At 40.5% G+C, this 288,358-nt stretch overlaps 11 protein-coding genes and 1 long non-coding RNA gene across 25 annotated transcripts; 4 read left to right on the forward strand and 8 right to left on the reverse strand.

Moving 5' to 3' along the window:
- The first annotated feature begins 1,145 nt into the window (after positions 1 to 1,145).
- Positions 1,146 to 26,402, forward strand: vwa5b2 (von Willebrand factor A domain containing 5B2). 3 transcript variants are annotated; one of them, XM_061797516.1, is made up of 22 exons: positions 1,146 to 1,299; positions 5,751 to 5,913; positions 9,859 to 10,059; positions 11,486 to 11,708; positions 13,146 to 13,288; positions 13,436 to 13,567; positions 13,655 to 13,779; positions 13,857 to 14,033; positions 15,357 to 15,467; positions 15,942 to 16,144; positions 17,700 to 17,814; positions 17,913 to 18,098; positions 19,448 to 19,661; positions 19,836 to 20,149; positions 20,450 to 20,681; positions 21,864 to 22,202; positions 22,278 to 22,415; positions 22,594 to 22,722; positions 22,786 to 22,836; positions 23,029 to 23,128; positions 24,695 to 24,818; positions 25,349 to 26,402. In XM_061797516.1, exons 2-22 carry the CDS (start codon positions 5,775 to 5,777, stop codon positions 26,096 to 26,098), a joined length of 4,146 nt encoding a protein of 1,381 aa, XP_061653500.1. In that variant the 5' UTR covers positions 1,146 to 1,299; positions 5,751 to 5,774; the 3' UTR covers positions 26,099 to 26,402. The 3 variants fall into 3 exon arrangements, with proteins under 3 accessions (XP_061653500.1, XP_061653499.1, XP_061653501.1); XM_061797515.1 differs by having other exon boundaries at positions 13,146 to 13,306; positions 25,349 to 26,399; XM_061797517.1 differs by lacking the exon at positions 23,029 to 23,128 and having other exon boundaries at positions 13,146 to 13,306; positions 25,349 to 25,488.
- LOC133488954 (uncharacterized) lies at positions 22,022 to 23,226 on the reverse strand. The gene is made up of 5 exons (XR_009791777.1): positions 23,002 to 23,226; positions 22,805 to 22,901; positions 22,537 to 22,716; positions 22,262 to 22,445; positions 22,022 to 22,161 (listed from the first exon to the last, which is right to left on the reverse strand). It is a non-coding gene; the product is annotated as an uncharacterized LOC133488954 (long non-coding RNA).
- A 72-nt stretch (positions 26,403 to 26,474) lies between the features above and the next one.
- Positions 26,475 to 33,195, reverse strand: alg3 (ALG3 alpha-1,3- mannosyltransferase). The gene is made up of 9 exons (XM_061797519.1): positions 32,976 to 33,195; positions 31,259 to 31,358; positions 31,038 to 31,185; positions 29,901 to 30,061; positions 29,680 to 29,800; positions 29,407 to 29,612; positions 29,023 to 29,100; positions 27,497 to 27,640; positions 26,475 to 27,426 (listed from the first exon to the last, which is right to left on the reverse strand). Exons 1-9 carry the CDS (start codon positions 33,157 to 33,159, stop codon positions 27,255 to 27,257), a joined length of 1,314 nt encoding a protein of 437 aa, XP_061653503.1. The 5' UTR covers positions 33,160 to 33,195; the 3' UTR covers positions 26,475 to 27,254.
- Positions 33,196 to 39,802: 6,607 nt separating this feature from the next.
- Positions 39,803 to 64,052, forward strand: klhl24a (kelch-like family member 24a). The gene is made up of 8 exons (XM_061796911.1): positions 39,803 to 39,992; positions 44,881 to 44,995; positions 46,447 to 47,291; positions 50,907 to 51,091; positions 54,819 to 54,937; positions 58,944 to 59,132; positions 60,357 to 60,545; positions 60,671 to 64,052. The coding sequence occupies exons 2-8, from the start codon at positions 44,921 to 44,923 to the stop codon at positions 60,869 to 60,871; spliced, it is 1,803 nt and encodes a 600-aa protein (XP_061652895.1). The 5' UTR covers positions 39,803 to 39,992; positions 44,881 to 44,920; the 3' UTR covers positions 60,872 to 64,052.
- Positions 64,053 to 64,951: 899 nt separating this feature from the next.
- Positions 64,952 to 91,021, forward strand: yeats2 (YEATS domain containing 2). Of its 4 annotated transcripts, none has more exons than XM_061797831.1 (29): positions 64,952 to 65,119; positions 65,510 to 65,623; positions 65,727 to 65,824; positions 68,421 to 68,513; positions 68,585 to 68,815; positions 70,397 to 70,515; positions 71,972 to 72,133; positions 74,305 to 74,416; positions 74,511 to 74,555; positions 74,616 to 74,784; positions 74,902 to 75,144; positions 75,375 to 75,542; positions 76,222 to 76,313; positions 76,723 to 76,911; positions 77,101 to 77,329; positions 77,406 to 77,564; positions 78,753 to 78,880; positions 79,331 to 79,480; positions 80,323 to 80,505; positions 81,883 to 82,243; positions 82,311 to 82,445; positions 84,288 to 84,438; positions 84,581 to 84,657; positions 84,732 to 84,832; positions 85,664 to 85,868; positions 86,618 to 86,853; positions 87,561 to 87,635; positions 87,791 to 87,864; positions 88,352 to 91,021. In XM_061797831.1, the coding sequence occupies exons 2-29, from the start codon at positions 65,524 to 65,526 to the stop codon at positions 88,536 to 88,538; spliced, it is 4,272 nt and encodes a 1,423-aa protein (XP_061653815.1). In that variant the 5' UTR covers positions 64,952 to 65,119; positions 65,510 to 65,523; the 3' UTR covers positions 88,539 to 91,021. The 4 variants fall into 4 exon arrangements, with proteins under 4 accessions (XP_061653815.1, XP_061653817.1, XP_061653816.1 ...); XM_061797833.1 differs by having other exon boundaries at positions 88,430 to 91,021; XM_061797832.1 differs by having other exon boundaries at positions 84,753 to 84,832.
- Positions 91,022 to 92,215: 1,194 nt separating this feature from the next.
- map6d1 (MAP6 domain containing 1) lies at positions 92,216 to 104,506 on the reverse strand. 4 transcript variants are annotated; one of them, XM_061798026.1, is made up of 3 exons: positions 103,918 to 104,506; positions 100,640 to 100,905; positions 92,216 to 92,644 (listed from the first exon to the last, which is right to left on the reverse strand). In XM_061798026.1, exons 1-3 carry the CDS (start codon positions 104,322 to 104,324, stop codon positions 92,631 to 92,633), a joined length of 687 nt encoding a protein of 228 aa, XP_061654010.1. In that variant the 5' UTR covers positions 104,325 to 104,506; the 3' UTR covers positions 92,216 to 92,630. The 4 variants fall into 4 exon arrangements, with proteins under 4 accessions (XP_061654010.1, XP_061654009.1, XP_061654008.1 ...); XM_061798025.1 differs by having other exon boundaries at positions 92,216 to 92,683; XM_061798024.1 differs by having other exon boundaries at positions 100,635 to 100,905.
- A 2,112-nt stretch (positions 104,507 to 106,618) lies between these two features.
- On the forward strand, positions 106,619 to 183,374 carry ece2a (endothelin converting enzyme 2a). The gene is given in 3 exon segments (XM_061798027.1): positions 106,619 to 106,991; positions 141,500 to 141,777; positions 181,891 to 183,374. Coding segments are annotated over 2 exon segments (504 nt in total). The 5' UTR covers positions 106,619 to 106,991; positions 141,500 to 141,516; the 3' UTR covers positions 182,134 to 183,374.
- A 9,484-nt stretch (positions 183,375 to 192,858) lies between these two features.
- On the reverse strand, positions 192,859 to 197,413 carry camk2n1a (calcium/calmodulin-dependent protein kinase II inhibitor 1a). The gene is made up of 2 exons (XM_061798184.1): positions 196,997 to 197,413; positions 192,859 to 196,134 (listed from the first exon to the last, which is right to left on the reverse strand). Exons 1-2 carry the CDS (start codon positions 197,163 to 197,165, stop codon positions 196,064 to 196,066), a joined length of 240 nt encoding a protein of 79 aa, XP_061654168.1. The 5' UTR covers positions 197,166 to 197,413; the 3' UTR covers positions 192,859 to 196,063.
- A 6,293-nt stretch (positions 197,414 to 203,706) lies between these two features.
- Positions 203,707 to 207,963, reverse strand: LOC133489159 (probable G-protein coupled receptor 148). Its single transcript, XM_061797965.1, has 2 exons — positions 207,731 to 207,963; positions 203,707 to 206,393 (listed from the first exon to the last, which is right to left on the reverse strand). The coding sequence occupies exon 2, from the start codon at positions 206,343 to 206,345 to the stop codon at positions 205,392 to 205,394; it is 954 nt and encodes a 317-aa protein (XP_061653949.1). The 5' UTR covers positions 206,346 to 206,393; positions 207,731 to 207,963; the 3' UTR covers positions 203,707 to 205,391.
- Positions 207,964 to 209,714: 1,751 nt separating this feature from the next.
- On the reverse strand, positions 209,715 to 212,999 carry mterf4 (mitochondrial transcription termination factor 4). Its single transcript, XM_061798396.1, has 4 exons — positions 212,906 to 212,999; positions 212,295 to 212,706; positions 212,034 to 212,218; positions 209,715 to 210,334 (listed from the first exon to the last, which is right to left on the reverse strand). The coding sequence occupies exons 1-4, from the start codon at positions 212,930 to 212,932 to the stop codon at positions 209,954 to 209,956; spliced, it is 1,005 nt and encodes a 334-aa protein (XP_061654380.1). The 5' UTR covers positions 212,933 to 212,999; the 3' UTR covers positions 209,715 to 209,953.
- A 1,040-nt stretch (positions 213,000 to 214,039) lies between these two features.
- On the reverse strand, positions 214,040 to 227,211 carry pask (PAS domain containing serine/threonine kinase). 2 transcript variants are annotated; one of them, XM_061798443.1, is made up of 21 exons: positions 226,904 to 227,211; positions 226,570 to 226,794; positions 225,712 to 225,911; positions 224,884 to 225,054; positions 224,627 to 224,761; positions 224,069 to 224,203; positions 223,771 to 223,960; positions 223,241 to 223,422; positions 223,039 to 223,150; positions 222,028 to 222,205; positions 219,792 to 220,015; positions 219,550 to 219,679; positions 218,846 to 219,387; positions 218,078 to 218,220; positions 217,812 to 217,979; positions 217,354 to 217,479; positions 216,669 to 216,803; positions 216,392 to 216,591; positions 215,891 to 216,024; positions 214,484 to 214,633; positions 214,040 to 214,355 (listed from the first exon to the last, which is right to left on the reverse strand). In XM_061798443.1, exons 2-21 carry the CDS (start codon positions 226,772 to 226,774, stop codon positions 214,195 to 214,197), a joined length of 3,621 nt encoding a protein of 1,206 aa, XP_061654427.1. In that variant the 5' UTR covers positions 226,775 to 226,794; positions 226,904 to 227,211; the 3' UTR covers positions 214,040 to 214,194. The 2 variants fall into 2 exon arrangements, with proteins under 2 accessions (XP_061654427.1, XP_061654428.1); XM_061798444.1 differs by having other exon boundaries at positions 214,041 to 214,355; positions 219,792 to 220,000.
- A 904-nt stretch (positions 227,212 to 228,115) lies between these two features.
- Positions 228,116 to 281,229, reverse strand: kcnab1b (potassium voltage-gated channel subfamily A regulatory beta subunit 1b). Of its 5 annotated transcripts, XM_061797511.1 has the most exons (17): positions 281,056 to 281,229; positions 280,575 to 280,787; positions 270,525 to 270,766; positions 267,134 to 267,627; positions 254,043 to 254,086; positions 251,274 to 251,311; positions 249,107 to 249,186; positions 248,766 to 248,810; positions 247,371 to 247,415; positions 245,497 to 245,540; positions 239,308 to 239,394; positions 232,645 to 232,730; positions 231,111 to 231,231; positions 230,934 to 231,028; positions 230,688 to 230,808; positions 230,475 to 230,495; positions 228,116 to 229,061 (listed from the first exon to the last, which is right to left on the reverse strand). In XM_061797511.1, the coding sequence occupies exons 4-17, from the start codon at positions 267,346 to 267,348 to the stop codon at positions 228,874 to 228,876; spliced, it is 1,230 nt and encodes a 409-aa protein (XP_061653495.1). In that variant the 5' UTR covers positions 267,349 to 267,627; positions 270,525 to 270,766; positions 280,575 to 280,787; positions 281,056 to 281,229; the 3' UTR covers positions 228,116 to 228,873. The 5 variants fall into 5 exon arrangements, with proteins under 5 accessions (XP_061653495.1, XP_061653496.1, XP_061653497.1 ...); XM_061797512.1 differs by lacking the exon at positions 270,525 to 270,766; XM_061797513.1 differs by lacking the exons at positions 270,525 to 270,766; positions 280,575 to 280,787; positions 281,056 to 281,229 and adding an exon at positions 279,149 to 279,713.
- Positions 281,230 to 288,358: the final 7,129 nt, after the last annotated feature.

Here is a 288,358-nt window from a genome sequence, read left to right on the forward strand (position 1 = left end):
ATTGGATTGGCAAATCGGTGCTTTTTTCATCTCACAGCTGGTAAAGGTGAAACCTTTTCTTACATAGCAGAACTTTGAAACAGTAATTCATGCCTTTTACATCACATCTCAGCTGGATTACTGTAATGCACTTTACTTTGGAGTCAGCCAGTCCTCTCTGAAACGGCTCCAGTTGGTGTAAAATTCTGCTGCTCATCTTTTAACTTTTTGAGGTTCTGAATTCTAAACGGAAGATTAGAGAGGATTGAACTTTTTCTATTGCTGGTCCCAATTTATGGAATGACCTCGAGGTGCACATTAGACAAGCCCCCTCACTGTTTTAAAACCCACCTTTCATTTTTATTCCTTGGCTTTCAACACAGCTTGAGACTGTCCTTGTTTTAGTGTCTTATTTGTTAAATTTTTTTCTAACTTTGTTATTAATGTTTCTAAATTGTTATGTAAAATTGTCTCATGTTACATTTGTATTTATGTACAGCACTTCAGCTGAGGTTGTTCATAAAATGCTCTATAAAATTTTTTTGTTGAGATTTCATTGGTGATTTTTTTCAATGCATGGAAATATTGAAGAACATGAAATACTACCACAGTGACCATTTCTATTTTCATCTCTGTAAGGCACAACAGCACACTTTAATTTGGGTTCTGCAATAACAAAAAGTGTGATAAATGTAAAATAATTCCTTTAGAAACATGTGCTACCAAACAGTAGTTCTGTCATCTGTGGTAAAGTCACCTATGGTCCTCAAAATGATTGCCTTCTTCATGTGCTCTGCTGATTTGTTGATCGAGTAGTTGATGTGTTATGACAACGATACAATAGATGGCGATATCAGTCTTTTGTCTTACCCCAACTGGTAGCTTTACAAATATAAAGGCAAAGAACCTATTTCCCCTAAAATTCCCTTTTTAAAATGTGTACTATGGTGGTAAGTTAAATTTTTTTAAAATAGGTTTTCAAAACTTCACACAATGCTGAAAGATGAAAGTACAGTATAAATTAGTAGTACTGTCTGTTTTGCAGCGTCTTTGCTCACCTACAGTCGCCTGCAGCGTCTCCCTGACTGACTCCTACTCCACCCCTTACTCTCACTCTCCCTTTATGTCTCTCTCTCTCGCTCTCTCCCTCTCTGGCCAGGCCATTAGCCATGAATTATGGTACTGCTACCATCGCAGCCAATTGTCTGGATGAGAAGCAGGCTGTGCCTCACTTTGCGTTGTCGTGTCTTCGCCTCTGGCCAAGTAGTGGGCTCGTCGTCGAGCAGCTGCTAATCATCTCTGCAGTGTCGATGCGAGCAGGTAAGCAAAAAAATAAAATAAAAAATGTCATGCTGGACATTTATCACGGCAATTCATACATTGGATGAATGATGGTCGCATATCGTGAGAAGAGTCTGAAACTTTGATGTATGGCATGCCAGTCTTTTTTTTAATGTCTGTTTTATACTGTTTTGGTAAAGTTACAGTGGGGAAAAGGTGCTTTGAAAGCAGAGACAGTGCTATAAAGTCCTACACTTTGGGAAAGCCATAAGGAGATAAGTGGCAGGATACAGTGTTTAGACACAGCCGCCGCATATTGTCATATTCAGCACTGAACAGCACAGTGGGTATCCCTGGATTATTTATTGTGCGTATGTATTTATTTATTGTCGTATTGTTTTGCACTTTTGTTTTTTTTAATCACTTTTTATCTACTGTTCTAGAGCTGGGATGTTGACATTTATTTATATACCACACCACACTGTATATACAGTGATCCCTCGTTTTCCGAGGTTAATGGGGACCAGAACCCCCCGCGAAAGGTGAAAAACCACGAAGTAGGATTTGACCCCCCCCAGGAATTTTCGTTTATGTGGGTACCAGAATGTTTAAAATATGTAAACAGTATTAGTACTTTATATATTTGAGACAAAGATTACAACAGCACATGTATTTACTTAAATCTTTAATTATAAAACCTTATAGAGTAATTAACATTCATCAACATTGCCTTCTGAGCGAGGCGAAAGAGGCCTGCGTTGATGGCTGAGGAGAGGCTCTCACTTGACTCGTAGAGGCTTTAGGTTCACTCGGAGACTCTTGTGCTGGGGGCGCTGATGGTGTAGCTGGGGTTTTAACTTGGAGAAAAACATGGTGATGGGTAGTTGTTGTCTTTGTTTTTTCTTTTGCTTCAAAATTCCCCTGTACAAGGACATAACTCCGTCTCTTATTACCACACGTTTCGCTTCGTAAATGAACCAGTTTTGTGGATGTTTGCCTCCTCTTTCTTGATGTACCGCACTGTAGATCCATTCACGACACAATGGCGTGCCACAGATGCATAACTTCTGTCCTCTTTGATCATATCTAAAAGTTTCACTTTTTCGCTGATGGTCACCATCTTCTTCTTCCTCTTGGGCGCCCCGGAGGAAGATTTTGCAGGGGCACAGCGCTTAGGCGGCATTGTAAGGGCTTAACTAATCCCAAAAAGTTATCACGAACACAACACTAAGATACAGTATGTGAGACACTCAACAGCGTGGACGAGACTGGCGAGACACAACAAGGGAAGATGCTGGGTGAGGCTGCGATGATGCGCAGCCAATCAGCTCACGCGATAAATCCACTCGTGCTCTCATTGGTCAATGTCGCGCCGGGAACCAATCACGCGCCTTGTATGAGTGCCCGTGACATGTACAGTACAGTACAGTACAGGCATGTACAAAGCCTCTGAGTCAACTCATCTCTTTGTTTGGCATGCAGGGAAACCTTCTCTCTCTCGTGCATCAACATGAAACAACGCGTCTTTCCGCAATACGGCTGCTGATATGGCTGTTTTTTTTTTTTTTTTTTTTTTTTTTGATGAATTTAAAAAAAATAAAAAAAAATTTTGATGAATGTTTTGGGAAAACCCGCAAAGCACTGAAGCTGCAAAACGTGAAGCGCGAAGTGGCGAGGGAATACTGTACTGTATATGCTCAGTGATTCTCAAGTTGTGGTACAGGTACCACTACTAGTACGTGGGCTCCCTTTTGTGTTATGTGAAATAATCACTTCCTAAGTACAGTTCAGTTGTATTTAACTTTAAGTTAAATACATTAAAACTGTGTTTTTTAAATTTTCTGATATTAAGCGCTGTCTTTAAAGTTCAAACTGTGCATAATGTTACAGTGGCTTACAATAATATTGCATAAATACGTTACTTCCTGAGTTTTCATGTTCTTCCCGTGCCTGCATAGGTTTTCTCCGGGTACTCCGGTTTCCTCCCACATTCCAAAAACTTGCATGGTAGGTGAATTGAAGACCCTAAATTGCCCGTAACTGTTAATGCAGTGGCGGTTTCTGATATGGACAGTTATAAAGTTTCTGTGAGTGCAAATGGTTGTTTGTTTCTATGTGCCCTGCATTGGCTGGCGACCAGTTCAGGGTGTACCCCGCCTCTCGCCCAGAGTCAGCTGAGATAAGCGCCAGCACACACCCGCGAGACGAGTGAGAATAAGCAGTTCACAGAATGGATGGATGAATGAAGTTTTTCATAAACATTTAGGCCTTCTGTGCCATTATATTTTAGTACTGTCATGATGCTGGTTCTTGGAGTGCTAAATATTTTTTATGTGGTACTTGGTGTAAAAGGTTTAGAACCACTGCGCTATTTAATTTCTGCCTATGCACTTGTTGGATGCAATTTGCATTTTGTTGCCTTGTACTGGTGACACCTGTAATGACTAAGGTTGAATCTTATCTAACATACACAATTGCCCTTGCAATTGAGCATTATATACTGTGTATATTGTTCACAAATTGAATTTAAAATTACAAGTCATTAAAAATTGTGGCTTACAAATACAGCGGCACGGTGGATGACTGGTTAGCACATCTGCCTCACAGTTCTGAGGACTGGGGTTCAAATCCCAGCCCTGCCTGCGTGGGTTTTCTCCAGGTACTCCGGTTTCCTCCCTCATCCCAAAAACATGCATGGTAGGTTGTTGAAGACTCTAAATTGCCCGTAGGTATGAATGTGAGTGGCAATGGTTGTTTGTTTATATGTGCCCTGCGATTGGCTGGCGACCGGTTCAGGGTGTACCCCGCCTCTCCCCCGAAGATAGCTGGGATAGGCTCCAGCACGCCTGCGACCTTCGTGAGGATAAGCATGCAAATACAGTATTTGAGTATACAACCACAGTGGTGAGTTTTGAGATGATAGCTTTTGTTCGGACAATTTTTTTCGTTTGACTTCCCAAAAAATTGACCTAGCAAAGCTGTATGGTGGCAGTGAACTCAACTCACTTCACAGCAAGCAGCAGTTTGAAAGATAGTGAGCAATTCTTCAAAAAAGAGGCTGCAAGCTGGTTATTGCCACTCCCAGTTGAAGTTTACTGTCAAATAATGTTTACTGTCAAACTAAACATAAAAAAGTTACATACATATTACATATTAGTTACATATAAAAAAGTTAAAATTAAACAATACCCACAGAGTTATGTTCTTTATCCTCTGCAAAAAAAAAAGTACTAATAGCTTCCTGAGTCAATTCCAGCAACTGAATCACTCTTGTTTGTCGACATGACTGTATTTTACTGCCACCCGGGGGGCCAAGTCACACATACAAGAAGGAGCCACAATTAATTAATCGTGATGTGCAAACTGTAATTCTAGACAATATATTTGTTATTACTATATGTTTTATGGAGTACAATATTAAAGAGGGCTATTTTACTTATTAAAAACATTACAATTCCACATTTTGTGTGTGTGGGGGGGGGGGGGGGGGGCTTGATCCTATTTATGGAATTTCCGTTCCTTTCAAGTGTTTTGAGCATGGTCACATGTTAAATTTTTGTTTAGGGATTTTGTGGACAAAAATGCATGTACTATATGTTATAAGTGAAGATAAATTGAAATTTCAGTACAGATTTTCTGGCAAAATGAGAAGAACAAACCCATTTAGCCAAAGACAGGGAGTAGACGCACTTTATTTGTGATGCAGTGGGATGGATGTGGCCCCCGAGCCTTGAGTTTGACACTAGTTTTCTAGAACCGCATGCAAATTTGTACACAAGAAACCAGATTTCACTTTTTAAGACAGACAGATGTCGTATGGTTGCACTTTTCCAGTGTTTGCGTTTCAGTTTGCCTTGTTTTAACAAAGCCGGCATTTATTTGCCTGTTACGAAGTGAGAGAACAGTAGCCAGATGGAGGCTGTTGATCTTGTTCGAAAGGTAGATGTGAAAAGGCCATTACTTGGACCACGGCAAACACACACTCATAGCCCAATGTGTACACACACATTCACTTAAATTTGTGAAGTCGGGGCTGATGTACTAAAAGTCAGTTGGAATTATTACACGCACTTTTAGGTTGTTTGTTGACATGCTTCTGTCGTCATCTTCATGTAAGGTATGAGTGCCTCTGTGGCAGTGGATGCGCATACAGGTTACCCACCGTTATATGCGAGACATGATACATAGATTCGTGAGTGTTGACCTGCGGTGTTAATGATTGACAGAGCCTCTCACACAAAACCACTGGTTGCTAAGCGCCTGAGGAAAAGCAGTTGCATGTCTAAGAGCTGCTCTGTACATATAAAAACATGTTTTACATGCATATTGACTTCCAATGTCAAAACTATTGGCGCAAAAAAAATGTCAGCAAAAAGACATTGTTTGCTTTATTTTTAGTAATGCATGGTTAATTGATAATGCACACGGAATGAAAAAAGAAGCACTTAACATGCGCATATTAGCTCAAACACTGATTTGTGCTTTCCAAGCTGTTGGTGCACTGAGCTGAGACGATGGTGGGACTGAGGAACCGTTCCACATGGGATCCACTACTGCTCAAGTCGTCTTGCATCAAATCTTGTGCTGTTGGCTGCTCCTTGGGCATCACTGCGCACCTTACCTATGCCAATGCAGACAAAGAGCCCATTGAAGGTGAGTGATGGGGGCAAGTCAGTTACGTATTGTATTTGCATAAACCAATAGAAATCTTACTTGAGAGGCCCATGAGTCTGTGCTCATAACCACCTTTAAAATACTTGAAATATTGTCAAGTATTGTGGGATTCTCTCTGGGATTTTTTATTTTTTTTTTTGGTCAACTGGTAAAAAAAACGACATGGCGAAAAAAAATAAGCCTTACATTGAAGTTACAGAGATTGTCAGGTGTTAATGTGGAAAATGTTTATTATCCTGTGACATTATTTATGTTTATCCAAGGGGATTGATTAAACAAAATGACAATGCAAATAATTTGTAACATGTAGAAGATTAAAAGCAGAGCTTCACTATACACTAAATCCAGCATTTGCCTTTCCTTTTTCATTTGTATATACAGTGGTGCTTTGCCAGATAAGATAACAATACTCACAGACATGTATTCTGTATCCTCTGTGAAGAACAGCTATCACGGATGTGTTGACGTCTCCTCTGTCTCCACGTATATCTGTATATCTGTTTTATACTGGGCACGATGGACAACTGGTGAACACGTCTGCCTCACAGTTCTGAGAACCCGGGTTCAAATCCGGCCTCACCTGTGTGGAGTTTGCATGTTCTCCCCGTGCCTGTGTGGGTTTTCTCCTGGTACTCCGGTTTCCTTCCACATTCCAAAAACATGTATGGTAGGTTAATTGAAGATTCTAAATTGCCCATAAGTGTTTGTTTATATGTGCCCTGCGATTGGATGGCAACCAGTTCAGGGTGTACCTTGTCTCTCGCCCATAGTCAGTTGGAATAGGCTCCAGCATGCCCGCGACCCTAGTGAGGAGAAGCGGTACAGAAAATGGATCGATGGACATTGCATTTATTTTTATGTTTTGGGGTAGGGAGGCTGGAATGGATTAATGTAATTAATTTCAATGGGGAAATACAATTTGAGATAAAAGTGTTTTGATTTACAAGCATTTTAAATCTCAAACTACGACTCCACTTATTTATAATAATTAAAACATTATGTTTTGTAATGTTTTCCCCGGGTACTCCGGTTTCCTCCCACATCCCAAAAACATGGCATGGTAGGTTAATTGAAGACTCTAAATTGCCCGTAGGTATGAATGTGAGTGCAAATGGTTGTTTGTTTGTTTGTATGTGCCCTGCGATTGGCTGGCAACCAGTTCAGGGTGTACCGCCAACGACCCGTGAGGTGAAGCGGCTCAGAAAATGGATGGATGGATGGATGGATGGATGTTTTGTAATGGCATGGTATACGACTGGTTAGCACGTCTGCCTCACAGTTCTGTGGACCGGGGTTCAAATCCCAGCCCCGCCTGTGTGGAGTTTACATGTCCTCCCCGTGTCTGTGTGGGTTTTCTCCGGACACTCCGGTTTCCTCCCACATCCCAAAAACATGCATGGTAGTTTAATTGAAGACTCTAAATTGCCCTTAGGTGTGAACGTGTGTGTGAATGGTTGTTTGTTTATACAGTGGGTACGGAAAGTTTTCAGACCCTCTTAAATGTTTCACTCTTTGTTATATTGCAGCAATTTGTTAAAATCATTTAAGTTCATTTTTCCTCATAAATGTACACACAGCACCCCATATTGACAGAAAAAAAACATAATTGTTGACATTTTTCATAATTTATTAAAAAAGAAAAACTGAAATATCACAGAGCCATAAGTATTCAGACGCTTTGCTGTGACACTCATATATTTAACTCGGGTGCTGTCCATTTCTTCTGATCATCCATAAAATGGTTCTACACCTTCATTGGAGTCCAGCTGTGTTTGATTATACTGATTGGACTTGATTAGGAAAGCCACACCCCTGTCTATATAAGACCTTACAGCTCACAGTGCATGTCAGAGCAAATGAGAATCATGAGGTCAAAGGAACTTCCTGAAGAGCTCAGACACAGAATTGTTGCAAGACACAGATATGGCCAAGGTTACAAAAAAAATTATGCTGCACTTAAGGTTCCGAAGAGCGCAGTGGCCTCCATAATCCTGAAATGGAAGACGTTTGGGACGATCAGAACCCTTCCTAGAGCTGGCCGTCCCGCCAAACTGAGCAATTGGGGGAGAAGAGCCTTGGTGAGAGAGGTAAATAAGAACCCAAAGATCACTGTGGCCGAGTTCCAGAGATGCAGTCGGGAGATGGGAGAAAGTTCTAGAAAGTCAACCACCACTGCAGCCATCGACCAGTCGGGGCTTTATGGCGGAGTGGCCCGACGGAAGCCTCTCCTCAGTGCAAGACACATGAAAGCCCGCATGGATTTTGCTAAAAAACACCTGAAGGACTCCAAGATGGTGCGAAATATGATTCTCTGATCTCATGAGACCAAGATAGAAATTGTTGGCCTTAATTCTAACTGGCATGTGTGGAGAAAACCAATCATTGCTCATCACCTGTCCAATACAGTCCCAACAGTGAAGCATGGTGGTGGCAGCATCATGCTGTGGGGGTGTTTTTCAGCTGCAGGGACAGGGAGACTGGTTGCAATCGAAGAAAAGATGAATGCGGCTAAGTACAGCGATATCCTGGATGAAAACCTTCTCCAAAGTGCTCAGGAACTCAGACTGGGCCGAAGGTTCACCTTCCAACAAGACAATGACCCTAAGCACACAGCTAAAATACCAAAGGAGTGGCTTCAGAACAACTCCGTGATTGTTTTTGAATGGCCCAGCCAGAGCCCTGACTTATACCCAATTGAGCATCTTGGAAATACCTGCAAATGGCTGCCCACCAACCTACACCACCCAACCTGACAGAACTGGAGAGGATCTGCAAGGAGGAATGGCAGATGATCCCCAAATCCAGGTGTGAAAAACTTGTTGCATCATTCCCAAAAGACTCATGGCTGTATTAGCTCAAAAGGGTTCTTCTACTAAATACTGAGAAAAGGGTCTGACTACTTATGGCTGTGTGATATTTCAGCTTTTCTTTCTTAATAAATCAACAAAAATTTCAACAATTACGTTTTTCTTCTGTCAATATATGGGGTGCCGTGTGTACATTAATGTGGAAAAAATGTACTTAAATGATTTTAGCAAATGGCTGCAATATAAAAAAGAGTGAAAAATTTAAGGGGGTCTGGCTACTTTCCGTACCCACTGTATGTGCCCTGCGATTGGCTGACGACCAGTTCAGGGTGTACCCCGCCTCTCGCCTGAAGGTCCGTGACCCTTGTGAGGATAGAGCGGTACAGAAAATGGATGGATGGATGGATGGATGTTTTGTAATGGACTACTACAATTTTGCAATTTTCTGGTGTTAAAAATTTTAATTTCCAAATATTCCATGAGTGCCCGAAAAAGACATAACCATGAGTATTTTTGTTTGCAAACCCAAAGGAACACTTATTTAAAATAAAAAATAAAATAAAGAAAAACACAACCTCCATTAAATGGGTTTAGATCAGGATTATATTAAAAAGAAAACAATCTCAACGCTTTTTAAAGTATTGTAAATTAAGATGTAAATTGAGTTTGGAGTGTGATGGAACATTTATCTGTTCCTTATCAGCGGTGATGTTGGGAGCGAGTGGACTCGTATCCTTGTTGTTGCTGTCATCATGGGACTATTATTGTTGTTGATACGGCTGTTGTTGTTCCCATTGTACTCTGATTGCTCACCCCTTCTATCCTGTTTTTTGTCTCGATATACTCCCTGTCCCTCTACTCTGTCTGACTATATGAAACCAAACGGGTGAAGTAGACGAACACCCCACAGAGCCTGGGTTCTGTTCGAGGTTTCTTTCCTAGAGGTGCTTGCTATTGTGTAGTTCAGTTGGGTTTCTAATATACAGTACATATAATGTGTGATGAGTGTCATTCTTGACCTGCTCAGTGTGTAAAGTTCCTTGAGATAACTTTTATTGTGAATTGGCACAATATAAATAAAATGGACTTGACTAATGTCTTGTTCTATACTATGCAGGCGTGTTTGTGTACCCTCTTGGAGAAAAGGAGGTCGTGGTGGGCTTCGAGGCGGCCATTGCAGGACGTCTGATGGGGGTCGAGATTCAGAACCGAGGCAAGCTGAAAGACTGTTGCTTGGACTGCTGCCCCGGTCCTGGTGCTGAAGGCCGGGAATGGAACTGCTGCGGGAGCTCCAGCTTGGACATGCAGTGCATTAACGGTGAGCGCCAATTGGCTAAGGCTCACCGCAGACCGAATGATAGGGATGAAAGTGATTAACCTGGACAATCGCGAAAATATTACAGTCAGCAACTCTCCACCGCACAGTAGGCGATTGACCCTCACACATATAACCAGTTCGCTGCAACCCAAAAACTGTGACTCCTCGGATGTTTTGAGGCGCCACATACACTGTACTGTATTATTTTTTTCATTGGCTCAAACAAGATGGTGCCATTGTCAAAGAAGAAGCTGATTGCCCTGGGCACTGTAGCTAGATTAAAGTGTTGATATTTAAGAGGCTGTTGGTTCAATTCATTGACTGAAGTTGTGCATTTCCATGACAGAGACTCTCCAAGCTTCGCTTTTCCATCCACAAGTGTATATGAAAGTGTGTGAGACCGGATTTGAACCCACGACCTCAGAACTGTGAGGCATATGTTCTAAGCAGTCTCACACCATTCCGCCAAATTATGTATATAGTCCAGTATTATATTAAAATACAATAGTATATATACGGTTGTTTATACTGTATTATTATGGATTGGCGCCACTCTGGCGGCGGCCCGCTGGATGTTTTGTACTTGGAAACGTATTTTGTTGTGAAATCTCTCATGCATTTTGGCAACAGAGACTCTCCTCCACCCTTTTTCATCCAAAGCTACATTCTGTATGAAATGATAAATATCGTTAAGTATTCTCATAAAAACCCATTATACAAGCATATACTGTATTACGGTATACTTTATTGGTACAGCTTGGGAGTGGCTGGCTGAATCTAGTTTATATCTGGAAACATAATTTTGTTGGGAATGCACATGAATTTTTTATTGTCCATTACATCTGCGACGTTTAAATAACGCTGTTCACCGGTGAGTAAAACTCTGAATCGCAGCAAAGCTAGTCGCTGAACGTCGGCTACACGTGAAGACTAGTTGCTTAACCCGGCACACTGCATGACAGTCATTCGGTTGTGATTCAACCGCGTCGCTCGTTGTGCGGCAGGCCTAATGGACATCATTCATTTTATAAACATGACAATGTGACACATCTATATTTTTGTAGCATCAAAAGAATAGACTGCCGGATCCCAAATGATTCCAGCCACGGAGAAGAGTTGTCTACTGTTGTAATATTCTACTCTCAACATGAACAGAAATGTAATTTCAAAATGGACCCTCCTGTTTTAACCTCACTGAAGAAAACAAGGGCATACTACAGATTCCGAGAAATGTGGCTGCTGTCCAACTATCAAATCGGTGCTCCTGTGGTACAACCAGAAGTGTGTGCTATTTCATAATAAATTGTGAACACAAAATCATTTCTCAATTGCAGCCTCCCGCATCAATTGCTGTTTTTAAAATTCAAAAGTTTGATCAAACATTTTGTTCTGTTAAAGTTGTGACATCCTGTTTTTTCTCTCTCAGGGCATCTCATCCTAGATGAAGACCTGGAAAGAAACACCTTCATCGTGGGCACAGGGGTCATAGGTCCCATGGATATAGTGTCAATCGTCATGAAGACCACACTAGAACTGCCAACATTAGAAAATGGAGCAATCCACATTGTCTATCCAACATTACTGACACCCATTGTCACGCACATGACTGGAAGCAAGAGTGAAATTGGGGGGAAATCTGAAGAGACCGGGTACCTGAAATTGCCAAATTTCTATTTAATTGATCACTCATCAATTACAACTTTCAGTCCACAATTTCATGAGATAAGACAATTAATTTGCCACTCTCATGTACAGGAAGTCCTCGATTTACTAACGAGTTCCGTTCCTACGCTGGCGACGTAACACGATTTTCCGCGCAAGTCGGATTTCACCGTTAAAGTCAAAATGTATTTCGAAATACTTATGTTACTGGTATTGTCCCACATGATTGTGACAGCAAGCTCAGTGTGTGTGGGCGTGTGCATCGATGTGTGAGTGAGACGGGACTGCGAAGGAGGAAGGAGTGCGCGCCGGTGCGAGTGTGTACAGTGGCAAGTGTAGTGACGGCAACCGGGGAAAAGTAGCGATTAGCGGAGGACCCATTGACGTTGAATGTGCAGAGGAGCTAATAAAGCCATTAAAGCAGCAAATCGGTGCTTCGTGCCTTTATTGTTGCCGTCACCCAGCTCAGCTGTGCAACAAGAGAAGGGAGTTAACCCCGAGGAGGACAACCTCGGCACTGGAGAAGGCGTCTCCAGACCACGGTCAGGTGACCGTAGCAGGAAAGGTTAACGCTTCGTTTAAAGAAACTAAAATACATTAAAATAAAACAAAATAAGATGCTGTACTTACCATTACTGCTGAGAGTGTGAAAAAAGGAGGGTGAAAAAGGCAAAGATACTCCCGCCGCACAAACACAGACAAGCACTATGCACTAGCTAGCAGAAACACTATGGTGCTGGGACAAAATGGCGGATGAGGCACTGGCGTCGTAAAGTCGAAACGTTGTAAGTCGAGTGCGCCGTAACTCGAGGACTTCCTGTACTCAAATTATTAGAAATAGCTCTCTGTATGATGCAGTGCAGTTCGACAGCAATAGAAACTACAACCATTGTAATACATAGGAATTAAAAGTCTACACACCCATGTTCTGATATTACAAAAATGATAAACCATTTCAAAATATGTGTTCTGACTTCCATTTAACATGAGTTTGAATGTGATTAGTTAATTCTGATCACAACCTCATCACTGGTTATAAAAGGGTGTATACACTTGTACAACCACCTTATCTAAGTTGTTGTTTTTTTACTTCCCCTCTCAAAAAGTTTTCAGTTTTTTTCTATTGAGTTATACAGGTTATAGGTCACATTAATGGTGGAGAAAGTTTTTAAATGATTTATCTTTGTCTCATTTTTCTATATCCAACAACCTGGCGTTTGAACAGGGGTGCGTAGACTATTAATGTCCACTGTATATATGTTGTTACAGTGTCAATCAAAACGGAGCATGATCGTCAGAATTTGGGGTACAGGCATTCTATTGGATCTCATTAAATCGTGCAGGTGTATCTAGTATTTAATGTCTGTTGAGTATATATTTCATTAAGTTTTCTACTGTTTCCCCATGTGTGTATCCATCTTCAGACCAACCAGCTGTTTTAGTGCCACCTCAGGAAAACCGGACCGGGTACTTGATTCTGAACCGCAGTACTGTGCACATGCCATCTTCTCCAGTCCAGCTGCCAGTTTGGCTCCTTATGAACTCAACTTCCAACTGTTGGTTCGAGGTGCTTGTCTGCTGGCCGGTACATCCTTTCTCTCGTATTTTGCTTAATTAATTAAGTAATATATTCCTCATCTCATTACTTTTTTTTTGTTTTTCTAAGCCCTGTTTTTTTGCAGCAAATGTCTTTGTTTTTTCATCCTGAACTCAGGACTGGAGAGCCCCACCCACGCCCTGAGAGCGGATGCTGACCCCAGCGCCCAAAGTGCCTCCGCCACCTACATCACCTTAGCCCAGGAGCATCCCTATGACAGACACATAGAGATCATCTTGCACCTCAGTGGTGAGTATATAAAAGCTTCATTTATCTTCCACCGTAATTGCTGTTTTTTTTTTTTTTGTGAATGTTAAATGTGATTCCCCCCCACAGAACCACACAGCCCACTGGTCATAATAGAGAAAGGAAGGCTCTCCTTCAGCGAGTATGAACAGCACATCCTCTCTCGACGTGATTTCATTCGCTGCACCCGCAGAGATCCTGAACCTGAGAGGAAGGTTAGCGGAGCATGTATGTCATTTTTTCCATCCGTTACTCTGTTGAGCTAACTGCACTCAAATGAATGCGTGTGCAGATGGAGTTTGTGCGGAAGCGCTACCACAAGGACATCCTAAACAACCCGGTGTTGATGCTCAATTTCTGTCCCAATTTCTTGGGGGAACCTCTGGACCTGAACAAAGCTACCAGAGAAATATTGCTCCTTGTTGACTGGTGCAGCGCCATGAGTGGGACCAACATCCGTCGTGTGAAAGTGAGCTCCAGCCAAATATTACTGAAAAATAATTCAAGATTACCTCAAGCACACCACTGAAATTTGTTGCGCTCAAAACCACAAATGAAATGCTCTAATGTGCACTACTGAAATGCTATCATACATACTACTGAATGAGGATTTCAGTAGTGAATGTGGGTGAAAGAAGTCTGTACTATGTGAGAAAGTGTTTTAGCAGTGAATGTGAGTGAAATATTTAGTGTGTGCGTGTGAGAGAGAGTGCGTTTCAGTTGTGTTAATGAGAGCATTTCAGTCGTCTGTATGAGAGTGTTTCAGTAGTGTGAGAACATTTCAGGAGTGTGTTTGAGAGCATTTTAATCAGAATCAGAATCATCTTTATTTTGCCATGTCCAAAAAACACACAAGGAATTTGTCTCCTCCAAAAAACACACAAGGAATTTGTCTCTGGTAGTTGGAGCCACTCTAGTATGACAACAGACAGACAGACAATTGACAGAATTGTAATTAGTAATAGTGTACGTGCGAGCGTTTCAGTATTTCAGTAGCCATTTCAGTTAGGTGTGAGAGCATTTCAGCAGTGTGTGTGTGTGTGTGTTTATGTAGTGTGTATGAGAGCGTTTCAGTAGTGTGAAAAAGTTTCAATAGTGTGTGAGAGAGCATTTCAGTTGTATTAGTGTTTTAGTAGTGTGTATTAAAAACATTTCAGTCGTGTGTTAGAGAGTGTTTCAGTAGTATGTGTGAAAGTCTTTCAGTCATGTTTATAAGAGCGTTTCAGACTTAAGTAGTGTGTATGAGAACGTTTCAGTGGTGTGTTTGAGAGCATTTCAGAAGTGGGTGTGACAGCATTATAGTAGTGTGCATAAGTGTGTGTGTGTGTATGTGTGTATGAAAGCATTTCAGTAGTGTGAGAGAGCATTTTAATAGTGTGTGTGGGAGCTTTTCAGTTGTTTGTGAGCAAAAACAAAATCAGTAGTGGGTGTGAGAGCATTTCAGTGGAGTGTGTGAGAGTATTTCAGAAGGCTTTGTAAGAAGAAAAAAAACAGTGGTGTGGATGAGAGTGTTTCAGTAGTGTGTGAGAGCATTTCGGTGGGGTTGTGTATGGGAACGTTTCAGTTGTTTGTGAGCCAAAAAAAATAATAATTCATTAGTGGGTGTGAGAGTGTTGTAAGAGCCTTTCAGAAGTGTTTGTGAGCAAAAAGTTTTGTAGCGTGGATGAAAGTGTTTCGGTAGTGTGTGAGAGCATTGCAATTGCGTGCGTGATGAAAGTTAATCCTGAATTATTTCCCCAATTTTTCCTCCTAATTTGAACTCATGCTGCTGAATGTTGTCTTACGTCAACAGGAAGCCCTGGTGGTCGCCTTGAAGAGTCTCCCTTCGGGCACCCTGCTCAACATTGTCGGCTTCAGCACCCCCATGAAACCTCTGTTCACAGCCAGCAAGCTCTGCACGGATGTTAGTTTGAATTGTTTAAAAGGGAGATTCGTTGGGATCGTGTTTCCTGAAGGCAGATGTTTTTCAATCGTGCATGATGGTGCCTTTGACTGTCTGCTCTTTAATCTGGCAGTAGGTCAATTCTTTGGGTTGCCTTAGCAGCAGAGTATCAGCTTTCGTCAAGATGCGGACAAACAGTATTTTCACACTCAACTGACCATATGGTGACCTTTTATGTATTTTCACACGCCAGTAAGGTGTTCTTTCAAAACCTCCCATCAAGCCTGTTTGTCCACATTTTAACAGAAGTGCTAATCTGTGCATGTTTGCCTTCGCTTTATTACACAAGCTCTGATTCAATTACTTTGTACCCTGACTGTGTAATTGGGGCATCTAATATCAGACAGTCAATTTGTCTTGGAGGTGATGTTTGCCTAGGCTTCGTCATTGTTAGTTTTAGTTGCTTATGTAATTTTGAAAGCACTTGTGCTTCAGGTCACGCTGATGCAGGCCTATGAGTATGTCCAGAGGATGAGAGCGGACATGCGAGGCATCAACCTACTGGGGGCGCTGTCCTGGGTGTACCAGCAGCCTATGCAGCGCACATACCCTCGTCAGGTCTTCATCATCACGGACGGCTCCAAAAACAACGTGGCTAAAGTTTTGGAGCTGGTCCGCAGGAACACATGCGCTGGCAGGTATGGATTCATGATATTCTAGTGAAAATAAAAACAGGTAATTTACTACAACACATTGGAATTGTGTTTCTCTCCAGGTAATCCGGCTCCCTCACACATTCCAAAAACATGCATGTAGGGTAAATAGAAGACTAGCCAAACAACTGTCGCGTTATTATTACCGTGAGTCTGGCACTTGCGGCACCTTGCTAAGCGCTACCAAGGCTAGCGCATAGGGAAGCTATCACAAAGACAAAAAAAAGACTACAAAATGGCCACAAAGCAATGAAAAGACAAAAAAAGACTCCAAAAAAGACAACATAGGCCACTAAAAACTAAAAAGAAAAAAATTCAAAACACTTTAACGAGACACAAAAAAAACAAACAAAAAAACTAAAAATTAGTAAAGTCTACAACATTAAGACTATATGGGGGAAGAAAACAAAGACTACAAAAGACAAAATACTCCAAAGACTGAAAAAAGATGAAAAAGACAACAAAAAGACTCCAAAATTAAAAAAGACTACAAAAGACTAGTGTATGAATCTGAGTATTAATGGATGTTTGTCTAGATGTGCCCTGCAATTGACTGGCGACCAGTCCAGGGTGTACTGTATAGATATTAAGACGAGATATGCTAACGCACTTTCGCACCACAGCTAACCGACGTGCCTACATGGTGGCCATGTTGGCGGGGTCGATGTTCCCATCAAAGGCAATGCACGGACATTGAAATTAAGTCGTAACTTGCTCCTTTCTCAACCGATATTCACGAGGTTTACATTTTAGTCAACGTCAAAGTGTGTGCTATCAATACAGGACATTTGGGGGAAAAAACTAAAGCATTTCTACCTGTGAAAGTTTACTCCCAGTTCTCGTCGTAATTATACGTTGTTGCAACCATATGCAGCACGATGTAACCGGCATCCTTGGCCTTTTAGTTGTCATGCATTTTTTCATAAATTTAACGTCATTCAAAAGGAAACAGTTGCCAACCTCATTATTTGAACCAAATTGTTTCTGTGGTCTTATTTTTAGTTAAAACAGAGGTTATATAAAGATTGTATTGCTAACCTGCACTGATAATCAATCAAGCAATACTTTTTGCATATAGCAACTTTCATACTAACCACAAAGTGCTTCACAGAACAAGCACCACGACAGAAGAAAAGTCCTGGAATCCACAGGCATGAACTGGAAACTGTGTGCTGTATGAGACTAATACGCCACAGGGGGGAGAAAAAAGAGAAAGACTGGGCTGATGGAATATATTTCAGCCCCGCCTATTAATCTTGTTAAGTGCTCTCCTATGCAATAAAAGTGAAATTCCCCCAACAATCCATCTCCCTCAGTGATGTACAATAACTCCATTTATCCCTCATTAGTATTCTGCTCTTACACTGACTTTCCTCACTGAATCTGGATTGTTAAAATTTACTCTATGACCTTACCATTTTAAAAAAAATAATAATTTCTGTATACTTACACTTATACTTACGTATGTATAATGAAACGTTCATTTGGTAATGTTTTCCTTGTGTTGTGATGAGTCGCGTTCTACCCATTATCCCTGCAGATGCTTTGGTTTGGGCCTTGGTTCCAGAGCATGCAGGCGACTCCTGCAGGGCGTCGCCAAGCTGACAGGAGGTACTACAGAGTTTTTGGAAGATGAGGAAAGACTTCAGCCCAAGGTCTGCAGCACTGCCATTTAGTGTGGAAATACACTTTGCAGGTTTTAATTGACATGTTTCATTTGACTTGTGTTATATGACCTCAAATCCCTTATTAGCTCATAAAGTCTCTCAAAAAGGCCCTCGAGCCTGTGCTGACCGATGTGCGGATTGACTGGTACCTGCCTGAAAACATGGAGGCCCTTCTTTCACCCAATGAAATCCCTGCGCTCTACCCAGGGAATCGCCTTATTGGATATTGCACGCTGTATGACGTGACAACTTTTAAAGCCAAAAAGACTGAGGTAAACCATAGTCCTAAATGCTTTTATTGAATGAATACTGATGTGGCATATTTGGAGCATGTGGGTACATTGGAACTTGTAAAAACATTTTCTTATAGGAAATAATGGAAATAGAAGGACTGGAGGAGTGTTCCCCCACTATTCGTGAGGCATAGTACCCAATCCTGCCGTGTATGGCAAAAATCTGCACGTAATTGATGACCCACCCAAAAGTTTATAATTTCCTATAGATGCCACAAGTAGGCAGAAAAACAATACTTTTGTCTGAATGAAACTCCTCAGGTCACTTCAACATAGTTAATTGGCACCAAGATGCCACAAGATGATGGCAAAAACACCACTTTTGTCCAAAAACAAACTCCTCAACTCACTTCAGCATAGTTTCTTGCCGCATGATGGCAGCAAAACACTCCTCTTGTCTAAATGAAGCCCCACAACCCACTTTAACATAGTTAGTTGGCACCAAAATGCCACGTGGCACCAAAGCACTACTTCTGTCAAAATGAAGTTCCTGAGCTCACTTCAACATAGTTTCTTGGTGCCAAAATACCACAAGATGGCAGCGAAGTACTACCTTTGTTGTAATGAAGCTCCGCAACCCACTTCAACATAGTTCTTTGGCACCTGGAAATCCGGAAAATAGTGAGTTTTCCAACGAATAATGGAGAATAGGTTAAAAATAAACAAAACCCCTCACCCAGTCACGTCACATTTCTGTTTTTTGTTGAAAAACTTGGCTTTTTGCTTTTTTTCGTTTTTTTTGGGTGCTCTTTCTGTAATGGTGTAAGGTGCCTCACTGTCACCAAAGTCCTGGCTAATAGGAAAGTAGTAATTGTTGTCAATTAAGTATGTTGAAGTGATATACATCTCAACTGTTCCAAGATCTTTGTATGTCGGGGCAGAGCGAGGTTTATCCCAGGTTGTTACCAGAATTACAGAGAGTCTTTGCCCCATGTGTATGTTTTTGCTCTGGTTTCGTTATTGCTTGACAATTGCTATTTTTATGAGATGCAAAACAAAAATATACACACAAGTTCTGGATTTTTATTTTATTTTTTTAATCAAATATTTTTTAAGCCATTTCCTTTTAAGGTTAATGTAAGATGAGTTTGAAATGATAGTGTATTGGGGGTCATAGTTTGATGTTTATTTATGGTTGAAAATATGAATATAAGCATCAAAAAATATTTGTGACAGGGCTTGGTTAATGTAATATAATCTGTTCTAATCATAGAATCAAACTGTCACTATTATCTCTCACCATTCACACAAGGAATATATATACTGTATAATATATGAATGTTTATTTATTCCAACTTTCTCAAACAGTACACACACATATGTTTCAGTGTCAAGAGCGCGGCTGCAAAGGTGTACATAATACCTCCATGGGTTCTGTTCTTTGCCCGTCTAATGACGACATCTCACCTCCTACTTCTGAGCTCATGCCTGCGGTGACTTGTCCGGAAGGTAACGACCTGGAAGAGGCGCTGAGGGAAATCTCCAGAGAAATCTCATCAGAGTTCTCCTGCGCCAAAGACGCCGACCCAGACCCCAGCACAGGCCAGTTATAATAAATAATAGTGCATTGGTTCAAGGTTTGTAAAGGGGTGGAAATTTCCATAGGAAGTTAAGATGGGGACTTTTGTAAATATTTCAAATTGTAAACTTTACATGGGAATTATGGGAATTAAACCCTCAATACTGGTTAACAATTTCCCTATATGTGCACGGTAGGTGTGGAGGTAGACTGGTCCAGCGATGTGAGGACCAGGATCCGGGAGAGCTCCTACATCCAGGAGCAGTACGTCCTCACCCATTGCTCCCTCAGTAGCGAACGGAGTCTACCCACACACATACAGGCTTCATCTAGTTCTGACGCTACGAGCCAGGCCTGTCTGTCTGACCCAATGCCCTCTGCTCCGCTGCTGGGCACGGGATCTTTACCGCAAGGCCTTGAGAAGATACCTGGTCCAGAACAGCGGTCATCTTTGTCTCGCTGGGCTGACTCGAACCTCTCAGCTGAGACTCCTGACAACGGCAGGAAAAAAGTGAATACTTTCACAATTATTCATGATACGTGCATGTAGTGGACTCTTGGACCTTGAAGGGTTTGATGGAGTTTCTTAATATGGTCCTAAAGCCAGAGGTGACAAAAGTACTCACACTCTGTACTAAAGTAGAAGTACAGATACTGTATAAAAATAAAAAATAGAAATGCATTACCGTCTGTGTTTTTAAAACATTTGTGATACCCGCAATCATTAAGTTGCCGCTAGTTTAGGACATCCATCAGACTTTTTAAAAATCTTTAATTCCAACATATGAATTCCACTTCTCATTTAAACCAGAATGGACAATTAGGTTGTAGTGACGAAGCGGGCTGGAGACAAAAATCGTTGGCCCGTTCAACCATGGCAGCGAGAAGCTTCTCGTCACCGCAGGGTGAGCTGGAGATGCATCGCCTCAGGAGAGCCCTGGAGAGGGTCTCCTTCGACCAAACTCTGGGAGGAAGGCTGGATGAAAGTGACGGAGAGACAAAGCCACCAGAGACGTTGTCCCACAGAAGCCTCAATGACTCCAGTGAGTTACAAAAATCCTTCTTTTTGCCCATTTCAAGAACAGTGTCACCTTGACATACGGGATTTTCCAGTTATGAGCCGTCGCCCGGTAATTTATTAATTTTTTGTTTTGCTGTGAGCTGCCAACAAAAATGGTACTTAGCTTCAGCGGCTCCACCGTTAGATGGGCACTAGATGGCGGCAGCAAAATTCACAACATCCGACCGGCATCAGTTCATGTCTATTGTGTTTTGTGCTCATCCATCCATCCATTTTCTGTACTGCTTATCCACACTCGGGGTCGCGGGCGAGCTGGAGCCTATCCCACCTGACTGGGCGAGAGGCGGGGTACACCCTGAACTGGTCGCCAACAAACAAACAACCATTCGCACTCATATTCACACCTACGGACAATTTAGAGTTTTCAATTAACCTGTCGTGCATGTTTTTGGGGTGTGGGAGGAAACCGGAGGAAGCTCACGCAGGCACGGGGAAAACATGCAAACTCCACAGAGGCGAGGCTGGATTTGAATCCGGGTCCTCAGAACTGTGAGGCACATGTGCTAACCAGTCATCCAGTCAAGCTCGTATTTTAATTAATATTTGAGCAGGTATTTTGCCAAATTTCTTTTTTTTCTAAGCATGCGTCCTAAGAAGGTGAAAGTGAGCGAGGTGTGTGGTACTCCACTTGGCGAAACATTATGAGCTTAGTAATTCTCTGATATGTACCACACCACTATTCATGGGGGATAAGGACTGACCCCTGCCATGAGCAGTGAAAATCTGCAAATAATTGCCGCCACCCCTCCCCCCCACTAAAAAGGTTTTGTAATTAGGTATAGATGCCACAAGATGGTGGTAAAGCACTTAAAACAGTAAGGATCATAAAGCATCAATGCCATGCATCTAGAATGTACACAATCATGAGCTCATGTTACATAAACAACAGTAGTTAAATTATTCAACACAAACAAACCACCTTCACGTGAGGCTCATCAAGTATTAGTATTAGTTAGCGGGCAGGCTAAATAACATGGTAGCACAAACTGATGTGATATCACACATGGGCAAACAAACAAGTGCACTAGCACTTTACACAAATGGTCATTCAGATATTTTTTGGCATTGACACACAAAGTCATGAAACAAATTAATCTTATAAGTCAAAGCACCACTGTATTTATTTCTCCCTCTCACCCCACAGGTGGGCTTATTTTTCCTGCCTCTCCTCTGGACTGGGACAACTTCACAGACCCAGAGTGCCTATTCACCGCAGTTCCCCTGCAGGATCCCCCACCGGGTCAATGCCGCTCCCTCGTTCATGGGCTTCTGGGCGGCAGACTTGTGTCCTGGGAGGTCACTGTGAACCTGGACCACCTCTTGGTCCCTGAGGACCAGAGGGCGACAGTGGTGGAAGGTTGTAAAAGTAAACGAGGAGGAAGAGAAAGGGAATCTTGGGGGGAGATCATTCACCAGCTGACCGCTCGCTCTGTCATAAGAGACTTTGAGAAAATGGCCGAGAGGGAGAACCAAACAGAACATGGTTAAGTGTCAACTTAACTGTATCCATACTGTATAGTGTCCACTTGCTTCTGTACTCACAATATGTTGTCTTTAGGTTCAGCTAAACGGTACCGTGTGAAGGCCACCCAGACCAGTAAACATTGCAACATCGTCTGCATGTACACAGCCTTCACCCTAATTGACAGCAACCCTAACAAAGGCTGCCAGGATGACGTGGAGGTCCAAAATACAGGTGTGCCAACCATATGCTCACAGGTCACAGCTGCAAAATGAAACAAGTTCCAATTGAAGATGTTTCAATGTGGTTATAAAGATACTTTAGTTACGGTAAACCCTTGCAAATGCATACCTACCTAAATTAGTACTTGCTTTATGAATATGCTTATTCATTGAGTTCTGTGTTTCTTTAGGGATACTTTTGGGAAGCAGTCGCAGTTCCCACTCGGGTAGTCGCAAGCAGAAAACGTATTCTGCAGGTCTGGGCAGAAGGCCCACCAGTAGAGACTGTGAAGAGGGCGAGGATACATGGAACTCTACAGGTAGATGGAATGAATTCCTATTATTTTGTTCATCAAGACATCAACCATCTTTGTGTCTCTTAGACAGAGATGACACTCCTACCTCACCGTGTAGCCTTACTTCCTGGGACTCGAGTAAGTGCTGTCCATTTGCCTAAAACATGTTTGTTTACATGCCCCGTCACTAAGTCACTTAAAACCTAATTAGAAACAAGTTAGAACAGCCTTTAAATTGATCTCTCTTTAATCTGTGGTAAACGTATGCACCGTGTCAATGTGGGGAAACCACAACTATTTCACCTCATTTTATTCAAACTGCTGTCTCAGACGCCCTCAGTGCTGCTCCCTCGGTAACAACGGGCCCATCATCCACTCGTTCTCAACGATCTATAGAAAGCAAGTCAATGGAGAGCTTCTTTGGCACCAGGTAAATTCTCAAAGCTAAAAATGCAATAGAAATGTCATTATTTGAAAGGGAATAAGATCCCCAAATATGCAAGGTGTATAGTGGGTATGGAATGTATTCAGACCCCCTTAAATTTTTCACTCTTTGTTATATTGCAGCCATGTGCTAAAATAATTTAAGTTATTGAGAGAAAAAAACAGAATTGTTGAAATTTTTGCAGATTTATCAAAAAAGAAAAACTGAAATATCACACCCTTTGCTCATTATTTAGTAGAAGCACCCTTTTGAGCTAATACAGCCATGAGTCTTTTTGGGAATGATCACACCTGGATTTGGGGATCATCTGCCATTCCTCCTTGCAGATCCTCTCCAGTTCTGTCAGGTTGGATGGTGAATGTTGGTGGACAGCCATTTGCAGGTCTTTCCAGAGATGCTCAATTGGGTTTAAGTCAGGGCTCTGGCTGGGCCATTCAAAAACAATCACGGAGTTGTTCTGAAGCCACTCCTTTGGTATTTTAGCTGTGTGCTTAGGGTCATTGTCTTGTTGGAAGGTGAACCTTCGGCCCAGTCTGAGTTCTTGAGCACTTTGGAGAAGGTTTTCGTCCAGGATATCCCTGTACTTAGCCGCATTCATCTTTTCTTCGATTGCAACCAGTCTCCCTGTCCCTGCAGCTGAAAAACACCCCCACAGCATGATGCTGCCACCACCATGCTTCACTGTTGGGACTGTATTGGACAGGTGATGAGCAGTGCTTTGTTTTCTCCACACATGCTAGTTAGAATTAAGGCCAAGAATTTCTATCTTGGTCTCATCAGACCAGAGAATCTTATTTCGCACCATCTTGGAGTCCTTCAGGTGTTTCTTTAGCAAACTCCATGCGGGCCTTCATGTGTCTTGCACTGAGGAGAGGCTTCCATTTTAGGATTATGGAGGCCACTGTGCTCTTAGGAACCTTAAGTGCAGCAGAATTTTTTTTGTTAACCTTGGCCACACCTGTGCCTTGCCACAATTCTGTCTGAGCTCTTCAGGTAGTTCCTTTCACCTCATGATTCTAATTTGCTCTGACACGCACTGTGAGCTGTAAAGTCTTATGTAGACAGGGGTGTGGCTTTCCTAATCAACTCCACTCAGTATAATCAAACACAGCTGGACTCCAATGAAGGTATAGAACCATCTCAAGGGTGATCAGAAGAAATGGACAGCACCCGAGTTAAATATGAGTGTCACAGCAAAGGGTCTGAATACTTATGGCTGTGTGATATTTCAGTTTTTCTTTTTTTAATAAATCTGCAAAAATTTCAACAATTCCGTTTTTTCCCGTCAATACGGGGTGCTGTGTGTACATTGAGGGAAATAAATGAACTTAAATAATTTTAGCAAATGGCTGCAATATAACAAAGAGTGAAAAATTTAAGGGGGTCTGAATACTTTCCGTACCCACTGTATATTGTCTAGTGGATCTCATTAGATTATGGAGGTTGACCTAACATAACCATATTATCATTTTAACTTTGAAAGCAGGGCGTAGTTTTCTTGGTGTACACGAAACACTCAATAACTTGCAAAACTCATTGTAACTCTTCCAGGTTTCCCCTTAACAGACTCAGGTCCTCGATTTCTTCAGGACGACAGGTTCCTCTCAAGTCCCACTGCCTGTCTGCACAGACAGACAAACAACCTGAGAATGAAGCTCCAAATTACCTGCCCCTGGTGAGTTAATGTGAAGACACAGATAACAAATCTACAGTGGAGAATATATATTTTATTTATCTTGTGAATGTATTTATTAGTAAATAGTTTATTTATTGTAAATAACAAAATCGTAAAACATGCAACTTAACATAAGTTTAGTTTTTTTATTCATGTGAAATTAGAACAATTGTTGAACTTGGACTTCAACAATTGTCGGAAAGTATTGTTGTACAGTGATTCTCAAAGTGTGGTATGCGGGCTCCCTTGAGTAATACATGAATGAATTACTGAATTAAATGTTTATTTTGTGCATAATTTAATTTAATTTTCCAATAGTTGTTCATACTGTCACAGTGGCTTACAATAATATTAAATATACTTTTTAGGAATAAAACCTCTGCCTAATGTTTGATGAACTCTGCATTTTAATATTGGTCATTATAGTGTTACTTGCGAGCTAAGTATTTTTTTAAGGTGGTACTTGATGTAAAAAGTTTGAGAACCACAGAACTAATGAACATGTCGGCTTATCTGCTTTGCCGTCTTAGGTTCGCCTTCAACTGGCCTCAGGAGCGTTTCTGCTCACTGAGATGTACGCCGACTGTGTCCAGATCTCCTTGGACCGCCTGAAGAGGGCTTCCCCCTACACTCTGCATCGTCACAGCCTCAGCCCGCCTTTCCGCTGCGCGTCTCCCAGCGCTCCATCTTTGTCCTCCTCCGCCAAACCTCCCGGCCATCACCAGGTCACCTTTTCACCCTCCTGCTCCCTCGCCAGAACAACCGTGCCTCCCTTTCACCACACGCCAGATGACACCCCCTTGATGCTGGAACCGAGGCTTCGCCGAAGACACCTGTTGGACCGAGACCCCGACACCTTATGCCCGGATCTCCGCAGCTGTGAGGAAGGCTCCCTGGAGCTACTGGGCAGCAACTCCCAAGGTCACAGTCAGGGCCAGGCGGACAGCGGTCGCGGATCAGAGACAGATGTGTGCGAGGGGTCCTCACTGGAGCCCCCCTACCTCCATGTGAGTAGCCAGTTGGCTCAAGACGACCTGGAGGGCTCAAGCTGGGCGACTGCAGTGGCTCTGGCCTGGCTGGAGCACCGCTGTGCTGGATACTTCATGGAGTGGGAGCTGGTGGCGGCAAAAGCGGACTTCTGGCTGCGCGGCCTGGAGCTGCCCGAGGGGGTGGACCTGGCCGGGTTGAGGGGGGCCGCAAGACAGCTGTTCCTGCTGCTGCGCCACTGGAATGAGAACATCAAATTCAACATGCTGTGTTATAATCCCAATAATATGTGAGACAATTTCTTTCAGCGATGGCGAGATTTTCCTCTGTGGAAACTGAGCCAGACCCCTGCTTTTGCATTAGATTGTGATGGAAAATAACCGCGTGCCAAGTTCATCTTAAGTTGCACATGCATCTTATCAGGCATTTTTACACACACAAAAAAAGTGGCCTTTTAAGATTGCTGAATGCAAATCACAAAAATGCCTTGACTAAAAGAAATGACCTTTTGCAGCAAACATCTTACTTTGTAAAATCACCAACAGTGTCAAATAAAAGTTTGACAATAAAATTAAGCAAGGAAAACCAACTTTGGTTTGGAAAATAAACGTCAATATTAGAGCTTTACTGCTTGTTGTGGTGTCAACACAAAACGAGAAGAAACCGCACTTGTAAGTATTATTAATATTTAATACAAAATGTCACTTTTTTGTTTTTCAAAGCTCCTTGCGTGCTGATGAGTGCTGTTACCCATACATCACCAGATCATAAGAAGCTACGATTGTCTCCGGCCATATCTACAACTGATTCATGTACCATCACAAGTATAGAAAACAGACAACTACACATTTAGATAACACATAAAAAGCATGTTGCACTGATACAAAATGAGAATGACACACTGAATCTGACACATTTTTGACTCATAATGTTGAAGCATTTTTGGTTCATTGTATCATTGTGATTGCATGATTTAGATATTATAGCAACATTTCATCAGTGAATATATCCCTGATAGCTGAATCATAACAAATATGAGTTTTTCTTTATACAGTATTACATATTCTTTTGTCATACTGCAGAGTTCTTCTACTGGCCATTCTTTTTGTTTATCATAATTACTAATGAGGTTATCGTAATGGGGATAAAGGTTTGTGTCAAATTGTTTCAAAACAACACCCTCGTTCTATCATAAGTTGATGAATGAAATCCGAGGATCAATTTTTCCCATCTCTTTATACCTCCAAAGAACCACTACACGATATGGTACTGTGTAATTGTCTGAGCTTTAGCTTTCTTCACTTTCAGCACAAAGCTAAGAGGTAAATAATTGTTCCTTCAAAAAACAAAAACAAACCAGGAGTCTACCCCATCGCCATTCTCTGTGCGGGAGTCATGAGGCTCAGAGCGAGGATGCGTTGACACATACACCTCCAATTGTATTGCGCCTCATCGGCATTTGTCCTTAACGGGTGCTTTTGCTTGCGTTGCAGCTGGAGCTGAGGGAGCCAGCCACAGACAAAGGAGAATGATGAGGTGACACACGTGGAGGGCTATGGAGCTGCTGCATGTCGAGGGGTAGGTGTTCCATGAAAGCTCAATAAGACCCAGGATGAGGACTCTAAAAGCCAAACAGTACCGTGTTACTGTATATATTTTGTTTATGTGGAATGATTTTTGTTGCGTTTCACCTGAGCAGATGGGCCATCTTTTTAACTCCTCCACTCCACAGCAGATAGGGCAACGTGTGGAAGTACCACACGTAGAACTGGTAATGCAACGACCGACTGAAGCACATGCCTATGAAGTTGGAGGTAAACAGGATGAGCACGATCTGTGAGCGGCTGTTAAGGTTTCACCAAGCCATATAGGAACAGCGAAAATAAGGGTGTTGAAACTTTTGTGCTCAAAGGCCACAGTTGAAATTAACCAATTCAAAAATTTTACATAATTATACTGTATATGGGCGGGCGGTGGGGGGGAATTAATACAGTATGATAAATCAACCAATTATTTAATGATACATTTTTAAGAAGATAATGAATAAATAGAGTTAAAACCAATTTAAAGAAGGAAAAAAAAGCTAAATTAATGCAACAAATATAGTATGACTCCAATTTGACTTTTAAGAACGGAGCAGGCCATATGTGATGATTACTATTATTAATGTTATTATTTCTAACCGATTTTATTTGTTTTATCCAACCTCTATTACAACAGTTCTCAACTGATGGGTCGGGACCCAAAAGTGGCTCGCAGACTGGTCGTAAAAATTTGATAGCATAAACTGTTAGTTACTTTGGTCTTCAGCCTTCACCCAGTAAGATAGTGCTTCAGTTGCTTTCCTTTAGTGCTTTTAAATACCGTGTTATATGTGAGAGAAGGGTTTGGTGAGGAGAATTCCTTTGTGTCTATGTACAGTAAGCATCTCTTTTGTGTGTTTTCTTGCTTTTATTGTGTGAAGCACATTGTGCTACATTTTAATGTACAAAAAGTCCTCTAAAAATCATGTCTGATTGATGTAACCCACAGACCATAGTTTACCTATCCCTGACGTAGATTATTTAGCAGATTTACACTACATGGACGGCCTCTTCGAATTCTCATTTTTACTTGGGCAACTTTCCTATCTGTGCGAGATGGCTCGAGCCAAAGGTTATTCGGATTTTAAAAATGCTTCAAAAAGGTACCTCCTTACAACCTTTAACCCACCATCATCATAGTTTACTTCTGACCAATCTTTACGGAAGAACGTTACCCATAATACTTTAGGGCAGCAATATTTAAAACAGTCCACCGACCAAGTTTAGCAACTCTACAGAATGATGATCAAGAGAAGAAAAAAATACCCTGTGTGATTCTTAGTTGGCTGATTGAAATAAATGCAAGAACACATGGATCAAAGGAGCGCTTTTTGTAGTCCATCTGCGGAAAAAAGTAGTTTCACGCACAAGATTTGCTAGATCAGCAATACTTGCCGTCAGGTGATGACGTCAGTTGGGAAAAGTGGAGTCAAATTCATTTGAAACAGTACCGTCTTTTCGAATGTTCAAGGGGGAGCACCTTTTTATCTTGCCTTGACTCGAATACGTTTTCCATAAAGGTTAAGGAGGGGTGCTATAAATGGAGATTTGACTTTCCGAAAAGCCTTGGAGTGTGGATAACAGCTGACTTGTAGTTACAAACTGTTCACTCTTGCACATGTATGTGAAGGATATGGTTGATGTTTTTTTTCTGAGCTGGGAGTTTCCTCTTGCCAGGCTCCTTTAAGAGTTCCAGTGGGCTTTCTCCAGATCTTAAAAGAAACACAGCCCAATTATTTTCATAACACTTTTGATCACAAGTAGAGTGGTCCTCTGTTCACGACGTAACCCGAATTTGGACGCAAGTCAAAACATGCCATAGCAGTCACAAGTTATAAATTATAATTGCAGTAAATATTTGTATAAAAAACACTTCTAGGATATAAATATAAAACAACCAAATGAAAAACAGTAACCTAAATATATATTTTTTTCCTTTTTTTAAATCAATCATTTGACTGTTTATTTCCCCCCTTGTCATTTATTTGAACAATACGCTTGGCTTGAGTACGTCTCACCTCTTCCAGCGGCGGAGGGCGAAAAGCAGCAGACTCAGCAGATGAGCTGCCAGCAGGAGCAAGTGGAAGTAGCGGTTCAAAAAGAGCCACTCGGGCAGGAAGCGCCAGTTGACGGTCCACTTGAACATAAACTGACGCCCCAGGTCAAAAGCCCGACTCATGTAGCCGACGGGATTCACCGCAAGGAAAGGCAGACCCAACAAGAGCTAGAATCAGCACTGGTTAGAAATGGCGCCTGGCAATAGTAAGTGCAAGGTAATGTACATTGTTTACCTGTACGCTTGCACATAGACCAAGTTTTGGAATTGTCCTGATCAAACCAAACTCCGATAGCAGGAGGAAAAGTAGTCCTGGTGCAAATAGGAGCACGTTCATTTTCACAGACACTGCTAAACTGTCAGAAAGAGAAGAAGACTGAACTGTAAATTAAAAATACCCTCTAGTTAAAAGATGCACAATACACAAAGAAATGCATTTAAGGAGCCCACACTTGCCTGTAAATGCCACAGCCCAGAGACCAGTGTCCGTCGATGAAAAGGTTTACAGCCGCAAACAGCAGGGTCATGGCCACTGGATCATTGAACAAACGCAGGACGAAGATGGAGTGAATCCGATAAGAGGCACAGCACATGAAGAAAAACACATATGGAGGAACCTGGGAAAACAATAGAAAATTAAGAAACATTTTGGGGAAAAATGCTAATTATTGTCTTGATCTCAAATGATATAGCTTCTCTAGATGTGTGGCTTTTTGTAACTATTGACAGGATTCTCCAGAAAGTTTCTGCAACTGATGCAAAATGCTGCTGCTCGAGTACTGACAAGAATTGAGAGAAAAGAACATTTAATGCTGAAAAATTGACCTTGCTTTTGTGAACTCAAGGCTAGATTGCTGACACTCTCTATTGACAGGCCGCTTCAGCTTGTTTCTAAAGACTGCAGCTTGGACAAAATGCTGCTGCTCGAGTGCTGAAAAGAACTTGGAGAAGACAACATTCAATGCTAAACAACTTGTCCATGCTGTTCTTACCTCTTGGGTTGATTATTATCATTCTCTATTGGCAGACTGCTCCAGCAGGTCTCTAAGGAACCGCCAACCGGTCCAACATGCTACCGCTCGAGTGCTGACAAGAACTATGGGAACAGATCATTCGATACCAAACAACTGTTCCGTGCTTTTGTGACCTTTAGGCTGGATCATTGTAACTCTATAGCAAGAGACTATACCAACAAGTCTCCAGCTGGTCTAAAATGCTGCTGCTCAAGTGCGAACAAGAACTTGGAGAAGAGAACATTTGATGCTGAACGAGTCCATGCTTTTGTGACGTCTAGTCTGGATAACTAGCTCTTGACACGCTGCGACAGCAAGTGTCTGAAGAACTTCAAGATGTAGTGTTAAAGTTTCAACGTGAAATGGGAGAACATAACATTTGATACTGAAAAACTAGTCCATGGTTATGTAATTTCTAGTCTGTATTATTGTAACTCTATATTAAGAGACTGTTTCAACGAGTCTCCAAGCTGGTCCAAAATGCAGCCAGAGTGCCGAAGAGAACAAGAAGAAGAGACCAAATGATCCAAAATGATGATGATGCTGTTTACTAAATATAGAGCCTTTCACACAAACTCACCTTTTTAGTGCGGCAGTACATTCTGAAGACCAGAAGCAATGTGATAAGGTAGAACACAGCAAAAATGTATTGGCCCAGACGGATGTTCGTCCCACAGCTTGTGATGTAGTACAGAGCAGTGAAGATGTACACAAAACCGGCCGGATACCTGCAACAAAAATAAAGTACATGCGTGCGTTATTTTATACACGGATCACTCACAACAGCCCAGCAGGACTTACACCAAGGGGCCAGTGTCTCCTTTAAGCTGAGTGTAGTCATAGGTGCCATTGATGAATCCCTCCACTTCATCCATGTAAGCCTTCCAGTCAATCTCAGTGTCTGCAGGAAACGGTATAAACAAATCATTTGGCACATAATAAAATATCAATGCATGTCCACCAGTACAGGGTCTCCACAAAGTCTCTAGTCTTTATAATTTAAAAATACATACGAAAACAGTTCATGAGATATGTTAATCAAATTTGTTCTCAGTGGTTTAAGCTTCTAAATTACCGGTTACATTGCATTACACTGTGTATTGTGTTATCTGAGCCTCATTTTTAATAATTTACAGAGATGTGTAAATTCCTTTACTTTTGTAATAAATTTGCTAAATTGTAAATAAGAATTTACTTCAACTGTACTGGCTTAGCTGCGAGCATGTCTAAAAAACATAACAAAACTGACTTTTCATTGACTGTTGCAAGAAATTCCTTGGGATTCCCCACTAAAGACATATTTGGAAATCCCCAAACACCTCCAATTTTAATTTTTCAAATTAGTTGAGATTTATTTTTCACATTATAAAAAAATAAATCTCAGCACTAGAAGTACTTGAGATATTGATATGATGCAATATTTTTCAAGATAAAATGACTTATTCTTTGACATTTTAATGGGACTCGACCACGAAATAAACTGACCAGGCTCTCTCGGTTACTGTCACATGCAAACATCACTCAGTGAGTGAGTGTCTCATCGGCGCATGTTTGGAGATAAGGAAATACATCTAGGAATGACTCCAAACATCAAATCTTATAGTGTGCAATAAACACCTTGAGATGTGGGAATTATACTTTTACTGGAAAAAAAAAAATCATCATTGTGTCACCCAAGCTGGAAAATGTTAGAAATGGTTCATTAACTTTTTTTTTTTGGGTCAATTTCTGCTATAAAAAAGCTTGCAATTTCCTTATTACCCAAGATATCTATAATTTTTTTATGTCATTTTAAATGGTTTTCCCCAGCCCTTTCCAATGGAACATGATTTGTTGAAGTTGGAGCAAATTGAAAGCTTCTTCAGATACCTAATGTATATATTATCAACAACTTAATGGGTTCATTGTTTTAAGAAACATACTTTCCTATTTACCCAAAAATAGCAGGGGTGTGCTTGACATCTTGCAACCGAAAATGTTTAAACATTTACAACAAATAATATAGCTTTGTTCATCCATCTACATATATAGTGCGCGGGAGAACAATTACATGCTCTCCCACTCGATAGCAAAACGTACAATTAACCTGTCTAGCCACCCTGTTTACATTCATATGGAAAATAATGTTGTGTTCAACTAAACAGGCCCAGATTTTAAACTTCGTAAGTAAATTAAGCTTTTATTGCTGTATATATTTACTTTTAGGACATTTTTGTTCAGTCGTGTGCGTTGAGATTTGAAGTAAAATATGTGCCTCGGCTCAATAAAGGTTGGGAAACACTGGACTCTAAAGAAACATGACACTTTGTAAGCGGTAATAGATAAAGCATTTTAAACCGCTAACAAACATAATGTCCATATTTTAACTCGACAAGCGAGTATGCCATGCGTCGCCCGTAAATTCCATTTGACAGGTGGTTGTCTACATGTTGGTGCTACGGCTAGCCTTGTAGCATTCACACACGTCCGCAAAGACGGCACGGCGCCATATCATGCTAACTAGCCTCCAGCTACTTACATGCCACTTTCTGAATGACCCACACATTGATCCCGATTTCTAAGAGCCACAAGACTGACACCACTATAAAAGTGTACTCGGTCTTGAAGAGGACTAAATGTTTTTCCTGCCACAGCGTCTGAAGCGTCCTCCGCAGAGGAGACGCGGAGCCGGGAGTTTTTTTCCTCGGTGCTCCTCCAGCCATTGCTACACCAAAGAGAGAGGTTGGAACATGATGAGGCGCTGACTCTAACACAAATGCGCATGCGCAATCGAACTACGTCACTGGTACTTCAATGACGCGAGTAAACTATACACAGTGCAGGATGGAATGTTATTGATGCACAAGCGTGAGGTATTTTTTTCAATAATATATTTGCCTTTCTGAAGTTTAGAATATTAAGTTATATATCGCTCGTAACTCATATCAGTGATACTATATTGGAGCTTATTTTGCAGGTGATTGTAATAAGTCACAGATAGAAAGATAGCTAGATAGTGACTGATTGGTTGATCGATTGATACTTTGTTCATTCACAAGGGAAATTTACAGTTACAGCAGTATCCACAATAAAAACAAATATTAAACAACAGTCCCCTCCAAAAGTATTGGAACTGCAAGGTCAATTCCTTTGTTTTTGTTGTATACTGAAGACATTTGGGGTTCAGATAAAAAAATTAATATGAGACAAAAGTTCAGAATTCCAGCTTTTATTTTATGGCATTTACATCTAGATGTGTGAAACAACTCAGGACAGAGCACCTTTTGTTTGAAGCCACCCACTTTTCAAGTGGGCAAAAGTATTGGAACAGACATGATTAACGTGAATAACATTTAATACTTGGTGGCATAACCCTTGCAATAACTGCATCAACCCTGCGACCCATTGACTTCACCACACAGTTGCATTCTTCATTTGAAATGCTTTTCTGGGCCTTTACTGCAGCCTCCTTCAGTTCTTGTTTGTTTCTGGGGGTTTCTCCCTTCAGTCTCCTCTTCAGGAGGTAAAATTAAATCTCCATTGGGTTAAGGTCCAGTGATTGACTTGGCCAGTCTAAGACCTTCCACTTTTTCCCCCTGATGAAGTCCTTTGTTGTGTTGGCAGTGTGTTTTTGGTCATTGTCTTGTTGCATGATGAAGCTTCTCCCAGTTAGTTTGAATGCATTTTTCTGTAAATTGCCAGGCAAAATGGTTTTGTAGACTTCAGAATTCATTCTGCTGCTACCATACTGAGGTACATCATCAATAATGATCAATAATAGTGAGCCCCTTCCAGAAGCAGCCATGCAAGCCCAAGCCATGACCTTACCTCCACCATGCTTGACAGATGAGCTTGTGTGTTTATTATCATAAGCAGATCCTTTATTTCCCCATACTTTGGCATTTCCATCACTTTGGTAGAGGTTAATCTTGGTCTCATCAGTGCATAAAACCTTGTACCAAAACCTTTGTGGCTCATATCTGTACTTTGCAAAATCCAATCTGGCCTTCATTTTTGCTGATGAGTGGTTTGGATCTTGTGGTATGGGCTGTATATTTCTTCTCTCAAAGTCTTCTTCAAACAGTGTATGTATTGTGATACCTTCACCCCTGCCCTGGAGAGGTTGGCAGTGATGACACTGGCTGTTGTCTTTGGGTGTTTCTTTACAGCTCTCACAATGTTTCGGTCATCAACTGCTGTTGATACCCTTCGCCGACCTGTTCGATATCTGTGCTCAGTACACCAGTAGTTTCTTTCTTTTTCAGGACATTCCAAATTGTTGTATTGGCTATGCCCAATGTTTGTGCAATAGCTCTGAACAATTTTCCCGCTTTTCTCAGCTTCAAAATGGTTTGCTTTTCTCCCATAGACAGCTTTCTGGTCTTCATGTTTGCTTAACAGCAAATGCAGTTTTCACAGGTGAAACCCAAAGCCCAAAACAAGCACACTGTAATGTTTAAGCAATCAGTCTAAAAGGCAACACCTGAGCAACAAGAAACACCCATCAGTCACATGTACCAATACTTTTGCTCACTTAAAAAGTGGGTGGGTTCAAACAAAAGGTGCTCTCTCCTGATTTGTTTAACACATCTAGATGTAAATACCATGAAATAAAAGCTTGAATTCTGAACCTTTGTCTCATATTCATCTTTTGATCTGATGTCTTCAGTATACAAAAAAAACAAAGGAATTTACCTTTCTGTTCCAATACTTTTGGAGCGGCCTGGATATACAAGGTGCCTAAAGTAAATAGCAAAAGGAAATATTGCACTTAGAAATGTAGGGTGGCTTGATGTCATGAGTATAACTATCTCATTCCTCAGTCCCTTTTTTGACTCCTGTGTCTCCTTGTTCTCAGTGTTTTCCCCCTTGTTCCTGATCCACATCATTCCTGCCGCCAAGCCAGCCGCCTGCCAACCCACCTAGAACCACCGCCATTATCTTTCTGTTCATCATTTTACATCTGCCTCTGCCTGCTCTTGTGTCCAGCTACTCCCCCATACATGACAGAAATGGTCATACTATTTACTAGGGAGTTATAAATGTCATCACATTCTATTCAAAACCAGGAGTGCAATTGAGTGAAAGTATAAACGGCATCTATTGTGATAAAATTGTCAATTCCAATATCAACAGTAAAGAGTGCAGTGATATGGATATTTATCAAATAATATGAATACATGATGTCTATAATGAAAATGGAACTGTTGCACATTGAATGACCATGTCATATTAAACCAAACCATATTATGTTTAAATGCTTTTTCAAAACAAATGTTTTTTGTGTGTGTAGAAATCTTCCATGTAAAAAAAAATTGACTCTAACACAAGCAGCCATTGTTTCGTGGGCAGCGCATCTTAAACACCAACGCTCTATTCTCATTCTCAAACAACAATTCCCATCCCGGGCAGCATGCATTCTTTTGCCCCGTTAGTCTCTGTGTCCTGGTTTGTCAACATATCTGCATGTAGTACTGTGGATGTTTGTGGTCTGGGCAATTACTTGATCTTCAACGGCAGGAGTATTTTGGTGATGAAGTCTCTTTTCAACAAAAACAGCTGAAAGAATTCCAAATGTTTGACAATAACCACAATACTTGTGAAGATATGTACAAATGTATTCCTTGCAGAAATTTGAATGTGTCCCTAACGGTGTAATTGTTCACTTGTGTTACTTCTATGCAGGCAGCGTGGGTTCAGTTCCCACTCAGTGAGATGTGATTGTGAATAGTTCTCTGTCCCAGCTTGGATAGGCTTCAGATGAATGGGCGGTCTGAATAGCTTCTGTGCCTCAGGTGTGTCGCTAGTGCAACAACTGAACAGCAGAGGGACACCGTCTTCTGTCACATCCTGAAACTTGACACTGCTAAATGCATTTAAAAAGTCCCCTCGGCAGCTGTTAAAAATCCAGCTTGTGTTGGTCATTCAAATCATTTATTGAAGGTTATGATTCTGATTCTTGTTTTTGAAAACCGACTGATAGAATATAATATTGTAGAATAGGATAGAGTATAATTGAAGACACTTATTTTTTTAACAAAATTCGCATTTCACAGCAGCACAAAAATACTTGCTGTATGTACATACAGTGCCACGAGGAAGTATTCACACCCCTTCACGTTTTCCACATTTTGCTATGTTACAGACTTATTCTTAAGCTGATTTGAGTATAGTTTTCTTTAAAAAAAAAAAAAAAAAATCTATATACAATATCCCATAATGAGAAAGTACAAACATATTTTCAGACAGTTTTGTGCAAATTGAAAATGTAAACATAATAGGTACATAAGTATTCACACCCTTGGCTTAAGAGTTTTTTGAAGCACCTTTGGCAGCAATCACAGCCTTAAGTCTTCTTGGGTATGTCTCCATGAGCTTGGCACACATGTTTTGGGGCATTTTCTCCCATTCTTCTCGGCAGATCTTCTCAAGGTCAGTCAGGTTAGATGGGCAGCGTCGCTGGACAGCCATTTTTAGGTCTTTCCAGAGATGTTCGATCCAGGCTCTGGTTGGGCCACTCAAGGACATACACAGGCTGCTCCTGAAGCCACTTCTTTGTTATCTTGGCTGTGTGCTTTGAGTCATTGTCGCGTTGGTAGGTGAATCGACGCCATAGTCTAAATTACAGAGCACGTGCCTTTTAGTGAGAAGTGGCTTCCATCTGGCCACTCTACCATAAAGGCATGATTGGTGGAGTGCGTTAGCAATGGTTGACCTTCTGGATGGTTCTCCTATCTCCGCAAGGGAACACTGGAGCTCCGCCTTAGTGACCATAGGGTTCTTGTTCACCTCTTTGACCAATGCCCTTCTTCCCCGGTTACTCAGCTCGGTCGGACGGCCAGATCTAGGAAGGATCCCGGTGGTTCCAAACTTCTTCCATTTCCGAATAATAGAGACCACAGTGCTTTTGGGGACTTTCAATGCTGCTGAAATTTTTTTGTATCCTTTGCCAGATTTGTGCCTTGACACAATCTGGTCTCGGAGGTCTGCAGACAATTCCTTAGACTTCATTACTTGGTTTCTGCTCTGATATGCACTGCCAACTATGAGACCTTATATAGACAAGTGTGAGGCATTCCAAATGATGTTCAATCAATTGAATTTACCACAGGTGGACTCCATTCAAGTTGTAGCAGGATTTCAAGGATGATCAGTCGAAATCAGATGCACCTGATCTTAAGTTTGAGTGTCATAGCACAGGGGGTGAATACATATGTACCTATTATGTTTGAATGTTTACATTTTTTATAAATTTACACCAATGTCTGAAATCTATTTTTAGTTTGCCTTTATGGGATATTTTATGAACTATACTCAAATCAGCATTAGAGTACGTCTGTAACATAGCAAAATGTGGAAAACGTGAAGGGGTGTGAATACTTTTTGGTTACACTGTATTTACAACCCCAATTCCAATCAAGTTGGGACGTTGTGTGAAACAAATAAAAACAGAATACAATGATTTGAAAATCATGCTCAACCTATATTTAATTGAATACACTACACAGACAAGATATTTAATGTTCAAACTGATAAACTTTATTGTTTTTAGCAAATAATCATTAACTTGGAATTTTATGTCCAGGGTCTCCGTTGTCGTATTTTACGCTTCATAATGCGCCACACATTTTCAATGGGAGACAAGTCTGGACTGCAGGCAGGCCAGTCTAGTACCCGCACTCTTTTACTACGAAGCGACGTTGTTGTAACACGTGCAGAATGTGGTTTGGCATTGTCTTGCTGAAATAAACAGGGGCGTCCATGAAAAAGACGTTGCTTGGATGGCAGCATATGTTTCTCCAAAACCTGTATGTACCTTTCAGCATTACTGGAGACCCTGGACTGTTGAACAGTTGAAGCTGTACATCAAGCAAGAATGGGAAAGAACTCCACCTACAAAGCTTCAACAATTAGTGTCCTCAGTTCCCAAACGTTTATTGAATGTTGTTAAAAGAAAAGGTGATGTAACACAGTGGTCAACATGACCCTGTCCCAGCTTTTTTGGAACGTGTTGCAGTCATAAAATTCCAAGTTAATGATTATTTGCTAAAAACAATAAAGTTTATCAGTTTGAACATTAAATATATTGTCTTTGTACTGTATTCAATTAAATATAGGTTGAACATGATTTGCAAATCATTGTATTCTGTTTTTATTTCTGTTTAACACAACATCCCAACTTCATTGGAATCGGGGTTGTACAAAATGTGGTCAGTGGTTTGCAGGGAGCATTGGTTCAGTTCCCACTCAGTGAAAGCGTGAGTTTGAATGCTTGTCTCTTCTATGTGTGCCCCGTGATTGACTGACTAGTCCAGAGTGTAGTCTGACCTTCGCCTGAATTCAGCTGGGACAGGCTCCAGCTCACTTAGTATGTTGTAAATGGATGGATATTTCCAACACCAGGCAATGAGAATGAGCAGCAGAAGTGTATGTGGTGCCTGCAGCGCAGTCACATTCCAAGTCACATTCGTGTGCCATGTAAAATGATCCAATTTCACTTAATTGGTCCCAAAATGATTTATTTACACCAAATAATGTCTCATGGTTGGTTCATCTATCTATGCCAGTGACATATAGTGACAAGCAGATCAATTAAATGCTTTTCCACTCGATGTCATGCAGGTACAATTAACCTGTGTATTCATATTCATACAGTATACAGTACAGACTAAACAGTACATACTTTGGTGAGATTTTTGTTTGGTGGCGTGCCGTGAGATTTTTCTTATGTAAAATATGCGACTTGAGCAGTTTTTGTCAGTTGTGGTTGGTTCAAAACAACGTAAGTGGGGGGAGGGGGGAATGAAAACATGAGGCCATTCAGGGAACTCGGAGAGGAACTCTCAGAATTATTTTGCAACGGTCCAGGAAGTTGTGACATCTTTTATTTTTGTCAGGCTCGGCTCCTCCTACCCACCGTTACCTGAAAAATGGAAAATTTTTGTTTGTTTTATTAAGTTGCAACACATATCGCACGAAGCATATTTTACATTGTTCCGTGTTCCGTTTCGAAGTAGCCAAATTGTGTTTTTAAAATAAGGTTTCGATTGTTGACGTAGTTTTTCCCCCCACACGCTCATTCAAACAGCGACACTGAAAAAGCTTTATTGCTTATTTCTTGCTCATTTGTGCTTTATTCGCGTTGTGTTTCTCCTCGGAAAACCGAGTTTGTTTGCAAACAAAAGAAAGCCACGTGGAGAACCTTGCCTACCTGGGAATTGTAGTTTTTAAACAAGGTGAAGAAACGGCGACGGAGTCTAAAATAAACTACATTTCCGACAATGCACCGGTGACACCAGCTGAGTGAGCCCTATGGGGCAGGAACTTTTTTTTCGTGACCAGTATAAATAGCTTGTGTGTTTACAGTTAGCTAGATAGAGGTTTTTGTTTTCGCATCGCAGTGGTATAAAAATGTGCGGGCTGTGCAACAGCCTACTGACTGTCCCGTAATTCCACAAGGGGAGTTATTAAAAATATATTGACACCCTCTTTTTTTAAAGCCCTTTTGTGTTCACTTGGAACCGAGAAAGAAGCTTCATTTGGAAACCTGTTAAAGGTAATTGCTATTTTCTATAACTGAGGGGAATGTAATTTCAAATAACAGCGTGTATCTATGTTATATGTGAATATGTTGACAGCGCTCAGTGTAGGTAAATGAAAGCTTTTTTTTTTTTTTTCAAATGTGTTGTCGAATGCTGACGGTCAGCACGAGACATGTCCCCTTTGTTTACGACGTGCACACGTTTTCCTGGATTTCAATACACTCACCAGCATTTATTCAATATCTATTTTATGACACATTTAACATTTCAAGGCAATCCGTTAAATGCTTTCATATTACAACTGTTTGATTATTTCATTGTTTAATTTTTTTCACAGAACCCAATATCACAAGTGTTAATAAGTAAAGTCGATTTAATTGGCAACGTTAAATTGACAAAATGCTATTGTTTGTTTTGTGATGCATGTAAATTACAGTTTGCTTAATTCCAGAGATGGAAAAAGTACTCACAAGTAGTACAGAAGATGCTAGTGTAAAAAAGACTGGTTAGAGTAGAAGTAGTGATTTAATTCCTGTACTTGAATGAGGAAAGGAAAAAAGTAGGCTTTGAAATGTACTTAAGTATAAAAGTATAACAAATAATTTATACTGTGAATAATATACAACACCCTAACTAACTTGGCACAATGCAAAAAAAACACACAAAAAACACGCACATTTGTACCCAATGTAGTTTCCATCCATCCATTTTCCGAGCCGCTTATCCTCACCAGGGTCGCGGGCTGCTGGAGCCTATCCCAGCTATCTTTGGGCGGGAGGCGGGGTACACCCTGAACTTGTCCCCAGCCAATCGTAGGGCACGTAGAAACAAACAACCATTCTCACTCACATTCACACCTATGGGCAATTTAGAGTCCTCAATCAACCTACCACGCATGTTTTGGGGATGTGGGAGGAAACCGGAGTGCCCGGAGAAAACCCACCCAGGCACGGGGAGAACATGCAAACTCCACACAGGTGGGGCCGGGATTTGAACAGAACTGTGAGGCAGATTTTGATAACCAGTCGTCCAACGTGCCGGCCTATGTAATTTACGTAGTGGTTATACTAAGATGAACAACAACAACAACAAAAAAAGATGTTGCTAAGTAGCATTGGCTTGACTTTGATTCTACTTAAACGTGTTCCCATAGGATTGCTAATGTTGTGAAATGCGTAACAAAAAAAAAAGCTAAATAAGCGAATGATAACAACTTAAAAAACAACAACATATTTGTACGCATTTTTCCAGATTTAACCAAGACACAATCTTTCAATGACGACCTTTTCCTGGGAGTCGTCAAACTCACAAACACTTTTCTTAACTAAGGCCATGGCTGGGGAATAGCTTGCTTCTCCACATCTGTTGCCATCGTTAATATTCCCATGTTGCTGCTGTCCCTGTTTTTTTCCGCCTTTAAAACCCCAAGAGCTCAATCAATCAACACTGACCAGTCGCAGTTGACTTTTACCTCTCTCTCGTTACATCTTTTTTCTTTTATTTATTCATTTTTGTTTTACATCGTGTTGCCACCAGCAGAGGTTGAAAAAAGTAACAAGTCTGTTTAGAGAACATAAAGAGTAGAAAGTACAAATATCTGTTTTCAAATGTAAAAAGTAGTCCAGAAAAATAAATACTCTCTACTTTGGTATTTTCCACCACTGCCGTGGTCACAATGCATAGTCCATATTATTGGCAACTTTAAATTGATATAAAACAAGAATCTTCTATTTCTATTGAGTGTTATAAGGGATATTCCACTTAATTCAGGTGTTATGTGTCACCTGAATTAAGAGAGGAACATTGTGCCCCAACCAGTCCTCTGGTCTCCATGAGGCGCTTGCTTGCATGCTGCTGGCAGGTTTACTTATTTACCTCACACACGTGAAAAGAAGAGATTGACAGTGTTGAACGTGAGCCAAAGTGTAAAAATAACCTGCAATAAATGACCTCACTCCTTCAGCAGTCAATCAGCTGCTTTTTTTAATTTATTTTTTTAATTACGACAAATCATTGCAGGAACTTATATTCAGGTCAAACACAATTCTGACAATCGTGCGGAATTGATCGGTGATTAATTGTGGCTTGACTTGAGGTAAAATGGAGTTAACTACCAAAGCAACCAGCAGAGGTGCTATTAATTACGTAAGTCTTAACTACAGTGGCACCTTGATTTACAAGGTTATTGGTTCAGTGACCAAGATGAACAAGCTTGTAACTCAATTTACTAGTACGGCAAATCAATGTTTCTCATTGAAATGAATTGAAATGTCATTAATCTGTTCCAGAAATTTTACATATGAATACATCCATCCATCCATTTTCTGAGCCGCTTCTCTTCACTAGGGTCGCGGGCGCGCTGGAGCCTATCCCAGCTGTCATCGGGCAGGAGGCGGGATACAACCTGAACTGGTTGCCAGCCAATCGCAGGGCACATACAAACAAACAACCATTCGCACTCACATTCACACCTACGGGCAATTTAGAGTCTCCAATTAATGCATGTTTTTGGGATGTGGGAGGAAACCGGAGTGCCCGGAGAAAACCCACGCAGGCACGGGGAGAACATGCAAACTCCACACAGGCGGGACCGGAGATTGAACCCGTGTCCTCGGAACTGTGAGGCTGACGCTCTAACCAGTCGTCCACCGTGCCGCCCATATGAATACAATACATATTTATTTAATCTGCAGAACGTCCATCCATCCATTTTCTGAGCCGCTTCTCCTCACTAGGGTTTCGGGCGTGCTGGAGCCTATCCCAGCTATCATCGGGCAGGAGGCGGGTTACACCCTGAACCGGTTGCCAGCCAATCGCAGGGCACATACAAATAAACAACCATTTGGACTCACATTCACACCTATGGGCAATTTAGAGTCTCCAATGTATGCATGTTTTTGGGATGTGGGAGGAAACCAGAGTGCCTGGAGAAAACCCACGCAGGCACGGGGAGAACATGCAAACTCCACACAGGCGGGGCCGGGGATTGAACCCCGCACCTCAGAACTGTGAGGCTGACGCTCTAACCAGTCGTCCACCGTGCCGCCCTTCAGAACGTATTTTTTTCAAAAATTTATTTTGGTCCAATTTTCATTTAACTTGTGTGCAATACATCCAGACATCCATGCATCCATCCATTTTCTGAGCTGCTTATCCTCACAAGGGCCGCGGGAGTGCTGGAGCCTAGCTCAGCTATCAACGGGCAGGAGGCGGGGTACACCTGAACTGGTTGCCAGCCAATCGCAGTATCTAAACATTATATAAGTACATTTTTTATTCTTATATTTTAGTTGTGTTGATGTTGAAATAGTGCATAATGTTAAAGTGTACTACAATACGATACTTGAAGAGAGAAGTATTTTTTGAGGGGGTACTTGGTGCAAAAAGTTTGAGAACCACTGCTGTAGATGGAATCTTCAAGGATCAAAATGGACGCCTGTTTTTGACATTGTGCAGCGTCTTAATTGACAGTTAACCTTCTCATTCAAGTATAACCTTTTTTGAGTATCCAAGTTGTGCGCCTGTGTTTTTTCACTGTTAATGACGTGCCATCCTGGCGAGTCTCTGCCCCCGCTGTTTCAAAACAAACCTGACTGACATGTAGGTTGGTCCTTCCAACGGTTGCTCAACCTGTCTCCCGCCTCTTTTAGTCTTCCTCCTCACGGAGGCCATTGTGCTCCGGGGCACAACTGTTTAATGACAGTGATGAGCTCGAGGAAGTGTCAACACACTGATCTCTGTGCAGCTCACATATATTTTATACAGAACAGCCTTTCTTAAGAAAAAAAAAAAGATGATTTGAATATCACTTCACAGACTTGACTGTTTTTTCGGGGGTTTTTTTGGCCTCTGACGTGCGTTCTCTTTGGTTTTTGTCCTTGCGTGCTTTGTTTGCTTTTGGGGAGTGCTGTGTTTTTCTTTTGTTTTTGTTTTTTTACCACTTTGATTCAATCAGGTTGCTATGTACTCTGTATTTCATTAAGCTTAAACAATCATATGTAAACACACAAGAACATTATATGTGTCAGGTTATTCATGTCTTATTTAAATGGATAATGACTCCATGCAGCTATGTGGCTGGGGGCTGCTTCATTTGTGTAAATGTGAAAAATGCTAATTTCCATTGTGGCTTTCCACATTGTGGGTTAGCGTAAAGCAACGTGGTTGCCGTACTGTTGTTGCGTGGGGCCGTAGGCTCAATAAAATATGCCACAGTCTACCATAACGCAGTTGTTCGAGTTTTGTTCTTTCCACATGTTAATACTATATATATTTTAGAGGAGGGAGTAATAAACACCTTAAAGCAAGTACACTGTGTTGTTGGCTAGCTGTTGAACTGAAGTTCCAGTACTGAAAACAAAGTATCGTTTCATTGTTGACCGTAAGCTATCGCTGTAATTTTCAAGTACCGGCATACCATGCAATCCTATGCAGACAGTTTCATGTCTTTTTTCCATGAAAACACACCGTTGTGTATAAACACTTTTTTTTTTTTTATCTTAAGGAAAAGCTGTGTTTTTTACAGCATTAAAAAATTAGGAGATTTCTAAGTGACATCAAATGTGTAACACACATGACACTGATTTCACAAAAGTAGAAATAGACTCATTTAATTAAGAGATAGAAGTTAAAAAAGATTCACTCCTTTCCCAGGCAGCATGGTGGAACAATGGTTAGCATGTCGGCCTCACAGTTTCTAGATTTTGTCTTCCTCTTTCATAAAAAAATATGCATGTTGGGTTAAGTAAAGACTCTAAAATTGTTCATTGACGTGAATGATGGTGCCCTGTAATGGACTTGCAATGAGTCCAGGGTGTACCCCACCATGCGACATAGAAAATGGATGGACTTCTTTCCCACTATGTGAAATTGTGTGCTGTAATGATACATGTTTTTCTACAGGTCATCTTGAGGTACAGAAGTCCCCCTTGAAGGCTGAACCATGGTGTTGATTCTCGGCAGACGGATGAACAGGGAGGTCACTGGCATCAGAGACTCACCGGCTGTCAAACGCAAGGTGCGTTGAAAAGAGTACATGGTCTACATTGTGCACCATTTGTGCTTAGTAAGAAAAGGGCGCACCTTTCACATCAGAAGTTCTCGGGAGACACAAGGACCCCCTCATAATCGTAACTATATGTAGGCTACCCCTAAATGCCACAGGAATTGAAAAACGAGAGAGAGAAAAGTAATAACATTATGAGAATAAAGTCATATTTTTTCATGGAAAAAAAGTCGTAATCTTACAAGAACAAAGATTTATATTTCTATGATGAAGTCGTAATGGTATGATATCAAAGTCAAAGTCATATTTTTAAGTGAAATTCAGAAACACAACTATATTCGGGTAATATTAAGCCTTTTGTTCTGGAAAAAAAACACCTTTTATCTGTAAAAAATAGGACTATACTCCAAATAATATGGCTTTATCTATTCATTGAGGTACAATATGTCAGATTTATGTGATGGTACATCACAATCATTTCAGAGCGTTTAATTGGCCCAAAGCTAAGCTAGGGAGTAGGTGTTGAACGATTTTTTTTGTAGTCAAAGGAAATGTAATGAAAGTCGAGTGCAAGTCAATGAATCGATGACAGTCATTGATATTTTCCCACCACAGTACAGCGGTCCCCAACGTCTTTTTGCGCCACAGACTGGTATCGTTTAGTGTATGGTTTGGGAAAGCCATATTTCGCCGGACGGGTGTAGAAACAAATAAAAACAAATGATTAAAAGTACAAATGCCACTTTACAACACTTGACTTATTAGCATGTTGTAAGACTTCACATTTAAGGCGGGCTCCAAAAAATTAAGCATTTCTCTCCCATTATTTGTAGTTGACTTTTCCTTTTATTATATTTGAGGATAGACTTGATACCAGTCTCATTTTTAGTAAAATATTTTCACGCACTTGTGGCATCCATATGGCGGTGTAGTAAGGATATGGACATCAGTGTTGTAAAGCGACACAAGTGTCGCAATGTTGGTGTGTGTTGTAGCAAACAACTTATTTGGAGCTTCACTTTGCACCACTGCCCTCGTTCCTCACCACCAGTCCCGAGGTAACTCTGGTATGAATCTTTTTAGACTAGTGGTGATCTGAATAACTGAAACTAGCGAGGCTAACCGCTGTTCTCATCCACTATTTCGCTGCTACACAGAGCGTTATACTCTGGGGACGGCGGAAGATGGACGATTCTAAAGTCCTCTGTAAATTGGGGGATTGCAAGACGAGCTGCCAAAAATACATGATTAGCCATTAGACGACTTCAAGTTTTAAATGTTAATGCGGACTAATCAACTAATCAGTTGGCACATTGGTCCCCGCATGTAGCTTTTCACTTTTTAAAACATTAAATGACATCATTTATCACAAGTTATTCTGCTGAACCCCAAGTTACGGCTCTGTGACTCCAGTCTAAGAACCACTGTTTACAATTCTGAAACCAAAACTGTTGTTTCCCCAGGTGTTTGAGGTCGACTCCAAGACGTTACCCAGCCAGGAAGTGTTGGACTTCTGCTCCGGCTCCTCCCACGCTGAGGGCATCCTGCAGGTGTTCAATGAGTTCCGCGACTGCCGCCTGTTCACGGACGTGGTTATCAGCGTGCAGGGCCGAGAGTTCCCCTGCCACCGGGCCGTGCTCTCAGCGTGCTCCTCCTACTTCAGAGCCATGTTCTGTAATGATCACCGTGAGAGCCGCGAGATGCTGGTGGAGATCAATGGCATTCTGGCCGAAGCCATGGAATCCTTCCTCACTTACGTTTACACCGGCCGCGCCAAGATCACCACGGAGAACGTCCAGTTCCTCTTCGAGACCTCCAGTCTCTTCCAGATCGCCACATTACGTGATGCTTGTGCAAAGTTCCTGGAGGACCAGCTAGACCCGTGCAACTGCCTGGGCATCCATCGCTTCGCAGATGCTCACTCTCTCAAGCAGCTCGCCAGCCGCTGCCGCAGCTACGCTCTGGCCTATTTCTCCGAGGTGGCTCAGCACGAGGAGTTCCTCGACCTCCGGAGGGAAGAGCTAGAAGAGTACATCGACAGTGACGAGCTGTCCATCGGTAAAGAGGAGGTGGTGTTTGAGGCCGTGATGCGCTGGGTGTACCACAGTGTGGAGCAACGTAAACCAATGCTGAAGGCCCTGCTGCACCATGTGCGTCTACCGCTTTTGCACCCCAACTACTTTGTCCAGACAGTGGAGGGAGACCAGCTCATCCAGAATGCTCCAGAGTGCTACCATCTTCTCCACGAGGCAAGGCGCTACCACGTACTTGGAAACGAGATGATGTCACCCAGGACCAGGCCACGCAGGTAATGTTTGCCTTGCCGTTATTGCTTATGTGAGGTAAAACCGGTTTGCACAGGGAAACACAAGCTAGAGCAGACGTAGGGATTGGCATTTGACTAAATGGCCTTCATCAACTATAAGAAAAATAAACAGATCAATGAATGGATTTATTCTTTGTTTATATAGTGGCACAGTCGTGCTCACCATTATTGTCACCCATGAAGTTTAAGTACCGTAATTTGACCTCAAAATTCTGGAAAACCCTTCTACCTATGTATAATGCATTTTTACAATGCATGATTTTGCTTCTACCCATATGATCAAAACATGAAGTATTATATGTATTTTGTTAGTTTTTTTTCAAAGAATTATTCTGAAGTGAAGCACTTTATAATGGCCAGCAATAAGTCCTGCTCTCAGTCCCATTGAAAATCTTTGGGGGGAGCCGAAATCTGCCATTGGGGAAAAGAACCCTGCAAATGTTCAAGAGCTTGACCAAATTGCAAAGGAAGAGTGGGAGAAAATACCACCCGAGGAGTGCATAAAGCTTATAGATTTATACAAGAAATGTTTGGAGGCTGTCATCACTGCCAAAGGGTATGCAACCAAATATTAAGGAGGGGTGCCTATATTGCTGCACATGCCATTTTATGTTTTTATTTTTGTCTTTGATACAATATCTCAGTTTAAAATAAAAAATAAAAAACAATATTCTTTATTAAATGAATTTGGACCTCCAATTAAAAGATCCTGATGATATAGGTTTGGTACATTTCCATTTATTTCTGAAGATGTTATACAGGTTATGCAAAAAAAGAAGGTGTGCAAATAATGGTGAGCAGGGCTATACATCCCAGCCCCCCTTTCCTCTGGTGTTCCCCAAGGTTCTATCCCCCTGTCCCCTTTAGTTCATGATGTATCTCATCCCCCTTGTTCTAGTGCTATGTGAATGACACCCAGCTTTATGTACATTGTTCTAACGGAGCCTTTAAATAAAAATACAATATTAGTTTTAACAATCGATTAATTGATTATTTTTCCCACCCCTATTCAGAAATCATTCTAGTATGTGTCCTTAACAGAATACTAAACAGCTGATCAAAGTAGTACTTGTTTTTTTAAATCCTTTATTATTTTATGACTTTTACACACTCAGACATTGTTTGATGTCTCAAAAGTAAATAGTGGTTCCATTTTGTTCTTAAGAAGAAAGAAGAAAACGTGTTTTTTTGTAGCCAGAGATAATAACTTCAACATGGTGCTCCTGGCAGTGTGCTTGAACTTAATATACAGAATGTGCTTGTGTTGTTTTTTTTTGTGTGTGCTGTTTTTTTTGTGTGTGCAAGACAAAGTGACAGGGAGTGTTACTGTGCCAAGTACAGTATGTCTGTGTTTTGTAGCGTCTTTCCAAATAGAAATGGCTAAGAAAGAAGCAGGGCATGTTGGTACACAGAATCAGTAGCTGGAGGAAAACAAACGTGACGCAACAAACGACCAGAGAGAAATGTTGGGTCGTGTTTTCATACCTGCGGTAATATTAACCTTGCTTGATTGTGCCATATTTGTTTTTCATTTAAGTTTGTCTGATAGGACAAAGCCTGGTGCTGAGTGAAGTCTCATTAATGAAATTTAAAACGGAGCACATGGTGGGCACCTGTACAGCACGCAGCAGCTGTTCCATTGAGCTGGATGACCTGCTGTAACGGCTCATGTTTTGAAGTCGTTGAAGCTGCGTGGTGTGTATTTTAGCTGTATTATGTCCGTAACCAGGCAGGTTTGTTCTGAGCGGGAAGCCAAGCAAGCAATTGTTCCCCTTTTGCAGTTTGCCCTGGGGGGATCAATTCTCCTCTGCTCAAAATAGTTGATTGATTCTCTCCCTCTGCGGGTGCGCTCTTGGGCAGCTAACAGAACATGCAGAGAACATCACGTGAGCAAATTATTATTAATAACACCAACCATGTCTGGCCTAGACTGTCTCATACATGTATACAATACATGCACGGGGGAATCAACAGTAATCTGCCTGAGCTACCTTCTATCACATCACACACATTTATGGCAGTTCACAACAAAGAGAAACAGGATTTCTCCAACCAGCAATTTGGAATTATGTGATCATGGAAATGGAGCTCAACTCTTGTTCCAAGTTTTGTTTTTGTTGCGGCTGAGATTGATAGAAACCCTTGTAAATGAACTTTGCCTCGGAGATAAGTAAAGCTACTCTTGGACAAACATCACCTCTGTCTTTCCTGTCATAATCCCTCAAAATCTCTGTGTGAATGTGTGTGTGTTTACATATGATTGTTTTAAGCTTAAATCAGCTTTAAAACAGGATGACATTTTTCAAATTCCAATTCAATTGTTTATTAATGTAGGACATTCCTTCACTCGGCATCCACAAAATTAGGTACATCTGCGCAATCTTTACCAAGACCTGGATCAATATGTTGTTTAAAGTCCCTGTAAAGTGAAAATTATTGTCTTCTAAATTTCAGATGCCACAGAGAAGTGTTGTTAACAACCCTGCCAAATTTGAATGATGAAAAAATAATGGCAAGTATATAAAATGAGGCTTGGTGAAGAATCACACCCTGGCCTCTGCTCTCAAACGTGAAACCAGGTCCTGATGAAAAATGGATGCTACTTTGTTCAACATCTTTCTTATGCATACACATCGTTACATGTTTGAGCTGCGGAAATATATCTCCTTAAAGCCTCTGGTGACTGGAATATATCCCTCCACAACGTGTGAGGTGCTACCCACCAGCTAACTCACGCGCTAAAAGGCTTCCAGGGCTCCTCCGGGGCTCTTGTGGGGTGCTTCTCAGCAGATAGCCGGCCAGTGGTCTCATCCGTGGCGTCACTTACTCGCTTGGGAATTTAGATAAGACAACACCAAGCTGTTCTGTAAATTGTGGCATCCAAGGAAGACGTCTTTTACACGTAGCAAGCTCGCTAACTGCACACTGTAGTAGTGGACATGGGCCTGAAAACAATAGTTACCATTAAGTAACTCGCAATTGCGCCGGATAACCACTGATGCGAATGGAGGCATTCAAGTTCTTATATAATTGGGAAGAGAGCATCACCCAAGTGCGTTACTGGGCGCCATTTTAGCCACAGTCCAAAAAAATCAGGAAAACTGACATGGTTAATCTCCCCAACCTACACTGTTCTCATTCTTTGCACATGCTTTAACAATTATCTTCAAACATGTATCATGTATTTAGAAACCAATCTCTTTAAAATGCATTTTACTGGGTCTTTAAGACACAATATTTTTGTCCAAATCAGTCTTCCACACTATCCAGCTCACAATATCAACCTTGACTTCTTATAGCTTTGTTATAACCCCACTAGAGACTTGGCAGAGAGCCTTCATATCATTTTTCTTTATTCATGTAACAACATGAGTAAAATATTTGTTTTAAACTGTTCTTTGCCAGGAATCCTTTGTGTTGATATACGACCAGTCTTCCCACTTTGGCAAAGCTGTATGCTCTGCTGAGCGCCTGTCAAGTTATTTTTATAAGGGCAGAATTATTGATTCAGCTCTCTTATGGGTCCTATTAAATTGTCTTTATTATTTCAACTTATTTACCTTCCTGTATCCCGCAACCTCTGTGTCCTGTTTCTAGGTCGACTGGCTACTCTGAGGTGATTGTGGTGGTGGGTGGTTGTGAGAGAGTGGGGGGTTTCAACTTGCCCTACACCGAGTGCTACGATCCAGTGACGGGAGAGTGGAAGTCGCTGGCCAAGCTGCCCGAGTTCACCAAGTCAGAGTACGCCGTGTGTGCCCTTCGCAATGACATTCTAGTGTCAGGTAAGAGCCTGTTGCACTGAATCTTCTCTCGACAAGGGTGGAGTTGTAGGGGCGGTGTTCTTGGACCTCAGGAAAGCTTTTGATACAGTAAATCACTCTGTTCTTCTTACCAAGCTCTCAAAATTTAACTTCTCTCGCAAAGCTGTGAGCTGGATTGAATCATATCTGCATGACCGAACACAATCTGTATCAGTTAACAACTGCAGATCAGAGTCTCTTAGGCTAACCTCTGGCGTCCCTCAGGAATCAATATTGGGCCCCCTTTTATTTAGTCTTTATATCAACGATTTGCCCACTGTTTGCTCTGAAGCAGAGTGCATAATGTATGCAGACGACACAGTTTTCTTTGTTCATGGTCGCTCCAAAGATACTGTTGCTGCTAAACTCACTAATACAATGTCCTGTGTCACAACTTGGTTGCAGGAGTGCTGTCTACAGCTAAACGTTTCTAAAACTGTAGGCATGTATTTCACTAAAACAAATAGAGTATCACCTGACCCCGACATACTTGTTAATGGAGAAAAAATGCAAATTGTCAGCCAATATAAATATCTTGGGTTAATAATAGATTCACAGCTTTCCTTTAAAGCCCATATTGACAAATTGTGTAAAAATATCAAATTAAACCTCGCAAATTTTCGTGCAATTCGGAATAAAATGTCAACTGAAGCTGCAAAAATTTACCTGCATTCGATGATTCTTAGTCACTTTAACTATTGCATAACCAGTTGGTCCCAGGCTGGTCAGAATGCAAAAAAAACCATTGGAAGTTTTGTACAAACAAGTAATTAAAGTGATGGATAAAAAACCAAGGCACTATCATCACTGTGCAATTTAAAAAAATACAGTCTTTTAAACTGGGACCGTCTTCACATATTTGCAGATTTAAATTTGATTTATAAAGTACTGCATGATTTGGCCCCAGCTCCTCTGGCTGAGTTCATCAGCCAAAGAAACAGCTCTGAGCGTGTCACTCGAGGCCCTGTCAGAGGTGACTGTCTCATTCCTCTGCGCAGGAGCACTTTCAGTAAGTCAGCCTGGTCAGTGAGGAGCGCTGGTGAGTGGAACTCAGTACCTAAGGAGGTTAAACTGCTTACAACATACAAGGCCTTCACAAAAAAACTGAAAATGTGGCTAGTTAACACCTATAGCTGCCAACACTAAAAGACAAGTATGTTATGTTGTCTTTTTGTTATGATAAAAAAAATTATGGTTTTATTCTCTCTTAATAGTATAGTTTGATTATGTATCCTGTATTATATTGTCTTGTAGATGTATTTTACTGCTTTTTTACATCATGGCCAGGGGACTACAGATGAAAACTAGCCTTCTGGCTAATTCTGGCTTTTTTAACCATGTGTACTTCATTTGTTTTATGAAATTGCATTGTCCCCTTTCAAAAATAAACTGAAACTGAAACTGAAACCATCAAATTAGTGTCATAAAATATTTATATGAGTCTATGGGCACATATAGACAAACAACCAAAGAGGAGAAGCGGCAGTAAAACGGGCCAAAATCCAGATGTCAGAGGGTGAGGCAGGACAACAGGCAGTTGCAAACTTGCTGTGGTTTATCCAAATGGGAGAGTGTAGAAATAAGTCTTAAATTGAGATTTAAACATTTCTACAGAGGTAGCCCCTCTTAATTTCCGTGGGTAAGGCATTCCAGAGTACTGGAGCCTGAAAAAAAAAAAAAGAAACAAAAAATTATCCACCTACATTTTTCTTTTTATGTAGTATTTTTTAAATTATGGTTAAATATCATAGATCATTGTACAACTTAAAATGTAACCAAAATCATTATGGGCTTATGTTCCACATGAAAGAGTTACCACTTTGTCTCATAAAGGGACATCCTTTTACTTGTTTTTTCTTCCACAATATTTCATCATACTTCAACATAAATGAAATACTCTGGGTGTTCATTTTGTGCCGGTGAATCCTGCTTGCTCAGTGACAATGACTACCTTCTGTCCAAGCTTATTTTTATCCTCACAGCCCACTTGAATTGAAGGAAAATTTGAGCACAACATCTGCAGGCACACGCCACACTTTGGTCACTGGCCTGCTTCCTTCTCTCGTTGCCAGTCGGTCACCATCTTTCCCATCAGTCTGCTAGCTATCGGATGGCATCTGTATGATATTTGTATATATTTGATATCACTTACTGATTGAGTTTTATTTGCTGTGGATGTTGGGCTTTTGGATCCTCGCCTTGTAAAGAATGGTGACGCCTAGATCAGCTCATTACATCATTCATTTTTACTTTTAAGCCAAACTTTCAGTGTTTAAAGTTCAATGTTTTTCTAGTTCCGTGTTTTTAGACAGTGGCTATGGAGGTGAAAAGTTGTTTTCTTCCAGGAATAAGCTGTTTTAAATGTGCCTTGAAGCACGGGTTGTGCTGAAACATGCCCAGCCAGCATAAGCTGGAAACACATTGGACAAAAAACAGCAGCAGCAGTTGGGTGAGGAAAAAAAAGAAGGCGGGAGGAAAACATGGTCTTTTCTTTAGCCGAGTGTGTGTCGTGTTTAAGGTTTTTTTTTTTTAATTTATTTTTTTATTAGCTGACTGAGCCAAGTTCCTCACGCGTGCGCGATCTATCTACTCTCAAGAACCCGCCTGGAAAAGTCAACATACCCCTCCCCCTTTGTCCATCTAAAGGACACACATACATACACGCTTTCGTTGACCCATTTTCATCATTGTTTTCCAGCTTTGTTATTGTATTTCCAACTTCACTCAAGTTCCTACCCTCTTCCACTCTGCCTGTATGCCCCTTGGGGGGACTCCAGTTCATCCTGCACAGCTGCAGTAAGCTCTGGTCTTAAATAGAATGTGGCCCCAAATGTTTATCCAGAACCAGTCATACTTCGTGTTCCAGGACAACATTTCTTGACATCAACTGCCACACTTCAAACCCACCACCACCCTTAATCACCACTACACTTTATCAGACTTTATCAAGTGTGACCACATTAAATATTTGTCCGCTTTAATATACATTTGCATATCACCGTTGCATAGCTCACAGGTGGCCTTACACTTACCTCCTGAGGCAACAGGAATTGTCTGCATTCTGAACTAATAATATTTAGAGTAAAAGCTACAATAACTGTCTGTCAGAATTACTGTATATTTGAATATTTAAAGTAAAAGCTCCCATAACTGTCAGCGTTATAAATCATCACTCAAGGTTGCTGTGCAATAGTTAAGAGCAGCGATTACCAGCGGTGGTCCTCCCCATGAGAGTTGGCTGGATGACACCAAATGAATTTTTAATGAGGAAAAAGCACCATGCCGTGCCTACAGATTATAGCACTTTTTCAAAACAGTTTTCCAAGATTACAAGGTTGCCTTTGTGGTGGTACATCCTCCAATGGCCTCGTGACTTTTCTGCAAATTCCTGAAGCTTTCAGGGCAACAGACTGTCTGGATCTTTGACTTTGTTGCGACTTTCGGCTTGTTCCATCAAGGGGGCACAGCGGATACAGTAATTAAGCACAGATACATGTTCTGACTCGCTTCCTTTGCGAACTTCTGTGTCACCAAAAACATGTGTGAATGTGAATACGAATAGTTGTTTGTCCATATGTGTCCTGTGATTGCCTAGCTACCAATCCAGCGTGTACCCAGCCACTTGCCCAAAATAATTCCATAGCTCCAGCTCACCTGCGATTTACTTTATGGCCAATTTACTGTTGTCTGTATTTTGTCTCTGCTACAGGTGGTCGCATCAACAGCAGGGATGTGTGGATGTATAACTCGCAGCTCAACCTTTGGATCCGAGTGGCTTCATTAAATAAAGGCCGCTGGAGACACAAGATGGGTGTCCTGCTGGGCAAGGTGAGCTTGGCCATTTTGAGTCTTTAACGTGCTTGTGTTGTATTGACAAATTGGGATTATTTACCAATGTTAGTGTAATCCCTGTTTGTGGTGACTTTTTAGTGTGGAACTGTGTGTAATATCTGGTCCGAGCTTTGAGGTAACACACAAATAAAAGTCCAGTATTCACATAATGAATCATAGTTTCAAATGGAGTTATTGTTAACCCGAGCAAACAACCCTGCTGGTAAATTAATAAAAGATTCTCCAGGACTTTCAAACTACTTTTAAAGTCCCAGTCAGGCCCAAGAGACATCCTGTATATATGTGTTGCACATACTATCTTAACCTGCAGACATAAAAGAATTTGGTTTTTAACATACCGTTGTCTTGCCATGTGATTGACAGTAATGATCTTGTCATTGCTCTTCAACCGCAAAAAGGAAGTTACTCTAAATTCCGGTCACTTGTGTCAATAACCTGCATTTTGCTTATCAGTCATGTTGGACAATGAGGGCGTCTTGTCACAAGGAGCGACACTATGTCATCATTTAATTGTGTTTGTGTTCACCATTAATGTCCAGCTACACTTGCGATATTAAAAAGGAATTTACTCTAAAATTCTGCCACATAGAGCCACTGGTATTAAACCCAAAGTTAGAACATTTTACATGCTGTACCACTCACTACATAAGTGTGTTTGACTTGAAAATCCTTACACAAGACCGGCTTAATTTGCTTTAAGAAAAAAAAGTTCACTGTAGAAGTTATCAAACCCAAAAGTTACGAAGTCTAAAAGACGGCTTCCCTCAACCCATAGCTGAGATCAGCTCGATGTCCACTACATCAATGATTCCCGACCACTGGCACATTGTGGCACATGAGTGTATAATGTATATAATGTGTATAATATCCTTGTTTATCTATGGTAGTGTATCATGTAATGTATCCTTGTTTATCTATGGCAGTGATATATAGTGACAGGCAGAACAAGTAAATGCTTTTACATTTGATGGCAGATGGTGTATCCAACTGTTGTTATTCATACAAAAGAAAGATTTCATCCTGAATAAGTAAATTGAGACCATCTTTCTCAAAAGTAGATATATCTTTGGTGACACTTTTGTTTGGGGGTGCCACGGTGGACGACTGGTTAGCACATCCACCTCAGGGTTCTGAGCACGGGGTTCAAATCCGGCCTTGCCTGTGTGGAGTTTGCATGTTCTCCCCGTGCCTGCGTGGGTTTTCTCCGGGTACTCCGGTTCCCTCCCACATCCCAGAAACATGCACGGTAGGTTAAATGAAGACTCTTAATTGTCCCTATGTACGAATGTGAGTGCGACTGGTTGTTTGTTTATACTGTATGTGCCCTGCGATTGGCTGGAAAACAGTTCAGGGTCGACACCAAATTTTTATGCAAAGCAAGACTGGTCAAGAATTATGCATTATTATGAATCCTGTACCAAAAAAAATACTAAAAAATCTCATCAGGCATAGGTATTGGCAACTACAGTACATGTTCTCACTGATTTCAGTCTTACTTTAACTCATACAATAAGTGTAAAACATTTTGACTGAATCGTGACATGTGACCTGCTGCCCTGGTCACCCTCCTCTGCTCCAGCTCTGCTCGCTGCGCTATTTACAGTCTGTATTGCACGGCCAGGTGGACATTCCTGTTTAAGGGCACCACAAGTTTCTTGGATATGTGCCTGCAAGTTGCATTGTAGCTAGCCCCCTATCATGTGTCTGCATTTCGAGGTTTGCATACATATACATAATTGTAGCGCTTTACTTCAACCTAATAAAAGGAAATTAGAAACAACTTGGATGTCCTGTTGTGCCTTAAATTATTCTCGAACTGGCTACACAGCATTTGTGGTTGTAAAAAAGATAATGCAGAAAAAAATGGTTGGCCACTGGTATTGCAACTCATGAGAGGTTCTAATTATCTGGAAAAGAGAACAGCAATTGATCGGCATGGTTAAAACATGCAGAACTAAATAGAGGCTTGGATTCAGCCTTACACGTTTTGTGTTTGTCTCCCTAAGTATGTACAAGTTCACACACTTGTTTACTGCATAGACCAAGGTACCATTTTAAGGCCTTTGTTTTTTCCCTCCCCATATACAAAGACTTTGACATGGTTTTCATCTTTAGCCATTGTGCATTAATCCTTTTATTATTTTGGGGGCTGTCTCGTGCTAGTAAACAGTCCGGTAAACAGCTGATTGGTCACGTTGCTGTAAAAGTTAGTGATTAACTCAAAAGACGGTTGTGCTGATTTACAGAATATTTGATTGAGTGGTACTACCACCACGCAGTTGTTTACTCATTCTAAATAAATTTGTGTGCTAAAAGGGTGTACTAGCGCAGCCTGTCTTATTTACTTACACCAAACATGATACAGTGACACAGTTATAGTGTTCACATATACTAATACGCATGTAAATTTCTTGGAGACACATTCCTTTTACTCCCAGAGGAGGTTCATGTCTCTTGTCTACTTCCTGTGTCTGTCGTGCATGTGTTGCTTTTTGCATGAATTTTATTCTTTCCCCCCCCCCCTCTTTTTATGAGTGAAATCGTTTCTCTAAACATTTTTACACTGTACATTGCATCTTGTAATTCAAATGATCTTTAATCTTTCTGTCTTCAGTGCTATTTTGTTTGTGTGCAAGTTCATTTTCCTAACGTTTTTAACACTGCTGCTTGTAATATTTACTTCTGTTCATTTAAACAATTATACTTTTCTAAATGTTCAGTAATCTTTATGGTTGGTGGTTCCCAAATACAGTGTGATTCAGTTCCTTGTCAGTCATTTCCCCATTCTTGTTTCAATTTTCTTATGTAATTTCCCATTTGAGCTACAGCACAGATGCTCATGTAATATGAACAAGAAAATAAGTGTGTTGGAGACAACAAGCCTGTAAAATGCATTTTGAGGTCTTTTTAATGTTGTTGGAGAAATGCACTTTCCAGTCCAGTACAGAAGCTAGTATTATAATATTAATACAGACCTCACATTTACTGTATTTAACCCTTCTTCTCAACGGAAGTGCACTCACACACAAACACACCTCTGTCCTGTCCATGATCCCTTGTTAAGTTGCACAAAAATAGGTCTTGTCCCTGACACGTCAGTGCTCGGTGACAGCTGTTCTCATCTGTCACTGTCGATTCTTTTATGATACTCTATTTGTTTGTATCTGTCCCTCCATTCATCACACCTGCTACATTGCTATTTTCATAAACAAAAAAATAAAAACCACACAACAGGTTCTGTGATCATTTATGTCATTAGTCATGCTAGATCTCTTGTTCCAATTCATTTGGTATGCCTACACAATTCAATAAAAGATCTGTATGTAAATATCTACCACTTCTAAAATAATAATGCTTAGTTGACACTACCAGAGAAGGATTAGGTTGTTAACTAATTCACTGCCATGGACACTGTAATGACTGAAAGATCCCTGTAGATGAGGGAAATGCATTGCTTTCGATTTGAGATCAGCATAGCTATTGATTGGAAGTTAAAGATTAGGCAGTTAATCCCTGCTTGTCACGTCAATTATAAAGGAGTAAAATGCCAACAAGGTGGAAAGTGGACAGGCACGTCACACTTGGACAGAGCATGTCTATCGGTCATTTTGATATAATTTGATCAATAACGGTAAAGACACTTAAAAATATATATATATTTTTGCCATTTTTGTTTGCCGCCTTGGTTATACAGTATATGGTTAAATGCCTCCAATGCTGAATTACAAGGGTTAGTCAATAACAATAGCCTATGGGCCGGAGTTTACAGACGTCAGTCAGAGGTTATGTGTTTAGAAGCAGTACGTCATTTCTTTCCCTTCTCTGCACCAGATAGACTGGTTCTCTTTGTCCTGATGTACAATCACATGTTCACCTTTATAATTAGATGAGCTGTTTACCGTTTAATGTTGGAAAAAAACACGTATGCGCTGTCTCTAAAGCTTTTGGTACATAACTGATGATCTATCTGTGTGTATTACAGGTCTATGCTGTGGGTGGCTACGATGGCCAGAGCCGCCTGAGCAGTGTGGAGTGTTATGACTCCTTCTCAAACCGCTGGACAGAGGTGGCGCCCTTGAAGGAAGCGGTCAGCTCTCCAGCCGTCGCTAGCTGTGCCGGCAAGCTCTTTGTCATTGGAGGAGGGCCCGATGACAATACCTGTTCAGACAAGGTGGGAAACAGATGTCTTCCTGCCTCAAACACACACTCTTAGACAAATAGTGATGACAGCTGTGGTGCCTTTTTATCACAGCTATCCTATTTTGTAATTATATCTTTGAGAGCAGCAATGTGCTGGGTAGACTTGTAGTTGGTCCCCTGGACAGGAACTCTATACTGTAACTGAAAAAGATGATATTACTTGAAAGGTTCATATCTCTATTACTAGGCCCCAGTTTGGGGGTTCTGGTTCATTGATAAAGTGTTGAGTTCCACTGTGTGCAATTCTCAAATTTAACTAATCTAAGCAGTTATCATATATTTGTATCATATATCTGGTAAAGTAAATCATTTATTTAACAATAGTGGTGCCTTGAGATACAAGCTTAATTGGTTCCGTTACCATGCTGGTAACTCAAAGCACTTGTTTCTCAAACCATTTTTCCCCACTGAAATGAATGGAAATTCCATTCATCTGTTCCAACCTCCCCACTTAACCCAACAAAAATATGCATGGTGTTTTTCAATAAGAAAATATAACCCTATAATATTGTCCTTTATAAAAACATAAGTAATGACTATCAGTGCCAAAAACGTATTTATACGTCCATTACAATCCAAACGTTCACTGCCAAAGACAGATTTTTACGTCGTTTGTTATTTTCCCCAGAGGAATGGGTTGCAAAAAAATAATAAACATGTTGAGAATATAAATAAGAATAAGTTAGAATAAGATGTAGTAAAAGGAGTAAAACATGAGTGAAGGGCAGTTGGGGTCATAAGTATCAATTTGTGGTCAATTTGTGAGTTTAGCATCGCAATGGCATTTGGAAAAAAAATATTTTTTTAGAACTACCTTTACCCAGAGGAGCTCTGTAGTGCCTCCTGGACTGCAGAAGCTCAAACTGACAGGACAGAGGATGAGAGCTGTCTGCCAGGATTTTCTGAGCTTTCTGCCTCGTTCCGCCAATGCAAATGTGGGCCAGAGGTTTTGGGTTTTTTTCCCCCCACGATGTTACTTGCGATTTTAACAATTTTGCTTTGCTTGGCCTCACAGTTAGGACTCAAGTGACCAAACCGAGCATAGAGGTAAAATGTTAAAACACTTTCAAAATGTGTAGAATACACAAGCTCTAAAATTTGCAGACTGACACCAAGACAGTCAATACATTGTGCAGGTGTCCAGATTTGTTCATATTTTTTCCATCTAATACTGTATTTACATTGATTGTCCCAGGTCCAGTGCTATGATCCAGAGACAGACACTTGGTTGCTCCGAGCCAACATCCCCATCGCCAAGCGCTGCATCACCGCCGTGTCACTCAACAACCTTGTGTATGTGTGCGGCGGTCTAACCAGGTCCATCTTCTGCTACGACCCTGTGGAGGACTACTGGATGCATGTGGTGCACACATTTGCAAAGCAGGTAGGATGTTTTTTAGTTTAATTAGAGTTGCAAAAATGTTGTTTACCCTGAAGGCAGTTGCGGGCCGTGCATTTGCTGCCTGGGTCTCTCCTGCCTGTAGGTAATTGCTGTGTTTCTGCGTGTAGGAGAGCTGTGGCATGTCCGTGTGTAACGGTAAGATCTTCATCCTGGGCGGCCGGGGCGAAAACGGCGAAGCGACAGACACCATCATGTGTTACGACCCGGCGACGGGCATCATCACAGGGGTGGCTGCTATGCCACGGTGCATCTCCTACCACGGTTGCGTTACCGTACATCGCTTCAACGACAAGTACCACAGGCCATGACCAAAAACATGCATGCACTTACAGTGTATGAGCGCACAAACACAAACACACACTTCATTACATCATACGCGTCATTCAGTGTATTTATTTTCTCACAGTATCATGTAGCAGCACTCATTGCGGTGCTGTGAACATTTATCTTTCATAGTGGAAATGCTCTCTATTTGATCTGATTAATGGCACAACAGAACAAAGGCAAAGTAAAAAAAAAAAAAAAAAAAAAAAAAAAGTCAATATGTCGAATATGCATCATTTTGCCCATTTTAATAGCAGGTTTCCTAAAAAAAAAAGTCCAAAGAACATTCTTTAGGCAGGGATGTCCAAACTTTTTCCTCGAAGGGCCGCATACAGAAAAACGGAATGATGCAAGGGCCACTTTGAAATTCTTTATTAAACACGCTAAATCTGATCAATCAAGCAATTATATATTGTAGTTACTTTGAAAAACTGCTATCTCACAGCTTTCTATTAAAGTTAATGGGGAAAATAATTTGGGATTTTACAGGATTTGGGAGTTTTTGCCTCTGAAACAGAATTATCTGTAAAAATGTATAGAAATTTTGTTGCTATTGTTTTAGTTAACAATTTAATATTATTATTATTATTAGTAGTAGTAGTTGTTGCACCCATGGGGAATGTGGGTGTTGCAAGGTCCCCCACCCCCTTTTCTTTTTTTGAGGAAAAAAAAGTTTTGCAGTCGTTTTAAAAAATCTTTTTTAGTATATGCGGCGGGAAAAATGGCTCCTGGGCTGTAGTTTGGGCCCCTCTGTCCTAAGTAATGCCACCTCAATTTTTAATATACAGGGTGTCTCAAACTTTACTTGAGACTTCCTTTATTCTATTTAGCAGTAGTGCAATGTATGTGATCCATGGAAAGTTTCTCGAAGGGAATATGTTCTTGATAAACCACACAGAAAATGCTGAACTTTTAAAACAGGCGTTTGGGAAAAAACAAGAAAAGGGATGATGCTTTTACTGACCAACTTCAGGTTGTCGAGCATCTTCCACTTGGAGTCTTTGTTGATGCTGTGTTCTAGTGCAGACCTCCAGATAAACTTTCCTTGACTTTGCGCGAATACCTGCTCTAGAAGGTCAGTGTTTTCCATCAGTGGTGGTGGTATTAGCAGGCTAGCCACTGTGTATTTTATCAAGAACAGATCCTGTTTTGAGTCATTTGCCATGGATAGCATAAATTGTACTATACGTTGGAGCAGTGTGACCATGGCCAAAAAGCTCTTCAAACTAGCACTGAACTGCAGTTCAGCCAAAAACTTATTGCCAGGTGGTAATTTTTTCAACACTGCTCCAATATCAGTATGCTTACAAATACTACAAAGCATAAGCTGTCAAATGCTGATGGCCTCACATCTGTCCAAATGATTGCTGAATTTTTTTGTTTTTTTTTGACTGAGATAAGCAGCTATGTCAGACAATAATAATGGTAATTTTGTTTCGAATGCAGTTTTCATTTGAGAATCTCAAAGTGCTACAGAGTAAGACAAAACAAACAAAAAATGACCAAAGACAGTTAAGTAAAACAGACAGACACTTGATTAAAAATGAACACGATATGTATAATTTAGTAATGATAGAAAACAAAAACAGAATACATCAAATTACGGCTACACTATTAACTTCCCTTTTTTGATAATTATGTTAAGCACCTTCACTTCCTTTTTGTGCATTTCCCTTTGCCTCTTCCGTTTACATTCATATTTCTTTTTAAGCCTTATTTTCTTACATTATCATGCATATTATTCTCATTACTGGTATTTTTATTTTAAGAAATATAAGTTATAAGTGTGTGTGTGTTTTTAAATTACATTTTTTTTTTTTTACAAAGTTCTTATGTACACTTTTAGCAAAGTACATCTTTTTCATATCATTGTTTAATAGTGTTTCGGGCATGTGGGTATTTTTCATTTGTATTGAGAGGCATTTTTGGAGATCAGACTCACAGATCTAGAGTCTGCTTTGAATATGTGGTGTGCCTGTACAGATATGATCAATGTATGCATGACTTTTACGACGTAGTTTGGATGGTGTCAGCGACTGCATGGTCACTCAATGTTAGCTAATGCTGCTTGCACCTTTGATTTAAAAGACACCTGATGTAACTCGGGTTAACCGTAGATACCTCCGTGTGTGTGTGTATGTGGGCTTGCGAGTCGGGTGAGGAGGTGTTTGAAGCACTAGCCCTTAGTTAAAGTCAGTAAAATTTTTTTTTTTTTTTTTTTTTTTTTTTTACAATAGGTGTTGATAGACAAGATGTTGCTGTGAACTTTTATTTTAATTTTATTTTTTGTATTTAAATGTAACTTTTTTTTTCCTGTAACTGAGAGCCCCAATTGTGCACTTTGACAGAAACCTGTCAAGTAGGTAATAGTGGATGGAATTTTTCTTTTATTTTATTATTTTTTTTTTTTACTGTATCAGTAAATGTTACTTGCTTTCACGTGAAACATGGAGATTGCGTAGGGTGCCTCTATTTGGCCGCAGAATGCCACGGTTCAGATACGACAACAAAGACACAAGAGGGCAAAGTTCAGAGAGAGGACTTAAAAGTATGATAAAGATGTTAGAGCTATTTTTTTTTCTATTCAACAATCAGAAAACATAATCCATCAGTTTTTATCAAAAAGGGGCCTGAATCACACAGGCCAACAAGCCAGTCAGAAATCAGTAGAGAAGAAGAGGCTGGTAGTGAGAATAAGTGTATGTGTGTCTGGGATTTCACCAAGTATTTACTCAATAGGGATACATGTCCTCTAATGTTAATTTGTTTTCCATTTGAATTCTTTTCTATTTACAGACTTTGATACGTTTGCTTTAATAAGATAGAAGTTTATTTTGTGTTTGCATTTTGTTGTGGGATTGTCTGTTTTTTGACCCCATGTGCAAAAAGTATCAAGATTGAGCTTTTTAAAAAAAAAATGATTTCAGCATGAATGGAGGCAGAAATGAACTTGGGTTTGTGGATTTGATTCTGATGTCATCCTGTGTGTGACAATGTGCCTTTAAAAGAATAAACCAGCAGGGGAATATTGATTTTCTTTTTATATGAACCTTTACAAATGTATGTGTGATGTTATACTTTAAGATGCTGTTCATGAGGATGCAAGAAAATGTTTTTCTGTTCACTTGTGTACAATAAATAAAGTATTTTTCTTTCTGTACCAAATAGTCTACTTTCTTTTTACTGTTATTGTTACAAAAAAATACATCTTCTATGCCAACCTCAGTTGTCACTATCAAACACATTTGGATCTGAAGACATTCAACACCATTTCTATAGCGCTTGTCCTCATTAAGGTTGTACGTAAGTACAAATCCATAGAGCTCAAACATTAAGATATAACAAATTTGCAGATCTAATATATGCCCCCTGTGGTAAGCATCTTCACAAAACACTGAATATTAAAGACAAAATACTGCACAATAAAAATAAATGCATTCCCTGAAAGTAGTATAATAAATGAAGTTATTACCTGGTTAAACAAACAAATTGAATAATTAAAAAAAAAAAACAACTGACAAAATACCTTACAAAAGTGTATATGGGTGTGGAAGAAATACAAATAGAAGGCACAATACACAATATTATATGACAATTTGATAATAAATGTACAAAACATACATTCTGCTTTTAAAAATAGTACAATAACTCAAAATAATTTTTTATTTAATGTATGTATTGTAATGTATTTTGGCCAACTGACTGTGATCTGTGAGATGCAATTTCACCAACTGGATTAATAAGGAATCAATCAATAAATAAACCTATAAATCAAATACTAAATAAAAATAAACACTTCCTAGTAAAATGTATGTACAAATACAAATAAAAGGCACCATACAAATTACTACATGACAAAATAATAATAAAAATACATACATTCTCCTTAAAAATCATATATATAAAAATTTAAAAAATAAAAAATAAATGTAAAAAAAAATAATTCCTCTTGTCAATTTGTTGTATACGTTTAAAAAGAATGTTCGTAAAAATAGTCAAATAATACAGTACAGTATAGTATCTGTGTTAAATTGCGACTCCTAGTGGCGTTTATGGAGAACTTCACTGCTAGCTACCCGCAATTTAGCTTTCTTGTCCTCACCGAGATTTAGCAATTTTCCCCAAACACGAGTGTGCAAGATGCAAAGTGTAATCGTTAAACGTCCCCGCAGCCACTGAATTACAACTAATGCACCGCAAAGGAACGTTCCTCCACACTACAAGGCTTCCTAGTAAGTTTATATCGTAGCTTACAACGCGTTTGTGTCCTAAAACGCTGCGCTAGCGTTTGCTAGCCTGCTAGCACGGCGCTGCTAACACGCTGTAGCCACGACGAGAAACTTTTTGCCCAACTCTGAGGCAATGACACACGAAAAGCGTGTTTCACGTTAACGTTTTACTTTGTACGCTTCACTGTGGCATTTTATTCAAATCCGAGCAAAACGTGTGTAACCGTGACAGTTGTCAATCAGTGCCGCCACACTATTATTAGCAGCGTGCTTGTTAGCAACAAGCAATCGCTTAGTGCACCTCGTTCAATGCTAAATATCGACACTACTGTACTGTGAAGCGCCGGTATGATTTGTTTTAAATGAACACCTTGTGTTTTTTTGCGTCCTCAGGATAATAAAAAAAAATGTCGGGAATTAAACGGAAAATAGAAGATGGTGATCCCGACTATGAAGACATTGCACTCGTCCAAAATAGTAAACGAAACAAAGCTGCGGAGTTAAGTGGTAAGTCCAATAAAGCAATACATTGTACACCTGCCTTGTGTCATCTTAAGTAACATGGCTCTCGTTGCATTTAGTATAAAATTATTCTCTCTCCCTTGGAAAGCTCGAGATGCAACAGTTCAGAAGATAGAAGCCATCATCACTGAGCAGTTTTCTTTGGAGATGAAGAACAAAGAGCATGAAATAGATATTATTAGTCAGGTAAACACTCAGTCTATATATTCTATCTTCTTTTCCTTTCTGTATAACCCTATCCAGGGATCAAACCAGCGAACTGTCTCTCCCTGTCATCTGCACCTTCTGCTCTAACTCCAGCTGTCTTCCTTCAGCACTTCCATGAATCCCCTCTTTGCTCGTCTTCTTTGCCTCCTACCTGGAGGCTCCATTTCAGACATCCTTCTACCTAGAGCTGTGCGATATAACGATATGCATCGTAGATATAAGTATATATATATCATACGAAATAATCTATCGTTTATTGTATATCGTAAGATTTACTTTGCCGCGACTGAGGGAATGGTGTAATTTATTTTCCTCCGCTTAGTAATACTTTTACTGGATAAATGGTAGTCATACTTGAGTGTTACTTGAAGCACTGTGTTGTATTTATTGTAATTCTTTGCACTTTACTCCATTGCTTGAAAAGTGGTCTTACTACCAGATATTTGAATGGTATGTAATATTTATTTGGCCACAGGATGTTTTATTTTTTTATTATTTTATTCATTTAATTTGTAGAAAAGACTCATTTCATTTCATGTCATTTTAAGGAAAAATATATCAGGATATGTATCGTTATCGGGCTATAAAATTCTACTGATAAATCATTTCAGTCGTTTCAAACCTTTATTTAAATCTAGGGATGCACCAGTACCACTTTTTTTCAGACGGACCATGAGTACAATAACTTACATTTGAGTCCTCGCCGATATCAAGTACCAATAATTAAAAATCCCATTACGGCTCACAGTTATGATGGAAATGTGATTTGTTTTAATTAAATATTGTTTAAAAATACAAACTTCTTGAATATGGAATAAATTTCCCGTGAATACCACACTTTTTAGAGTAACAACTTTCAACATCCAACTACATGTTTTTCTAACAGTCTTGCCACAGATCATTTATATGTGGCCTGTAACACAAGACATTTTAATTGTGTTACTACTGTAGTTCTACTATTGGCAAGATCAACCAGGTAGACTCCAGGGCCCGCGGGGCAGAGTAGGGCCAGGCGAGCGAATGTGGTGGTGGCGTACGTGCCACTCCGCTGCGACGACAGAGCTTGAGAACCTCGGTGCTTTCCAGACGCTCCATCGCTGCAGAGCATAATTTGCAGACAGTTGAAAGTATTTGTTATCCATGTTTACCTTAAAGTATGGCTGACAAGGCTCCTTACCAGGAAGGTATATGTCTGGCTGGTGAAGTGGTATCGGTTTCGTAGTATTGGAGGCGGACCATTTTTATGAGTATGGGTACAGGGATACAAGCCCTCATTTTCAATGATTTCGAGAAGACATACAGGTGCATCTCAATAAATTAGAATTAGAAAACCTAGGTTTAAAAAAAAAAAATAGATTTACTATACAGAGTAAACTATTCCATGATTTTATTTCTTATTTTGATTATTTTAACTTATAGCTAACAAAAACCCATATTTTACGATCTCCAAGAAATGAGAATGTTACATATAGAAACTGTCAAAAATATTTTAATATGGAAATGAGGTTGGAATTGCCCTTCTAAAAAGTATTTTCTTGTGTTGAATGAATCTGTGCAGTTTCAGAGTTTCATTTTTGGAAATTCAAAGCTGAAATACAACGAACTCTCCAACAGTATTCTAATTTATCGAGCTGCACCTGTATGACAGAAACAGAACACACAATATTAAAAACTTTTACATCCATCCATCCATCCATCCATCCATCCATTTTCTTCTGGTTATCTGAGGTCGGGTCACGGGGGAAGTAGCTTAGCAGGGAAGTTAAATAGTTCTTGATCATGTTATTGAAATAGTTATATATAATAGTTCAGTCTTATTCCGGGGAACATTGAGCAGTAAACAGTCACGGGGGAAGTAGCTTAGCAGGGAAGTTAAATAGTTCTTGATCATGTTATTGAAATAGTTATATATAATAGTTCAGTCTTATTCCGGGGAACATTGAGCAGTAAACAGTCACTTGAGTGGTTATTATGAGACTAGATTACTATGGTGCTGATGTATGATGGCATGTTGCCTTTCAAGACTTTATAAATGAAGACAATCCAGTGCATATCTCATCATAGAAATAAAGGGGCCCATACCACCTTATATAAAGTACAGTGATAGATAGAGTAGTTGTTGCCAGTAATGAATCTTAAGTCCATCCATTTTCTGAGCCGTTTCTCCTCACTAGGGTCGCGGGCATGCTGGAGCCTATCACAGCTATCATCGGGCAGGAGGTGGGGTACACCCTGAACTGGTTGCCAGCCAATCGCAGTGAATCTTAAGTGCTGAGTGAAAAAACAGAGTATAGTGGTTTTAGTGTCGAGTACCATAATCCAAAGGTCCTGTCTTCTGGTCATTACCACCATCTCCAAAACATGCAACATGGCTGGTCTCACTACAGTCCTATAAAGCTTTCCTTGGTGCTTGTCTGTCACAGGTCATTCCTTGACACTTTCCTCCCCCTGCTCTATCCTCAGTGTACTCTCAACAATCTGTGTTGTGTAATGTTTAAAATTCCTACTTAAATTTGTGAAGATAAAAAAGCAAAAAAAAAAAAAAAAAAAACCTAAACTTCTTGTTATTTCTTAGCGACTCAATGAAGCCCGAAGAATGATGGACAAGTTGAGAGCGTGCATAGTGGCCAATTTCTATGCCAACGCTGGCATGACAAAGCTCCAGGAGGTAATTTTCTCAGTTTTCATAATACTGCAGTCAACTGTTTTTTATTCCAACATTACTGTGTATGCTTGCAGAGCTCTAAGAGTGACCCCGCAGTGCTCAACCATCCAGCCATCCGCAGATTCTTGGAGTCTCCGTCTCGTTCCTCCTCCCCTCTCAACCAGGGCTCAGAGACTCCTTCACTGGCCCAGTCTGAGTCAGAGTCCCTTTCGCAGCATGGAGATGCTACTGACAAGGATGCAGAGGGAGTGTGGAGAGAGGACAGCGGTCGGTCTGAACGGAGACCTGGTCGCAACACTGGGAAGGTGAGTCCACTTATTTGCATGACTTTTGTGTATTTCTATTGTTACCTGATGGGACGTGCCGAAAGTTGTAAAAACTTAAGCAGTGATTCCCAACCAGTGCACACAGTGTATCAAAGAGATCATTAAGTATGCCGCGGTAAATAATTCAATTACACTTACTGTAATTTCTAGTGTATAATGCGCATTTTCTTCCCCAAAAAACTGTGAAAAGTCAATAGTGCGCATTATACATAGATATAGGGGGAAATGGAAAAAACCTTCACATTTTATAAATGTATGCCGCCATCTAGAGGTTATGAAAAAGCTATACATTTTCATTCCAATATGCCACCCCCACCTAGAGGTTATGAGAAAGGTGTACACTTTCATTCTAATATGCCACCGCCACCTAGATGTTAAGGTGTAGCCTACACTTTTATTCCAATATGACAGGGGTACGTAGACTGCATATATGTACACTTCTGGTCATAAGTTTACATACCCTGGCAGAGTTTGTGAAATATAGTTTTTTTTAAATACGACTGAGGACTGAACAACAGCCATCATTAATTTCTTTATAGTTATGTTTTGTTTAATAAATCACATTAAAATGTTCTGAAATGCTTGACAGTTTACTTGGAATCCAATTAAAATAAAATTAAACATGTTTCGCCTGGCCCTTCATGTTTTCTTTCAAGAATTTTACCCATCTTACAAATTCTGCCTGGGTAATCAAACATATGAGCACAACTGTGTGTTTTCTCATTTACTAAATAAAAGTAGGGCTGTGAATTTCAAAATAAGAGCAAGTAAAAAAAAAAAAAAGTGTGTATTACGTGTTCAAATAAAGTGCGTAGCTTCAGAATAATTTAAAAAAAAAAAAAAATACAGTTAATACTGAAGCAAACGTATGTAAAAAAAAAAACAAATCATTATACATAGGTAGAAGGGTTTTACAGAATTTTGAGGTCAACTTTGGGGTTGCGTATTATACACAAGAAATTACAGTAATTGGTCTGAAAATTGTTTACTACAAATAATCTACAGTGGTGCCTTGAGATATGAGTATTTTTAGGTACAAACTGTCATCCGCCCTATTTGTTTATTTATTTATGGGCCTTGACCTGCAAGGGTAAACTTGAGATACAAGTACTTTTTGTCAGCAGTGAACTCACTCACTACACAATAAGCAGCAGTTTGGCAGATAGTGAACAATTCTTCAAAAAAGAGTCTTTAATCTGTTTATTGCGACTCTCTGAGGTTTACTATCAAACTAAACATAAAACAAAGAGAATTCCGTTTAGCTAACAAACACAAATATTTTTAGGAGACTGGAACGGATTGTCTTTTCAATTCATTGCAACAGGTAAACATGATTTTGAGCCTAGGGGTGTATTTAGTTACGAGCGTAGTCACAGTACCAAATAAACTTGTATCTCAAGGCACCACTGTTTTCCTCTTTGCAGGTTCAACTGTGGTATTACGTCAGCCGCTAAGCTATAATAACCAGGAATCTAACATTATCTGCCATTGTTGTTCGTAGGTGACTTCTCCACTAAATTTATCTTCTACATTTAACCTGTGTTGTACTATTGCTTGTAGGATACATTTGGTGTGCCAACGCTGCTTGGAAATGAGCAGAAGTTGACCTACAACACCACTGGAGATGAGGCATCCAGACTCTATGCAAAGAAGACGATCGTCGTGGGAAATGTTTCCAAGTACATGATTTACTGGATTAAACGAAACCTTGAGTTGCTCAATTATTCGATTAGCTCACAACTTTATTTTGATGGTCAGGTCTCCAACAATACCATGTTTTATTCTAACGGCTCCTCACATGCATCCTCAGCATTAGGGTTGGGCATCGTTTGAATTTGAGCGATTCCGGTTACGTTTCCGGTTCCTTATTTTGATTCCAATTCCAAACAATTCTCATTTCCGATTCTTTTAGGGGCTGGGCCAAAAAAGTTTGCATGGTTTAAATAAAGGGTGTCGAAATTAGGAACATCCATTTTCTGAGCAGCCCGCAGCATAGACTAAAATTAAACTGACATTTTTAAATTTGAACAATTCCAGGAGAACCGGAACATTAGTCCCTCTTCCAATCGTTTCTCGATTCTCATGCCCAACCCTACTCAGCATGCTGGTCGCATGGTGGAGACGTCATCAACACACCCACTCTTTCTAAATTGTTTTTTTCAATCAGTGACACACTAGTCACATACGCTGTATTACACGATCACAGTCAAAACTGAGCAGCTGTGAGAGGAAGTGTATCGATAGATGGGAAGCTCGAGTCCAGGTATTTATGAAGAAAAATTCTGGTTCGAAATGATGAATTTATTTATTAAGGGAAATAAAATCCAAACCAATCTGGCCCTGTGTGAAAATTTTAAATCATGAGTTAACTGTGATTGACAACAGTTTTTGAAAAGCTGAGTTCAATTTCACTGGCCACACCCAGGCTTCATTACTGCCATATTTGTTGAATTAAAAAAAAAAATCACCTAAGACAGACAAAATGTAGTTTGGTACAAGATCTAAAAAAGAAACGTATCATGCCACGATCCAAAGAAACTCAAGAACAAAGAGAAACAGTTATTTTGTCTGGAAAAGGTTGCGAAGCCATTTCCAAGGCTCAACAGTCAGAGCCATTACCCACAAATGGAGAAAACATGGAACAGTGATGAACCTTCGCACGAATGGTCTACCAACCAAACTAACTCCAAGAGTGCAATGACGATGTGATAACAGACCCCCTGGATTTTGTTTCCCCTCATCTTTTAGAAAATGGATTTTATATTTACTCAGGTTGTCTTTAAACAATACAATCCCTTTGATGCCGTGAACACTCTTTTTGAGTCATGGTTTTTGCGATAAGATGTGACAAAAAAATGTCTGGAAAGGCCTCCTAGAACGGCTGAACTTTATTTGGGGTTAATCAGAGGCACTTTAAGTGGTGACCGGTGTGTGCTGACCACCATTTAACAGGAGTGTGAATGTGATTGGTTAATTCTGAAATTTTTTTACATTACACTTGTGCAACCAGATTGTCTCAGTTGGTAATTTTTACTTCCCCTCTCGAAAATATTTTTCATGGAGATGCACAGGTTATAGATCACAATAATGGTGGAAAGTCTTGAAATTATTTTTGTGGTCTCCCTGTCCCCTTAGATACATTCCTCCCGATAAGCGGGAGGAGAACGACCAGTCGACTCACAAGTGGATGGTGTACGTCAGGGGCTCCAGGAAGGAGCCCAGCATCGACCACTTTGTCAAGAAAGTCTGGTTCTTCTTGCACCCTAGCTACAAACCTAATGACCTGGTGGAAGTCAGGTTAGTCCCAATCAGTGTTTGCTTGCTGTTTTCAAGTGGTTGCCTCGGGCAGATCGGAGCGAAAAACCTGTTCCAATTGCAGTCGCGTCACACTCTCGTGTGTCTGTGGGCAGCACTGTGTTTAGTTCCAACCCTTAATTATTATTCTAGGTCATTAGTTTGCCCCACCTCTTTCCTGAAATCCCCAGCTAAAATTAAGGAAGTACGAATACAAGCTGCTTGTTAAGAAATGTGACAGTCTGGTGTTCATTTCTGAATGACCTGCTGTGAAAAAATAAATTCATCAGGAGAAACATGCCATTTTATTAAAAGGTCCTTGATGATCTAATTTCTCCAGTTTCAAACCTTCATTAATACAGATAACTGTTGTTTCTTCACCAGCCTTTTTTCCCTTTTCCACCACAAACAAGAAAGTACACACTCGCTGTGGTGGGAGAGTGATGTCTCACAATGACTCAGCTCATTATGACTGAAAGTGGGCACACCTACTCACATACACGCCATGCAGTCCCCTAGAAGGATCATGTTTAGGGCAGATCTAAACTCAAAAAAGGTTTGTCGATCAGCAAAGTGAGCATCTAAAAGATGGACTCAGTGTTTTCTTTTTTCTTTTTTTGTGATAATTGTTAATGCCACCACAAAAGGGTACCTGTGATGGAAGAGGGGAAAGTGTGATGAAAACAGTGGAGTCAGAAATTTAACTTTTTGTGACATTCGAAAGGGTTGACATCTGTTACATACGCAGATACAGTACCATGTTGCGCAATCATTTCATAGGCAGCCACAAATTTGAGTTCTCATGCTGTGTGCCAACGAAAGAACAATTTATTGTCAGCATCAGCAATTTGCCTGTGAATATTCCCATTCATTTAGGTCATTGTTTTCAGGGCATTGAATCAATTGCAACTGGACTGTTCTAGTTGTCATATAAAACCTTTCGCCTTGCTTCCAAGCATGCTTCATCAGTTAATACACGTAGGCTAGATAGGACAGCTCTATCCTGAATGTGTCGACTACTGTAGTTGGCAGGCAGAGGCCTCTTCTATGTACAGTATCTTTACGACTGCCATTTTGCATCCCAAAAGAATCATACCATTCACGGTTGGGGTGTGGCTCTAACTTAGAGGATAAATACTTGAGTTTCCACGTTAACACTTAGGCTCGCGTTATACTAGGTTTCTAAGACAACCAGAACAATCCATCTGCGATCAATTCATCGACCTGAGGATGTCAGCAATACCAATACAATCCCCCGACACCATAAATTTAATTCACTTTAAATTGAATTGGAACAACTTGGAAGTCATCCAGTGCGACGGAACAGACTTTGACTTTGGAGGTTCTACTGTCTTTCTTTTTTATTTTGTATTTTTTAAAATAAAAATGTCATGTTTCACTTTATTTTGAAGCCTTCCCTCTATCAGAGCTCCTGAACTGATGTGAGTCACGAGTGTACAAACATAAAATAACCTCTCCCATTCACGTGTACTGTGTCTATACCCTGGAGGATCAAGCAGTTGGTAACAATGGCTGAAAGTTCCAAATGGAGAGCAATGAGTCATGCAAAAGAAAGCTTCAATTATTTTAGAAGACAAAAGATTACTGTAAAGCATCGTCATATTATACGTGAGCTCCTTTTTGCATGACGAGCACTCTGCAGGCTTTGCTGTGTGTCCTCCTCATCTGTTTTCGATAAACTAACCCAAACTTTGGAGTGCTTACAGCTTGTTTGTTGTGTGTCTTTTTCACATGCTGTATTGTGATTGACAGCTTGAGGACTTTTGAGATTGCATTTTTAATGTACAATATCTGCAAAATACATATAATACTATAATATAATACATGTTTTGATCATATGGATAGAAGCAAAATCATGCATTCTAAAAATGAATTGTACATACTGCAGGTAGAAGGGTTTTCCAGAATTTTTAGGTCAACTTTGGGGATGCTTATTAAACATGGGTGCACATTATATACGAGAAAGTACGGTACTTCAATATACACACTACAGCATGAATTTGCACATGCAGTACTGTATACATCCAGGTGTATTCAAAACTCAACTTTCAAATTGTAAGAATCCAGGTCGGGAGCTTAGTATGTTTCTCAGTGCCATTATGCAATTTGTACATTAAAACGACACAGAGGGGATTTCTTTCATCTATTTTCAGCGAGCCTCCATTTCATTTAACCCGTCGCGGATGGGGTGAGTTTCCTGTAAGGATCCAGATCCATTTTAAAGACCCTCGCAACAAACGTATCGACATCATCCATCAGCTGAAGGTCAGATCATATCATACTTGAATTCACACAATAGCTTTGACCCTCTTAATTGGGATGATTACCATGGAACAAATGTAGTTTTATCTTCCTGCAGCTTGACCGAACTTACACTGGGCTGCAAACACTGGGTGCAGAGACGGTAAGTTAAGCTTTTTTTGTTTGTTTGTTTAGTTTTCTTTACCGGCTATTTTTCCTCTAGGTGGTGGACGTGGAGCTTCAAAGGAATTCTCTTGGCGAGGAATACATCTTGCAGTCATCTTCTTCCAAGGTGACCCACAGAGCGAACAGCCCAATGACGGCCACCTCGACCTCGCAGCCTTGCGGTCACTCCAGTTTGCCCATCTCGTATGATTTCACTTTCGACAAAGGTAAACCTAAATTAACATTTATTCACTTTAATAAGTAATAATGTTCACATTTTCCCAAAGGCTTCTTATTGCCTTTACAAATATAAATATGATATTCTTTGTTTTAACTTTGTCCAGCTTTGATCAAAGCGGACACAGGTCGGTCAGCAGGAGGTCACGGCTCAGGCCTCACTGCGGGCGAACGCACACCGACACGACCCAAAGCCAGTGATAGGATCACTCTGGGTTCCCATGGAAACTCAGCCTTCCAGCCCATTACAGCAAGCTGCAAGATTGTTCCCCAAGGACAGCCGCCTAGCCCCGCTGAGTCTCCTGGGAAGTCGTTCCAACCAATAACAATGAGCTGCAAAATTGTCTCAGGTATCAGTCGTCACCTGGTGGTCATTTCCAAGTGTTTCTTCAAGATTTCTTCCTACAAGTGTCTTGACACAAATAAAAAAAAAAAATTCATACACGTTATAGCTACTCAATATTGTAGCCACAAATTTTATTTTGCCCCACGTCATGTCTATGGCTCTGTGATTAATAACACCTTTACTGAAAATGCTACATCCAAACAGCTAGGATCTTGTGCTCTCTTCTGCACACAGGTTCTCCCATCTCTACACCAAGCCACTCACCGCTGCCTCGCACACCAACCTCCACCACCCCTGTCCACAGCAAACACAGTTCATCCTCGGTGCTCAACAACCCTTACGTCATCGTGGACAAGCCGGGCCAAGTGACTGGTGTGGCGACCTCATCGGCCGCCTCCGCAGGTACACACTTAACTTCCCACTCACTGTGAAAAGCGGCGCTTCAAATTGGAAGTGAACCTGCAGAAGCGGTGTCTTAGTCGCCCACGTACAAAGTTAAAAATGGCTGTGTAATAATATACTTTAAAGCAGAACATATAATAGCCACCAACAACCAGTTTCCCTTTCTTCTTTTCATCCCTGTACTTCCTTTTTTTGTCCTTTTTTACCAACACAAATTGAGATCCGTGCACTCCCACCCTTCTCTTTTTTTCTGCCTTATTCGAACCATTGACATTTGAAAAGTGTGATGAGGCAGCAGGAAGGATGCTGGATGAGAGGTTGCCATGGTGACTAAGCTTATGTGCTCATTGTCATATTAAGACGTTGGAGAAAATTGGAAACATACCCAGCAGTCATCACCTACTGACAAGATGTGTAGTTTTTAGCAGATACTGTATATTGCCACCAGCACATCAACGTAGGTTTCACAGAACTTGAAAGATAGCTGTGTTTTTGCCCTTAATCCTATTAGGCTGGTGTGGGTGTTGCAAAGCAGTCGATGAGGATTAATAACCCAAACTCAAAGGTTCTGTGCCAAGAAAATACACTCTTGCTTAAAAGTCTTTGGAATGGATGTCAGGAACTGCAGCCTCTGTCATCTTTCCCATGACTTCTTGTTTGTGTGCACATTTCTCCACAGGAAGCCCCTCGGCAAAGCAGTCTACTGCTCAGGGAACCCGCTCTCCAGCCCCTAAAGTCCACACAGGAACATTCCTCTCATCTGGAATGAAAGTGAGTCGAATATTGATTGTTTTAAGAATGATATGACTTTAAATTCTCCCATTCAATTGTAAAACAGTCTTGCCGTAACTGTATCTTTGACAAAGAAATATGGTATTAATAGCTTGGTGATATATCCTCAGCATATGTGAGTGCCTTGGCAAGATTTTTATATAGAGCATCACGCTGAAGATGAGGTGGGGATTTTAATTTTAATTTTTTTTTTTTAGAGATAATTAAGCAATTTAAGCTAGTTTAAGCCTTTTATGTTTATATTTTCACAAGGCTTAGATTTGTTATATCTTAATATAGAATACAATAGGCAGGATCTTATTTTAGCAGGTATTTAATAAGAGGTTTAAAAATTGCAACGTCTATAATGGCTGCACTTAGATATTTCATTGATGTGTTTTGTTTACAGGTTATCATCAAGCAGGAGCCAGGTGAAGTTTCAACACAGCAGCAGCAGCAGATGTCTTCCACGGTAACCACCCAACAGCAATCAGCTGGTACAGCGTCACATCAGTTTGTCTCAGTCAAAGGAGGACACATGATCTCCATGTCAGCCCAGAAGCAGGGTGGAGGGGGCTCAGGAACCACAACAAACAAGGTGAGTCTGTTATATACAATAGAGGTAATTTGTCAATATACATTACTCACAAAAAGGTAGGGATATTGGGATTTTGGGTGAAATGTCAGGATGAACCTAAAATGCTCTATAACCTTGCATCATAATTTTGTGAGAAGTGTAACTACTCTGTGTTGTTAGAAGCTCATGTGGAACTCTTCCTCTTACTAGATGTTAGGTATTCCCGTGAGTTCAACGCTCCAGTCTGCTGTGAAACAGGTGGCCATCAGCAGCGGGCAGATCCTGGTCGCCAAAGGCAACGCCTCTGTCTCTAAGGTGGTGGGTGGAAAGCAGGTTTTGGCTCAGGGGGTAGCAAAAGCCATTGTCAGCGGAGCCAGCGGCATCTCGGGTCAGCAGGCGACAGCCAAGGCAGGTGGGGGTTCGAGTGGCAAAACTGGAGGTCAGTTCACTCGGTTGCAAAATTCACTCTTCAATTTTTCAGCTTGTGTGTGAATCATTGTTCTGTTTACATGTAGTGATGGCTACTCTTCAACTGCCTGCCAACAACCTGGCTAATCTGGCCAATTTGCCTCCGGGCACCAAGCTCTACCTGACCACCAACAGCAAGAATCCCTCAGGGAAGGGCAAGCTGCTTCTCATCCCACAGGGAGCCATCCTCAGAGCCTCTGGTGCAGGTGAGACATGTTTTGTCCTATTTTTACTTCTCTGAAATACAGACATTTACAACAGTAGGAGGGACATCGCCCTCAGTTGATTCTTTTTATTTCTGCGACGGCCAGGGAACACACTGACATTGTAATCCCTCTCTCTCTGATAATTTCTTTCTCAGCAAATCAAAAACTGAATCTGCTCCTGAAATGTTGTGCAAATAGTGCAAGTCCTCACTTTTACTCACTGGACACTTGATTAGATACACCTGTAATAAGGTTCAATACAAGAGCTTGATCAAAGATTTAACCTTTACGATGTTTCAATCAACATTTTTTTTCCAGTTGGATCATATTAGGTTCCTAATGTTCCCAATAATTTTAAACATGCTGAATAACGCTGATCCTTTCTATGTGGTTTCATCTTGTACATTGTAAAAGCTATATATATATATATATATATATATTTTTTTTTTGTGAACCTTTCAGGTGCAATTACAATTTTATTTATATAACGCCAGTTCACAAGGTCAATAACCACAGTTCTCATACATTATAAGGAAACCAACTTAACCCCCACATGAGCAAGCACTTGGCGACAGAGGCATTGGAAAACTCCCTCTAAGGAAGAATCCTTGAACAGAACCCAGGCTCTGTGGGGTGATGTCGGATGGAGATAGAAGATGGAGGAGAATAGAGTGACAGAGGGTAGATAGAGGGGTTGAGAAGCTGGGGAAGGGATGAGAGAACAATACTCACAACAACAGCCATATGAACAACAATAATAGTCCCATGATGACAGCAACGACGACCTCGTAAATCTGCTGAGTCAGTATCCAGGGGTTGCTTACGGGCCAGAAGCCTTTTGCCCTGACATTTCCTTCATCCCTCTCCTTGTATTAAATAAGTTACTGTTTGATAAATGATGGGCAATTATCCTGAAGGAACCAACTTCAGAAATGACTACCACCTCTGCAGGGCTTTTTGGTGGCAGTTACAAATTCAGATAGCTGTTCTTGTCCTCGGGACTTTGAGTCAATCGTTGTCATATGTCCCCCACCCCCCGCCTGGGTCAAGCTACAGGCTTTACTCTGCACATTCACTGTCAAGTTCTATTGAAATTGATTTGAAATGACTCAAATTATTGTTTTTGATGAAGTATAAGGGGACAATTCTTGATGAGCTCTATGCCTGGTGTGCTTTTGTCTAATTTAGGTCAGCAGTCTCAGAGCAGCTCATCAGCAGGCGCAGGGGGCACTCAAACTTCCTCCTCCTCCTCCTCATCCAGTAGTTTGCCTTCCAACCTCTCCTACACATCCTACATCCTTAAACAGACCCCACAGGTGGGTGGAATTGTTACTCAAACTTAGACATGTTGCATACTGTGCTTGGTTCTCACTGGAGGCAACAACCAACAGTCCTCCTAACCTGTCTCTATTTCATCAAAACTTGATGGGAAACTTTAATACTATGAACATCAGCTGTCTTTTACTTGTTGTAGAAAAGGGTCTGGTTTTTATCCAATGGAAGGACATGCAACCTTCATTTCTATCCTCTCAGATATTTTATTTGTCCATGGATGGAGACTTTATAAGTCCTTGAAGCAACACTGATCCAGTAGCCACTTTTAGAACACTAACCTTTGCATTGAGCCATCAAATCCACAGTTCAGAGCTCAGAACTGCTCTTCTTTTCATAGTCAGTGGGCTTAAGACAAATAAATGTATTACTTATTCTTGATTATAAAATGATTCTATGGCTTTGGTGGCTCTGCTTTCCATGTCTATTTTTAGGGCACGTTTCTTGTGGGCCAGCCATCACAGGGTTCAGGGAAGCAGGGGCATTCAGGTGTGGCAGCACATGCACATACGTCATCTCCAGCGACTGCTCCTCAGCAGGGCATCCGGGTCACAGCGGGACAGAAGGCTGCCATTTTGGCTCAGGTAGGAAACTCTTGTGTACTGTGGTGATTGTGGTCAAAACCTCTGTTTCCTTCACCCTGCTATCTTATTAAACTGATTGCGTTAAATACGCAGACAGTGTTCCCCCATTTATCGTGGGGCGTACGTTTCAGATCTACCCGCACTAGGAGAAAAGCTGCGATTTTTATTTTATTTTTTTCCTTCTGTGAAAATTTTTAAAAGTATTAAAACACACTTTTTAAAGTACTATTTCACTTTTTTGCGCGCAGTCTCTTAAATAAGAGGAAAAGCGTGCTTGCGTTGAGATGTTTTTGTCACTCCCAGTTGGTTACTGTAAAACTGACACATGACAAAAAGGAAGAATTAAGCATTGTAGATCAAGACACTAATACATTCAATCAAACTATATAATTTTTTTAAGGAAAATCTGCTATCTGTAATACTAACATATAATACGAAAAGCACTACACATGGACTAACAGAATTTAGCATAGACATTATGGTACAGTAATTACCTTCAAGCAACTGCTACTTCACCACACACAAACAGAGTGTACATCACTCACAGGCATATTTTGTCTTGCTCTGTGGGAACAACAACTATCTGTAACTCAGTTGGAGACCTTCTCTGCCTCTTCTTATTGTTCTTGATTACACAGTATCTCAATAAATACACTTCAGTGCTGCCTGGCATGTTGTGGTACAACATGGTACTTCACTGAAGGGAACTCTACATTCAGACTTGTTTACACTTTAAAAACTGACAAAGAACAATTACACACACACAAAAAATCTGCGATATAGCAGGGTAACACTTTCCTGTGGGAAAACATACTAAATGCCTGTCTTAATACAAATGTCAGATGGTTGGCGGCTCCCATGGGGCTCAAGTGAAGTTGTCAGATGGCTATGTGAAGACGGTGACAGCAGCAGGCCACGTTTCCAAGCCGGGGATGACCACATTGAGAATGACAGGCGGCGTCATCACTGCCGCAAGCTCCACCCCCAGCTCAGTCAGCGCTTTGGCAGCTGCCAACCAGCAGCAGGTTAGTTTCTCAAATCGTTTCCTTTATTTCGCCTGCATCAACAAGCGGCTTGCACAGTCAAAGTACAGATGTATAGAGCGACATGCTTATATTTAAAAAAAAAAAAAAAAAAAAAGTAATTGTAAAATATTGCTAGTCCAAAAATGGTTGACGTGTGAAAAGCTGTGTTGTGGTGATTCAATAAGATGCAATAGGCAGACTTCATTAACCTAAAATCTAAAGTCATCACAAGTCCCAGTGGCTTCTGCACAAAAGAAACACACTTTCTGAGACACAAAAAGATCACTCAGCAGCTTTTTCCTTTTGGAATAGTTATTTGAATTGTGTGGACTCTCTGTGAGAGGAATGAGAAAATTCTTTGTCTTTGTGGATTCCATAAAACCAATGATCTGCAAAGCTCCGTCACAGAGATGCACGGCACCAGGAAGCACAAGGAAAACGTGAATAAAAACAACTAACATGAACAGACTGAGGAGCAAACATTAATAGATTGCTTTCATCGCACTCCTACTGTCTCTCTTGAACTTCAGGGTGAAATTGTAAATATGGCCAACATGTCCGTGGACTATAAGCTTTACATTAGCCTCATACAATGAGAGCTGTAAACTACAGTAAGATGTTAGTCTTTTAAGCAATGCAGCGACATTGTAGTACTATCCATTTCAGGAATATTTTCCAAATTTTTTTGTATTGCTGTCTTTATGCAAATACAGTAAATAAAGGGGGTAGGGAATGAGTCCTGCCATGAATAGTAAAGGTCACAATTGACACCCCTCCAAATTTTTTACCTATTTTAATAGTTTAAACTGTAAATATACCATATTCATGATCCCAAAACACTTACCTGTTTCAAACTCATCTTACATTATTACCCTTAAAAATGAATGACTTGCAGATGCAGCCACTCAGCAGGGCAAGAGACTCTCCTTAACGTCTGCTAACAACCCCAGCCAAACTTAGCTCTTCCCCGACATACAAGATCTCTGTTGAGATGTATCACTTCAACATATTTCTTTGACACCAGTCCCTACTTTCTTACTCATCAGGGCTTTGGCACCATCTTGTGGCATCCTAGGACACACAACTGAAATTTTTGAGTTTTTTGGTGAATAGCTAAGGATAAGTTCCACACAAAAAACGCAAATAGGTAAATTCGTGAATAGCGAATAGTCGATGGTTCACTGTAATGCATTCATCTTAATAACAAAATACAAGTACATGTAGGAGGTTCAGTGTGTTGCTCTAAATTTGGATTGTTTGACCTGTATTCCCATACAGTGAAGAGTGTATAGGCAGCTATTTAGGTTGAATATGTATCTATTTGTTATTGTTTGGTTTTATATGCTAATTAACTGCCACATACTGTGTTCCGTGCAGGCTTCTGATGGTGGGAAGTCTGCCTCCCAGCACCACTCCCTCCTGATGGCAGCCAATCAAGCAGCAGTGATCAGTGCGGCTAAGAGCGCCAGCGCCGCAGGAGGTGGCGGCTTGTCGAAGACCGCCGTGGCCACCTTGGTCAAAGGTGCCGCAAACTCTGCTGCAATGACCAAAAGTGCTGCTGGTTCAGCCGGGGCTCCGGTAACCGTTGCCAAGGGTATAGCCAGCATGCCTGTTGTCAGCATGGCCAAGGGTGCGGGTGCTATGGTGTCCAAAAACGCTAGTACGTCATTGGTCACGGCAGCATCGCTGGTCAGTGGGATGGCGGCGGGAGGAGGAAAGACTGCTTCAACTCTTTCAGGTAGGCTGAAATGATCTCACTAAATATGCTCATGCTGAATTCATATAACATATTTCCAAAAAAACAGGCATGCTGAAAATCCACTCTGGCGGTGCCAACTCACAGCAGACAGTCTTGACTATCCCTGCTAACCAGTTAAAGCAGTTGGGGGTGACCAGTGGGTCAGCAGCGATGCAGACCATACTTATGCCTGTTGGTAAAGGTAAAATGGCTTCCAAAAGTGGCATTTGTTTCTCAAATGACGACTTCAATGATTTTAGACCTCTTGGGGCTTCTTGGGGCCTGATTTACTAAAGGTTTGTGTGTACAAAAATGGGTGCAGATTTGATTATATATATATATATATATATATATATATATATATATATATATAGATATAGATATACATATATATGTGTGTGTGTGTATGTATATATATATATATATATATATATATATATATATATATATATATATATAGGTATAGATATATATATATATACACACACACACTCTCTACAATAATAGTTAAATATACCAGTATTTGTAAATTCATATGTATACGTGGCTGGAAAAGTAAAGCGTGGAGAGTTCTTCATGTAAATACACAAATACAGTCAAGAGCCTCTCAAATATCCACACTTCCTCCTTTTATTTCTCTCCCGTCTCCCGTATTCTCATGTTATAGCTGTAGCGGCCAAGGTAATCCACTTCTTCCTTGACAGTCGTGACATTTTGTTTATAATTCAATAAAAAATAATACAGTAGTAGTAGGCCTTACACGATCGGGATTTTTGGGGCCAAGCACCGATCAGCAAAAAAAAAAAAAACGATCACTGATCCCATCACAAGATGGAGCAATGTGTCAATTTACATGACTTGTTCATTTTGTTTATATACTTGTATACTGTATCCATCCATCCATTTTCTGTACAGCTTATCCGCATAAGGGTTGCGGGTGTGCTGGAGCCCGTCCCAGCTCAAATTATTCTGAAGCATTTTAGACAAAAGTTAAAACACCAATGACCTGTGGGGGGCATTCAAGGATTGGCCACTGACATAAGTTTAGGTCAAATCAACATTACATGACAGAAATAATAGGTGCTAACTTACTGTAATTAAATTACTTTATTGCAATTAAATTACCGTATTTTCACGACCATAGGGCGCACCGTATTAAAAGACGCAGTCTCAGTTATGGGGTCTATTTCTGTATTTAACAAATACATAAGGCGCACCGTATTATTGGGCGCAGGCATGGTAAAACATACGGTATCTTAAAACATACGGTAGCATGCATGCATGCTAAAACAATGTTTTTAAAAAGGCAGCGGGAGCAAAACTGAGTTCGGTTGTACTTTATTGAAGTATTTAACAATGTACTCGTTATTTTTTGATCAATCACACCCCGGAAATGCTCCCAGTCAGTCAAGTGGTTAAAAAAAATAAAAATAAAATAAAATAAAAAAAACACCCCGGCGCTATATACCTACTGGGGGCGTGGCTTTAGCGTCCTACTTCACACACCCTTCCCATGTCCTCAGCCACGTCCGCTTTTCCTCTGTGTAAGCAGCGTGTCGGGAGGAAATACTAAAAAAAATAATAATAATACAACACCCCAGCGCTATATACCTACTGGGGGCATGGCTTTAGCGCCCTACTTCATGCACCCTTTCTTGGTTTCTTGTAGCCATAGCCATTTGCTATGTTTTAGTTTCTCTTATGATAAGCTTCCATAACTACTTAATGTGATTGGTTTTCTGAAGGATGCGCCACAGTTTTCGAGAAGGTGTAGGAGTTTCATTTTCTCCCTCCTCCGTTTACCTAAAGGGTGTTTGTTCCATTGGTTGTGTGCACAGTGGTGTCTAGAGGCTCCTGTTTTCAGTCCTTACTCAACACCACACATCATAACATTAATACAAATTTCAACGACAATAAAAAAAAACAACTGTGTGGGTATACCGCCAGCTATTAATATTTATATAAATGGCCTACTAGGTCCTGTATTAGCGACGGATCCAAATGCGTGTTGAATGAATGACCCTTGTTTTTCCCTTTACTCCAGTGAAGACGGAGCCATGTGCTGGCACAGCTGTCACAGCCGGTCCATCACCCCCGGCAACGGCCCCCGTCTCCACATCTGTCCACATTCCGTCTCCAAATACCACGGTCAAGCAGGAGCAAGGCACCGATCATTCTACGCATGACCTCATCAAGTATGGATGGCTTCTTCTGTTACACTCACAGAGAGGAAAAAAATGTTTTGTCTGCAGAAAGTTCTTGAGCAGTCTATTTTACATCAGAATGGAAAATGATTTTCTTTGCTAATGAGTGAATAATGAATTGCTCTTTCCTCAGCACGGAACACATAGAGACCATGATGCAGCTGATGACAGCTGTGGTGAAGAAGTTCCCTCTCATTGTGCCAGATAAGTGTTAGTGAGCGTTCCATTAGACCCGATACTAAAAATACAAACTGGAATGGCAGTCATTTCAGTTTACATTTAAGTCTTTGTTTCTACCCATTTAGCTGAAGACTCGCATCCATTCTGTGCCTCTTCAACAGAACAGTATTATTCCTGGAATATTGGAAAACGCAGGGCATCAGAGGTAGGTTGCTTCTATTTGCCTGGTCATATTTTCATTATTTTGCAATCCCTCACTATGCACCTACAGCTTAATAAATATTTTCTTTCTAGTAAAGATGCAATTTAAAACAGGATATAGTTTATGGTGATAGCACCTCTGTCGAAATTCTAGTTCTAATTTTTCAAGGTAATGGCCCTCAACACTAGTTATAATTTGCATAGTACTGTATACTTGTATATTTGTCTTTGTGCGCCACACTGCACACCCCGAGTCAGCTAGCTTTCTGCTTGCCTCATGTCTTCACATCTACTCAGATATGTATCCCTGCCTGGTCTCTCATCTCTTCTTAATTGTTTCATCAATCCCATGCTGTAGCACCCTGTGCCTCTAAAAATGCCTTTCAGATGAGCCCAGAAGAGAATATTTTATTGGCATTTACTCTTACGGTACTCAGAGCACATCATTATAAGGTCAAGGCGAGGTTGACTTGATGAAATTCTTGACTTTTTTTTCGCCACAAAAATATTTAAACAAGTAGTTTGCTTGTTAGATACAGAAAGATTTATGTATGATCCCTTAGATAAAAGATTTCCATTTCTTTCTGCAATTACGAAATAATTTTTACTGGCATAATGTAATTTCTTCTGATGTGATAAAGGATCTAAATCAAATTTTCCATGACATTCTACTATATAGAGATGGACCCGTATACTCTACAACAGCTATACAGTACTGGAAAAGCTTTAAAATTCATTAATTTGTATAAAATGAATCTCGTTAACGGTGTCAATCAAAGGATTTAAAGTGCAGTTTGAAATAAGTAACGTGGTGTACATGTGTGTCTGTATGTAGCTTCAGCGAGCAGTGGTCGTTAAGCGGACCATCCAGAACGTGTTGGATCACTCGCCTCGCCTCCAAGCTCTAACGCCCCCAAAGACCAGAGAGGTGGTGCAGTGGTGTCGGCAGAGGGGCTACACCCCTCCTGACCCAGAACCCCTGCACAAGAATGATGACGAGTCCATCGAGGACATCCTCACGCAGATTGACAGCGAGCCAGGTTTGTGTTCATGGAATGTATTTGTTGCCTGTATTTTTATTTATTTATTTCGACACCGGATACCATGTACAAACTCCAATTCCAATGAAATTGGGACATTGTTTAACACATGAATAAAAAAAGAATAGAATGATTTTAAAATCCTTTTCAACATATATTAAATTCAATACACTACAAAGGTAAGATATTCATGTTCAAACTGATAAACTTTGTTGTTTTGCAAATATCCACTCCTTTTGAATTTAATGCCTGCAACACGTTCCAAAAAAGCTGGGACGGGGCATGTTTACCACTATGTTTCATCATCTTTCCTATAAACAAAACTCAATAAGCATTTGGGAACTGAGGACACTAATTGTTGAAGCAAAGTGGTGAACCTCATCCCGTCCTTGCTCCTTTTACACCCAATCATGACACTCACCTGTTTCCCATTAACCTGGTCACCTGTGGAAGGTTTCGAAACAGGTGTTTTTTGACCATTCCGCAACTTTCTCAGTCTTTGTTGCCCCTGTCCCAACCTTTTTGGAACGTGTGGCAGGCATCAAATTAAAAATGAGAGAATATTGGCAACAACAAAAAAAACAATAACGTTCATCAGTTTGAAGATTAAATATAATGTACTTTGGAACCTCTAAATTTGAAAATCCATTGTCGGTGTTTTTTAAAAATATTAAATAATGTAAATTGGCATCTCTGACCGTTGTCACGAGTGAGATGATGTGACGGATTTACGAGGAATCTATTTGCAGAGTGTCCCACCACGCTGACCAGCAGTGACGAGCTGGTGCTACGGCTGGAGCAGATGCAAGATCTGCTGAAGACCGAACCGGAGGAGGCCGACGACGAGATCGTGGACATTATCACCGTGATGCCACCGTGCCAGAAACTCAAGGTCAAGGAGGAGGAACAAGAGGCCGACACTGAGCCCAAGTTCTTCTTGGTGCCTTGCATGGCGGCCCAGTTTGTCAGTGAAACAGCCGAGCAGGTCAGGAGCATTTTGTACTGACCATTGTTTAATTTTTCTGTTTGCATTAAATGCAGAACAAAATCAACACTTTTACAGTTAGTTCGTTACAAGTTTATTTTAAGCCAAACAATATACCAGCCAACAAAAAATTACGAAATCACAACAACAGCGCTTATTTCATATTATTGTAAGCCATGAGCCATTATTTTATTTTAATTTTGTTTTTCATTTTTTAATATATGTATTTATTTTATTATTGCTTTGATATATTAGTGATTTGAGTTACAAGCTCGATCACGGAATGAATTAAACTCATAAGTCAAGGAACAACTGTAATTCAAGTAAAATATATCACACAAAAAAAGTTCAATAAAAATTGTACCTAAATGTTTAAAAGGTAAGTTCTTGAAGCTTAAATACAAATGTATTGAACTTAAAAGTTAAAAACAACTGAACTCTACTCAGGCAGTAATGCTTTTGCAGACCACTAGAGAGAGCCCAAGTGCTACTAGTGGTACATTTACCATACTTTGAGAATCACTGAGCCAAATAAACCATTCCATGATTTTGTTTTTACCACACAAACAAAATATTCTTGCGGTTTGTTGTTGTATGTTGGGAATGTCTTAAATTCTATTTCTTTACGAACTCTCCCTCTTACAAAATAAAAGATTATTTTTTTTGCTTTTTAGATGATTTAGTTAGACCAAATTTGTCTCTCTCAGATTGGGATCACCTTCCAGCCTGCGGAGGTGGAGAAGAACCTTTTTGCTCCGGTGATTGAAGATATGATATTGAAGGTCAGTCACATTTTACTGCAGAGACTCCATTTTCCATTACCGTACTTGGACTGAAGAGATGAATTATACAGTATGCCCTCACAGTACTGCACATTTCACCACGTGCTGTGAGAGATGTTCTTTCTTCTCATGACTAAAGTGTGTGTACACTGCAGGCAACAGAGCAGTTGGCCAGCGACATCCTGAGAGAAGCTCTGGCTGCCGCCTTTGCCAAATCCCCTCAGAACAGGTCAGTTGAAGTTGCCTTTTAACACGCAACATACTCCATCCTCCATTTACACTACGTGTGTTATTCTGAATCTGTTTTTGATGAGTTAGGTTTTTTTTAAAGGAGACTAAATATGCATTTTTTTAAACAGTTGTAAGGTGTCTTAATAATGTGCCTGCAATATGGTTTTGTCAAAATACCCTAAGAATCAAGAAATACAGGAGAGTCAAACTCAAAGAGTAGAATAAGACAAAATTGTACTGAGTAAGAGTACTGTTTACTTCAGAATGACTCAGACCCACCTCTGGTTACACCACATTTTTTGAAGCCTCCCAGAATTTAGCAAGTTTTGAGGGGGTGGCACTGTCTTGATAAAATCCCTGCCCCATCTACTACAGAACCAATGTCAAGTATGGCGTTCGTAACCATGACAATGATAGTTGTGCTCAATCAGGATTATGATGGTGGGTCCTTTGTAAAATTTCTCCCCTCTCCCTGGATCCTAAAGGTTTGAGAACTCCCGCAGAAACACGTCGCCCCTTATGGATACGGTTGTTGTTGTTTTTTTCTCCTCCCCCACGCACAGGGCTCCAAGAGAGATCACGCCCATGAACGTTCACCAAGCCATTTGTAGCATCCCAACCTGTGACTTCCTCACCAACTCGCACATGGGTTACCTAATTAAGGACAACTGAAGCTGGACAAAGCTGACATGTACCTAACCTTGATGACGAGCTGGAAGTCTCCCGGATCTACATTCCCACCAGAAAGGTCCTCTCGCTTAATGATCTCATTGACTTGATCACTTAAAGGGCTCACCACCTTGCTGCTCCTAGACGCCACAGCAAGTGGCTCTTTTGTTTTGATTTCCACAGATAGTTGCACTCTCGCTTACCTCATAAGTAGATATTTCTTTTTATTTATTTTTTATTTTTGAACGAAAATGTTTCCTGTCACACAGCCTGCTAGTTAATCATAAAAAGGAAGCCTGGGCCAAATCAACCATAGACTGACACTTCTTTATGTATTCCAATTTTTCTTATTCAACTCTGTAGTTCATGCCCCACTTAAGCAAATCTACTGTTGCCATGGTAACTAAGGATCTGCCATGATGAGCATCCTTTCATGTAGTACTGTAGTACTGTGTTACCCTGCGGGTGTAATAATGGTCATGCGTTTGTGCAGGTTTTATTCACGTGCCGCGTTCAAAACCTTTTAATTCACACTATGATCGCATAAATTGGTAAAGGTTCATAATGTTGACATAATTTTTATTACAGTATGTGTTCTAGTCACCAGTCTCAGTATTTATATCTGTCAAGTTGAACAACTCATGTTATCATGTACACTCTTTATGTGATCAATGTGAAGTACAACCCCAATTCCAATGAAGTTGGGTCGTGTTAAACATAAATAAAAACAATACAATGATTTGCAAATCATGTTCAACCTATATTTACTTGAGTACACTACAAAGACAAGATATTTCATGTTCAAACTGATCAACTATATTGTTTTTAGCAAATAATAATGAACTTAGAATTTTATGGCTGCAACACGTTCCAAAAAAGCTGGGACAGGGTCATGTTTACCACTGTGTTACATCACCTTTTCTTTTAACAACATTCAATAAACGTTTGGGAACTGAGGACACTAATTGTTGAAGCTTTGTAGGTGGAATTATTTCCCATTCTTGCTTGATGTACAGCTTCAGCTGTTCAACATTCCGGGGTCTCCGTTGTCGTATTTTACGCTTCATAATGCGCCACACATTTTCAACGGGAGACAGGTCTGGACTGCAGGCAGGCCAGTCTAGTACCCGCACTCTTTTACTACGAAGCCATGCTTTTGTAATGTGCAGAATGTGGTTTGGCATTGCATTGCTGAAATAAGCAAGGGCGTCCATGAAAAAGACGTTGGCTGGATGGCAGCGTATGTTTTTCCCAAAACCTGTATGTAGCCGTGGCCCAATTGTTAAGATCGTCACCCGCCACCGTGGGGCACCTAGGTTCAAGACCCCGACTGGACCATCCGCCAACATAACCCCGGACTCAATGGTCTGGTGTCCTTGAGCAAGACACTGATACCCTGAAATGCTCCCCGGATGCTTCAGCTGCCCCCTGCTCCAGTGTGTTCCACTAACATGTGTATGTGTTCACTGTGATGGGTAAAATGCAGAGAAATAAAATTTTGTGTGCATGCATGCATGTTCATGACAATAAAAGGTGATTCTTCTTCTTCTTACTGACATTGGTTTTCTGAAGTGTTCCTGAGCCCATGTGGTGACATCCTTTACACATTGATGTCGGTTTTTGATGCAGCACCGCCTGAGGCATCGAAGGTCACAGGCATTCAATGTTGGTTTACTGCCTTTCCACTTACATGCAGTGATTTCTCCAGATTCTCTGAACCTTTTGATGATGATATGGACCGTAGATGATGAAATCCCTAAATTCCTTGCAATTGTACGTTGAGGAACATTCTCCTTAAACTGTTCGACTATTTTCTCACGCACTTGTTCACAAAGAGGTGAACCTCGCCCCATCTTTGCTTTTTCAGGCAATTCAGGGAAGCTCCTGTTTAGCCTGTTCACCTGTGGGATGTTCCAAACAGGTGTTTAATGAGCATTCATAAATTTTCTCAGTCTTTTTTGCCACCTGTCCCATCTTTTTTGGAACGTGTTGCAGCCGTAAAATTCAAAGTTAATGATTATTTGCTAAAAACAATCAAGTTTGTCAGTTTGAACATTAAATATCTTGTATTTGTAGTGTATTCAATTAAATATAGGTTGAACATGATTTGTAAATCATTGTATTCTGTTTTTATTTATGTTTAACACAACGTCCCAACTTCATTGGAAGTGGGGTTGTAGAAGCTGTTTGCAAGTCTGTTTTGTATTTTTATCCAAGATCATAACATGACAAAAGCGTGTTTGTGCGCCCGTCTGTAAGTGTGGTTTTTGGATGTGTAATCACCCGATACTGTGTTGGTAATGGCTTTTAGTGTACAACTTTTGCATTTTGTTTGTGTGTAATACTGACCAAGTGTTGGTCTGAGTGGATGTTGAGGCTATTGAACCAAACGAGTGTAGACAATACCCCCAACGTTGTATTTTCATGTTTCAGTGAAAACCAAAAATATTATCAATATTCTTGTAATAAACAACAAAAAAGCTCCAGTAAGTCTCTTGCTGTCACATACTCCAAAAATGGCCAACGTTGCATCTGATTTTAATACCAAAACACACATCTAATCTCAGGAAATTTTAGTAATGTATAGTGATTTCATTTTAATAAAATGAATGCAGTTGTCAGTCATATAAAGAAAATCAGAATGTTATAGCCATGCTAAATGTATTATAAATATTATAAGGGCATCCCTCCAATGTTTCAGAGGCAAACAAGTCTCTGAAACTGAAAAATAAAAATAGGTCAAATAAAACTATTTGCACCACCATTGGTAACACTGTAGAATAGTGGTTCTCAAACTTTTCACACCAAGTACACCTCAAAGAATGCTTAGTTTAAACTGTACTTCTAAAGTTACATACAACTGAACTGTACTTAAAAAGTGAAAATGTACTCTACTGGATTAAATTTTTTTTTAATTCAAACAGGCCATGTGCATATGCCTGCCTCACAGTTCTGAGGTTCGGGTTTTGAATTGCCATACTTGCATAATATTACTGTAGTAAAATATTTTTTCTAGAACAAAACGTCTGTTTTCTTGAGAATATAGTCGTTTTTTAGAGAATAAAGGTGTCTTTTTCATAATAAAAGGTGTAATATAAGATTGTCTTTTTGAAATTCACTTGTTAAAATTGACTTTCTTCCATTTGTAAACTTTGACTTTAATATCATGCATGATATGACTATCTTGGAAAAATACACCTTTTTTTCTCGTAAGATTCTGATTTTTTTTTTTTTTTTTTTAATACAGACAAGGTACGCCTTCTTGTAAAAATGAAAAAAAAATGCTTAGAAAAACAACAGAATCTCCCAAACACAAGTGGGGAAAAGCTGCTATGGTCCAGTGAAACCAAGTTTGAACCTTTTGACCATAATTTCAAAAGTTATGTTTAGCTAAAAAACAAAAGCAAAAAAACACCATACCTACATTGAAGCATGTGGGTGGCAGCATCATGTTTTGGGGCTGTTTTTCTTCAGCTGGACCTGGGACCTTAGTCAAGATGGGAGGAGTTGTGAAATAGTGTTAGCACAAAACCTTGAGGCTTCTGATTTGGAGTGTCCTAGACTTTTTATAGCCACATCTTTTTGGGAAGTTCAACTTTGCACTCTAAGTAACTCAATCAACTCACCATTAACTGTATATTTTTACAATGAGCAACTCTTAAAAAAACAGAGGAAAGGTACTCAGAAGAACCTAATCCTTTTTATTGCATTCACATTGTACTTAGATTTTAACAATAGATCTACAAAGTCATAGTTTTACAATAGGTTTCCAAACAAGGTAATTAAATAACTTTTTTTTTAACCTGCTAAAACTGAAGCAACATTAAGAGCATACAGACATTATATCAAGGAAACACACACAGATTCATTTTCGTGTGCAAGCTAGTCACTCACATGCATATTCAATTCCATAGCAACTGTAGCAGACTTTAAAGTGGGGAGGGGTCTCCAAGTGATATCATCTTAGCTCTGCAGGGGGGTCCCCCTCCTGACATGTTCTCTTGCATAGGTTTCTAGAGACATTCTCCTGTCAGATGTTAAAAGGCTCGTGAGCCGCTTTGAAAGACGGCAGAAGGATTTGGTGGCAGCTTGGTCCTAGCCAGATGTTCCTGCGGGAGAACACGCAGACATCCAGTGAGACAGTTTTGCTGCGAACACAGAGAAATTGGCCATATTTCCTCACTTCTGGCAATTATTAAATCTGTCATGGGCAAATTGGGTCAAAGTTATTTTAACTTCATTGCTGCAGTCTTTTTATGTGAGCATCAGAGAGCAAGTCTTTGTCGGCATGGTGGGCTAGCTGTCCCGGAAGCGCTTGGGTGGTTGGTGAGGGAAGGCATGTTACAAAGCAGTGTGTGTACATTGTACATGTGTGTAGTCACCCCCTACCACACATTCTCACGAACTCCCATCTTTTGTGCTTTACATGCAGCAGCTTGGTCTGCCTCTCCTGTAACTGCAACTGACATTATGCATTTAAATATAGGAACATAAAAACAAACTTAAATACTGATTGAATTAAAATGTATTGCACATAAGTTACATACAAATTTTACCTAAATGTTAAGAAACAATTCTTAAAGATTCAATGCTAATTTATTAAAATTAAAATTTAAATACAACTGAACTGTACTTCACAAATGTAGTGTACAGTGATGCCTTGAGATACAAGTTTAATGTGTTCTGTGACCGTGCTAATGACTCATAGCTCACTCATAGCTCATTGAAATTAATTGAAATGCCATTAATCTCTTCCAGCCCCCCCCCCCCACGAAAAAAACAACAAAAATTTAGTGTGTATTTTAACGAGGAAAATAGTATTGCATAATATCTTGTACTTTATAAAAACAAACAGTAATGACAAAATTAAAAAGAAACCAATTGTGTCATAATTAAATGCGGTTCCTTCTGGTGTGCAGTTACTGCAGTATAAGACAAACAGATGGTTCTTAGAGGTGTTATTATGAATCCCACTTTAGTTCTAGGAATTCCTTTTCCTCTTTGCAGCAGCCAATCTTATCAGTGTGTCCTGCCTAGAATGGAAGTGGGATTAATAATAAAATCTAACTACTCTCTGAGCTCATCAGTACGGCACTAACGTTAGTTGTTCTACACAAAGGACAAAGAGTATATGACTTTGAGTACTGTTATGTCTGTCAACATATTGCTGAATATGTGTTTAATCTGTTTAAACAGTTAAAGCACAGCAACATAGATGCTAAATAGCCTTAGCATTAAGCTAACTGGGCCTTTCTTTAGACAGTTATTTGGCTGTTTTAAATACATTGCATTCCTCTTTGTTTTATGTTTAGTTTGACAGTAAGCTTCCACTGGGCGTGGCATTAAACAGCTTGAAACCTCTTTTTGATTAACTGTTCACTATTTGCCAAACTGCTACTTATTATAAATTGTGTTCAGTTGAGTTCATTGCCACCATACAGCACTTGCGAAATGTAATATGTGAAGTGGCGGTACAAGAAATCTGCCGTTTAGCAAACTAAAATGCTAAATCTGTAGCTGTCAAACGGACGTGAGAGCAACAGATATGATATGATATGGCGGCGCCCGCGGAGACGTCATGATTTTGCTTGAGCAGCAAAAATTTCCTGTATTATATATAAATTTTGAACATTACATACAATATCATATTGGAAGGAAAGTACACCTTTTTCACAACTCCTAGGTAATGGTATATGCTTATACAATTTGAAAGATTAAAAAAAAAATGGTTCTTATACCTATGTATAATACGCTCTGACTTTTAATGAATTTTTTGGGAAAAAATGCACATTATACAGGGGAAATTATGGTCGTCATTCTTTGCAGATGATAAAGAATAAATGTCCGTATTGTTACCATATATTATCTATCTGCGTGTTGCTCCACTGTTTGTGTACAAATAACGATTGCTTAAACAATATGCCACCGATGCTATTCGTTAGTCTGTCTATGGCATTTCTCATTATGCGTTAGCATTAAGCTACCAACGTTTAAGCCAAAGTTATGTGGTTCTTTAAATACACATGTACAGTGGTGTGAAAGTGTTTGACCCCTTCCTGAATTCTTATTTTTTTGCATGTTTGTCACACTTAAATGTTTCCCATCATGAAACAAATTTGAATAATACTAAAATAATAATACTATTGCGATATTAGCCATTCGAACTGAGGACTCTGCATCTTTTTGCACAATTGTTGTTTGTTGTTGTTTTTTGTTAATGTCTTTATGTCTCCAAAGTGTTCTGTAAATTGACTGTCTGTTGTACTAGAGCGGCTCCAACTACCGGAGACAAATTCCTTGTGTGTTTTGGACATACTTGGCAAATAAAGATGATTCTGATTCTGATTCTGAAAGACAACACAAGTAAACACAAAGTGCAGTTTTAAAATGATTTTTTATTATTAAGGGAGAGAAAAAAAATCCAAACCTACGTGGTGCTGTATGGAAAAAAGTGATTGCAACCTAATAACTGGTTGCGCCACCCTTAGCAGCAACAAACTGCAATCAAATGTTTGTGATAACTTGCAATGAGTCTCTTACAGCGCTTCGGAGGAATTTTGGCCCACTCATGCTTGCAGAATTGTTGTAATTCAGCCGCATTGGAAGGTTTTCGAGCATGAACCGCCTTTGTAATGTCATGCCACAGCATTTCTTTAGGATTCAGGTCAGGACTTTGACTACGCTACTCCAAAGTCTTCATTTTGTTTTTCTTCAGCCATTCAGAGGTGAACTTGCTGGTGTGTTTTGGATAATTGTCCTGCTGCAGAACCCAAGTTGGTTTCTGCTTGAGGTCACGAACAGATGGCCGGACATTCTCCTTCAAGATTTTTTGGTAGATAGCAGAATTCATGGTTCCATTATCACAAGTCTTTCAGATCTTGAAGTAACAAAACAGCCCCAGATCATCACACTAACACCACCATATTTTACTGTTCGTATGATGTTCTTTTTCTGAAATGCTACTTTTTTTTTCATGTTACTTTTACACCAGCTGTGGTGGGACACACACCTTCCAAGAATCAAAATTTAACTCGGGTATGAGAAACAACAGTTATGTTTTAACAGGGGGTGCAATCACTTTTCCACACAGCACCATGTAGGTTTGGATTTTTTGTCTCCCTTAATAATGAAAACCATTTAAAAACTGCATTTTGTGTTTACTTGTATTGTATTTGACTAATATTTACACTTGTTTGACGATGGGAAACATTTAAGTGTGACAAACATGCAAAAAAAAAAAATGAAATCAGGAAGGGGGCAAACAAATTTTCACAACACTGTAATTCTCTTTGTTTTATGTTTAGTTTGACTGTAAACTTCAACAAGCTTTTTTTAGGTGATTGTTGACTATCTGCCAAACTGCGTCTTATTGTAAAGTGTGTTGAGTTCACTGCCACCATAATGCACTCGTATCTCAAGTATGTGTTCGCAAGTCAAAGCAAAACAAATCGTCCAAACACCGGCTCGTATCTCAGGGCACCACTGTAAATACTGGGGGTTCTTATGTTTTTTCATTGGATTTTTTTTTATATTTATGGCCTAAAAAAGGTTTTTCAAACAGATATATACTGCTATTTTGACTTCTCTACTATGCTAGTGTAGATTCGTGATCACAATTACAGAACATTCCGACTAACATACAAATTCGGGTTACATCGCCTGCGTAGGAATGGAACTGCGCTGAGGATCGTGTAGTGAGTTTTCACTTTTTTTGTACTTCAAACTCATCCGACCATGCTGTTAATGCTTTGTGCAATGTGGCATAGTCACGCTGAAAAAGAAATTAATCTTTCCCAAACTGTTCCCACAAAATTAGAAGGATAATGTCTTGATAACATGAAGAAGATACACCCAACGCCTATATTGAGTAAGCTGTTTTGTCCATACAGCAAACCTCTACACCTCATTACTTCATTCTAAACTTGCTGGCTTTACCCTCACTCTTATTTTGCATTTCCCCTTTGCCAAATTGGCACAGAATGCTCTTGTGTATTCACGGGCAGCGTGGGAAAGGGGAAGAGGTACAAGCCAGAGGAACAATGAGAGCGAAAGATAGAAAAAGAATGCAGAAAAATGGGTACAAATATAAAGAAAATACTGCATTGTCCCACAAGCTTTTTTTTTCTGAAGAATTTTGTACAATTGATTTTCTTCACAGTGCATAGGTGTCAGTTCTACTTTGGAAACCGGGCGACCGTGCGCTGTTTGCAATTGAAGCTGAGTTGTTCGTCACTGCATCCTACTTAAGTTCATTTGCAATTTTGCTTTGTCACGCTCACGTCTGACACGGATTACACAGTCTGTGCATACCCACATTTCTGCCTTGTGTTGTTGCACTCGACAGCAAGCGAACGCCATGACCGCACAGAGCTAATTTTCAAAGAATTCATGTTATGACTATTTCAGCTGACTTGGTGAAGCAGGTACTAATCACTACTTCTGCTTCTACTTCTATTTTATTTCAATAATTTTGATATTTCAGGCGGAACTCCTATCAATCCACCTGTATGATTCCCCTTTTCCTTAATTCACTTTTCTTGTTCTGTTGTCTTTCCAAGAAATTACTTTCTTCAGGCTTCTGATTTGCTGGAAAGCATTTACGGTCAGGGTAGAGGTGGGTTGAGTAGCCACAAATTGTAATCAAGTAGAAGTACTGTTACTTTACAATAATATGACTCAAGTAAAAGAAAAAGCAGTTCTTCAAATAAGTAAGAGTAAGTGGAAAGCCCCACGACGACCTGGTGGAATATATTCCAGCTTCTGAGTTTATAGTGTTATCAGCAGGTTACAACAGAGAGACTGGAAAAGTCTCAGAAAGACAGAAGTCGATGTCCTTGGAAATTTTGTGAATTTTGCCGTTCAGCTCCAGGAAGTTGTGCCAAAAGTACTAAAACATTGAAGAGTTGGACATTCAAAAGTTTGGAGAAGGTCAAATTAAGTTCACCTGTAAAGGTTGTAGTGCATTTTAGGTTCTTGCAAAATTTCACCTGCGAGCCAAACATGTAAAACTTTTTGTGAGTAGGGTATGTGTAGCATACCAACCTAAAATCTATCTGCAAGGTTTTAATCCGACATTGCTGTATTTTATAAACTGCAAATTGGGGTGTGGGACAGACACACACTTTGAAAAATGTATTTGATTATTCATTGCTGCCTAATGATTTATCACCAAGGTGAACTTTCAATTGCAGCCACTCATTTGAGACTTAATTGAAATCTGACACGTAAGAGGAAGCCTCATCTAATAACAGAGTTTGGGGAAGCTCCTTTTCTGCTCCAGCATGACTGTACCCCAGTTGGCCTGGAAGAACCTCATCAAAACACCTTTGCGATAAAGCCTAACGCAGATTACGAACCAGTGAGATTTGACCTCGTAAATGTTCAACCAATGATGAAGTGATGGATGTGGCCTCGTCTGCACCGCTTATCCTCGCTAACTGGGCCACTCCGGTTAATAGAGTGTGTGCCCAGCCCTTGACCTCCCTCACGTCCATTCCGTCAACCCCTCCCTGCAAAGCACTAATGTTTGATTGAACATCATAGAGAGAATTATGCAGATCACCAAAGGGTCAAACCTTTCCATCTTCTACTCTGGTATGACTTGCCGAATTACATTTTCTGCGACCCATTACCCTAATGGTGTAATTGTCCCACCAAAAAAATATACTTAGCTCTTCAACTAGCACCATCATGATTAACATTAAATATAGTGGAGTGTTGTATGCCTAAGTCTTATTATTCCTAAACAGTATACAGTGGTGCCTTGAGATACGAGTTTAATTTATTCTGTGAACACGCTCGAAACGCAAAACACTCATACAGTATCTCAAATCATCTTTTCCCATTGAAATGAATTGAAATGAGCATCACAAGGAAAGTGTAATGTGTATTAATCAGAAAAATCGCACTCTATAATATTGTACTTCATTTAAGAAAAAAAAATCAGTAAATACATAATTAAATAGAATGTAAAGAAATGTAAAGTTTCTTGACACATTTTTTGCTCCAATTCAATTGACAGTGTGCTGCTCCTTCTGGTGTGCACGCGCCCTGGCCACCTCGGGGCAGTATAAGACAGACATACGGATATGCTGTACATTGAGATGGTCTCAGCTCCTCAGTAAACCGCAGTAATATTAGTCTTTCTTTGCAGAAGGTAAAGAATGAATGCCTGTATTATTTGTTTACATTTGTTGCTCCACTGTTTGTGTTCAAATAACTGTTGCTTAAAGGTTCACATGATGTGTTAGCATTAAGCTAGCGAACTTTAAGGCAAAGTTGTGGTTGTTTTAAACGTAATTCTCTTTGTTTTACTGTATGTTTAGTGTGAACGTAAACTTCAGGAAGCCTCTGTTTTGAAGAATTGTTGACTATGTGCCAAACTGCTGCTTGTTGTTAAGTGAGTTGAGTTGAGTTGAGCTGTCACACAGCGCTTGCATCTTAAATTTTTGCTTGCGAGTCAAAGCAACAAAATCGGCCAAACAACTGCTCGTATCAGGTTACTCATATCTCAAGCCACCACTGTATTTAACATTATTGTCAGCCACTGTAACTTGCACCATTTGGACATTAACACTGCTTAAATATTGGAGAGGAAAACATTTGTAAAATTATTCAATTTAAATGTTAAATAAAAAATTTTACCAAAATAAAACTTTAAAAATAAAGTTTTTAAAGACTAGGTGCAAAGGTATTGTGCTGAAAAGTTAAATACAACTGAACTATACTGAGGCAGTGATTTTTTTTGTATACCACAAAAGGAGCATGCGTACCACGAGTGGTAATAGTACCACACTTTGAGAAACACTGGCCTAAAAGTCATTTTTAATTTACCACCACAGTATCAATAAACAACTGGAGCCAACTGGAAAAAAATATATTGGCAATTATGCTATTAGGCTACCAAAATATGAAAAAAAATCCTCAGTTTTGTGTCGCCACAAAAAGAAGACTGGTGTGACAGCAGCCATTCAGGGAGGGTGGGAGCTTTATCCCACTCTAATCTGGAACAATGTCCATGCACTAATGAGTTGCCAGATTTGTGCACAAATCCTGTCACCTTCTTATCCATTATTGTAGCTTTTTCTGGTGTTCAGATTTCAATTCGTGCATACACATCTGTCTCTTTAGGGCTTTCTCATTATGGCGGGAAGCTCCAAACCAGGTCAGAATGTATTATTTTCGCTCTGCAACATTGTCAGGAAGTACAGTATATGCTTTTCCCCAGATGTATTTTAATATTGTATTATATTGCAATTGTTTGGAGTGCATATCTGCATCACTGTGATGCCAAGTGTAGTATATCAACAATTACTGCACTGTGCTGTGTTACATGTTAGTGAATACTGCTTTAAGGCACACTCGAAGGAATAACCGCTTTCTTCCTGATCTTGTCTCAAAATGTGCGCTATTGAGGTCAACCAAACGTGTTACCTCATGGGGCCTGAGCTGGGTCACTTTGAGACACAGTACTGCCACGTCACTACTCTGGGGTTCCCCGCTCAGGAGATGAGTCAAGATGACTTTTAGCAAGCTAAGTGTAACGCATCAAAAACTGCATTAAAGACCCTGGAAGGTGAATTTAGAGATTTGTTTCTAAATACACTCATGGACAAAATTGTTGGTACCTCTCTGTTAATGGAAGAAAACCCCACAGGGGTCACAGAAATAACTTTAATCTGACAAAAGTAATAATATGGAAACATTTTATGAAAATTACCCAATGAAGATCAGACATTGCTTTTGAATTATTGTTCAACAGAATTATTTTTCTGAAAAAAGCAAACTCATGAAAAAAGGCCTTGACAAATATTTCAGAAACAATTTCCATGTCTGACACGTAGTTATGTGTAGGCATAACATGCTAGACGAATTAGCATAAGTAATAGTAGTGGTGTTTGTTTGACAGTTGAGTGTGGCGTGGTTTCAGCGTATTCAGTGGGCGCTTGATTTTTTTACGATTTTGAAGCCTCATTTTATATACTTGCTGATTATTTTTGTTTTTTAATCATTCAAATCTGGCAGGGTTGTTAAGAACACTCTTCTCTGTGGTGTGTCAAATTTACAAGACTTCTTTTTAAGGTACCTAAATATGCTCACCTGACCCTTTGTTGATGTGCTGAGCTCAGTCTTCTCATGCTGGATGCTGTGCAGTACGAGGGGGTTGTAGGAGGGGCCGGCTTGCGGGGTGCTGAGGACGGGCCGGCGGACCGAGGCGGGCTGTATGTTGGTGCTAGCAGAGGCGATGCCCCCCTGGTGTGGCCCTATAGACCGGTGGGCTTCACCGCTGTAGGCAGCCTGGTAGCTGGTCTCAGGTGATTCAGTTACTAGTTGTTTCCTGGTGCTTTTTCCCCATGGTCTGCACTCTTGTCTGGAGGAAGAGAGATCCAGAAGATGTTCTAGTAGGCTTTTCCTGACATTGTTTTTTGCTTTAGAGCAGAAGCCTGAATGTTTTGTGTTAACACTGACTGCTATTTTTAACTGTTTATAATTCCTTTCATCTTGACTAACGCTCCAATTCCAGCTGAAGAAAATCAGCCCCAAAGCATGATGCTGCCTCCACCATGTTTCATTTTAGGTATTGTGTTCTTTTAGTGATGAGCTGTGTTGTTTTTGCACCAAACATAACTTTATAAATTAAGGTCAAAAAGTTCAACCTTGGTTTTTTTGTCTGAGTTTGCTGTCACATTTCTGTCGGGCCAATTATATATTACTCGTGCACTCACTGTAGTAGTCTCGCCACGCTGCCCTATTTGCACATCTGTTGTTGACCAATACTGGCCACTCATGCCAGAGTAGCATCTGCCCCATTTGCACACTGACTGAGGAGTATCTGCAACATTTGCACAATCAACATTGTCCCAGATTATCGCACTACTCGTCACTTTAAACTGCATACACTCCTTGAAGTGTCAGCGCCCTTTGCACAATGGTCATTGCACCGGACTATTGCGAGATTAGTCATTCGAAGTGCTCTAAGTGCTTGAGGACTCTGCATCTTTTTTCACAATTGTCAAAAAAAATAAAATAATTTGTACCGGCATTACCATATAACTAGCAACCCTTTATTGCTCAGTGACAGTTTTTGTCAATGTCTTTATGTCTCAAAAGTATTCTCTGTCAATTGACTGTCTCTTGTCGTACGAGAGCAGCTCCAACTACCGGAGACAAATTCCTTGTGTGTTTTTTGGACATACTTGGCAAATAAAGATGATTCTGATTCATCAGACGATAGCAACATCTCCCAAACATGTAGGTAAAACTAATTAACTGTCTTCAATGACGCTAAAATGCATGTTTTTGGAATTTGGGAGAAAACCGGAGGACCTGGAGAAAATGCACACAAGCATGACAAGAACATGCAAACTCCACAGTAAGCCTGGAGCCCCAATTCAAACCCTCCACATAAAATGATGTGGGGGCCAGAATTGGCCCCTGTGCCTTGCGTTTGACACCTAATACAGATAATATAACAATAATCAAAGGCGTATATTCTTTATCCTCTATGAGACATTACTAATATTACAGCATCTATTCTTCGTCTGTGTCTGCATGACTGTCTTATAGTGCCCCCGGTGACCAAGGCGGGCACTTCAGAAGGAGCGGCACAATCAATTGAATTGCAACAAGTGCATGTTTTGTGTTGTGTTGGGGAGTAACTAATTACACATGGATACAATTGTTGGTATCCCTATGTTAAGGAAAGAAAAACCCACTGTGGTCACAGAAATAACTTGAATCTGACACAAGTAGTAATAAATACAAATTTAATAAAATTTAACCAATGAAAATCAGACATTGCTCATGGAACTCATGAACTCATGAAACAGGCCTGGGCAAAAAATTATGGTACCCCGAGAAAAGATTGAAAATAAGTTGACCATAGGGACATGTTCAAACAAGGTGTGTCCTCTAATTGGCATCACAGGTGTATTCACTTGTAATCACTCATTTGGCCTATTTAAAGGGTGACAAGTAATCACTGTGCTCTTTGGCGATATGGTGTGTACCACACTAAAGTAAAAGTGATAAGAAGTGTCCTTTTCATGGTTATTTTGGACAGTGCTTCTCTAATCCTGGGACCTGCATATTCTTTTGTTGCAAAGTTGCGAACCGCTTTTATAGAAGTTAAGAACAATAAAGAACGTTATGTTTATAAATAGCCTTGGACAACACATGTATAGTACAGTCCCCTCCAAAAGTATTGGAACAACAAGGTCAATTCGTTTTGTTGTATACTGAAGACATTTGGGTTTCAGAGAAAAAGATCAATATGAGACAAGTTCAGAATTACACCTTTCATTTCATGGTATTTACATCTAGATGTGTTAAACAACTCAGGACAAAGCACCTTTAGTTTGAAGCCACCCACTTGTTAAGTGAGCAAAAATATTGGAACAGACATTATTAAATTAACTTAAAGTGAATAACATTTACTTGCAATAACTGAATCAAGCCTGCGACCCATTGACTTCACCAGACTGTTGCATTCTTCATTTGAAATGCTTTTCCGGGCCTTTACTGCAGCCTCTTTCAGTTCTTGGTTGTTTCTAGGCTTTCTCCCTTAAGTCTCCTCTTCAGGAAGTAAAATGCATGCTCTATTGGGTTAAGGTCCTGTGATTGACTTGGCCATTCTGAGACCTTCCACTTTTTCTCCCTGATGAAGTCCTTTGTTGTGTTGGCAGTGTGTTTTGGGTCGTTATCTTGTTGCACGATGAAGCTTCTCCGAATTAGTTTAGATGCATTTTTCTGTAAACTGCCAGACTAACGTTAATTTAATCATGTCTGCTCCAGTACTTTTGCTCACTTGAAAAGTGGTTGGCTTCAAACAAAAGGTGCTCTGTCCTGAGTTTTTTATGACATGTAAATACCATTAAATAAAAGCTGGAATTCAGAACTTTTGTCTCATATTCACGTTTTGATCTGCAACTCAAATGTCTTCAGTATAAAACAAAAACAAAGGAATTGACCTTGCTCTTCCAAAACCTTTGGAGGGGACTTTATATGATATTTTCAAACGAGCTTGATATATACCACCAAAAGCACATTATATAATTCAACAAAAACATTTTTAGTATGTATTTTAAATTCATAATGTTTTGTAATTGTTAATATTTGTGTAAAGAAGTAATTGAAATGCAGTTAGTTGTATACTTTTAAGAAAGTAATTGAAATAGTTACACTAGTATTACCTTTGCAACAGAGTAACTTGTCATTTTAACCAAGTACATTTACAAAGTAATCTTCCCAGCACTGCTTTTGTGCATGGACCCCCCCCCCCCCCCCCCCCCCCCCACCCATAGAATGTAATGTAACAACATAAATCACATCACTTTGCATCTAAAGTGCTCATCACCCCAGATGAGAGTTGTGTACTCCCTACCTGTAGGAGCTGCTCCAATCCTCCTCTTTCACCTCGAGCCTCCCCCCCGGGCTGTCGCCATTACTTATCCAAGGGTAGTGGTCCTTCCTGGGAATGGGCCAGGGTTTGAAGTCCTGCTTGTACTGTGTGACGCTGGGGAAAGGCACATCCGGGGGTTGGTAGTCCTCCCGAGGCTTGTAGCTCGGCTCCCTGCGCGCCTTGAAGGACCCTCGGGTCGGGGAGCCGGCGGCACCTCGCGGTCCGGGGGCCGAGGACGCGGAGAACACCTGCTTGGTGACGGATCGCACCTCGTGCTCGGAGATATCCGAGTAGTTCTGGATGGTGAGCGGCACGGAAAGGTCCGATTTGTCGAATTGGTTCCAGAACCGAGCCAAGCAGCATACTCTGCTGATGCACGGCCAAGCCATAGCCACCCTTCCCCAACTCTTTATCACTTGTGCAGGGATGAAACAAAAACAAAAAAAGAAAACAAGCAGCCTTGCATTCAAAATGAGAGTGTTGCTCCTTCTCGGTCCGCTTGTGAGCTTCCGAGAGGGTCCATGAGACGCCAGGGATCAAGTGCTCCTCTGACGTGCTCAAATTCCAAATTTGTACCCCCCCCCCCCCCCCCCCCCCCCCCTTATCCACATGCACCAACCATTACTGTGTTGAAATCCACTCACAGATAGTCCCCCACCTGAAATTTTCTTCTGCATCTCCTCACGTTACATAATTGTGATGCTGCGTCTACTGTGCATGCAAAGCAGAAAACATTCACACCACTGCAAAATAGATCAGAAATGAATAAATACATAAATAAACAAACGGGATTTAAAAAAAACGAATAAAAAGTAATGAAATGTAGAATATACTACTTAGGAAAAAAATATCTTATCGCCTAGAACACAAACAATAAACGGAGATAGCCTGGACTTTTGTTTTTGTTTTAATAAAATGAGGAATATATTACTTAATTTAAACCAAAATATTTTTCCAGTAGAACAGACAAGTTTTATTTGGCCAGTAAATGTAAACAAATAAATATAGCTAGCCTAAAAGAAAACCTACAAAAATGTAATGAAATGAAGAAAATATTCCTTAATGTGAGCAAAAACATCTGCCCAGGGGACATTTATACTTGGCAAGTAAATTAAAACAAGTAGCCTCAACATTGCTAACCTAAAATAAGAAAAAAAGTAATAAAACGAGGTATATGTACTACTCAATTTAAGCAAAAATATCTGCCAATAGATCAGGGAAATTTTACTTGGCAAGTTAATGAAAACAAATAAACATAGCTTGCCTGAAAAAATACAAAAAAAAGTAATGATGAGGAATATATTAAGCAAATTGATTTGCCAATAATACAGGGAAATGTGTCTTGGTAAGATGTCTTAAAACAAGTGAACATGGTTTATTGAAGACGATTATCCACCCAGTGCAAATATCATCATTAATACTGGCTAGCATTACAGTATGTTAATGCAGAGGTTTAAACACTAAAACGTTTGTAGTGTGACACTACCACCTGCTGGACAGTTATGGCACTGCTACATCGTATAGTAAAGGTGATCCTCGGTTTACGATAGTTCCGTTCCTACTGAGGAGATGTAACTCGAATTTGTACGTACATTGAAATTACACTGGTATGCGAAGAACTTCCTTTTCACATGTATTTAGGTAGGATTTGTATGCGCAATACAGTCTAATTGAATTCCTATAAGCAGTTTTTATTTTATTTTATTCTTTTACCTGACATCAGCCAACTACACTCGTTCGCTGAGGTGTGTGAAGGCCAGGCCAAGTGGAGGCCTATCAAAACCACACACATTCAAAGTCACCGATACAACAGTGTAGAATGTGAGAATGGTGACCCCAAGTGGTAAAAATAACATCTGCATCAAATGGTGTCACAATACCCAAATTCGGAATTTGATTACGGAATTTTTACAGTACGGAATTTTTACAGTACGGTACCTGTACCTTGATACCAATACTGTAACAATACCATCAAAAAAACTAAAACATAAGTCAAAGCTCTGTACTGAAATTGTGTAGCGTTCCGAAGGATTTATAAAGTATACTACAGTGTGCTCGCGTGCTCGGCCGGCTTTCAATTTTTTTCCCCACATACAAATACCATACATGTTTTACAGGAGTACCAGCTTGAAGCAAGTATACTGTCCACTTATTGTACAGTTCTTCAAAAAAGAGGTAATCTGCCCAACTGTGTAGAAGTACCGGTATTTAAAATACGCGGTATCGTTCCATTTTTGATAGCGAGATATCGCTGTACTTTTCTAGTGTTGTTATACTTTGCAACCCTACCTGCACCTCACATGCACATTTTGTACTGGTATTGTTGTTTAATAACGCAAAATCCATCCATCCATCCATTTTCTGAGCCGCTTCTCCTCACTAGGGTCGCGGGCGTTCTGGAGCCTATCCCAGCTATCATCGGGCAGGAGGCGGGATACACCCTGAACTGGTTGCCAGCCAATCGCAGGGCACATAGAAACAAACAACCATTCGCACTCACAGTCATGCCTACGGGCAATTTAGAGTCTCCAATTAATGCATGTTTTTGGGGATGTGGGAGGAAACCCGGAGAAAACTAACGCAAAATCATTTAAAAAAATCCCATTTATCGATTGATAATCAGTAGAATACTCGATTCTAATAATCTAAGAATATTCGATAGCTGCAGCCCTAGTGCAATACATTTAAATTGAATCATTCACCAGTTTTTTTATTCCTATATTTGAGTGTGATTTGACAGAAAGTATTCGTTTTAGCGAGTGCTCCTGAAAGCACCACAACAGTGCGGAGGGGACACAGCTACGCCCACTCAAGACGAGAGCACTGGATCGCCAAAGAAACCTGTCACCCAAACACCTCCTCACAAAACATTTTGTGATTTTTAAGCTTTCCCATCACTAATCAAACCACTCAAGGGTGAGCCTACAATTCCCAGAAGCCCTCGCCAATCCGGCTCCAGTCGTTCGTTGCTAGCGTTGTCCATTTGAGAAGAGCGTACACGTCGATGTAAGGACTAGAGAGAAGTCGTGGAAACAGACGTTCTATCGACTTGACAAGTAAGCAGATAAGTTAAAGCCCCGATACAGGTCAAAATCTCAAATTAAGTGAATTTGTTGAACTGGCAGATGGATTTATAGAAGACTACAATACTGTACTGGACACCCGAGTCTACGTGCCAGTACTGCGCATGCGCTTGACAAGGATAATTACTTCCGGATTTTCGACCAGATACTGAGGTTTTTTTAATATTATTATTCTTATGAAATAAATTGTTCTCTCTGTATTGTAATTTATAGTTGTGTAAATAAAGTAATATAAAGAAAAAATCACACTGTAAACTGAGGTGACGATATAAGGGCTATGCGAAACCAATTTCCGTATTCGGCAAAGCAGGTCAAAGCGCTTCCTTCTGGTTTCGGTGACTGACCGGAGGCATTATTAGGATTCCCACATAGTTTCCAGGCAAGACACAACCTCACTGCAACATGATTGGCTCCTGCTACTCACATGTACCGAGATGACCATCCCAAACATGTATCATATTTGTACGAAATAAAAACAAAGAAGTTTGCTGTGGTTAGGTTTATGGATACGGTTGGGGTTTAAGGGGGTTTAGGATGGGTTAGGGTTAGTGGGAAACATTAACCCCGCCACGCTTAAGTCTCACCTTTTCCCGTCTGGAAGCAGTAGGCCGTGTTCTACCGGGATCCACAAGCCAATCATAGTGTAGGTTCGCGTGTTCTGGAACCAGTAATATTGGAGCAGGGCGTGTCCTATCTGCAAACTATGTGGGAATCCTCATAACGCCTGGCGGAGCCCTATGGAAGGAGACCGGGACGAAGCAACTGTAGAAATATTAAACCGTGACACTGTCTTTTTTTTTTCACAAGATGTCTTCAAGAGCAACCATAATGACCATATTCGATGTTTATGTTACATCTATTTAACATTTGCCCAAAGACACCAACCATAAAGAAAATAAAATTCCGCAAGTTCAGGTTCAAACCATCAAATCATCACCAGTTATTGCAGCATACACAGCAAATCCTGTTTTCCCGTGTTTGGTCACGTGATGAGTTTTTTTGTGTCTTTTTTTTTTTTTTTAAGAAACTAAACCCAACGTCCTAATTTGTCTTAATAATTTTATAATTCTATAGTGTATTAGGCTGTAATTATTTATGTTTTCAAGACATCCGAGCAGGCATTGGCAGTTTCCCACTAAGCAAGCCGACGTAGAAACAACGTCCTCTACGTGTAGCGTTCCGTTCTAGGGCCACATTTGATTTTTAAAAAAAGACGGACTGGCCAGATAATTCATATTGCGGTTAAAAAGTTCGATAGTTTTCATAATAAAATAATCCACTCTCATTTCCAATTTTATGATTTGTATTGAATTTATAATGAGCTAACCATTTTGAATGTAATGAAAAACATGTCGAATTGCATTTTTATTTTACTATCCTTCTCTAATTTCTTTTAACGTGAGCGTAAGTTAGCTTGCTAGTGCCCCAGCGATGTGGTTTGCGAGAGCTTCTATCCACTCGATTATAACTTTGAGCGTCGTAATGCTGCTGCCGCTTCACCACCTGTCATGACGCGGGGAGGGTCTCTGCTGAAAGAAGAGCAGGACGACAAGCGAAAAACGTCTTCCACGTCCGTGAAGCGACTCCTCCGCCCCCGCCACACACTGAGCCATTGCATATGTGGACGCGCGTTTGATGCTGCACAAATAGTATGCTGTACTTTATCACATTTATTAAACCATAAAAAGATACATTAATAGTTGGAAGAACTGGGTATAACTTTAATCAACCATTGTTAACACACAAAACAGATATCTTAGCTCTACTTGCCCAAAATGCAAGGGCAACACAGTAACTTAATTGTTCCATTTTTGTTTTCACTTCACTCAAGCGTATCTGAAACTCAGTCGTACCTCAAAATTTTGCTCACAATACAAAGCAAAAAAGGATCACGCAACAGCTCGTAACGCAAAAAAACTTGTACGTTCAGGCACTCCAGTCAAAGTGTCACTGCCCTTGCATAAAATCTGATTGTTTTTGCTAAAATAATTTCCCCCACTATATTTAAGTTACCTATTAAAAGGCAACCTCCATTTTTTTTTTTAATTTCTGGTCTATCCCCATACTGTAAATTATCATCAATTTCCATGGAACATTTCCAACTTTCAAATTCCAGGAATTTTACATCCCTGGTGGTTAGCACATCTGCCTCACAGTTGAGAGGTCACATGTTTGAATCTGGGTTGTGGCCTTTGTGTTTGTGACTTTCCTGTTCTCTGACTTCCTTCCACATTACAAAAACAAGTGTGGTTAGTTAATGGAAGAGTGTGAAAGGTTGTTTGTCTATATGTGCCCCGCGATTAGATGGCGACCAGTTCAAGGTGTACGCTGTCTCTCGTCCAAAGTCACCTGCAATCCTTTTTTTCTCATTTCTTTTTTCCTTTTTCATTTTGTTCTTTTTTTGTTTTCTACCTGCAATCTAATGAGCATAAGCGGAAGAATGAAATGAGGAAATTGAATACCTCCAATGTTCCTGCTCACTGAGCACAACTTTATCCACTACCCCAAGTCCTTTTTTTGGTATGTTGTTTTTTTTTTTCTTGTTTTGCAATTGCGTTTTTTTTTGTGTGTGTGCCTATCTGCTTATTGTCTTGTAAAATGTTCAAGAATGAGTTGTATCAATAGTTTGCCATTTTCATAACTACATAAACATAGTCATTAATCAACATTATATTAATAATAATAATACAGGTAAATTAATGGTTCATGGGAGAAAAATAATAAGAAAAAAACCAAAGACAAATATTCTATCAGAAAATAATTAAAAAAAGAACTTTTGTCAAACTATCCAGAAAATTTCTACTGGAGAAATGAGACGATTGAGAGAGAAAATGTTCACCCACAGCCACAAGGTGTCATTGTATCCCTAAAAAAAAAACAACTAGCCGCTCTCCAGCTCTGAAAAACAAGTCGCAAAAAGAAGAGTGTTTTGCCTGCTGAATTTAGCTTGGAATTGGAGCAAAATAGAATGGCTCTTGATTTGACAGTGGAGGGAGAGCTGATCAATGGTGTCGCTTAGTCCTTGGTGACCCTAAACATTCCCTTTGCGCTTCCATCCATTTCATTGGTGGAGTGTGTGCCGTTATGAACTCATTAAGAGCTGAATTTCACACATTTTTATTTTATCTAAAGATGAAATAATTCAATTTTTAAGCGTACTTACTGAAAAGTCTGCCTCTTCGCAATAAAAACAAATGTTGATGAAAACGTTTAACACTTGTTTCTATATTTTAAAAAGGCCTTTTTTCTTTATTAGACAGACCACACAATGCTTAAATAGTGCCTGTATGTAAAGTCCCTTGTTATTTGCCTGTCATACCTCCACACAAGCATAGAGGGCTGTGGTGCTCCATGATTTTGCTTTGCCGTAAGATACTTGTACTGTGGTGAAGGGAAAATGGGGGATTTGCCTGGTCCTCAGATGTCTCATGATGTCTGATTTGTGTAAGACATTTCGACTGCTTGGAAATGAGTGACCTCTGCCAAGCTCAGTTGGTTATTTAGCAGGTTTACACATAAACCACACAAACGATTTCCATGAAACTTTGTGTGAGGTCCTCCCATCAATCCAATACGCCAGTTCCCTTGCTGCCACGCAGGTACCGTGATACGTTCCAGAAGCACGTTGGAATGCGACGGCGAACACATGCACACACAAGGCCTGTAAATGTCCATTTCATGCTCATTTGCTTTTACAGGTCTCGAAGTTTACAGATTCCCGATTGCCCGGGGCAACTCAAAAATAGTCACGGGCGGCCTAGCAAAACATACAACATTCATGATCGGGCAAGCGTATGAAAAACATTATTGTCTTATGTAGGGATGTCACAATATTCACAATATCCCAAAATTAAAAGTGCACAGTAATAGATGATGTTAAGCTGTCGTTTTCCCAAAAACCTCTGGGGAAACGCACAGAAACTACTAAAGCCTATTCAGAAGGACTCGGCAAGCATGAAAACGAGAGGTTTTTCGGTATCCTTGCTTTCACCTCTTCGCCCCACCTGTACTGTCAACCTTCCTGTGCAATACCATGAGGTTTCCCACACTACTGCAATAATTATCGTACCATGAGATGAATACCGTGATAAAACCGAATCGTGACATATAGCAAACATTTGAGTGCACTTGACCAAACAGGGCAAGCTCAAGTTTGCCACGGGCAAGCGCAAATTTGAGCACTTTAGCACCTGAAGGGCAAGTGCCCTAAAAAGTTAACTTTGAGGTCTAATTAAAAGTTGTCCGCACATTATCTCAGTTGCCTATTTTTACCTCCTCTCTAAAAAAGTTTTTTAATTGAGTTGTGCAGGTTTCTAGATCACTTTGATGATGGACATTTTTGAAATGATTTTTCATTTTTTTTGGTCAAATTTATTTATATCACAAAAATGCTGCATTTGAACAAGGGTGTTTTCACTTTTTGTCTCCATAGTTTATCGCAGCTGTTTACCTATTACGGGTAGATTTGGATTATATTCCCCGTGTGAAACAGGGGTTCACGGCAGACCAGTTTTCTTTAAAATGCAAATGTAGAATTAGATCCAAGTGAGAACCCTGACAGCTCGATAGAGATTTGTTCATCAGAGACTCACCTACAGCAGAGGCGTGAGTAGGCTCAGACTCTGATATATGGACGACCTCATCTGCAATACACTGCGGCAGGCAACATCACATCACACCGCTCATTAGAATAAAGAAAGAGCCTTTATTTTCATCTCTTGAGAGCTCTCATCTCAGAGGGGAAATTGTGAAATCACGTGCTCCTGTCACCGGCACGTGTTTGCGGTCTCCTTCTCCGACACGTCCAGATCAGCAGCTATATGGGGAGGCCGACTGTAAAGATGTGCTCACGTGTCTGGCAAACATGAGGAGCTCTTAAACTGAACTCAAATATCATCACGCTAAATTGGACGAGTGCCGGCCCTGCTCGCATGCATTTCACGGCTAGTCTCGCTTGTCAAGGCTGTAAATCCAGAGAGACCATTGGGTCGTAGAAGATGACACAATAAATTAGTGTCACCAGCGGGGGGAACCACGATATGACTTGGCAGGGAGAAGGGAGACGAGGGCAAATGCATGCGTGTGTATGATGAGTGCAAACATTCAAGAGACATTTAAGGAAGGCAAATAGGCAATCAGATCTTTGCTCCCATCTGACATAGAGGTCGTTTTTTATTAGGATAATCTGGATAGTGACAGTATGAAAGAGTTCAGTGGGCTCCTCATACATTCATGTATGTACTTGTCTGGGACTGATAAAAGTGAAATAACACAATAACCCTGTTGGGCTTTATATTACAGGGGCCATTGGTTTCTGACGGTCCTGTCAAGTCACGCTCAGTTATTGCTGTACATAGTGTTATTTATGGACTAGAAGTGTTTTTCATACAGATATTTACTGTAACTCACTATATGAGGAATGTCACGTGATCAAACCCAGAAAACAGGTGAGCAGACCTCCTGTGTAAGCTACGTTAACAAGCATAATTAGGATTGATGCCATGATTTTCTGAAGCTGAACTTGCTAAAATTTTGTTTTCCTTATGGCTGGTGTGTTTGGACAGAAGATAAATACTGTAAATGTATGTCATTAATTTATACAAATATGATATGATATATCATGTAAACACGAACCGAAGCCTGACCATCAAATTTGTCATCTTTGGTGACTCCGTGGGGATGTCTTGTGTTAAACAGAATACATTGTAGACGTTTAACGTTCCTATGGGGGCTTTATCCTAGTCCCTTTTGACAGTCACCCGAGCCGGGAGGAAGTGCTTTGACCTGTTTTGCCGAATGCGGAAGTAGGTTGTACATCTACCGGCCTGTGACTTTACTGATATGTTAGCGTAGCGGACACCAACGGTGAGGGATTCCGTCAAGCTGAAGGAGTCCTATTGGGCTTTTTTGGCCTGTGGGACTCCTGAGGCAGCTGATGGGTACCGGCTGGCCAAGCGGAATGCAACTTTGGTGGTCGCTGAAGCAACAACTCTGGTATGGGAGGAGTTCGGTGAGGCCATGGAGAAAAACATCCGGATGGCTTCGAGGAAATTATGGTCCACCATCCGGCGTCTCAGGAGGGGGAAGCAGTGCACCATCAACACTGTATATAGTGGGGATTGGGCGCTGCTGACCTCGACTCTGGACGTTGTGAGTCGGTGGGGAGAATACTTCGAAGACCTCCTCAATTCCACCGACACGCCTTCCCATGAGGAAGCAGAGTCTGGGGTCTCTGAGGCGGGCTCTCCTATCTCTGGGTTTGAGGTCACAGAGGTGGTTAAAAAGCTCCTCAGTGGCAAGGCCCCGGAGGTGGATGAGATTCGCCCAGAGTTCCTAAAGGCTCTGGATGTTGTGGGGCTGTCCTGGCAGTATTTCTACTTTTACCTAGTCTTTTTTTTTCTTACACAAGAATCTGTACTTTTACTCTAGTACAGAGTATGAGTACTTTTGCCACCTCTGTGTATAGTTAACAAAAATACCACTGTGACAATGTTTTTCTCATTGCCTACTCTAAATAATAAAAACATAGCATCTTTTTAACGTAACAATGGTCCTTACTAGGTAGGCCAGCTGCATAGTAAGCCTGTGGATGTTTGTGTCACCACATCAAACGTTTCTGCGACCCTCCACCTAACCTGTGTGGGTGCGCGTCGGGGTTGTGTGTGTCTGTGTGTCTGTATGCGTAATGACACGCATATACAACCCTGTTGCTGCCTCCACCCAAACACAGCTCCTTTAAGATCTGATGTAATGACCTCCCACCACACATCATCTCGCAGTGGTCAGTGTTCAAGCCTTGCTCCCCGAGGCGGTGGCACATGATGTAATGGCTCTGCCGTCCACCACTGTTTGTATTCGTGTGGGTGGTGTCCTCCTGGATGTGTGTACGCTTGCCTACCATGTTCTAATTTTCTAATCGGTACACAGTGCATGATGCGTCAACACCAGGCAGAGCGCTTAGCTGCGCATGTGCACAAATGGTGTAAATATCTTGCTTCCTGTTTTAAGCTCAGTCTCTGACTTCTTTGGCCTGCCGCTTCTTCTTGGGTTCCTTCATGTCATGCGGGTGATGTAAGCAGTGTTTATTAGCCAAAGATCACACAGCCAGCTGCTGTAACCATGTCTATCTAGGTCTCTTGACTGCTGTGCATTTAATAAAGAACATTATCGGCAACCATTTAAGCCTTCGGAAATTCTTCCCATCTTTCGTCATTGTGTCCGTCCATAACCTCTCTGGAGGTTTTGGCTCCTTTTCTTTCCTAACAGCAACCCTCTTCTTGGTTTTGTCAGGACTTTGTATCGAAACCTACGTTTTGACCTTCAGTTAGCAGGAAATTTTAGTTCTTGAGACTATTGACTTTCAGGGCCTGATTTACTTTTGCTTCTGCAAAATGTGCTAAATTGCAGCACAGTTCACTTTGTGCATTGTGGGAGGAGTATATGCAAATGCATCAATTTAGCACATGCAATGTGATTGATCAAACTCAAGACGAATTGCGTTGGCTGACTTTAGCGAGTCTAAAAGGCAGCTGCAAAGCGGTGCCAGAAAATGAGAAGCAACGGGGAGAACATTTCCGCTCGTGTAAACATTTTTGAAAGAAAAAAAATAGATCACGTCATCTATTCAGCAATGCAATTAGGAAGCTTCTGAATGATTTAAGGGTCTGACTTGGAACCAGTCACAAGAAGGTGTCATGCCAAATCAAGAGTTGATCGATCGATTTAGTAATACAGTATGTTTGCTTGCTTCTTCCACTAACATTTCCAATTCCATCGCTCCAAACTTCATTTTGAGCTTGCGGTGCTCTCCCAAATGTTCCATGGTGACCAAAACTGAACTGAACTGTTGGGATGTTCCGTGTGCAAAACCACTACCACGGGGATGACAAGCCGGGCTGCAGTCCTCATCGCCTACAATTCTCTATTAAAGTGGCCTCATGGAAACAAACAGCTCAGTCAACCCAGGAGAACTCGCTGCTTGTCTAAAGCATTATACTGTATACACTTGAACTCACCACAAAAGGAGGGGGAAAAAATTAGAATGTTGTGCTCACGTAGTTTGCTAGGAAGAGTTCAACTTCTAATTCTTGTCCCTCATATCCACTGTTTGGTTTTGCACCCCTTTTTACACCTGTTACCATCAGTGTGCAAAATCCTTTAGTGAATGAGCACAGAATTTAGCACTTGCTGTTTGGGATCTTAGTAAATCACACGCAAGACATCTACCAACATCTATGTTGTTTTTTTGTTATGATCAAAAAAATTATGGTTTTATTCTCTCTTAATAGTATAGTTTGATTATGTATCCTGTATTATATTGTCTTGTAGATGTATTTTACTGCTTTTTTACATCATGGCCAGGGGACTACAGATGAAAACTAGCCTTCTGGCTAATTCTGGCTTTTTTAACTATGTGTACTTCATGTGTTTTATGAAATTGCATTGTCCCCTTTCAAAAATAAACTGATAAACTAAAAACAGTGCACGCAATCTGTTAGCGCAAACACGCAATTTAGTGCCTGCTATTTGAGATCTTAGTAAATCAGGCCTTCATTGTAAATTTCACTCAGCTGTGACAACAGTGCGCCAATGGCCAATCTGCCAGATATGGTGGTCTCTGGCAAATGCCAATTGGGTTGCACAGTGCCAGGTTGTGATTGCAGGCCCCACTAGTGGCCCTCACGCCACCCTCATGGAGTCTGTCTCTGACAGCCTGGTCGGAAACATGCACACACGTTGCCTGCTGGAGGTCAATATGTAGAGCTCTGACTGTGTTCCTCCTAGCAGATCCTCCAGAAGTTGCACTAGAAACTTCTTTGGGCTGCAGCTACTGCCTCATACTATTGCTACCACCAGTGGCAAAATGCAAAAGTAGGCAGGGATCTCCTTCCTTTCCAACTGTTGTCTGTGAAATTGATTTGCAATGGTTATTGCTTCCTAACTGGACAATTTGACACCCTGGAAGTATGACTGACAGTATTCTGATTATGTCTCCCATTTATTTATTTGGGGCAGTGTGGGTAACAACTGCCAACTTCTAGCCAGCTTCAGTTGCAGTAACTGGAGCAGAGGTGTTTATGACATTGTTTGGAGCGACTCTTTCCACAGCGGTTCAACTAGCTGCTGCTGGGCTTTAATGTTAAGCTCAATTAGAAATCTCACCAGAAGACATCTAATCTCTGTTTCATCGTCTGACATTTTTGATGTAGGAGCGTTACTTGGAGCCCTCTGTGTGTATTAGTTAACACTTAAGTGTTGTTCAGCTCAGTTTAGTATGCATTTAATTGCCTTTCAATTGTAACTGTTGATATGACAAAGGATATTCAAAAGAATGTTTTGGATAAGATTCAGAATGACAAGCAATCAAGTGACATGGACAACTACTGGCCGGGCATGCACATTACACATCTTTATGTGGAAACCTTTGAATGTCAACTTGATCGCTCTCTTGTATTCAGACCTTAAGTTCTTCATCTTGTTTGCTCCAATTGGCATCTGACTTACCGGTATTAACTTCACAGTGGATATAATTCTTTTCTGATGTGGCTGTGTTCAGAATTTACCAATCACATGTTGTGAAAAACAAAATCTCCCCAACACATTCCACCACAACACAAAATGTATTATGAGCCGATGAAACCGACGTTGAACATTTTGGTCATAATTCCAAAAGTTATGTTTGGCACAAACGCAACACTGCTCATCACCAAAGGAGCGCCATACCTACAGTGAATCATGGGGGTGGCAGCATCATGCTTTGGGGATGTTTTTCTTCAGCTGGACCTCAGGCCTTAGTCAAGGTGGAAGGAATTATGAACAGTTCCAAATAGCAGTCAGTGTTAGAACAAAACAGTCAGGCTTCTGCTAGAAAGCCTATTGTTGGTGGATCTGGAATGTAACATCCATGATGAATTGGAGATTATTATATGTGTTGCCACTGGCATACAAGCCTGTCTTTGACGTGCATATATGGTGCGCATGTATGCGATGGTGCTGGGATAATCGCGTGTCCGATCTGGAAGAAGCAGTCAATCATTTTCCAGTGGGTCGCTTTAACTCAAATGGAATTCATAACAATGATCGTGACGGTGTCACAGCACTCTCTCTCTCTCTCTGTTTCTCTCTCTCGTGCAGGAGGAGGAGATTGCAGTGGAAAAAAGGCGACTTTCAGCCATTAAAATATGCAGTCGCGCAGATGCGACAAGATGAAATTTTAATCGCACAAGCTGAAACAAGGGTTGCATATGCGACCAATTTGGTCGCAGTCTCGAGCACCGAGTCTCTATGTGTGTCAGGAAGAGGTTTACCAGTACACCCACAGTGGAGTGTTATGTTTACTGTCAATCTGAGCACAGAGCTGGAGCAATATGTAGGACGAGCCATGGGATTTTATTACAGCGCTAACATCTAACACGGTTCTTTGGTGAACACCCCTCCCCTATTCCCCTTATGTCCTCTCATGCTGTCTCACTGACACACTTGCACGTACGTGATCCTGATGAGATTTAAAAAAAAAAAAAAAAAAATCAGCGCAATCTAATAGGATATCCACTGTTAACATCTACCATCATAACTAAACTTTCCACTACACACCCTACTCGTCCCAGCCAACATGGCAACTATTTTATCTGCCCCACTGTAGTGCTTCCCCCCTCCATGTGCATCTTAAAGCATATGGAGTTTGCGACTAGACTCCAGGAACATTCCCTGGCATTTCACTCACACTTTAATTTATTGCAATCCTTCCCTCCTGTGGCGGTGCGAGGTAGACTATATCTGATCAGATATGTTTATGTTGTGGAGCCCCCACAAACTTTGCTTCCCTCCTGTCTTTGTTTGTGCTGGTAGCAACGATGCAAGATATTTCCACTGACAAACCTTTTCATCTCATGACCCAAATTTTATATCTCCCTGGTAGAACGACTTACAAAAATACTGGCTGTGTTCTCATAACATCATATGAATTAATGTTGGCAATGTACAACCCCAACTTTCAACCAGTAAATCCTGCAGATCAATGCCCGGCCATCACTTCATGCCCTCAAACTCAAGTGGGCCCGAAAATCTAAAATCAGGAAGAGGGCAAATATATATGTATAAATGAAGTCTCTAGATGTTATTTTGTAGTCTCTGTTCACACAATTGCCTCATATTCTCAATGTGCTGACAGAAACCACAACGCGGGAATGAAGCCTAGCTTGACCGAATGAATGACGGGAGTGGTGACGACCGAATGAATGAATAAAAGAATGAATGGAATAAAGGAGAGAGGTGGCAGAGTTTAGATTTGAGGCACATGGATTCCTATCACCCATTCTCTTTTCGCTACTCTCCCTCCCCAAATTCCAGTGCATCCTGATTGGCTGTTTTGGCTTTTCAGGGAGCCCTGTGTGCCGCAATCAGTCAGTACACAACTCAGTAGGGGCAACACCTCCCTACACCTCCTTCTTCGGCCGTCCCTACTTTTTTGCCGCTGTAAGTTGTGGTGGTGTTTGTGAATGAGCATGCAGGCTGCAGTATGTGAATGAAAAATTAGAGATGTATGGAGCGGGTGAGGTGCCGTTGGGAGAAAGGGGGCTGCTATGTAGGCTGCAATGAAATGCATCAAAGGATGGAGAAAATGAAGGGAGGAAGCTGAATGAAAATCAAACTGTCGGAAGGAGACGAAGTAGGGAAATTGAGAATTTGAAAGGCCACACCTTAATGGAATTGTCCCTTTTAGAGCTGTGTGTGTGAACGTGTACTTTGTCGATGAGCCAATGGGGAATCTCCCCTACCTGACTAACACAGACACACACACACATTTGGTTTCCTGTGCAAGCTCCGTGCTTTGAATAATAATGCGGTTACCCAGGCAACCACCCTCGGATGATGGATGGGCTCGGCCCTGATAAACAGAGCAAGGCGCGAAAGCGCCTGTGTGTGTGTTTGTGTGTGTGTCTGCGTGTCACTGGGTGTTTGATGTCGCAGTGGGAGTTTCTTTGTTCGGGGACAATTATTATCAAGCTTCTTCCGACCTGCATTGTTGTTTGCGTGTGTGCACGCGTTTGTGTGTGTCTGTTGTTTTGGTTTTGCCGAACAGGTGTTGTTTTCCAGCACATGGCTTGTCTCTCAATGACACTGAATGCCCTTGCTAAGAGGCCTGGTGAATGGTGGGTGCAACACACAAACACAAACTACGCACACACTACGCACACACCATCACTGACTCATTGGCTTACATTTATAATAAGGCTATTGGGAGGGAAGAGGTGGCGTGGCTGTTACTCACCTCCACGCAGCATGCAAATTAATAATGTAGCTACTTGATTTGATTAAATATGTGACTCATACTGTTCAATTTGAAGGTTTGCCTGTGCGTTGCTTGAAACACATAATAGCAGATGTTTAAGATGAGAAGGGGGGAAAAAGGAGAGAAATGACTCAATATGTTGACAGGCTCGTAAGAAAACATGTCTCAGTTGGTACACTCAATCTCAGTCTTGTATTGACTTACTGAGAATAAATGAAGGAGTTTTTAAAAAGAATATTTCAGCTGGCCACAACTAGAAGATGCGCTGTTGATTCAGTTTCACTTTAAGACCTACATGACAGGGCAGTTGGCAGACCTCCGACATGGCACAACTCTGCTGTGCGCAGTATATGGAAATTAAAGTTCAGAACATTAACAGAGCTATCCCCCCATCCCATTAAAGTAATATTTCAAATATAATAATTAGTCAATTGATGCATAGTTGATCATAGGAATTTAGGGGCTGTTTACATGATACAATGTTCCCCCACTATATCAAACCATGGCAAGTTTATGCCTTCTGAAAGGTTTTTCCGTCTGCAACTTCAGTTCAGCAGTAGTTTGAGAAGCTTTATGGCCGTTACACTGGTCCAACCTGTAGTGCAACTTACGCTATCCATGGCAAGTTTCTCGAAATAGGATCTGTTCTTGACAAACTCGGCAGCAGAAGGCCTTGTACCAATCACTACTGATGTAAACACCAAACTTCTAGAGCAGGCATTTGCGCAAAGCCAAGGAAAGTCTATCCGGAGAGCTGCACTGAAACTCCATAGAAGTTCAATACACTGGTTGCCCCAGAGATTAATAAAGATTTACCTGCATCGAATTCAGTTGAGCATCATAATTTTCTGCTTGAAGAATGAACAACATGAAGTTGTTATTGGTAAAGCTTTATCTTAATGCCTGATGTAGGAATTTGTTTATATCATATCTATTTGTGGATTGTAGCAGGCCTTCTGCGACATAGTTTGTCAAGAACAGATCTTGTTTCAAGAAACTTAAAAATTGTAGTACGAGTTGAAATAGTGTGACATCCCTAAAGTTTCTCAAACTGGCGCTGAACTGCAGTCGTGGACAGAAAAACATTTTGCCAGGTGGCAAATTTGCAGTATTGCTCCAATGTCAATTGGCGAGCCATGGGCAAGGGAATGCATGCTTACAAAAACTGCAAAGTCTAAGCTGTCAAATTCTGATTGCCTCTTGTCTGTCCAAATGATTAACATGACAAACAATATGGGAAATGTTAAAGTGAATAGGCTATCCGGAATAGACTGGCGCAATGACTTAACTACCACTGTAGCAAAGGCTATTGATAGACGCCGCATTCCTATTTACGTAAAAATTTGGGTTATATCACCGCTATAGGAACGAAATTCTGTCGTAAACCAAAGATGTCCTGTAGTTACACAATTTTGGTGTCCAAGAGAGTTACAAACCCTAAGAATATGAAAAACTGTCGCTACAGCTTATATCCGTTTCATATGTTTTGTCAGGCCTGTTGCCAAATCGGAATTTTTCGACTTGCTAAAAAAAACCTTTTAGGTCCAGGACTGCCTGCTTTCACTCACTCACTCACTCACTCACTCACTCACTCACTCACTCACTCACTCACTCACTCACTCACTCACAGACTCACTCACTCACTCACTCACTCATCACTCACACACACACACACACACATACTCCAGACTTAAAAATAACAATCAGCCAATCGAACACACAAGACACACAAGAAAGTTTAAGACAGTTATGGTCAGCTGAATGAGATTTTTAGTTCTCAGTTTTATCAATTCGGTGTTCTGTAACAATCCTTCCCATCCCTGCAGTATTAAATCATGTTGGAGCTGTTCGAGAGCATTGGGAGACGAACCAAAGCCGCTGATGCAGAGTCCAATCCTCTGCCTGTTGCCATGACTACCCTCCTCTCAAGACAATGTTCATTTAAAAACAGTTTTTTATGGGATTATTTTACTGTTAAAAAAATGGCAGCACTCTCGTCCTGTGTTGTGTGTGTCTGTACTGACTGAGAAAGCCTGTGAGATGCCACTTTGGTACCAGACAACAATACTGTAGGTCATTACTCAGAAGAAAAGCCCTGTCATAATAGGAAAGTAGTACAGTACAGTAATTGGTGTCAAGGAAATATACTGAAGTGATACTGTACATGTTGACTAAGAGATGAGTTTTGTATGTCGGGGAGGAGGTAGGTTTAGCCTGGGTTGTTAGTGGAAGTTATGGAGACTATTTACAGGTTAAACTATTAATATGGGCAATTCTAAAAAATGTTAGGGGGGAGTCAATTACTCGCATGTTTCCCGATTTGCAGCAGAGCTCGGTTATTTGCAGGCGATTACTGTAGTTACAGTTAGTATGTGGATCCCATCTCTTCTCCCGTGAAACAACTATTTGTGTACAAGCAATTAAAAAGTAATATTTCCATAAAATGTCTCCTTTAACTAATCAACAACCAACTATACTATTTCTATCATTGACAAAATCTCAATTTAAGATTGTATGTATTGATTCTCAACCCTAGTTCAGGGAGGTCTGTCAGTTTATCTGTTATTGGGTTCAGGTCCAGTGAGGATAAAAAGGCGGCATGGAAAAAGGAATGATTGCGAGCAAACAGTTTGAGTACAGATTTTCACAAATCCTGTTATTGGGAGTCTTTCCAGACCTCATGTTTCCATGCAGATTAAATCCTACACGCACACACACACACACACACACACACACACACACACACACACAAATCCTCACCATTTGAGAGTACTGCGGCGCTCCACGCAACGTCCTCTTAACAAGACATGCCTCTTAGCTCAAAGAGTCTCTGTCCCTTTTGACTGCTGTGCATCGTGTTTGGATGCGAAATGCACTTCCTGTCACAGTTTTGCCGCTGCATGAGTTCTTGCTCGAATAATTATTTGATGACATGAGATGCTGAGCCGTATGCTGGTATTTCAAATATGCATACCTGTACTAACATTTTTGACTGTCTGTCTGCATTGTGCTTATTTATGTAGCTTTCCCCCGCTACATCGCGGATCATCATTCGCGCTCCCACTATATTGTAGATTTTTAAGCACTTTTTTCCCCATTTGCTGACATTTTGATAATGCAAAATGAGTTTTTATCCGATCACTTGGTAGAATAATCGATTCTAAAAATATTCGATAGCTGCAGCACTACTTGTGAGCGTTTTTGTATGCTCACTTGGTATGTGTTACCTCTGTGTGTGTTTTCAAGTTGCAAAGCAGTTGTTTGAAGGTTATAATTACCATAACATGTATGCTAATTTCCCTGAGCTATGGTGTTTCACATTAGGTACTAATATTACGGTAGCTGACTTTCATTCGATCACATTATATGGGTTGGTTGAACATTCTGATGCTTAAATATACAATGTTTAATTCTCTTTCAGTAAACTTCAACTGGGAGTGACAAAAAAACAGCTTGAAGCAAGCACACTTGGCATCTTACGCGAAGCAATAAATTGAAAAGTGTTTTTTGAGAAGTTTAAGTGTGTTTTAAAGTTAAAGTTCAGTTTAAATGTGTAAATTGTGTGGGAGGGATAGATTTTTTTTTTAACATGGTCTCTACATTGCAGGGTGGGTCTGAATAGTATACCCCAGGATAAATGGGGTTCCACTGTAGTCTGATTGCTCCTTCGTCTTATTCTGTCCATCCATCTATTTTCCGTGCCGCTTATCCTCACTAGGGTTGCGGGCATGCTGGAACCTATCCCAATTGTCTTTGGGCGAGAGGCGTGGTACACCCTGAACTGGTCGGCAGCCAATTGCAGTCGTCTTACTCTGTTCTCTCTGTAATTCTTGTTTCTTTTACTTGGAAGTGTTAACATTTCAATTTGGACTCTTTACTGAGAGTGCCCTTTAAGTAGTGACCATAATAGTCAAGAGAGGCCAATAAAAAGGTCAGAAGACAGAGGACGTTGCATTGAAGTTGCATATCATGTCATGCCTTCTGAGCCAACTGTAAATACTTTTTCACCTCTTTTTCACTCTTCCCCTCCTTTCCAGAAGAGTGTGGTGCAAGTTACGCAAGCTACTGTACATAAGGGAGCTAAGAAAAATGGTGCTAGGAAGAGGAAACTTGTCTTCTCTCTGAGCAGTCGATGTGTGACATTACACAACCCTGGTGACTTATTGTCTTCAAAATGAACTTGCATGTGTATTTCATTCAATTACATACAGTAATATACCCCGTGTCTCGTTTACCCCCCCCCCCCCCCCCCCCCTTTCACGTTGCCTGTATGCAAGCATAAAAGCCTGCCAAGCTCATTTTCATTTTCAGGAGCAGACATCTGGACCGCACATCCCCTCCTCGTCCTTCCCCCACCCCCAACTTGATCATCTCTGTCATGATTACACTTTACTTTGTTGACCTGCGATGATGTAACCACTTTTTTGGCAGCAGACTCTCCCCTCGCCGAGCATTATATTCTTCATCTTTCTGAGATCTACACCCCCTCTCAGACTCTGCCATCCATATTAAAAGTCTTAATCTTGTTCCTAATGCTATTCCCAGCAGTAGCTCAATGGGACTAAATGGGTTGGGAGGATGGATTTTGGAATATTCCCAGATGAATTTGTGCTACAGCTATATGGCTTTAAATCAGCAGCAGCATTATGTTGAGTTACCCTGTCAAGCAATAAATGCAGATGGCTAGTGGCATTTAGCAGCCTCCAAGGTGGCACAACACTCTACTATCCATGCATCATTCATATGTCTTTAGGAACCTGTTTCATCTTCTGAGCCCAGCTTCAGAATTCTAGTCTTTTGAAAGCAGTTCTTTTTTGTTTTTGTTTTGTTTTTTTGTTTAAGTGTTGAAGTGGAGTTGTCCCAATCCAATTGCGTGATTGGAAATTTTGGCTAAAAAAGATTAGATTTGTTTAATTTTCTTAATCCTGAGGTGCAACGATATTGCAAAATTTAACAGTAGCTTAGTTTTGTGCGGCGCATCCCAAAAAGCCTCACATTTCACAGACTGTGTTCGTCGGGAGAAAGAAAGCAAACTTGTCCCCAATGATTGCATTTGACGGGGTAATTAATCAATAGTGTTGGTTGTAGATAAGCAGAGTAGAGCACTCATTCTTAATACAATGCAGAGGTATCTCATCGGCAGAAACTCCAAATCAAGTGGCTCAACTCAGACTCGGGTGCAAAAAAAAAAAAATAATGTCATGGGGATATACCGAGTTTTGAGTAGTGTTTGCCTTAATTAGGAGGAACCAGTGAAACATTTGAATTTCCCTTATATATTGTGGGAATGTGGACACATGCCATAGAAAGACATTTTAAAAGGAATATTGTAAGTTAATACATTCAAGGACAATATAGCAATCCCTAGATACCATGCCAAACAACTACCATGGGTGTCATTGCAGCAATTTGATTGGTCCTTTCCACTGCACTCAGTTCACCCCAGCTCTTCTAATGATTGCCACATTTCCATTGGCAAAACCAGGTACTGCCTGGTACTATTTCTTGGACCTTGGCATCCAGGGTTCCAAGCATGGAGACCAGATGGGTGACATTGACCTTTGTCAAATTTGACCATTTTAGGATACATAGCTAGCAATAACAACAATAAATGCTTGGTAATGTTTGTTTACCATGTTGCCCTGGACACTGTAGTATTACACAAGCCCTCACGCAATTCAGGAATAAAATTGGTCTCCTTATCAATGGCCACATACCGAAAGGTAAAAACAGGAGCTCATTGTTCTGCTCCATTGTTTGTTAGCATTTCTGATTAATATCTTCAATGGGGCGTGCTTTTTAAATGTTCTATTAGTATTCAGATACTATTTTGTAGTGGAAAACCAAGGAGAGTAGCGTTGGGCCGATCGGTACTGTGCACTGCGTCATCGTCATCATGATCTTGCATTTCATCTAGGTAAGAGGCATGAATCATAGCAAACTGCTATTATGCAAGGTTAAAACAAAAGCTTGGCCCACACAAAAATTACTTTACCAATGGGTGGAAGGTTTTAATTACAAAATGTCATTTCTTGCATTGATAGCTTCTGTGTTTGTTGTTCCTAATAGCGTGTGTTCCATGACGAAGATAGTTATCATGTGCCAGTGTTTGAGTCAAAATTTGAGGCTTTGTTGTCAGCCAATATTTGAATGACTGAAAGCCCCTCTTGAAACTGCCATGTGTTTCCATGTGTGAGTCATCCTATCGAAGCCGTCAGTGCAAGTCCAGCACCTTCGCTTCGCTTTGTATTCTGTGTGGTGACATTTTGGACCATTGCTTGCTCTCTCATCAAGTATGCAGCCAGAGTCAGCGCTGCAGTAGAACTGCCCTAATAGAGAAATCAGGAGCGAGTGTGAGGGAAAGACTCCAAAGACGTCATTGTGCAGGCTCACTTCCAGCCTCTTTGCACTCGCCAATTAACTTCCTTTCACTGCTTTTCTCTTGGATCCCACCTGCTAAATTCCTCCGCCCTTCCCTTCATTCATCGAGGCACCCGGTCACTCGCCACCAATTTGAATTCCATTCATACCGCTTTCTATTTCCCAGCAGCCGGCACCACTGAAAGAGTGGCGGCTCTCCTCAAATGACAGGTATTCTCAAAGAGCCTGACGTTTTATTACGGGAGTGTCCACAGGTTCTAATTCGGCGGCTATCCCTATAACCATTTGGTGAAAGGTCCCAAACATTTATTTTCCTTACGGGTAAAGATTAGATGGTGATGAGAGCGTAGCCTGGGTTTTCTCTCAACCTAAGGGACACTCTGTCGCCTGCCAAACACGAAGGAGTCTTGACTCAGTGAGAACAGACAGAATTGTTTTCTTCACCGTGCGGTTCCCCTCCATTTCACCCTCACCAGGCCAGTAAAAGCCTGCGAGGCAACCCTCCCATACCTATTGAAAGATGACAAAAACTAAATCACAAATGACAAAGAATTGTTTCCTCTGAAGTTACTAATAAGCCGCTGCAAGGTGGGATGACTCAAACTTGTCAAAGAAAGACAGAGAGTAGCGATAAGGGATTGGTAATATTGTTAGCGGAACCAACGGAGGGAATAAAGCATCCAACATTAATCACCGTCTTCATCCACCAGCCTGTCTCAGAGCCTGACTCACTCTTTGTTAGCAGCGCCACTGCTGTCAGCTGCTCACTGGCACAGGCTAAAAAACACAAAATCATGTCAGTACAGACTTCCTGTACTGTTTTGGACCACCTGTCGGTACTGCTACTTCCAACTGGACATTTGTGGATAAGTATTACATAAATCATTGCAACAAAGAGGTGTGTAGCAGGTTTTGACGCTATTTTGCGAAGGATAACAACATGCAGATTTGTGAACCAACACAAAAGATCATTCACAAAGGATTTTCTTAAGCCACGTGCCCACCGAGTGCAGTTCATTTCAGTACGCTGTGGCTTGCGACTGCAAAACCTGATCTGACCAAACCAGTGATTCCCAACCAGTGTTATCGTGGCACATTGATGTGCCATGATAAATTATCCAATTTCACCAAATCAATCTGAAAATGTACTCCAAATAATGTATCTTTGTGCATCTATCTATGCCAGCAACATATAGTGACAGGCAGAACAGATAAATGCTCTTCCACGAGATGGCGGAAGTTACATAATTTACCTGTGTATCCACTTTTTGTGTCATTTGACATGGGATCTTTCTAAGGTAAAATATGTTTGTTGGCTCAATAAAGGTTGAGAAACGTTCCTCTAAATGACTAATAAAAGCATGATTTACTTTGTTTTGTTTTTAATATTGGGCTGCTCCGGTACTCGCCGCTTTGTGTAAGTACCCAAATAGTTGTGGTTTGGTATTCACGTTCACGTTCGTTCACGTTCACGTTCACGGTTTCACCTATTCGCTGATTTTTGGGGGAGGAACCTTTCCCCCATTATTTAGAGAAAGGAAGGTATTTTCTTCCAGATCCCCCTCTTATTTACGTTTTTTTGACCCGATCCCCCATGTTCGATTTTTATTCTGGGATTTTTTTTTCAAATGTTTCTTTTTATGGCAATTATAAGAAATGTCAATTATTTTTCACCGGGGTCCACTGTAGGCCATTTTACTTTGTCGAAGACTTGCGACTGTGATGGTTATGAAAACTAGGTAACCATTTCTGGTATTAAAAGTATCTAGTAATTTTCATTTGTGCTGTGTTTTCTATGAAAGACAAATAATCTTTATTTCTTGCTACTGAAAAATCATTAACTGACAATATCAGCGTTTTCATCTCACTGTTCTCTTTTGAGAGAAAACTGTTTTGTTACATTTCTTTATTGTAAGCTTTTGATGCACTTTCCCGTTTCTAATGATTTCACCTCGCGCTGTATTTATTATTGCATAATCTCTTTATTGTAATATCATTCATATTTCAGCCAGAATACTGCAGTATCATCATATCATGAGGGACTCCCATCCCCAATCGAGTGTGAAAAAAAGCGTAACATCATAGCAGCAAGAGCTGCCAATCAATTAAACGAAGAACATAAACAAGCACTGTATGTATTTTTGCATACTGACACTATCCATTCAATAAGGTACACAAACTGTGAATTTTTTTTTTTTTTTGTTAAGTTTGGAAATGGAGGCTTATGTTTTCTTCCCATTTTATTGTTGGATGTCCTTTTAACATGGAAGTGACAGTTCTCTGTTGACTAATCAATTAATGTCCCTATTCAAGCTCGGCTTTTATTTATTCTTCAACCAGTGCCTTAATGAAAGTCGACTGAAAAGTGGAACAGTATGAACCAAAAAATGCATACCTTATCAAACCGAACCAAACCTTGCTGCTCGTGGAAACAGTGATTTTGAACTAAGCTTGAAAACACGATTAGGTTTTTTGAAGAGAAAGTCATCGCATGATTACCTTTGTCTGCATATGTCCACTTCGCTGTTATGTCATCCACTATTTATTTATTTATTTATTTTGACGAGCTGGCAGTTGCAAAGGCCGCTCACTGACTAACGAAAAGCAGCTCCCACGTCTGGTTCACATTGAGGTGGAGGTGAGTGCCAGTGGAATTAGTTTTGTCCTGATCCCAGTCATTATACATTTGCCCTGACTGCCGCATTACATAATAAGAGAAGTGAGGTGTTGTAAACAACTTTTTTAAAGTTTTGCTAAAGGAAAGCAGCTTATGAAACAAAACACTTGCAGAGAATTCTTTTGGGAGTGTTGGACTCTTTTAGGTTGTTTGAGCCTCAAATGTCTCGCCGGTTAAAGGCAAGCAGGGGCATGCCTTATAAGAACATGCTGCTCTCAAACCAGTTCCAGTACCCCTACCATATTACAAAGTGTAGAATCATATTTGAGCCATATAACTACTATCCAGACATTGATGGAGCTGTTTCAAAATGTGCTGTATCCCTCCAGTCACAAGACTACTGCAAATCACGCCACTACCAGTTCAAATAATGTTATATAATACATTTTTGTAATGTTGTTTCAATTTGGAAACCAGGAAATGCACTTTTGGGCCATTTTTGGCGGCCGTAAAAAAACAACAACCACATACCTGAAGAAGTACTGTTCATTTGTGTCTGCATGACTGTATTATACTGCCTCCTAGTGGCCAAAGATGGCACAACACAAGGAGCAGGACAATGAATTAGATTGCATGATTAAATCATGACGCAGAAACTGTTTAATGGCATTTCCATTTCTTTCAGTGGGGAAAGATGATTTGAGATATGAGTGTTTTGAGTGACGAGCATGGTCACTGAACAAATTAAACTTGTATCTCAAGGTACCACTGTATAGTAGTCCAGTGATCTGGTTTCTGAGGGGCTCAAAGCAATTAAGGTTTTGTCAGGGCAGCCAAACTTTGCTGCTTAACGGTGTTCAGGCTGTGACACAATGTCACTGCGGAGAGTCGGGATCTTTCCTTTTGTAGTGATCAATATGCTTGATCAGCCATAGCGCTCCCAGAGTGGAAACATCCCCATCCGTCAAACTGGATGATCACGCCAAGGTCAGACAGGAAAGCCATTGACGTACTGTAGTGGCTGGCGCCTTGAAGGCTGACCAGAATGAGTGTTAACTAATGCATGCATGTGTTTTTCTTGTGTCTGTGACATATTTTGGACTGCAGTATCTCGTCCATCGTGTTTATAGTAAAACTGTAGACCAAGTTGTAATTCAGTAACTTTAATTGGCTCCTTTAAGGCATTTCAAGTGTGTTACTCTGATACTGATGTGTGTCCTCATATAGTCCGTCATTGAAGCAAGAAGGCGATATTCCTAAATTATATAACCATTTTCTTGGAGCGGCGAGTGGAGGTGGCGCGGATTAATCACAGATTAAATGAAGGACACGTTGATACAATCAGTTTCTTGCTGATTCATGCCCTTGCTGGGCTGCTGCGCCATTGATTGACTGTCAGATGAAAACACTGCCACTCAAAGAAGCACGAGTTAGACAGGGCGTGTGGTGGCACACAGCCTTTGTTGGAGAAGGCCTGATGGAAAAACACAGAGAGGTAGCTCTGTCACTGACTCAGAGTGCCTGTAATTTAATATGACAGTGAGTCAAAGAGGAAGCTGTTGACACAACTGTGTAAGCAAACATCATTCATTGTACCTTGTGACCATAGTGTGACCCTAATTGACTTTGGGGATGAGCAAAATTTCCATGGTGACTGTGGGGAAATTCACAATCAAATTGAAACTATATTTTAACGGGAAGGGAGAACAAATTCAAGTTGGTTATACTCAAGCTTTTGTGGCGCATTTTGTCAACTCAAGCCATTCGTCCAGATGATGTCAAGTCAGGGGTGCCTGAACTTCATTGGTGCTTCTGTTTTCCCCCCCACTGCAGGAATGAGCAGAGACAGACTCTGGTTTTGGTTTTGTCAGTGATATTTGGTTTAGTGCTGCTACAAAAAAGGACAAACTCCGACTGCAACGGACAATCAAAACTGCTGAAAGGATTGTCGGTACCACCCTACCGACCCTTGAGGACTTGCACGCTGCCAGAACTAAGACAAGAGTCTGCAAAATCCTCTCGGACCTTCCACATCCCGGTGAGCGGCTCTTCCCTCAGGTAGGCGCTACCGATCAATGCAAACTAGAACTAGCAGACATTCCAATAGCTTCTTCCCTCGTGCAATCAACTTCTTAAACAGCTAACTTACAATTCCATTGCAACATGCTGCCAATTTCTTTTGTCTGAGTTTGTTGTGACATTACTGTCGGGCCAATTATATACTACTCGTGCACTCACTGGAGTAGTCTCGCCATGCTGCACTATTTGCATATCTGTTGTTGACCAATACTGGCCACACATGCCAGAGTACCATCTTCCCCATTTGCACACTGACTGAGGAGTATCTGCAACATTTGCACAATCAACATTGTCCCAGATTATCGCACTACTCGTCACTTTAAACTGCATACACTCCTTGAAGTCTCAGCGCCCTTTGCACAATGGTCATTGCACCGGACTATTGCGAGATTAGTCATTCGAACTGCTCTAAGTGCTCGAGGACTCTGCATCTTTTTGCACAATTGTAAAAAGAAAAAGAAAAATTATACCGGCATTACCAGATAACTAGCAACCTTTTATTGCTCAGTAACTGTTTTCCTCGATGTCTTTATGTCTCAAAAGGGTTCTGTCAATTGACTGTCTGTTGTCGTGCTAGAGCGACTCCAACTACCGGAGACAAATTCCTTGTGTGTTTTTTTTGGACATACTTGGCAAACAAAGATGATTCTGATACTTCAGCTACACTCAGCTAGAGCTGTATCATGCTCTATCTCGATTGCCCCTTGAAGGAGCCACGCACACACATAGCACAACGCATTACGCTAAATATACGGTAGTGGTAACAATGATTGAAATTTGAAACGGTAATACTAACTTTGACATTTTGATCACAGTATATTTATAAACATGGTGGTCTGTTGTTGTGTCTTGTTTAGAGATGTCCAGATCTAACATTTTCACTTCTGATCCGACACCGATATTGGAGCCTTGAGTTTTGCCCTATACTGATATCGGGCTGATCCGATATCAGCAATAATCATCCATACTTTACTTATTTTGTCGTATCGAATCTTAGAAAAGGCTTGATCAAGTAATATTACTCAAACAGAGAACAATAATCAGCAACAGTAGATTTGAGAAAAACTGACCCATTTATTATTAACCAATGGGTTACACAAAGTAACTTTAAACATACAAATGTTCTACAATTGAATAAAATAAATAAAAATTATAGAAAATTCTGAAAAATAACTTCAATATAACCAGTAAATACAAAAATATACATTTAAATTGCAACAGAACCACTGCTTAACTTAGACATAAGCATATTCTGCATTTGAATAGATTAAATAAAAAATAGATTAGAAAACCATGGAAAATAATCTCAAAAAAAATAATAAATACAAATTTTAATTTTAAAGTGCAAAATAACTAACTTTAATTCAACTGTGTACTAACAAGAAGTTCATTCATCATCTTTGTATGATACAACAGACACCAGCATTATGATACTTGGGTCACTTAAAACTTGCTTTACAATACAGACATCTGTGTACCAGTACGGCATACAGCCATATGTATGCTACAAGCGTGTGGAAATATTTTACTAAAAAGAAGACCAGTAGTATGTATTGTCACTTGCAAATTATGCAAGTCTGTCCTCAACTACAATAAAAGCACAAATGAAATAGAAACAGAAAAATGCTTACATTTTTATTTTTTTTTAGCTTGGCTACGATATGCCATCTTACAACATGCTACAACACTAAATGAGACCGGGGTGCTTGTGAGGTTTAGAAACATTTGCGGGGCAACTCTGTACTACATTTAGCATAATGATGAAATGAATTTTCAATACGTTTTTTTTATTTGTTTGTATTTCAGTCCATCAAAATATGTCTTTAAGTGAAACCGGTCTATGGTGCAAAAAAGTTTGGGGAGGGCTGGCTGTACTGAACTGAAAAAATATCAATGACGTCATCGATTCCATTACAATATAGTCGACTACAAAAAAATTCTTACAACCCCTAGTGTACACCTGAGCTTAGACAGTTCTATATTGTGGGGAAAAAAAGGCAGTTGACACTAAATCTAAAAAAATAATTATCTTAAGACCTTTTTAAAATTTACAACGACAATGAACTCATTATTTTGGTTTTAGATTGGCCTTCCCGACGGGGCATACTAAATCTCCTTTGGACTGGAAACCAACACGGCATTTGACTCCAGTATTGAGCCAGAACTCTGCCAGAAGCCTATTGATCGGAGCTGTGTGGATCTCAGCTTCTTTTTTATTTATTTATTTATTTATTTTAGCAGTGGCTTGACCTTGGTGAGGACAACAGATTTCACATCGGAGTGTTTTTGTTTGGAGGTGAATTGCCATTTACAGAAATAGGAGTAGCGCACAAATGGAAAAAAAAAAACACAAATAAAGAAGTGCTGCAAATAATCGGCTTTAAGTATTTCACAATTTTGCCGGACAAGGACGCATAAATCCGAATGCGGATAGGCTTTCAAAATCTTTTATTGCCGGCTAAAAACAGAACTATGGTTACCTTTTCTCATTGGCATTTATTAAGCCCTTGTCTGTGTGACCTGCTCTTTTTGGATCCAAAGGAAGCTTGAGGCACTACACAGAGGGTGATTCATACAGTGGAGTCCTTCCAAAAGTCCCCTCAAACACACACACAGTTGCTGTCACAGGGCACACTTAATTATTCAGTCCATGATTATCTTGCATACCTGGTTGTGTAACTGAGGGTGCTTTTTGAAGGGGCAGATGATTGGCAGAAATCCAGCCCAAGGATGATGCTTTTTGAGAGAATTTCATGTGGCCTCGTCGCTGATGCAACCTGTCTGGAGCATCTGAAGCACCTTGAAAAAGTTCAAAATGAGAGATTCAGGGATGTTTTTAGAGGATCAAACGCCCGTGCTAAAAGCAGACCGCAGCAAACTATCATTGGCATGTATGAGGTCAAAATGTAACAAGCAGACAATGTAATGAGAAGAAATTATATATGAATTCCCAGCATCATGAAAGTCAAGATGGGTAGTTTCCCCCTTCTTTTCTCCTGTACTTTTCTTCTTTTGTCTTTCAGTTATCGTTTTTGTCTTTTGTAAAAATCCATAATTGGTTTAGCTTGACATTGTTTTTCCTTTTTATCCTCATTTCGTTTTTTTTGACCACTTTGACCTTGACTCTTTTCTTTCATTGTTTTTCAGGAATCGTGTGTCCTTCCCTTGGTGAATCATAACTTTCCATTCTCTCTGCAATATCTTTCTTTTTTTAAAGAGAAAACTGGGGTGCTGCTTTCATTTCGAACAAAATATCCCATCATCCATCCATCCATCCATTTTCTATTGCGCTTCTCCTCATTATGACTAATCGCAGGCACATTTAAACAAACAACCATTCACATTCACACCTACGGACAATTTAGTCTTCAATTAACCAAGCGTGCATGTTTTGGCGAATGTGCGAAGAAGCCTGAGTACCCGAAAATAACCCACGTTCACACAGGAAGGCCCAAGCCAGGATACAAACCCAGGACCTCTCTACAGTGAGACAGAGGCGCTAACCACTTGTGCTAGGTACTGGAAATCCAAATATTTTTTTATAGGGTCGCAGTTAACCACTGTAAATTGTAAAAACAACAAAATACCAAGAGATGACGTGTATTGTGACGCTGGAATCTTGTTACTTTGAATGTGATTTTGCTCACTTACATGTATGATATGATATAAGTGTAAACATTATTGTATGTAAACTGACACAATTAAATAGATTATACTGGGATGTCAAGGTACAGATAAGATGTAATTTGTTTAAACAAAGTCCAATGTGATTCATAATTTCTGAGGTACACCCACACACACACACACACAGTTTTTACGTGATGCAGCAGATGGGCAATCCTATGCTCAAAAAAATTTCGTTTTTCATGACTGTGTTACTTGTTAACAGAAGGACCAAAACACCACATGACAACATAACCTTGTTGGCAGCGGAAGAAAACATGGTTTTGGCAAAAAAATAACTCAATTAAAACTTTTCTTTTTAAATACACAACATAGAATTCTCTGTTTTATTTTTAGTTTGACAGTAAACTTCAAGTGGGTGTTGCAACATACAGCTTGGAGCCTCTTTTTTGATTGATTGATTTCGGGTCACTCGCATCTCAAGGCACCACTTTTATAAGCCCTGATGGATAAATGGTGGAAACTCCAGCACCCCCGTGACCCTAGTGAGGATAAGCGGTAAAAAAAAATGGATGGATGGATGGGTTACATTCTTAACTTGCACTCACTAAAGTATATGTATAAAAAGCAAAAGGGTAGCATGTTATTGTTGACATTTGCAGTGGTTGCATCAGTTTATCTGAGGGGAAGCCCACACCCTGCAGTGTTGTTGCATGTGAACATCATCTTTCATCAGCTCTGGCCTCTCCCAGTCTACTATGTACCTAAACCAATCTTGGACAGGCATAAATACCGAGCATGCCTCTGACATCATGGAGTTTCCACTGCGGCTGGCTTGGCTGACTTTCGAGATAGCAGCTTTGATATCTCACACCGCTGCCTGGCTCGCAGGGGTTCCCCACCCGCCCACTGGCCATAAATGGGCTTTGGAGCTGCTGTTTGTGTGGCGGGACGCAACTTGATAGCTCATTGCACTCGTCTAACGCAGTTCATGGTCAGTGCAAGAGGCAAGAAAGTGACAGCAGAACTTTAAAGGGACGTTTGTTCATTTCAAGACCTTTCAATCCGCAGATTCACTTGCAACTAAAATTGTCTCTAACGCAGCGATCTCTGACCCAATAAACAACCGGACAGAAGATATGCTTGTTCACCGCTCTTAGTTGTTGCCTAAGTGGTGAGAGATATAACTTTTCACATTTTCCATCCCTTCACAGGGATGCGTGCTCACACGGAGATACGACACCTCTAACTTTAGTCTCTCACTCTATTCCACTTGCGCTAATCCTGTTATGATGCACTCTCGGTCTATCAAGAGAGCTTAGCTTCCACGCTCACATCGAAGAAGTTCAAGGCTTACGTGCGCATTTTACATACATTGGGGATGTTGCTTTAATCACATGCAAATTTTATTCAACTCTGTCTGCAATGAATTTGCACCAATGGAGGTCTATCAGGTTATCAGAGATGTTTGATGTGTTTTGGTTGCCTATAAGCTACATTAAGTGGGCAAAATATTAGTGTCATGAAATAAAACTGTATGCTACTGCAAATTACAACCACAATAGTAAACACCTTTTTATAGCAATACGTCTCTGACAGTGTCATTTTCTACATTTCTTGACAAATCTCTTTATTGGATGTCAAAAGATTGTGCAGGTGTACCTACTGAAGTGTCTGGTGAGTCATAGTTTGCGTGTGTGTTTGTGTGCAAGCTGAAAATACGCAGACAACCTGCCGGAATGAGCCTGAATGTGTGATTCCCCTTCCTCCCTGTAAAGCACAGGGGTAAAGAAAATGGCAAAATAACACACACACACACACACACACACACACACCTGTGTTGTCTGGGAAAACCCTTTGGAAACAATGGATGGGATTCTGTGACTACCACATATAGGATGAACCCAAACTCCCATTAGTGTCCTCATTAACTGAATAGATTAGTTGATGATAGCAAAGATTTTGCACATTATTTTAATTTTGCTGATGACTATTGTGCTGGATATACAATGGATATAAAAATTCTACACACCCCTGTTCAAATTTGGTTTTTACATATAAAAATGACACTAACAAAAATCCTTTTAAAACTTTAATGTGACATATAACCTGTACAACTCCACTGAAAAAAAATGATGTGGTTGCGCAAGTGTGCACACCTTCATAACTGGGAATGTGGTGGCTGTGTTCAGAATTAACCAATCACAGTCAAACTCAAGTTGGCTAGGCGTGACTCGGCCCACCTGCCACCATTTAAAGTGCCTCTGATTAACTCCAAATATTTTTCAGCTGTTCTAGGAAGCTTTTTTTTTTACCAGAAGTCTGAAGGTTTTGTGGTAACACTTACGTCGGCTATCTTTTGGAATTATAATTACTGTGAAAATAAAATGTCCGGTAAATCATTTTTTTTTTTTTTTTGGTCCTTTTCGGCTGTTAGGTCGAGCAGAATGAAAAATCTGTATCCCTTTCATGCCGGAACATGCCTAAATGCTCCCAACTTTAAACACTATTATTTAGCTAACCAATTACAATACCTCATCAAATGGTTGCACCACAGTGAGGAGTGTGATTCTTGGCTCGATTACTTGGCTCGATTACTATTTTTGAGATTTGACCGATCTATTAGGGGATTTAGCATTAATAATAATTGTAGAAGTGGCTGGCAAGTTTAACAAGTGTGAAAAGAGCATGTGAAAAACGGCTGGATCATCTTTATTTGGAGCGTATACATTGACAATTGTATAAAGCTTGTTAAATATTGTAGCATGTATAATTATATATCGGCCTTCTGGATCTGCTACTGTAGTATTTATTGTAAAATGTAGTCTTTTATGGACTAGTATTGAGACTCCTCTTTGTCTACAGTTATAAAAGGCCGAGATAACCTGAGTGAAATTAGAGTCAATGAGGCATTTTTCTTCTGACTTAGCAAGGTGGGTTTCTTGTAATAAGAGGAGGTCTGTTTTAAATTTAGTGGTATAATCCATAATCTTAATTCTCTTTGCCTGTGATCAAATGCCATTGACATTCCAAGACATGAATGTTAAGTGTGACATATAATGGGTGTGTGTATCATAATTTTAAATGGATTTGGTACGATGCATTCTTTGTTGTTGTGAGTTTTTTTTTTTTTTTTTGGTATTGTGTTGACGAATGTTATTTAGGGAGGGTGATAGAGATGCTATATTTGAGTACTGCAAAACCAGGGTACATAGAAAGGTAACGAGTAAACACTGAACACAGGAAACAAACAGTGACGAGGGGATAATATGGTGTGTGGTGGTGGTTTGTGGTGCGCAAAAAGAGTTTTGAGCGACTTGTGCATTTAGTGTGTGTGGAAGCAAGCAGAGCAGGAAAGCAGAGATAGGAGTGAGGATTCATGATGGTGGCATGCGAATGAAACAAAATACATTTGTGACAATTCATAACAACAACAGATGAAAATAAGTACTTGTCGAAAAGAGCCAGGGAGTGATGTTGGCATCACGATACAGTTGGCCATCGACATATAGCTTGTCGACAACTAACCACGCTCGTTTGCCTTTGTCACGGAAATTCTTCATCAACGGGTACAAAACTCTACGCCTCTCATGAATCATCTTGGGGAACTGGTCGTTCATTCCAAACGAAGTCCCTTTAAGCTCCCGATCTTTGGATTTTACAAACACTTTTTGCTGAAAGTGTTCAAACTTCACGGTGGCCGACTGGTTAGAGCGTCAGCCTCGGGTTCACAGACCCGGGTTCAATCCCCGGCCCCCCCTGTGTGGAGTTTGCATGTTCTCCCCGTGCCTGCGTGGGTTTTCTCCGGGCACTCCGGTTTCCTCCCACATCCCAAAAACATGCATTAATTGGAGACTCTAAATTGCCCGTAGGCATGACTGTGAGTGCGAATGGTTGTTTGTTTCTATGTGCCCTGCGATTGGCTGGCAACCAGTTCAGGGTGTACCCCGCCTCCTGCCCGATGACAGCTGGGATAGGCTCCAGCACGCCTGCGAGCCAAGTGAGGAGAAGCGGCTCAGAAAATAGATGGATGGATGGGTGTTCAAACTTTGCAATGATGGGACGTGGTCGGTTTCCTGGACGAGGGCCTCCCAATCGGTGGACGCGGTGAAAAGTAATCTTGTCGGCTGTATCTTAATTCTCACAAACTTTTTAATCTGCTCCTCGGGGTCTTCCGGAGCAGTATCTAATCTTAGCTCATTCACTTATTGTTGCGTGAATTCCAAGCTCTTTCTCAGTTCGGTGATCTCCTGGCGAAGCAAATCAAGTGCAATTGACAATTTCTTGTCGATTGAAAAGAGGACATTCGTCTGTATCTCTGTCGAATCAAGCAAATCCTTAGTTTAGGTGGAAGAATCAGCTTTTTTCCACTTCAGCGGCAGTTTGACGCGTTGGCTGGGATCCTCCACGTCGAGACGAGCTGAAGTTGACGTAGCTCCGCGGATAGCAAGTGGCTCTCTGTAAGTTACCGCTGCTCGCGAAGCTGGCGAAGGAAAAAAGAAAAGAACGAAGCGACCATCCGCCGTTGAAAAAGACTTGTGAAAAGAGAAATTTTTTTTCAAGACTGTGCAAAGGGCGCCGCCATGTTTTTCGTCTTCGGAAATCACGCAATCTCTCATGTTGTCACAGCATGCTCCCTCCTCTCACCCTACGGCTGCCTCTCCAGTAAATCTAAGTCTACTTTATACTGTACTGCAGACTGCCTACTGCCCTGTTCCTTTTTTTGTTGTATCCAACTCATACCTTGTTGAAATGTATCTCCAAATTGTGCTTCTCTCACACACCGACACACAAGCAGCCGGTCTCCAGTGTTGCCACAGTTACCTTGAAAAAGTCACTTAGTTACCTTAACAATTACTTGATCTTAAAAGTAACTTAGTTAGAAAAAGGGGACTTTTTAGTTACTTTCAGCAGCTGCCAAGTGGCAGGAATATCACTTATGCACAGTACAAAAAAGCATTAGTTTAACTGTACCCATTACTTTGTAATGTACGCCACACAAGTTACAGAATGATTTCATCAACATGAACCAATAACTTAAATATTAGTGTAGTTGAAGACACATTAAATCAGCAACTTAGTGCAGACTTGACATGCAAACACAATACAGTGAGTACCTAAATGTAAAGAAGCACACCATTCTCAGTACACTGTCGATTGTGGTTCATGAAGGCAAAAGTGTGTGTGTGTGCGTGTACGTAAACGTGAAAAGTAAGTGACACAAAGACACACACACGCACGCACACACACACACACACACACACACACACACACACACACCATTGCTCCCACCACAGTAATTTTGATGCGAAGAGCGAGAAAAGTTTTTTTTCTTACTACGTGACGGCAGCTGTGCAGCGCGTTAAACCAGCTCACAGTCCGGATTCCAGATGAAGTTGAGAGTTCTCACTTTTCCTTGTAAATATTGTTTAAGCTAAGTATTGTAACTCCTTCAGTGAGTCAGTCCTTACCCTCCGTGACCGATTTAAGACCGCACGCTTTAGTATGAATAATTAACCCACAATGCATTGTGCGTATAACACGACAGTAAAACTGTATTCTTAATGTGTAAATAAAAATGTAACAAGAATCAAATAGACTTTTTACTCAGGAAAATAACAAAAATAGTGTGGCGACAGTGAAATCGTGCATTTCTTTGCACTTTTATAGCAATGCACCATCACTGTGCATTGTGTAATAAACAAACACTTCCCCATCGCTTTCTTCTATTTGTGGAATAACAGAGTGGTCTATGTTTAATGCTTCTGCACAGCTGGACTGCTCTTTGTTTGACTCACAAGCTACAAATTAGTATTTGTATCAATGTCTCTCATTGATGATGCAAAAGTAACTATTGTTGGTTTGAAGAAGTAACTTTCATCTAATTACTTTCCTGGGAAAAGTAACGCGTTACTTTGCTCGTTACTCAAAAGGGTGTTTTTTTTGGGGGGGGAGTAACGCGTTACCGGCAACATTGCCGGTCTCATACCACTGTTGCTTTTATCCATGAGCGGAGGAATTATTATTTTTTTCCTGACTTTTAATGTCTACACTCAACTCCATCTCAACCAAACAGTTTCCGATTGTTGTCATATGTAAGCATTTAAGCTTTAAATTGTGTGTGTCTATGTGTGTGTATGTGTGTGTGACCCACTCTCATGCTCACATACTCACGCAATTAGTAGAGGCAGCAAGGTGATAACAAGCGCAGCCGCGTGTTAACAGCCGAAGTGTCAATGCCGATGGATGTCAGAGCAGCGCCTGTCTCACACTTATCCCCTTTCGTCTAAAAAAAACAGATGTTCGCAGTAGTAGGAGTAATTTACGAAAGAATATTATGACAGTATTTTGCCAGTGATAACAATAATATCATGAAACAGGAATAGGTGATGTTTTGGGAGAAAACATCAATAATACATCATAATCGCAAAGTAAGTAAAACTTCAGTTTTTTCTTGCATGCAGTTTTTCGGGGGAGAAATTAAATAACTACCGGTAAATACAAACATGTAAAATACACATTAATAGTATGCGTCTATTACATTGTCAGTTTTTTTTTAAATCCTAATAAGCACATCTTATGAAGTTTGGCATTTTACAGTGGTCCCACTTCGGAAACACTCGGGTAACATCGGCGCACACCTGCAAGTGTCTGCCTGTCTTTGATTTTTGTGAGATCATGTGTGATCACGCGAGATTTGGAGATCAGTGGGAGAACAGAATCTTTATGTGGGTGGGGCTCTGTGTTCAGACGATTGCATGACACCACACACAATACGACCAAAAGTGTTAAATGCCAGATTGTTTTATCTTCATGTGTGGGGTCTGTGTCAGATAAAAAAAAAATCTTTTAAGATTAGAAAAATCCTTACGTGTGTACCAGTCTTCACAGGATGTACATGGCACTGTTGTAAAATGAGTTTGAAATAATATTAAAGTGTTTTTGGCTTATCATTTGTGGTACAGTTGCTGTTTAAACTACTAATATAGGCAATTATAATACATTTCAGGGGGGCGTCAATTACATGCATTTTTATTTTATTTTTTTGCTGTTTGCGGTAGGGATCATTCCGATATAGAATATGAACACATCCAACCACATTTATAGCGTTAGTATTATGCATGCCCTCCTCCTCTTGCCCGTCGGCCTTTTCTTCCTCCTCCTCCTCCTCCTACTCCTCCTCCTCCCTCTCCTTCCTCCACCATCTGAGTCATCTGATCTTAAATGTGCGAGGCTTCATCATCTTCCTCGCCAAGGTACCTCTAAACCTCCTGACACCTTTTTCTACCTCCCAATATCGAGCAACTTGTTCCAACTACTCGCAACCATGGAGACTTAATCAAATCGTGCACCTTTCACATCAACCGCAGCATCCATCCATCATTGGTGCTCGCGAGGAGTTTTCATCACACGCCGCCGCTATTTTCATCACACCACACGTAAAAACATGCGTGATTTAAATCATCATCATGTGCTTTTTACCTGCAGGTTGTGGGAACAGCAGTATGAGCGGTGACAAGTACAACACCTGCTGCATCACCAACATCGACTACTCCTCAGTGTGCATCAGCACCATGAGCGCCAGGTACGCCGACTGTCCCGGAATGAGCTGGCGACAGATGGACGTGCGCCAGCTCGCCTTCCCCGATGCGTCCTAGAACGTTGTTTTAGAGAAGCCCACGCTGGATGCTATCATGGTAGAGGAGAAGAGCCCCTGGGAAGTGTCCACTCAGACTGCCCGTTTCATTCACAGGGCGCTCAGAGAGGTATTGTTAAAACATGCACTACATCTACATGTTGTCCTGCACAAACAAAAAATGGTAGAAGGATTTGCCCTCAAAGTATTTTCCCAAGTGTTCCATGAATCTGTATAACATATGAGTACTGGAAAAAATAGACTTTTCTACCATATTCTAATTTATTCAGATGCACCTGTACTTGATTGTTTAATTTCACACTTTATGGGTGGGCAAGGCCTCAAGACATTCAACATTTTGTATAAAAGCAATTAGTCAATTTTCCATACGACCCCTTTAAGAAAATACGACCGAGGCACATCAAAGTTTATTGACCGTATAGTTGATGTTTTAAGTAACATTTTTACATTTTACATTTTTACAAAAAAAAGTTAACCACCCAGACACAATAGAAACTCTGGATCTTAAATTTCATGTGAATTTAAATGGTCATAGTTGCATTTCACGCATTTTTAAAAGTCACAGAAGTGTGAAACAGAGCTTTTACTATAAGTGAAAGTTATATATATATATATATATATATATATATATATATATATATATATATATATATATTCCACTTCAACCACAACAGTTCCTGTTACAATTTTCTATTTATTCTCTTCCTCCCCTCAATGTGGACAATTGTGCTCTTAATGCTGCAATTGCTCTGGCATTCTAATTCCAGAGACGTAGAAACAATGTTTATGTATGCAGTCAAAAGCCAGGGGAGTCACACACTGATTTCACTGCAGCGCAGTGATAGAGTTGATGCGTCAATGGCTCTCAGCACCAAATCACTGTTAGTGGCACTTCACATCCACTCGGCCGACTTGCGTGATGCCCGCACCGCTAATCACTGCGGCAACCACAGCGTTTCCACCTTTTCCCACGCTTGACCTTGAAACGCTAACAGGGAACGCCGCCATCAGCTGAATCACGCTCGTCGACTCGTGCGCTCCGAATTGGCAGGAGCGACCCGCCGCTGCACTCGGCACGTCCGCTGTCTTAGTTTGCACTGCAAGTTTAAAGTTCACTTGCGTTTTGCTGACTGAAGTACGCAGACTGAATATATAATTTTGATAAAAGCAACAGTGCAAAAAAGGTCAAAAGGAAGTGAATCATTTTATTGGACGCTTCTACTGGGGAGATGTTCAACTAATATTTATGCAGAGTATATAAATCAGGAAGATGATGACCTTTTGGCGAGATATGATGAAAGTGTTGGGCATTTCGCTTGAATATTTTATAATGGTGCAACTTGATACAAAGTAAGTTAGTGCTATTGTTGTTGCTGGGCTTTTGTGTATATCCTGTAATTTCTTAAAGTAGACATGTATTTTTTTCATGATTTAAAACAGTTCCCAGCTGTCTTATTAACATTACATTAGAATTAAAAAAACACAATTTTTAAATTGATATTGTGGCAGTAAGTTAAAAATGACTTGGGCAATTATGCCATTTTGGCTAACAATTTCGTAGCCCTAGGATCATGAACTGTAGTACACTTTTCACCCTTTTAGTCGAACCTTGCTGAAAGCTTCTCTTTAATAAATGTGGGAATGAAATTGCACTAAAATGAGCAAAAGTAGTGAAATTGATCTTGCCTGGCCAGGAGCTCAGCACCCCTAAACCTCTGATCCTAGAATCGCCTCTGGTCACCCCAGGTTACCTGATTTTTCACCTTTGGGGGTTGGAAGAAGCGTCAGTCCAGGCATTAATATGTACATTATGTTTGTTTGCTTCCATCAGGTCGCTTCCAGATGTCCTTTTCATATTTATGATAAAATACAAGGCAAATAGAGGGCTACTAGCGGGAATAGTTTTTGATAATGGTACCAGTATACCCAGTATTGTACCTGAACGAGGTCAGTGAACGAAAGTTCATGAACTACTTTATATTTTGTGCGAACATGAATCGAACTTAGTTCATTTCTGCCTGATGAACGTTATTGAGAATGCGCTCATTCTGGGAGCCAAAGAACAGCTTTTGAACAAAAGTTCATTGTGATTCAAGAGTGCCAGGTGTTGCTAGGGACTTCCAGGACAAAGCCCATCTGGATACACTATATACAAGCCTTCATATGTCGGGGATGAATGCCGTATTTGGCAACCACTATTCATGTTTACATCCGGCAGCCACGTCGCAGCAGCCTGTGTGCGCGAGGTGCGTTCAAGGACATTGCATAAATGGGAGCAAATGTGTTCTTTGGTTGTTTTGTAATACAGTCCATCATTGTAAAAAATGGTAACTAAGAAAATTATTATTTGTATCAGAATGCTTTATTTAAAACACTGTGTGATCACACTGTCATCATGGAATTAGTTTTGTTTTGCAATATAGGACTAGAAGCAAGGAACGCAAAGTTATCAATGTCCTTTCAGCATCGTTCCTGTCATACTGTTTTGCATGTTTTGTTTGCACGTTAAGGCCAAAAGTCCTGATTTTGTTTTAATTTCTCATTTAAAAAAAGCCTACTCAAGTTTGTTCTCATGTTTTTGAGATTGTAGGGTGAAGGCTGCAGCTGCAGCTGGCTACTAGTGTGGGCTGAATGGGTGGCAAATGAAATACCAGTATTTTGAGGTCAATAGCCCATCAGCAACATTGAAAAAAAGGAACTCTGAACTACTTTGTTTTTGGACCAGTGAGCTTCGTTCAAAATTTCATGAACTATGAACTGAACTAGTTCATTTTTGGAGCGGTGATCTGAACTTTGAACTAGTTCGCATAGAAAATGAACTTTGCCAACACTGTATGTACCTGTGTGAAGTTGTTTATTTGTGGTTTGGAGGTGGGTGCATCTCTCTTGTTTGTAATGTTCAGTAAATGTAATTATAATGATCTCATATCAGGGCCACTTTAGAGTAGAAGTAAATAAAAAAAAAACAAAAAAAACGACACTGTACTGTATACCCAGCCTTAATTCCTTTCAAATGAGGCCTGAAAACGACATTGGAACGTTTTAACGGTGCAGCTTATTGATCCAAGAAGTAAACAGAAGCGTGAATGTGGAAATACATGGGTCACGTGTTTCCTGGACTCTCACGCACGCCGTGCTGTTCAGATGGAGGTTCAGTGGAGAATCACTGTGTTTGGGGGACAGATGGGAGGATTTGACTCGCCTTCAAACGACGTGAAGAAGACCCACAAAGATTTTGTCCAAGAGTCGACTTCCTCCTCGCTCGCCGTCACGTGCTTCTTTCCATCTTCTTCACTCCCCTTTTAAAATTCCTCATTTCCTCCTTTGTCTTCTCTCACCTGCTCAAGGCAATGAGATGTGTGATTGTGTTGATCTTGCCTGTTGGGAAAATGTCAAGCATCTTTTGGTTAGATGTAGGTCTGCTCTCTCTCACTGCAGCTCCTGTTTGTGCTCCGCAGTCACGATTCCAGGGTGCTTTTGGAGCAATGCTGAGGCTGGGTTCAAGCGTTTTTTGTGGGTTTTTTTTAATAAGTGGAACTGACACAGATAAGAAATAAGTAGGAGGAGGAGGAGGAGGACGAAACCAAACAAGGGAGGGGAAAACTCCCATAGTGGTGGAGGGAGTTGGGAGGAAAAAAGGAGGGAGTCTCATCATAAGGAAGAGGAGGGGATGAGGCGAGAGAAAGAGGAGAAAGAGCGTGACGGTGCAGAAAAGGAGAGAAAACGAAGGAGACAGCAGCCTAATGAGCAGCTCGTCCACGTGAGAGGGAAGTTAAGTGGGAGCTCACTTTAATTTAAAACCCGCTTTTAACATTTTTTGCTAACAGAAGCACTCTGGTCCATCACCAGATTTGCATCTCACACTGTAGGATAGATAAGCGCAACAGTCCGCATAGCACTCACTTTCCCGAGCTTGTCAAGGACAAACCCTCCCCACCAACTTGGATATAGCTTGGTCGCTACCATGTGCACAGGCAAATAAAGGCTCACTTTAGAGGTGATGGTGCGCCGAGGTGTGTCATTTATCTCACAGCCTGACTGTGAATCAGTCTTTTTGTTGCGATGGAAACTATCATTGGATATCATCAACACTTTTAATTGCTAACTTTTTGGGGGCGGGGAGTGCTTTAAAAGGACCAAAGATGAAACCTTGAGATCGCGCAGACTTTAATTGTCCTTAAAGGAGTCACTGGGCTTTGATGACGTTTGCTGAGATTTGGTCTCCCACATTGCTCAGAGTGCGCAGTGAGATAGATGATGGTAGACGCTCGGCTAGACTTCAGCAAGGATGCTGAATCATGCAAGGACGCGAGACCTCTTAATCATTCGATTAATGTCTTTCAATTCCCATTTGGCATTTAGCCGTTTGGCTCTGTGAACTTGAATTTCAAGGACTGGCCTAGGCCATTTAAGTCTTTGTCTCACCAAGACATTAAGGACAATTCTATACTTCCAACTTGGTGCACTTCAGTGGCGATTTACCCGACTTAATCCAAAAATGCAATGCAACAGCACACAACTGTGCCACGTACATCATCTGGAGCAGTTCAGAATCAATATTATTTCTGGAATAATCAACAATAATTCCCAAGGACACACTATAACATGTAGTTGAGAATTTTGTTACTCAGAAAGCGGTGAACCATTTCCTATGAATGTCATTTGTTTTGGAGTGATCAATCCTTTAGGTGTAACGTGTCCATGGTCCAATACTTTTCTCAAACACCAATAAAGGGTCAGTTTTGTCCTGTTAAGTGAAGTGTTGTCACTCGCAAGACATAATGGTGTCATGACATCATCTTGAGCTAGTGTAATGCAGAGAGTGAGAGAGAGAGGCGTCCATTGCCATTGATTGGTTGTCTCTGGCTCGTGCTGTGGACAGTCCTAGAAAGTTTGGACGTGGGCCCAGGGGAATGTTTCTATTACAAACACACACACGCAGACACACAATGTCAGGATGTGTCCGCTCATTTCCGAGGTCACCTTTGAGGGATCCTTGCGCCTGATACCTGTTGTTACAATCACAAAGCCTTAACTTACCCTAGAATCACAGATCGTTAACAACATACCTTTGTCGCCTGCTAACAAAGGTGAAGCAAAATGTGGGCCCCAGTGAACCTATATTCGGTATTCACAGTCACCTAATCATATGCTTTTTTCCTCTCTGGAACCTATCTTCACTTATTCACGGATTTCAGGCGACACTTTCTGCAAGCCCTAATATACCACAAGATGCTGTCAAAGACTTAATACTACGTAAGTAATAATTGGTGTCAAGAAAGTATGTTGAAATGCTACATCTTGACTGTTTAAAGGTCCCATATTTTGGCAATTTAGACCTCCACAGTGACTTTCTAACATGGACTTATAGTATAAAAGTGTCAATTTCATAAAAAAAAAAACCCCACCTTGGTTATGTCATACAAGTGTCCAGAAAAGGCCCCTCTGACAGCTACTCCTGTTTGACCCAGTTTTGTATTCGCTTTGACCAAATTTGGCTAAGACCGCCCCCCCTTCCTCCTGTTTGGTTGCGTCCGTGTAGAAGACCCACTTGTGAGAGCACACGTGTTTGTTATGTTGACAGCGCTTGCTCGGGAGTGGAAAGGGAAGCCGGAGATCGATAGGGACAGCGCTTGCTCGGGAGTGGAAAGGGAAGCCGGAGATCTTCGATAGGGACGTAGATAAGCTTGAGAAATTCGAATGACCTGATTTCAGGCCTCTTGGAAGAAAAATGTCTGGAACTCAGGAATGCGTGGATGATGTTAATTCATATTTCACATGTTTACTGAGGCACCATAGAGACAATATTATAGCTCAAATACTAGAAAAAAGTTAGTTTGGCAAAATTCTGAACCTTTAAGATCTTTGTGTGTTGGGGATCCGTTAAGTTTAGCCTGGGTTGTTACAGAAATTACGGAGAGTCTTCACCCCAAGTGTATGGCTTTGTGCTACTCTTTGGTTCCATCGTGACCAAAGCAGCAAAAACAGAATCTACAACCCCAATTCCAATGTAGTTGGGACGTTGTGTTAAACATAAATAAAAACAATACAATGATTTGCAAATCATGTTCAACCTATATTTAATTGAATACACTACAAAGACAAGATATTTAATGTTCAAACTGATAAGCTTTATTGTTTTTAGCAAATAATCATTAACTTAGAATTTTATGGCTGCAACACATTCCAAAAAAGCTGGGACAGGGTCATGTTTACCACTGTGTTACATCACCTTTTCATTCAATAAACGTTTGGGAACTGAGGACACTTAATTGTTGAAGCTTTGTCGGTGGAATTTTCCCCCATTCTTGCTTGATGTACAGCTTCAGCTTTACAACAGTCCGGGGTCTCCGTTGTTGTATTTTACGCTTCATATTGCGCCACACATTTTCAATGGGAGACAGGTCGGGACTGCAGGCAGGCCAGTCTAGTACCCCCACTCTTTTACTATGAAGCCACGCTATTGTAACACATGCAGAATGTGGTTTGGCATTGTCTTGCTGAAATAAGCAGGGGTATCCGTGAAAAAGCTTGGATGGCAGCGTATGTTTCTCCAAAACCTGTATGTACCTTTCAGCATTCATGGTGCCTTCACAGATGTGTAGGTTACCCATGCCATTGGCACTAACAAAGCCCCATACCATCACAGATGCTGGCTTTTGAACTTCGCGTCCATAACAGTCCGGATGCTTCTTTTCCTCTTTGGCCCGGAGGACACGACGTCCGCAATTTCCAAAAACAATTTCAAATGTGGACTCGTCGGACCGCAGAACACTTTTACACTTTGCATCAGTCCATCTTAGATGAGCTCGGGCCCAGAGGAGCCGGTGGCGTTTCTGGGTGTTGTTGATAAATAGGTTTTGCTTTGTATAGTTGAGTTTCAAGTTGCACTTACGGATGTAGCGCCGAACTGTATTCACTGACACTGGTTTTCTTCCTGAGCCCAGGTGGTGATATCCTTTACACATTGATGTCGGTTTTTGATGCAGTGCCGCCTGAGGGATCGAAGGTCACGGGCATTCAATGTTGGTTTTCGGCCTTGTCGCTTACATGCTGTGATTTCTCCAGATTCTCTGAACCTTTTGATGATATTATGGACCGTAGATGATGAAATCCCTAAATTCCTTGCAATTGTACGTTGAGGAACATTGTCCTTAAACTGTTCAACTATTTTCTCACACACTTGTTCACAAAGAGGTGAACCTCACCCCATCTTTGCTTGTGAATGACTGAGCAATTCAGGGAAGCTCCTTTTATACCCAATCATGGCACCCACCTGTTCCCAATTAGCCTGTTCACCTGTGGGATGTTCCAAAGAGGTGTTTGATGAGCGCATTGTGAGCAGCCACGGAGTTGTCCCGCCTTACCTCTCTTCTCTTCTCGCACACGGAACAAAGTAAACGCCGCAGGATCTTTTTGTAGAGGTCCTGGTTGACGTCTGGCCCACATTAGCGGGGAAAAAGGAAGGAAAAAAAACATGTTTTGTGAAACCTCTCCTGAAACTTCTCCGACACACGTATATCTGTCATTTTTCCACAATTGTTGTTTTTCTAAGGCTCCACATGCATAGATGGACAAGCTGCCCCTGTTTCATTGCTGTTTGAACCTTTTGTCCCAGGATAAAGTGGATTACCTCAATCCACTTAATTCTCTTTGTGTCTAGTTTCACACATTCACTTTCACGGTTTGACTCACACTGTACCTCTAAATGGTAGCTTGTAGTAATAATAAATAATAATTAAAAAAACATTTCTCACACTAAATATTATCTTCTTCTTTTCCTTTTGGTTTGTCCCGTTAGGGGTCGCCACAGCGCGTCATCCTTTTCCATGAGAGCCTATCTCCTGCATCCTCCTCTCGAACACCAACTGCCCTCACGACATCCATCAACCTTCTCTTTGGTCTTCCTCTAGCTCTCTTGCCTGGCAGCTCCATCCTCATCATCCTTCTACCAATATACTCACTCTCTCTCCTCTGGACGTGTCCAAACCATTGAAGTCTGCTCTCTCTAACTTTGTCTCCAAAACATCGAACCTTGGCTGTCCCTCTGATGAGCTCACTAAATATTATATATTAACTAAATATTTGTTTTTATACCTTACCTTTTTTGTACATACATTAAGCATGCTTGTAAATCTTTTGGTTGTTTGTTGCTACAAAGACAGTGTTTATGGATTTTGATACTAATTTGGTGCTGTGTAGGAAGAGAAAAGGGAGAAAGGAACAGTGCAGCAATCCCAGCAGCCCCTGGGGTGGAGTCTGTGAATCAGTTAAAGCATAATTAATATTAACAGCAAAAATCTATTTTTACATCAGTGCATTTGTACAGGTTTTTTTTTTTTGTTTGTTTTATTTACATGTGCGGCTGCTCATACACACATTGCGCATCTCCTGCCCTAGATGTGTGTACACTGTGGGCGCGTGCTTCAGTGTGTATTGTGTGTGTGTGCGTGTGTGTGTGTGTGTTCGTGTGAAAGAGAGATGTGGTGGGTGGGAGTTGGTCCAAGCAGCCCTCCCTCCCACAGCTCCATCGAGGGGAAAGTAGAGCAGTGGAGCACACGTGAGGCAGCGAGAGCGTGGATTATTAAACTTCTCTCTGCGCATGTGCACACATCCAAGGCAGGGATGAAACACTGCATGAGCAATATGTTCATACTGGCACAACATCTTATTATATATTTATATTGCATGGCGTCTCAAAAAATATGGATACACGCTTTGTAACAAATAATAAGACTGCGCTTATTAAAATACATTTCATTTTAAAAATGGTGATGGTAAGCAAATGGAATCATCATTACAAATCAAAAACGGTCTTTGTGCTCAATGTTTAGTCTGTCTGTTAATTATAATTACTTGAACCTGCAAAGAAAGAATGCGGCACGGTGGACGACTGGTTAGAGCGTCTGCCTCACAGTTCTGAAGACCGGGGTTCAATCCCCGGCCCCGCCTGTGTGGAGTTTGCATGTTCTCCCCGTGCCTGCGTGGGTTTTCTCCGGGCACTCCGGTTTCCTCCCACATCCCAAAAACATGCATTAATTGGAGACTCTAAATTGCCCGTAGGTGTGACTGTGAGTGTGAATGGTTGTTTGTTTGTATGTGCCCTGCGATTGGCTGGCAACCAGTTCAGGGTGTGCCCCGGCTCCTGCCCGATGATAGCTGGGCTCCAGTACGCCTGCGACCCTAGTGAGGAGAAAGCGGCTCAGAAAATGGATGGACGGATGGATGGATTAAAAACATTTTTGAGGGGGCTGGCACAGACTCTTTTGCGTTACGGAACAAATTCAACTGGTATCTCAAGGCACCACTGTAACAGAACTCTTTATAAAATAAATACTTGGTGGGCTGGATTAAAGAACGGAATGGGCCGTATGTGCCCCTACCCTCCCTGTACAAAAAGCCAAAGCAAAAGCAAGCTACATGCATTAATTATTGGTGCTTGCTGAAGTGTACGTTTCACTTTCTGCTTCACTGCCTCTCCACGTATACGCTTGTTAATCCAGCACTAAGGTTTGTCCCAGCTGTGAATAGGGAAGCCCCCTTGAGCCAGACATAATCCCCTCGTTCTATTTTCTGTGCACGTACTCGACTCCTCCTTCAGACTACCGCACACATTAACACACGCAAGGAGAAACACACCCTCACACACACAAGCACACACACAAACACACACACACCGTTCAAAGCATAAAAGCACATCCACCGGGATATAACGTGTCCAGTAATGCGCTGGCAGATGCAGCTACGTTTAACACGAGCTGTAGTTCCAGCTCATAAATGTGACCGCATGCTTTAATGCACGTCTCTTGCATTTATACACATTTTATGAACTCATGTTTACCGCACACTTGTTTCCCGCCACTTATGATGACTGTTGAGGTCAATTTGCATGCTCATAATGAATAATAATTAAACCTTTATTTACATGTATTTATACATGTAATAATGCAGTACATTTCTTTGGACAGATCCACGGAAACACAGACTTCAGATAAGCAAAGAATATCGCCCAACAATTTCATTACAGTTAGAGCTTTGAAAATCAATGACCATCACTAAATCTGTTGTTTTTGTAATACTTTGAAAATGTATGATATTAAACTATCTGAGGGGAAATTCACCTTACATGCTGCTGTATATTTTTGTTGCACACCACGCAGATAACCAGCCCACACACACGCATGCATTCCAGGAGAGAGTGATTTTTATTGTAATATAATACTATTATAATATCTGTATAGTAATTCTCAGTCACTTTATTAGACTACCATTACACAACAAATACAGTGGTACCTTGACTTATGAATGACCCAACCTATGAGTCTTTCAAGTTACAAGCCATCGCTTGGTCGATTTGAATTTTTAATTAAAAAAAATTTTTTTTTGTGGTTTTGTTTTTTGCTTCGTGAGCTAAAATTTGTAGTACAAGCAAGGATAAGAATACAACCGCACTCGAGAGAGGTGAAAAAAAACCCCGGCTAAAATGTAAATAAAATCTACATCTTGAAAACAAATGGAATGAAACCCTAATTATGTACCTGCAAAACAAGTGGCGGCCTACAACTTTTGCACTGTGCTCTATGTTAAGGGCATTAGGATTTAAAACTCCACAATATAAGGTTCTATACACGCACACCTCCTTGATGTCGTTTCACCAGTATTAGTGACGAGTATTAATATGGGGGCAACAGTGCTTGGAGATTTTCTTTTAACAACACATGCAACAAATGTGTTTACAGAGATTACAATATACTGTAGAAAGATTGTGTATTATAGTGCGCTTATGGCTGAAAGGAGCTTAAGACGGCAATAATTTGCACTGTGTAGGGAAGTGAAGTCAATAACTCAGCAGGCTGGTCCGATATTCTTTGAATACGTAACAAAAGAGCTGAAAATAGCTTGCGATATTCCTGTCAGAGCGTCATAAACACTGTACATAAATCTGATGCCTGTGTGAATTACAGACACGTAAAGCGGGTAAACAGTCACATATAATGCAAACGCATACACACAGTCTTGCTCAAAGTTGCCTAGACGACTGGTATTGACTGCAGAGCTCTGTTTCTATGGAAACGACCGATGCCTAAAGGGGAATAGCATTAATTAGATTAAGAGAGTATACAGGGGTGAGAGTGATGAGAACGAACTGGAGGATGAAGTTGGATTTAGTGGGTGACAAGCAAAGTGCGAATTCCATATTCAGAGAGGATGAGTGAATGTGTCACATGTGGAAGGTCATTTGCAAGAGGGGCATTTTCATGGCTCACAGTTTCTTTCTTCACTGCTAGGTTCAACAGAGTTGAGCACTTTCTGAACCTTTGAAAAGTGAATTCTGAGATTTTTTTTTTCTAACTAAGCTTTGAAACTAATTGCTGAAAACGTGCAAAGACTGACAAGTATGTAGTACTCCATTGTGGCGAATGTTTTTCACGATTTCAATATAGTGCCGTAGTTTCAGCGCTTCATTTGTAACAATTTTGAAGTGGTTTTTTTATATACTTTTAATCATTCAAATTAGGCAAGGGTGTTAACAGCATTCTTCTGTGATGTGTAAAATTCTGAATTTATTTTCATTTTATTAAATAACCTCTTGCTACTCATACACGGTTTGTTTTGGGAGCTTTTTTCACATATGCGCTTTTCCTCACTTTCTCCATTTTTGTTGGAGGATGCAAGATTTCTCTCTCAATAGGTCTCAACAGGGCGGTGCGGTGGTTGCTGGTTAGCACATCTGCCTCACAGTTCGGAGGACCCGGGTTCAAATCAGGCCTCGCCTGTGTGGAGTTTGCATGCTCTCCCTGTGCCTGTGTGGATTTTCTCCAGGGAATCCGGTGTCCTCTCACATTCCAAAAACATGCATGATAGGTTAAATGAAGACTCTAAATTGCCCGTGAGTGTGAATGTGAGTGCGAATGGTTGTTTGATCATATGTGCCCTGCGATTGGCTGGCGACCAGTAATTATCAGAAAATTTCAAGATATGATTTTTTTTTTTTTTTTTTTGTCAGTCATTCTAGAAAGGTAACCCAGAGATACCGACATCTGCAAAATCTGCTTAAAAATGAGGGGAAAAAATTAATGAAATGAGGAATATATCTTTTTTTAAGTAAGATCATCTGCCAATTGAACAGGAAATTTGACTAGGGAAGATTTCTTGAGACAACTAAACATAGCCAGCCTCAAAACCTCCACCGATGTCCACTAATATATTGAAACTACCAAAAGTGGCTATATAATGTCTACACACCCCTAGTCAAATGCCTTTATCTTGAGCTGTTTAGTAACCATTATCTGTCCAATTCCAAGCAAACTTAGTCTCAGTCAACTTGTCGATTTGCATCTGTGATAGTGGCTTAGAAGTAATCACACTTCATACCTGTCGGGGGAGCCCAGGAGCAAAATAAATCAATAATTCCTAACTTGCTTGAAGTGGATGTTGGCTGAGATTCAGACAACACAAAGCCGAATCCATATCAAGTGACCAAAATGACCTTCCCACTTGCAGTTAATGGGAGCCAGCCATGGTAACGGCAATTTGCTCCTTCAAGAAGTGGACGATGCAAGGAGAGGCTGCTGATTTGGACCCTGGAGGATTCACCCACTCGCCAGAAATAGACCTGTTTTCTGCAGGTACACATGGCTCATGTGACCTGTCCGTTGTTATTCCTCTTTGCTGCACAAAAATCAAGGTCAGGCAAATTGGATTTGTGAACGGGGTGAAACCAGTTTTACACCTCAGATTCCCTACTCAACTTTATACCTAGTTTTCATCTTGAACTGCAAACTGGAAGATTTATTTTAATATGGCCCATAATTGCACCGCCTCCCCGCACACATTCCCACGGCTGTATTAGAAATAGTAAGGCAAAGACGAGGCCCCGTGATCCTATTATTTTGACCTCCACTCCATCAAGGCCAAGCAGGAAAGCCGCCGATGTATTTTTATGTCTCCTGAATAGATTAACCTCCTTGAAAGTGCTCAATAATCTGCAATGAACCCTTTTCCGCCACAGAACATCCTGAAGGGTGTGCGTGCATCTCTCACAAGCAGCAAGCAGCTCATCCCCAGGTGTCTATTCATTTTTCATCTCGTTTATCAAGGATAAATCAATCATCTTTTGGTCTTCTCAGGCCTTCTGTCATCCGCCCCGCTCTCTTCTATAATCCTTACCCATTCGCCCTCTGCTCCTTGGCACATCCCGCCTGCTCCAGGCGAAAGTACACCGCCAGATGTGCAGGGATTCTGCTGCGGAACATCTGGGCCGCTGTGCTGCACATACATCAACAACAAATATGCTTCTTACAAGCACACAAGCACATGAATCAAATAAATAATAACAGATGTAAACGTGTGCCCTCGAGTGTCAAGACCCTATTACCTTCATGTCATTTATTTGACATTGATGACTCATCAGACATTTAAGTGGTCACCGCTTTCATTGATCCTCGGGATGTACTGATTTTGTTTTTGCGTTTTTGCAGCTGAGTCCAAGTCCACATCACTTGATTTTAAGTATCTGAGTCTTGATCTATACCTTGGCAATGCAGTAAAAAAAAAAAAAAAAAAAAGCATCAGAATTGTCTCAATTGTCCTTATTTTATAATTTGAATAAAAGTATCCCAACATTATACATCTTTTTATATGTCTATAAGTCAAGTATAGCAGTTTTTCAAAACAAGTAAGCAAATAACATCTGCATATTCCCCAGCATCCCAGCATATATTTTTTTAATAACAGTAAGTAGTCTATAAGAACCCATGAAAGGGTTTGCTATAAACAGCACATTTTCGCAACAGAGCAGGGGTTTCTGTGATAGACAAGTTGATACATTCCACAAAAAAGTGGGGCCGCGATAGGTGAATTGCCAAATAGCCTGGGAACACTCTGTTGATTTATTGTCCCATTATCCATATTATATTGAGCAACCAGGACAGAGTACTTTGCGCCAATTTCAACTCCTTGCTACTGCTATGTTCAAAGGGGTTCCCTTTTTAGTTTTGTGGTCAACAGAATTGTGGTTAAATGAACTGAGCTCTTGCAAGATACAGTCTGTGGGGGGCTTGTGTGACGTCATTTACGACAGCGGATAAAATTGCATGTTTTTACAGCTTCAGAGTCAGATTTTCTTAAAAATGTTGGAGTTCCGAGTTGTCCTTCAAGAGAATTCGATTGGTTCCCATGCTTTTCTGGTCTTCTGGTCCCGAAGCCAAGTCCTTAGATTGAATATAATATAATATAATATAATATAATATAATATAATATAATATAATATAATATAATATAATATAATATAATATAATATAATATAATATAATACAATACAATACAATACAATATAATATAATATAATATAATATAATATAATATAATATAATACAATACAATACAATATAATATAATATAATATAATATAATATAATATAGAAACTTAAACACACTAAAGTAAGTCGGTATGTAAGTAGCAGAATATGTTGAAATCAATTGCTATACAGGGGATCCTCACTGTTGCTAAGGTAGCTATGTCATAGTAGTCTAAATTTGGCCTACGGTATAGATTTGGACTCTAATGACTAATTGTAATAACGCTTGCAGGTGATATCATTAAATCTGCCTCAGTGTGAAAATGATTTGAAGCACATCTGACCGGCGCTGGAAGCTGCTAGCCTTGCGCGTGTCTACGTCAAACAGTCACCCATCTAGGCGCGAAGCTAGCTCACTCCGCACCAGCTACGAGCTGTGGCTGGCTCGGTAGCGCAGCGAAACACTGTCCTTACACGGTGCGGTCTTGCCTAGATCTTGCGCTGCGTGACGACGTATTCTAACCTCGAAATGCTGTATGTCAGGACCATCTTGGTCGGTTGAGGCCTTGGCTAATTTAGTTAAGTTTGTATGCTCCAAACGGACACAGTGATCTATAATTCTGTAGTAACGGACCAATGAAATCAGTACTAACCGTGGGTGGATCTTGATGACTAATGTTACCTGATCACAGAAATGGACTGTGAATGCAAAGTAAAGGGTTAAATAAGGCCTTACTATTTGTTCAGAGATTTGTTAATTCAGTGGGTCAGTCAGCTCGCCATCACAACAACTACTTGACAAGCTCCCGATGATTCGCCATTTATTTAAGTGACACCTCCCAACAGAGTAGCAGCTAGCAGCTGTCAGCAGCAGGCGTTGGCAGGCACTACAATTCACATACACACACACACACACACACACTTTGCTCTACATAAGGGAAAAGATGTTCGGTATGAATATGGAGCTTAAGTCCAAGAAAATTTGTAAAGTGTGCAGAGATGAGCAGCTTTTGCATCTTTGGTCATTAAAAACACTTTCTTATTAAGTGTTCAATGGGACCTCAAGGCTTCATTAGCTCTAAAAGTCGCATTCTGTTCTGATTCTGTCCTGGTGCAAATGTCTGGCCGACATTTTCACATTAGAAGATGACGGCAGTTGTATCGCCTTGCTGCTTTATGAAAATAACTTCTTTAGGATGTCGTGCTACTATGGATTGTAGCTGGGAATAGTCACAGCTTAGAGGTCAGGCAATTAATTTGAAGGTGTACAAAGACTTGTTGCCATACTTTGAAGTGCAAACATCCATGATGACAAATGCTGTGCTTTCTTCATTTTCTCAAATGGGGTCATACTTAAATGATCACAATCACTGATGAACTCATTCACTGCCAGACATTTTCAAAGTAGAATTCGCCATATTGCTATAGCTGCTTCTATTCTTTAGTAATCAGCAGTAGAACATGGGTTGGTTACACAATGTTGTTGTTATAAAATAACCACACTGAGAAAGGGCTTTTGATGGAAATGTATTTTCTTCCAGATATACAACTATGAAATGCACCATGAACTATGGTGACCCACCGCATGGCTCAAGCAGAATGTCAGTGAGCCTCATTAAGTTCATGATATGTTATTTTCTTCCGATCGCGACACTTTCTACTACCTACAGCGACACATACTCTGTTTATACCATACATAAACATATTCTGTTGTAGTGTGAGGTGCCTAAATCTATCTGATCTCCAATGTGTTGGCCTTTCGCTCCCTCACAGTCAACGTGAAAATCTTAAAATTTACCGCATAATCTGTGTCTTCTACTTAAAAGCGGTGCTGATCTCAAATCCAAAGAGATGCAGTGCCCCGATCGACAGGGATCTGTTAGCCATTATAGTGGGTTACAAACTCGAAGTTCACAGCCAAGCTGGGCGAGACCCTCTTCCACAGCTACCTGTTGAAAAACGTACTTGATGAATATATACATCGGTGGCAGTAAACGGTTAGATTCCAGTTGATGAATACAATAATAATAACTAGAGCTGGGAGCAGCTATAATCGGGCCCTCGCAACCCGGCCACGTTGGGGTACGGGCAGTTTGAAGTCCTGGCAGGTTGGGGTATTGGCACGATGAAGGGCCGCAAATTGCCCCCCGGGCCCTAGGTAGGACACCACGCTGTAGGACATATGCAAAGTTATGGCCCATATTGAGTAAATGTGGGCCACACAAAAATGGAGTATGACCCGCAAATCACCCCCAGGCCATAGGTTGACACCACTGCTGCAGGACAAGTGCAAAAGTATGACCCATGCAAATGTTGCAAAAAGGTCCGGCCACACAAAATGGGAGGACCGGCTGCAAATAGGTTGAACACCACTGTTGTCAGAAGCGCAAAGCCGTGTAAAAAGTTATATTGAGAAAATGCGGGCCATACAAAAATGGGGGATGTCCCCCAAATGGCCCCATAGGTAGGACACAACTCCTGTTGGACAAGTACAAATCAACACCTAAATGTGGGTGTTGAAAGAAGGTAATGAACTCTTAGGCCTCCTACACTACTGTATGTATTGTCAGTAATGATGGTCAGACTTTTAACTACTGTGAATGTTACATTTACATGGCCGTAGATCATTTTCTGTTGAGTTTAGGACATGGGTTATATTTACAATTTTGTTCGTGTGGGGGTGCTACACGCGTGTAGGAATTTTCAAAAGCGTAGGTGCAACTAGGTCTTTGATGAACTGTCACCATGTTCTGTTTTCGGTGACATCAGAAAAGCTACGGTTGAAGAGCTGCCACTAGTATATAGTATGTCGGAAAAAAAAAGCTTGGCCAAGAAGGCAGCAAGTTAAACCCCAGGTCCAAGTCAATCACATGCAAGAATATTTATTATTTTTATATATTATTTTCACCTCCTCTCTCACATAGATACAAAAATAAAACAGTTGTGTTGTACAAATTCCAGGTCACATCAATGTGGAAAAAGTTTAAAAATTATTTATATAGGTCAAAATTTACAAAAACCTGGCATTTCAACAGGGGTGTGTATAATTTTTATATCCACTGCAGCCTTGTTCCTGTTTTTGTAATCTGCTTGATGAGTCTACAGTGTTCAACAGGTGGAAACATATATTTCTTGTAGCTGAATTTGTTAGTTTGTTATTTTACAAATATTGTATTTATTATGTTTTAGACTAAATTATATTGTTCAGCAATATCTGAACTTACACATATTGTATGTAGTTATTTTTAGTTGATGTTCATGCTCTGATTTAAAAAATAAATAAATCAGAAGTTAGCAAAGCAAAGAAGTTATATTGAATCTAACGTCACACAGTGCCCGTAAATAAACACAGTAATACTGTTCAAAATGGAGAGTATTTCCTAAACAAGTGAGAGAGAAGTGAACCAACCAGCTCTGCGTAGCATGATGAGAGGCTGTAAAATGAAAACAGCACGCAATTGTTGACGTTGTGGCTCGTCCCCAAAGTTTGTCCATGTACTTTGCTATCCTTCTTGTACACATTTTCACTCTTTCTATGAGCGGAAACAGAATGCACATTCATTCAAGAGCCGCTACCGACTACAACTCACGGCCAGCCACGCCACACAGACTCCCTGACTTGAGTTTAAATGTTCATTTGGTCTGTCATCTGAAATGCTCCTGTCCTGTCCTCTTTCATCTTTGCTGACATCACAACAGGCAATCACCAGGCAAGAGCAACTCAACATCAAAAGACACCCATAATCTCAACGCTGAAAAAATGCGAAAATGTCACACTTTTTTCCTTCAAAAGGTCATAGGTCACTTCCTGTAGGAGTTACGACATCGCGCACACTGACTTTTTTGTGCGTCTGGGTCCCCTCTATATGCGTACCAATTTTCAGAGCCGTAAGTCATACGGATCACCGAGTTGTCCTTTGATGTACGTTCGGCATGGTTCTAAGGGGCGCTGGCGAGCCATTTTTTGAAAATCGTGCCCGAAAACGTGAAATTATCACATTTTTTATCAGGCCTGATGTGCGTGCACGTTTAGTGCATCAAAAATGGCTCCGTTTTTGATGACTAAAATAATAATAATTATTCACTCACTCTACAGTCACACCATGGTGCTGGTAAGCTACTTGTGTATCCACAACTGCAACTGTGGCAGCCATTCTGCGCCTACGGCCCCTCCGACCACCACCAAAAATCCAACCACATTCATTCATTCAAAGGCAATGTGGGTTTTGTGTCTTGCCCAGGATTCAGTGTGTTTTGTTGAATTAAATGTTTAAAGTGTAAGCGGGAAAAATATGTTTTTTTTATGTGGTCTCTCTATATCACAGATTTTCACCTAGCGGGTCTGGAACATATCCGCCGTGATAAACAAGGGTTCACTGTACTCAAACTATTCAAATCTTTAAAAAAAGAGAAAAAAATAACAAGGTTCAAATGTCTTTCTCCTAACAGATAAGATTCTCGCAGAGATGGAGGGCCAGGACAGACTAGAACACACACACACACACGCTTCTGAATGTTTGCTGTTAGGTCAGCCTTGGTGGTTGTTATGTAATGTTTGCTGTACATCGCCACCAGACGAGTGAGACGCATGCCAATGAGGCGACTCCCTCCTTCTCTCAAATGTTTAGGGAGCTTGTCCATCTACTTGCTTCCACACCCGTGGGACAGACAGGCCCTGCTTTAAGAGTACTCGACTGTAATATTTAATCAGACATAAAAGTAGGTTTATACGATTAAGGCATGAATGAGGCTTTGTTGGTTCCATTTTACTTGCCACACTCACCTTCTCCCTGCGCTTCTCCGGCAAAGCAAATCTCCGGCAGCCGACTCCCGAATCGCTTCCAGGCCCTGTTTCCATAGTAACGGGTTGCCATGGAAATGAGGTGACAGTGTATCCTGTCTTCTTAATCCAGACGGGAGGTGTTTAAGGAGGGAAAATTTCGTTTTTTAGTCGCTCTGTTTGCCGAAATGAAGACTAAATTACATTTTGTTTTGTGTATGTGGAACTTTATTGCATGTAATGAGGCAATTCATGATCATTTCATGCTTAAACAATGTCCTGTCTCATTTGAGACAACTTTAAGCTGCTAACATGTAGTTAAATAGTTTAAGCCTGGACAAAAAACATTTTCATTAATTTAATTAATGAATGTTATATAGCATGAATGTCGAACTCAAAGTCCAGGGGCCAGATCCGGCCCGCCACATACAGTGCTGTGAAATGGCCAAATGCAGTTCTCCCTTCTCAAATTATAATATTTTGCATAGTTTCCCCACTTTCATGTTTAAGATAATCAAACAAATGTAAATATCAGGCAATTATAGCAAAAGTGAGCTTAAAATGATGCTTTTAAATGGTGATTATTAAGGGGGAAAAAAACTATTCAAAGTTACCTCGCCCTGTGTGAAAAAGTAATTACCCCCTTGTTAAATCATAAATTAATCGTGGCTAATCACAATTTTTGGTTAATTTTCAATTATTACACCCAAGCCTGATTACCTCTAGACCTGTTCAATGAAGAAATCATTGAAACAGAATCTCACGGCACTGTTGTTTTTTTGTGGCCCACTAAAGGAAATTAAGTGTGTCTACTTAAATGTATTTTCGCTAAATCAGTTTATTCTTTTCGTTTTGGCAGAAAGTTTGAAAATTTCTTCCCCCATTACAGGTATTACAGTCGTCCCTTGCCATATTGTGGTTCACCTTTTGTGGTCAAGTTGTATTGTGGATTTTTAAATTGTACATATCTAATTTTAATTTGCAGATCTTTCGCTGTATCACAGTATTTTTTCCACAAGGACTAATGTTACTGCAGATTTAGATACCAAGAAGGCTAAACCAGGAAGAAAGTGTGAGTAAAAGACAGAGAATGTCCAAAGTTTGGGATCATTGCACACTTAAACAAAAAGAAGAGTGCAATGTGTCTAGAACTGGCTTACACAACTGCACCGCTACATTAAAATAAACATCATTAGCTAATTTACTATAGCCTCCACCCTAGGTTGTCAAGGATACACATAGCTGCCAGTGCACTTTTAATCATTTTATTGACCAAACATTAACAAAATAAACAATCTTACACTCAACATGAAGATTAGGTAACGAGTTAGCCAGTTAATAGCTAGCCACTAACCTGAGTCACCTCTACATTCTCATTTGCTGACTCCCGCGTCACTCAACAGTCCAGGCCCCACACATTTGAAGTCACAGATAATTACTTGTAGAATGTGAGGATGGCGACCCCGCGTGTCCAAAAATAATATCTGCACCTCACATGCTTGTTTTGTATTGGTATTATGCATACATCTCTTGCTACTAAGCAGATTTTCATCTGTAAATTTTTGGTAAAAATATATACAGTATAATAACGGTGAAATGCTGTAGCAATTGTGTATATGTAATAATATAATGAGAAGATTATACAATTACTGTATATAATTTTCACTGTCATAATGGCTCTTTAAGGGAAGCCATAACTACCATGTGGCCCGCATTGAAAATGAATTTGACACAGTTTGACAGTTTTATTTTTTCCAAAGCTGAAACTTTTTGTTCCTTTGGGCCACTGAGTTCTTCATTTAGCGTTCAAAACAACGGCACACAAAGATAAGGTCCTTTTTTTGTTGCCTTCAATATAGGAGCGGGGAAAAGATAAAGCTCACGTGCACCGCGAGGGAGAGAGTCCGACTTGTTCGCCGCGGTTAGAACTCAAGTACTCTAAGTGCTCCTGAGTGGATCCGAATCTGGGGCACATATTGAGAAAAACCCCTACACTTTGGTTGCCCCCATTTGCCCTGCAACACACTGTTGCATCGGAACATGATAAAAAAATAAAAAATAAAAAATGGCAGGTTGAATTTTCACAAAGCCATTCACATCTTATTTGAATCCAAGCGCTCCTCCTCCGCTCCTCGATGAGCTCAAGCGACTCAACACAAACAAGCAGAAGGTGCCAAACAGCTGCTGCTGCTGAGGTGCTACTAAAACGATTGATGCCACTGCTCAAATCATGTTTTTAAAAATCCATCTTAATGCATGATCACACCAATTATCTCTGTGTATCTTTTTGACAGGGGGGCAAAAGTGGCAAATGTACTCACACTTTGTACTTTAAATAGAAGCACAGCGGTGCCTTGAGAAACGAGTATATTTGGTTCCATGACCATGTTTGTAACTCAAAACACTTACATTATTTGTGCCCATTGAACTGAATGGAAATGCCATTAATTTGAAGAAAAATAGCACTCTATGATATTGTACAGACCCTTTCCAAAAAATTTGAATATCATGGAAAACTTTATTTATTTCCATAATTCCATTCTAAAAGTTAAACTTTCATAGATTATAGATTCAGGCCTCACCATTTAAACAAAATCAGCCTGTGGCATTGCCTGGGAGTTATGGAAGCCCAGATTTCCTTGATGCTTTCTATCAGTTCTTCTTTGTTTTTGGTTGTGGTGGCCCTCATTTTCCTCTGGATAATACTCCATAGAGTCTCAATGGGGTTTAGATCCAACGAGTTGGCTGGCCAGTCAAGCACTGTGATGGCATGGGCATCAAACCAGGTTTTGGTGCTTCTGGCGGTATGGGCAGGGGCCAGTTCCTGCTAGAAGATGACATCTCCATCTCCATACAGATCCTCAGCAGAAGGAATCATGAAGTCCTCTAAAACATTCTGGTAGACGGTTGCGGTGACCTTAGATTTAGGAAAGCAGAGTTTATCAACACCTGCACTGGATGTTGCACCCGAAATCATGACTGACTGTGAATATTTCACACTGGACCTCATGTATCTTGGGTTCTGTTCTTCACCCGTCTTCCTCCAAACCCTTGGACCTTGTTTCCCGAATGAAAGGCACACTTTAATTTCATTGGAAAACCTTGGACCACTGGCCAAAAGTGCAGTCCTTCTTCTCCTTGGCCCAGTTGAGACGCTTCCTATGTGGGCTCAGGCTCAGAAGCGGCTTGACCAGAGGAACCCGACAGTTGTAGCCCATCTCCCGGATGCGTCTAAATGTGGTGTTGTTTTAAGCTGTGACTCCCGCCGCATTCCACTCTTTCTGGATCTCTGCTAGATTCTTGAATCTTCTCTGTTTGATAATCCGCTGAAGCCCACGGTCATCTCTTTTTACTACATGTTTTGCTTCAATTCAATGCACATTGTGCTGACCCATCTGGTGTGTGCCTTGGCCACCTGGGGGCATTATAATGCAGACATTGGGACAGACATGAAGAAGAGTTTCTTAGCTGACTCATTAAACTGTAGTAATATTAGTCATTCTTCGCAAAGGATAAAGAATATATGCCTGTGAGTATTGTTATATTGTCTGTGTAAATATCTATTGCTTAAAGGGTTACAACACCGCAGCAAAGATGCTCAACGGTTTGCCTGGCTATTGCATTTTACATCATTTGTTAGCATTAAGCTAAGTAGACTATTAAGGCAAAACTAGGTGGTTGTTACATAAACAACATGTAATTCTCCTTTGTTTTATGTTTAGTTTGACAATATACTTCAACTTGGAGTGGCAATGAAAAGTTTGAAGCCTCTTGAAGAATTATTCACTCCATTTGCCAAACTACTGCTTATTGGTAAGTGTGGTTAAGGCCTTACCTGGTGAAACAAAGGACTTTTTATGCAACGCTCGTATCTAAAATTTTTGCTTGCAAGTCAAAGCAAGAAATCGGGGGAATGATGGCTCGTATCTCCCCAAACTTGTAGGTCACGTCATTCATATCTGAAAGCACCACTATATTGATACTAGTCTAAAGAAGACTATGGTTAGTAGAGGTTCCGATTCAACTCTTGTACTATATTTAAAAAGTAAAGCTTCTGAAACGTACTTGAGTACAAAAGTAAAAATACATTTTTACTGTCAGTTATATTTTTGATAACAATGTGTTTTGTTTTGCTTTTACTGTTTTTCATGCTTTTATCGAGAAGACTACTTAAGTAGAGTAACAAGGTATTTGTACTCCGTTACTTCCCAGAAGAGAGAGCCTTTTGTCCCAGGATACACAACTAGCTTTGTGGAAAAATAGCTCACAAGTAGCTCAGAAATGGCAGTTTGCTCATATTAAAACACAAGTGACGAAGCTATTGAGCGTCCGCTGAATTGCTTGTGACATTTCTGGGTTGGGCTACGCAGCTCACAGCAGTGGGTCTTTGATTCTTGACCATTGTGACGTCACTGGATGAGCCATAGATGAAAATACAATTACCTGTATGTAGATTTTGATTTCCCATTTTTTCAGATGCTGTGGTGTTTTTTTTTTAGGTTTTGTAATGGTTTGATGTGCAGTGCTCATCTCTCCGTCAGTGCTAGTTCCCTTGTGGGACTGGAGAAGTACTGTCAATGGTGCTTTTCCTTTCTCTTCATAGAAGTCTGACTTGCGTGTGAGTTTTGATGTCAACTGTGTGAAAAAAAGGTGATTGGTTTATGCTTTTAAAAGATTACTTACTTACAATAGAGGCTGATATCCCCTACTGTACAATATAATCTAGTTTAGTCAGTTCCCTCTGAATTTGTATTCTTCAGTTTACCATGCCATTTTGGACAATTCTGTGTTTCCAGCCTTTTGAGAACAATTTAGGAAAGTGCATCCCCTGTCCATAGGTCCACAAAGACATGCTGGGATGAGATTGGTATGGAGGAAGCCCTGACCTCAATCAATTTCACTATTCAGAAGCCTATCAACTAAAAGGACCGACTTTGTGTGACATATGCGAAAGTTCTACCCACTAGTCACAATGATGGTGCATTTTTACAAAGCCATAATGGAGTCTTTCCTCACCCCCTCTGTCACCATCTGCTGCACTGCAGCCAAGGACACGGGCAGACTCCAGCGTATAACTCACTCTGCAGTGAAGCTGATTGGATGCAATCTGCCACCATTTTTCCCCCTAAAATACAGGACCGCAACATCATGCGGTAAACATCAGCTGCTACACCTTAGACACTGCACTGTCAGAAAACGTTGTGCAGTCCATTCATATCCATAGAGGTACAGCTTTGACAACCTTCAGCTCGTGGTGAGGGGGAAGCTGTTGAGAGCAGACGGTGCACCTTCAAATTTGAGGTGATGGTTCTCAGTTGAAGGTGCACCAACCACATCTGCCTGATACATGTCGACTTGGGAACTAACATATTTGTATGTCATTGAGGAGCTAAGTTTAGCCCGGGATGTTAGTGGAAGTAGCAGAACATTTTACCCATATGTGCACTTCCGGGGCAGTTTTTCAAATTCAAATAATCAGTAAGCCGTTTATTTACAAGGATATTAATAAAAGAGGAGTTTGAAATGATATAAAATGTTGTGAGATTGTAGTTTGTGGTGTATTTATATTGGGGGTGTCAATTACTTGCTGTTTTTACCTACTACTGTAATACACTTTACTACAAGGTAACAGTAATTTAAAAATTCAACATGGAAATGTTCAAAGTTGAACTTCTTGGAAGGGGTGCAGCTGGTTACATCTGGTGTAAAAAATTAAATAAAAAGAACATCATGTCTACAATAAATCATGGTGGAGGCACTGTGATGGTCTGGGGCTGCTTAGGCACTTCAGGACCTGGACGACTTTCTTCTTCTTTGTAGCCATCCGCTTCTGCCTTGACAATCGCGCCATGTTTCTTTCACTAAATTAAAGAAACAGTTTTTTTGTATGTGGATCCTCAAAAGCATCATTCCTGCCAATCAGACGCTCTAATAGCAACATTCATTGTAACTGTGAGACATTAGACATAACTTCAAAAGGATCAGCATGATTACTGCCATGTTTGGATTTAAAATCTTTTAAGGGTTCAGTAGTCCCACCACCATTTTCTGCTTCCCTCATCACAGCTTCAGTCGCTCCTCCCTTCACAGGCTGTCGCTTGTTTCCCTGAGCTTGCAGTCAAACTGCCTGACACTCGCCCAGTTTTACTGTATGAGACAATAGCAGCATGCTTTTTATCCAATTTTCCTGCAATGAGTATTGATCTGTCTTTGTGTGAGGAGCTGCAAGTTGTGCGATAAAACAGACAGGAAACAGATGCACAGTTCAGAAATTATTTTGCTGAAAATAAATGTAATGAATATTTTATTGTCAGTCATAAACATTTATGCCTGGGGGGGGGGGCTGATTCAGTTTTTGTGACGAATCTGTTCCTGGAAGTCTGACTAAAATTGAATCCTACGAAATCCAATGACATATTTTCAATAGGAACTAATGTAAATCTAATTAATCTGTTCCAGGCACCCAAAAATATGAACCAGAAATAGATTTTACAGAGAGTAACTGTAGTTTACATACAAAAACAGTGGAAAAATAAATATGATTGACTAATGAAGTGGATAAATGAGCATTTAACATCACTTTTACTTTTATTGAAGATTTGATGGTGAAAACAACTGAGTAGAGGGAGGAAGGGAGGGGGGCCATTTTCCCAGAGTTCTTTCTTGAATTTTATAGTGTTTCTCACCTTCTTTATAAAATGGCTGGCACGGAACGTTCTGTCGTAGTGTGTAAAAAGGGTTCAACAAATGGCAAGGAGTACTCCACAATGCAAGCTTTTATTAACAACTCAAGGCAATAACAAGCCTCCGTCTGGTCGGCAACACTTTTATAAGTTGGGCAACATCAGCGTAATATTCTGTCAACAGTCACGCCTTCAATATAAAAGCACGCCAGTATCGTAACAGTTTCACCGCACTTTATTTGGCCCTTAGGTGGTTTATTTAGTAGTCACAGTCAAATGATTGTTTTGCTTTTGTATTAAGTCTGACTGTTAATTAAGCTACCATGTGGCCCAAGAAAAGTGGTAAAACTGTTATTATACTGAGTGATTTGATTTTGGCGGTCTGACTTTTGACAGAATGTGTTACGCAGATGTTGCCTGGGTGTTGCAGAGCAGACCGTGAGGATTATTGCCTTGAGTTGTTAATAAAAGCTTGCATTTTGGAATACGCCTCGCTGTCTGTTTAACCCTTTATGGACATCTTATGAAATGCTTCGGACAAACGTGCATCGATTCCAGGCAATGAATGGTTGAGTCATGTGTTTTTGCTACGACAACTGGGACAAAGGTTAGTTGAAATTTTTTTTCGAAAACCAAATAATTCAAAAACTAGGGCATACGAAAACTGAGGTCCCTGAATCGTCCTGTATTCTTCTATATTTTAAAAAGCTGTATTCACCATGATATACAGTAGTCCGTGCCTGACCTCTGCCATGTACTTGCCTTACACAACAGAGTGATGGTTACTGACTGTACTGAACCCTCGCTCAGCCCTAAATGACTGCAGTATGTGCTGTCCAGTAAAAAGATTGACACTAATTGGCCCTTCCTGTCCTTCATTGAGCACACACACACACACACACACACAAACGCACACACACACAAGCATGCAAAGTGATTCAGACAGACAAGTATTTAGAAGACGCTGTAGATGTGCGTTTTTTTTTAAACGTTTATCAATAGAGCGCAGATTGGAGCAGATTATTAAACCTTGGTGAGGGAGTTGTTGTTTTTTAACGTCTTTTTGCAGGTTGTTATGGAAACTGGTCTGTAGAAGTCCGAAGCATACTTGTGCTGTACACAAGTGTTTCTACTGCAGCTTATCTCCCAAGTGTAAAAGTACATTTGTGCTACACAACCAAAGTCACAACAAAAAAATTACATGAATTATATCCCTTTTCTACTGTCTTCCTAAATCAAGTGGCATTGGATTCAGATTTAGCGTAACCAAGGTGTTCCCCCACCCCTGGAATCCAAATCACATTCTGGATCCTCTAACGCTTGATATGAGCAAGTGAGCATAGTGTACATTAAGGATAGTAAGAGCGTAAAACACACAGAGTTAATCTTTTGATGCTTTGAGATCCAGTGTGACTCAATGCATGACTGCACTGCATGCAATATTTTTGCAATGTCAACGGTGTATTTTTGCAGAACAATTCTGAATTGTATTCCTTCAGGGGCTTTCGACGTCAAAGATTCCACATTAATTGCTATTCTGTCAATTTGAATGGTTTTCACTTTTTATTTTGGTTCAGTGGACATTTTCTTATCCTTTGTGTCAATGTCACACTGTTCAATGTTGCCCATGAGTCAGAGGAAAATTCTTGATTCTCAAGCCAAGCAAGCAAAGAAGTGTTGAAGGTCCAAAAGTTGGCAAACTAAAGGTGATATCCAAAATCATAAACTGTATGTGGTGAATTGAGAAAATGAAAAAGTCAACTGAATGAATTAGTATGATTGTATTGAATAATTAACTAAAATGGGAAAAAGAATAGGCGGCACGGTGGACGACTGGTTAGAGCGTCAGCCTCACAGTTCTGAGGACCTGGGTTCAATCCCCGGCCCCGCCTGTGTGGAGTTTGCATGTTCTCCCCGTGCCTGCGTGGGTTTTCTCCGGGTACTCCGGTTTCCTCCCACATCCCAAAAACATGCATTAATTGGAGACTCTAAATTGCCCGTAGGCATGACTGTGAGTGCGAATGGTTGTTTGTGTCTATGTGCCCTGCGATTGGCTGGCAACCAGTTCAGGGTGTACCCCGCCTCCTGCCCGATGACAGCTGGGATAGGCTCCAGCACGCCCGCGACCCTAGTGAGGAGAAGTGGCTTAGAAAATGGATGGATGGATGGATGGGAAAAAGAATAGCTAACAATAGACGAGCTTGATGCTCCTGGGAACGGGAAAATCCATAATTAAGCAGCAAGGGATAAGGCTCGGGGGAAATCTGGCAGCACATAGTCCGAAAATTACACTATTCCTTGCGGCTAGTCAAGCTTATCCTAAATGCTAAATCAAAAGTTATCGGTTCACGTTTTTGCTGCTGCCACACTTTCATGTCTCTCCTGTGCTACTGGCCCACTGAACAATTAGGATGTTGCCAGAGTGCTGCTGGAACCTCAGCTGGGCTGTCCTGTCGCCCTCTTTCCAACCCTGTGGGAGAACCTCTGAGCAGGCAGACACACTGGCCCATTTTCTTCTTTTCTGGCTCCTCCAGCTGCTGTCAGCATTCTGTGGCTCGCCATTAGAAAGTACACCAAATTAAGACTTTACTAAGTTACACTCTCCGTACATTTGGTACCCGGGTCTTCAGTGGGGACTAATCCACCTCTTAATACCACCACTGTTGGGTCATAATTATACAAACAATCAATACGAAAAGAAAAAAAAAAAAGACAAAATCCATGCAACTGTGCCACGTACATCATTTGGAGCACTTGGGAGTTGGTTAGGGTTTAGGGGGTTGAACCGTTTAGTCGACGAGTTGACTTTACGACTCCGCATTGACATTTAGAGCTTGAAGTTGACTAACCGCTAATCACGTGTTTTTGGCATCTTGTCTTCCAATCGGCCAACTTCTGTACATTTTCTTTACGTGAAACTAATGCGAAAAAGGTTGGAGACGGTTATACTGTGTTGAAAAAATATCAATGACGTCATCGATTAATCGATTTCGTCTCGGCTGTCATCATTTTATAGACGACTCCAAAAAATCTTTAGTCGGTCAATCCCTCTTGTCCACCACCTAGGTTAGTTTTTTAAGGCTGGCGTCTGGCTTGAAACCTCCCATGTCCAATATTTTTTCACATATCAGTATGATTGGTCAGTCCCCTTATGGGTATTTTATTTTGTCTAATTATTGACCAATATTTGTTTGCTCCCTTTGACGATGCAATGTTAATGGCTCTACAAAATGTTTTTTTTTTTTTGGGGGGGGGGGGGGGATGTGAGGTTTCCACCCGACCCCTGCATTATGTTAAATACTCATTGTTGTCTAATTATATTGTAGACAAGCTAATAGCTACAATAAGGTCATCACACAATGTTGACTCTACCCATTAAGAACTTAATAGATAATTATGTATTCGTACAATTGATTGCTCGGTATGTCTAATAAGTGTTTCTGGCAATAAAAGGTCATGTAGCAACACACACGCACGCACACACACACACACACACACACACGCACACACACGCACACACACAGGGGAGCAGAATATCCTTATGTGAAACTGTGCCAAACATGTCACTGTACCAGTCGCTGACGTTTTGTTTTACTTTTTGTGTGGCTTCTATTCCTCTGAGTTTTTAGGATCTCTCAACTGTTCGAAATTTACGACGAGATTATTAATTACACATTCGCTGATCTCGCTACCTTCCCATAGAAAACTCCTCCACTTTCCAAGATGTGCATCATCTTTTCATCATCCAACAATAGCAAACACTACTGAATTATAATGAATTCAGCACAGTTGACCGAAACTCTACTGCGCTTTGACTGTGGAGTCGTGAATCCTGAATACAGGGCCCACATGCATGTGCGACGGTTGTGAACACGGGTGTGACAGGCAGTGCAGGGAGGATTGTGTGGAGCCTGACAGTGGGAGGGTGTGGGTGTTTTGAAGTGTGTCTTTGTGTGAAAAGTAGTTCAGCAAATAAATGAAAAACTCTCTTCACGGTCCACACTGGAAAGACAAGACAGGATGGGTGAGGAGGCAACCTGTGGGAGGGACGTGGGGGGAGATAACAAAAAAAAAAAAAAAAAAAAAACGGAGATAAAAGCTGGTTATTTTTGCCGTAACAGGGAGAAAGGGTTTTAATTTTAGCTCGGCGTGTCCGATCACCATGAGGGGAGTGCGTGCTGCTTGAGTGTGATAGGAGTGGTGGGGCTTTTGTTTATTTATTTATTTATTTTTCAGAGAGAGAGTTTCCTGAAGGCAAGTGTTCCCCATGTCATTTTGAGGGAGATGACCCAGCCAAAGCTTTTGGTTTTGTTTACATTGAGAAAACACTGGCGTGACCCAATTCTGAGCTACGTTTACTGCCCTAAAATATCATTCCCCTTATTTCTTGTTGCACCCACCTGAAGCCAACCCACCAATTAGGCTGCAAAGACACACTTTTTTTTTTTTTACACTGCTCGGCACATTCCCCCACTCTCCCACTATAAGGATTTCAACTCGGCTTGTTAATAAAACTTTCCCCGCTAACGAAGGCAAGACTTCTACTCTTCTGCTGCCTGTTGTTTTTGTTTGGAGCACTCTGCTGTTCTGACCTACATACATTGCCGTGACCAGCACCAAACTTTTTTTTTTGTCTCCATGGAAACGTGCGGTATGAAGAGTAGGAAGAGATGCGCCAACTCGAAAGGCTGTATGTTGTTGTGTGCCTCCACAGCGTGCTGCTTAAAAGCCCACACAACTTGCTCTCTGCGAAAACATGGGCGATGGCGGATGCCGAGGCGAGTCAGCTTTTTAGCACTGTGGAACGTGATCACGAGCTGCACAAGATTAGGTTCATATGTGCAGTTTAATGCAAAAGCTGTACCAAAGATCCTGCACTAAAATGGTTCTCACAATACTATTTGCATTATGCATTCATAACAGTACTTGAGCACTCAACATAGGCCAAAATATATCAACTTCAATTTCAACCAAGCTGTAACATTTTGGGCAAAGGGTTAATGATGCTTTAATCCGCCCACTCCTGAATTGGAAATCTTAACGTAATACAAATAATGTGTGGTGGGCCTGTCGTCAGCTATTTGCTGAAAAACTCCACTATTTGCATTTTTATGCTTGTTCTGTAATGCCCTAAAATGCCAAAATCCAGGCTAATAGGAAAGTAAAAATTGGTGTCAAGGAAGTATGTTGAAGTGATACATTTCGACTTAGGAACTAACCTATTCATTAAAAGGCTAAGTTTAACCCGGGATGTTAGTTGAAGTTACCACACATCTCCACATGTACATTTCCGGTGCAGTTTTTCAAATTCAAATGATCTGCAAGCCATTTTTTTAAGGGTAATGTTATGAATTTGAAATTATATTAAAATGACCCGAGTGAGGATAAGCGTGACGGAAAATGGATGGATGAATGTTTTAGATCGTACTTTGTGGTATATTTTTGGTCGAAGTTAAATATATATATAGTGTGTGTTTGTGTGTGTGTATAATGTGTTTGCACTCTCAACCAAAAATATACCACAAAGTACGATCTAGAAATTTAATAAAGAAATGTATTTACAGGGTTTTTGGATTTCTTTTGTTCAGACAAAAAAAGAAGCAGTTAAAAGGAAACTCTTACCTTGCTGACAGTTTCGGCTGTCACTCCAGCCTTCGTCAGAGATGTCATTGCTTCCTGGTGTGGCATCTCTTTTAAAACAGCTGATCGGGTCAGGAAAACTATGTACATTATATTGTATTCGTTTTTGCTTAATATTGTGACTGGTGACTGCATGCCTGCTCATTCCCGGCAAAGGGCTCAAGTGATGTTGAGGGGAAGAGAAAAGGAGGCAAGGTCTCAGATGTGTAATTTATGTGTGCAGTGGGTGGGCGGCAGAGATGAAGTGTAAGTTGGGTGAGGAGAAGACGAGAGGCGAGGATGGAGGGAGCGGGAATCCAACTCCTCGCACATTCCCCCCCTCCTGTTATCCATCACTGTGTCAACGGTTGTAAATCTCCCAGTGGATCAGCGTGATCAAGATTATGTATGCTTGTTGCACTTGTGCACATGAGCTCCAATTTCCCTTCGTGGCATGTCTGAGACACTCACTCGGGCAAATTCACACATGCGCTCATAGCAAATTAAGCATCTTTGGGGCAGAGGAGGCCTCGTATACTTTTACACATTTTACTCTTCAAGGCAGAATTGAAGCGAAGACACACTGCCTGTGTAGATGCAAAAAGAAGACAAAGGAGGCTGAAGCAAACCATGAAGCAAAGAGCAGAAGAGATGAGCTTTGTTAGCAGAGACCAAACTCCCCTCCTTTTTATCCTCTTCCTTTCTCTCAGCCGCTCCCCCAGAAGTCGGCACGTTTTTGCGATGCACATGCCTGGCTGCGGGCTACGGGTGAGGTGAAACAGAAAGACCTGATGGCGAGTGCACGCCTTTAGGGGAGGTGGGAAGCCGCCGTGATACGTTTGACCAGTAAACAACCGTGAAGAAGACAGGAGGCGGATTTATGAAATATGACATGAGAGTTTGACCTAAATAACACATGCACCTCCTCCAGTGCGTTTCCCTCTGCGCTTGTGTGTGTGTGCGCACAAAATACAAATAACAAAAAGTACAAACACAAATAACCTCACGACTCCCTATGTGTTTTATATGGCAACGTGGTATCTCTAAAGGACAGTCTGCTGCGGTCCGTGCAGGTCTGCTGTCCAGAGATAGTCCCCCATTGTTGTCACTACCCCCTGATCACCTCACCGCATCACACGTTGAGGAAAGTGACATAAGTACAAACAAACAAAAAAACACGTGCCCACACACCAGTGACGTGCAGTGAGGTTCATGGCTGGTGAGGCAGTGACAGAGTCAGATTTACAAATTTCTGAGCCAAACAGAATGCTGTATTTGCTATTGAATTAGCAGCCTGACATTAAAAACTGGTGAACTGATATTTTCTGACCTGAAGATGATCTTTAATCTCCAGTGTTGGTCCTCCTTCATTATCAGATCCTGTTTCGATTGGTAATCCACTTAAGACAAATATTAAGGTTAGCTATATCCTCTATGCTAACAAGTTTGTTTCGTCTTCCTGAATCAAGTTCTGCACATGAGCAGTAAGAAGTTGGAATACTCCATTGCGTGAGAAGGGAGGGGGGAGTATTTGAAACAATCATGATAGATTGATTGATGTGTTTCTAAGTGTGTGAATTAAGATGGAAACGATAGTTGCTTTAAATCGAAAAAAACTTTACTAAGGAGTTTTTATGAGATTTGTGTTTGCTTAATGGCAAGTCTGCCTTTATGAGGCAGAGTACTGTCTGCCTCAACTCGCACTATTAAATGCGGTTTTATGCGATCTGAAAAACTAATATGTAGAGTAACACATATTAAATACATTAGTCTGACTATAGAAAATTTTAGTGAATATTAAAAGTGTCCAACAACATTATGTCAGAGACTTGAAGAGAGAAAAAAACAGGCTTTTCCAATTACAAGCCCAGTTAGTGAGGGATTGCGCAGTCTGAAGTGAGGCGAGGCTGCTGACTGCCACCTCGTGTCTTGCCCATGTATTTGAATAGGAAATATGCAAATTCAGTTATTTTGATGATGAAATCATGGGCGTTGTCGGATTCAAAGAGAAAATCAATGTAAAACACAGACCTGAGATGTAAAATTAAAAATAATTTTATTTAATCATTATATGTTTATTCTTTTACTAATTGTAGATTGTGTGGTTTTGTGCAACTAGGTTTATTTGTCTCTGAAAATACACGTCAAACTCAAAATTGAACAATTCTCCTGGCCTTTGACTTTTAACGTATTTGAAATTTACCTATTGCGACATTAGTTCATCTTATCAACATGACCTCCAAAACTCATGAGGTGCTCTGAAAAATCGGGTGATGCTTGTGTACCTCATTAACACAAATGATAACTAATATTGGTAAGACAGTTTTTTTTTTTTTTGGTAAAGAATTTAGCTAGTATTTAAATTAAGATCTTGTCCAAACACTGGACTAGATTTATATGTCCTTGCTTGTAAATGTCAACATTACAACCTTAAAGTGACTCTGTGAAGATGTGAACGCGTTATAAATACTTTGTAAGATTGAATTAGACGCAAACCAGTGGGAAAGGATGCCAGTGTGCACATTTAGGGCCTCAAGAGGCCAGGATATATCTTTTCCATCTCACAAAATATGTAACACCAACAATCTCGTTGAGCTGAGTCACGGTGAGAGACGCGATAACGCGCCAGTCTGTCCCCACCTGACCACTGCAGACAAACCGTCTCGCTCATGTACAGGATCTTCAGACCAGCCTGATCCCGCAGAAGAAAGAATAAAAGCAGGAGGAGATATTAATATTGAGGCCCTGCAAGTACTCTCGAAGTGGCTGACAAGTACAAAGTTAATTTAACTAAGCTTCAGCTTGGTTCATTCCAGTTTATCTCCCAACAGAGGTGCATTGTGGTTATTAAAAAAACAACTCTTCAATATCACACATGGTCCAGTCATTCACTGATATGCCTCAAACAACTGGTAGTATTATATTTGGCATATGTAGCTTTATCACTGAGAAATTAAAAAGTAGCCAATTTTTGAGGGAAAAAAAAGATGTCCATCCATTCATCTTCTGCTTATCCGAGGTCGGGTCGCGGGGACAGTAGCTTTAGGCGGGACGCCCAGACTTCCCTCTCCCCAGCCACTTCCTCCAGCTCTTCCGGGGGGATCCCGAGGCGTTCCCAGGCCAGCCGAGAGACGTAGTATCTCCAGCGTGTCCTGGGTCGTCCCCGGGGTCTCCTCCTGGTGGGACGTGCCCGGAACACCACACCAGGGAGGCGTCCAGGAGGCATCCTAATCAGATGCCCGACCACCACTCCAGTCTGCCAATCCATAGGTACTGTCCCCGATGTCCACACAATGTTGCAAAGGCGTGTAAACCAGGACAGCCCCACAACATCCAGAGACTTTAGGAACTTCGGGTGAATCTCATCCACCCTTGCGGCCTTGCCACCGAGGATCTTTTTAAACACCTCGGTGACCACAATCCCAGAGACAGGAGAGCCTGCCTCAGAGACCCCATACTCTGCTTCTTCATGGAAAGGCGTGTCGGTGGAATTGAGGAGGTCTTCAAAGTATTCTCCCAACCGGCTCACAACATCCCGAGTCGAGGTCAGCAGTGCCCCATCCCCACTATACACAACTCCCATACCCAAGTTTTTGCTTCAACAACCACCAAAACTGCATTACGCTTGGCCAGCCAGTACCCATCAGTCCCACAGGCCAAAAAGGCCCAATGGGACTCCTTCTTCAGCTTGACAACATCCCTCACCGCTGGTGTCCACCAACAGGTTCGGGGATTGCCGCCACAACAGGCACCGACCACCTTACGGCCACAGCTCCTGTCAGCCGCCTCAGCAATGGAGGCACGGAACATGGTCCACTCAGACTCAATGTTCCCCTCCTCCCTTGGGATGTGTGTGGGAGTTGAAACTCCTTCTGACAGGGGATTCTGCCAGATGTTCCCAGCAGACCATAACAATACATTTGGGCCTGCCAGGTCGGACCGGCATCTTCCCCCACCATCGGAGCCAACTCACCAACAGGTGACAGAGAGCAAGTTGTGTGGGCTTTTAAGCAGCACGCTGTGGAGGCACACAACAACATACAGCCTTTCAAGTTGGCGCATCTCTTCCTACTCTTCATACCGTACGTTTCCTTGGAGACAAAAAAATAATAAATTTTTGGTGCTGGCTGGTCACGGTTGACAGCTCCGCCCTTCTCTTCGCCCGAGTATCCAAGACATGCGGCCGCAAGTCAGATGACACGACCATAAAGTCGATCATTGAACTGCGACCTAGGGTATCCTTGTATCAAGTGCACGTGTGGACACCCTTATGCTTGAACATGGTGTTCATTATGGACAATCCGATCCTCCCAATCACGCCCTTCCAGGTCTCACTGTCATTGCCCACGTGAGCAATAAAGTCCCCCAGCAGAACGATGGAGTCCCCAGCGGGAGCTCTCTCAAGCACCACCTCCAAGGAATCCAAAAAGGGTGGGTACTCTGAACTGCTGTTTGGTGCATAGGCACAAACAACAGTCAGGACCCGACCCCACCCGAATGTGGAGGGGGGCTACCCTCTCGTCCACCGGGGTGAACCCCAATGTACAGGTGCCGAGCCGGGAGGCAATAAGTATACCCACACCTGCTCGGCGCTTCTCACCGTGGGCAACTCCAGAATGGAAGGGAGTCCAACCCATCTCAAGAGGACTGGTGCCAGAGCCCAAGACGTCTGTGGAGGGGAGCCTGACTATATCTAGTCGGAACTTCTCAACCTCACACACTAGCTCGGGCTCCTTCTCTGCCAGAGAGGTGACATTCCACGTCCCCAGAGCCATCTTCGCCAAGGTCCCTGCCTTCGGCCACCGCCCAGCTCACACTGCACCCGACCCCCTATGGCCCCTCCCACAGGTGGTGAGCCCATGGGAAGATGTAATGTCGCGAGAATAATCCCTTTTTTTTGTAATCTTTATTAGAAGACATTTTGTCAGGATGTAAAGTCGTAATGTTATTATATTAAAGTCAAAGTTTAATGAGGGAAGAAAGTTGATTTGAACAAGTGAATTTCAAGAATACAACTTTATTCACATAATATTACGCCTTTTATTCTGGAAAAGATACCTTTCTAACATTTCACACCAAGCACCACCTAATAAAAACACAACTGTCCAAGTACCACCGCTGTATCACTGACCAACATTAAAATAAATTAAAAAGTAAATCTGTATTTATTATTGTAATCCACTGTAACATTATGCAGTTTGAATATTAACACTCCGCTTAAATATATATCCATCCATCCGTTTTCTGAGCCGCTTATCCTCACTAGGGTCGCGGGCGTGCTGGAGCCTATCCCAGCTATCATCGGGCAGGAGGCGGGGTACACCCTGAACTGGTCGCCAGCCAATCGCGGGGCACATTTTAAAAATTGCTTGCGTAATGATTCAATTAAAATGTGTTGCACATACAAGCTAAATAAAAATTGTACTTAAATGTTTAAAAAAAACAGGTCTTAAAAATTAAATACAAATATATTGAACTCTACTTCAAAGTTTAGTACAAGTGAACTGTACTTTAAAAATGTACTGTACTTGAAAAGTTAAACATTTACCATACATTTTACAAAGTAAAAAGTGTACTGTTGATGAAAAGTAAAAAAAATTTTTTTTTTAAAAAGTACTTACTGGATTTTTCTAATCTCCACTGAGAATTACTGATCTGTGGAATCAAACCTGTGTCTTGTCGATCCGCGCCCGCATTCTCAGCTCCCCTAGTTGCCTCATTTCAATGTTGTCACACACCTTCACATGGTGGTGGGACTATCGAGGAATCCTCCTGGCTCATTTTTAATGAGGATCTCATTTTACCTGCGTTGCCGTGCACTACGACAGGTCAGCTCACCCGCGCGCGCACAAGCTTCCGCCACCTCGCTGAATAATTGATGAGAGGCCACAATGTCGTGTGTGCCAGTCTGCAAAGCAAGTTTTGCATGTCAAATCATTCCCATGGAGTGTGCTAACTTATTGTCTGTGGATAAGTTTAGAAATGAATATTCTTTGTGCCTCATGTTTGCCATAGTATTACAGCATAATATGCAGAAACACTCTATTTCTTGGTTGTTTATGTGTAGGTGTTTAAGTGGCAGTACACAGAAACAAAGTTGTGTATAAGAATGACTCACTATATTCATCAGTCGGCACATTTTGCAATGTTTTTTCTTGCTGAGTGTGAGAACAAAGCAGGATGTGCTAATGTGTCAGTGTGTCAATTTACAATCTTAAAAACCTCTCGAATCACGAGGCTTGTTTGCTGCAATTCAGTGTCAAAATGTTTCCAGTCGCCCATGACCTACTGTAAGATGGTGGTGGTACACGGATGATGTCATGAATAATGGCTGGTGAGATGAAGGAAGGCTCTTGTTTTGTAATTTACTAATGAAGCCTGAACATCCTTCCACTTTATGACACCCATGAGGAAGCTGTCACAATTGGGTGATGTCATAATATTAGGGCTGCAGCTATTGAATATTTTTAGAATCCATTATTCTACCGATTATAGCAGTGATCAATCGAGTAATCTAAATAAAAATAGCTTTGGCATTATTAAGCAACAAAATGAGAAAAACAACTGCAGAAGTACACTGCCTTCCATAAGCTTTGCAACGATCAGGTCAATTCCTTTTTGTTAGACTGGAAACATTTGGGTTTGACATGGGAAAAAAAAAATTTGAGACAAGAAATCAACTGGTATTTCCAGGTATTTTCATCTGGATCTGATACACAGCTGAGAAGATAGCACTTTAGTTTGAATCCACCCATTTTTCACATGAGCAATAACTACTGGAACGTGACTGACAGATGTGTTTTGTTGCCTTGATATGTTCTATTAGCTTGATTACAGTGGAACCTCCGTTTTTGTAAGATTCGATTTTCAACGTTTTTTCTTTTTTCATCAAAATTTTGTCCTGCTTTGTACATCCACTCAGTTTTTGTACCAAATTTCCATTTTTTTATGCTTGTTTTTTTTTTTTTTGGGTGCAATTGCTAAATAAGCCACAGTGGGGCCAAAGAACATTCCGAGTGCCAGCCCTTTGATAGAGAAGGCGAGAAACAGGATAGAATTCAAGAAAGAACTCGTTGCAAAGTAAAAAAATGGCGTATGCGTGGCTGATCTCGCCAGGATGTACAGGAAGTCCACGTCGTCTTGTAATTGACAAAATGGTCCTACTGCCAGTTAAAAATATAATTGAAATAACCCCATATGGAGGGGGGGATTCCCCGGGGGGAGGGGGGGAGGGGGTTCCCCTTCCAAACAAACGCTCCAACCTTTCCCTTCCTCGCCTTCATCTTGTCTTCAATAAAACTAAAAGTAATTTCATTAGTCATCTATATTTATTTCAATTGTTTTCTTTATGTAAAAGTAAAGTTATTCTCTATAAAATTGATCTATTGTCAATATCTTTGAGTATCTGGAATGGATTTACTGGATTTACATTATTTCATATGGGAAAGATTGCTTCAGTTTTCATATGATTAAGTTTGAGTCATACTTTTTCATAGATTAATCACAAAAATGAGGTTCCACTCTTTTAATAATAAATAGCACAATGCCTTTGTCGACTACATTGACAGTTAGAGGCATAAACCACATTCAAGATTAGTCAACTCAATCTCCAGATTCAAACCCTATTGAGTATGCATTTAACCTGCTGAAGAGGAGACTGAAGGGAGCAAGCCCCTCAAAACAAACAATAACAGTCTATTGTAATTCTATCTGTTCCAATATTTTTGCTCACCCCCCCCAAAAAAAAAAAAAGTGGTGTTTTATTACAAATAACGCTATCTTGGTTGTGTATCAGATCTGGATGTAAATACCTGGAAATAATTAATCTTCACCAAATAATTAATCTTCTTTTTCTGATGTCTACAGCAATAATAAAGGAACTGACCTCACTGTTCCAATACTTTTGGAGGGGAGTGGACCTAATAAATGTGCACAGTCAATTATATTCTACATAATGGTCCAACTGGTCCTGTCCCTTTTCTGTGCATGACATCATTCATTTGACGTCTCCCCCTCTCACTTTTTCTCTCTGTCACAGTGACGAGTAAATAATTCATGTTCAGGCTGCTTCTCAGTGCAGATAAATCATGTGAGCACAGAAGAATCCACGTGCTCCTCTTCCCTCAGGGATGGAGTAGGGGGCGGAGCCAGTGTGTTCCTACCAGCCGAGCGTGGAGACCACACAAGAATCTGTGTTTCATTCCCTTTTTCCATTTTCAATTGGCAATCGAAAAAAAATCTCAACACAAGAAACAGCTCGTAAAGATAAAATGACTATGTACTGAGCTTAAAAGTTAAACACAACTGAACTGTATTTAGGCTGTGATTCTTTCGCATAGCGTGATAGGGAGCCTGTGTACCACATTTTGAGAATCCCGAGAGGACAAATGATAAGATCATCAGGATTTTCCAGTTATATATTTTCTTACAGAACCTTTTGAGTGAAATTGCGCTTTAGTTTTGACCGCAAAAAGTAGCCTAGCTCACATTATGCGTCAACCTCTCGCTTTAATTTTTCTAAGGTTCATGGCTGCAGTCACTATATTGTTGATGATACCAATATTTCCCGCAAATGATTGCCACTTCAACACTGTCGTAGTAAGGGGGCATTACGAAAACCAAAACAGGCCATTTTTGCTTTTGGTTAAAAAACAATAACAAAATAATCAGTTACTTTTTCCATTGTTTTTGTTTTTCAATTTCCAATAAAAACTGGAAAGAACAAATTATAATGGATTTACATGCTCATTGATGCTGACAATCTCATGAGTCAAAATGTGACTAGGCAGGATTTGAAAATTAATGTTTTTAAATTCACCGGGTCACCTTGTCTTTTTCAGATCAGCCGCTGCTTGAAGCCCAGAGGACTTTTGGTTTCGGTGACCTTTGCCCAGGCCTTCTTCAGAAAGCACCTGTACGCACGCAGCGAGTACAACTGGTCCATCCAACAGTACAGTTACGGCGACGGCTTTGAGTATTTCGTGTATGCTATGACCAAAGGAAAGGCGCTCAGCGCGGAAGATGCAGCTCTGGAAAAGAAGCTAGCAGCAAATCTCAACCTGCACAAATCATCACAACAATAAACTGTGATCACGAAGACTTCCTGTCTCAGATTGACTTATAGTGGGACAATAATTATATAAATACTGAATCTGCTACCTCTTAGGTTGGCATTGTTATTTTAACTAAGCCTTTAAATTTGAAGAATTACCTCTATCATACAGTTTAACCTCTCCTTTTTTAAGAACTGATTTTGCAATAGATAGAGTATATTTTAGCATTTTTAAAATATTTCTAGGACACATTTTATGTACCTCTATTCTTTGATACCAGTGTTTCCCAAGCTTTGTTGAGCCATGGCACACCACCAAACAAAAATCAAAATCACAAAGTAAACTATACGATACTGAAATAGTTATGATTTGGTCTTCATTTACTCTCAGATTTACTGAGTATAAAATCTGGCCCTTTTTAGTTGAACATAAAATATTCTGTTGTATAAAAGGCAAAAGGTTAGGTCAATTGTACTTTCTGGAAGAGCATTTAATTTTTCTGCCCGTCACTATATGTCACCAGCATAGATGAACAAAGATAACATTATTTTGAGTAAATAAATAATCATTTTTCTGCAAATATTGAAAAAAGTCAAATTCGATCATTTCCCATGACACACATTCGCTATTCACAATTTGCCTGTTGGCATTTATGTGCTCTGCCTGAAATGGCTGAAAATGTCACAAGATGGTGCCAAAGCCTTGTCTAAATAAGAAAACAGTACAGTAATTGGTCCAACCAAGTATGTTGAAGTGATATACTGTACAGTAGAACCTGGATAGAACGGACAAATCGGGATGTTGTCCAATATAGCCGATTGTCCGTAACATTGAAGCACTTTTTTTTTTAGGCCATATGCATCTATATTACTGTACAGTCCAAAATTTTTGCTTTTGTGGCCTAAAACGCCCAGTACAGTACAAAGTTATTGTAAATAAATATCTAAAAAAGCTTGAAAATGTTTGAAAGTTTCGCTTTTTATCCGAACTTCACGTCATGGTGACATTGTTGACGTACAGTACTCATCGTAGGCGAGTCACTTTCATGAGCTGCGGGGAATTAGTGTGCTTCCTAGTTCTAAATCTGTTGCCAAAGGCGAATGGGTTGACAAAAAAACAAAACTGTCACTATATCCAAAATAGCATGTTCCAGAGTCCAAAGACTGTTTTGTACTCCTCAGCGTTAGCGCTGCATGCATGCTGCTCTCTTTCTACTCTATGTACAATAAACAATAGATATCGTCACATATATATGGCCTATATGGCATGTATGGCCGGCACATCAATGCCCCACATTCAATATGGCCGCCACATAGGCACGGGAGGATTTATTATTATTGTATATCTCTGACCCGGAAACACATCTGTTCTGTTCCTGCATTGTGGCACAGCACCAGTGAAAACAGCGGCCAATTCTGGAACTAACAGACTTTCTCAACGGCATTTTAAGTAAAAAAATGGAAACTATTTTTGGACACATTATTCAGTCCCGATGGTCCGTTTTATCCGATATCTGTTACATTGGAGTCTGTTGTATCGAGGTTCCACTGTATCTCCATTGAGAGACAAGCTTTGTATGTCAGGGAGGAGCTAAGTTTAGTTTGGGTTGTATCTTATAGCGATTCTTCGCCACTTGTACATGCTCTTCCCCTTATGTTTTAGGATAATGTTGTAAGATGAGTTTGAAATTATATTGAAGTGTTTAGTGCAACCCAGGAGCAAAATACAGGGAAATCTGATTGCCCTTATTACGACATTAGCTACAGTATGTGTCTCGATGTATAATTGGCTGTTGTAGTTGTGTAGTACTACAATGACTGTTACACAATTTGCAGGACAGACCAGAGCGTCTAGTCTTTGTACATGAAGGCAGATTTGGCCCGCGTGTTATGAGGCCCTTTCAAAAGCCTATTAATATGTCAGAGCTTCTGTGCTGTTCTGTGTCTGATGACCAGACAAGCACTGCTTTTGGAAGAATGCTGTGGTTGACACACCTGTCATACATCCTGATTGTCACCTATGGACGCACACACACACACAAGGAATATTTGAGAGTGCATGAGCGATAAGTCTCAAGGGCTGCTTCAGAATTTAGACAGAGGGTGCAGACAGACAGACAGCCAGGAAGTGTGGTGACTGGAGGGCCACTCGCGGGTGGGCTGCACATTAATAAAGGAGAAATCATTTATTTTTAATTCCCCACCGAGATGTAATTACATGCTATTTTTACGACTTGGCTGTGATTTTTCACGTGGCTCTCCTTTCTTTTCAAGATGATACGAACAGTTGTTTAAGTTGGTGGATGAAAATGTGCATTGCCGCAATATGTATTTATTGCGCACAGCAGTTGTGAAACCGTGTCTCGTCATATATACGTATTGGTTCATTTCCTGAGTCTGACAAGATACTGGGGCAAGCTATTTGTGAGTAATGGACCAAATACTGCTTTGCATTATATGACAAATATTTTTTCATTTTCACTTAACACTTTCTTGTGTCGTTTCCAACTAAAATACAGCAAATAAAAACACTTTTCTAATTTTGACAGGGTATGAAGAATTTTGCACTCTACTATAAATAGTTCACCAATTCTTTTCTTGCATATTCTCAGGTTTGCCTGCCTCGTGCCTACAGTGGGACTAAACAACAATTGACAGTGAATTTCATTTCCATACACATGTAAAGGTGGGGTAATAAATCAGTGTTGCAAATTATGGTATTTATATCATATGCTACGGTATCCATCCAGCTCACACACACACACCACTGAAATGCTCTCCCACACACTACTGAAGTATATTTCAGTATAAGCAAACCACGTTTGTTAATTTACATGATTCTTGCTAACATCTATACCAACATTTAAAATTGCCATATTTAATATATAATAACATTGAGATATTGAAAACATGTTTTTTTTTGTTACTAAACCCCTTTTTACAGTAACTTGAAGAATAGTTGAACAAACTATTATCCTTGACTTCTGATTTCAAAACTACTTATCCATGAAATGTTGATTTTTTTGTTTGTTTTTTTCTTTGGAAATATCGCACCCCCAAAATATTCTACCCTGGACTGCTGCCCTATTTTTGCCCATTGGAATACTGAACTCTAAGGTGCACTTTTGTCAGGGTCAAAGTAGGTTCTCAAGTGTCAAGGTTACAAAAGCTTCACATTTTAGGGTAGTGCCCCAAGTGACAAGCCTTTGCACCCCGAAAGGTTCAATGATTTCTTTGAAAAAGAGCTCCATGGAGAGTTTGGTTGCTGTCTGGTTTCCATGGTTACAAATGGAAGCAAAGCCCTGGAAGGTTAAAAATCAGCTTGACGTCCATTAAGCCAGGCAGGACGTCCACCAGGAGAGGGCTTATGTAAGTCCTTGGTCCTGGAGGGGATTTCATGCAGCCACTGAGTGACCAACAATGCAATTTGTATTTATTCTGCATTTGTAGTCTCACATTGCACTGCAGTTGCTCCCGCTTATAGCCCCTCATCTAGATTTCCTCGAATTATGTGTTTATATGTACAGTATTGAAACTTGGCCTTGGTGGCTGGGTGTCTCTGATGGGCTGACTGATGCACAATGGCAGAGGGCCCGTAAGAGACATTTAACTTGACTGGACTTGCGTTATGTAACCACAGAGTGGGCCTCGTACACCAGAACTTCATTCCTTTAAAAAGCAGTACAGGGCTGTGGACCATTTGGTACCAGGCCACACAGAGAGACCGGGGGGGAAAAAATTCAGTGGCTATAAAAAGTACACAGCCCTGTTCAAATCGCAGATTTTTGTGATGTAAAAAAAACCAAAACAACAAAAAACATTTTCTTGCAAGTATTTGGGAGATTTTCTTATGGTCCAGTGAAACAAAGGTTGAACTTTTTGGCCATAATTCCAAAAGGGATGTTTGGCTCATAAACAACACTGCTCATCGCCAAAAGAACACCACGTGTACAGTGAATCATTGTGGATGCAGCATTAGGATTTGGGGCTGTTTTTCTTAGTTAAGGTGGAGGCTATTATAAAAAGTTCCAAATTATAGTCAGCGTTAGCACAAAACCTTTAGACTTCTGCTAGAAAAGCCTAAAAAAAAAAAGTAAGAACAACATTTATTTGCAGTTAATCAGATGCACTTTAAATAGTGGCAAGTTTATGCTGACTCGCTTTTAACATGAGTTTGAATGTGATTGGTTGATTGTGAACATCCCAGTTATGGGAGGGTGAGCACACTTTTGCAATCACATGATTTTTACTTCCCTTTTCAAAAAAGTTTTTTTTTTTTTTTTGATGGTGTTGTGCTGATTATAGGCAACATTAATGGTGGAAAATAATTTATCTTGGTCTTATTTTTTTATATCACAAAAACGTGGGATTTGGTGTGTAAACTTCTTATATCCACGGTGTTATTGATCATCAGCGAAAGAAGTTTTATTTTGAAAATCAGGTGCCTCCCTGCTTGCCTCGTCTCGGTCACATGATTCGATGTATTAAAAAAAGTAAGTGAGAAAAACGGAATAAGAAACATGCATCTTTCGAGAGCTTCTTCAGAAAGGAGAAGAGGCCAAATGATGAGACAGAAGAAGAAGAGACTACATAAAATAAAGCTGCTTTTAAAAGACAATATCATCCCGCTTTTCGTTACAGGTGATTCTCATGCACAAAGGACGTTATGCGCAATATGTGGCCATTACCCATTACCCCAAGATCCAACTACATTCAGCGTAGTAGTGAGTCGTAGTTGTAGAAGGATTATTTTTTTCCCATATCAGTCCATCCTTTATTTGCCACAAAAAGAGGTTGCTGTGTCCTTTTACATTTATGACAACCAACTACCCCCTCCCCACTTTCCCTCCCTTGCCAATTGTCCTTCATGCTCTGTGGGCCAAGGGCAGCAACACCACTAATCTACCGCAAGCTCGATGCCTTCCTCACTCTATCGCTCTTCTTCTCACTACTCTGCCCACCCCTCCTCTCTCTTTATTGATTGGCCTGAGTGCCTCCAGTGTGTGCGTGTGCTTATGTGTGTGCGTTGTTAGCACTCACCCAAGTCAAAAGAAACCATCGCATGTTAGACCGAAAAGCATTTTTTCTCGTTGAAACTGAGTCAGGGCTGTGTACAAACGCTCCAAGGGCACTGTTTGCTTTTACAGTCTCCTCTGTGTGATGTATCGCCAAACGGTTTCATTTACTCTTTATTTTTAGTTTCGCCCGTCATTCGTAAGCGGTCACATTGTGAATTCATCCCTCCAGACTGACAATTTTCCAGGTTGTTTTTTTCGGCTAGTACTCAAGTGTGCAAACTGCGGATTAGTTTCTGATTTACTGTGTTTTTATCCTGCATTTAACTCACCATCAGAGGGTTCTGGCAACAATGCCTGTCGGTTATGCACATTCAGTGTTGTCGTGAAAAAGGTTGAAAACTTTGGTAGTTTTGATAAAAACTGTTTTTCTCCTGCTTTCGTCTCTTTTCCACCAGTGTAACTCTTCATTTTCCTCACAACACGCCAAGAAGTTTGTTTTGCTACCTTCTTCCTGAATCAATTCTGAACATACATGTGCAGTAAGAAGATGGAATAGTCCATTACATAAGAAGGCAGGAGCAAGCCCTTGAAAAAGTCATGATAGATTATGCATTTTGATGTGATTTTAGGTGTGTTAATTAAGACTAAATCAATAATAATTGCTTTAAATCAAAGACAACTTTATTAATCAGTAGTTATGAGACATTCGTGGTCCCCCTGGAAATCTCGGGGCCCCTGGCACCTGCCAGGGGCCCCGAAGACATTCCGAAGACATTCCGAAGACATGGCCTCTAAATTATACATACTGTAGGTGTGAATGTGAGAGCTAATGGTTGCTTGATGTATATGTCCCCTGCGATTGGCGGACGCTCAGTCCAAATTAAATCAGCTGAGATCGACTCCCATTCACCAGAAAACAATAATGAAGACAAGCGCTGTAGAAAATGGATCCTTTCAGAGTCATGTGCACAAGTGAACTTTATGCTATTAATGACCTTATTAGCAGTCACTTATAGTACATTTGATTCATATTAGTTTTTTATTATATTTTATATAAATGGAATCGCTACTTTATTAATATCATTGGACTTTTATACTTAAATATTTTTATCTGGTCCAACATAACAAATAAGCAACCAGTTATAATAGGTTTATAAATGGTACGCAATTTTCCAATTTAATGACTGTGTCATTAAAAAGCATTTTAACAAACCTAGTTTTTAAACCATTTATAAACCTATAATAATGGTGCCTGACTCCTGCTATTGCTTAAATGTAAGGTCCCATTAAATCCATGACATTTTAGCATATAGAATGTCTTTTTGTTGTTTTTCTGATTTGCTTAAACAACAAATCTAATAGTGGACTTTTGCACAATACCATTTCAAACACATTTGACTTCATTGATCCGGAAGATTGCCCTGTACAATGTTAACCAAATTCATATTAAATATGGCCACAACTACCCATGAAGGAAGCCCTGGAGGTTTACAAATGTTCTCACATGCCTTGTACGATCTTGCTGGAGGGGAGATAACATGAAGCGGACCACTATTATGGGAAGCCATTAGATGCAGTGGGGACCGAATCAAACATAGCCGCATATCTGCCCGTCTCTCCCGGGGCAGCGTAATGGTATAATATACTGTATGGCATGCTTATGTAACTGGGGGAGGAATATTAATGGAAGCCCGCTCGGGCGACGGGGGGTAAAAGTGGAATCAGATCAAAGCTCGCGCTCACTTCCAGCCGAGAACTGAGAAAAGCTTTGTGTGTATTAGATGCATGACAACACAGACTACAGTGACATTTAACATTTATAGTGGACGTTGTGCTCTGTTGCTGGACCATTGTTTGTTTTTTTAAATTGCATTTTTATCACAGGGGATACGTTCCAGACCCCCCCCCCACAGACACACAGGTAAAAATCTGTGAAATAGAGAGACTATATTAAAAAAAATGTTTTAATTAATTTACCTCTCCCACATGCTTTATACACATTTAAACTTTTTACACACTTAAATATATTAAAAACACACCTTTTAAAGTATTCCTTAGCGCCTGTTCTTACTCTCGCATGCACAGTTCTCCAAATAAGAGGGGAAGCGTGCTTGCTTCAAGCTGTTTATTTGTCACGCCCAGTTAATGTTGAGTGTAAAAGGGACACATTTCTACCCCCAAAATGAAACACTGTATATTTAAACACCCAAATTTTCACGCAAAACCGTATACAGTGGAGCCCCACATTGTGATTTGGCACCTTTTCAGCTCACAGTTTCACCTATTCGCTGATTTAAAAAACGTTTGTTTTCCAACTTTTCAATTTATGTAAAAAAAAAATATTTTTTTTTTTTGGGGGGTGGGGCTCCAACCCCCAAAATGCTTATTGGTGGTTTATCCCCACTTATTCAAGAGTTTGGGGGGTTTAAATTATTATTTTTTTTCAATGCAATTATAATGGCCTTGCATTATCCACAGATTTTCGCTATTCGCGGCCTGCCCCAGTCTCGATCTCCCGCGAATAGCGGGGGTCCAGTTTAGTTCATCTAACGAATGTCTGTTTGCTAACATATAATGTGAAATGCCATCAACAGGCTAACAGAAACTAGCATGGATGCTATGATCATTATAAACCTTTAAACAACTGCTACTTTAACACACACAGAGCAGGAACATATACAAGTAGCACATACAATGATACCCACAGGCAAACAATGGTACTTTAATTTTTTTTGGTTCCATGCTGTTGATTTTTTTCTGTGTTGCAGGCTAAAATTTGAATTCCGAGTGAGCGTGGGAAAAAAAATAAAATTTGCTGATGCACTTTCAGCCGTTTATTGAACAGGACAAATATTCAAACACACAAATACAAAATTAAAACACTCACAAGGAGAATGGAGAAAACGCTCAGACTAACTACATGCTGATTGGCCAACGGGCGCCGGAGTCAGAGCTCCTGATGTAACTCACTAGGCCATGCCCCTTAAAGGCACACAACACAAATACAGTACTACATACAGTGTTTGTGTGACTTCCATCTTAATGACATTTTATGAAACCAGTTTCTTTATATTCACTTTTATTATGTTTTATTATGACTTTATATTTTATAATACACAGCTTTTTTTCTGCTGTTTTTTTGGCGGGCTGGAACAAATTACAGTGTTGCCTCACTATATTGTCGTTCACCTATTCGTTCATTGCGAAAAAAAATCATATTCATATCGCGCATAATTCCCCATATTGTGGGATTTTGAGTGTATGCTGTATTTTGTTGTGGTAAAATAAACGCTTCCTAGCCTAAAACATTAAAACTGTTAAAAACAACAACATTTAACACGTTACAAGGAATAAAATGTACATAGTGTACAGTACTATGCATTACTGTATGTTTAAGAGTTTTAAAGGTATTTAAGAGTATAGAAAATGTTTATAAGAGTATGGTAGAGGTTAATAGGAGTCTGGGGACTTTCATACAGCTATAAAATATGTATGATTAATCCAAAAAGTATGTGGTCACTACTTGGCGGATTTCACCAATTGCGGGGGTGGTCTGCAACCTAACCCCCGCGATAAACATGGGATTATTGTAATTGCATTTGAATTCATTTCAATAAGGACAATTAATTACTGTAATGACTATTACTGAAGCACAATAGGGGTCAATACAGTACATGTATGCTGACCGGAGTCACTCACTGCTTATCCGTCTGCCAGGTCAGAACACAGGCGCCGCAAATCCCCCCAGCTACATTATTTACTCCAACTCGTCGCGCTTCAAAGCTGCAAAATTGTGTCTCGCGTTAAGCCAGATCGCAGAGCGGTAGCAAATTATTTCCTGAGATCTCCCTCAACCAGGCTTCTGTCTTTCCCCACAAAAAGTCCGACAGAGTGATGGGAAAATCCAATGACTTGTTCTGTAATGGAAATGGATAGCAACTGCATTGATGCTTTCCCACACTGATTGTTTGGCGATGGCAAGCACATGTTGTGGCAGTTCAAGCTTTACGCGACCGAAACGACACGCTCATGCTCAACTGCGCATCGTGACAACCGAGGAACTTTATTGTCGTACCAGAACTCATTTACACGTGAGATGGCATGAACTAAGTTGCAGCCCAATGAGGCCCCCCACCCAAAAAAGAGACCTATTGTAAAATAAAATAGAATAGATAGAATAAAATAGATTTTAAAAAAATACAGTATACAGCTAGGATTGTGATTCTATAGTGCAAATCTAAAACCTAACTAACTAACTAAACAATAACAGCCCAACCAAAACAAAGCCAAGTTCAGCACTGCTATATGTGAAAAAATGCAAATCCACAGTAAAGTATATAGTATATATAATATTACCTGATAATATTATGACCTATTCTCATATACCGGTAGATATTTTCTTGTGAAGTTACAACTTTACTCATTATGTTTCGATTGAATATTACTACTTCTGACCATTTTCATCATAAAATTATAACTTTTTTTTCTTGTAATATTACAACTTTAGTTTCACAAGATGTTCTTTGAATATTGTGACTTTATTCTTGTGAAATTAGTACTTAATCTCATATTATGTGCTTCTAGTAAACTTCTGACTCTTCTCGAATTTTCAACTTTTTTTCATGTATTATTCGATTTTCTTATTAGGATTCCCACATGAAACTTATTAGGTAAGGACCGAGAAGTGCAATGCTTTAGTCACACTTTTAGTCTGTGAACAAACACAGTGTAGCTCAGCTTCTGTGTAGCAGACTTCTTTTTAAGTACACTAGTGCGGTACAAGCACACGAGACTCTAAAATCTCCATCAACGGCAGTTGACTTACCGCTCTCTATTTACGTCTTTTTTACATTGTGTCGTCATCCGCAGAGGTTGAAAAAACGTAAGGAGTAGAAAGTTCAGACATCAGTTTTCAAATGTAGGAAGTGAAAAGGAAAATTTCACATTTGTTATTGTTAACTGGTTTCAGTGTGTTTTTGTAGTGACTCATAACAGTTGGTTTAATTAGAATACACAAGAACTGACACCTGTCTGTGTGTTGAAGAACAATCGTGAAAGTTGGAAGCCGACTGCAATCATTTCTACGGGGAAGGATAGCGATATAGAAAATGGAAGTTTCACGTAGCTCAATATAAAATTCATATTTAATTAAAAGTTACTAATATTTTTGGGGTGCAGCCAATAGTGTTTACATCATGTTTACTTAAAACTTAACATACAGTGGAGATTTTTTTAAAATAATAATAAATAGGTCTACACACCCCTGTTAGAATGCCAGGTTTTTGTGATATAAAAAAACAACAGCATGATAAATCATTTCAAAACGTTCTTCCCCATGTGTATGCTGACTCTCATGAGTTTGAATGTGATTGGTTCATTCTGAACACAGCCACATTCCCAGTTAAGAGGGTGTGAACACTTTTGCAACCTCATTTCTCTCTCGAAAAGATGTATTTTTTTCCAATTGAGTTGTACACGGTATACTGTAAGATACTTTAATGGAGAAACAATTTGACCTGGCATTATAACACAGGTGTGTAGACTTTTGATACCCACTGTATCTCCTCTTGGTGGTCCTTGAATGAGCCAATAATGTAGTCTCACTAATATATATGCCTCTACAGAAATATGGCAGAGGCCTTCTGCATTTATCTACAAAATTCTGCATCCCAAATGCGTCTAAAATCATTTAATGTGGTTTGGGGGGGGGGGGGGGGGGGGAGACAATCACATTTCCATCTTCTTTCACCATTTATTAGTTCACCAAATACAGTGAAAATGGCATCATAATATACAATGACTCATTCTTAGAATGTCATGACATTTTTGTTGCTTTTTTTTTTGTTTCATAAAATTATGTTCCATTATTGAAAATATTAAGGTTTCATGCACAACAAACCATATCCAGTTTCTTTAAAATGATGGTACAAAATAAGCCAACTTAAAAATAAAAAAATAAATAAAAACACAAAAATAAACCGTAATGTTCAAAATGGATCAAATAATGTTATTTGATCGTACTCGTAAACAGTGGAATATACTCTAAAACTGCCATTTTCTAACAAATTCATTAACGAAGCTCGTCACAGTATACGATTTCTTACTAATAGTTGAACATCGATGTGTGCAAAATACCCAGACACATTCAGTTAGTCTTGAAAAAACCTCGAGCGCTGATAATCGAACGAGAGCAGTCGAGCCAAAATGAACGTCGTCTCGTTCTCCGTGTCCTCCCGAGTAGAAACTTTTTGTGGTTGTTGTTGATGAACTGTAAGACCATAGACGAGCATATCATTTAAATAACAAATATTTAGATATAAAAATACAAATATGACCTTTTTGTTTAAAAACAAGCGTGCCGGGGGTGGGGGCGGTGGGGGGACGTAGTGGCACCTGCGTTGGCACCGAAGTGAGAATCCATGCATGACGTGAAACACTCGCTAACTGCGAAATGAAAATACGCAAAATACAATAGGACCTTGACTTAAAAGTTGAATTCATTCCTTGACCATGCTCGGAGCTCAATATTAGGGCGCGACCAATATGGAATTTTTGAGACAGATGCTGATTCCGATATTTTGCAGAATAAAATTCCGCTAACAGATTAAGCGGCTGATTCATTTAAAAAAGAAATACACACATATATATATATATATATAAACACTGAAACTTACTGAAAACTTTGTATTGTTGTTTGTTTGAATCTTTGTCTTATGTTGTAATGTATAAAGGTGTAAAGCAAAAAAAATACTAAAATACATTTAAAATGACTAATATGGGCCGATTAATCGGTCGAGCCCTACTCAAGAGTTTGTCGTATAAATTTTTATTATTGAAATGAATTGAAAGGCTATTAGTCCATTCCAGCCCGCTGAAAAAAAACACCATTTTGTTTTTAATTAGGAAAAACATCACTATATTGTATAAAAACATAATAAAAGAGAATGTAAAGGAAAAAAACGGTTTTATAAAGTGTTACTTTAGTATTTGTGTTGCATGTCCCTTTAAGAGGCGTGGCCAAATGAATGACATCAGTCTTTGTGTGAGCGTTCGGGCACGGGGTGTGGCCTACAGCGGCTCCTTGCGAATGCGCTCATTTCACATTTTTGTGTTGGACTGTCCCGTTGAATAAACGGCTGAATGTGCATCAGTGGCTGTGGCTCTCCTTGCCCACATGCGAGGGCATTACACTACCTGGTAGGAAAAAAGATCTATATATTTGCATTTATAAAATGTATTCTATGTTAAGTATAACCTCGCCTAATCTTTTGTTTTAGGCTGACGATAAGAGCGTAGACCTTGTTCCTCAACTCTCTTTCGTCATGTATTATCAATTTGCGGTGAGAGAACGCAAAATGTCTGTGGTTGGTGGGGGGGCCAGTTGCACAAGGAAGATGATAACTGCCTGTTCACGTGCCTGTTCTTATGACCTGGCCTAAGGAGAAATAGGCACATACTTTTTAGAGCCCTCAACTTGTATTCAAACTGTCTCCTTGCAAATGTTTATGAAATTGTATCTCTCTTTATTTCCAAAGTGCTTGTCCTGTTTCGTCTCCTGAATGTGCAACTCACGCATGAGTCACAACACAACGCGAAAAATAAAAATAATGAAAAGAAATACATCAAGCAAACAGCTCGTAGCGTGAAAAAAGTCATAAGTCAAGGTGCCACTGTAGAAAACAAATGTGTTCAGTCTATTAGTTTAGATAATTACTTGAATCTCCACAATTTGGCCAGCGTTTGTTAAATAAACAAATGCAAATCATCATAAATATACTGAACAAAAATATAAACAAAACACTTGTTTTTCCTCCCATTTTTCCAAGATTGGAGACTTTGTCTATGTACACAAAAGGCCTGTTTCCCTCAAATATTGTTCAAACCTGTTCGTGAGCACTTCCCCTCTGCCGAAATAATCCAATCCAATACAGTAAAACTGCACATTCTCGAGCAGCCTTTTATTGTGGAAAGCCTACTGTAAGGCACACCTGTGCAGTCATCATGCTGTCCACCTGTGAGGTGGATGGATTCTCTCGGCACAGGAGAAATGCTCACTCACGCAGATTTGTGAACAATATTTGAGAGAAATATGCCTTTTGTGTACATCTTTTGAGTTCAGTTCATGAAGAATGGGCGCAAAAACAAAAGTGTCGCGTTCATATTTTCGTTGCGTGTAAAAGATACGTGCAGGTGCGGCTACACCAACCTGCAACTTTAACCATCGGCGAAAAAAAAGCCTGCGGCCAAAGCAAGCGGCTTTCCACTACAGAAAATATTAACATTGCACCATCCTCGGATATATGTTTTTACATACAATCTGGTCTCCTTTTGTTAGAAGTAGACTTGAGAGTTTGGTTGGTCTGTGGGGGAAAAGGGAAGGGGGGGCATACCAAAGCAGCAACAGGAATGCATTGGAGCGGTGCTGAAAGGACAGCTCCCCTGAATGCACCATCTACAAGAAAGGGGAGAGGGCAGGGGGGGCGTAAAGCTGAGCCTACTGTACAACGTCGTGCTTCATCCCGACGCTTGTTTTTGCGGCGCGTCTGGAGCGGGGGACAAAGGAGGTGGCGGTGGCGTTTGTTTTAATGACAAGTTCATCCGTCACCTTTCCTAACAAAGTCAGCGCCTGTCGAGACGCGACAGCCGCTGTCGGGATTTTTCTTCTCCTTGAAAAAGAAAACAAAAACGGGACTCGTTTTTGGAGGATTGCCAGCGATATCCCACCAGGAATCTTTCCGCTCCACCTCTTCCATCCTTCCCTTCATCTTGCTTTTCCTCCACCGCGTTTCATCCCATCCTCATCCTCACTTGGTGTGTCGCCGTCTTCTTCTCCTCCTCCTCCTCACGCCACAATCCTCCAACATGCACAGCCGACAAGTGCTTCAAATCGGTGATCAAAATGAAAAGAGTCTGCAAGGCATCGCTCAGTGGGGAGGGGGCTCTTTAAACGCCGGGCGACGACTTGTCCGTCATCCCCTTCAGGACCTCGTCTATTCGGTCGTCCTCAATCACCACTGTGGAGGGGGGACAAACGGGGGGGAAAAAAAACATTTTATTTTGATCTTGATTGCATGATGTTTGAAGCAAATGGCGGAGGGAATATGCGCACAATTGCGGGCTAAAAACAACTGCAATGGCTCCTCCGGTTTAGGTTTAATGTTAACTGCGACGTAAATAGCGGGACGAACAGTTAAAGGATAGCCGCCTGGTCCCTGAATGCATCACAGATGTAAATAACACCCATGTAAAAAAACAAAACAATTTAAAACAGCCAAGTGGCAAACATACCAGACTGGTGCCTGAATGCGTCATGAGATTGCATTTCAACAGTATGATAAAATATCGAGGAGCCACATTAAAAAAAAAAACAACGTTTTTTGCCACTTGGCTCTAAATGCCTCACGAGCAGTATAATAAACACGTGGCCCTCCTAAAAAAAATAAAGCATAATTCATGTCCTTGAATGCATCACGACGTCGTATGTAAACGGTATGATAAACAATCACGTGGTCACAATTGGGGGAAAAAAATAAAAATAAATAGAAAAAAAACGTACTCTGAAGGCATCACAAGATTCAACAGCCTGACAAACAAGTGGCCACATCTGAAACTAATGCTCCTGGTCCCTGAAGGCATCACGAGATCGTATATAAACCGCATGACAAACAAAACGATAAAGCGGCCACGTTTAAAAAAACAAACAAAAAAAACAGTGTTCCGTGTACCTGAATGCGTCACCAGATCGCATATAAATTGCCTCACAAAGTCAAAACAGTAAAGTTGCCACATTCTAAACAAGTGGTCGTGGTCCTTGAATGCGTCACGAATGTAAATCATGTTTAGAGCCCAAACCACAACAATTTGATGTGGGTTTACCTCGCTTGGCTCTGCCGATCTGGCCGAGCTTCGGGGGTCTCTTGGCCTGCGAGCCGGCGAAGAAGGCGCTTGTGTCCTGCAGCCCGCAGCTAAAGGACATCTGGCTGACCTCGCTGTCCGCCCCGTAGCCGCTCATTTTGCCCTCGTTGTAGGGCAACACCTCGGACATGTTGGCTGGCGGCTACAAGTCGATTCAAAGTCGTCCTCTTTGCAGTCTTTAGATCCCGTCGTAGCAGGGACGTTGTTGTTTTTGTAGGGTCGAAGTCCCGCGGTAGGGTGGTTTCCCTCAAAAGCAGCTTGCAGGGACTTGCGTGATGCGTGGACGCGGAACGAGTGCGTGCGCTCTCCTCCGTTGCCTGATGATGTCTGGCGAGAGAGGAGGAAGGTCCCGGGATCATAAAGGAAACCCAGGCGGAACGGTGAAGTCATCCGTCCGGATTGAGGAAGCGCGCGTGTGCGCGCCTGTGCGTTGCGGAGGTGCAACAGCGCCTTCAACAGGCGACAAGTGGAACTGCCAGAATAAAGTGAGGACTTAAAGCAATTCTTTTGAGGCTTTTTGCTGTGCGTCAAAACACATAAATATTAACGCATTGTTTTGGTGTATGATTTGTACCCAATTCATCCATTTTTTTACACTGCATATCCTCATGAGGGTTGCACCGGCATACCGTTTAAAGAAATTGCACTCGTTATGTCAAGACTGAAATATGATATCTGTACACCGCTCTAATGTATAAAACACACAATAATAACATTAGCCCTCTCTTAATCTGCAAACACAACACAACACAAACACGCCTGTACCTAATGCATTGTCCTTCCTCGTTCTTCTTGTTTGCCAACTGGCAGTTGGCAAACAAGGTTACAGTATTTCTCAATTGCTAATCTGATTGTGCAAACATTTGTCTATCCCCAGCATTTTTTTGCGGTTCACTAGTCACAAATTAACCTATTCATTTTAAAAATCTATTCTCCATTATTTAATGAAAAATTCACCTATTTGAGTTTTTGTGCACTTTTTGAAATGCGCTAAAATGCCACAAGTTGTCTTAATAGTCCAGTCATTGGTCCGAGATTGTATGTTTCAGTGAAACATCTCAACTGAGAGACAAGCTTTGTATGTCGGGAAGGAGCCATGTTTAGCCTGGGTTGTGACAGGGAGTCTTTTGTTGTACGTACACATGCACTTGGGGTGCTTTTTTTTTTTTTTTGGGTCAAATCAAGTAAGCCTTTTATTTTTTTTAAGGGTAATATTGCTAAATGAGTTTGTGTTATATTTACAGTTAACATCTTATAACATCACAAAGTTACAAATCAGATTGCTCTGATATCATGTGTATACTGCCATAGTGCTCACAGCTTCCCTGGCGGCATATTGGGACGGTATCTTGGTATCAGTGCGACTTCTCGACATATCCCTCAGGGATGACACACAATTACCCCATGCTTGAATAGTAAACTGCAGCCTCCAGCTGCCAACCAGCAGAGCACTTGATTCATGCTGGGTTCAAACAAGGGACAGGTGTGATGTCATCAGTATGAGACAAATGTAAAGGCTGTGCATGGAGGGAGGTGGAAGGAGATGTTGACCTGCTTGTTGCCGCAGGCCTACATGTTTTAACTCTGCTTTTAAAAAAAAAAAAATTTAAGCGTCTTTATTGGACTCAATCGGAGTCTCTGTTATTTACTCCTGAGCTTCTCTCCTTCCACTTTGGCAAGCAGCACATCGTAATGATCCACCTCACTCAATCAGCAGTGCACATCTCTGACAAGGAACAAGTGTGTGTGTGTGTGTGTGCGCGTGTGTTCTCGAATCATTGCTTCTAATTACAAATGAATCACAGACATGCTGAGTCACTATCCTGCTCTCCCTCCTTCCTTCCAAAAAGCTCCTATTGATCCTATTGAGGTGGAAGTACACACACACACACACACACACGTTTCTCGTCTAAGAGTTGAGAAAAAACAGCAATAATAAGCCAAGAGGGAGAGCCAGGATAAATCCCGAGAATATCTGCCATTATAGAGGTTTATATTGCAAATTGGGAAAGAGATGCCACAAGTTGGTGGCAAAGCATTACTTTTGTCAGAATGAAGCTCCTCACCTTACTTCAACATAATTCCTTGGCACCAAGATGACAATATAGCAGCAAAGCACTACTTTTGTCTAAATGAAGCTCTCAACTCACTACAACATGTTTTTTTTGGCCATCAAGATGCCACATGATGGCAAACCGCCACTTTTGCCTTAATGAAACTCCTCAACTCACTTCATTGACACTGAGATGCCACAAGACGGCAGCAAAGCACTACTTTTTCCCAAATGAAGCTACTCAACTCAGCTCAACATACTGTAGTTTCTCGGCACCAAGATGACAGCAAACTACTAATTTTGTTTAAATGAAGCTCTTAACTCATTTCAAGATAGCTCATTGGCCCAAAGATCCCACAAGATGGCAGCAAAGCACAACTTTTGTCTCAATGAAACTCCTCAACTCAGATCAACATACTTCCTTGGAACCAAGATGGCACCAAAGCAGTACTCTTATTCCTGTTAAATTAGTGAACAGGTGAACCCGCGAGTTGACCACCAGAGGGAACACTGTAAATGTTATTTTAGTACTGCCTGTGATTTCCTTTGCAGAATAAAAGTTAAGTTTTCCATTCAATAACCACACAATGTTTTTATAGATGAAGCCTAAACTAAACGTTCACCAGTGTGAAGGTCCAAAAGGAGGCCAATGCCATCTTGGTGTGTTGACAAGTGTCATGTGTTTTAAGTAGGTCACCTCATCCCACGTCTCACTGCACGTCCTAAGCACACGGCTGACGCTGGCAATTGGCATCAGAGTGGCAGACTTGCCTTGGTGGCTCTCTCTCTCTCTCTCTCTCTCTTTCTTTCTTTCCCTCTCTCGAGATGTATGCAGCACCTCTGTCAAAGCGTTTGCTGATGCTGTCAAACATCCGCCCTGTGCTGTCACACACACACACACACACACACACACACACACAGACACGCGAGCACATCAAGTGATGGGGAATTTAGTCCAGCTGACAGTCCATAACGCATTTTGTTTCCCCCTCAGTCTTTGTTTCTATAGCGAGGGCTTGTCATGTTTACCTCAAAAAACATGATGACATACAGTATCTATTCATCTAAAATGTATTGCAAATTGAAAATCCTACTTTCAGTCACAGGCCCTTATAATTGTCATCACTCAGACTTGAAATGAAATGCTTTTTTTGTTTGTTTGTTTATGACCTAGCGTCAAGAAAGTTTATTATTAAAGTGTCACGAGTGCTAGTCTATTATTTATCCAAACGGATATGAATCTCCCCTCAAGATAAATGGCCCTAGTAAGCATGGTTGCAGCACGCTTATTCATTGCCACCGCCCGCACTGCCTCCATCAATACAAATTGAGGGTGTACAGCCGTGAAGCTGCTGCCCATTAGAGAATAATCACATCGTCCAAACTGTTTGTTAGCCATCAGACGTAATTAAAGAGCATTTCAAAGTCTACATAAATTAAATGCGATTTGGCTGGAAAGCTTCCATTGGTTTAACCTGGCAGTTTGTTTCACTCTCATCTGAAGAAAGGTTGCCACCTAGTGGTAGCTCAGGTGAAGGCTACATAGAATGAGCATGTTCAGTTTTGATTGACATTTTCAGAGAGATAATCGTTTAACAATATGTTAATGATTTTGGTTTGTATGTTTGTGCTACACCATATTGGTTGCCGTTTGAAAATTAGTTTGCCTACCTTATATGGCTCCAAGAGCGACCGGCCGACACAACCTTGAGCCGAACACGCTCAAGACTGTAGAGATGATCGTGGACTTCAGCAGGCATACCTCGCCACAGCTGCCCCTCACGCTGTCCAGCTGCCTTGTCTCAACCGTCGAGACATCCATGTTCCTGGGAATTTCAGTTTTTCAGGACCTGAAGTGGGTAATCAACATCAACTCCAGCCTCAAAAAGGCCCAGCATAGGATGTACTTCCTGCGGCTTCTGAGGAAGCACGGCCTGCCACAGGAGCTGCTGAGGCAGTTGTACACAGCGGTCATCGAATCACTCCTGTGTTCTTCCATCACAGTCTGGTTTGGTGCTGCTACAAAAAGGATAAACTCCGACTGCAACAGACAATCAAAAGTGCTGAAAGTATTGTCGGTAGCCCCCTACCCACCCTTGAGGACTTGCACGCTGCCAGAACTAAGACTAGAGCGTGCAAAATGTTGTTGCTGACCAGGTGAGACGGTGGACGACTGGTTAGAGCGTCTGCCTCACAGTTCTGAGGACCGGGGTTCAATCCCCGGCCCCGCAGTTTGCATGTTCTCCCCGTGCCTGCGTGGGTTTTCTCCGGGCACTCCGGTTTCCTCCCACATCCCAAAAACATGCATGGTAGGTTAATTGAAGTCTCTAAATTGGCCCTAAGTGTGAATGTGAGTGCAAATGGTTGTTTGTTTATGTGTGACTTGCGATTGGCTGGCAACCAGTTCAGGGTGTACCCCGCCTCCTGCCCGATGATAGCTGGGATAGGCTCCAGCACTCCCGTGAACCTTGTGAGGATAAGCGGCTCAGAAAATGGATGGATGGATGGATGTTGTTGACCAATACTGGCCACTCATGTGAAAGTAGCATCTGCACCACTTGGACACTGACTGAGGAGTATCTGCAACATTTGCACAATCAACGTTGTCCCAGATTCTCACGCTACTAGTCACTTTAAACTGCATACATTCCTTGACGTCTCGCTGCCCTTTGCACAATGGTCATTGCAGCGGACTAATGTGAGATTAGTCATTCAAACTGCTCTTATTGCTAGAGGCATCTTTTTGCACAATTGTCCAAAAAAATAAAAAAAATAATTTTAAAAAATTGTACCAGCATTACCAGATTATGACCAACCTTTTATTGCTCAGTGACTGTTTTTTTTTTTTTTGTCAATGTCTTTATGTCTCAAAAGTGTTCTCTGGCAATTGACTGTCTGTTGTCATACTCGAGCAGCTCCAACTACCAGAGACAAATTCCTTGTGTCTTTTTTTTTGGACATACTTGGCAAAATAAAGATGATTCTGATTCTGAAGATGCCTAATGAAGTTGTTAGTAAACAGCAGTGGTGTCCTTTGAGGTGCATGCAGCATAATTATTTTTTGTTAAAGTTTTTTTTTTGTGTGGGTGTGAGATTTTTTTGTTGTGCGTGTGTGAGGTTTACTTAGTATTAACTTTTCTGGTGCATGTGAGAGGTTGTTTTTTGTTGAATGAGTTTTTTGCTGCGTGAGTTTTTTGTTGCATGTGATAGATCCTTTTGTTATGAAAGAGGGTTTTTTTTTTTTTGGTGAGAGTATTTGGGGGTGGTTGTTAGGCTTTTTTTTTTGGTTGTTGTTCTGGGATTGCGGCACGGTGACCGACTGGTTAGAGCGTCTGCCTCACAGTTCTGAGGACCGGGGTTCAATCCCCGGCCCCCCCTGTGTGGAGTTTGCATGTTCTCCCCGTGCCTGCGTGGGTTTTCTCCGGGCACTCCGGTTTCCTCCCACATCCCAAAAACATGCATCAATTGGAGACTCTAAATTGCCCGTAGGCATGACTGTGAGTGCGAATGGTTGTTTGTTTCTCTGTGCCCTGCGATTGGCTGGCAACCAGTTCAGGGTGTACTCCGCCTCCTGCCCGATGACAGCTGGGATAGGCTCCAGCACACCCGCGACCCTAGTGAGGAGAAGCGGCTCAGAAAATGGATGGATGGATGGATGTTCTGGGATTTTCTTAGCCAGTGTTTTCTGGTGTGTGAGTTTTTTTGGGTATGTCAGTTTTTTTTTTTTTGTGTGGCTTAAACGGCACAGGATATTGGCCTGTGGTTCATATAAGGCCCACCATTCAATCCATCTTTCCATTTCTAAAGCACTTGGTCTCACTAGGGTGAAACTATATAGTATACAACAATAAGAGGTCTACCGTAATTCCAACAAATTCTTTCCATCCAACTGTGCTCATCTTACGTCCACTTTGGGCCTTTCCACTCATCCTTTAGCCCACCATGAGAACATTGCAAATCTCCATGCTTGACCAAATCACATCAAGCCGCTTCTGTGAGCTCTACGTAAGTGCTCCAGTAAAGTGTGCTTCCTCCGAGACGCAGCTGCGCTTCTCCTTGCGTGAAGACTTTGTCAAAGTGAAGTCTGATGACCACAGAGGAGGATTTATAATGTCCTGTTCTGCTATATGCTCCTCTGCGACGCTCACCCACCTCTTCCAAATAACAGACACACAGTGAAACGCTGCAGATGTGTAGCTACACCTCCATGTGTTGTCAGAGCTAAGTATGATGACTCATAAGTCTTTTCTGCCACCAGGTGCCATTTGTACTGCAAATGAAGAGAATTCATGCGTTGAACTCAAGCTGCCTGTAAGGGTGACGGCAGCTATTCAAAATATTACATGTCAGATCGATGGGACGTGATTCAGCTAAGAAGCACAAAGAAACCTCATACTATTTAAGAGCCTATTGCAGAAGGATGTGTCACTCACGCTCAGATCTCTAGACCAAGACTTGATACAACCATAGGGCAAGGAAAATGTTTTATTTTATATAACTACATTCTATTACAGTGTGGTTATTATAGGGAAGATTAGAGATGCATCCTAAATAAAAATGACAAATGCACATGAAAATAAAATGTAGTAAACTAAACACTCAACAAACCAGGTCGGAAAAAAGTCTGTCAGCACAAATACATAACCATAAAAGTGGACAATAATAAATTACACTTGGATGAGAGTTAATAATGTTAAAATTACTGGGGAAAACACTGTAGAGTTAATAAATGTTAATAAATGATTTCTGTTTAACGCTGCAATTGATGACTTCTATTTCCATTATTTTCTATGGGAATTTTTTAACAAATTGGAGGCTGACTATATAGCGTCCTTGAATAGATCTTGCTGGAAATGAGACGTTCCGGTGTGTTGCGATTACGGTACAGCGATCTGGCTGAGTCTTCGATGGAGCAGCTGAAGCAGTGTGTCAGAGATCTTGCGGTATCAAAGTCCTACAGAGGGAAACACCATGTTGTGACCAGACATTGTGTTGTAGTCTCCAGATGAAAAAAACAAAAAAACAACAACAACAAAAAACCTCAAGCTGACGGCGCTCTGGGAAGCGGGGTTGGAGGCTGCTCATGAGCGCAAGCAAGTGAAGTACATGGACCTGATGGCAGAGAGAGAAGCTCCACCATGTCGAAGTGGGAGCAAGAAGCTTTGTGGGAGTGTCACGATCATGTCTCCTCAAAGATCTCAGACTGCAGAGAGCCAGAATCCAGAGGTCAACCAGAGGAGGCAGAGAAGCCAAGCTTCTGGCTCTGGATGAAGAGGCTCGACATGTTTGGGGAGCAAATACAATCTGAAGGTTAGCAAAAGCGGGTGGTAGGGGGACAGCCCTGCTCACTGCCCTACCACCGGGAGGATGTTCCGGAATAAGGGGCGAATGCTAGTCCTCGGCTGATGACTCTGTAGCTCACCCCCTTGGTCAGGGGTCAGGTCTTGGCTTGGCTAAGAGAGGTGAACGCCCCTGCAATGCATAGCCCTCCATGGGCACCGGAGGAGGCGCGACAGGCCTAGGGCCCAGCAGGATCACCATCTCAGAAGGAGCAATGGCGCAGGGAAGCAGCATGACCATGCAAATGTTGGCCGTGCTGACCACGACTCGAGCATCCTGACTGATATCATCACTGTCTGAAACAGGAGGAGCAACAGGTTGAAAACAAAACCAGGGGCACAGTGTTGAAACAGCAGAACCCCGTGGGCTAACACGGTCACCCGGGCTCTGAAGAAGCAGTTTTGCCAGATGCCTTGGGTTCTGTTCTCCTCTAATGTTAAATGAAATCCATGTACTGTATTTAGTTACAAATGCATGAGGAATACGCTCGGTTGACTGATTGAATTCAGTAGACAAGCCAGGGACAGTCACAGGTTTTATTGATGACTGAAAATTTCATTGTGGGGTTGGAGCAACTGTTTCTGGTAAGGATGTGTTTCTGCAAGAGTAGAGATTCAGGAAGGCAAGTCATCTGTGCCCCGTTTACAGGATGTGATGACATCACCGGCAGATAAGAAAAGGAGACAGGATAAAAGAGGAACACAAGACGACGACCTTCAGTCTTCTCCAAGCACCAAATCTGCTGCAGACTCCGTTCTGGAGTCCGAAATGTTTAAACATTTTCCATCCCTTCGTTATATTTTGTGTAATTGTTATGTTAGGTAATAACTCGAGGACGGTTAATCCGAAATCTGAGCAGGCGTCGGAGTCATTATTAGATGCGTGTCGGCCCTTCTGATTTAGAGAAATGGGAATTCACGACAACATCACTGAACAAATTCAATCCGTCCATTTACGTTGTGATTATGCGACAGTGGTCTGGCTGAGTCTTCGGTGCCGATGCAGCAGCTGCAGCAGCGTGTCGGCGATCTCGCGATAGCGGAGCCCATACAGATAAGGAGCGAAGGCCCTGGGAAGCAGCATGAAGACGCACATGTTGACCGTGCTAACCCACACTCGGACATCCTGACTCACGTCTTCGCTCTGAAACAGGAGCAGTTCCGCGGTGAAGACAAAGCCGGGGGAAAAGTAGAGCAGGAGCAGAACCCCGTGGTACAAGACGGTAACCCGGGCTCTGGAGAAGCGGTTCTGCCAGATGCCTTGGGTTCTGGTTTCCATGTAGAGGCGAATGTAGCAGTAGAAGATGAGCACGGCGCAGATGAGCGCGGCCACAAAGAAGTAGATGTTAACCCCCGCCGTGTTTTGGGCCTGAATGAAACCCAGGGAGATCAGGACGAGGCACACTGCCGCCTTGTCGTGCGGGTTCCCAGTCTCCACCTCCATCAGAATGACCAGCGTGAATGGGTAGGTCGCCGCCAGTACCCACGCCCCCAGCAGGATTCTGTGGGTGCGAGCAGGCGGGAGGAGGTCACGGTAGTGCAGCGGCCAGCGCACGGCGGCGTAAGTGTCCACTACCATGAGAGTGACGGTGAGGATGGCGCAGCAGTAGGCCGTGACGGTGACGGCCGTCACCAGCTCGCACAGCAACCACGGGACCCCGGCCCGGGTGGCGTTGAGAATGGCGGTGGCCAGGTTGAGGGTGAGGAACAGCATGTCCGCCGCCAGCGTGTTGGCTACCAGGAGGTAGCGTGTCTCGCGGCGTAAGGCGCGCGACGCGAAGATGCACGCTAAGAGGACGGGGTTCACCAGCATGGTGGCCAGGGTGACAACGGTGGTGGGGATGAAGAAGAGCTCCAGGTGCCATTTCTGGAGGCTCGCCACCCACTCCTGTGTCAGGTTGGTAATCAGGTGGGGCATGTCGACCCCTTTTTCTTTTGGTTTTTACGTTTTTCCTCCAGCAGCTTTCTGTTGAGAGACACCAGCGGCATTGTTAATGCAGGGTATATTCTTCAAATGTGTAAATGTGTGACTCTGAATACTGGTGTGGGTGTTTAGCTATGTGACAGCCTGTATTAAGTTCCTGAAAAACATGCACCAGATACACAAAGACACAGAAATACAATAGATATAAAAAGTCTACTCTATGGCAGGTATTTATGATTTGACATTTACAGTAACTTTTAAAACTCAAAAAAGTAAAACTAAACAACTGAGATAACGTTGCAAATGTATGCACACCTACTAATAGCTGCCGATGTGACTGTGTTCAGAATCAACCAATCACATTCAAACTCATGTTAAATGTGAGTCAGCACACACCTGCCACCCTTTCAAGTGTCTGTGATTAACCCCAAATAAAGTTCAGATGTTCTAGTGGGCTGTCTATGACATTTGTAAGCCTGAAGGTTTTGTGCTACCACTGAGTGCTATTTCAAACTGCTTATAATGTCCTCCACCTTGCTCCGGCTGAGGAAAAATAAAAAAATAATAATAATTTAAAAAAAAAAAAAAAAAAAAAAAAAAAAAACAGCCCCAAAGAATGATGAAATTATTTTGGCAATGGGGGAGTTTCTCTCTTTCTTTCTAACCAATCTGATTTCAAATTCCTCCTCACAGGCCGGCCCACAATAACATCAGCATTTTTTCATCTTTTGATTGGATGGTCAGAGCATATGCCAAGTTTGACTAGCAAAACATGTCTGTAGCGATCGGCACACATTAATACATTTCATAATCAGCATCTCCGGTGAGCGTGATGCATTTTGATGTGATATGTTTTTGGCAAGTTATTAGATAAATGTTGATTTCGTCAAATTTTTAAAGATTGATTCTGAACTACTCCAGATGTACGTGGTCCAGTTGTTTTAAAATAATTGAAACAAATTTAGGATCTGTTGAAAATCATGGGTGCTCTAGAAAGGAACATGTACCTCTGCCATGAGGTGTCAGATCATTACAAATCATACGGGTCTTGGTTTGTGACAAAAGGACAACCATGTCGTATATAATATTCAAATTTGGCAAGTGTGAAGAGATGGACGGTGCCTTCTGAATGTGAATTCACTATTGTTAATAATGCTAATTAGATCTGTTGTGTCTATCACATTACGAGGCTAATAAAAAGCACATCTAATGTAAGAGTAACAAGGTAGTGCACACATTTGGCTTGAAGGATGAATACGAAATAATCTAAATTACACAATAAAACACTTCAGACAAAATAATGAGAATCAATTGTTTCTGATGAGATTTAAACATGCCAATCGACAAATTATTGATCGAGCATAGTTCCTTTTTCTTACCTCACACCCATGACGGGGAAGACCGTGTGCGTGGCCTGTCCATTCGGGCTGAAATCACAGGGTGTTTTTCTGCCGCCTGCGCTTATCTGATGTGTTCCTTGTTGACTCGCACAGATGATGACAGAAATGCAGCTAAGCTCCAGCCACTTAGCAGTCACATAGTAACAAGGTGGAGCTTTTCCAACAGTTACAACACATTTTTTACTTTCCCAATGGCATCACATCACCCTATATTTGTTGAGGGAATTTGTTTGAAAATGAACTATTATTATAGTTCAAAACAGGCCTTTGGAAGTCTATGATAAAAATGTTTTTAAAAAAAATACAATTAAATTAAATTTAAAAAAAAATCGTATTTAGTAAAAGGCTGACTCTTACATTTTACAAGGCCACTTTAATGCAGAAATCTACTTTAAACTCAATATGTTGCACTCATGTACATAATTGTGTGAGAACAAAGAAAGGTGAGGGTGACAAATATGATAAAACATTTTAAATACATGTTTATTTTCCCCCCCATTTTCCTTATTTTATCAGATAAGGTATAATTATGCAGAAATTGGTGTTGATCCAAATTAGGATTGTTCGGTCTTGGAGTATTCGGGCCACACTTGTGGGGTGCCGGGAGTCATAGAATAACAAAAATAAAGTTTAACTTTAAAGAGCATAAGGTCATAATTTTATAAGTACTTTCAAGTTCTTTACATCCTCATTCTTGCAATTCAGAAATGTTAAGTTGAAAGATAACTTTTTTTGTAAAGAAACATTCTTTATGCTTATAATTGTATGACTATTATTTTCAACCAGTCTGTTATGTATAAGGTCATATTCTAAAAAACATTTTCTTGCATAATTACAAATATTTTTGCAAATCCACTCATTTGAAGTTGTAATATTACAAGAATTTTTTTTAATTTTAATTCTATCACCATCCTTCTATTTGTTATCCCCTCCCCTCCACAGTGAGTTGAGAATAAAGCCATAACAATATAAGAACCTTTTTGTGTGTGTTAAATTCAAGTTTTAAGTTGCATTTTTATAACATAACTCTGCTAAGTCATATTTTCTGACAAATTTTCTCGAAAGTCAAAACTTTATGCTCGTAATTCTATGAATATGTTTGTAGAACATGTTTTTTCCTCCAGTGAGTTAACAGAATGTCATGTCTTACACTTTCTTACAAAATTACTTCATTCTGTCAAATTCACAGCTTATGTAATATTACTTGCCCTATTAAATGTTTTGTCACATCGTCATATAATCATCAGTGTGAACATTTTAATGTACAAACTGATCACCTAATTGCATATCCGCCAAAGAGATTTTTAACTTACTGTCTCAATATCAATAAAAAACAAACCTACGGGCTTGCTGAAAAAAAATACAAATAAAAAATTATTATTTCCCCATGTCGGCGGCACGGTGACCGACTGGTTAGAGCGTCTGCCTCACAGTTCTGAAGAGCGTGGTTCAATCCCCGGCCCCGCCTGTGTGGAGTTTGCATGTTCTCCCCGTGCCCGTGTGGGTTTTCTCCGGGCACTCCGGTTTCCTCCCACATCCCAAAAACATGCATGGTAGGTTAATTGGCAACTCTAAATTGCCCGTAGGTGTGAATGTGAGTGCGAATGGTTGTTTGTTTGGATGTGCCCTGCGATTGGCTGGGAACCGGTTCAAGGTGTACCCCACCTCCTGCCCGAAGATAGCTGGGATTGGCTCCAGCACTCCTGCGAGTCTTGTGAGGAGAAGCAGCTCAGAAAATGGATGGATGGATTTCCCTATGTCTTTGTAGATTGTCAGTCATCCAGGTCATGGTAATCCCCAAAGGTTCAATCTAGGCAACTGGACTCCTGTTTGTTGAATTTGTCTTTTTTTCCCCCCCAAAAAATAAATAAAATTTAAAAAAAAGACTTCTGCGAGTATACTATTAGGATAATGAAATGTTTGTGTGTGTTTCTGAGAGAAGAACTACACGCACACACTGATATCACTTGTTTGTTCAAACCTTTGTTTACAATATTTCATGATTACCCGATATAGCAAGACTCTCGAGATTCACCCATTAAAACATGACTTTTCTCCGCAAAATAAGAATGTTTTTCTAGTAATTTGAACTTTATCCTTGATATTTAGCTTTTTTTTTTTTTTTTTTTTCCCCTTTTTAGTATGGCCCTAATCCTTCTTTGTAGTGCTCTCATTCATTATTATTGTCTCGATCAAGTGTCACTACTTTCTTTTTCTCTTCCTGTAGCTATCCTTGCCTTCCATCTCGTCCTCATCTTCCTCATTGTCGTCGTCGTCGTCCGCACTCTCGTCGCCGTAGTGACGCTCTTCTTCCTGCCACTCTCTGGCCAGCAGCCTCCGAAAGACGTCATACTCCTCGGCCGACGCGTTAGCCGCGTTTGCCAGGAAGGTGTCCAGATCCACGTTGAGGACTCTGTCCAGTTTGGGGTTAACGACGAGGGTCTGCCCTTTCTTGTCGGGGGTTTGGTACAAGCCGCGGCGCTCCAAGAAACTGTGTCGCCAGCGCACCTCTTCCAGTGTGGAACGGAACAACCTGTGCTTCACCATCTCTGCCTGTTTGATACCCATTCGGAAGTAGACGTACTATGGAAAAATGAAAAACAATGTTACATGAAAGTAGGAACAAAGATGGTGCCTCATGGGTAAAAGGCAAAAAAAAAAAAAAACTTGAGTATCACTTGTAGTTTACCATTTAATGATTGATCAAGTTTACAGGAAATAAGTAAACCTTCACTCTTGCATGAAATGGATATAGAATTTTTCCCTCAACTCTTCTAATCAGGCCTGCAAACTACAGTGGAACAGTGACAGACTGGACCAAACCAGCCTACAAGAAGGCAAAAATAACTGCACATTTTTTTTCCAAACAAGCAATGTAAATTGAATAAAAGTGTCGATAATATAGACAAATGACAAATTCGCAAGTAACGGACAAAACAAAGGTTTGCGACTTGCAGTCAGAAGAAGCACAACACATCTGGCCTCAAATCTAATCAATGTTTACAATTACACAATACAGAAAAGAACCGCTATGTCACTGGCTGCCATCTCTGCCTGTCTAAAAATGTCCTCATTTCAGTTCACAATAACTCCACTTGGAGTTTGAGAAAACGTCGTTTCCGCTATAATCTCTGCCTGGTGAGTCTATTGTGCTGTTCTACAAGAGTAAACAAAGACAATTAATTTGAAACCATTTCTCATGGCTGAATTTGCCTGTATTCATGTTCTTTTATAAATATTGAAATTATTGTTTCAGTTTGTGAGATATTGTTGGGCAATGTACATTTGCACACTTTTTTATCTTCATGCTCTGATTTGAAAAATAATAAACCAGAAGTTACTCAGTCCTTGAATAGTTGTTGTTTTTTTTCAGCGAGTACTTAAGTACTTACCAGTTATTTGGAGGACTACTTTTTGCTTTTGAGTCATATTCTTCTAAAGCAGTGACTCTCAAAGTGTGGTACTAGTACCACTACAGGTATGAAGACTGCCTGTATTGGTATGCGAAAGAATCAAACTGTGCGTAATGTTACTACAGTATATTTGTTAAAAGTTCAATTATCTTAATTTTTAAATACATTTCATCTTTTAGAACCGTTTGTTTTGAAATATTTATGGATACTTTTGTACTTATCTGCAATACCTTTTCAATCAATCATTATCAAAAGTAATTTTTTAAATGTTCCTATATTTAAGCACAGTGTGAATACAATTATATTAAACTACTGTCGGAATAAAACCTCTACCATGTTTTTGATGAAAACTACCTGCTACTGGCCTATTTTATTATTTATTTATCAACGTAAAGCAATTACGAACAGATTCTTATTTGCAATACCGACCTGCCTGCAGACAGCAGAGTAAAACAAAGCAAAATAAAAGCAAGTACAAAATACTATTACACTACTGTATTTTAATTCCGGTCATTATAAAAAGGTACTTCGAACGCCAAGTTTTTAATTTTTATTTTTTTTAGGCGGAATATAAATGTTTGAGAACCACTACTACTCGCCCCACCAGTGGAAAGTAAGTCACGGCTCTTGTGAGTATATCAGCTTTGTGTTCGATTAAACAGATTTAACACGCATCTTTGTGAGTAAATTGAGACAAAAAACAAAAAAACTAAACAAATCATCCTTTATGTGACATTATTGTTTGGCGATGAGATTTTTCTAAATGTAAAATCAAACCCACTATTTCAATTAGAACTACTCAGAAGTCTTGCAGAACACACTGCAGTTGAATTGGGTCGTTCCACCTGTGACGTAATCCTAATCCTCACCTGAAACTTGTACTCCAGCTGAGCCCGCTCTTGGTGCACGACGGCCGGACTGTCTCTGAGGATGTCAGTGACCTGCTGCACGGTAAACAGACACTTCTCCCTGAGGAACATTGTCAGCTGTTTGAGCGTCTTCACAGGCACGGTCAGGATGGCGGGGTAGTGCGCCACCAGCCGCTGAAGACTGCCTGGATGGAGTCATCGCTGATTTAACGAAAATAATTGTACACAAGAGCAAAACTAAGATCACAGACACGAGCTCACCTTCAACTAAACCAAGTTTGCGCAGGCTGCTTATCCGCTGCTGGAGAAGCGATTCCTTGACCGTGTAAAGGTCAGGACATTTAGTCAATAACTTCATCACGCTAGACGGGTTGAGGCCCAACATGAACAGAAGCGTGAGTGTTGACAGGCAATGCTTGGCCGCACTTCCACCTCTGGCTTTACACACAGACTCGTAGATGTCCTCAGCTTGGCTGTGCGTGAAGCCCATGTCAAGCAGACAGGGGAGCGACAACTCTGGAGCGGTCTGCCTCTGCGGGGACCCTAGATCATTGTTGGCTACGCCGGGCAGCGGGTTGCTGCTCGCAGAACGCAGCAATCTACACTGGAGCTTGCTACCTGAATGAAGTGGACTGAATGCGGATGAGGGCGTCCTCCTCAGCATGCACAGGACCTGTGGAGGGATGACATAGCTGTGAATACTGACAGTTTAGGGACATTACCAACTAGGACTGGCACTATCAAGGTTAAAGCGGTTTTAGGGATGTCTAGTCGTCCAAAAAATATGACTATTAAATATGTCTTTTAAAAATAATCGTCTAAACTAAACAACTGATGTTACTTTATAATGTATAATGGTTGTATTGACTCACCTGCCGTGCGGCTAAACGAGCGTTCATGTCTTGTCCGTCCCTAATATAATTCCGTGCGTCAACTGTAGAGGAACAAAAGCTTCCGCCTTGACGCTTTCCCTACCCTTCTACTGGTATAAACTACTCAAGACATTACAATGTAGAAGAAAAAAAAAAGAAAAAAAAGAAATACACTGGTAAACATTTGGGAATGTTTCAAAGAACTGTACAGGGTATTGTAAGACGTGTATGTGTGACAAGAAGGTACATTTTAGTTATACTTTATAATATACTACTTTATACAGTACTGTGCAAAAGTCTTTGCTTTGTTTTATGAGCCTTTTTTACAGTAGTAAATACTTTTTAAAAATATAAATGAATAAAATACAACAGATTAACAAAACTGTAGCAAAATAGTGGGTAAAGGAACAACCAATTATATTCCATGACATCCTTTTTCGTAATGAGCTGGAAAAGTGTGCATTTTTTTTCTTCTAACCATACTATTGGAGCTGTCCAATCCCCAGATTCATTGTGACCTGCTTTCTCTTTCCCATCCTTCATTAACAAGGAAGTAGCCTGCTAACCAACAGATGGACAAACCCAAATGCAAAACTGTAGGAATTATTTTCTCGTATTAATAGTGCATTCTTGGTGGATGTCTGCACTTTAGTACCACTATACAGCAGCATCTCTATCTCTCTCGCTCAAAGCAAAACAGTTGGGGTTTATTCAAACATTTTATATGTAGCAAATTGGTTAGTAGACAAATAAAAGGAAACTGTAGTTTTTTTAACACAAGGCTTTTAATGTGAACCAAATCACAGACTTACATCAAAACACCAAATTAGGTAAAATACTGTTCCATGTTGCTTGCACGATGCCACTTCAAGTGTAAAATTGTAATGCAAGTGTGATTCATTTATGACAGGAAAACAAACATTGAAAATAAAATATGTATTAACGTATACAAATAAATAGATATAAATATACTTTATATTTAATTGTTAAAATCAACTTGGTATTTAATAAACAGCAACAAAAGGTTCCTTCAATTTGAGGTCCTGTCTTTTTAAGTCTAATAATTCAGGTGAAATGTGTTATTTTAAAACTTAAAAAAAAAAAAAAAAAAAAAAAAAAAAAAAAAAAAAACATTAAAAAATTAAAGAAAACTAAAAAGAATAAATAAAAACTGGTTAAACTACAGAGTAAAATCAAAGGTTGCCACACAAAATGTACTTTACCTTTGTTCCAGTAACTGCTACAGACAAAGGAAATGTTGGCTGAACGTCTGGGCTTTTATTCAGTCTCTAGTTTTCATTGAGGTACCTCTGGAGCTCAGATTCCAGGGCCACCATGGACAACCGGTCTTCCTCATCTTCCTCACCTGGAAGAGTGCCATCACCTTGATCTGGGAACAAGTCTTGTCCTGCATATCTTTGAGGAATGGCATCATGGTGCTGCAGTGAGCCTGTTTTAAAAGAAGAATGCAGAAAATAGTCAAGTGGATTCTGGTATTTCTAATAAAATGCTACTGTGTGTGCTGCTTTTGCAACTTAAGCCATACATTTGATCAAGCATTCATGTTCAAGTACTCACAATTGCTGTGAGTTGCAGGGAACACCTCCGTCCAGGTGTACTCAGCCATAGAAATGGGCTGGCTGACCCAGGACTGCAGAAGTAACTGGTCCAGCGTCATCCTTTGGGTGGGCTCAGGGTGCAGCAGCCCACGTAACACACTGGTCAGTTCTGATACATAATGCAGAGTCGGTAAAAGGTTAACGTCCTTATCAAACAAGCAATGATTACTGCGAACCCCCGCATATTGTCAGTTCCGAATCCAGTCTACTTTGCTGTTACAATTTGTCTGTACTCCCTAACATTTATTATTGTGTGTGAATATCAAAATGTGAGTTTAATGACCTAATACAGTTTGTGTAAAGTGCTATTGTTCATATTTGTTTGCCCATGTGCGATGTCACGTGAGTATGTACTAGTGTGTTATTCAGGTTAGTGCGCTAGCTAAAACTACAGTATTGATGAACCTCAAAGCACCTTGATGAGCCTCAAAGCACCTTGCTTTGTTTGTTTGTTGAATCATCTAACTAATGAATACAGTTATGTAACATGGATTAATGATTGTGTACATGCTAGAAGCATAGCGTTGATGTTTTATATGTTTTATTTCGCCACCATCTTGTGGCATCGATACCCAATTACGTCCCGCTCCGATTTTCGCCAGTTGTTGAGTCACTGTACTTGGAATTTAAAAAAATAAAATAAAAATAAAAATAAAAAAGCTAGTAGGTTAGCAGGAAGTACAGAGGTACCAACTTGTGCGTTTTTCAAGTTACGAGCAATCGTTTGGCCGTTTCTTTTTTTGTTTTTGCATACATTTGACTCACAAGTGAGCTTCAGACACACTGCCATTAGATGGTGGTAGGAAACATTTCAACATCCGGCCACCATCAGTTTACATGGTTACCTTGCTGAGAGTTTGTTGTGTTTTGTGCTCATATGTTATATTTTTTGTGCAGGTATTTTGCCAATTTTCTTTTTCTGTAACCATGGGCGCCAAGAAAGTGAGCGAGATAAAGGCTTTCACAGCATTGTTAAAATAATTTCTAAGCTGCGGACCTCTTTTTATGAAAAGATGGAGAAACTGCTAAAAGTCAGGAAAACATAGCGAAAAAGGCAAAAAAAAACAGTGAAGATTAAGTTCCATGAAAAATACATTTAGGAATTAAGGAAAACATTTATTTCTTTAGATTCTATTTTATAGTATGTTTTATACAGTACAACTACAATACTGTGCAGTGCTATTTTTCTTATTAAAAACATGTTACAAAAATGGTCAGTATTTTTTGGGTAGCTGGAATGAATTAAAAGCATTTCCATTCATATCAATGGGGTACAATGATTTGAGATGAGAGTGATTCCAGTTACAAACATGGTCACAGAACAAGTTCAACTCCGAAGTCAAAAGGTATCGCCGTCTGTAACTACCTGAGGAGAGGGGAAAAGGGGGCTTGAGTTTGGCATCTAGGATCTCAGCCACACCACTGAAGGGGTTCTCACTGAACAGCAGTGTGTAGAGCAAAACCCCCAGAGACCACATCTCCAACTCCGGACCCTCATAGCTACAAGGGAGGCATCAGCACACATTAGCCACACAGGGCAGATTTCATTTGAACTCAGCCGTGTCAATATGGGAACACAGCAAATGTGTACTCATCACTTCATTCATGCCTTGCAAGCATTTTAAATAATGTTATGATTGTTGTATGTGTGCAATTTAAAAGGCACGTTGTCAAAGTTTGTGGCCAATAAAAGTTGTAAAGGAGTGGAAACAAGGCCCTCACGCATGGATTTTGTTGTCAGGTGTAATGCTTTGTGTGAGCTAGGACAAACATAATCATCTTCATAAATGCACACTTTGGCCAACAAAGGGGTTACAAAAATAAAATTAAGAAAAACATGTATTTTGTAAAGAATATAAATACATACGGGTTTCCTTTAAGCACTTCTGGGGAGCAGTACTCCAATGTGCCGCAGAAATTGTAAAAGAGCTTCCCTGGAACCATCATGGCCGCAGAGCCAAAGTCGATGAGGCGAATGTGGAAACACTTGTCAATGATGATGTTCTCATCTTTAATGTCTCTGTGCAGAATGTTCTTTGTCCTTAAATAGAAGACTGCTGCTACCAGCTGAGGGAAAGACAGAATGTGCAGTCCAATAAGGCCATTTAGAACCCCGCTCAATTAACTGGCTGCCCTGTACGAACCTGTCGAAAGATGTAGCTGGCGAGGGGCTCGTCCAGCCGCGGCTGCATGTCGATGAATTCAAAGAGATCCAAACCGTCTCCGTGTTTCTCCATAACCATCTGGAAGTAACTGCCGTTCTCAAACACCTCCAGTACCTGATCCAAACACAAAAGATGTTGAGGGGAAAAAGAAACATTTTCGTATACTAAAAGTAAATACATTTTATCACTTTTCCCAGTAAGGACTCACAAAGTGCTTTAAAAAAAGAAAAAAATATATAACTTTTTTTTAAATAAGAAAACTTGCACTGTAGGGTATTTTACGAGGGCTGAAATGATCAATTGGAAAAGGTATAAAAAAAATAATTTTACAAAACAATTACACAAAATCGCTGCCACAAATCTTCATTTTTCCCACACGGATGAATGTTACTGTGAACGCACGCACCACTGAGTAGAAATAAGGTGCTGTGATGGCAGTGAGCCAGCAAAAGACAAAGAATGGCTAAGGTTTGGTATTATTTCACACAAAAAAAAGATTGTGAAATATGTCTACTGCAAAGTAGAACTGGCTTAGATAACAGCGTAGTGACGCACTGCCTAAAGCTCATTCGTAAGTTTTTGCTCCCAACACAAAGCCACCGTCCCGCAAAACAAAAACTCTCGACCAAGCGATGGCTCCCAGCTCGAAACCTGAAATGGTTACCTTGACAATGTTGTGGTGTTGCACACAAGTCAGGATTGCGATCTCCTGACTGACTCGACCCAACATGGGGTCATCTACCCAGCAGTCGCTCATGATCCTCGCCTTGCTGATGAACTTCACTAAAGTCTGCAAATGTGAATGATTCAATCAAGCAAATGTCTACTTTTCTACCACTGTAACACATTCAAGTACTTTACAAAAAAATTCTTTGTTTTTGTCTGCAACAGTGGGAATTAATGAAGTTTATCATTGTACTTACGTATCTGTACTTAAGTATTTAACAGTAAATAAATAAAATAAATAACTTTTGCTTAAAAGGAAAGGAGTTTAATCAGTACTTCTACTTTTATCAGCTTTAAAAAACTTTTTTTTTTTTTTAAACCTACTGTATCTGTAATTCTCTTTTAATACACAGTGGAGTATTTTTGTCACTTCTGTGTGGATGTGAAGGTTCTTACTTCTTGTCCATCACAGCGTCTTATTGCCTTCCAGACAAACCCGAAGGCTCCTTTACCGACAGCTTTAATAGGCTTGTACTCTTCTTCAAACTCCCCATCACATGCCCGAGAATGTTCAAGGTCCAACGTGGAGCGCAGCGCCTCACCATGACACACCTCTCCAATCCTCTGAGGGAGTTATGCATAAGCAACATATATAAAGAGGTCTATTAAAGTATCACTTGAATTTGCTCTCTCTCTCTCTCTCTTTTTTTTTGTTAACTTACCTCTCCAAGACTGGCTGCTGATTTGTCGAGCAGAGATCGATCGCTTTGCAACATTGACCCCTGCTGCCCGGGTCTGCTCATCCACACGCAGAACATTAGGCTGCCACTGGGAAGATCAGCTCTGACCACGTCACATTGCACCTCTGGAGAGATTAAATAGTGAGCACTATGATACCTAATGACAGGCATAGCATTTGAGTAGTAAAACTTAATCAGGTATTGCAGTTCCAGCGGAATGTGTGTTGGTTATGACGTTTTATCTGTTAGTGAAATATGACGGAAAAGCATTTATGCTTTTCTGGGGTAATCCTCAGAATTGTCTGGTGCAATAATTCTCGAGCAGAAAAATTATCCAATTTCACTTAACTGATCTGAAAATTATTATGTATTAACGACAAAAAAATGTATGTACCTTTGTTCGTCTCTATGCCAGTAGAGGCAGGCAAACAATGTACTTCCACTAGATGGTAGAAGAGCGATAAACTTGTGTATTGACTTTTTTTAAATTTTAGTTTGAAGCGGGGAGATTTTTCTAAAGTAAAACATGTTTCTAGACTAGTAAACATTGAAAAACATGGGTCAGGTGAATGTGTTTTTTCACGTAGTGCTATTTTACATCCTCATAAATCTGTCATAAATTGTTGTGTAGTTTTGAGGCAGTATTTGACACTGTATACCTCAGAAATGTTCTTTACTTTCTTAACTTTGATCGTACATCTCTTATGAACCATAGGTTAGAAAATAAAACTACACTGAATACAGACATACCAACTCTTGTGCCATCTCTGTGGTAAGCACTTCCTTCAAATCGACCCTCCAGTAACTGCGTGGTGTCTAACTTGAGTGCGCCCTCTTTCATCTTCTGTTTCTTTGGGGTGGACGTAGCAGGAAGGTCCATTGTTGACTGAACCTCACCATTATGCCCGTTTAAGCAGAATAGCTGGCCACTTTCTTTGTAAATGGAAGAGAGAGCCGGCCACTGATCCATACCAGCCTGGTTCTCCAACTGCTCTTTAGTGGAGCGTTTTTTGGTCTCATTATCGGGGTTGACGGGCCGGTCTTCCGGGTCGAGACGGCATGGGGACGGTGTGCGAAGGAGCTCGGCCGTATTGCAGGATGTCATGGAGTGTTGATTTTCATCATCGCCCCCTTGGACGCTGACAAGAACCGCACTGCTCAGATCCAGGTCGGCTAGGGCACGGGTCACCAGATCGCCGTTGCTGTTGATGTCCAGGAAATAGCTGACCTCTGCCTGGCATGGATCAGAACCACCATGGCCAGCAAACTTTTCACAAAAGCCAGAGGAAGACCTGGAAAACGGGAGTACTGAATGTTTTCCGAAACACTTATTTGGTTTGATACAGTCAACAATAAATATACCATTTATTTCTCTAACAGGGAAGACATTTACACATTATTATTAACTTTGCAGACATACTGTACTTTGTTCCTGTTGAATGTGAGATTCACACCTGCTGTCCATTGAAATGACCTCAAAGCTAGAATCTTGCATGACGGATGTACATGAGCGTCCGTCTTTAGCCACACCAGAAGTCTTGACACCCCCACTTCCTAAAGCATGTCTATTCTGAGTGGGAGTGCCTAAAGATCCGGATAATGTACATTTGAAAAAGAACATTTTTAGCAAGTAATCTTTTATTTTATAGACATATAGTGGTGGTTATAAGGAGCAAACCAGGATGTTAGCTCATACTTGCAATGATGTCATTTTCCAGAAGCAGTTGTTCGTGTGTAGCTCCCAGTTGCTCAGTGGGACGTTTGCAGGTGGTGTCTCCCTCTGGGCCATCCACCCATGCAAAAGTTTTCAGGAGAGCCTCAGTGGTATCACCGGTGTCTGAGGAGTGGCTACTGGCTGCCACTACCTGGGCCGCCTGCTCCAACAGCTCTTCAGTGTTATCGCCACTATGGAAACAATGGCTGGCAATAAATCTTTAATCAGTTACTGGGATAAAACAAATGGAGATATGAATATTAATTTAAATGCTATGAAACATAGTAAGCGAGATTTATTGTGGAAAGAAGTCAAAAGCAGATATTGCACCTCCCATCAGTACCAGTCGTGACGGACAAAAAAAACACTCATCCATCCATCTTCTGAAGTGCTCATCCTCACTAGGGTCGTAGGTGTGCTGGCGCCTATCCCAGCTGACTGTGAGAGAGCCGCGGTACACCCTAAACTTGCAAACCAATTGCATGGCATATACAGACAAACAACCATTTCGCACTCACATTCACACCTACGGACAATTTAAGAGTCTTCAATTAACCTTCCATGCATGTTTTAGGAATGTGGGAGGAAACCGGAGTTCCCGGAGAAAACCATCGCAGCCACAGGGAGAAAATGCAAACTCCACACAGGCGAGATCAGATTTGAACCCAGGACCTCAGAACTGTGAGGCAAATGTCCTAACCAGTTAACCACTGTGGAAAACTCACACCAACACTCACGATGACATACAGTATATTCGTACCACAGTATATATTTATTTACTGCTTATGCGGTTTTAGTTAGCTGAAATCTGCATTTTTTTGCCATAGTAAGTATTATTGCTATTCATGACTTTTCAAATGTTCTCTTTGACATTTAAAAACTGAAAAAAATGGAGCGGAAAAAGGTGAACTCAATTAGCAATTCCTCATTCTTTTTCCAAATGATATAACATTTACAGCTTACTGAAATAAAAAGAGTCCACATTAAAGCACTTAATGATGCCAGTTGGTCTCTAGTCATTTACGACAGGTCGTCAGATAAATTGATTAAAAGGTACTGTATTTTACCAAACCATCCATCTTCAACACCACTTATCCTGGTTAGGGTCGCAGGGCGCTGGAGCCTATCCCAGCTGACTTCGGGCGAAAGGCGGACTACACCATGAACTGTTCGCCAGTCAGTCGCAGGGCACATACAGACATGGACAACCATTCGCACTCACATTGATGCCCGCACCAAAGTCAGGAGAGTGTACCACTACACCATCAGTGACTTATTTTCTAGTATTTGGGATGTAATACTGGCTATGGTGCCTCAGTGAACATGAAAAATGAAATAAAATCATCAAAGCATTCTTAAGTTCCAGACGTTTTTCAGCAGAGACCTGAAATCAGGTCATTTGAATTTCTCGAGCTTATCTACATCACTAGCGAAGATCTCCGCCATCCTCTCCGCTCCCGAGCCAGCGCTGTCAACATAAACACGTGTGCTCTCACAAGTCTGTCTTCTACACAGAGGTAACCAATCAGAGGAAAGGAGTCAGTCTTAGTCAAATATGGACAAACAGATGTAGCTGTCAGAGGGGCCTTTTCTGGACACCCGTATGACAAAACCAAGGTATTTAAAAAAAAAAATAAAATAGACACTTTTATACCAAGTCCATGTTTGAAAGTCACTGTATGGAGGTTTAAACAACCAAAATATGGGACCTTTAATATAAATATGTTGTTATATCATTTAAAATACATGTACATGACGACAGCCACATTTAGAATACTTTTCACCTATAAGCCAGTGCACGCTCTGTATTTTCTGACGTAACATGTTACAGTATATGGCCACCAGATGGCAGAAAGATACAATAAACTGACATTTTTTGCAGGGGGTGGGTGTCCTCGGGTTACGACGGATTTACGTTCCTACAGCGCCAATGTAACCAAAATGTGTGAAGTCAGTAAAGTCATAAATAACAGCAATTCGATGTTGCGCATTACATATGGGTAGAAGGATTTTTGGGGTCAATTTTGGGGGTGCTTATTATACTTGAGAGCATATTATACACGCAAAATTACAGTAAATCTGTCTATTATACTCCCACACCCGCTGGGATTAAATTTTGTGCGCATGTTTTTTTATTTCCCTTGAGAAAGTATAATGAGTAAGATAAATTACAACAACAAAAATGTTAAAACGCAGACCATATTCTGACATGACTCACTTAAACACGCGTGTAGAGGAGACAGCAGGATGGGACAGCGTGGACAGAGCACTTCCTTGTTTTTCCAGCCTAGTGCAGTTCCCCGTGAATATTCTGCCTCTCCCTGTGGAGGATCTCTGTCGGCAGGCCTCGTGCACCATGCCCATGTCTCCGGCCACCAGCGAGGATGGGTCGATGACTGAGGCCAAGGGTACAGTGAGTAACTCGTACAAACGTTCAGTAAAAGACACATTTTGAACATGCAACACCACTGAGATTATAGATTAGAAGGTTGGAAGAAGTTGTGTTCAAGGGCCATATTAGTCTTTTTTTTTTTTTTTTTTTTTTAAAGACAGATGAGCCACATGAGAGAAAAAAAAAAAAAAAAAAAAAAAAAAAAAAAAAAAAAAGAATACAATAGTCATTGTTATTTTAAAATTGTATTTATAATGAACTGTTTTATAATAAACCAATGATTTAACAAATTAAAGTTAAATATAAACTATATGTAGTTTTCATTATACTATTATTTACAGTATAAATTAATAAAAAATTAAAAATATAAATTGTATTTTTGTATTTAACCAAATTATAATTATTTGAAAGAATACTTTACATTTTGACTGTTTATTTTATGATTTAAAGTATAATTAACCTAAACATCGATTACATTTTTTAAAATGAATATTCATTTTTATTTAACCAATATTTTTCATTACTTATGTATCAACAATTTAATCAAATTAAACATGTTGAAAGGTTTGTGTTACAGTATGGAAAATTGTACTATTTTCCAATATATTTTATTATATACAAAAAAAATATACCAATCATTTAATACAAAATGATCAAAACAAGAATACATTTAAATAAATCGATTTTTAGGAAAAGAGGCTATATTATTGCAACAAAGGACAGGACTCTTAATAATGTAAGTACTTGGTGGGCTGGATTAAAGAACGGAGAGGGCCATTTCATTATTATTATTATTATATTCAGATATGGTAAAACATGTTTACTTTTAAGGCTCACCAGATTTTGCTGTACTTTTGCCAGCCTCTGCTTGAGACTGGGGGAAGGGACTGATCTTCCTGACCGAATCGGACATCCATCCATAGAAACCGGGCATGAGGAAAGTGACACACTGTTGACGACAAAGAACAGCGGTGACAGATGTGGCCTGGCAAAAGACGCGACACCATTCGCCCTTTCACAGCCGATCTCGTTGGCTAACCTTTCCTAGCAGCTCGTTCCTGCTGTAACCAAACAGACTGAGAGCCTGTTGATTGTGGACGCTGCAGATTGAGCCGTCAGCTTGCAGGAGGAGGAGGCCATTCACTGGGGTAAATGCCCAGACTCTTCCGTTGTACTCCAGTGTGGGCCTGGGGGAGAGGACCCTGCTCACTCCTTTGAGGCCTGTGTAAGCACACAGCCATTAAATCTCAGGCACGACAAGGCAAACCTTTCAAGGCATGAACCAAAAGAAAACTCATTTCAATGATTTTAACTACTTTGTCTTTCACACCAATTCAAATTTTGAGCTAATTAGCATTGACATTTGACCAGTAGCTGAAGCTAAAGAGCTCAATATATTACCTGTAAATCTTGAAGACTAACTTGTTAGAATTTTCATGTGAGCACAGATCAAATGCTTACTTGGCGATATAAAGCAAATAAGTTTATTATATTATCTTAAATGATTGCGTTTTTATGTTTCATAGTGTCAATTGTAAAACATGAAAAGTTAACCAGATGATTGCTGACATTGTTCGGGGTGCAAGTCTTCCGTCTTGCGTGCATCTTCTCTGTCAAGACTTTCTGTAGACCATGCAAGGCTCGGCCCACCGTGTTGTTGATTGGGTCTTGCGCACTGGACAGCCCCCTGAAGCTTAACGCACAGCGGCACTGATGCACCTTCTCTACTTTTACCACACACTCTCTGAACCCTCAGCATCTATTGGGGTGTGAAGAAAGCAGAAGTCAGCTATAAAATCCAAAACGGGAGCATGAGCAGATACTGTGAGAGGGAGCTTTCCTTCCTCCAGTGTTAAAGTTTGCTTACTTTGGGCAATGCCTGACAGTGTAAGGGGATTTGTAAGGAGGGGATTAGCTCCATAACAGAAAGTCCTTTTAAGTCCTCAGGCTGGTGGTATCCATGGAGATGAGCAAATGCAGAGTCACAGGTAATAATATTCCCCTAAAGGACAATGAAACCAGAAGAAGCACTTAATTGTTGTACCTTCAGTACCGTTACTTCCTTTCCAAAATTAAGTTAAATATATGGTACACTTACCAGGTACACTAGGACAATGTAATGAGATCCGATACAATCCAATCCTATGTATCACTAATTCTGCCTTTACATAGATAATTGTCTATATTGGAGTTACACTGTTAAAAACACATACATTTATCAATACATACCTTCATTATTTTGTACACTATACTACATATTTATTTTTTTAAAGGTTGATTTTTCTATTAAGACTTTGTATCAAATTATGTAGGTGAACCTAATGTGGTTGCTGGTGAGTCTATCAATTCGCCACAGAATGGTAATAAGTAATATAGACATTGCATGTTTAAAATGGTTAAGGTGGATAAAATCAAATTTCCTTACATCTTGAGTAAAGGTCAGAGAAGTGGAAATCCGTTCCACATGCTCCATCTTGACAAGCAGATGTTCCCCATTTTCTGACGCTCTGTGGGTGTACACCAACATTGGCATCTCACCAGACATTGTCACAACATCAACCTACAAGAGTGAGACAATTTTAAAAAAAAATTAAATTTGATCATGAAGACATTTTCTGTATCTGCACACATGGATGAAGAGTAATTGGTTGTGCTTAAATGTGTGCGCACTCCGCAACATACCACTTTTCCAGATACAGATGCAACACTACCATCCATCAGCAGAAAGTCCTCAGGCAACGCTTCTTCCAAGACCTGAGTTGTTTTCTTCAAAACACACATCAGCTTTTTTCCATTCAACTCATCGGAGGTACACGCAAACAGTTTGCAGGCCTCATCATTGGCAGATAAAATCTTGGTGGGAGAAAATAAAATGACAGTTGTAGAAATGTTCATTAATTAAGGACATCTTTTAAAACAGACTCTCCCAACCTTTATTGAGTCAAGGCATGTATTTTACATTAGGAAAATCTCATGGCTCACCACAAAAGGTTTGTAGAATGAAGTTAAGATGATCTCACTAATATATTTATTCAGTGTGAAATTGAGGCTTGTTTAGTTACACACAAAGCTGATATACTAGCAGGAATATATAGTAACTTATCCTGCTGAATGAATGGCAACAGATGGATACACAGGTTAAATGTACAGTCTGCCATTTAGCAGAAGAGCCTTTAACTGCCCTAGCTGTCACCATACATCGATGGCATAGATAGATGACCAAAGATGCATTATTTTTAGTACATACATTTTTTTCAGACCAATTAAGTAGGTGGATAATTTCCTGCTACACATCTGTTGATCACAGCACCTTTTTTTTTTTTTACTTGATTTTTGTAATTAACATTTTCCCCCTCATTTTGTTTCTTTGATAATGCTTGTTCTTATTCATTATCTTATAGATTTATCATTAGTACTGTAACCATTGAATTTCCCCGATGTAGGATCAATAAAGTCATCTACTTGTGCTGCAGCAGGGGTTGGGAATCACTGTTCTAAAAAGTACTGTACCTCTCGGCTTTTGTGATCTACAGTCAGAAGCACTTTGTTTGGGTTGAGGGCCAGTGGCGAGACGGACAGCCCAAAATCTGTCGATATAAGTTGACCATAAAGCTCGTCTTCAGTCTCCGACATTGTGGGCAAGTGTGGTAAGGCGTCAATAGAAATGTCGGAGTCTGGATGAATGTAAGACTTTCGGTTCTTTCTCACTCCTATTGAAGCACAGACAAAAATGTTCAACTGCAAGCACAGCAGTTCATCCATCACAGTGACCAAATAGCAAAGTGTGAACATGATTTATATTATATAAAAAAATAAAAATAAAAAATAAAAAAAACTGATAAATTGTGCATTATGCATCATCTGGAGCAGTTCTGAATCAATATTTATTTAACAGGACAAAATACAAATAAATCACAAACATCATACTCACCAGCAGAGATGCTGATTATTAAATGTATTAATGTGTGCAGATGGCTCCAGATGTGTTTTGCTAGTCGAAGTTGGCTCTAACAAGTTTAAGGCCCTGTGAGAACGAATTTGAAATCTGATTGGTTAAAAAAAAAGGCCCTCAACAGATTAGATTGAGATGGCAACAGAGAGCCTGAAATCTGATTGGACTAAAAAAAAAATAATCTGAAGTACTGAGGCAGAGCAGCAATACAAAATTTATTAAATGAAGTGACGAGACTAAAATTAAGATTCAAATTTAGGTTATAAATGTAGGTCAGTGGTTCTGATGGCGTTTAGGCCAGCGCAAAAAAAAAAAAAAAAAAAAAAAAAAAAACACTTTGCCAGCCCTGACTACGAATTAATAGCTTATATAGTGTTATAAAAGGTTTTACACGCCACTGTGGAGCTATCGCTTACCTGCGGATGATCCACAGTAATAACGTCGCTGCAATTCCAACATGTTTCTTTTCTGTAGTGGTCTCTGGGCACAGGGATAGGACCTGTTCAAGTCAAACTCGCTCTCCAACAGGGCTGAGGAGAGATCGGGTACCACGCAAATAGTGGCTCCTTTCTCCGCAAAGTGTCGTGTGCCTTCAAAGCGAGCCTCGTTGGCGAGCGACATTGTTGTTGTCGGGTCTCCAGCTGAAATTAGTGACCCACGAAGACGGAATTACTGCCTTGTAAAAGTGATACATTGACACAAAGTCGGAAATAGGTTGAATAAAACTTTACGCAAGGACGTAAGACTCACCTCAAATCACAGGGAAACTCTTTGAAAGGGCGTTGTGGTTCGTTGACGATAGTCGACAAGGTAACGACTCCTGCGTTATTAGCTTAGCCAAGTGAGCATGCTAGCTGCTAATGGCGCTACAAACGAACAGTTGCGTTTCAACGACCTCAATACGGAGTAAAGGCAGCCGCGGCTGTTTTTAAGACGTCGATTACATGTGCAGGGGAAAGTTTAGAACCAATACTTTGTGTTTAGCTCGCTAAGCTTTATAACAACTTTCGTAAATCGCGGGCTTCCAGCTCCAGCTGAACAGACGCTCCACGGAAGTGTTTTTGAGCCAATCGAATGTCTCTGTTCGAAACAGGAAACGCTTATTGGATAAGCGACGTGAAAAAACCCGCCTTTGTTTCTATGGCGACAGTGCTACCGCCCAATTAGCGCAACTCAAATTTATTGACCAGATACCCCTTTAAAAACAACAACAACAAAAATATTTTTAAAATACCGCTTCAAAAACAAAAATGAGCTAGTGACATCAAAACACTCATGGCAGCGCCTCCTTTGTCTTTAGACAAAACTGTCACGTGCTTATGTTGGCCACCTGATGTTCCACCAGCGACCTGTTGTTGTTCTCAAGGTGCATGAAGTACAGGTAGTGGCCAGATTCCACAGGGCGGGACTCCCAGGGAGACAAGAAGAGCCGTATGCTCCATCACATTCTCGTTGCACAGTCTGCATTTTGTGTCAGTCTAAATATCCATCCATTTTCTATGCCATAGATATACGTAGATGACTGGGCCAGTCACTCACAGGGCACATACCGTATAGACAAACAACCATCCGCATTCACATTCACCTGGGCACATACCGTATAGACAAACAACCATCCGCATTCACATTCACCTGTACGGACAATTTAGTCTTCAATGAACCTAACATGCATGTTGCACAGGGTGAACGTGGAAACTCCACACAGGAAGGCCAGAGCAGAGATTCACATCCCAAAACACCAGAACAGCTAGGCATTTGAGATAACTACTCAACCAAGGTGGTACCAAGTCTTAATATTGACATGTAATTTATTAAGAAAATTGATACAATGCGGAGTGCAGTTTCTACATCTGCATCGCTCAATTCAAACGTTGCTCATGGTTTACTGGGCTTTGCAAAGATTCATAACACTAACAAAATAATCTAGTCCATTTTATATATAAAAAAGAAAAAACATGGCACTTGTTAGCTATAAGATCTTTATTTCTTTGTACAACTGATGAACCATGACAAAAAATACACATGAACATAGAGAGCAAAACTAAGACCCATTCAGTAAAATGGCTTCTAGAAGAAATGACTGGAGGGGCTTGTATAGTGTAATGTTTTCATTTGCTAGGCCTATACAGCTTTGTTGGTCTAAGCGCCCCGTATTGGTTCATCATCTCTCCAATCCTGACAAGAAAAATGTTTAACGACGACAGTTGAATTAAAAAGAGGTGAAGGTAAACAATAGGAGAGTAGACTATTTCTGGAGGAACGTTAAAACTGCTCATCAAGTAAAACACATTACAATCAGTACAGCAAAGGTGTTTTGAAAAATATATTAGCGGAATTCAGTTTTATCACGTTGACCCTTCAGCTTGAGCTGCTAAAAGACATTCAACGTGGCATCGAGTCTGTCGAGATCAGGTCCAGTTACGCAGGTTATCATATATATTGTTTCTAATGTCTCACAAACATCTAGTGAGGCAAAATTCTATCTATCTTAAAAACTAGATGCAACTTAAGTTATTCACTGCGCGGCAATGACTTTGAATGTTGCACATACAGCTGGGGGCATGATTCCATACCAGCAATGTTCTCGCTGGATCTTTTAACTGTTGCATCTGCTGGCTGTCATGGTTGTAAGCATGCATTCTATGCCAATGATCTCACTTTATGATAATGACACATGACTGAAGAGCCAAGCAGATCACTTTGCACAGTCACACACAGGGTCACATGAGCAAAGTTGGGCAGTAATTGTTGTGCCATGGCTGTGAGTGTGAGCTTTGATACACTTTCAGAGGACAGTTTGCCAAGAAGTCGGATCGTCCTAATGGTGGTAGTCCTTTTTGCTGTGTGGACGATTCCCCAGTATGTGATCCACTTCTGAGGCGATGCCCACTGTCATCTTTGGAATCACCTAAAGTTCACACAGCATTTGTTTAACACGCAATCAAACACAGACAACACTCGTTTGTAACACCACTAATACAGCGGAACCTCTAAAGTCGAACACAATCCATCGCGGGAAATAAAGGAAATAGGAAAAATAAATAATTTACATTTTAATTTTTGTAGTTGGACAAGCAAAAATGTAGCAATTCATAACGCTCACACAAAGTTTTTTCTTTTAATATTTTTGGTATTTTCAGACACATTAAGCGGCCTTGTTCACAAGAATGCAAACTATTGTTGGAATACTATATGTTATCTTTTTTGTTAATGTATAAATTATGATGTTATTTATGTTTTGATGTGAAACTGAATCAGCGAAATAGTGCAGTAGTTAAATATAGCTTTTTTTTTTTTAACCTTAGACAGCTGGCAAAAGTGAAGCCGCTTCTTGTAAACAGCAATTTGAAACAATAATCCAGGCCTTTAGCACATTTCAACTGATATACTGTAATACACTTCAATGCACTTTATTTTGGAGTCAGCCAGCTCTTGCTCAAACTTCTCTAGCTAGCTCTTTCTGCTTCTCACCTCTTAACTGGAACACATAAGAGGGAGCACATAACCTTCACTCACATCAGTCTCCCTTCACTAGCAGCCTGAGCACTTAAGAGTTCATTTTAAGATTCTTTTTTGTTTTTGTTTTTAAATATCTGAATTGTCTCATCCAGTCTTACTTCTCTGAGCTGATCCATCCCTACATTCTTGCCCGGTGCCTCGGGTCAGCTGACCAGCTGCTTCTGGAAGTACTGAGATCAAAATGGAAGCTCAGAGGGTGTAGAGCTTTTGTGTTGCTGGTCTCATGCGTCGGCACATTTGACAAGCCCCCTCACTGTCCATTTGTAAGAGTTTGTCAACCATTTGTCAACATTTATTCTTTAGCTTTCAACTCAGCATGCGACTGTGCACTTGTGTTAGTGTTTTACCATTTTATTATTTTTAACACATTTTCATGTTTTTAATTGTTTTATGTTTTATTGATTTATATTTTATGTTTGATTGCTATGTGTGTACATCTTTGTTTCAGCTGTGGTTGTTCCTAAAGTGCTCTATAAATAAAGTAGAGTTGACTTCCCAAGAAGAGAGAAGCCACCAAAAGCTAAAGAAAAGCTCACAGGCAGAGTTCATGTTGATAGTGGCTGAACTGAAGTCTACTGAGGTCTCATTACATCCATCATGCATGATGATCCTGCAGAGGTTTTGCACAACGATAAAGGTGTATCTTTTCCTCTTGTTGTACAACCTTTGGTGTGTTAGAATTTTGAGATTCCACCGAAAGTAAAACCGATTTTATTTGCTATTATTCAGTCAACCTGAATTGCACCGAGATTCTCTGTTAACTGGCTTGGATTCGAAGATCCCAACAGTACTGAGCTCACACCTTCATTCCTCAGGCACCACGCTGAAAGAGAGACATAAAAGGAACGATAAACTTTATTAACTCCTGTGAGGGAAATTAAAGCATTGCGAGACAGGATATTGCAAAGCTTTTTTTCACAACTGGATTGAAGGTGTTGCAATGTTAGAAAACAAGCCAAGAGATGCAGTTTACAGCCCCCAAAAGTACTAAAAACTCAAGTAGGAAGTCTCTCACCTATAGCAAGTTGGGGTAACGTACAACCAAGCTTCTCTGCTATATGAGCCAACTCTTTCAGCTTGGCTTGCTGTTTTCTTCCATCCTCACTCATTATTTTCTCCCTTAACCACTGGTATGGCTGCGGCAGAGGAGATTTGATTATTTGTAAATTACAAGAGCTCGAACTAAACTGCATGAGATGCTTGAACCCACTTGCAGGGTTTGTGCACTCGGCTGGGGGTCAAAATGTAGTTCATCCCATACCTTCATGGAAGCCCTGGAGGACTCCGGCACGCCATCGTCATATTTCCCGGTGATAATGCCGCAGGCCAAAGGAGACCAAGAGACCACACCTACACCTGTGATTAAACCATGACAGGTCGATGTGAAGGATATGAAGGATTTCAAGGGAAGCCTGGGAGGGAGGATGATGAAACCAACCAATTTTGTGGTAGAGCTCTGGCAGCTGTGTTTCCACTTTGTCCCTCTGGAAAAAATGATACTCAGCCTGCTCGCAGACTGGTGGAATAAGATTGAACTGCCTGGCCACTGAGTAGGCTTCCTAAATAATTAAGGAGACACAAAAATTGAGGAAATAACCAAATATAATAAACCGCCCCATATTTGTGGTTTTGCATTTGCAAATTCTCCTATTTGCAGATTCTTTGGTGGAAACCTATTTGCTGTTTTTGTTCTCAGGCCAAAGCCATGTCTGACATAAAAATATTGTTTTGGTGGCATGTTGGGACCAAGGAACTCAATTGAAGTGAGGGAAGAAGCTTCATTAAGTCAGGCCATAAGCCTTGTCTAATAGAAAAAAAGTACTTTGTCGCATCTTGTGGCATCTATATACTGTACAATTACAAACCTTTTGTGTGTGTGGCTGTGACGGTCAATTACTTATTGATATTTTTCCTATCCCTGTCCTCACCGTTCACTGAAATAACTTCTATCTTTCTTTAACAATAAAGCAGGGTACGGTGAACCTCCATTTATCGCAGGTGATACATTCCAGACCCTCTGGCAAGTGAAGGTCCGCGATATAAAAAGACCACACAGAAACATTTCTTTATATTGTTTCCCACACACACACACACTTGAGACACATTTAAAGTAATTAAAACGTTGTAAACAATTGTAAATGTATTTATTGTAAACGCATTTGAACACAAAGATATTGCAAGAATAAAATGTATAGAAAAATACTGTACAGAATCAGAATCATCTTTATTAGCCAAGTATGTCCAAACAACACACAACGAATTTGTCTCCGGTAGTACATGAGGTATTTGTGTATATACATGTGCCTTTAAGAGGCGGAGCCTGATGGGGTGGCCTGTGACATCTGCGTGAGTGTCTTGGTGTGAGTTGTGGCCTACAGCAGCTTCAGAGTGAGTATGCTGTTTTTTACTACTCTCGCAGTAGATGAACTGGCCCCCTAAAAAGGTTTGTAATTGCCCCGAGATGCCACAAGATGGCAGCAAAGGACTGATCTTCTCTCAATGAGGCTCCTCAACTCACTTCAAATTGTTGCCTTGGCTTCAAGATGCCTCAAGATGCCACAAGATGGCGCAAAAGCAATAGTATAATTGCTTGCCTGAGCACGAAAATTAATACTGGAGGATACGTTTGCCCAAAGTCTGGAAATAGGCAAATTTGTAAATACTGATCCGCAAATATGCGGGGTATCGCTGTATACTTTAAAGACCCAATCGCTATTAAAAAATAATATATACAGCTGTCGTGCAACTGATGAACCGCAATATAGTGGGCAAACACTGTACACGCATACGATTATCGGGCATAATTTGAGCATCACTCCACCATCGGATCAAAGTCAGCAAAGGCTTGATTATCGGACGTCACTAAAACAAAACAAAAAAAACATCCCTCCCGAATGATTATCCTGCAGTGTGGGGTGGGTTACGAATCATTTTTCCTCCTCGATTAAAAATGATTTTCTGTAATCACTCACCATGATCTCCATGGCAGACCACCGTGATGTCCCCCAGTACATAGACATTCCCTGGTTGATCACATGGGTCATGGCTCGCACAATCTCTTTGTGTACACACACACACAAACGGGACAAAAAAAAAAAGTAGTTATGTTATTTATAAATAGTGTCTTTATTGTGTGCACATAGTAACTACTCAGTGAAGAAAACAAACGCAGAGGGAATTTAAATATGTATGATATTGCTTTTGTCTCTAATCGACACTTAAATGCACTAATGAACCATCTGCCGTATACTGACAAGAACAGTTACGGATGTAAGTACTGACGCTCTGTATGAGAAGAGAACACAGCAGGGTGTGATTAAAAAAAGTGATTCTTTTTCTTTTCATCAGAAGTTCTCTCTCTAGGCCATCATGTGCCTCAGCGAGAGACCGTGTGTGTGTCAGTGTGTGTGTGTGTTTGTGTGTGCGTGCGCTAGTCTGCGTGTGTGTGTGTGGGTGAAGCAGGTGGGAGAAGGAATAACAGCTCCAAAAACAGGGGGGAGCGATAGAACAGGACGATTGTAAAACCTGTTCATCAATCTGCAATGAATAATACATGGTTCGAACTAGAAAATGTAACTTGATTCACAATAATATCCATAATTTTCCCCCACAGGACCACAATGAAGCCTCTAACAACAGATGTCCACGTAGCTTATGTGAGATATCCAGCATTCGCCATCAACACCCTGTTAACACAAGCTCATTCAAAAAGGACATTGTGGTTGATGTTTTGAACATGCACCAACCACATTATGCACTTGAACTAATGACACTTAGTTGCAATTGAAACAAACCTTTTAAAAAGAGTAGTAAGAGTATATATTTTTTACCAAAATAATATAAAATATAATTTTGGGTTTATTTGCAAGGAAGTATTGTGACTTTCACATATTCAGCAATACTCTACTGCAAAACCGAGCAAAAAGATACGACATTTGATGATATGCATATTTCTCCCTTTAATTTGGAACCTTTTTCAAGTCCACATGAGGCAGTGATTAAAATGTCAGGGCACTTTTAACTGAATGATGAGATTCTATGATTTTATGACAGATCGTAGGAAAGGGGCCAAAGTAGACGACTACTGTAGTGTGTTTTACTTTACAATATTAACGGCCTCTAACAAAATGACATCAAAAATACCAAAACAACAGATAATTACTCCTAATTGGCCTACTTTTATTGCACTTTTTTAATACACTAACTCGTATATATCCATTCATATACAGGTACATCTCAATAAATGAGAATAGTGTCACAAGCTTAATTTACTGGAGTTAGGAAGTTAAATTCAAAAAGTGAAACTCATATTACAGAGATGCACTATACAGACTCAGAGTGAAATATTTCTTGATTTTTTGTTTTAAATATATATGTATTATTTTGATGATTACAGCTTAGAGCAATTGAAGATCTCAAATTCACCATCTCTAGAAACCAGAATAACAAACAATCAAGAAACAATGAAAATGATCTTTTATGTAGAAATTAGATAGGAATTTGCCTTATGAAAGTATTTTCCCCAAGTGTTTAATAAATCTATATAATGTGTGAGTACTGAAATAAAAGGACTTCATCCATCCATCCATCCATTTTCTGAGCCGCTTCTCCTCACTAGGGTCGCGGGCGTGCTGGAGCCTATCCCAGCTGTCATCGGGCAGGAGCCGGGGTACACCCTGAACTGGTTGCCAGCCAATCATAAAAGGACTTATCTACCATATTCTAATTTATTGATATGTACCTGTACTCTATTTACATCCCCAATTCCAATTAAGTTGGGACGTTGTGTTAAACATAAATAAAAACAGAATGTAATGATTTGCAAATCATGTTCAACCTATATTGAATTGAATACACTACAAAGACAAGATATTTAATGTTCAACCTGATAAACTTGATTGTTTTTAGCAAATAATCATTAACTGATTATGATTGGGTATAAAAGGAGCTTTCCTGAATTGTTCAGTCATTCACAAGCAAAAATGGGGCAAGGTTCACCTCTTTGTGAACAAGTGCGTGAGAAAATAGTCGAACAGTTTAAGGACAATATTTCTCAATGTACAATTGTAAGGAATTTAGGGATTTCATCATCTACGGTCCATAATATCATCAAAAGGTTCAGAGAATCTGGAGAAATCACTGCATGTAAGCGGCAAGGCTGAAAACCAACATTGAATGCCCGTGACCTTCGATCCCTCAGGCGGCACTGCATCAAAAACCGACATCAATGTGTAAAGGATATCAGCACATGGGCTCAGGAACACTTCAGAAAACCAATGTCAGTAAATACAGTTCGGCGCTACATCCGTAAGTGCAACTTGAAACTCTACTATGCAAAGCAAAAGTGATTTATCCAGAACACCCAGAAACGCCGCCGGCTTCTCTGGACCCGAGCTCATCTAAGATGGACTGATGCAAAGTGGAAAAGTGTTCTGTGGTCCGACGAGTCCACATTTCAAATTTTGGGGGGAAATTGTGGACGTCGTGTCCTCCGGGCCAAAGAGGAAACGAACCATCCGGACTGTTATGGACGCAAAGTTCAAAAGCCAGCATCGGTGATGGTATGGGGCTGTGTTAGTGCCAATGGCATGGGTAATTTATAAATCTGTGAAGGCACCATTAATGCTGAAAGGTAAATACAGGTTTTGGAGAAACATATGCTGCCATCCAAGCAACGCCTTTTTCACGGACGCCCCTGCTTATTTCAGCAAGACAATGCCAAACCACATTCTGCACGTGTTACAACAGCGTGGCTTCGTAGTAAAAGAGTGTGGGTACTAGACTGGCCTGACTGCAGTCCAGACCTGTCTCCCATTGAAAATGTGTAGCGCATTATGAAGCGTAAAATACGACAACGGAGACCCCGGACTGTTGAACAGCTGAAGCTGTACATCAAGCAAGAATGGGAAAGAATTCCACCTACAAAACTTCAACAATTAGTGTCTTCAGTTCCCAAACATTTATTGAATGTTGTTAAAAGAAAAGGTGATGTAACACAGTGGTAAACAGGACCTTGTCCCATCTTTTTTGGAAATGGCACAAATGGCAGCTTTTAAGGGACCCAAGGAAGCAAAATAGTCTTGCAGTGCGTCTACTGTGGAACACTTGATGAAAGGCATGAGTTCCTGATGAAATCTTGAAGCATCTCAAGTCAGTGCAGATTTATTTACCAATGCTCAGGATTAATAATGGATTTTATTCATTGCTTGCCACAAGTCTGTCTCATCATCTGCCTCTGTCTGGCCTATTCTCACATTAAGTTAATTGAATGAATTCAGTGTGCTGCACTTGGGTCTGTTAAATGAAAATGACATGGAGTGGGAGCGTTTGACTGCAAGCTTTGCAGTCTTATCTATTAAAAAAGAAAAATAGAATGATTTTGACATTGATGCATGGTTTTGTTTTCATTCTCCCTCAGGTGCTGTCTCATCAATGCTACGATAATGGGACTATTTTATATTTTGTGTTTTGACAAAATGATTGAAATGCCACTTCTGACCTGCGCTTTTATGCTGTGCCATTTCTCACGGTGAAAGGTGCAACAATAAAGTGCAGACTATGGTGCGTCTGAGCCTGTCACGCATGTTGGATCGGAACAGTGATTGTCTCTGTTGTTCTAAACGCTAGTTCAAGGACCAAGCAAGGGTAGAAAAAAAAACAATGGCACAGAGAGTGATGAGTGGACCTGAGAAGAAAGGCAGTGATTGTAACAAAGGAAGACTTCGCCCCCATTACATCACTTTTTGGTGCCTTAGGGGACATGAGTTGCCTCGTACAGAGTCAGGGACACTCAAAGTCATGGGACCAAATACAATCACAAACTGCACCTGTTACATGGCTTTGCTTTCTTTTTTCTTTTTTTAACAGCACCCTATTTGTTGTGACATCATATTTGTGACATTTCAATAACATAAGCCTGTGTGGAGTTTGCATGCTCTCCCCGTGGCTGTGTGGGTTTTCTCCGGGCACTCCGGTTTCCTACCACATCCCAAAAACATGCATGGTAGGTTGATTGACAACTCTAAATTGCCCGTAGGTGTGACTGTGAGTGCGAATGGTTGTTTGTGTGTATGTGCACTGCGATTGGCTGGCAACCAGTTCAGGGTGTAACCCGCCTGCTGCCCGAAGATAGCTGTGATAGGCTCCAGCAGTCCCGCGACCCTTGTGAGGATAAGCGGCTCAGAAAATGGATGGATGGAATACAGTGAAGCCTTGAGATATGAGTTTCATTTGTTCTGTGACCACACTCTTGTCATGAATGGAACAAAGGACTGGGCCCAAAATGCACGACTCCAATTTAAATGGACAGTTTCAAAAAGAGAGGTTTAATAAACGGGCAGAGGTCGGTACACAGGCAGGCAATCCGCAAAGGCAACAGTATCCAAAAAACGTGAGGCAAAAAGGCAAGGTCAATAATAAGAATAGGGTCTAGTCTTACTATGAGTCGGTGACGTGGAAACAAGGAATGCTGGAATGTGACAACAAGGTACAACGAACTGGCGACCAGAAAGAATGAGACATGAGGTTAAATGCATGGGGTAATTAGGGTAAACGAGGCACAGGTGGGGAAGATACTCTCAGGAACAGGTGTGTACCAGACAGGGGGAAGACAACAACCAGAACACACACCCATGACAATTCTCATCTTAAATTATCTTTCCCCATTCAAATGAATGGGAATGCATTAGTCCATTCCGGTCTCCCCAAAAAAGAAAAAAACAAATTGTAAAGTCCTTTTTAACAAGGAAGAGAGCACTCTATAATATCATACTTTAAATATATATAGATATATACAGGTACTAATGATATAATTAAATAAAATGCAAGGGATTATAGAGTTTTTGTCACTTTATTGCTTAAATTCAATGGACATTGTCCATGTGCGATGTGACATATGACATACACACAAAACCAAACACTTCTACAAGGAATGAAAAATGCAAACACCAACATTTTTCAAGTTTGTGTGTTAATAAATCTCCATTTCATTCCATCCTGACCCTGCTGATAATCTCTTGAAAGCACACTTTATCTGGACAGCGAGGGTTTAGTTTGCGGACTTTCAGTGATTCCGGCCAGACGTTAGTCAAAAAGTGTGGTCTAGTGACGTCATAAGTAATCTAACGCGTTACTTTTAGAGTAGTCAGATTACAAATACAAATTGTTATTTTGATTTATCTGCTTACAGTTACTTTTTTGTTCACGAGAACCAGAGCTTAATTTACTTTTGATATTAAAACATGCTATTTATGCTGAGGAAACAGATATTTATCATTAAAAACTACAGTGCTTGGGAACATGAGGCAAGTCAGTAACCAAGTCACTTGATTCAGTGACGGTGCATGTCATGAGTGCAGACCAATTTTCAGCCTTTGTTTTAGTCATGACTAATAAAACAGACGAAACACACTATATTCTTAACTATCCATAACTAAAATGCACACAACGACTAACAACAATAACGTTTTCCGCACATAGTCAGTCAACTCACGTGTACCCAAGCAAACACTATGGACGCGGACGAAGGATTGGCATACTTAAACTGGAAATACAGTCACTACTTCGAGTTTCTCAAAAGAGGACAATACTAAGGTACGTTGTACGCTATGCGCGCGCACACGCGCACACGCGCACACACACACACACAGTTGCCTTCATGGACCCCCACACAATCGGCAGGGTTGCTACAGTCTGTCTGTCTATATATCAGTTCAGAGTCTGAAAAGAAGTGTACTGAGAATGCTGTGCTTGTATATATTTAGGTGGCTATTTGGCATGTCAAGTCTGCACGAAGTTGCTCATTTAATGTGGCTTCAAGTACACTCTTATTTAAGTTATTTGTTCATCTTGATGACATCAATCTGTAACTTGTGTGGCCTACATTACCAAGTAATGGGTACGGTTAACCTAATGCCTTTTTTGTACTGTGGATAAGTGAAGTGATATGCCTGCCACTTGACAGCTGCTTAAAGTAACTAAAAAGTCACTTTTTTCTAATTTGGTTACTTTTGAAATTAAGTAATCAGTAAAGTAACTAAGTTACTTTAAAGCTCAAGTAATCAGTAAAGTAACTAAGTTACTTTCTCAAGGTAACTGTGGCAACACTGCTGACTTTAACCCGCAGCGTTTTGGTACCAGTCACAAGGTCTCCCAGTGACAGCAAGAAGTGGTCACAATGGAATAACGTGGGAAAGGAATACAAGGTGGATGAGTGTGGAAGGCAGGACTGAGGGTGGGGGGAATAGAACACTTGTATCTAGAGAGTCTGACCCCAAAATACACCAGCTTCCCCAAGGGGACCCAATAATCCTGCTTCTGAAGAACAGGGAATGCTCAGGGACCCTGTGGAAAATAATGATCCCACCAAGACAGAAAGAGAGTGTCACCCGTAGGCAAAAATAGAGAACGAGGGACGGGGCGAAATTGTCCGATTAGTGGAGATGCGCGTATGTGTGCCCGAGATAGATCAAAAATAAATCAAAATCAAAACACTAATCCTCTGAGGCCACAGATCTGGTGAGCCCCTTCCACTATTTTCTCACCTTCTCAAGTTGCAGGACAATGTGCATTGTCCCCACCCCGACCCCTCAACCACCCACCACCCACCTACCCACTCCTTCACAGCAACCGCTTACCCTCCATGGGAGTGTTGTTGTCCGGTCGGTTGGCAAAAACCACATCGACGTACTCCAACTGCATCCTCTGGAGGGAGCCCTTTAAACCTGCAGTGGGAACACAGAGGCACCCAAGATACATTGTCAAATCCATATTATGGAAAACAGTTTGAGCATTTATTCGATATTCTTGATATCCAGTTTAAGATCCATGTACTACAACGCTCTCTGTTCTCACTAGTAAGACAATTCAACGCACGAGCAGAGCGATTGTCTTACGAGTGACGTTTCTCCACTACTGCCTTCCAAGACATTTTTGCACACTAGTAGGACAACTTTGGCATACGAGTAAGACAGCTGTTGTGAAATGTTTCTAGTGAGACAAAATGGTGCACAAGTTGACATATGCACACTACTAGTACTACTTCCAATTGTAACATGTAGTCCTTCTAATATGTCAAAGTTGCCCTACTAGTGAGTACAAAGAGCATATAAGGCAAACCTAGAGTCCAGGAGGTTACTAGTGTATTCTAGTAATGTTTTTTTCACAACTGCCGTTCACTAATATATGACACTTCTGCACACTAGTACAACAACATTGGCATATTAGTGAGGCGAACCTACTTACTGTACTAGTGCGTGACACATGCCTACTACTTTGGCCTTGTGGGGTTACTAGTGCAGCAAAGTAGTTTGCTAGTCACGTTTGCATACTAGTAGGCTAAACGTGGCACTGGTAGTGGAAAAAAACTATTGGTAAGACACAGTCGTTCTAGTGCACTAGTGAGAACAAAAAGTGTACTAGTACATGGATTCTAAGCGGGATAGCAAGGATATTGGATAAAAAAACGGCTTTCAAAGTTGAATTCAACATACTAGTAGCAAAACAAATAAAATAAATAATAAAAATAAAACAAAATAATCAAACACTAGTACTTTGTCATCTAAATGGGAAATGATTTTGTAAAGTCATTTTGGCTAAACATTTGTAGAAAGTAAAGCAGAAAATGTGTATATGGAGTAGACCATAGAAGATGTCAGGAGAGAGTACCGTGTGTCCTATTTCACATGCAAAGAAGAACAGATGGAAGATGAAAAGCTGTCACAAACGAGGGCAGCAAATGAATAGATAGTCAAGGTGAAGGCCATACGCAGCTTGGACTGTTTGAGTGTGCGAGATAGATAACTGACAGAGGCTTCTTCATCAGACACTAATCCCAGCGGAGATTTCAGCCTTCCCCATCGCTCTTCATTCTACACTCCCAACATCCCTGAAACACCCAAAACAGGGATCTTAATCTGGAGCCTGCACCGTCATGGCAAGCAGCGTCCTCTGCCTTGTAGATTAGCTCAACTGACTCTGAAAGGGGATTCTATTTTTAGACCATGAAACAAGATGTTGAACAACAAAGATATTCTTCTGGTTTCTTCTATGAATAATATATTCACCTTCCACGAAAGTGTCTTTGAAAAGATGACCTAGTCAAGAATTTACTCTGTCCTGTGGGCAAAATTTCAAACGCTGAGAGACTCAATTTCTTGCACTCACCTCAGCAGAGCTCATCTGTGGTACTCATTAAAAAAGCATTTTAGGGATGAGTCAGAGGGCGAAACTCAATTTGGTGCTTAAATTTTTATCCAAGGAGCACCTGAGGCCTCGAGCTTTGGGCATCGTGATTAATAATGTTTGCAAAATATAAAACAGGAGCTGAAATGAGCTTCTTTGTGAGTATGAAGATCTGAGGTGAAAATAGGCAGCTAGATGTCATCACCTATTCGAGACTAAACAGACTGAGAAGGCTTTTCATGGGACTGCAAACGACCACTTTATTACACCGAGCAAGACAAGTAACTGATGGGTCCATAAGGGCTTCCCACAGCCATTAATTGTAAATTGACATTTTAACCAGAGACAATTACTGGCCCATATTATTAGACTTTTTTTTCAAACATTTTCATTATATTCAATTCATTACATTATTTCCTATTGGAAATACTGCCTTGGTTATCGTGGAATTCGGTTTTAGTCAGACTTTCTGGAATGGATTAATCACGAAAACCGAGGTTCCATTGTATATTTAAACAGTTGAACCTCTGAAATCGAATACAATTTTTATATTTTGAAACTTTAAAAATTTAAATGCAAATAATGTATTTCAGAACACAACCGTGATTAACTGGACAGACATTTTTGGTAACATTTTTAACTGTTATTGAAAAGTAGAAAATGAGTTAATTGCATTGTAAAAAAAAATACATTTGAAAAAATCATAAATAAACATTTTTGTATGGTCATCATAACAGTTTTCCTCATTTCAATCACTGGTACCCTTTTATGGTAGCAGCCAAAAACACACAAAAATAAAACAACTAAGGAAACCAAAGCCAACCTGTGGAGTTAATCCATAGTAGGTGAAGTGTTAACGACATTTTCTCATGTCTTGTGTGACTGTAGACTGACTTCCAAAGTGTGCACCACTTTTGAGGAGTGAAATTCCGAATTCAAGGATCATTCAAATTTAGAGATTCCACTCTAACAGGATTACATATGTGTAATTACAGCATAAGCCAATTATGCTTTTGATGTCTTTTTCTTTTTTTGTTGAGACTTTCACGATTCTCCTGCCCCACTTAAAGTACAAGTTACTAAATATGGTTCTAAGATTGCTATGTGTCGAAAATACTTACGAGTGATATAGTGACATTACAAATGTTGCTTATCAGACACACACTGCAATTCATCTCACAGATGTCACCTGGTACCTATCAATTTCTACTGAAAAAACGCCCTCAACTCTCTGCCACTTTTATGTCCTCCGTCTTTGTGCTTCATATACACACACAGAAACTCAGACTTGTTTGAAGGAGACCGTTGGAGTAGGTGCTGTGAATGCTAATTTTGTGAGTGAGAGCTGAGTCACTGTGAGAGGTGCAATGCGCAGAGGGCCAGAAGGCATGTTTGTATTACGAATGTACCGTATTTTCACGGCCATAAGGCGCACCGTATTAAAAGGCCCAGTCTATTTCTGTATTTAACACATACATAAGGCGCACCGTATTATTGGGCGCAGGCATGGTAAAACATACGCTAGCTTAAAACATACGGTAGCATGCATGCACGCTAAAACAATGTTTTTAAAAAGGCAGCGGGAGCAAAACTGAGTTCGGTTGTACTTTATTGAAGTATTTAACAATGTACTCACGTTATCTTTTGATCATTCCTCATCCACAAATCCATCAAAGTCCTAATCTTCTGTATCCGAAATGAACAGCTGGGCAAGTTCTCCAACAAACGCCGGGTTCCCTCTCGTCATTGTCAGAGTCATTCTCGTTGCTGGGGCGCTGTTCAGCAATGATGCCGGCTTTCGCGAAAGCTCGGACAACAGTCAAAGCAGATACCTTAGCCCAAGCATCCACAATCCATTCACATATGGTGGAGTAACTCGCTCAGCGTTGCCTCCCAGTCTTAGTTGCACTTGGTTTTTCACAGTGGCTGTGAGATGGGCGCGCATGGAGTCACAGATCAACAGGGATAGTGACGCGTGGAAAAAACATCTCTTTACGTACACCTCACTCAGCCACTCTCTCATTTTCTCCTCGTCCATCCAGCCCTTTTGATTGGCCTTAACGATGACTTCGGCTGGAAACCTTTCTTTAGGCAGCATCTTCCTCTTAAAAATCACCACAGGTGGCAGTTTCTGTCCATTACCATGGCAACAAAGCACAGCAGTAAAAGCCGACTTCTCGACGTTGTGCGTATCGCTACCGTGGTGGTTCCCTTCTTCTCTACAGTGTGGTTCACCGGAATGTCGAAAGTGAGCGGCACCTCCATGTTGGTAATGTGGTTGGGCTGGATTTGTTTGTCGGCAATCTACTACTATTATATAATAATCTACTATTATATAATAATCTACTATTTACTGCAGTAGGAGCGGAAGATGGCCATCTTTTCCTTGTAATCTGCCGGAAGTTACTGTAGTCCTTGCCCGGATGGATAAATAGCGCCGTTTCATAAAACGAAAGCACCAAGACGGACGTCCTTGAAAATGTTCGATTTTCATTTCTTCTGCTAGCGTTATTGCACTCAGTCGAATGGTGACTGTTGAGACACTTCTCCCGGCTGTTCTTTGCTCATTAATCCATTGCTCGAGTTGGTCTTCCAACTCGGGCCACCTCGCCTTGTTTCCGCGGAAACTCAGCTTCGTCTTCTTGACTTGGCGAAGCTCGTTTTCCTGCTTCCTCCACTTGCGAACCATGGATTCGTTGATCTTGAATTATCTCGCAGCTGCTCGGTTACCATGTTCCTCCGCCTAAATAATAGCTTGCAGTTTAAACTGTGCTTCGTATGCGTGTCTCTTTGTAGGTGCCATTTTCGGGTGCCCTTAGCCAAACCGATGCACATACCAGAACTATATACCTACTGGGGGCGTGTCTTTAGCGTCCTCTGTCACGCGTACCTTCCCCCTTTACGTCCACATGCTGTCCTCAGTCATGTCCGCCTTACTCTATTTAAGCAGAGTGTCGGCAGGAAATGCTCCCAGTCCGTCAAGCGGAGCGCTCATTAAAGTCACATATTTACAGATTTTGGAACTCGTTGCACACATAAGGTGCGCCGCATTATAAGGCACCCCTTCCATTTTGGAGAAAATTTAAGACTTTTAAGTGCGCCTTATGGTCGTGAAAATACGGTATGTGAATGAGGCCACAAGTTTTGACTCAAGAGAAGTTTAGTGTTGAAAAGTTTGCATTGTCTTTGACTCATGGGTTAATTTCCCACTTGGGTGACAGGGAAACAAGTTTGCTGTTCACTCCCCTGAAATTGTGTAGCATGAATTGAATAAAGAATGCTTACACTTAGCCAGACACTTTACTTCACACCTGCACACAATTTGCCCCCCAAAATTTGGGGGAGCACTGCAACTGAAAAATGAATTTTGAAGGGATGGAATTGGAAGTGTAAATGGAAGAGGCAAACAAACATTACTGAGTTACAGAAACTGAATCGGTACTATAATTTTGGGGAAGCCGAGAACCACATAAAACTCATAAAAGTTTAATTTAACTCGAACTGAATGCATGGAAATTCGGATGCATCTGCCCATCCTGTGTAACATTGGTTTGAAAACCTAAGACAGCATACTCGGAAAACTGTTCTGGGAGAGGCCAGCACCAATTGTCACAGTGTGCTGAAATCAAATGAACCAGATGCAAGGAAATGCAGAGTTGAAAGGAGTTTTGGCATTGGTCATATGGCATCACTCCTTCTTGTGGCTGGCGCCTTATCAGCCCTTAGATCCTTCAGAAGTTCCAAAACTGCATCGCTCAATAGACAATATGTCGCAATAATTTTAGCTGGCATTTCAAAAATGTTTACACGAGTGGAAAATATCTCCTTACCCCCTCTCATTTTACCCATGTTACGCTGGCACCGCTGTGCATGCTGGGTTGCACCTGCCTTTCAGACGCGCTATTTAAAGATGCAAAATCCACCATCGCAATTCGACTCAGGTTTGATAAATCACAATGTTCGAGGTAATGTCACACTTCACAGTTGTCCACTCATTAACGTATGACACTACTACAATTTATAGCAAACAAAAAAGAAGTATTGTAGTTTACAACACTAAATAAATAAATTTATAAATAAATTGTATTTATTTTGTATTGCATCCATACATTTTCTGTACCTTTAGCCTAATTAGGATCAGATGTGTGCTGTTTATTTTAATGTAATAATATTTGGTAAACAGTAACTCAGTCTTTGTGTTGTTGTCTAATGATTTATAGCAGTTCGTTAAATCTTGACAAACTAATTAACAACCAATTTATAAACCATTTCTAGAAACTTTTATTATAACATTTTACCATATTTCATTTAAAAATGTACGAATTTCACTTCCTCAGAAATTGCATGACAGACAGAACCAATTAATGACCAATTTAGAAACCATTTCTCTACCTTTCATATGGGTACCCCAGTATTCAGACTATCACTGAAGACTGCAGTTTGCAGTCAATGTTTCTTAGAAATACCTCGGAACAGAAAGGACATTAGTGAGGTGGGACTAGTACAAGTGTTTGAAAAGACACAGGCAGGAAGAAAGACGAGGCGAGAAACGCAGATAAAAGAAGACGATTATGAAAGGCCAGCAAGCATCCGAATAATGGGGTGCCGTGAAGGACAAACCAGGAGGAGAGAACATCTGTTACCTTCAATGATGTGTTTTCTGTTGAGGCCTCTCTCTGTCTCTGCCCTGGAACATGAGACAAAGAAATAGACCGTTGTGTAGGGTGTAGAATGTAACCAGTGGGCAAGCTTGATATTACTGTCTAATGGGGCCAACCATTTGCAAGCATAATGTTGGGGAAATTATAGCAAACGTACCAAAAAAAACCTCTATACAGCACACTTCAAGATTATTGCCTCAAAGGAGACTCATCGCTCACTTTATTGGGGACTCTAGCACCATCTTATTAGAGCTAATATATGAGGTTCAGCAATAGGTTTATTAATGTGGCTGTAGTTTGCGCTGACTGCATTAACCTGACAGGTGTTTCTATACAATTCATTCATTCATTATAAACATATTGTTGTACTGTATTCATTCCCCTATGATTGAGTCAATCCAAACAAAGCATTGTTATCTTTGAAAAGGCAACATTTTTAATACACATCTCGTATTGGAGATCATCACGTACTTGTACTTTTCACTTGCACATTTTACCCCCATGGAAGAAAAAAAAAAGAACAATTTGTGTTTCATCTGTCTTCCGCCATACTTTGATACAAAGTGCAACATAATAGGCTGCAGTGTTGATTTTACAGCCACACCGAGGACACCATTAGCATTCCGACCTGCTTTCGGTGTAATTGAAATTCGATATGTGCGCTCAATTTTCGTATACAGCGACACCGGAGGGAGCGGCTAAATGCCTCTCTATCTTACGTTTGCCTTTCTTTGCGGTCTGTTGAAGCACTTTATACTTTCTACAAGAGTTTGTTTCTGGCTATTTGTTTTTCATTTAAAAGTTTTCCATGCAACTTCCCCTCCTGTTTCAGCCTGGGTAATAATTGCGTTAATCCATGCCTTATTTGCCTTGTGAGCAAAGTGCAATTAAAAGAATAAATAGACACAGTAGAGTTGGTGTTAAGCGGTTCATTCTTAAATATATTCCATATCGATAATAGCATTAATAAATAAATGGAAATTCCATGTATCCAATTCAGCCTCCAAAAAAACAACAAAAATGGTTGCAATTTGGTTTTTTTTTAATAAGAAAAATAACACTCTATAATAGAATAATAATAGAAATATTTGTTTGCTTCAATTCAATGCCCATTTTGCTGCTGGCATGCTCACCTTGCCCACCTGGGGGCAGTATAGTACAGACATACAGCTATACTGTACAAGGAGCCGGTCTCAGCTGTTCAGTCGCAGCTATTTAAGTCATTAGTCACAGAAGATAAAGAATATATGCCTGTGGGTATTGCTACATTATCTGCCTGCATGTGTTGCTCCACCGGGTGTGTTCAAATGTCTGTTGTTTCATATATCACAGCGACACTGATGCTATTCATTAGCTCGTCTATGGAATTTCCCATTATGTGTGAGCATTAAGCTAGCAGACATTGGCAAAGTTACGTGGTTGTTTTAAATACACAATATGTAATTCTCTTTGTTTTTTGTATAGTTTAACAGGCAATAGACAGCTTGAAGTGTCTTCTTTGAAGAATTGTTTACTATCTGCCAAACTGCTGCTTGTTGTGAAGTGAGTTGAGTCACCTGCTCCCATACAGCGCTCGTATCTCAAGTTTGTGCTCGCAAGTCAGAGCAAAAAGTCAAGTCTGGGCACACACATTTGATTGACCCGCTTGCCACACTTGTGTAATGGTGATGTCAATTAGATAATGGGATGGAAAGAGGAAAAAATATCACGCATGTTCAAATGGAAGTGCACTTCCAGCACTAATGTGACTAATACAGGTTGAGAGCAGACTCCAGCAAAAACAAATTGCTTGACATGAATGTTCTGTAATGCACATACATGTTGTAACTGGTGAAGACACACATACACACACTTACTTTCCTCCCCAGTAGAGTTTCGTGGTAATCACCAGACTGGAACGCCTGAGGGAATAAAAACACATTTTTGAAAGCCATGAACATTTGATTTGAATGTTCTCTTAAATTTGGGCTCTACTATGTCCGTTACTGAATGTGCGCGTGCATTCAGAACCATAATTAGTTGATACCTAGAAATGTTGGCCACAAGCATAATGCACTGTGGGAAATAATAACTTTTTCTTTCAAATGTACCAATGGTTAGTAATGTGTTTATTCGTGTTTTGACTACCTTTTACTTTTATAGCATTTTTTTGTCGAAATTTAATTTCTCTCAAAAAATGCAGAATTTCAGCAAGACAAAAAGACTTGTTTAAAGATAGATCTTATTTTAGCAGTAGGGCCAGTTTATTTTGTCTTTTATTTCCAGGTGTTTACATCTGGATCTGATACACAACTCACTGTAGAAAACTGCACATTTTGTTTAAACCCACCCATTTTTCATTCATGTGAACAAAACTATTGGGCCATGTGACTGACAGGCTTATTCAATTGCTTATTCAAACAAAAGTACTAAATGTGTATGCGGAGTTTCAGATTTGGGTCTTGCCTGTACATACTTTTACAGTACATTTACGGTTAGACATGTAACCACAATGAAAACCAGAGAGCTGTTTAATGGGTGTAAATTGTGAGGTTGAGAGAAGATGGAAACTCAATCAGAGCACAAACACTGGCCACAGCCATTTGGAATATTGTGTAAAAGAATGAAACCACTAGTGTACTAAGTCATAGATAAAGAACGGGTAGGCCAAGCAAAAGAACAGCCAATGACAAACACATTTTGAGAGCTCTAAAGAAAGACTAAAACAACTGTTAGTGACATCAACAACAACCTCCAGAGAGCATGAATGAAGGTATCTCAGAAGATATCATGGACAAAAGTACTGAGGCTATTACAGAAGACAAAAAAAAAAAAAGAAAAAGCACATATTAGCAAGAATAATAGAAAAGCCCGAATGGAACTTTTGAACATTCTAGAATAAAGATTTATGGACTCAAGAAACAAAGCTTACCCTTTCAAGACCCATGAAAGTGAATTCAGAGATTTCTAACTACATTATATATTTTTTAAGATGGGACTTAAACAAAGCATTTTTTTAAATTTATGTACAGATTATTTATTTAAAAAAACAAAAAAAAACGACCATTCCTAGCATTTACACAATAACAGTATAACTGTCTTAAGTTTTCACAACTAAACATGTTTTCTAAAGAATTTGTCAAGGCGAGGCCAGGTTTTCCATTGTGAAACAAAATCATGTAAGCAACCCTTTACATGTTTGATTTATTTCATGCTTAATAGATGTTAACTTGCAAGACGCATTGGGAATGTGTAAGCAGCATATACAGTACCTCCAGCACTTTTTCCTGATGATGTTTCCCAGGATTATCTCTGCTCTGTAAACAAAACACCACGGGGCACAACACATATAAATGAGATCTAAAGCATTTCTCTGAGTGCACGGCTGTTATCTAACAGCAACAGCGCAAACACACCTATATCTTACCAGCACAATTACAATATTATTCTTGCTCATTATTTACAGAGGCTATCAAAGTCAGACAAAACCATGAACATAATGCGTTGCCCCAAGTGAGGAATACATTACACAAGGCCTACTGCCGCATTGTGAGATGAAAAAAAAAATCTGGTTTATCGCTAAACATAGTCAAAAACAGAGACAATCACTCACTTCCCGCCGGAATACACCTCCGCCGTGTCGAAGAGGTTGACCCCACTCTCATACGCGATCGTCATCAGCTGCTCGGCCACCTGACACAGACAAGGAATGAATGTTCCCCTTGTGAACTTTACTTAATGTACTTTTGTAACACATCACATATTCCTACCACCCACTCGACTGCAGACTTTAAAAAGATGGGCCTTGAAATTCTCCCAAGAATTGAACTAATCAGAGTCTGCTGGCTGCTAGCTGATTAAGTTTTTTTTTTTTTTAAATTGCAGTCTATTTTGGCCTTCAGATAATCAGACCCATACACGGATTAGCTAAATTCAATGTGATGGCATTCTTTATTTGTGCGTAATTTATATTTTAAAGTTTTGTTAATCAGTTTATTCAAAAGGGGATGTGTAGACCCCAGGTCAAATACTTCCCCCCCGCTGGATTGAAAAATATTTGTCCAAACACTAGAAGCTTACTGTACGGTCTTGGTAATTGCCAGCGTAGGGGTAGCTTAATAGTTTTTAAGTATTATAGATGAAGTATGATGCCTTGGTGGTGTGTGGATGTACACACACACACATATATACACATTTATTTTATTTATTTATTTATCTATTGCAGTAACAAAATGGCATCAACAACTAGCATGACACTTTCCCCTGAGTGAAAGTTTACATTATTAAGTCTATTTGTAATGGATTCATGACTTTTTTAAAAAAAATTGTTTGTCATTGGGCGGCACGGTGGTCGACTGGTTAGAGCATCTGCCTCACGGTTCTGAGGACTGGGGTTCAATCACCGGCCCCGCCTGTGTGGAGTTTGCATGTTCTCCCTGTGCTTGCATGGGTTTTCTCCGGGCACTCCGGTTTCCTCCCACATCTCAAAAACATGCATGGTAGGTTAATTGACAACTCTAAATTGCCCGTAGGTGTGATTGTGAGTGTCTGGTTGTTTGTTTGTATGTGCCCTGCAATTGGCTGGCAACCAGTTCAGGGTGTACCCCCCCACTTGCCCGATGATAGCTGGGATAGGCTCCAGCACTCCCGCGACCCTCGTCAGGAGAAGCGGCTCAGAAAATGGATGCATGGATGGATGTTTTTTATTGCAGTTATCCTCATTAAGGTGCGTGAGCTGGAGGCAATCCCAGCTGTCTTTGGACGAGAGGCGTGGTACGCCATGGATGAGTTGCCAGTCAATCGCTGGGCACAAAAAAAAAAAAAAAAAAAAAACACCCCAAAAAAATTGTTTTCTGCTATGTGACACAAAGCGACTGTGGTGGTGTAGGACCCAAGACTGTGACGGCATGTGCAATATGTGTGTTTCTAAAATAATAATAATAATAATATTTCGTACATGGTGCCATTCAAGCTCAGACCGCCACTGATTCTGAGTCTTCAATGAACCTAACATGCATGCTTTTCGGCATGTGGAGGAAGCAAACATGCCAACTCCACACAGGAACATCAGAGACGAGATTTGAACCCTGAATTCCAGAACCGCGAGGCAGGCAGGCTACCCACTAGGACAAAGCGCTGCTTAGATTTCAGGAAACCTTTTCTCAAAAAATGCATTTCAAGAAAAATGACTGTGACTCAAGCCAGGATTTAAAAATCGCCGCGTATTCTTCCGCCGTGGTTTGTGTTTCTTTTTCAGTCAGATCTGATAGCACAGTCATTCAGTCCTCAGTCACTGTTCATTCAGTCCTTGGGTAGTCTACTAATTATTACATTTTACTTAAATCTGACTATAGAAATGAATCGCTCGGCTATCAGTTACAGTGGCTACATCCTTATGGTTTGAGTCTTTCTAGCATAAGCATTGTTCCATCTTAAACTTGTTTAATCTTGTTTAGGTTAGACTTTCTTTTAATTTCTCCTCAAAGCTTCTATTTGTATTTGTTTGTCCTTTGTTGGTTCTTTCTCTTATTTGAGTATTAATAAGAGTATCCATCCATCCAGGCAGTCCTTTGTGCAACAGAAGCAATTGAGAGTCCGAAAGAGCATCAAGCTGCCAACAGTTTTATTGGTTAATTCATCCCAAATGCACCAAATGGGTGAGATTTAATTGGACGTCACAAGTGCTCAGTAGCTAGAGGTTGGTGGCCTGAATGAATGAGTTAGAACATCTGGGCGTGGCTTGTAATTACTGAGGGATGGAACTTGACATGATGTCTTACCTCATCTGAGATCTGACCGCCGAATGTCACCCACGTGCCTGTTGGGCCAAACATCAATGTCAAAACGATCGGGACGCTAAAACTATCACAGTCAAACGTTTAATCCTCTGGAATTTAAAGCATGTCTTACAATGTCACGTTTATTTTTCGACTTGACTCAAAAAAGAAAACAAAACAAAAACATCATAGAACATGAACCAGATGCTGGGTTTTAACGCGGCTCGTTTTGTCCTTTAGAGGGAAATTACTCATGGATATGTTTTGTGAATAAAAGCAATGATGAATAGGATCTATGCACTCTTAGGCACTCATAGTGGGCCGCTGAAACTATGGTAGAATATGCTTCTCTGGATAATTACAAAATGCTCTAATTCTTATTATTTCTTTCACGTTTTCTCCTGTCCCTGATGTGCTCTGCCACTACCGAGAAATAATGTGTGGGTGAGTGTTAAACCTAAGTCTACCAAAAAGTACAGCAACAGTACTTTGCAGGCTCAGCTTGACATTTTTCTATTGGATATTTATCCGTCGAGTTGAGGCTCTGAAAGTATTCTGCAAAGATACCATGTAAAGAGGATTCACAGCCCTAACCTTTTATATCCTCATTAAAATTCTGAAAATGGGCTAGTGTGGATGGACAGGCAACACCTGTTATCTGTCAACAGCTCAACGAGGCTCAAGAGTGAATCGCGGTATTGTAGCTATCAATACACATCCACGTATGAAGGATCATATTTCCTCTGAGGCCATGCACAAGTGGGAGATCTTTAATGGCCACAGCATTAGGTGGAGCTAATACAGGGGACTAAAGATTAAAACAAGCCTTCTGGCTAATTCTGGCTTTTTTAACCATGTGTACTTCATGTGTTTTATGAAATTGCATTGTCCCCTTTCAAATAAACTGATTAATAATATTAATAATAGCTGCACAGTTTAATGAGATCCAGGACAAGAGCTGCATACAAATATGCATTTACAAAGATATTTTAGGTTTTAACTGACACTGTCAGAGAGGTATTTGTTTCACAATATGTTTAGTATTGCGGTTGCAGTTTGCATTGGCTTACAACTGAAATGCAACGCACTGAGAGCTGTTCGGAATATTTTGCCATTCTCCAAAGGGGCAAAAGTACTCACGATCACTGCGTACTTAGGTAAAAGTACACATATACTATGTGTGTAAAAAATATACTCTGTAAAAGTGAAAGTGATGATTCAACATCTTTACTTTCGTAAAAGTACCTTCTATGCTTTTTTTACGCTGTGTCGTCATCCGGAGAAAGATGAAAAAAGTAACAAGCCTTTTTCGACAAACGAAGGACTATAAAGCACATACCAGTATAATTAAATAGAATGTAAAGAATTAAACAGTTTATGCACCATGATTTCAAGCTTTACTACATAGACATTGTGCTGCTCCTTCTGGTGTGCTCACCTTTGCTACCAAGGGGCAGTATAATACATACATACTGTACATAACACACACACACAAAACAGTCACAAATAAGTGATTCAGTGAGATTCAGTAAGCTGCAGTAATGTTCGTCTTTTTTAACAGAAGATAAAGAAACATTGTTATGGTGTCTGTCTACATGTAATGCTGCACATTTTGTGTTCAAATATTCGCTGCTTAAACATAAAAGGGTAAACACTACCAAACCACAAAATCGATCCTAGTTTCATTACCCTGTCTCTGGCGTTTTGCATTGTGTCAAGCTAATGAGGAGTAGAAAGTAGGTATTTGTTTTCAAATGTAGGGAGTAAAAGTAAAATTTGACAGAAGAATTAATACAGAGGGCTTATTTACATTTGAAAATAAATAAAAATAAAACCTATGTGACGCGCGGAGCGAATGACATGCTGTCTGAGCAAAAGCACAAGTGAGGGTTATGCGTGGATGTCAGGATGCATAGTTCATGAGGCCATGTAATAATTGAGGTTAAGAGGTTCCACTCAAAACTCAAGTCATTACTCGGAGCCAAAAAAAAATAAAAATAAAAAGCCAAGCACAGCTTGTATCTCGAAAAACTCGTAAGTCGAGGTACCACTGCAAATATTGTCTTTTTTCAACAATATGCTGATTTAATTTCATTTGTCTGCCCTAGGATATGTGGTTACTCAGATATTCATATTTCAAATCATGTCACATTTTTTGTAGGTATCAAAGTGCTCCACTGTTGATCTGTTTTTGCTGTGGCCACGTTCCTTTAAATATCACTGCACATCACTGTCTCATTCACAGAATTTCTATCAATAAATAAGCCTCAGGCTCCGTTGGTTCTGGAAGATGCTCTATCATTTCATTATTTTGTTTTTGCTGCTTTGCTGTGTTTTTTGGTGCCTTCACAGACATCATGTCCTGCAGGCGACTTGGCACGCACACACACACACACACACACACACACACACAGTACATGCCGTGGTGCAGAGCATACCCACACATTAATATACAGAGAGTATGCACACCCACATGCAAACAGTGTACTAAATGAATACTAAATGTTTGATGAGTGATAATTGTGTGCCGCTATCATTCAAATATTACAGAGGAAAAATTTACACCCTGAAAACAGATTTGCATTGTCTCACATTCAATTTGTATGAATGATGCATGGGATGACAAGATTTCACAAGAATGAAACTTAAAAGAACATCCTTCTGTGCCTGCGCCTGGATCTCCCTCCAAATCCCCACAGGTCACTCGGGTTTGCAGTTGGCTGCTTGTGAAATCATTAGATGTGCGCTCTAATGCTAATTAAATGTACTCACCGAGGCCCAGACAGGAGACACGCAAACCAGATTTCCCAAGATTCCTGTGGAGAGAAACACAATGTGACTAATGTCGCTAAAGAATGAAATAGTTTGTGGATCATGATTTCGAGCTTAAAAGCCCATTGACATTGTGCTGTTCCTTCTGGTGTGCGTGCGGTTGTCACCATGGGTCAGTATAAAACGTGTACTGTACATACATACACTGTACAAACATACATAATACACGAAGAAGACAGTCACAACTAAATGATTCAGTAAGCTGCAGAACAAGTCATTTTTTGCACAAGGATAGAGAATATACACCTGAGAGTATTGTTATTTTGTCTGCCTGCATGTGTTGCTGCACCATTTTTGTTCAAACACCATTACTTAAAGAGTTATAACTATGCAACATCGATGCTAGTTTCATTAGCCTGTCTATGGCATTTTGCATTGTGTATTCACATTAAGCTAGCAGACTTTAGGAAGTCAATGTTAGGTGTTTGGTTACACGTGTAATTGTCTTTGCTTAGCTTAGTTTTACAGTAAACTTCAACTGGGTATGACAAGCTGCTGCATATTGTGAAGTTTGCTGGCACTATCTACGCACAAATTCAAAATAATTGTTTTGCTCACGACTGAAGACAAAGTAATTGGCCAAACTATGGCTCATATCTCGAAAAAAAATTAAGTTGGGTCACTCCTAAATTGAGGTTGAGAAATTCCTAAAGCTCCTTCAATGTTGCTGTAGGGCTCTTGGCAGCCTCCTTGACCAGTTTTGTTCTTGTCTATTTTTTTTTAGCAATTTTGGAGGGATGTCCAGTTCTCGCGAATATATATGTACTGTACATATTAGCAATTGATGACAGTTGTCACTGTGTATCATAGTGTATTTATGCCTTGCAAATTCTTTTGTCCCTTTCACTTGACTTATAATAACAAACATCAAGGGGAGAGGGGTGCAGTTGTACATACAAGAAAGTGGAAAAAGTTAATCCAACTTTGGTATGGATGGTAGGTTAATGTATGGGTCACCTTTAATATGCCCGAATCCTGTTTACTAAATTACAAAGCGGATTCGAGTTTATTTAGAGGATTAACGTGGATCCCACTGCATCTCAACAATCATTCTCATAAACTTGAATGTCTGTAATGTACAGCACCATGACAGCATTGTTATCATTTCACCATCTTATCATATTACATCATATTACAAGCTCAGGCTTTTTTCTTTAATTTTCTTTTCTTAAAGCACAAGCAGGCTCTCAAGGAGACACAGAGGTCATTTGAAAACAGCTTTGCTGTTGACGCTGATTGCTCTTTATTCCCTCCTCAACGACTTCCTAACTTCCAAGCCAAACGTTCATCTACATCCAGCTGCTTCGCGGCGGCATGTAGCAGCTCTCTCATCGCTCTTTAATGCCGAGGAAGATGAGCCAAGAGTTTTTGTTGCCTCCCTAGCCTCAAACATTGCAGATTAGTTCTTGTCTAGTTTACCGTCTGAGAGCCAACTGCGAGGTTACGACATGTGGCGCAATTGTGATGACAGCGGCCTAAAAAGTGGCAGTTAGAGCAAAACTGATCTCCTTCCAGCGGCCACAAGTGTCTTTCCACAGAGTGATGTATGTGCACTATACCTAAAAAAGACATCACAAGGAGAGGATTCGAACATTGAGATGGATTTGTCACTCAGCGAGGCTGCATCCAAAGGGACAAAACTATTTGGCAATACAGCATGCAGCATCCACAATGGTCTGTCCATTTCAAGCTTCTACTTCTAACAGCCAATTCAATCAAAATAGAAAACTACACATGAGAGATAAATGGTACTGTCAACAAAAAAGTACAGTTGGATGCTACAATACGACCACAATAACAATCATATACTTAAATTAATCAATCAAGACTGAGCATTATTATTTTTGCAAATGTATCTTATGCCTTTTTATCCATCCATTCATTTTCTGAGTCACTTCTCCTCACTAGGGTCGCGGGCGTGGCGGAGCCTATCCCAGCTATCATCAGGCAGGAGGCGGGGTTTTATTTTTTGGTATTTTTTTTTTTTGTGCCTATTGGAAAAGTAATTTCGGCCCGAATAATACGGAGTTTTTTTGTCCACTGATCCTAACACAAATGTCCATTTACCCCTTTTAAACGTTAAAAGAACAACAACTGAGAGCATGAAATTAAGTTAATTGCACTAAATCATTTGAAGTTACATTACTGTTGGATCTATCTTGCCCAACACCTATAAAAATAGACACAAAAGGAATGAAGACGCTGGTTTCTTTTGCTCATGAGGAGGACGTATGGGAGATTGTTCAGATTACAGCCTCCCATCACGCTCTAAACAATCTCTCCCGTCGCTCCTGTATTTATTTGAAATAAGGAGGTTTCTAAGTTACAAGACATAACATACTAAGCTACAAGACACAACACACTAAGGGGAGGGTTTCAAGGTGAAGACATGAGACCAACACCAGCCACGTCCTTGGTCAAGACGCCCTTCTCTCTGATGATTCCTGCTGAGTCATCTTCTTGAAGGCGAGACATCTTCCTGCCTCACGGTCAGCAAGCAATCATCAAAATCGTCCATAATACTAATGCAAGCTAAGCAAATAAATGATAACTTCTACAATCTATTTAACAATTACAAACAAAAACTGAACAAACAATGAGAATGTGCACTTCGTGGTGAAGTGACAGCTTGTCAAACTGTTACTAAGATGCTTCTGAGAAGGCATCACATCTTTGCCTGAATTAATTTTGTCTGTGTGATCTTTGCTCTACTGCATAATAAAGGCATTGGTAATCAGAACAGGAGTACTTCATTGGTCACAGAGGGAAATGTATTGTGTTCCAGTTACTCAATGCAAGAAAGCAGAGGAAAAGATGGAAGATTTACAAAATAAATTACATAATACAATTCTACTTTACGAGGAGGAATAAGAAACATCACAAGCATCTGACTAAATAAAATAAATTTAGGAGATAGACCCCACTGCAAGTTTGGGATATAGCATGGGGAAGTTGGATGTGAAGCCTTCTTTCTTGTGATCTATAATAGAGGGGGAGCTCTGATCTGTGTGCGAGTGTGTGTGTGAGAGTGTGAGTTCTAAAAGGATATTTGAGGACAAACCATGCTCCCTGCATGTAATCCACACACTGTACATCTGAATGAGTTGTTTTACATGTGATCAATCAATTTCCTTTCATGCAATTTCTCTAAATAAAACTATATGTAATTGGACATCATGAGTTCAATAAACTCCCAAGCCACAACATTAGAAATGTGGAATTCAATGAGATCCAACGCAAGCACTGTACCAAAAGCTCTACACTCTTTTGATCGTAAGCCCCATATTATTCATACCCTGGCCAAACTATGAGTTGAAGTGATTTTTTATAAGGTGAATCAATCCATCCATCCATGCTTCCTTCCTTCCATCCATCTATCCTTTCATCTCATAAAGGCAAGTTTATATGTAGAGCACAGTTAGTACACAAGGCAATTCAGTCTTCATAAAATTACAAGAAGGCAAATAAAATAATTCCATAAAACAAGAATAATCATTCATTAGTTAAATTAAGGCGGCACAGTGGCCGACTGGTTAGAGCGTCAACCTCACAGTTCTGAGGACCCGGGTTCAATCCCCGGCCCCGCCTGTGTGGAGTTTGCATGTTCTCCCCGTGCCTGTGTGGGTTTTCTCCGGGCACTCCGGTTTCCTCCCACATCCCAAAAACATCCATTAATTGGAGACTCTAAATTGCCCGTAGGTGTGACTGTGAGTGTGAATGGTTGTTTGTTTCTCTCTGCCCTGCGATTGGCTGGCAACCAGTTCAGGGTGTACCCCGCGTCCTGCCCGATGACAGCTGGGATAGGCTCCAGCACGCCCGCGACCCTAGTGAGGAGAAGCGGCTCAGAAAATGGATGGATGGATGGATAGTTAAATTAAAAGTGAGTGCAGATAAAAAAATATAAATAATAATAATTCAGTTGTCAAATCTACAGCTAAGAAGAAGAAGAAGAATCACCTTTGTTCTCATGAACATGCATGCATGCACAAGAAATTTCTTCTCTGCATTTTAACCATCACAGTGAACACCCACACTTGTTAGTGGAACACACGGGAGCAGGGGGCAGCTGAAGTGCCCGGGGAGCAGTTTGGGGTATCTTGCTCAAGGACACCACAGCCGTGAGTCCGGGGGATGTTGGCGGAGGTTCCGGTCGGGGTCTTGAACCTAGGTTCCCCAATGTGGTAGCCACAGCTGGCTGTCCCTGGACGGACTCCTGTTTACAGCCTGGATTGGAACACTCAGTTGAAGCCTGTCCTGTCTTTTGACCATGGAGAGATTTGTACACAAGCTGAGCCGTTTTGAAGACTATTCTGTGAGCGACAGGAAGCCATTCTAGAGACCTAAGCACTAGGCTTATTTGGTTATATTTCCTGCTTCTATTCATGACTCGAGCAGCATTCTTATGGCTCTTTTAGAGAACCCAGAGAGCAGGCCGTTACAGTAGTCTAACCTGCTAGAGACAAACGCATGGATTTGTTTCTCTAAGTCAGGTGTAAACACTATTCCTTTGATTTTGACAATGTTTTTTTTAGATGGTAAAAAGCTGCTGACGTTATTGATTTAATGAGAATGTTAAAATTCAGGTCTGAGTCCAATATTCCGCCTAGGTTTCTAACTTGACGTTTAGCGATAGTTTCAAAGTGACTGATAATACTTTCTTTTTCTTTGTTTATGTGGGCTACAGACAATGATTCCAGTTTTGTCTGAGCTGTGAGCTAATGTTGACAGCTGGAGAAAATTGTTTTGCATCCACACACTGATCTCTTCGATGCAGTGACAGAGTGAATCTACAGGCTAATAACATACCGTCAGTGAAATGCAGACTTGAATGTCATCCCAAAGGTCATAACCATTTGGTCTAAGACACAATTACCAATTTCAACAAAGTATTTCCTGTCCTGGAGATAGGACTTGAACCAGTTTAAAGCTGTACCAGAGATCCACGCCGGTGTTAGATACTGAATTCACAATATGTCTTAATTTGTGAATTTTACTATGAACATTTGGGAAATCTTAGAATGGAATGGTTCCAAATATGACCTAAATGAGCTGTATATTTTGGATTGGGAATTGTTTGAACAAATCAAGAAATGTGGAAGGAGGAGGTAAATATGCAAAAATCTCTTCCAGTAATTAGGGGAATTTTATTGTGGAAGTATGAAAATTTTACTGCGGAAAGTGCAGGATTTGGGGAATGTGGAAAATGCTCTTCAGCATTCACACAATTACTAGATCTAACACAATGGCGAAGAAACTAAAATTACAGAGGTTCATAGTGTATAAAAATTCGGAATTATAAAACACATCATCTAAATATGGCACATTGAAAAGTGAGGACTCCGGCTGAAGGACAACTTGACTGTGAAAATGTAATGCATCAACAACTTTGCTAACCAATGACTGCCCCTAAGTCCCTCGTGGTTGGACAGTGCCCAACAGAAGCCTTGAAGAAAGATGACAAATGAGTCATTTGAAGATGCCCACTCACAGAAAACCTGTCACCACTTATGAGCATCCCACCAGCCAGCCACTATACAATATGGAGCTTCTATTCTGACATGATTCTATTCTAACACTGATATCTGGATAATAAATCAACATCTGGCTCTCTTATTGTGCTTAAATCTTCAGAGAAATTGCCTCCTACTGTGTAATATGGTCACACCAAGGCATTTCTTATTTTTTCATCAGTTTCCTCACACTAGATTGCTGAAACCAATATTTGTCATTGAACCTTTTTTTTTTTTTCAAAAATAAACAGATAAAACTCCTTGCTCCCCTGAGGGGATTATTGAAGACAAAGCAAACTCACACAAAAAAACAAACAAACAAAAAAAACACTGATGGATAGAAAAGGATTAACCAACACCCGCCTCTTTGGTTCCTACCCTTTTCCCGAATGGCCGCCACAATGTGCTCATGAAAACAAACAGGGAGAAAGATCTCTTTTATCACAACATATAAAAGCCATGGGGAAATTTTAAATGAATAGATAAGAAACCTAACAAGCGGAAGAAAAACGAGTTGGGAGAAAAAGGGAGCAAGGCAGACACAAGCATTTGAGTAGACTACCAGTGCTGCAAATCCGAGCCTCAAGTCTAAGCACATCACACGCCCTCTACGCATAAAGCATTCTATATGACAAAGAACGGCAAACAGAGAATGACAGGCTGCTCCCTACAGGCTCTTGCACAGTGCTCATGCTTGCATTGAGTGTGTGCGTGGATAAACGTGACAGCTTTCTTGTATTCAGTTCCAAAAGTACTCCAACTTTGAATGCAAAGGCAAGTCCTTTATTACCTAATTGCCCCACACTAATTTATAATTACATCAGGGATGGGCATTTGATCAAATTCCTTGGATGGACGATGGAGAACAATCTTTTTTACACTCATTTTAACGATTAAACATTAAACACAACAAAAGTGAGTACACCCTTCACCCCTAGGTGAAACTGTCCAAATTGGGCACAAAATGTCAATATTTTGTGTGGCCATCATTATTTTCCAGCACTGCCTTTACCCTCTTGGGCATGAAGTTAACTAGCGCTTCACAGGTTGCCACTTGAATCCTCCTCCACTCCTCCATGATGACATGATGGAGATGGTTGATGTTAGAGACCTTTTGCTCCTCCAAAGATGTTCAATTGGGTTTTGGTCTGAAGACATATCTACGAAAATGTGAAGGGTGTACTAACTTTTGTGACACTCTATATCATGGGTCACCAACGTTTTTGAAACTAAGAGCCACTTCTTGGGTACTGATTATTGCGAAGGGCTGCCAATTACCATATATTCCAGATTTATTAGAAAGTATGGATCCAATTTAAATCATTTGGATCCCAGATGATAGCTCTTAACTCATTGATTTTGCAGGTTAGAAATATTTAAACCCTTTTCATCCACTGACATTAAAATGATGTGTGGGGAAAAGCTACAAATCTCCCCACACAGAGTAGCTGTATTTCAGAGCTGGTGGCATGTGGGTTGATCCTTTATTGAAGAACATGTGGGCAGATCTGAAGGGCTTGATTCACTGTGTTGTGAATTTCAGTGAGAGACCCCGCCCCCCACCCCTCCATACACAAACCCATGCACACAAAATCAAGAGAACCAGAAAGCCATCACGCTGAAAGTACATCAGAAAATTTCCTACTGTAGTTTCAAGAATATACGTATGTACTATTTAAAAATCTGTGCTAAAGTGAACCGTGATATGGTGAGGGATGATAGTACGATGTATAGTTCTCTTGTGTTTTATGTCAATTTTACAGTAAACTTCAACTTCCTCCAACCAGGTGTTCACTGTATTGGGTCTTTTTTGTTCCGGCTCTTAACTGAATCAACTAAATGCTATGAAAACTATCTGCCGTCACTCATTTTTTGTATTTCTTTTCAATAATTTTGAAAACTGATTTGTGCATGCATGCCTGCCCTTGCTTGACTGCATGTTTGCGCACTGACAGACCCCATCATGAGTCATTTTGCTCCGGTGCACAGTCTGACTGTGTGAGTTCAGCCAAACTGCTTTTTCTTTTTTTTCTTTTTTTCTTTTTTTTTGCCATAGTGGCGACTCTGCAAGAAGGCCAAAGGGCAGTTTCCGTCAGATGGCGCGTTTCTGCTTTTAGTCTCTAATTTTGAACATTATTTAATTCAGAGTTTCAACTTCATTGTGAGATTAATGTGCATAAAGAAGCTTGTCTCAGAATCCTTAAGCAGTAATCAAACATTGCGATTGGCAACAACAACAACAACAAAAAAACGCAATTCACGCTCTCCCTAAGAATGTTTATAATTGGCGATTTTAATAGTTTAAACTGTAAATATACCACAAACTATGATCACAAAAAAGTTCTTAATTTATTTTAAACACATCTTACAACATTATCCCCAAAATAATAAATGGCTTGCATGTATTTGATTTGGAACAAATGCCCTGGAAGTGTTGGTGTACATGCTCATGCGGCAAAGACTCTGCGCAACTTCCACAAACAACCCGGGCTAAACTTAGCTCCTCCCCGACATACAACGCTCGTCTCTAAGCCAAGCTGCAGCACGTCAACATACTTCCTCGATACCAATTAATACTTTCCTATTATTCAGGTCTTTGGTGCCATCTTGTGGCATATTAGAGCACAATCGAAACAGCACAAAAAAATGTGAATAATGGAAGCTGCAGTAGGTTCCACTGAAATAAACAACAACAAATGGGTAGGGTTCACTGTATACACCTGGAGTTAAAACTTCAGATCGTCACTGAGCTCCTGTTTTGACCTCATACTGCAAAAGTACACATCATGTAAAAAAAAAAAAAAAAATGTAACTGGTGTGAGACCACAGAGCACTTGAGCTGTGATAATGTGAGCCTAGAGCAAACAAGCGCCCATAATACAGTGATGTCCTTCTCCTCAGTTAAATTAGAAAAAACTTTTTGAATTGTAATTGAAACACAGATTGTTTTATACAGGCAAATAGTTTTTAAAAATAGATTCAACTGGGCCTTTTTTTTTTTTTTTAACAAACAGACTATAATTACAAAGATAACTGGAGAATATAATGACTTGGGCTTCCAAAAGCAGGCTTTATTTTTTGGGAATTAATAAAAAAGATCTCATCTAGCTTCATCCATCCAGCCAACCATTCATACAGACTTACATTGATCCATACGTTCTACCTCACATATAGTCTATATATAGTATGTACTGTAATTTTGTCTAACGAAAGTCCGCTACTTAAATGCTAATACATAATGCAAACGGTAATTAACATACATTTTTACCGTAATTATAAACCTTCAAACAACTGCTACTTTAACATGGTTGGAGCAGCAACACATACAAACAGAGCATACAATAATGCTCACAAGGAGGGTTAGGAGAGTCAAGAGAATTTCAGATACAGTGTCTAGCTAGCTACCTTTTTTAAAAAATGTAGTTAGTAACATAATCCAAATACCATCATATGAAAGTAATGTAACTTGATTACTTTCAATTACGTTTGGATTATTCCAATATCAAATATGCTAGTAAAGACAAAAGAAATTAAATCTCAATACAATATATATTTATATCTACATTTGTCTGGCCTTTTCTGTCTCATGAAAGTTTAATATGCATAGGTTTGTTTTTTGTGAGGAAGCCGGAGAACTCTGAATTCCAATCAAAAACCTCAGAACTGTGAGGCAGACGTGCTAACCACTTGTTCACTATGTTGTGACTGGACGGACAGGAAACGGAAATAAACCTGAGAATTTTGAATCCGGCAACAGTTGCATACTCTACTATGTCACATGTTTGGGACAGTGTTTGCCTGCGTGTATTCTCCAATGAGTAAGAAAAGGTCAAACTGCCATGGAAGGTTGCGCGTGAGGGACCCTGCAGTTGGAGCTGCACTATTTTTGGATCGCCATGACAACTAAAAACGCTGCAGGTGGTGGTATTATTAGTTTATGCTCGGCATCTTCTTTTGCTTCGACTTCCTACGCATTCGGAGGCTCCCACTGTGTCTCGCACATCCAGTGCAAATTCACTATTGGCTCATGCGTGGAAGGCACGAGCGTGTCAGTGCGAACGGCTACAAAAAATAAATAAATGAATTCATTTTTAAAAAATTGCGCTCACAAGTGCGTCTGTCAGAGAAATCGCTCTTGGAAGCTGTCAACCTTTTAATTTCTTGAGTGAGGAGGAAGACATTTCCTAGCAAATGTGCGCCATGTGTTACAGCAAACAGTGATACAGTGAACTTCCATTTGTCGTGGGGGATGTTCCAGACCCACCCGAAGTAGGTGAAAATCCGTGAGAGAGACCATATAAAAAACTTCAAATTAGTTTTACCCCTCCTGCACACTTTAAATCCATTTCGACATATGAAAATATATTTTTAAACATATTTGAACACAACTATTGCAGGCATAAATTGTATAGAAAATGCTGTACGTATTGTAGTGTTTGTATGTTGGATACAGTAAGTAAGTTTGTAAATCACTGTTTATTAACACTTTTAATTTAGGAGTTTATGACCTCATATTATCCCCTTGTTATAATAAAACCCTTTATAAGCATGCCCTTATCGAAATATCTGACTGTTTGTTGGCAGGATTACAGAAGTCTACAAGGCCAATTTCCATGAATCATTTCAGCGACAATGACCACTTGCTTGCCAAATTGTGACTTTCCCCCTCCCCCTGTTTGTTATAAAATGCTTACTAATGCTATTTTTACACATAAGTGGGACAACACTATTTTAAATAATATATTACAGTTTATGAAAAAAATAAAGAATTCCTTATGTCATTTATAACCTATTAATAAACAGTTTATAAACCCTTTATATCCATATCCTTATATAGCGGTACTGAGACTGTTTTGCTAAGGCTGAACCACTGTTGTAATATTTAACTTAGTCGTTATATTTCTATTAGCCTAGAAGTGGTTTAGAGGTACGTGTCACACGGATGCACTATGCGTGACAGATTCAAGTCTTGAAGTCTTAATACAATGCTTCGTCATCAGGCTCTCGTGGTGCTGGTCTGCAATTTCCATATCGTTATGGAAACGAGATGAGATTGTGTGACAAGCAGACGCTTATCACACATTCAGCTGCGTGGATCTGTTATGTTCTGCTAATTGCTTCTTTTCCATCATCTGACCCAAGCGTCCCACTTTTTTCTGACTAACTACAATCTCTGTCCTCTCATTGAGTCCCAAGGCCCGAAATGAGTGTTAAAAGTTGGAAGCCAACCCGTGTTTCAAGTTGAGAGCCCACTCATTGAGATAAGAGAGTGTTGTTTACTCGTCCCAGCCTCGTTACAACTCCCACTCGGGCACACATGGAGAGCTCTACAAAACCCGGCTCTATTACACTTAGCGTTATATTGTTACGTAAATCATCTGCTCAGTTGAGGGTTTACCAAGCAAATTTGTACCTCTTTGTTCTAAACCCTTACTTTCTGGTGATAAGATACCCACTACCCCAAAATCACATAAATATGACATCCCTGCATTAATAAACTCATGGTTTTTTTTCTTAACAAAAAGTGTTTTATTACATGAAAAACACTTTTTTTTTCCAGAAGAAAATGTTTGTTTTTCAAATCTAGTTCATTTTTTTTTTTTTTTTTAGAATAACGGCCTTTTTTCCTGAATAAGAGGCGTAATGTTAGATAGATAGATCGATAGATCGATAGATAGATAAAATCCATCCATCCATCCATTTTCTGAGCCGCTTGTCCTCACTAGGGTCGCGGGCGTGCTGGAGCCTATCCCAGCTGTCATCGGGCAGGAGGCGGGGTACACCCTGAACTGGTTGCCAGCCAATCGCAGGGCACATCGAAACAAACAACCATTCGCACTCACAGTCATGCCTACGGGCAATTTAGAGTCTCCAATTAATGCATGTTTTTGGGATGTGGGAGGAAACCGGAGTGCCCGGAGAAAACCCACGCAGGCACGGGGAGAACATGCAAACTCCACACAGGCGGGGACGGGGATTGAACCCCGCACCTCAGAACTGTGAGGCTGACGCTCTAACCAGTCGGCCACCGTGCCGCCAGATAGATAAAATATTAAATTCAAATTTTAAATATAATAATACAATAATACATTATAACTCTTTCCACATTAAACTTTAACTTTAACATCATATGTATTCAGACTACATCTATGAAAAATGTCTTTGTTCTCTAAGATTACGACTTTTTATCCCAACAAAATACGTTTTAGTTCTTGTAAAAGTAGCAAATTCTTTCTTTGAAAAAAACTTTTTTTTTTCTCGCCGAAATGAATCGGTTATCTACGATTGGCTGGCGACCACTTCAGGATTTACCCCGCCTCTCGCCCGAAGATAGCTGGGAGAGCCCGCGACCCTCGTGAGGAGAAGCGGTACAGAAAATGGATAGATGAATTGGTTATATTCATTGTCATTTTTTCTGGAAAGTAAGCAAGTATTTAGGGGTTCATGTGGCAGTTATTATGAGGGGGTCATTGGAAAATGTTCTCCCCTGTAAGGGTTTCCTGGACCAAAAACATTTTAGAACCCTTACTTTAGACAACAAAAATGTCATAATTTTACCTCAAAATAACAGCTTCAAACATATTTAATGACACAGTGGCCTGAAATAAGGAATTGAATAGCATCGCTGTCACCTGCAGGTGGAACAGTGTGCACATAACATCACAACAAATTAAAGCTTAGCCAAGCCGATTTATATTGATGACAGTGACTTAAAGTCGCCCTTTATAAGACAGGGACCACATTGGGTTTCAGTCAAAATGAATGTGACAGGAAGTAGAACCAAATAATTTCTCCCAGCCAATCAGGAAAAGAAAGCTCCTTGGAATTGTTTACATTTTGTATTTGTATGTTTGACAGTTTCAAAACAAAAACAAAAATAAAAATAATAAAATTAAAATTAAAAAAAGCAAAGTTGGGGCACTCGCAAGCCAAGGTAGCACTGAAATACCAAAAGAACTATGACCTCGTCTCAATTTAATCACAAAACTCACTTAGTGTGCAATGTGGGCCCATGTAGTTGAAAATAAAGCTACAGGTGGCAACAGGTGGATACAAATGTTAAACATTCCCTTTGCCATTCCCTTTGCCATTTACCGCAGTTAACTATTGAGCTGCCTGTCACTGTATGTCGCTAGCATAGATAGATGAACAGAGATACATTATTTGTAGTTATAAATTAATAATGGGATAATTTCGCACAGCACACCTGATGATCTCTCATAGCACAGTGGTTGGGAATCACTGTTCTCGATTGGAGTTCACCGAGTTTACATTCAGCTGTTAAATAATCGTTCAAATCTGCCAAAACGTCTTCCTCTACTTGTTCCTCAGACAACGCTGACACTCACCCACATCCTCCCACTTAACGCCTGTCACTGCTCATCTTCATATTCACAATCAGACCTCTAGCATTCATCATTTTCTTTCTAACAGTGTCTTGTGTTTACACTTAATCAGTTTACGCCACAGGTCTAGATCTTTTAGCAAGAAATGAGTAGCAAAGAGAAGAAGCATTCTTACCGGTACTTCATGCCAGTGAGCTTGGCGGTGGACTCCTTGAGGTTGTGGTGGTAGCGATGGGTGAAGGAACCCAGGCTGCGAGCTATCAGGGCCACGGTGCGAAAGCGGGCTCGAGCCTGGCTGGTGGTGTTGGGACTGGTGGTGTTCTGCTTGCTGTGCTCGCCGTTGCGTGGGGCCTTCAGCCCATGGTCTGTGCACGCGAAGGACACCTGCATGGCTGTGGGTGCAAACCAACGCCGCGACCACTAGAGCTAGCTCCGAGACCGAGACAGCTGCTCCTTTTTATGACGACGTGAAGCTGAAAGTCCGGGCCAGTTCTGCGCTGAGCTGTGGTATCTCATATGGAGGTCACAGGCTGGGAAGAAGGAGCATGAGTGTCGTTTTTTTTTTTTTTGAGGCGGTGCGGGGGGGAACTCAAGCTGATGTAACAACCATGCAGTCCTGCTTGGTTTGTGGAGACTTAAGAGTGAGATCCTGCGAAAGGCTGACTCCACCTGAAAATGTGAGAAAAGATGGAGAGGAAAGGAATGAGATCATTTTGCCTAATTGTATTCGCCTCACGTCTATTAATAATGTCGGCATTTGCTCACCCAATTTAAACACTGTCACTTGCTAATATCCTATTAGTCTATATGGATTTTATTATTATTTTTTAATCAGGTTGCTCAGCGCTTTGGCTATCTGCTACCAAAACCTATAATGAATGATTTTGCCTTAATACAGTGTTCCCACGAAAATCTGTGAGGAATAGACTTCTCACCAAAAGAATTATAATTGCCTATAGATGCCGGCAAAGCACTACTTTTTTCGAAATGAAACTCCTCAATTTAATTCAATATAGTTCCTTGGGCGGCACGGTGGCCGACTGGTTAGAGCGTCAGCCTCACAGTTCTGAGGACCCGGGTTCAATCCCCGGCCCCGCCTGTGTGGAGTTTGCATGTTCTCCCCGTGCCTGCGTGGGTTTTCTCCGGGCACTCCGGTTTCCTCCCACATCCTCCCAATAATAAAATCCATCCCAAAAACATGCATTAATTGGAGACTCTAAATTGCCCGTAGGCATGACTGTGAGTGCGAATGGTTGTTTGTTTCGATGTGCCCTGCGATTGGCTGGCAACCAGTTCAGGGTGTACCCCGCCTCCTGCCCGATGACAGCTGGGATAGGCTCCAGCACGCCCGCGACCCTAGTGAGGAGAAGCGGCTCGGAAAATGGATGGATGGATGGATAGTTCCTTGGCAGCAAGACACCACAAGATGGTGCCAAAGTAATATCTTTATTGCTTTAGCCTGACCACAAAAGAATAGATGAATTTTTGAGCAAATAACAGAGCTAACTTAAAAATATATATCTGTGAATGTGAATTCATGAATGCCGTTCCACGAATATGTGGGGTTCACGCTACCAGTAACTGAAAAAAACCCCAATATGTTAAGATATTTTTGAAGACGTGGAGAGCATTGTTTTTATTATTACACGTTTCACGAAAAAATATGGCATTCAACATTTAGCAATTATAGCTAGTTTATGCACATTTTCAGGGGTGCAAAAGTATTTGGACATATTTTTCAGTTAATATTTGGTTCAAACTTCAGTAAGTGACAAACAAAAAGGCTACTGACATGGCCTATACCGCGTACCAGACTGAGCAATTGTTTTTACTGCTCATCAGTCTAAAAGATGTTTTATTCTGAAAATCAGGTGTAGCCACTTCTGTTTTTGTCAAAATGCTCTTCTTGGTCACGTGATATGAGAAAAAAGTAAGCCCACAACATAGCAAAAATGTATTTAAAAACCCAAATGTGTTTGGAGAGCATCTTTGAAAAGGGGAACAGGCCAAATAATGACACAATATCAAAGAATATCGGCAATATAAGACAATTTCATAATAAGGTTGTCACTATCAAATCTTTTTAGAATTTATTCTCCTATTCATTATTGATCGAATAATCGGATGTCGACCCCCTGACACTATTACTAAAATAAATAAATATAATTTTTTAACTACGAACATGCATTTTATTCTCATTTATGAGGGATGGACTTCAACTGCATGTTTGTACTGAGTGTATGGTATAAATTTGGTGTACGGAACTGGAGACCGCAAAATGGTAAATGCTAAACAGTTAGCGATCGTGATTAGCATTAGCGCGCAAGGGATTGCCGTTTTACGTAAAAAAAATAATAATAATAATTTTAATGCGAATTAACAATCAGCTCACTCATACGTATCATGTTATATGTACATTACACATCTAATAGAATCTTAAAACTCACTTACAGATGCTCCTTTGTCGTTTTGGGCAAAGTTTATCATTGGCCCAACACTGTGTCCGTCTGCAATAAATGTGAAACATGGGTTCCAGCAGTGCAAATATGGTTTCGGGACTGTTTTTCTATGTCCCAGTGGAGCTTTGAGGCATAAATGTTGTGTTTTGAAGTCAACTTAGCCGAGTTATTCAATTTTTTTTCCCAGCACTACTTCAGAATGTGTTTATTGCTAATAGACCTACACACACCAAAACCCGCACTGCGTAATACGACGCGACAGGCATGCAAATGAGTCAATGAAGCCATCAAAACTGCTTCACCACATGGATCCAAAGCAAGAAAGATGAGCCTTTGGAGTTTTGGAAAGAACAAAAGATTACCCCAAGATTGAACTGGCTCACTGAAAGAAGCAAGCACAGGGCTCACACTAATTACAGCAACTACATTCAGGATAATGGCGTAATGTTGAGTTGTAAACTTAATAATGTATTTTTAGTTGTTTCTATGCCGGTCCACCAAAATATTCTTTAGGTGAAACTGTTCCGTGGTGCAAAAAAATGTGGGGGACTGCTGCTATACAGTATTTTCTACACATTTTATACTAAAGAAAATTTGTTGAAAAAAGTGTGTTTCAATAAGTTGAAATGTGTTTAAACAATGTTAGAGGGGTACCATTCTTTTTTTTTTTTATGTTTTTATATGGCCTCTTTAAGTTGTGGCTTTTCATTTATTGCGGTTGACCTTCAGACGTATCCCTCCATAAACTGGGGTTCACTGTGTAACAAACAGATGGGCACACTGATAGATCAGGTAGTTCAGATGATCTCACCTTGGGACCCCCTTGTGGTGTAACCGTCAGACGTTTTCTTACATTGTCTTTTACAGCTTGGAAACATACCTATTAGTTTGTTTGTTTTTTCCGAAAAGTTATTTTGAAATCATTGCTACTAGTGCATATGGAATCCTACTCCTATTCTGTCAACGCAACGACCAGAACACAAATAGCCACACTAGTACATACAGCAACAAGCTCTGTTACTGGGAAAACTCAATCATTCTTCCACAGACAAAACCCAAACATCGCAGCCACATAACACAAGTCTCTCCCGATAAAAGTCTCCTTACATGCAGTGAGTCGTTATTGACGTGTCTGACACTGACTGATGAGTTTCCTCCATCGAGTGAAGGGTCTCAGCAAAGGTCTCCCCAGACCCGACAACCAGCTGTGTCCTGTTCCAAAGTCCTCCGGAAGGCGTTTAGCGAGCCCGGCGTGGAAGCGAGAGAGCTGGGCTTGATGATGAAAGGACCCTCGAAGGGTGGGAGTCGAGCAGAGAGGAATGGGAGAAACTAAGACGCATGGTAGCCCACTTGAGAAAGAGGAGGACGGATACGGAGCTGAGTGTGGCGAGCGTAAAGAGCGAAAAGGAGAGATAGTCTGGCTGAAAGAACTGCAGTGTTTTGCTCTGTGCTGCCACACGCTCAAAGAGAGAGAGGAAGAAGAGGAGGTGGCCTCTAAGTAAGAGAGTTGATGGTCGTTTATTTACGGGAAAACACCTCTGGCGTGATGCTAATGTGCAGTATGTAAGAACCTAAATCGTAAACCCCTTAGGAATGCTCCACTTTACTCATGTCCTCTGAGGCCAAACGCTTGGCGACAATATCTGCCATCACGGCGCATGACCTCTTCACATTAGCCTTTACAATTCATCCCATCTGTGACAAACAGTCCCCTTGTGTCAGTGTTGTTTTCTCGCGAACATGCTGAAAAGTCCCAATCAAAGGAGGGCGACTCAGACACGGGCAGATGGGGAGTACATGTCGTTGGGCGAGGCAGTGAAATAAAGCATGATGAACTAAACCGTTGAGGAAGGCGTCTTTACTTTCCTTCCCTCCACTGAGCTGTAAGGTGACAATGCAGGATTTCATGCTTCATTCAACACTCATGTACCTCCGGGCCAACACAGTTTATTTATATTCTTACGATTGTGTTTGATGGGGGCAAACACTTGTGTGAATATATACAGCTATATACTGTATAATCATTTTTAAAAAAATAATAATAAATTAAATTAAATATCAGCTCAATTGCAGTCAGGTACTTTTTATATTAGGCTTCTGAATTGTGGCAGGTAAGCAAGATATTCATACATGTTGACAGGAGTGTGTAAGTATCGATTATACATTAAGAGGCCACTTTATGGTCACTATGTTAGGTACACCTGCAAAATGAAATTATATTAACTTATTCCCAAAAAATCATTTCATAGCGTTTCTCTTGGCTGCACTGCTTCCACTATGTTTATGTTAGATTTTTTTGTCCAATCAGATTTCAGCCTGTATGTGTTGCCATGCCTAATCTACCCAAGGCCTTCAAAATCAGTAGCGCTGCCTCGTGTAATTTAACCAATCAGATTGCAAATTTTGCCTCAGAGGGTTAGATAGCTGGCACTCAATAACATCAGCATTTTACCATCCACTGATTGGTTGGTCAGAGCAAAACCTTTCAACTGCAAAAAAACATTTGTAAAGATCTGCAGACATTTAAAAACCAGCAACCCTGGTGAATATGATGCATTTTATTTATTCATTATCATTTTGTGAATGTTTTTAATCATGCTATTGGATAAACATAGATGCGAATTTGAATTGTTCCAAATGACGTACATAGCACAATTGTGTACTGTTACAGTATATTGCATTTTTGAAAGGTATTGATGGTTTCCATAATTGTAGGCCCAGGTACCGAATGCTGTAACATTATATTGCCCTGTTTTGAATGACACTTTTAGAAAGGTATTCGTTTTGTACTTTACAGTGGTGTAAAACTGCATTGCATCAGAATGTGGTGTATGTATTGTTGACACCATATAAAAGATTCTGTGAAATTAATATTAATGATCAAATGTCATTAAAGATGAACTAAGGCATACCCGAAGTATACACGATGCAACAAGGAGCCTGTCCACGTGACAGTGTTTATATTTAATACAGAATGGTGATGAGAGGGATGGAGTTGGGAGTATCGTGACATTTATTTTTATGACATGGATAGCCAACAGTGCCAAAACAACAGATTATAAATGATAATAAAATTGAAAATTGTCAAATCTTCATTGACAATGCAGTTTGTTGTGTGAACGCACCACTGGAGATCAAGCGCAAATGCTCGGCCACTCATAATAAGATCTCAGAGTTTAATTATTCTGCTGCATTTTCATGATGATTGATTGATTCTGATGAGGACACCAAAGGCACTTGATAGTGATATTGACCGGAGCCATACGACCAACCGACAGTTCATGTCTTCAAGCCCTCATCGTTGAGGCCACTAGTGCCTCCGAGGCTCAAAACGCTCCTCAACGTCAATCCCATTTCAAAGTGTGTCAGTCAAAATTGTGAAGTAGAACGTGACGTAACCTTCTCATCTGGACTCCCCAGAGGACAGAGACACTCACCCAAAGGCCAGGTTCTCTGCTCTGATTGCCCCAGCGAGACCCTCTGATTGCTTTATGTCAATTTTGTTGCTCAGACACAATCCTCATAAATACAGTGAGTTTGCACATACTCTGTATGATGCTGTGTGCATTCTGGACACGAGGGGTTAGATTAATACCCGGTTTGACTTGACCTTCCGTCTCACACTGTGTGGAACATCTGTTAGTGAAGCTTAAATAGAGCTGCCAATGTTTTCACCAAATATTACCATTCGATAACAAGTTTAGCGCGAAACACTTTTCAATGTGCTAAAGCTAAATGATGTTCACAAGTGACCCTCATTTAAATACAGTGTAGGTTGAATACAGTGCATTTTGATGATTTATTAAATAAAATTCCCACAGGAAATGAAAATAATCTGTTTTACGTAACACAATAAAACGCCTATGTCATACAAGTGTTAACCACTGTTAGTATGACAATAAAAAACTTAATCTATTCCGCTGACCTTACATAACTTCTGGCCAGCAGTAAAGCCCCTTGAGAAGAAAATATCCGCTAGTAAATGATTGCCCCCACCCAAAAAAAAAAAGGTTTATGATTGCCTATAGCGCCCACAAGAGGACGACAAAGTACTACTTTTGTCTAAATGAAGCTAACTGACGTCAACATAGTTCATTAGCGCCAAAATAACTGATTTGGCTTGACTACAAAATAAGCAAAAAAGGTGAGTTTGTCAGCGAGTAACAAAAGATGGGTTTAAAAGAAAAAGTAAATTGCCAATTTACGAATGCCAAACTGCAAAGATGGGAGTTCTCTGTACTGTGGTGTCTTGGGATCTTTTTGCTCTGACTTGCAAGCAAAAAACTTGCGACATGAGTGCTGTATGGTTTCAGTGAAATCAACTAAACTCACTTCACAACAAGCAGCAGTTTGGCAGATAGTAAACATCCATCCATCCATCCATTTTCTGAGCCGCTTCTCCTCACTAGGGTCGCGGGCGTGCTGGAGCCTATCCCAGCTGTCATCGGGCAGGAGGCGGGGTACACCCTGAACTGGTTGCCAGCCAATCGCAGGGCACATAGAAACAAACAACCATTCGCACTCACAGTCATGCCTACGGGCAATTTAGAATCTCCAATTAATGCATGTTTTTGGGATGTGGGAGGAAACCGGAGTGCCCGGAGAAAACCCACGCAGGCACGGGGAGAACATGCAAACTCCACACAGGCGGGGCCGGGGATTGAACCTGGGTCCTCAGAACTGTGAGGCTGACGCTCTAACTAGTCTGCCACCGTGCCGCCAGATAGTAAACAGTTCTTCAAAAAAGAGGCTTCTAGCGGTCACTCCCGGTTGAAGTTTACTGTCAAACCAAACATAGAGCGACAATTACAGTTGTGTATTTAAAACAAAAACATAGCTTTTCCTCAAGGTCTGTGAGGTTAATGCTAACAAACAATTCAAAACCTCACTGATGGCCGTATATTCTTTATCCTCTGCGAAGAACAGCTAATATTATGCAGCTTACTGAGGAGCAACCGTCTACACGTATCCGTGTGGCTATATTATACTGCCCCCAAGTGGCCAAGGCACGCACACCAGAAGGAGCAGGCCAATGGCCTATTTTCCTTCTTTGAAAACAACATTTTAGTTGGGTTTATTGGGAGGCTGGAACAGATTAATGGCATTTTCATTCATTTCAATGGACAAAGATGATTTGAGATACAATGTTTTGAGTAACGAGTGTGGTCACGGAACAAATTAAACTTGTATGTCAAAGCACCGCTATATATTCTTCTTTTTCAGGGTAGTTCTTTTTTCTGAATAATTTTCATAAAAAGGACACAAAAAGCCAAAGAGAGTAAAAGGTAGAGCAGAGTTCATTTCCTTTGAGGGATGCTGAAAAATAATAAAGTAAAACAAAGTTAAAGTTTTTCCTGCGATGTTCGCTGAACTGAACTTAATTTCTTTTGTGGGGGATGTTGGAAAAAGTCAAAGAAAAAGCAAAACACTGAGCATTTGTTTGATGCTCACTGAAACTACAGTTTCATGCATTGTGTGGATGTTTTGTGTGACTTCAGACATTTTCCAAAAATATTCCAATAATGATTGGATTTGCGGCACGTTGGCCGACTGGTTAGAGCGTCAGCCTCACAGTTCTGAGGAGCGTAGTTCAATCCCCGTGAGTGTGAGCCTGTGTGGAGTTTGCATGTTCTCCCTGTGCCTGCGTGGGTTTTCTCCGAGCACTCCGGTTTCCTCCCACATCCCAAAAACATGCATGGTAGGTTGATTGACAACTCTAAATTGCCCGTAGGTGTGACTGTGAGTGTGAATGGTTGTTTGTGTGTATGTGCACTGCGATTGGCTGGCAACCAGTCCAGGGTGTACCCCGCCTCCTGCCCGATGACAGCTGGGATAGGCTCCAGCACGCCCGCAACCCTAGTGAGGAGAAGCGGCTCAGAAAATGGATGGATGGATGGAAGATTGCATTTTTCTAATTTGATTGGCTGGGAAGTTCCTCTTCCTCTTTAGAATTCTCATTCAGGGTACCAAATCTGGTTCCCCACCTGATGAAGCACTACACATATTCTGCAACCCAACTAAAATAATAATCTCATACGTTCCACTGGGTTTCTAACAGACATTTCTCCCACTTATCAGTACTAACCTCCTGTTGAGATTAATGACACAAAAGCCTTTCCAAGCTGCGTGTGACGTCACTGATGCTGCAGTTCCTGCATTCCCTCCGCCGGATCACTTTGGTTTTTCCTCCACACTCCGGAATGTCTCTGTTATCTCTTCTCTCTTCACTCTGCTCTGCCCTCGCTCCTCTCAGAATCAACATACAGCGTGACAAACTCCCTCTCACTTCCAAGTCCATAAGCTTGTCCACGTGCAGCAGATGATTGTGATGCACGGTGCATGTACCATGCACAAAATTTCAATTACCCTCATTAGTGATGCTACTAAAGATCTCAGTAATGTTAATTCAGAGATTTCTTTCTAAATACTACTAATACTAATATGCATATACATTTGCACAATCAACATTGTCCCAGATTATCGCACTACTCGTCACTTTAAACTGCATACACTCCTTGAAGTCTCGGCGCCCTTTGCACAATGGTCATTGCACTGGACTATTGCAATATTAGTCTTTTGAACTGCTCTAAGTGCTAGAGGTCTCTGCATCTTTTTGCACATTTATAAAAAAAAATACAAAATAAAATATGTACCGGCATTACCAGATAACTAGCAACCCTTTATTGCTCAGTGACTGTTTTTTGTCAATGCCTTATGCTCTGTCAATTGACTGTCTGTTGTCGTACTAGAGTGGCTCCACCTACCGGAGCCACTTGTGTGTTTTTTGGACATACTTGGCAAATAAAGATGATTCTGATTATATATGTTTGAAGATCCATCCATTTTCTGCACCGCTTCTCCTCACTAGGGTCGCGGGTGTGCTGGAGCCTATCCCAGCTGTCATCTGGCAGGAGGCGGGGTACACCCTGAACTGGTTGCCAGCCAACCGCAGGGCACATACAAACAAACAACCATTCGCACTCACAGTCACACCTACGGGCATCCAATTAATGCATGTTTTTGGGATGTGGGAGGAAACCGAAGTGCCCAGAGAAAACCCACGCAGGCACGGGGAGAACATGCAAACTCCACACAGGCTCACACTCACGGGGATTGAACCCAGGTGCTCAGAACTGTGTGGCTGACGCTCTAACCAGTCGTTCACCGTGGCGCCATGTTTGAAGATACTTGCTGAAAATGTGCAAAGACTGAGTGTAGTACTCAATTGTGGAGATATAGTTTCATCATTTCCAGGTATTTAGGGGGCGTGGCTAAAATGGTTCCTACTGACGCACTTTGGCTTGGCCCTGAGTCACTCCGCCCCCATTATATAAGAATTTGAGCGCCTTCGTCCGCATCGGCAGTTATCTGGCGCAATTGTGCAGTTAGCTAGCTAGTTATAACTTGACCCCGAAAATTCATCCTCCCTTGGCTAGTCCGCTGACGTCGCTGTTTGAGAGCGCCTCGTTGTCCGCCGTGAGTGCCCGCACATCACTCAGAGAAAGAGGGAAGAGCGATTAGACGGGGAAAAAATGTTTTTATAAAAGTCCGACTTGACAGCCAGTGTGTACAGTGGCTTCAGGCTGACATGGCCGCTTTAGAGCGCCTCGTTGTCTCGGCAAGGAAAAGCCCCGATGGAATAAATACCAGCCACCGGAGGCTTTAAGTGAATTTATTTTCGCGGATCAAACATGTAGTTATGTGTAAGCATAAGAAAGATGCAGGACAAAGTAGCATCCATTTTTCCACATTCTAGTACTGGAAGTGCTGTACTACTGTATTTTATTGACAGTTGAGTGGGGTGTGGTTTCAGCGCATTAAGTGGACACGCCCTCGGCGTTTGAGAGCTGAGAGAACGACTTTATTTTTCACGATTTGAAGTCTGATTTTATATACTTGGCAATTTTTGTAATCATTCAAATTTGGCAGGATTGTTAACAACGTGTGTGTGTCAAATTTATAAGATATTACCTTACAGGGGACTTGAAGAATCTTCCCAATTAGCACCTTTCTAATGCATCTCACGTCCTTATTATGGCATACAAAGCAACCGAATGTGAAGGCTTGACAGGTGTGACTGACTGAATAGCATGTTGCGCATACACAACCAGTTAGCCCTAAAGGCAAAGCCTTCCGCGCCTCCTATAGTGACTATTGATAAAACACACTTTGTACATTTCATGATAAATGACTCAGAGGCTGAGTCTGGACTTTGGGCATGTTGACTTTATTGCTTCTTTCATTTGTCAAGGGGTTCCAGCTCAGCCTAAATGCTCTTAGGGCAGGATTTAGTGGCGTGCAATAAACCTGTTCACAAAATAGATAGTTTGTACAGTTTTAATATGAATAAAGACCGAGAACTGAGGCTAAACGAATCACAAAATCACGCAATGATTTGATGCCGAGGTAGTTAAGCTTAGCATAGCATAAAAGGCCAGGAAAAATGTTAGATTACCTGGCTAGCTAAGAGGGTGGAAAAGTCAGTGTTTGCACAATCTGCAGGTAGTATAACAAATAAAAAAATCATTTTTGTATCATTCTCAGTACCACGCTTGTTCCTTTTATTGATAATAAAACAGTCCTTCTTCAAAATTGTGTCATTCATTTGCTCTGTTGGAGTGCAGCAACCCATTAAACTCCACTTTTGGAAATGGAGGATTTACATGAATTTGATCCCTTGTCCCAAAATTGATCAATGTAATCTGGTAGAAGTGTTGAGTCGAGAATGAAACACAGTTCACTCAAATTTCTGTTCAACTCAGTAAATGACAATAAAGAAAAATGCACTTTTCATGGGTTTCAATTAGCCAAAAGATACAATTTGATGTAAGAGGTACATTTTTGATATACAGTGATTTTTCCTTTTGTTGAGTTTCAAGCAAAAAAAATTTGTTTTAAAAAGTGCAAAATGATGGCAGAAAAATTCTCAGCTAGCAGCAGCTTGGCAGATAGTGAACAATTCTTCATACAAGAGACTTCAAGCTGTTTATTGCCACATCCAGTGGAGGTTTACAGCAACATTAAACACACCGTAAAACAAAGGGAAGTACACGTTGTGTATTTAACCAAACTTTCCCTTACGAGAGTCTGCTAGCTTAATCTGAAACTGGCATCAATATCGTGCTAGTTCTAAAACTTTAAACAACTTAGATTTGAACACAAACAGTAGCAACACATGCAGATAGAGCACACAACAAAACACAGGCATAGAATTATCCTCTGCCAAAAAACGACGAATATTACTGCAGCTTAGTTGCGACGTTCTTCTGTATTCCATCATCCGATACTGTATGTAGTATGTCTCTGTATTATACTGCCTTGTGGACAGTGGTGGGTGGAGTAGCCAAATATTGTACTCAAGTAAGAGTACTGTTACTTTAGAATAATATGACTCGAGTAAAAAGCAGTCATCCAAATATTTACTTGAGTAAGAGTAAGAAAGTACTCAACTTGTGAGTAACTTCTGATTTTTTTTTTTTTTTTTTAATCAGAGCATGAACATCAAATAAAATAACATTAAAAATATATATACATGGGAGTCGACACACACCTGCCACGATTTCAATTTTGAACTGCCCAAAAACCAACAACACATACATTGGGCCCTACAGCTTTATGAAGAAGCTGTTTGCTGAACAGACTTATTGTGTGTGTGTGTGCCACACCATAGGGATAGGGCTAATTTTGCCATATGCACTGCCAAAAAAACAATAGAAACATCTGCAACTTACCCCAAGGTGTTTTCACAAGTTAGTGGTGTGCTGAAATATCCATGTTGCAGTCACAATTTAAGAGCTGCATGATAAAAGCTGTTGTTTTTTGGAGTCTGCAAAGTAAAAACAGTCCGGGCTGTTTTGTTTACCCGCCCCCCCAAATGTGTCCTTTTGATTGGCTCGCGAAGGCTACGTTCTTGGTCATGTGACTGCCTTGTGTGGTCTGATTGGTGAATTAGAGTCAAATGACATTAGTGATCCCGTTTGATTGGCGCAACTGGCGCCCTATGCGGAAGTCGAGAATGAATAAATACAAGTAGCGAACGGTACGACGATCCTATCGATCCTTCTTCACATGTATACTCAAGTAAAAGTAAAACGTATGGCGTATTTAAAGTACTCTAACAAGAACAGTTTATGGAAAATGTTACTTGTGTAAATGTAATGGGGTAAATGTAGCGTGTTACCACCCACCTCTGCTTGTGGCTAAGGCGCGCACACCAGAAGGAGCAGCACAATGTCCATTGAATTAAAGCATCAAATCAAGATGCACAACTTTTTAATTGTGTATATTCTATTTCACTATATCATTAATGTGTCTTCTTATAAGTACAAGACAGTAGTGTGCTGTTTTTGTTGTTAAAAAAAACATTACAAAATTTTTTTGGGGGGTGGTGGTGCAAAGCATTAATGGAATTTCCATTTATTTCAATGGGAAAAGATGATTTGAGATATACAAATGGCCAGCATAGACTCCAGAGGGGATCACATACAGATTTTCAGTTTGTGCGGCTGCGATCATTGTTATGGTTTAAAATTATGGTTGGTTTAAAACAAGCACAAATTCATTCACAGGGATTTAGAGGCACATATACTCGGAAAGTAAAAAATATTATTACTAATAGACATAAATAAGTGACTACTCCAGTCACAAATCTCATCAAAAAAGGTCCTGCTGTTGCATTTCAGTGACAGCACTCTGGAAATGTGAGTAAACAGAATCCCATTTAATAATATAGCCAATCGTGACTGCAGACAGCCAGCGTTTCCCCGATTTTCTATGACAATCACATTTGATGCCAAATCTACTGTATCTCATTTCTTATTCAAATCCTCACGCTTTCCATTGCACTGAAATGTTTTCATTTACGTACATCAAGATTTATTATAGAGGGAATTCGCGCTAATAAGGAAGCTTCCTGACTGGAATATGATGGAGTGGAGGTGTTACGGTGAAGGTATTTTAAAGCCCTGTTCAACTCTAAACTGTACCTCTAGTGGTTCATAAATCATGCAAATTATTTGAGTTGCCGGAATTGCACATGAATATTAAACGCCTCATAAAGGAACTACTTTATGCGCAATACCCTCTTCCAAATATAAAGTGGAAAAACTACTTCAGTGCATTTGGAGTTGTCAAGGCATGCACATTATCATATCCTACCTGTAGAACATATTGGCACAAAGGTCGGGCAGACACCTGGATGAAAGCACATGGAAAAAGCTCCTCCTCAGCTCCACACTGGCTGTAAAGCTTCCAAGAGGACAGCTGGTGGCATTCTGGAGTGCGAGCATAGGTTCCTCCTTCCTGCTTGCCTGATGAGCTGGATGGGTGTGTGACAGCAGCAATCCAGCTTGGACACCCCCCACCGCTGTCCTGAAATACATACAGTAGGCTTGGATCATTCTCCCTTAGGATGACAGGACAGTTTTGGATCATCATCAATAAGCTTAGTCATGCTGGGGTAATAATGTGGCCTTAAAATTCAGGCAAATGCAACGCAGCGGAGTGATGCAGCGCCAAAGATGATTACAAACTACATAATGCCGTTTATATTATTAGAACTCTTATGTAGTGTCAGAGAAGTTTCTTCAAAACAACTGAGACAAGCCTGAGGACTGTATCGAAATGAACTCAGACCAACCAAGATTGTCTTTTCTGCTCGCGAGGGACAGCAGAGCAACTCACTGGCTGAGTGTGCTCACCAAGACTGACAACGAACTGCTGCCCTCGTCCGCTATTTATTTCAAGCAAAGCAGCATGCAACACAGTGGAACTTTACCGAGATGTGCAGGTGCACCGGAAAAATGTTTAGATCGTTTCCTGTTATTTTAACAGTTTTTTAATAGTCAGCATAGCTTGAGGAAGTGTGAACCAGACAGGTTGAGAAAGTGTGAACCAGACAGGTTGAGAAAGTGTGAACCAGACAGCATCTTTGTCTCGTCCACAAATCTGCGTGGGCGAATTTCTACAACATGTGAATATGCTTTAAACATGATAAATTCTTTCACATGTAGGGTGGCCCAAAAGTCTCTGTACACTTTTTTTTCCTATTTTGTTTCAGGCAGCATTTGGACAGATGTGAGGCCACTTGCTATTGACAGCTTAGACTTTTCAGTTTTTGTAAGCATATCGTTCCCTTGCCAATGGCTCACAAATTGACACCGGAGCAGTGTTGCAAAGTTCCCGCTTGGCAAGGACAGCAATTCAGTGGCAGTTTGAGAAGCTTTATGGCCGTCACACTGCTGTAACACGTAGTACAATTGACGCTCTCCATGTCATTTGTTCCTGACAAACCAAACAGCGGAAGGCCTGCTACTCCCACCATTGACAAAAATACCGAACTCCTAGAGCAGGCGTCAGCGCAAAGCAGGGGAAGTCTACCCGGTGGGCTGCACTGGAACTCAGCATGAACAAGACCTCGATTCAGCGGATGCTTCGGAGAGTGATCTAGCTTTAAGCGAATCCACTTCAGGTTGTTGAGGGTCATAATCTTCGGATTGAAGCCTTTGAACAACCTGAAGTTGGCTCTCCGGAACCTCCGTTGAATCGAGCTTTTGTGAATGCTGAGTTTCAGTGCTGCCCTGCAGAAAGACTTTCCCAGGCTTTCCACGAATGCCTGCTCTAGAACGTCAGTGTTTTCATCAGTGGTGGTAATAGCAGCTCTTCCACTGCATGACTTGTCAAGAAGATCCTGTTTCAAGAAGCTTGCCGTGAAAAGCGTACAGTTTAGTATGCATTGGAGCCATAAAGTTTCTCAAACTGGCGCTGAACTGCAGTCGGCGACAGAAAAATTGACGGCAATTTTGCAACACTGCTCTAATGTCAATTGGTGAGCCATGGGCAAAGGAATGACATGCTCACAAAAAGTGCAAAGCCTAAGCTGTCAAACGCTGATGGCCTCACATCTGTCCAAATGATACCTAAAAAGAAATGGGGGAAAAGAAAGGGAGTGTAAAGGGACTTTTGGGAAACCCTTTACATTATGTTTGAGATCATGTTTACAGCTGCTATTGTTAAGTAGTTTTGAAGCAGCGTGTAACTATTTTTTGAAAGGTGCTATATAAGTGATTTTATTTTTTTAAATTATGTTTGTTAAAAGTGCACAAGAAGCCTGTGGAGCAGAAATGGCACCGGTAAAGCTGAAGTTTGAAGCAAACAATATTAATGCATTGAATAATGTATATAAAAAATCAAATCATAAAAATGCATTTGTACAACTAAAGGCCTCGTTCCTTTTATGAATGCCTTACCCTATAAATGACTGTGTAACATGAGTAAATTGAGTCAATATTTTAACTTATTCAATCAATTAAGTAAGATAAACTACATAAATGCCCCCAGCCACTATATGAAGAGATACAGTATGTCGAAAAGTAAAGCGCACCAACCAAAACAGGAGCCATTATTGTATTACCATCCGTACGCCATACCTGTGAGGTCACCTTTATTCTTAGTGGACGGACAAATTAAGACAAAGGAGGAATCTGCCTGAGTTCCGTGGCGGCTCCAGGAAGGCAAGGCCGCTCGTCTGGGAGGCGAGCCAAGCAAAGCCACAGGGATATTTTTGTCCGAAATATCAGCGTACATCTGTTGTGCACCATTGCAAAAAAAAAGTAAAAAAAAAAAAAAAAGTTGCAGTTGATCCACTTAATCTGCTCTTGTAACACTACCTGAAGCAGATTATGGAATGATGTCATACCTTGTGAACCTTTTTATTTTAATTACATGCCATTACTTTTTTTTTTTTGCATGTAAACTGTGCTGTAAATAAAATCATAAACTTATTAATGTGTAAAAATGGTGTCTTTGACGACAGAATCGTCAGCTAAATGTGTTTTTCTGTTGTAATAACAACAATATCAATACATGTACCATATTTAATCACTTAAAAATAAACATTTAAAAAACATTACATAATTCTCCATATTTTGAATATGTATTCTTTGATTTGGATTTTTGGATTTTATACAATAATAGAAAGCAAGTCTCAAACCCTACAGTATACAGTATACAGTACAGTATTGAACCTGTCTGCCCTCTCGTGGACAATAATATGAATCAACCACACTTTCACAGCATAAGAGTGGAAGAGCATAATGACAACTACATAAAACTAGTAATATCCATTCGATTCATACATGTCGCTTCAATGGAAATTTTCAGGTTAATAGAGTTTAGCCTTAAAAGGGGAAGATTGATTGTTTTGAAATGACTAATGAGCAATGAATATGTACAGTTCATAAGTGAAATAAATGCCTGATTGTGAAATGTTCTGACCTGGGCCTGGTAAATGTGATTATTGTTGCAATAGTGCAGCACCAAAAAGAATAAAATAAATAAAAAAATAAGATAAAAATAAAAAAACACAGTGGAACAAAGGATTTAATAGTAGCATTAAATCGTCAAATAGAACATTTCTCATAAATGTCTTGTGAAGGAGATAAAACTTTTGAGATCGAATATTTTTTACACTGAACATATAAGTGAATAGTTATGAACAAAAAGAATAAGAATGGTGAATATTACATACGATACCACTTCAACAAATAACAATAAAAATCACTTTAACTTAAAATTTTGCCAAACGCGAGGCCACTTTGGAATCAAATGTAAATCCACAAATACAACTACAATTGTGTTTGAGGGAAAGCGCAGCGTTTTGCAAGGTGGTGTTAGGTTTAAAATGATATTTTGAAACATCACCTTTTCAAGCAGCTGATACTTAAGCAGCCGTGACCACGAAGGTGGGGTCACGTGACCTGCTTCCCTGCCGCCTTTTTCTTTAAATCAGATCACCAGCGCCACCGCAATGAACTCGAACTCTCCTCAACACAATTGTCCTTCTCTTTTTTTTGTGCTATCCCGCACTTGAATCCTACGCTCATGTCATGTCTACATTTTTGAAAGCTCATATACTTTGGCTTTACTTGACAGACAGGGCCTGTGACTTGAGTCACACGAAAGGAGTCCAACATTTGACATTATGTACTTATTTTATTCTACCCGATCAAGAAGAGGAAATAACAGTCGGTTGCGACATTGTGTCGCGCTACCGCAACACAGGAAGGGCGCTGTGACCCTCTACTTCCTGTGAGCTATAGTTGACATACTGTACCATACATGCATGTGATGAAATTCTATGTAACACACTTGCCAAGCCAATATAACAATAATAAAGCACACAACCATGGTCTATGAGTCATTTTTATTTTATATTATATATTTGTATTATTATTTCTGACGAGAACTAAAACACAAATATGAACCAAAATGATCAAGTACTTCGGATAATTCTTGTATAATCAACAATTTTCAAACTAGTCTCCAATTCAGCGGGGTAAAATAGCGATGCCTATTAGGGACGGGTGAGCAATGATACAGGGTCAAAGTACTGATAGAACCAGTACTTTAAAGCTTAACATTTCACTGAACACAATGACAGATAACAAAGACCTTTCTTTCTTTTTGACGCACGATGATGGATCAATGTGTCAAACCGCTGCAGTGTAGCGTCAACTACAGATTGTTTTGCCTTAAGTATCGGTGGCTGATATCGACAGTACCCGATACCTTGAAATAAGGTCAGTATTGGCCTGATACCGATATGTGGTATCAGTACTCATCCGTCGCTAACAATAAGCCTAAATAGAATAATTGTAAAAGTTATTTTTTAACTTATTGTCACACTACCAATAAAAAATACTAACATGCTTTCTAAACAAAAATGTTCTGTATGTGTGTGCAGATTCAAAGTCAGCCAGATCATCATAGTCTGCAAAGGTTAAATCGAAGCAACTGGACTCTTCTTGTTTGTTGAAATAGTGGTGGTTTTCCGAAAAATTTAAAAAAATGACCAGCATTAGGTTAACGATACGGTTTAACAAATACTAATGCGAGTGTCACTGTCAACCAAATGTTTGCAGAGGCAAAGTGTGTACACAGTATAACTCTCACATTGATTTGTTTGTACTGTACAAGAAGTATGTTTTGTATGTTTTTTTTTGTTTGTTTGTTTTTTTACCTGCCATTGCTGTCGCTTCCATTGCTCCCATCAAAATGATGTTTGGTCACATTTGGGGAGGGTCTCGCACACTGCTGACCTGCAGCATGAATCCATACAGTGTTTACAAGCTGCAGCATTGAGAACTGGCTGCAGCGGTGACAGTTAGAAGACAAAAGCTTCATTGGTGAAGCGAGAGAAGCGGCTCTTTCTCCACAGTGTGAGCGTCTCTTTTCATTCCCGCTGGCACTCTGACCTCCAGTCTGGGCAACGAGGGGGAGACACTCATTGACCGCTTTGAGGAGGTGTTAGCGAGAGATGCCAGCGGACAGCGCGTAAGGCCGATTAAAAGTGGCCGCCGACGTTACAAAAAGGCCTCTCTTTTCTCGAAAACATGCGGCGGGGAGAAGGAAGCGGCTCTCCGGGGCTAAAAACACTTACTGGAAAACCAGCCCGCAACTCAAACACTTCCAAGAAGTGTTATTTGATGCAGACGAGCCAAGATGGCCTCAGTCATTTATTTACTTTGCAAACCAACTGCCCCTGGTGGAACTTATTAATTCTCATGTCATGAATGCCAAATGCCTAACGTCCAAATCAGCATTGAGCACGACATAAACAAACCAAGGAAACAACCGCACTAAGAAACAGTCGTAAACTTTAGAATGCACGTCCAACTGTTCAGTGTTTGAGTCCTTTTTGCACATCTTGCTGTTCTCTAATAGGGTATATGGAATAATGGAACGGACCAATTTATTCCAAAGGACGTCCACTTTTATGCCTTTCTGTGACTCTTCCAGTCTCTCTGTTGCAACCTTCTGATGACACCTTCCCTGAGGAAATATCCTGTTCAAAGTGTCGAATGTTGTTGTTCAGCTCCTTGTTAGAGAACAAGTTGTGCAAAAAGAAACACTGAACAGGTGGACATGTGCATTCAAAGGTTTAGAGAAGGTCAAATTAAGCTCACCTGTAAAGGTTATAGTGCATTTTAGGTTTATCCTGAAATTTCATCTGAAAGCTGAAATTAAACGTTTTGTGTAATACACTCATTCTTATGACTTTCTTAAATGAATTAAGTGGGAATAAAAAGTGAACCCTAATGAAATAGCAGGTTTTTCTGGTGCAAAAATAACACAACACACTGTGAATGGGCTTACCTAGTGAGGGGTATTCGTATACAGATAGTCGGGCCTAATTTGAGAATTTTTCCTCTCTCTGTAAAAGATTGACCGATTATCCTGAGATGTGGGTGAGTGAGGAGTGATATTTCGTTACCGATCTGCTTGGGAAACAGTCGGGCCGACAATCATTAACCCTCTGATCCATGACTAATGAGACTCCTAGAAGTAGCTGTCCACTGTAGTGCCCGAATGCATCAAAGGGTTAATGTCGAACGGGTTTAATATTAATGATTGCAAATCGTAAATAATGTGTGCTGTGTTGGGCATCTTGAGCAGCGTACAGAACGTGCCGATTTTTTTCTGTGTGCAGTCTTGCATTTTAAAAATGAGCTAGGATGTAAAAAACAAACAAAACAAAAAAAAACAGTATGTGTGCACCCCATTTAAGATTAATTCAATCTTTCAGCATGGCAAGTGCCCCTAAACGTGCATGCAGATACATCAAAGGTTTTCCTAGAAATCAAATAAGTTTGAAATGGCCCAACCAGAGCACTGACCTAAATTCAATAGAAAATCTGCGGGTTGATCTGAAGAGTGTCTACCAGAAACTGACTCACAATCTGTGACATTTGGAAAGTGTTTCGACAAACTATTTGTGGACAAGCATCTATTGTATTATGTTTCCCCTTAAATGTTGTTTGTTTTTCTTATGTAACTGCATGTTTTATTTTATTTCTTAATGTTTTATCTTTTTGATTTCTACTTTATATCTGATGAAGCCTGCTATTTCAACAGGGGCACATTCATTTTCTACATCCACTGTCCTTACCTATTAAGACATATGCAATGTATCTTTCCATTTTTGGTTTTCACCAACAATAACAATTCAGAATACTGAATAAAACCAACCATAATTTTACCACAATGAAATGTACATTACAGTATGTTTTTGTTAGTGCAGTCCTATAAAATGCATGCACCACCAAATGTGTGTTGTTTTTTTAGATTTAAAAAACCCAAAAAAAACTCAATAATGTCGATGCTTTTCATTGGACAGAAAGAAATGTTAACTTCACAGTTGTGACTACCACCACAATAAAAAATATATACTTGGTTGCCAAATTATTGGAGATACCTAGATGATACTAAGGGGTGCTATACTATACAATATGTTAGCAACACTAATCCTTGCAAACTAAAAACATTTATTCATGTGATCATGCATGGCTTCATTTTAAGTCCAGTGTAACCCGTTTTGTAACTTAAGATAAAATGAAGGCTGCAACGATACTACGTTTTACTTTTTTTTTTTTTTTTTAAACAGACCAATTCCCAGTACTTGCATTTGAATACTCATGGTATCAAATACCAATACTTGATAATGCCATTATGTCATGCAAATGTGCTGTTTTATGTTAAACACATACTGCTCAGGTTAGAAACACAAACTTTTCATAGCATAACTTTCACTCAATTATAGCTTTTTAGAATAACAACTCGTCATTAATGACATATTAACATCCTAAAAGGTCTTGCCGCTGCAAGACATTTCACTTAAATGTAGCCTGTAACAAGGCATTTGAATTATAAACTAAAAATGTGAGCAGTACAACAAATGACCCGCGTCACGCTTTTATGAGTGCGAGTACAGACGTACAGTATCAACCCCAATAGTAGTATTGGTGCTTCCTTAAGTAAAATAAAAAGGTATGCTTTTGAGACTGCTCTTGCATTACTCTAGATCTCATTTGATTTTGAGATAGCATTCATTTTTTTATACTCCAATCTGAAAAAGAGAATATTAGTGATGAGAAAAGTTTAGG

This window comes from Phyllopteryx taeniolatus, chromosome 14, assembly GCF_024500385.1.
Source record: "Phyllopteryx taeniolatus isolate TA_2022b chromosome 14, UOR_Ptae_1.2, whole genome shotgun sequence".
NCBI classification, from domain to species: domain Eukaryota; kingdom Metazoa; phylum Chordata; class Actinopteri; order Syngnathiformes; family Syngnathidae; genus Phyllopteryx; species Phyllopteryx taeniolatus.

Excerpts from the sequence above, each read along its gene's own strand:
- vwa5b2 (XM_061797515.1), top strand. The coding sequence starts at position 5,775 with ATGGTGGGACTGAGGAACCGTTCCACATGGGATCCACTACTGCTCAAG. Across the intron at positions 17,815-17,912 it reads AGGAAAGACTTCAGCCCAAG|CTCATAAAGTCTCTCAAAAA; the intron begins GTCTGCAGCACT and ends ATCCCTTATTAG. Across the intron at positions 23,129-24,694 it reads GAGAGCTTCTTTGGCACCAG|GTTTCCCCTTAACAGACTCA; the intron begins GTAAATTCTCAA and ends TAACTCTTCCAG.
- alg3 (XM_061797519.1), bottom strand. The coding sequence starts at position 33,159 with ATGGCTGGAGGAGCACCGAGGAAAAAAACTCCCGGCTCCGCGTCTCCT. Across the intron at positions 29,613-29,679 it reads GTCTATGTGCAAGCGTACAG|CTCTTGTTGGGTCTGCCTTT; the intron begins GTAAACAATGTA and ends TGCTGATTCTAG. Across the intron at positions 27,427-27,496 it reads AAGATGGCCCATCTGCTCAG|AGTCCTCATCCTGGGTCTTA; the intron begins GTGAAACGCAAC and ends TTTGGCTTTTAG.
- klhl24a (XM_061796911.1), top strand. The coding sequence starts at position 44,921 with ATGGTGTTGATTCTCGGCAGACGGATGAACAGGGAGGTCACTGGCATC. Across the intron at positions 51,092-54,818 it reads CAATGACATTCTAGTGTCAG|GTGGTCGCATCAACAGCAGG; the intron begins GTAAGAGCCTGT and ends TCTCTGCTACAG. Across the intron at positions 60,546-60,670 it reads TGCACACATTTGCAAAGCAG|GAGAGCTGTGGCATGTCCGT; the intron begins GTAGGATGTTTT and ends TTCTGCGTGTAG.
- yeats2 (XM_061797831.1), top strand. The coding sequence starts at position 65,524 with ATGTCGGGAATTAAACGGAAAATAGAAGATGGTGATCCCGACTATGAA. Across the intron at positions 68,514-68,584 it reads GCATGACAAAGCTCCAGGAG|AGCTCTAAGAGTGACCCCGC; the intron begins GTAATTTTCTCA and ends GTATGCTTGCAG. Across the intron at positions 74,556-74,615 it reads AAACACTGGGTGCAGAGACG|GTGGTGGACGTGGAGCTTCA; the intron begins GTAAGTTAAGCT and ends TTTTTCCTCTAG.
- map6d1 (XM_061798023.1), bottom strand. The coding sequence starts at position 104,324 with ATGGCTTGGCCGTGCATCAGCAGAGTATGCTGCTTGGCTCGGTTCTGG. Across the intron at positions 100,906-103,917 it reads GATTGGAGCAGCTCCTACAG|ACAAGAGTGCAGACCATGGG; the intron begins GTAGGGAGTACA and ends CTCTTCCTCCAG. Across the intron at positions 92,684-100,634 it reads GCACATCAACAAAGGGTCAG|CAAAACTGTCTCACTGGATG; the intron begins GTGAGCATATTT and ends CTGTGTTCGCAG.
- camk2n1a (XM_061798184.1), bottom strand. The coding sequence starts at position 197,165 with ATGTCCGAGGTGTTGCCCTACAACGAGGGCAAAATGAGCGGCTACGGG. Across the intron at positions 196,135-196,996 it reads GATCGGCAGAGCCAAGCGAG|TGGTGATTGAGGACGACCGA; the intron begins GTAAACCCACAT and ends CCCCCTCCACAG.
- LOC133489159 (XM_061797965.1), bottom strand. The coding sequence starts at position 206,345 with ATGCCCCACCTGATTACCAACCTGACACAGGAGTGGGTGGCGAGCCTC.
- mterf4 (XM_061798396.1), bottom strand. The coding sequence starts at position 212,932 with ATGAACGCTCGTTTAGCCGCACGGCAG. Across the intron at positions 212,219-212,294 it reads CAAACTTGGTTTAGTTGAAG|GCAGTCTTCAGCGGCTGGTG; the intron begins GTGAGCTCGTGT and ends GACTCCATCCAG. Across the intron at positions 210,335-212,033 it reads AGCTGGAGTACAAGTTTCAG|TACGTCTACTTCCGAATGGG; the intron begins GTGAGGATTAGG and ends ATTTTTCCATAG.
- pask (XM_061798443.1), bottom strand. The coding sequence starts at position 226,774 with ATGTCGCTCGCCAACGAGGCTCGCTTTGAAGGCACACGACACTTTGCG. Across the intron at positions 219,680-219,791 it reads GGAAAATGACATCATTGCAA|GCACTCCCACTCAGAATAGA; the intron begins GTATGAGCTAAC and ends CCGGATCTTTAG. Across the intron at positions 216,804-217,353 it reads AACACCACAACATTGTCAAG|GTACTGGAGGTGTTTGAGAA; the intron begins GTAACCATTTCA and ends TGTTTGGATCAG.
- kcnab1b (XM_061797512.1), bottom strand. The coding sequence starts at position 267,348 with ATGCAGGTGTCCTTCGCGTGCACAGACCATGGGCTGAAGGCCCCACGC. Across the intron at positions 247,416-248,765 it reads ATCAGGAAAAAGTGCTGGAG|GCGTTCCAGTCTGGTGATTA; the intron begins GTACTGTATATG and ends TTATTCCCTCAG. Across the intron at positions 231,029-231,110 it reads AGAGCTCTACCACAAAATTG|GTGTAGGTGTGGTCTCTTGG; the intron begins GTTGGTTTCATC and ends GTTTAATCACAG.